The 243793-nt window shown below is 46.0% G+C and overlaps 8 protein-coding genes and 1 pseudogene across 25 annotated transcripts; 6 read left to right on the top strand and 3 right to left on the bottom strand.

Annotated features, from left to right (window-relative positions):
* Positions 1–1467: 1467 nt before the first annotated feature.
* Positions 1468–31524, top strand: PLCD4 (phospholipase C delta 4). 2 transcript variants are annotated; one of them, XM_010360238.2, is made up of 16 exons: positions 1468–2679; positions 10443–10497; positions 10634–10792; positions 12966–13194; positions 15908–16037; positions 16768–16999; positions 21501–21702; positions 23681–23825; positions 24812–24964; positions 26300–26491; positions 27781–27937; positions 28290–28406; positions 28645–28817; positions 29901–30036; positions 30350–30499; positions 30576–31524. In XM_010360238.2, the coding sequence occupies exons 2-16, from the start codon at positions 10476–10478 to the stop codon at positions 30680–30682; spliced, it is 2304 nt and encodes a 767-aa protein (XP_010358540.2). In that variant the 5' UTR covers positions 1468–2679; positions 10443–10475; the 3' UTR covers positions 30683–31524. The 2 variants fall into 2 exon arrangements, with proteins under 2 accessions (XP_010358540.2, XP_030771846.1); XM_030915986.1 differs by lacking the exons at positions 1468–2679; positions 10443–10497 and adding an exon at positions 12345–12426 and having other exon boundaries at positions 10685–10792.
* A 1122-nt stretch (positions 31525–32646) lies between these two features.
* Positions 32647–55392, bottom strand: ZNF142 (zinc finger protein 142). Its single transcript, XM_030915985.1, is given in 11 exon segments — positions 32647–33531; positions 35369–35474; positions 37201–40171; positions 41275–41452; positions 43742–44566; positions 45477–45644; positions 46833–47432; positions 51620–51667; positions 51670–51932; positions 54471–54646; positions 54746–55392. Coding segments are annotated over 9 exon segments (5595 nt in total). The 5' UTR covers positions 51899–51932; positions 54471–54646; positions 54746–55392; the 3' UTR covers positions 32647–33061.
* A 26-nt stretch (positions 55393–55418) lies between these two features.
* LOC104660028 (mitochondrial chaperone BCS1) lies at positions 55419–59530 on the top strand. 8 transcript variants are annotated; one of them, XM_030915984.1, is made up of 9 exons: positions 55428–55503; positions 55785–55914; positions 56692–57060; positions 57159–57273; positions 57509–57703; positions 57944–58007; positions 58583–58752; positions 58956–59073; positions 59221–59530. In XM_030915984.1, exons 5-9 carry the CDS (start codon positions 57550–57552, stop codon positions 59471–59473), a joined length of 759 nt encoding a protein of 252 aa, XP_030771844.1. In that variant the 5' UTR covers positions 55428–55503; positions 55785–55914; positions 56692–57060; positions 57159–57273; positions 57509–57549; the 3' UTR covers positions 59474–59530. The 8 variants fall into 8 exon arrangements, with proteins under 8 accessions (XP_030771843.1, XP_030771844.1, XP_010358544.1 ...); XM_010360242.2 differs by having other exon boundaries at positions 57159–57298; XM_010360241.2 differs by having other exon boundaries at positions 55785–55993; positions 57159–57298.
* Positions 59531–59962: 432 nt separating this feature from the next.
* RNF25 (ring finger protein 25) lies at positions 59963–67413 on the bottom strand. 2 transcript variants are annotated; one of them, XM_010360250.2, is made up of 10 exons: positions 67312–67413; positions 64297–64371; positions 63931–64033; positions 63771–63838; positions 63605–63674; positions 62244–62315; positions 62003–62146; positions 61238–61330; positions 60821–60955; positions 59963–60617 (listed from the first exon to the last, which is right to left on the bottom strand). In XM_010360250.2, the coding sequence occupies exons 1-10, from the start codon at positions 67350–67352 to the stop codon at positions 60039–60041; spliced, it is 1380 nt and encodes a 459-aa protein (XP_010358552.2). In that variant the 5' UTR covers positions 67353–67413; the 3' UTR covers positions 59963–60038. The 2 variants fall into 2 exon arrangements, with proteins under 2 accessions (XP_010358552.2, XP_030771841.1); XM_030915981.1 differs by lacking the exon at positions 67312–67413 and adding an exon at positions 64519–65709.
* On the top strand, positions 67408–98737 carry STK36 (serine/threonine kinase 36). 2 transcript variants are annotated; one of them, XM_010360248.1, is made up of 27 exons: positions 67408–67597; positions 68126–68298; positions 69016–69156; positions 69270–69347; positions 70722–70852; positions 71407–71656; positions 74528–74621; positions 74917–75086; positions 75250–75437; positions 75967–76066; positions 80353–80496; positions 84267–84446; positions 85429–85526; positions 86022–86127; positions 87727–87877; positions 88167–88294; positions 88825–88929; positions 89314–89412; positions 89499–89587; positions 89868–89931; positions 90119–90229; positions 91946–92020; positions 92458–92632; positions 92879–93026; positions 93248–93395; positions 93991–94737; positions 97896–98737. In XM_010360248.1, exons 2-27 carry the CDS (start codon positions 68215–68217, stop codon positions 98037–98039), a joined length of 3948 nt encoding a protein of 1315 aa, XP_010358550.1. In that variant the 5' UTR covers positions 67408–67597; positions 68126–68214; the 3' UTR covers positions 98040–98737. The 2 variants fall into 2 exon arrangements, with proteins under 2 accessions (XP_010358550.1, XP_030771840.1); XM_030915980.1 differs by having other exon boundaries at positions 67414–67597; positions 68196–68298.
* A 5994-nt stretch (positions 98738–104731) lies between these two features.
* TTLL4 (tubulin tyrosine ligase like 4) lies at positions 104732–150137 on the top strand. 4 transcript variants are annotated; one of them, XM_030916666.1, is made up of 20 exons: positions 104732–104995; positions 121921–121997; positions 132595–134179; positions 135074–135183; positions 135537–135600; positions 140125–140249; positions 140704–140814; positions 141169–141245; positions 142015–142206; positions 142300–142382; positions 142610–142738; positions 143133–143255; positions 143855–143953; positions 144281–144415; positions 145048–145185; positions 146762–146864; positions 148129–148339; positions 148490–148554; positions 148954–149039; positions 149506–150137. In XM_030916666.1, the coding sequence occupies exons 3-20, from the start codon at positions 132693–132695 to the stop codon at positions 149759–149761; spliced, it is 3594 nt and encodes a 1197-aa protein (XP_030772526.1). In that variant the 5' UTR covers positions 104732–104995; positions 121921–121997; positions 132595–132692; the 3' UTR covers positions 149762–150137. The 4 variants fall into 4 exon arrangements, with proteins under 4 accessions (XP_030772526.1, XP_030772524.1, XP_030772525.1 ...); XM_030916664.1 differs by having other exon boundaries at positions 148484–148554; positions 149506–150065; XM_030916665.1 differs by having other exon boundaries at positions 104744–104995; positions 121925–121997; positions 148484–148554.
* Positions 150138–176722: 26585 nt separating this feature from the next.
* LOC104660034 (sterol 26-hydroxylase, mitochondrial) lies at positions 176723–213787 on the top strand. Its single transcript, XM_010360254.2, has 9 exons — positions 176723–177472; positions 207795–207985; positions 210713–210912; positions 211043–211240; positions 211414–211586; positions 212509–212675; positions 212868–212946; positions 213033–213245; positions 213399–213787. The coding sequence occupies exons 1-9, from the start codon at positions 177218–177220 to the stop codon at positions 213516–213518; spliced, it is 1596 nt and encodes a 531-aa protein (XP_010358556.1). The 5' UTR covers positions 176723–177217; the 3' UTR covers positions 213519–213787.
* Positions 180885–181902, top strand: LOC104660032 (annotated as a pseudogene). The gene has a single exon (XR_747658.2). The product of XR_747658.2 is annotated as a eukaryotic translation elongation factor 1 epsilon-1 pseudogene (transcript).
* A 6986-nt stretch (positions 213788–220773) lies between the features above and the next one.
* Positions 220774–230173, bottom strand: PRKAG3 (protein kinase AMP-activated non-catalytic subunit gamma 3). Of its 4 annotated transcripts, XM_030916650.1 has the most exons (15): positions 230102–230145; positions 229717–229756; positions 229424–229571; positions 229133–229288; positions 228361–228764; positions 226903–226984; positions 226387–226445; positions 226216–226261; positions 225957–226011; positions 225632–225758; positions 225314–225479; positions 222925–222962; positions 222609–222755; positions 222031–222263; positions 220774–221461 (listed from the first exon to the last, which is right to left on the bottom strand). In XM_030916650.1, exons 4-14 carry the CDS (start codon positions 229284–229286, stop codon positions 222147–222149), a joined length of 1395 nt encoding a protein of 464 aa, XP_030772510.1. In that variant the 5' UTR covers positions 229287–229288; positions 229424–229571; positions 229717–229756; positions 230102–230145; the 3' UTR covers positions 220774–221461; positions 222031–222146. The 4 variants fall into 4 exon arrangements, with proteins under 4 accessions (XP_030772510.1, XP_030772509.1, XP_030772511.1 ...); XM_030916649.1 differs by lacking the exon at positions 229424–229571 and having other exon boundaries at positions 229133–229306; positions 230102–230173; XM_030916651.1 differs by lacking the exon at positions 229424–229571 and having other exon boundaries at positions 228361–228620; positions 229133–229306; positions 230102–230173.
* Positions 230174–243793: the final 13620 nt, after the last annotated feature.

Raw genomic sequence — 243793 nt, 5'->3', positions numbered from 1 at the left:
AAATTTACTATTTTGAGTTGCGTTTTTGACCAGGAAGGAGTTGGGCTTTATTTCAGAAGTTTGAGTAGTTTGGTTGGATAATCTGGGGAACTGATGTCAGACTTTTCAGCCTGAGTGTCCTGACAAGCGGAGACATTTAATTGGGTGGCATCTGCTCTGGATGTCAGGAAGAGGGTCTAGGCAGGCCTGGGTGGCAGGGCGAGAGTACCATGTTTAGGTCTTCCTCTTTGCCAGCTGCTGCTTCATTTCAGTTTAGGGCTTCCAGGCTTTTCCTGGGCATGGTTCCCAGAAAGTCCCTCTGCTGCTACTGCCCTGATTAGGTTTCTGGATCTGTTAATAATAGACAACAGTGGGGGAAGGGCCAGCCAAGATCACAGTGGAAATAGGAATAACCATACCAGATGGACATTTACTATGCCAGGGGCCCTGTCTGTCTGCTCCCTCCCTCTGTGTCATGAGAGTCCTGCAGTGGGCATGCCTTGGCACTCTGGAACCATACTAGCCTTGTGAAAATCTCCAAGTCCCTGCCCCAAAAATCAGAACATAGGGGCTGAAGAATACTGTTGTGTTCATGAAAACATTGAAACAGAATATTTGAGATCTGGACTCTCCCAGAAAATCCACTATGAGTGATAACACCCCTCACAGATCACCCAGGAGGGAAGGAGGTTGGGCAGCATTAAGTTGATACAAATAGTGACTCAGAAAGATGATATATAATCTGGGGGTGTAGAAGAGGAGTGTGGACTGTGAAGGTGAGGCTTGGAAAAATAAGCTGGCCATGTTGGGGAAGTAGAAATGGGAGAGCAAGACAAGCATGTAAAACGCCTCTATTAAGTCAAATCTGAAATCAACACAGTTTAAACTATGATGCCCCCCAATCTTCCTGTTCCCCATAACTGGCCTCCCTCTTAATGCTTCCCCTTCCTTCATACTACTACTCTTCTATCAAAACCTGCTCTCAGTAAAGAATATAAACAACCCGACCTAGGTATAAATTATTTAAAATCTACTTTGACCTTGAGATTGAATTTTTAAAAAATTATTTAAAATCGGCCAGGTGCAGTGGCTTACGCCTGTAATCCTAGCACTTTGGGAGGCTGAGGCAAGTGGATTGCCTGAGCTCAGGAGCTCGAGACCAGCCTGGACAACACGATGAAACCCCATCTCTACTAAAATACAAAAAAAAGTAGCCGGGGGTGGTGGTGTATGCCTGTAATCCCAGCTACTCGGGAGGCTGAGACAGGAGAATCGCTTGAACCTGGGAGGTGGAGTTTGCACTAAGCCGAGATCACGCCATTGCACTCCAGCCTGGGCAACAGCGAGACTCTTATCTCAAAAAAAAAAAAAAAAAAAAAAAAAGAAAGAAAGAAAAAATTAAAATAATTAAGCCTTCAAAAATTAACACAGATATATGATATTTTAAATGAGATCTTAAAAAATTTAAAAACATATAGAAAACTATATCAAGAGAATATATAGCTTAATAAATTATGAAGTGAAGACCCTTGTTAGCACTTAGAACTAGAAATACAGTTTAGCTAGCTATGCCAGAAGCCAGCTCTGTGTCCTATCTCATCACAATTCCTCCCCCTCCCAACAGTAACCACTAACCTGACTTTTATAGTAATCACTTAGGAGGATTTTATTTTAATGGGACTAAAAAATGTAACTATAATCACTAATGTTAAATATTAGGCAGTTGAGGGATGCTTGTGGAAACCATGATAGGCAGCCAGACCTCAGCACACTTACACCATTTCATACAGTTCCCCTCTGGGCCTATGCTTCATCTCTGCACACATCTTTATAAACATGCATGTACGTCCTGAAAGTGCTACCTCCATTCTGAGGGCTATGACCTATAACCCGGAGGTGCTGAACAAATGCTAATAGGAGGAATGAATGAATGTTAAAAAAAAAAAAAAAAAAAAAAAAGAATTGTTTCACACATTCATCTATGCATTCTTTCAATATTTAATGAGTGCCTAAAATATACGTAGATTCTAACCTCTCTGTCCCTCTACACTCTGTCATCATTCCTGTCCTCCCCTTCTCCTCATCTTCCTCTTTTCCCATCTTATTTCTTTCTTTCCCTGTGTGACAGAGCTAGAGTGAATGCCCTGCAGGCAGGATTCAGAGATACAGGAGCAGGCCAGTGGAAACAGACACTCTGGAAAGGAGCCAGATTAAATAAGGGCAAAGACAGCCGTATTACATGCGGGAACCAGAATGAAAAGCAGTGATTCACAGAGCACTGCAACTGAGGACACTCCCTTCACTTTGAGAGCTACTGCGGGATTGGGGTCAATGAGGGCTGGCATCAAGATGAAGGGCAGCCGGGCTCCTCCCTGAAGATGTGGTGCCCTTAATCCTTCTCTCCCCACCCCACCCCCACTACTCCCTCACATTGACCAGTGTCCTGGGCCTTTAAGAGTTGGATGGGCTGGACTGGAGAGAGCTCACACCTCTCCCCTTCTTACTGCTTCCCTCTGGCTATAACTCACCAGTCACAGCAGCCAGCTGCTATAGAAGAGGGAGGAAACAAGCCAGTGCAAGGGGAGCAAAAGAGAAAAGGAGCCAGGCTGGGCTTCCTGATCCCACAGCATCGCAGAGCTCGGGAAGCACAGCTCACAGACACAGGAAACACAGGACTGCTATTCTGCTTTCCTGCCCACGGTAAGGGTCTGGAAGCTCTGATTAGCCTCTGCTCCAAGCTATGTCTTCCCTGAGTCCCTGCCTCTGCCCTCTAGATGCTTATCCACCCTGGTTAAATTGTACCCTACACTCCTTTCCTCACCCCAACAGCTCTACAGGGCTCCCACCTCCTGGTTCTCTCTAGCTTATCCTCCTTGATCCTTACAGCCTTCCTCCTGGCTGTATCAGTCGCCCTTTATATGAGGTACCTCTTAGCTTATGCAGGGCCAGGAGTGCCAACCCTAGCCACTACTGAGGTGAGCCCCACCCCCAATAAGGGAAGAAAAAATTGGAGTAGCTAAGCTTTAGCATAGATTTATTAACAGATTGTTGAGGGTTGCAAAATAGGGATTGGCCAAGAACCGTGGGGAATCAGAGATCCCTGGTAATAGGGGGAGTTATGGAAGTCCCTTAGAAAGTTACCTAAGGAACTTGTTCTTTGCCTATTCAATGGGCCAGGCAGTTTCTTAGTGCACCAGAGTGCTATGTTGGTAAGAAAACCTACTTCTAGTTCTGCCTGTGCCATTAACTAGCTATGGGACCTGGAGCCACAACTTCCAGATCTGTGATAGGAGAGAGTTTAGGGTTTCCCAGACTTGCCTGTGTACCAAGTGTACCTGTTAAAAATAAATATATTATTGAGCCCCACCCTGGGAAACTCTGATCTGGTAGATTTTGGGGTAGGGCTAAGGAATCTCAATTTTAAGACATTCCAGAGGCTATTGATGTAGCTGGGAATGTCTGGATTAGATGTGTTATAAAAGAACCTTCAAGCTCCAACATTCTGTGACCTGTGACCAGAGCCATTTTGTCCTCTATATGAACCAGGTTAGGTATAATCCTTCTCAGAAGCAAGGGAGTGGACAAAATGATTATCTTTTTTCTTACCCCTCAGAGAGAGCTGAGACACCCTGAATCCCACTGTAATCTCCTTGGTGCCATTGGTAACTCTGCCAAAGTATATCTCTAGGTGACATGAAGTCTCTTAGAAACTGAGGACCAAATCATGCTCAGCAGCTCTGGGCTACTTCCCACCTCATTTTGTGTCTCTATTTTCATATCTGTGTTAGAGGGATATTTACTGTATCGTTGAAGATCTCCATATATGCGTCTAGGAGTTAATATTTAAGACCAACCTTTCTTATTCTCAGATGTCACCCTCTGAGTTTTTCCCAGTGCCCTGACTCCCAAACCCTTTGTTCCTTCTCTTCTCACTGCATCTGCATCAGCTGTGGGCATCCTTCCCATTCTACCATTAGACACCAGAGGAAACAGCAAGACCTAGAACTCCTAGGTTCTAACTCACATTGTCTGGGCAGTTTGTTTGGTCAATCTCCTAGGATACAGAGAAAAGTGAGGCTGAGCAGAGGGACATGCATGCTACTGAGTTCTGAACCCACGTGTCCTCCCTTCTGGACCATAATCTCAAAGGAGATGAGAATCGGAGCCATTGGGAATTAGTGGAGTCAAAAGAGGGAACCAACTGGAAGAGGTGATGGGGAGAAGGGATGAGGAGAAGGAAGAAAAGAGGAGAGACTGACCTAGGTGAGCAAATAGGAAGACAGAGAGAGGATTAGGAGAGAGAGTGAGGTGGGGATGGGGCTGGGCATAATGGCTCATGTCTGTAATCCCAGCACTTTGGGAAGCCCAGGCAGGAGGATTGCTTGAGGCCAGGAGTTTGAAACTAGGGCGACACAGGGAGACCCCATCTCCATACAAAACAAATAATAAATTATTTTTAAAGTGAACTGGGAAGAAAGGAAAAGGACCAGATCAGGCATGGGATGGGAAAAGGAAAGAAAATGGGATGAAAGAGGCTGGGCACGGTGGCTCACCCCTGTAACCCCAGCACTTGGGGAGGCTGAGACGGGTGGATCATCTGAGGTCAGGAGTTTGAGACCAGCCTGGCCAACATAGTGAAACCCCATCTCTACTAAAAATAAAAATATTAGCTGGGCGTGGCATCACACACCTGTAATCCCAGCTACTCGGGAGGCTGAGGCAGGAGAATCACTTGAACCCAGGAGGCAGAGGTTGTAGTAAGCCGATATCATGCCACTGCACTCCAGCCTGGGCAACAGAGTGACACTCCATCTCAAAAAAAAAAAAAAAAAAAATGAATAAATAGAAATAAAGAAAGAAAATGAGACCAAAGAAAAGCAAGTCTATTCAGAGCACAGAGGGAACAGAAAATGATGGAGAGGAGAGACAAAATATCTATGTCCCTTATTGATTCCTAGCCTTGCTTCAACCTGCTTTCTAGAGAAGGCCCTTTCTAAGAGCAGAGTCATTGTGAGATCCTTGAGCTGATTGTATGGAGACCTCTGTTCTTTTTTTTTTTTCTCCTGCCCAAGACCGAGCTTTACTTTTGTTGCCCAGGCTGGAGTGCAATGGTGCCATCTCAGCTCACTGCAACCTCCGCCTCCCGGGCTCAAGCAATTCTCCTACCTCAGCCTCCCAAGTAGCTGGGATTATAGTTGTGCACCACTACTCCTAGCTAATTTTTTTTTTTTTTTTTTGAGACAGAGTCTCGTTCTGTTGCCCAGGCTAGAGTGCAGTGGCCCGATCTCCACTCACTGCAAGCTCCGCCTCCCAGGTTCACGCCATTCTCCTGCCTCATACTCCCGAGTAACCAGGACTACAGGCGCCTGCCACCACGCCCGGCTAATTTTTGTATTTTTAGTAGAGCGGGGTTTCACCGTGTTAGCCAGGGTGGTCTCGATCTCCTGACCTCGTGATCCGCCCGTCTCAGCCTCCCAAAGTGCTGGGATTACAGGCGTGAGCCACGGCGCCCGGCCTAATTTTTGTATTTTTAGTAGAGATGGGGTTTCACCATGTTGGTCAGGCTGGTCTTGAACTCCTGGCCTTAACGTGATCTGCCCACTTCGGCCTCCCAAAGTGCTGGGATTACAGATGTGAGCCACCGCGCCCAGCCAGAGACGTTGGTTCTAATTCCAGTTCTGTCACTCACTAAATGAGTCTGGCACTAATTATTTTTAGTTCACCTAACCTTTCTAGTCCTCAGGCTCCTTTTCTATAAAATGAAGTCCAGCTCTGACCCTCTAGGGCTCCCTGATTTGAAACTGGCTCTCTTATGACCACATGTCAGTCATGTGAATACAGGTTTAAAATAGTGATTCATGAATGGGGAAGGATTGGAAGAACAAGGCCAAGCTTTGGGGTTAGAAGAATTGGACAAAGGAGGAAAAAATAATTTTCTAAGGCAGGTTTGAGTGGAGGAAGTCTCCAAAGTAAGGGTGTTCAGGCACTTGGGCTCTGTTCTCAGACTTCCCATGTTTCAGGACATCATTGTGAGGCTCCTGGACACAGGCATAAGGGAAGGAAATTCCATCTTCTTGCAGTCCCAAAGTTCACCGCATCCTAGAGTCCCTATGTCCCAGAGGTGGGAGCTAAAATTCAGAGAGGAGATAAGCCAGGATATTGGTAAAAGAGGTTAGACTTCAGCCCCAGGCCAATTCACTCTCCTAGAGTCTGAGAACCTAAGAAATTTTTGTTGTTGTTGTTGTTTTTGAGACAGAGCCTCACTCCGTCGCCCAGGCTAGAGTATAGTGGTACAATCTCAGCTCACTGCAACCTCCGCCTCCCGGGTTCAAGTGATTCTCCTGCCTCAGCCTCATGAGTAGCTGGGATTACAAGTGTGCACCACCATGGCTGGCTAGTTTTTGTATTTTTAGTTGAGATGGGGTTTCACTATGTTGGTGAGGCTGGTCTCAAACTCCTGACCTCAAGTGATCCACCCGCCTCAGCCTCCCAAAATGCTGGGATTACAGGCGTGAGCCACTGCACCCCTGCTGGACCTAAGAAATTTAAGAGAAGTCTGTTACTTTCTTTTCTTTTTTCTCTTTTTTCTTTTCTTTTCTTTTTTTTTTTTTTTTTTTTTTTTGAGACGGAGTCTCGCTCTGTTGCCAGGCTAGAGTGCAGTGGCGCGATCTTGGCTCACTTCTACATCTGCCTCCCAAATTCAAGTGATTCTCCTGCCTCAGCCTCCCTAGTAACTACCATACCCAGCTAATTTTTGTATTTTTAGTAGAGACAGGGTTTCACCATGTTGGCCAGATGGTCTCAATCTCTTGACCTCATGATCCACCCGCCTCAGCCTCCCAAAGTGCTGAATTACAGGCATGAGCCACCTCCTCCGGCCAGATCTGTTACTTTCTACTTCAGTCTTCACATAGCTTCCGTAAGCCTCAGATTCCAAACTCTGTCCCCACTCAGAAAAGCAGAGATGATTTTCTGGCTCTCAGGAAACACTTTGGGTCCCTTCATCCAATCAGAGGTTTCTTCTGGTCTCCTTCGGGCACACACATTCATCCTAAGCCAGCAAAATCTTTTCTTCCTGAAATTGTTTCCTGACAGACTTCTTCTGAACCTTCCCCTCTCACTCTGGATACCTGTACATTACCACACATTTAGAAAGGTTTCTCTAGGCAGGGCGCAGTAACTCATGCCTATAACAGCACTTGGGGAAGCCAAGGTGGGCGGATCACCTGAGATCAGGAGTTGGAGACCAGCCTGGCCAACATGGCAAAACTCCGTCTCTACTCAAAATACAAAAATTAGCCAGGCATGGTGGCACACACCTGTAACCCCAGCTACTCGGGAAGCTGAGGCAGGAGAATTGCTTGAACCTGGGAGGCGGAGGTTGCAGTGAGCTGAGATGGTGCCATTGCACTCCGGCCTGGCAACAGAGCAAGACTCTGTCTCAAAAAAAAAAAAAAAAAGAAAGTCTTCTCCAGGTCTTGTGCTCAGGGAAGCTGTATTTTCAGTGACCCCCCACATTCTCCCTGAAGGCTTAGTCACTACTAGGTGACTTTATAGGGTCTTCCCACAAAAGAGAGTAGGGCACTAATAGACTGTGTGACCTCAGGCAAGTCACATCACATTTCTGGACTTCTGCTTTTTCATCTGTAAAATATAGGGAGTTGAACTAACTGCATGATTTTTTTTTGGTTTTTTTTTGAGACGGAGTCTCGCTCTGTTGCCCAGGCTGGACTGCAGTGGCCGGATCTCAGCTCACCGTAAGCTCCACCTCCCGGGTTTTTTACGCCATTCTCCTGCCTCAGCCTCCTGAGTAGCTGGGACTACAGGCGCCCGCCACCTCACCCGGCTAGTTTTTTGTATTTTTTAGTAGAGACGGGGTTTCACCGTGTTAGCCAGGATGGTCTCGATCTCCTGACCTTGTGATCCGCCCGTCTTGGCCTCCCAAAGTGCTGGGATTACAGGCTTGAGCCACCGCGCCCGGCACTGCATGATGTTTTAATGGAACACTAACTGAATGATGCTTTACCAATTTTTAAAGTTCTTTTAAGATGTGCACCACTGTCAAAATTTTAAACTTTTAAATTAAGGAACATGGCCGGGCAAGGTGGCTCATGCATGTCATTCCAGCACTTTGGGAGGTCAAGGCGGGCAGATCACCTGAGGTCAGGTGTTTGAGACCAACCTGGCCAACATGGTGAAACCCCATCTCTATTAAAAATATAAAAAATTAGCTGGGTGTGGTGATGGGCACCTGTAATCCCAGCTACTTAGGAGGCTGAGGCAGGAGAGTCACTTGAACCCAGGAGGTGGAGGTTGCAATGAGCCAAGATTGTGCCATTGCACTCCAGCCTGGGCAATAAGAGCAAAACTCTGTCTCAAAAAAAAGAAAACACAACATATTTCTATTCAAATGTAGGTTATTTGCTTACACAAAAGCATAGAGCTTTACATTTTATGAGATTTGTCAGTTTCAGCATGACCTGGTCAAGAGTTTTGGTTTTTTGTTTTTGTTTTTTTTGAGACAGTCTTGCTCTGTCGCCCAGGCTGGAGCTCCGTGGTGTAATCTCAGCTCACTGCAGCCTCAACCTCCTGGGCTCAAGCGAGCCTCCCACCTCAGCCTCCCAAGTAGCTGGGACCACAGGTGTACACCACCACACTTGGCTAATTTTTTAAAATTCTTTGTAGAGATGGAGGTCTCACTATGTTGCCCACGCTGGTCTTGAACTCCTGGGCCCAAGCAATCCTCCCTCTTCAACCTCTCAAAGTGCTGGGATTACAGCCTGAGCCATTGTGCCCAACCAAGAATTGAGTATTTCTATAGGGGCATAGCTAGAATCAGCATGGCCACATATCAAATTTTTAGTCCTTTTCAAGGGAAGTTTGTTGTCAGCTACTAGGATAACTTAACCAGGTCCTATATTTCACATCATATATCTTTTTTTTTTTTTTTTTTTTTTTTTTTTTTGAGACAGAGTCTTGCTCTGTCACCCAGGCTGGAGTGCAGTGGCACGATCTCGGCTCACTGCAACCCCACCTCCCAGGTTCAAGCAATTCTCCTGCCTCAGCTTCCTGAGTACCTGGGACTACAGGCGCCCGCCACCACACCTGCCTAATTTTTTGTATTTTTAGTGGAGACGGGGTTTCACTGTGTTAGCCAGGATGGTCTCAATCTCCTGACCTTGTGATCCACCTGCCTCGGCCTCCCAAAGTGCTGGGATTACAGGCGTGAGCCACCACGCCCGGCCCTAACTTTTTTTTTCTTCTTTTTATTGAGACGGAGTCTCGCTGTGTCACCCAGGCTGGAGTGCATGGCATGATCTTGGCTCACTGCTAACCTCTGCCACCCGGGTTCAAGCAATTCTCCTGCCTCAGCCTCCCAAGTAGCTGGGATTAAAGGTGCCTGCCACCACGCCTGGCTAAGTTTTTTGTATTTCTAGTAGAGACGGGGTTTTGCCATGTTGGCCAGGCTGGTCTCAAACTCCTGACCTCTAGTGATCCGCTAGCCTTGGCCTCCCAAATTGCTGGGATTACAGGCATGAGCCACCGCACCCGGCCGACAGCATATATCTTAAAAGAGGTAACCTTTTTTGGTAGGTAGAGAAAATTTGAAAATGTCGTTCTGAGACTTGTATAATTTATTTGGTCCATTAAAACTGTGAGAATAACTGTAAAGAAAAAGTATAAAATATGCTTTACCATGTGAAGGTAGAAGAAGACAACTAAGTATTGTCAAAGAGAAAAAAGAAAGTCTGGCCAGGTGCAGTGGCTCACACCTGTAATCCCAGCACTTTGGGAGGCCGAGGTGGGCAGATCACGAGGTCAGGAGATCGAGACCATCCTGGCTAACATGGTGAAACCCCGTCTCTACTAAAAGTACAAAAAATTAGCCAGGCGTGGCGGCACATGCCTATAGTCCCAGCTAATCGGGAGACCGAGGCAGATCTCACCACTGCACTCCAGCCTGGGCAACAGAGCGACACTCTGTCTCAAAAAAAAAAAAGAAAGTCTGTGCTAGTCGCCTCAGGAGCTGGACAGTCTACGTGGGAGCATAGAGAGGGCTCCCAGAATAGGGAAGCTGAAGGATTCTACCTGGAAATAAGAAGGCTAGGGTGTGAAGAGATTCTAGTTTCTTAAAGGGACATCCAACAAGATGTTAGTTCCTAATAATGAGAGGGTGGGGAGTGAGCAAAATGTGGCACTAGTAGACTGTGGGTTATTGGGTAGGAAGGGGGTGCTTGGTGGACTCTTTGGTTTAGCCTTCTCTGAAGATAGCCATGGGAAATAGCGGAGGCTCTGGGATCAGACATATCTTGATTTAAATTCTGATCCTTATGTGATTTGAGGCAGGTTTCTAGACCTATCTAAAGTCTCAGAGTCACTAAACTCAAAATCAGAAGCAAAAATCAGCTACAGACTATCTTTAAGATTCACCCAGAGCCCTTTGCTCTTCCTTTCTCCTTTAGGTGATCTGGTGCCAGCCGGTGGAACAGTAGGTGATGGCGTCCCTGCTGCAAGACCGTGAGTGTCCCTGCAGGGGAAGAGGGCTTAGCATATAGCTCAGGGAAGGGAAGGAGGCTGGACCCCTGTTCGAGAGCTTTCCCTGGGCCTGCTACCCTCTCTGCTGGCTATCTAACCCCTGCTTTTCCTGACCTAGGGCTGACCACTGATCAGGACTTGCTGCTGATGCAGGAAGGCATGCTGATGCGCAAGGTGAGGTCCAAAAGCTGGAAGAAGCTAAGATACTTCAGACTTCAGAATGACGGCATGACAGTCTGGCATGCACGGCAGGCCAGGGGCAGTGCCAAGCCCAGCTGTGAGTGACCTGGATAGTGGGGGGTGGATACATGGGTGGATAGAGTCCTGAGGAGCCTGGCAGGGGAGGGACCAAAGTTCTACGATAGTGTGCGTTTGTGCTGTCCTAATTGTGGCTATATCTGAGCCTGTAAAAAGAAATCATAACACTACTTGCCTCATAAGGCTGTAATGAGGATTAAATTAGTTATTGTATATAAAAGGCTCGGGAGAGTACTGGAACATAGTAAGACATAATAAATCATTGGTTACATCTTGTTATTATTATAATAAGACCATCATCTTGGGCATCAGCCTGCCTGAATTAAAGCCCTAGCTCTGCCACTTTCCGCATAGCTGTGGAAAATCAAGTAGTTAAGCTATGGCTGGGCCTGGTGGCTCAATGCCTGTAATCCCAGCAATTTGGGAGGTCGAGGCAGGGGGACTGCTTGAGACCAGAAGTTCAAGACCAGCCTGGATAACATAGGGAGATCCTGTCTCTATAAAAAATAAAAATAGGCCGGGCGCGGTGGCTCAAGCCTATAATCCCAGCACTTTGGGAGGCCGAGACGGGCGGATCACAAGGTCAGGAGTTCGAGACCATCCTGGCGACCACGGTGAAACCCTGTCTCTACTAAAAAAATACAAAAAAGCTAGCCGGGCGAGGTGGCTGGCGCCTGTAGTCCCAGCTACTCGGGAGGCTGAGGCAGGAGAATGGCGTAAACCTGGGAGGCGGAGCTTGCAGTGAGCTCAGATCCGGCCACTGCACTCCAGCCCGGGTGACAGAGCGAGACTCTGTCTCAAAAAATAGATAAATAAATAAATAAAAATAAAAAATTAGCCGGGTGTGGTGTTGTACGCCTGTGGTCTCAGCTATTTGGGAGGCTAAGATGGCAGGATCACTTGAGCCCAGGAGGTTGAGACTGCAGTGAGCTGTGATCACACCACTGCACTCCACCTGGGTGAGTGAGACCCTGTCTCTAAAAAAATACATATATACATACATACATACATACATACATCAAGCTTCAGTTTCCTCATCTGTAAAATGGGGATTAAACAGTATCTGCTTAGTAGGTTACAAGGACTCAGTTAGTTAACATGTAAAACACTTAGCATGCGATGTAAAACCAGAATGCATTTAATAAATGTTAGCCATCATGATAAATATTTTTAAATACAAAATTGTAGCCAGGTGTAGTGGATCATGCCTGTAATCCCAGCACTTTGGGAGGCTGAGGCAGGCAGGTCACTTGAGGTCAGGAGTTTGAGGGCAGGCAGGTCACTTGAGGTCAGGAGTTTGAGACCAGCCTGGCCAACATGGTGAAACCCCATCTCTACTAAAAATACAAAAATTAGCCGGGCTTGGTGGCGGGCACCTGTAGTCCCAGCTACTCGGAAGGCTAAGGGCGGAGAATCGCTTGAACTCAGGAGGCAGAGGTTACAGTGAGCCTAGATTGTGCCATTGCACTCCAGCCTGGGTGACGAGCAAAACTTGGTCTCAAAAAACAAAATAAAACAAAAAACAAAACAAAGCAGTGTGCACTTATTGGCCAAACTCTTTATGATAACAGGAAATAATTTGATCACGGGACACATCTAAGAGAGTCTGTTTTAGAGACAAATTGCTCACAATCCGCACCACCCCCAGCTGAGGTAAGAGGGTGAAAGAATTTCTCTGGTTCCCTCGTAGACATCTGGAAAGAGGAAGCCCTCAAACCTGGAATGGGAGAACTGGACTTAGGGATATAATGCTTTAGTATAACTGCTTCTGCCTTTCAAATGTATTTCCATTTGTCATCCCCACCAGTCCTCCTGTGATCACCATTGGGGCTGCCTATGGAAGGGGATTATCCATTATATCAGATGAGGACACTGAGGAGTTAAGTCAATTTGGTTTGTGTCATACTGCCAGCTTGTGGCTGGAAGCCATGTCTTGCCACTCGCAGCACAGGCCTTTTGCCATGCTGCCTTTGAAAACATATGGACTCCTGAATCCCTGGTGATTCATATGGACTCCTGAATCCCTGGTGTCTGCATCTCTCTTCCCGTAATGCTTTTTGGGATTCAGTCTGCAGAGGCTGGGGTTCTTTTCTGTGGTGTCATGGAGAAGGGGGTGCTGGTCCTTCACTCTTAGCCCCTGCTATTTGTTGGACTCCCTTCCTCAGTGCCTCCACCTGCTTCTTCTCTGGCAGTCTCAATCTCTGATGTGGAGACAATACGTAATGGCCATGATTCCGAGTTGCTGCGTAGCCTGACAGAGGAGCTTCCCCTGGAGCAGGGCTTCACCGTTGTCTTCCACGGCCGCCGCTCCAACCTGGACCTGGTGGCCAACAGTGTTGAGGAGGCCCAGATATGGATGCGAGGGCTCCACCTGTTGGTGGATCTTGTCACCAGCATGGACCATCAGGAGCGCCTGGACCAGTATCGGCAGGATGGAGTCAGGGTGGGTGAGGGATCACTCTATCCCTGAAGGAGCCAGATGTAACAGGTTTAGGAAAAGTGAGAAGGGGTGCACAGCTAGGGAGGCCCAAGTGTCTAGATAGTATGGGCAGGGACAGCTCAGGTCAATGTGAGACAGAATACTGAGGGAGGAATGGATGCTAGGGATGACACAGCCAGGCATGAATCAGGAACCCCAGGATTGGAGGAAGAGGCAGTGAGAGGCAGAGGAGCAAACAAGATGCTTCTCCTAAGAGCTGCACAGAAGATCCCAGTGGCATTAACCAGTATATAGGTGGGAAGCAACCCCTTAGAAGGCTCAGTGACACAGACTCACTCCAAGTTTCCTGGATTGTTTACCATTTCATTCATTTATTCATTCATGATCTATTAAGCAGAACATATCAGGCACTATGCCAGACTGTAGGGGTCTGTAGAGGTGGGGTTTCACCACATTGTCCAGGCTGGTGTCAAACTCCTGGCCTCCGGTGATCCACCAGCCTCAGCTTCTCAAAGTGCTTGGATTAATTACAGGTGTGAGCTACTGCACCTGGCCACACCTGGCTAATTTAATTTTTTAAAGTTTATTTTATGGGTCAGGTGCAATGGCTCACACCTGTAATCCCAGCACTTTGGGAGGCTGAGGTGGGCGAATCATGTGAGCCCAGGAGTTAGAGACTAGCCTGAGCAATGTGGCAAAATCCCATCTCTACAAAACAAAACAAAAAATTAGCCAGGTGGATTACATGCCTGTAATCTCAGCTGCTTGGGAAGCCTGTAATCTCAGCTGCTTGGGAAGTTTGACACCAGCCTGGACAATGTGGTGAAACCCCACCTCTACAAAAAATACAAAAAAATTAGCTGGGTATGGTGACACATGGCTGCAATCCCAGCTACTCCGGAGGCTGAGGCACGAGAATCACTTGAACTGGAAAAGGTTGCAGGGAGCCGAGATGGTGCCACTGCACCCTAGCCTGGGTGACAGAGTAAGACTCTGTCTCCAAAAAAATTTTTTTCTTTAATTATAAAAGAATTTTTATTTCTTTATTTATAATAAACAAATAAAGTAGCCAGGTGTGGTGGTGCACACCTATAGTCCCAGCTACTTGAGAGGCTGAGGTGGGAGGATCACTTTGGTCTGGGAGCTCAAGGCTGTAGTGAGCCATGATTACACCACTTTACTTCAGCCTGGGCAACAGAGCGAGACTCTGTCTAAAACAAACAAACAAACAAAAACAGCCAGGTATGGTGGTGGGTGCCTGTAATCTCAGCTACTCAGGAGACTGAGGCAGGATAATCTCTTGGACCCAGGAGATGGCAGTTGCAGTGAGCCAAGATCACCCTAGTGCACTCCAGCCTGGGTGACGAAGTGAGACTCTGTCTCAAAAAAAAAAAAAAAAAAAAAAAAAAAAAAAAAGGCCAGGCGCGGTGGCTCAGGCCTGTAATCCCAGCACTTTGGGAGGCCGAGGTGGGTGGATCACAAGGTCAGGAGATCGAGACCATTCTGGCTAACACGGTGAAACCCTGTCTTTACTAAAAATACAAAAAATTAGCTGGGTGTGGTGGTGGCCACCTGTAGTCCCAGCTACTCAGGAGGCTGAGGCAGGAGAATGGCATGAACCCGGGAGGCGGAGCTTGCGGTGAGCAGAGATCGTGCCACTGCACGTGGCTCATGCCTGTAATCCCAGCACTCTGGGAGGCCGAGGTGGGCAGATCACAAGTTCAGGAGATCGAGACCATCCTGGCTAACACAGTGAAACCCCATCTCTACTAAAAATACAAAAAAAGGCTGGACGCAGTGGCTCACGCCTGTAATCCCAGCACTTTGGGAGGCCGAGGTGGGAGGATCACGAGGTCAGGAGATCAAGACCATTCTGACTAACACTGTGAAACCCCGTCAACACTGTGAGCCAAGATCGCACCACTGCACACCAGCCTGGGTGACAAAGCAAGATTCCATCTCAAAAAAAAAAAAAAAAAATTAGCTGGTGTGGTGGCGGGCGCCTGTAGTCCCAGCTACTCGGGAGGCTGAGGCAGGAGAATGACGTGAACCTGGGAGGTGGAGGTAGCAGTGAGCTGAGATCACGCCACTACACTCCAGCCGGGGCGACAGCGCAAGACTCCGTCTCAAAAGCAAAAACAAAAACGCCTAAAGGAATATGGACTTTTTTTGTTTTGAGACAGAATCTCACTCCATCACCCAGGCTGGAATGCAGTGGTGCGATCTCGGCTCCATGCAACCTCTGCCTCCCTGATTCAAGCGATTCTCATGTCTCAGCCTCCCTTGTAGCTGGAACAACAGGTGTGTGCCACCACACCCAGATAAATTTTTTGTATTTTTAGTAGGGATGGGAGTTCACCATGTTGGCCAGGCTGGTCTCGAAACTCCTGACCTCATGTGATCCACCCACCTTGGCCTTCCAAAGTGCTGGGTTTACAGGAGTGAGCCATCGTGTCTGGCCAGAATATAGATGTCTTTCTGCAGGCAACAGGGAGGTCCCTGCAGGTGCCTGGGCCATACAGTGACAAGACAGATTGGTACTCTAGAGAGATTATTCTAGAAGCTGTGTGGAGAATGGATTGGCACCGGGGAGAGAGACTGGCAGGAAAGACGGGAGAGATGTAAGTGGATGAATGTGCACACACAACACACACAAACAGACACATTAGTACTTTTGCCTTGACTCATACCTGGATGGCTGAGTGACTGGTTTCAACGTGGAGACAAAAATCAGGATGGTAAGATGAGTTTCCAAGAAGTTCAGCGGTTATTGCACCTAATGAATGTGGAAATGGACCAAGAATATGCCTTCAGTCTTTTTCAGGTGAGTCTGCGGGGAAGGATTTCCAACAGCCAACCAGGCCACATTTTCATTTGGCCAGAAGTCCTCTGACCCCAGTTCACAACACTCAATTGTTAAATCTCTGCTATGTGCCCTAAGTGCTAGGCTCAATGCTCTAGGCTTGATGGGAAGTATAGGGGGTGATTCTTGCCTTTCAGTCTTGTTGAAAAGTCATAATTCTATGAAAGGTAAATAACAATATGTTATTACGTTGGACCTCAAGGACCTCTCTGTCCATGGCCAGAATTTCACAGGTGCTAGAATAATGGAAAACCCCAGATGGAATGTGAGTAAATAGGAGGAGGGACCTTCTGACCTTTTAGGGACCTTTGGGAGATTTAATTCTTTCTAGTTGAAAATTTTCTCTAGTAGCAAATGGTATGGCTAAACTTTTGCTTCTTACCTACTGAAGTGATTTATTCTATGAACACTAAATGTTAGGAGTTCCGTGGGAGTTTTATGGAAGCATGTTTGGATCTATCTGTCTGTAAAAATTGCTTTTACAGTGCAAGTCAAGGTCATAACATTTCCCGTTCTCCATGATGTGCTTATTTCACATTGCATGCTTATATCAAAACATCTAATTTACCATATGAATATATACACCTATGTACCCACAAACATTTAAAAAATTTTTAAAAATTAAAATAAAAAGATCATAACATTTCCCATTAAAAGGTACATTCACTCTCCCCTAAACCCTCTCTTGCAGGCAGCAGACACGTCCCAGTCTGGGACTCTGGAAGGAGAAGAATTTGTACAGTTCTATAAGGCATTGACTAAACGTGCTGAGGTGCAAGAACTATTTGAAAGTTTTTCAGCTGATGGGCAGAAGCTGACTCTGCTGGAATTTTTGGATTTCCTCCGAGAGGAGCAGAAGGAGAGAGACTGCACCTCCGAGCTTGCTCTGGAACTCATTGACCGCTATGAACCTTCAGACAGTGGTAAGATGAATCAGGTGGAGAGGCACCAGACATAGGGGTTGGAGAGAGGGGCATGATTACAAGGTCCAGAGACAAGCAGCCATCTGCCTTAGTGAAGGTTGAGTCTTTCCCTATCCTGATCCCTACCCAATCATCTCATTTAACCACTCCTCCCAAAGGAGGGCAGGCATTCCCTGTTCAGACAAGACAGAGATTTCCTCTGAGGTGCTACATCTCTCAGGAGGAAGAAGAGTCCATGGCTCCCCATTCCTCCATTATGCTCATGTTTCCTTTATTTTCAGGAAGTTCTTTCTGATACCAGCTTTGCTCTCACTGGAAACAGAAAACCCTTGATCCTCTTTCTTTGGCCTCTTCTGTAGTGCAAATGATTCCTTTTCCTCTGGTTCTTCTTTCATGGTTCCTGTTTGCTATTCCTTTAAATGCTGGCTCTCTGCCCTTTCCTGAGTTGTCTTCAATTCAAGTGGTTCTTGAGTCTCTAAGCCCCTGAGCCAGAAAGCCAGTTAGCCCCTGGCTGGGGGAATAAGGAGGCCAGTTATTTAGCTTTTAACGAGTGCAGCTGAAATATACCCTCTTGGTCTTCAAAGTTTCTTCCTCTTGCCTCTTCAGTAGACTCATTTCCTGCCCTCCATTCCCTTCAGATTGTGAGAAATTTACATTAATAATAAATAATTTACAAGGAACTTTCACATTCCTCATTTCATTTAGTCCTTAGTACAACCTTGCAAGTCAACAGTAATCTTTATTGGTCCTTTATTACATATCCCATAATGTTCTAATATCTCTATGTACCTTTTCCTTTTTCTTTTCTTTTTTTGTTTTGTTTTGTTTTGTTTTGTTTTTTTGAGACAGTTTTGCTCTTATTGCCCAGGCTGGAGTGCAATGGCATGATCTTTGTTCACCATAACCTCCGCCTCCCGGGTTCAAACAATTTTCCTGCCTCAGCCTTCCGAGTAGCTGGGATTACAGGCATGCGTCGTCACACCCGGCTAATTTTGTATTTTTAGTAGAGGATAGGGTTTCACCATGTTGGTCAGGCTGGTCTCGAACTCCCGACCTTAGGTGATTCACCTGCCTCAGCCTCCCAAAATGCTGGGATTATAGGCATGAGCCACCACGCCTGGTATCTACCTTTTCTAATACAATGATCTGTTGAAATGGGTCCTGCTATTAAATCAGTTGTATAAAAGAGGAAAACTGAGGTTTAGAAAGATTCAGTGACTTGCTCAAAGCCAACATAATGAGAGAGGAACTGAGATTCAAACCCAGGTCATCTGACTCTTAGCCAGTGCCTCTCTTGAGAATGAGGGTAAGAGCTGGGATGAATGAGAGCTCGACAAGTGATCCAGGTATTCTGGGTCTAAACTCTTACTCCCTTTTATTCATTCATTCATTCATTCATTCATTCATTCATTCATTCACTACTTCAGTGAATGCTTATTGAGTTCCTATAATGTGTCAGGACCTATGCTAGGCACCGGAGATATATTAGTGCCTAGATCAGACAAGGACACTGCCCTCGTAAAACTTAGAGTCACACAGAAAACATTACAATCAGTTATTTCAGATTTGTTTGGGTGTTCAGAATAGAGGTTGTAGTCTGAGTGCAGTGGCTCACACCTGTAATCCCAGCACTTTGGGAGGCCAAGACGAGCAGATAACCTGAGGCCAGGAGTTCGAGACCAGCCTGGCCAACATGGTGAAACTCTGTGTCTACTGAAAATACAAAAATTAGCCAGGCGTGGTGGTGCACACTTGTAATTCCAGCTACTTGGGAGGCTGAGGCATGAAAATCGCTTGAACTTGGTAGGTGGAGGCAGTAGTAAGCCGAGATTACACCACTGCACTCCAGCCTGAGTGTCGTGGGCAGACTATGTCTCAGAAAGAAAAAAAAAAGAAAGAAAAAAAAAAGAATGGAGGTTCTAAAGCAATCATTTCAGAAAATGAAAGTGAAGAGAGTTAAGAAAGGTTAAGAAATAGGATCTCTAGGCCAGGCGCTGTGGCTCACACTTGGAATCCCAGCACTTTGGGAGGCCGAGGCAGGAGGATCACCTGATGTCAGGAGTTCAAGAACAGCCTGGCCTACATGGTGAAACCCCGTCTCCACTAAAAACACAAAAAATTAGCCGGGTATGGTGGCAGGAGCCTGTAATCCCAGTTACTCAGGAGGTTGAGATAGGAGAATCGCTTGAACCTGGAAAGCAGAGGTTGCAATGAGCCGAGATCATGCCACTGCACTCCAGCCTGGACGACAGACCAAGACTCTGTCTCAAAAAAAAAAAAAAAAAAAAAGAAGAAAAGAAAAAGAAAGAAAGACAGAGAGAGAGAAAAGAAAGAAAGAAAGAGAGAAAAGAAAGAAAAAGAAAGAAAAAGAAAGAAAGAAAGAAAGAAAGAAAGAAAGAAAGAAAGAAAGAAAGAAAGAAAGAAAGAAAGAAAGAAAGAGGATCTTCTGTTCCCTGTGCAGAATCCAGTAAACATCAGTCACATTTCTTTCAACTTTCGACCCCCACCCCTCTTGGTATTTCCTTCCCTTCAACTTGGCAATCAGATACTACATCTGGCTACAGAGAGTAGTATCAGTCAAAAAACCTGGGCTCAGGTCTCCAATGTGCTTATTAACTGAGTAACTGTGAGCAAGTCACTTAATCTAACTAACTCAGTTTTCTCATTTGTAAAATAATTGATGACCAAATGAAATAATGCACATGAAAAGTATCTGACAACAGTAAATTTACCTGAGTGATTTATTACTGTCAAGAATTAAACTTTCTGGCTGGGCACAATGGCTCATGCCTGTAATCCCAGCACTTTGGGAGGCCGAGGCAGGCGGATCACTTAAGGTCAGGAGTTCGAGACCAGCCTGGCCAACATGGTGAAACCCCTTCTCTACTAAAAATATAAAAATTAGCCAGGTATGGTGGTGGGCACCTGTAATTTGAGCTACTCAGGTGCCTGAGGCAGGAGAATCGCTTGAACCTGGGAGGCGGAGGTTGCAGTGAGTGGAAATTGAACCATAGCACTCTAACCTGGGTGACAGAGCGTGAGACTCCGTCTCAAAAACAAATCAACCAACCAACAAACAAAAAGAATGAAACTTCCACCAGGTGTGGTAGCTCATGCCTATAATACAGGAGGCTGAGGCAGGAGGACTGCTTGAGTTCAGGAGTTCAAGACCAGCCTGGACAACATAGTGAGACCCCATCTCTAAAAAAAAAAAAATTAACCAGGCCTGGTGGCACATTCCTGTAGTCTCAGCTACTTGAGAGGCTGAGGTGAGAGGATTGCTTGAGCCCGGAGGTCAAGGCTGCAGTGAGTTGTGATTGTGCCACTGCATCCAACCTGGGTGACAGAGTGAGACTCTGTCTCAAAAAAATAAAAGGAAACTTCCTGCCCGACTTCCTGTCCTTCTTCACAATCTTCAGGCCTTGTGAAACCTGGAGCAAGGAAGCTGGCCATGAGAGTCAGGTTGTTCCACCTTCCAGGTGAGCCTCCTTGTAGCAACATTATTCTCAGTGAGACTGAACAGCCCAGTGGTACAGGGCATGGCTCTGACACCTGGCGGCCTGGGTTCAAATCCCAGCTTCTACACTTAGTAATTATGAGACCTGGAGCAAGTTACCTAACCTCTCATGGCAGATTATATTACATCTACTTCATCATGTTAGTAAGAACATGAGTGAGATGCTGCATGGAATGCCCTGGGCATAGAGCGAGTGCTTAACAGTTGTTAAGTCATTGTTATTGTTGTTGTATAAAGCCCATACTGAGATTGGAAGGAGCTATGGAAGGAGTAGCAGGGCCCTTTCCTCAATGGGAGTGTAGTCTAAGAGGATGTTGACAAATGCTCCTCAAAACATCATATGGGAACGTGGACAGTAAGAAGAAACCTTCAGGCCATAGTTAGTCACAGGTACACAGCCCAAGGAAGAAAATACAGGTAGCTTGGCCATGTCACTAAGCCTTTGACTTTGATTCTCTCTGGGCCTCAGTTTCTCCATCTATAAAATTAGCCCTTTGGATGTTGTCCATTATAGTAACTGTGAACTCCATTTGGCTATTTAAAATTAAATTAACTAAAATCTAATAAAATTGAAAATTTAGTTCTTCAGTTACACAAGCCATATTTCAAGTGCTCAGTAGCCACATGTGGCTAGAGGCTACTATATATGACACTGCAGAATAAAACTTTTTCTCATTAGTACTGTAACATAAAAAAAGACCAAAAAAAGTAAAAAAAGAAAAAGACATTTATCTCATTATAGGAAGTTCTATTGGATAGCACTGGACTTGAATTATCTTAATGATTCCTTTTAACATTCTTTGAGGGTGGGAATGATTGAAATGATACACACTAGGTGGGGCAAGTTTGGGATCTAAAGGCTGGGAATGGGTGCCATCTGAAAGGCAGGACTCTGGATGGAGTGGGAGGAAGGATGGTCTGTAGGTGTGCTGGGATGCTCCCATTCAGAGCTTCTTACCTAGTGTTCCCCTATCCACACTCCAGGCAAACTGCGGCATGTGCTGAGCATGGATGGCTTCCTCAGCTACCTCTGCTCTAAGGATGGAGACATCTTCAACCCAGACTGCCTCCCCATCTATCAGGATATGACTCAACCCCTGAACCACTACTTCATCTGCTCTTCTCATAACACCTACCTAGTGGGGGACCAGCTTTGTGGCCAGAGCAGCGTCGAGGGATATATACGGTGCAGTGGTGGTAGAGAAGGGGTCCAACTCATGAGAGGGACCGTGTAGAAAAGTGAGGGGAGCTGTCAGTGTCTAACAGATTGGGACAGTGTTGTGGGGGTTTAGGGGCTGAGGAGCCCTGGATACCAGAGACACTTGGCAGAGATATTGAAGATGGGTGGGAGAATGGTAATGAAACCCAATGGGTAAATGGAACTTCTCTTTCACAAGCTATGAAACTCTCCTGGAACTCAGAGGCCCTCACAGATTTATATTTAACAAATAAATAAACAGATTGTTAAATGGAAGGCAATAGAGAATAGGAGTTAAAAATATAGGTTCTGGGCCAGGCCCGGTGGCTCACGCCTGTAATCCCAGCACTTTGGGAGGCTGAGGTGGGCGAATCACAAGGTCAGGAGATCGAGACCACGGTGAAACCCGTCTCTATTAAAAATACAAAAAATTAGCCGGGCGCGGTGGCGGGTGCCTGTAGTCCCAGCTACTCAGGAGGCTGAGGCAGGAGAATGCCGTGAACCCGGGAGGCAGAGCTTGCAGTGAGCCAAGATTGCGTCACTGCACTCCAGCCTGGGCGACAGAGCGAGACTCCGCCTCAAAAAAAAAAAAAAAAAACAAAAAAAACAAAAATATAGGTTCTGGGTTGGGCACGGTGGCTCACGCCTGTAATCCCAGCACTTTGGGAGGCTGAGGTGGGCGGATCACGAGGTCAGGAGATTGAGACTATCCTGGCTAACATAGTGAAACCCTGTCTCTACAAAAAAAAGTACAAAAAATTACAGGTGGCAGGCACCTGTAGTCCCAGCTACTTGGGAGACTGAGGCAGGAGAATGGCGTGAACCCAGGAGGTGGAGCTTGCAGTGAGCCGAGATCGCACCACTGCACTCCACCCTGGGCGACAGAGCGAGACTCCGTCTCAAAAAATAAATAAATAAATAAATAAATAAATAAATAAATAATATATATATATGTATAGATATAGGTTCTGGAGTCAGACCATCTGAAATTATATCTTTCAGATATAATATATAAATATAAATCAGATATAATTTCTAGCTCTTTCACTTGGTACTCTGGGGCTAAGTATTTAACCTCTATGCCTCAGTCTCCCCATCTATGAAACAGGGATGGTAACAGTGCCTATTCTGTCTGGGTTGTTGTGAAGAGATAATCCATATGTCAATAGCTAATAAGCAGTTGCTGATTTTATGGTGACTAATCATGGATTAGATTGAATAGTCAAGATATCTTTGTATTACCAGCAACTGAACTAGTAGCTTCAAGGGATACAAGGATGAGTGGAACATATAGTTTCCACCTTAGGAAGTCTAGCTGAGAAATTAAGGTGTAAATTTACTGACAGTTTGAATAACCAGGGTGTTGTATAGGGATATAAAGCCAGAACACCTTGGCTTATGCCTGTAATTCCAGCACTTTGGGAGACCGAGGCGGGGAGATCACTTGAGCCCAGGAGTTTGAGACCAGGCTGGGCAACATAGTGAGAGCCCGTCTCTACAAAAAATACAAAAATTAGCCAGGCATGGTGATGTGTGCCTGTAGTATCAGCTACTCGGGAGGCTGACGTGGGAGGATCGCTTGAGCCTGAGAGGTCAAGGCTGCAGTGAGCCATGATCGCACCACTGCACTCTAGCCTGGGTGACAGATTTAGACCCTGTCTCAAAAAAATAAAAGTAAATATAAATAAATAAGTAAAACCAGAACACCAGAAGCATCATGAGCCAATGTGTGATAGATTGCTATGGAAGGACTGTGAGTCGGGTGGGCTGAAGTATGGGTGGAGATCAGCGTGAGCTTGTAGCAGTGTCCCCATGGATGGAGAAGGCTCTATGCAGATGTAGCTTGAAGGGGTCTGGATGGGTAAGTGCTGGTGAGCGCTGTTCTCTCCAGAGTGGGGAGACAGTCCCTAGGTAGAAGATCCGATATTGACCTCTCCTATCTCTTGGGGGGATGGGGTTCTTTCAGGGCCCTGAAGCGGGGGTGCCGCTGCGTGGAGGTGGATGTATGGGATGGACCTAGTGGGGAACCTGTCGTTTACCACGGACACACCCTGACCTCCCGCATCCTGTTCAAAGATGTCGTGGCCACAGTAGCACAGTATGCCTTCCAGGTAGTAGCCCCAGAATGGGGACACTGGTGAGGCCAGAAGGTCTGAGGGAAGAGCGACTGGCTCAGGGTCTGGGGAGGGTAGAGGAGTGCAGGGGAAGTTCCAGCAAGAGAGGATTTAACTGTAAAGCATCAGGCAAATACTAAAGGCTGATTATGAATAAGTGTTGGACGTGTTACTAATAATTCATAGTTATGGAGGTAATTACTTATGGTTAGAAACTATTACTTCTTCAGGCCAGGCGTGGTGGCTCACACCTATAATCCCAGCACTTTGGGAGGCCGAGGCGGGTGGATCACCTGAGGTTGGGAGTTTGAGACTAACCTGACCAACATGGAGAAACCCTGTCTCTGTTAAAAATAGAAAAACAGAAAATTAGCTGGGCATGGTAGCACATGCCTATAATCCCAGCTACTTGGGGGGCTAAAGCAGGAGAATCCTTTGAACCCAGGAGGCGGAGGTTGCAGTGAGCTGAGATCACACCAGTGCACTCCAACCTGGGCAACAAGAGCGAAACTCCATCTCAAAAAAAAAAACAAAACTATTACTTCTAACAAGTTCTATCACCCTTCTGGAAGAAGTGGATAGGAAACACAGAGATAGTGGTGAGTAGGGCTGAAGAACAATGGGAATCTGGAGGATGAAAGCATAAGAGTGCAACATGAACACATAACCAGGGAATGTGGCCTGGCCTTCCCACTCAGAGCCTGAAAACTCAAAGGTCCCAGAGGGGCCTGGGTCAGACTTGGCACAGGTATGAGATTTAGGATCCCAAGATGTGAATGTGTCTTTAGCTGTGGGCAGTGTCTCAGGCATGGGCCTCAGACCCAGCAAGATCTCACTGAATCCTATAATGGAGTTGGAAGAGTTTAGCGATCAGGATACTCATTTGAGTGAGTAAGTAGGGAGGCCTAGGAAGCAGGTACTTTAAGAAGTAGGTTGCAGTGTTTTAGAACTCTGAATCCACTGTTCCCTCCCCTCACCACCAGACGTCAGACTATCCAGTCATCTTGTCCCTGGAAACCCACTGCAGCTGGGAGCAGCAACAGACCATGGCCCGCCATCTGACTGAGATCCTGGGGGAGCAGCTGCTGAGCACCACCTTGGATGGCGTGCTGCCCACTCAGCTGCCCTCACCTGAGGTAGGGACACTGTTCCTCCAGCCCAGACTCTGCTGTGGCTTCCGGATTCCTCCACCTGGGCTCCTTCCTCTAGGCCCCTCTTTGTTCCCTTCTTTCTATCCTCGGATGGACCACCTTGCTCTTTAATGTCCTTGGAGACAATTTTAACTTAAAATCTAATTGAACACAGAATTCTATTTATAGTTCTCTAAGTTTTAAATCAACAATTTACATTTTTTTTTTCTCAGTGGAAGTATCTTGATTTTTTTCCTTGTAGTTCATAGTTGTTGTGGACTATACAAAACATACAAAGGGAAATCTCCCCTCCTATCATAATCCCAACCTCTCCCATAACAAGCAGCTATCGACAGATTTTTTTTTTTTTTTTTTTTTGAGACAGAATTTCGCGCGTGGCCCAGGCTGGAGTACAATGGCGTGATCTCGGCTCACTGCAACCTCCGCCTCCTGGCTTCAAGTGATTCTCCTGCCTCAGCCTCCTGAGTAGCTGGGATTACAGGCGTGCACCACCACACCTGGTTAAATTTTGTATTTTAGTAGAGATTAGGTTTCACTATGTTAGCCAGGCTGGTCTCGAATCCCTGACCTCACGTGATCCACCCTCCTCAGCCTCACAAATTACAGGCCTGAGCTACTGCGCCTGGCCCTGAGTTTTCAAGTCATGTTTCTAAAGGCTTTCCCACGGTAAGATTATTCAGGCCAGGTGCAGTGCAGTGGCTCACGCCTCTAATCCCAGCACTTTGGGAGGCCGAGGCAGGTGGATCATGAAGTCAGGTGTTCGAATCCAGCCTGGCCAACATAGTGAAAACCCGTCTTTACTAAAAATACAAAAAGTTAGCTGGGCATGCTGGTGGGCGCCTGTAATCCCAGCTACTCGGGAGACTGAGGCAGGAGAATCACTTGAACATGGGAGGTGGAGGTTGCAGTGAGCTGAGACTGTGCCACTGCACTCCAGCCCAGGCGACAGTGGGAGACTCCGTCAAAAAAAAAAAAAAAAAGAAAGAAAAAAAAGATTATTAAAAAAGATTCCCTATTTTCTTATGGTATTCTTATGTTCTTTATATTGACATGTAAATCTCTAATCTATAAGGAGTATTTACTGTGTCAAATGTGTGGCAGGAAGCCACATATATTATTTTCCATATAGATAGAGATGTTAAAAGTTTGCTTAACAATATGGGAATTCCAATTGTATGTATCAAGCAGCTGATCTCTTCCCTCAGGAACTTCCGACCACTCACTCACTTCCTCTGCCTTTGAGAACAATGAGGCTGGCATGATTCCCAGGAGTACCCGAGAGCAGACAGGTAGACAGGCCCCTTCATTTTTGTCCCCTAGGAGCTTCGGAGGAAGATCCTGGTGAAGGGGAAGAAGTTAACACTTGAGGAAGACCTGGAATATGAGGAAGAGGAAGTAGAGCCTGAGCTGGAGGGTGAGCATGAGTCAGAATTGGCGCTGGAGTCCCAGTTTGAGACTGAGCCTGAGCCTGAGCCCCAGGAGCAGAACCTTCAGATTAAGGACAAAAAGAAGGTAAGCCAGGAGTGGTCTTTCCGCTTTGGTATTTAGTCAGCTTGCACAAGCTGAGGGCCTGTTCGTGAAGACTGGAGCTGTGCAAGGTGCCAGGGCCAAGGAGCAATGACCCTTCCTCCCAATGAAGGAGATTTAAGAATGCATATATGGCATCAACATATATTATATACTGCCATATATAGGTATGTTGCAGTGGCTTTCCAACTTCTTTGGGCCACAAAATCTTTTCATTTTTTTTATTAATGAAATCTTATACAAAATAGATAAATGCAGAACCATCCTAGTTGAAGCACCCATTTGGCTCTCTCCTGGGTGCCCTAGTGACTCCTAAGACATTTTTGTACTTCTTGGTCTTCTTAAAGGCCAGCTTGAAAACCAGTAATGAGGGGATGTGTGTCTGTATGTGTAACATTATTATATTGGGTAAGTAGGGGTTACTGGAATGATTGCTGTGACCTCAACCAAAGTGGGCACAGAGAAAGCTTCTTGGAAAGGGTTTTAGGAAGGACCAGCAGTAGCCAGAGCAGGAAGGAGAGCGCTTTGAGGTGGGGAAGCTGAAGGCTCTGAGAAGGCTATGCTAGAGTGGTCCATCTCCCTATGGGGAAGGGAGGCAGAGGGAGAAGGGATGCCACTGGTGGGGCCTCCAAGATCCTGGTTTGAAGTCTGCCTTTCTCTCTCTTGTGCATTTGTGTGGCTCATTCAGCTGACTGACTCCTAGCTTATCCTGTGCTTTCTGGGGCTGTGGTGTCTAACCTGCTGCCATGTCCAGGGATGGAAATGGGAATTCAGGAGACAAATCCAAAGATATAACTCTGGGACTCTCACATCCTTCCAGGTGTGACTTCCATGACCATTTGCATACCTTGACATATCTGTCTGGATTCATGTACATTTTGACCAAAGATTATTGTTCCTTTGTTTTAAATGAGAGGGAGGGAGGATAATGCCTGTTTAAAAATAATAAATTTAAAACCTCTTACCCAGGACGTAACATAGAGCAAACACAAGCCCAGAGGCTGACACTGATCCCACCAGTACATGCAGACCGCCTTTATTCCCATTCCCACCCCCAGGTTGTGACGTGTCCGCTGTTCTGTCCGTCTATCTGTTGTCAGATTGTGACCCAGGCTCCTATTTCCAAGCCTGAGTCCCTTCTCTTGTCCCGGCAGGTGAGGCAGGAGGGAGAATACACCGGGGAGGCAGTGGGCAGAGGTTTAGGTTGGATGGCCATTAGCTTCTTCTCTTGACTGCTGAGGGTTCAATTCCATCTTCTTTTACACCTTTTCCAGAAATCCAAGAACATCTTGTGTCCAGCCCTCTCTTCCCTGGTTATCTATTTGAAGTCTGTCTCATTCCGCAGCTTCACACATTCAAAGGAGCACTACCACTTCTATGAGATATCATCTTTCTCTGAAACCAAGGCCAAGCGCCTCATCAAGGAGGCTGGTCAGGACCAAAATGGAGGGATGGGGAGGGAAGTGGGATGGATAGGTTCAGGCCCGAAGGACTGGCAGGTAAGTCCCAAGAAAAAAGACAAAGTATCTAAGGAGGGATGAAGGAATTCAGAAACTCCTCAGAACAGGCATGGGTACAGGAGTTATGAATAGTGGCTCAAGGGTCTAGAGGCAGGAAAGCTGGGGAAAATGGTCTGGATGGAACAGAATAGAGAGGCATAGTGAAACTTTCTGGAGCCAGCTTCAGATGCTGGAGAGAAGGGTGAAGGGTAGGCAGGGTCTTAGGACTAGTGAAGTGGGAGATTCCACCCCACTTCCATCTCCCTCCCTATACCCTTTTACAGGCAATGAGTTTGTGCAGCACAATACTTGGCAGTTAAGCCGTGTGTATCCCAGCGGCCTGAGGACAGACTCTTCCAACTACAACCCCCAGGAACTCTGGAATGCAGGCTGCCAGATGGGTGAGGCGGCAGCAGGAACTGGGAAGAGGGAGTGGAGGAGCAGCAGGTGGGAAATAAGTTCTCTAGTGACAGTAGGGTTGGGGAATGCTCAAGAAAATTGCTAGGCTGAGAAGTGCTATCAGTGGAGGTATTACCAGCAGGTACCATGTACCCAATACCTATCTTCTTAACTCCCTGAAAGAGGGGCTGGAAGGCCTCCATGGTGAATCTTGCTCTTCTTTTCTCCTGGGGCCCTTAGTGGCCATGAATATGCAGACTGCAGGGCTTGAAATGGACATCTGTGATGGGCATTTCCGCCAGAATGGCGGCTGTGGCTATGTGCTGAAGCCAGACTTCCTGCGTGATAACCAAAGTTCCTTCCACCCCGAGAGACCCATCAGCCCTTTCAAGGCCCAGACTCTCTTAATCCAGGTATAATGGAAATAAACTGTTGGGAAGAAACTGAGATAACTGGGATAGAAGTGAGGAAAGAGGTGGCTAGGCCTGACAGGAATATTAACTGTCTAGTTTTAGCTTTTGGAGCCAGCTGCCTAGCTTTAAACCACAACTTCCTAATTGGGTAATGTTGGGCAAGTTCCTTAACCTCTCCATACCTCAGTCTGCTCACCTGCAAAATGGGGGTAACATTACCACCTGCCTGACAGGGTTATAAGGAGTATAGCTGTTAATACGAAGTTCTTACAACTCCTGGTACACAGGAAGTGCTATAAAAGAGGCTGATTGGGAACGATAGCTTACACCTGTAATCTCAGCGCTTTGGAGGCCAAGGCAGGATTGCTTGAGCCCAGGAGTTTGAGACCAGCCTGGACAAATAGTGAGACCCCCGTAGTCCTGGCTACTTAGGAGACTAAGGCTGGAGGGTCACTTGAGCCCAGGAGTTGGAGGTTGTAGTGAGTGATGACCACCTCACTGCATTCCAGCTTGGGCAAGAGTGTCATCGTGTCTCTTTGAAAAAAAAAAAAAAAAAAAAAAGAGGCTGCTGTCATTAGCATGCCTACTTTCAAACTGTTGAATTTCTACCTGGATCCATTTTATTTTATTTATTTATTTATTCTGAGACAGAGTCTTGCTCTGCTGCCTAGGCCGGAGTGCAGTGGCATGATCTTGGCTCACTGCAACCTCCGCCTCCTCGGTTCAAGCGATTCTCCCATCTGAGCCTTCCGAGTAGTTGGGACTACAGGCGCCCGCCACCACGCCTTGCTTATTTTTGTATTTTTAGCAGAGATAGGATTTCACCATGTTGCCCAGGCTGGTCTCCTGATTTCAAGTGATCCACCCACCTCGGCCTCCCGAAGTGTTAGGATTACAGGTGTGAGCCACTGCACCTGGCCCTTGGATGCATTTTAAATTGCAGATAGAATACTAGAAGAAAATATATTACCCATGGAGGATGTTCTGCAAACCAAAAAGCTTCTCCTCCCCTGGGATTGGGAGTAGGGTCAGGTGGGGCTGGGCTGAGCAGGAACTCGTGAGATTCCAGAGCCCTCGTTACAGGTGATCAGTGGTCAGCAACTCCCCAAACTCAACAAGACCAAAGAGGGGTCCATTGTGGATCCACTGGTGAAAGTGCAGATCTTTGGTGTCCGTCTAGACACAGCACGGCAGGAGACCAACTATGTGGAGAACAATGGTGAGAAACTGGCAGTGCTGGGGAAGTGGGGGTAGGAGCATGATTAGTTTTCCTTCTAGTCTGCCTTCCATTAAGTATAGTCTCTGTTATTGCATGTCCCTACATGGGAGGCAGTGTGGAACAGTACAAAGAATCCTGGCTCTTTACTTAAAAGCTCCAGTGGACCTGGGCAAATTACTTGCTTACTCTGAGCCTTCTTCCTCACCTATAAAATGCTGATTGCCATCTAGATTAAATGAGAACACAAGAAAAGCAACCCAGTCAAGAAGACTGTCATAATGTCTTCTTCATTTCCTTCTATCCACCAACTCAGGTTTTAATCCATACTGGGGGCAGACACTGTGTTTCCGGGTGCTGGTGCCTGAACTTGCCATGCTGCGTTTTGTGGTAATGGATTATGACTGGAAATCCCGAAATGACTTTATTGGTCAGTACACCCTGCCTTGGACCTGCATGCAACAAGGTGAGCCAGCCCCTTTGACCCCTGGCCAATACCCCAGCTGACTGCCTTCTTAATGCTGTCCTCCTGCCCCTTCCAGGTTACCGCCACATTCACCTGCTGTCCAAAGATGGCATCAGCCTCTGCCCAGCTTCCATCTTTGTATATATCTGCATCCGGGAAGATCTGGAGGGGGATGAGTCCTGAGGTGGGCACTTCACGGGAAGGGTTGGTGTGCTGGCTTTAGATGGTGCGAAACACCTGGAAGGACGCTCTAGAGAACAAATGGAAGTGGTGAAAACCAAGCTTTGGATTGTGCATTCCTAGGCACAAAATTACCTCATCCTTCCTAACAAGCAAATCTGGGACCTGACTTTCCACCTTTTTTCTCTTTTCTTTCCTTCGTTTTCATAAGCCTTTGGTATCTTTCCTGCCCTTTCCCTTTGTGTACTCTATACTGGAGTTCCCTTCTTCCTCTTGCTATAGGCTCAATCCCATACCAACATCTATGACTAATCTTTCCCATCAACTCTGTGTGAAGGCAGATTGCAACTAGAAATTCAGAGGGGCTTGGAACAGAGAAACCTAAAGAAGCATCATCCCCTCCACTCCCAACTTCCTCAAAGCCCAAAGCCAAGGGAAGGATAAATCAAGGCTCAAGACTTCCCTGGCAAAGATTAGGGAGAGACTTGACCCCAGGACTGTACGACTCTCAAGAGAACACTACACAGCACTCACAGTCCCCACTGGACTGCTTCCTCCTTAGCCCCACTGGTATAAATACATCTCTCTCCAATTTGGCTTCAATATGGTCTGTCACTGTTGGGCAAGGAGGGGAGGTACAAGGGTTGTGGGGACATCTGGGTAGTCAGGTGAGAGAAGGAAAAGGTAGAGAAAGAAGTTCCCAGGAGACCTCCTGTATGTGCTACATAGGAAGGACACAGAGTATGGCCTTTAAGAATCAGGGCAAAAGGGCCGGGCGCGGTGGCTCAAGCCTGTAATCCCAGCACTTTGGGAGGCCGAGACGGGCGGATCACGAGGTCAGGAGATCGAGACCATCCTGGCTAACATGGTGAAACCCCGTCTCTACTAAAAAAATACAAAAATCTAGCCGGGCGAGGTGGTGGGCGCCTGTAGTCCCAGCTACTCGGGAGGCTGAGGCAGGAGAATGGCGTAAACCCGGGAGGCGGAGCTTGCAGTGAGCTGAGATCCGGCCACTGCACTCCAGCCCGGGCGACAGAGCGAGACTCCGTCTCAAAAAAAAAAAAAAAAAAAAAAGAATCAGGGCAAAAGAAGACAAAAGATTATGTGGTCCCAGCCTTCCTGAAGATTCTGGCTGGAACCATCCTGGTTTATGTCTATTGTCCCAGCATAATTATTAATAGTACCCTCGGCCGGGTGCGGTGGCTCAAGCCTGTAATCCCAGCACTTTGGGAGGCCGAGACGGGCGGATCACGAGGTCAGGAGATCGAGACCATCCTGGCTAACACGGCGAAACCCCGTCTCTACTAAAAAATACAAAAAACTAGCCGGGCGAGGTGGCGGGCACCTGTAGTCCCAGCTACTCGGGAGGCTGAGGCAGGAGAATGGCGTGAACCTGGGAGGCGGAGGTTGCAGTGAGCTGAGATCCGGCCACTGCACTCCAGCCTGGGCAACAGAGCGAGACTCCATCTCAAAAAAAAAAAAAAAAAAAAAAAATTGTACCCTCTTTAAGTTTTCCCAGTGTGTCCCAGTTTAGATGATCAATTATATAGTAAGGCACTACAGAATTATCTGTGAAGCAGTTACAGAATTCTGAATTGTAGATTTTCCTCTCTAGTCATCTGCCTTTCCATAGTATCCTGGTACTTTAACACCTTACTGCAGGTGCTGAGCCAGTCTGAGGATTGATGATGAGCTAAAGTTGCTTCTAGGAGGAGGCTTAGTGGGTAGCAATCCTCCCTTTATAGATATAGGTAGACAAAGGAGCTTGAAGTAGGGAGCTGGCCAAGGGTCAAGACAGCTCAAGGACAGAGAGAAGGCAGACCTAGGCCTGTTTCAGAATCAATACTAAGTGAAGATGAAAGGAGACAAAAGGGAGGCAGAGGTCTGAGAGGGGACAGAGTTGATCAAGATGACAGCCTGGAAATGTTAAGACAGGGATTTGGATAAATCTATAATGTAGTAACCACTTTCTGTTTAACATGCTTTATAGAGCATCAGGCAAAACAGCACATGCGGTTAGATACAACCGTTTTTAGAAGATTCTGAAAGAAAATAGGACTTGACACAGTAAGAAGGAAAGAGAAGATTGAGTGGGTAAAATCCAGATCTTATAGCCAGGGACTTTGATGGAGTGATGGTGAAGAAACCGGGAACTCACAGGTTAAAAACACAATGTACAGCAATAAGAAATCAACATTGTAGTCCAGTCCCCCTTTTATATGGGTGATAATTTCAAAGTACTATAGCCAGAGTCCCAGGAGGGTTCTAGTCACCCTTGCTCCCCAAAAGCCAGTCCTTCCTTAGGCTCCTCAGGTTAGTGCTGATCCCAGTCTGCACATCCCAGACCATACCCTCTTCCTATTCAGGAGGTGGGGCAGGCTTTCAGCCCTCAGGTCCAGTGTGGGGAGCGGCAGGAGCAGGAGGGCTGGGATCCTCCAGCTGCACATCATGCAGGTGCACTGTGGGGGTGGTGGGGTCTTTGCCCACACCCTGGTTTGGGTCGGCTTGGTCAGGGTGGTGCCTGCGTATGTGCTTGACCACCTGGAACTTTTGCTTGGCCTTGTAGTTGCAGAGGCGGCAAAAGAAGGGGTGGTGGTCGGTGTGGGTGAGGGCATGATGGCGCAGGCCAGCAGCCCAGCGGAAAGCACGGTGGCACACGTTGCACACATAGGGTTTGGCCTCACTGTGCTTGCGAAGGTGGGTGCGCAGCAGGAAGCGCGTCTTGAAGGCCTTGCCGCACTGCTCACACATGAAAGCCCGTGCTTCTCGATGCCGGGTCTCCTGGTGCACACGCAGTGCATCAGCCCGGTTGGTGCAGTACTCACACTCGGGACACTGGTATGGCTTCAGTCCTACAGGACAGAGAACAAATCATCATTGAAAGGCGGTGGAGCAAGGTTCAGTGGGCCATGGAGTTACTGTGATCGGTGGATATAAAGAATGCAAGCAGCAAGTTGACTAATGACCATATCTTTGGAATGCTCCAGTCCTCCAGTCCTGTTTGACATTTCTTTTTTCTTTTCTTTTCTTTTTTTTTTTTGAGATGGAGTTTGGTTCTTGTTGCCCAGGCTGGAGTACAGTGGCATAATCTCTGCTCACAACCTCTGCCTCCCAGGTTCAAGTGATTCTCCTGCCTCAGTCTCCCAAGTAGCTGGAATAACAGGCATGCGCCACCACACCTGGCTAATTTTGTATTTTAGTAGAGACAGGGTTTCACCATGTTGGCCAGGCTGGTCTTAAACTCTAGACCTCCGGTGATCTGCCCTCCTTGGCCTCCCAAAGTGCTGGGATTATAGGCATGAGCCACTGCGCCCGGCCCTATCTGACATTTATGTGCCTTTCCAACACAGAGTCCTTGTACATCAACAAGAAATCAATGTTGTTGTCCCAGCAATCAATGTTGTGGGTGCCCAATGGATGCTGAAAATTAACTGGACCTCTAACCAACTAACTACGTGAGAGTAATGAATATTCAAATATGGAAGGGTTTCCACATGGGAAATTATAACCCTCTTTTGGTTACAGGGTACTCATGGAATTTGTCAATTCATTTAAACACAACTGCTTGTTCAACTCGAAAAGACAAATACCAGCCTGGGCAACAAAGTGAGACCCTGTCTCTACAAAAAAATGAGGTGGGCATGGTGGCGTGTACTTGTAGTCCCTAGCTACTTGGGAGGCTAAGGCAAGAGGATCATGTGTACCCAGGAGTTTGAGGCTGTAGTGAGCTATGACTGCACCACTGCACTCCAGCATGGGTAACAGAGCAAGACTCTGTCACTGAAAAAAAAAAAAGTACTTAGGAGGGGCCAGGCATGGTGGCTCATGCCTGTAATCCCAGCACTTTGGGAGGCCGAGGCAGGCAGATCATGAGGTCAGGAGATTGAGACCATTCTGGCTAATATGGTGAAACCCCCGTCCCGTCTCTACTAAAAATACAAAAAATTAGCCGGGTGTAGCGGCAGGTGCCTGTAGTCCCAGGTACTCAGGAGGCTGAGGCAGGAGAATGGTGTGAACCTGGGAGACAGAGCTTGCAGTGAGCTGAGACTGCGCCACTGCACTCTGGGCTGGGCAACAGAGTGAGACTCCGTCTCAAAAAAAAGAAAAAGAAAAAGAAATACTTAGGAGGGAAGAGGTAGAGGTGAAAGAAATGGCATTCACAAAAGCAGAGGGCCTTGAAATGCTCCTAATCAATTCCTCCACACAGGGAAGATAAGATGCAGTAAGCACAGGCACATGATTGTGTGCTTTCAAGAACCGAGTTTGTGGATTCCATCCATACCCAGGAGAAGAAAAGGACAGACTGGAACAGGAGACCCCTCCACTTTCTCCTTTTTAACTCATGATGGTTCTGTCATGTCTGTATAAGAGCCAGGCAAATCTGCCCTCAGCCACCTAAGTTTGAGTTGGGGGTTCTCACGAGGGGAAAAATGACTGACCTCATAACACAGTCACCTGGGAAGCTTTTGGAAATTACATATGCACAGGTTCTCAGGTTTACTCTTCTGATTCTGACAGGTCTTCAGTGGGTTGGGGAGCCATTCTGGCACATACAACCCCAGCCTACCCTCTACTCCCAATGTGAAAATTGATGTTGGCCCTGAATTGGAACAAGGACCAACCTTGGTGAGGTGAGGTTTGCCAGGGAACAAGGGAACCCTTCAGGCCTGTGAAACCACACAGACTCACCTGTGTGCTTGGTCATGTGGTATTTGAGCTGGTTGACCCACTTGCACTTATAGCCACACTCAGGGCACAGGTACTTCCGTTCCTCCTTGTGGATCCGCATGTGGTACTGGAAGAGGCAAGAGCAAAAAGCAGAAAATGTGTACCCTTTGGTACTCACTGGATGTAGAAGTAGGGGTAAATAGGCAGAGAAACTGTTGGCAGATAACCCTGTTCCCTGCTCCCATCCTGTCCATAGGCCACTTACCAACCAGGTCCCTGAGTTTTGTCAGTTTGGTATCCTAGGTTTGCCTTAGCTCTGTCACTTACTAGCTATGTCCCAGATGGTTTAATCCCTAATTCTCAGACTACTAATCTATAAAATGGGGAATCAAGTATCTATAGCTCATATTTTTGAAATGATTAGAATTATAGTGCTAGAAATATAGTAAGTGCTCAATAAATGTTAGCTGTTATTATCCAGATTGTTCTCACTCTATTCTATGCCTTTATCATATGGTAAGCAGACATTATGGAACTTCATTTTTTTTCATCTTCAGTTTCTTGCTAGGGATTTTTTTTTTTTTTTAAAGAGACAGGGTCTCACTCTATTGCCCAGGCTGGAGTGAACTGGCATGGTCACAGCTCTCTGCAGCCTTAACGTCCTGGGCTAAATCGATCCTCCCACTTCAGCCTCCCAAGTAGCTGGGACTACAAGCATGTGCCACAAGGTCCAGCTAATTAAAAAAATTTATTTTTATAAAGACAGAGTCTCCACATGTTGTCCTGGCTAGTCTCAAACTCCTGGGCTCAAGCAATCCTCTGGCCTTGGCCTCCCAAAGTGCTGGGATTATAGGCATGAGCCACTGCACCTGGCCAATAAATTTTTATTTACTTATTTATTTTTGAGACAGAGTCTCGCTCTGTCGCCCAGGCTGGAGTGCAATGGCGTGATCTCGGCTCACTGCAAGCTCTGCCTCCTGGGTTCACACCATTCTCTTGCCTCAGCCTCCCGAGTAGCTGGGACTACAGGCACCAGCCACCATGCCCTGCTAATTTTTTGTATTTTTAGTAGAGACGGGGTTTCACAGTGTTAGTCAGGATGGTCTTGATCTCCTGACCTCGTGATCCGCCCACCTCGGCCTCCCAAAGCGCTGGGATTACAGGCACGAGCCACCGCGCCTAGCCCCAATTTTTAAAATGGGGTCTTGCTTTGTTACCCAGGCTGGGGTGCAGTAGCATGATCATAGCTCACTGCAGCCTCAAATTCCTAGGCTCAAGAAATCCTCCCACCTCAGCCTCCTGAGTAACTGGGACTACAGGTATATACCACCATGCCTAGCTAATTAAAAAAATTTTTTTGTAATGGGATCTCAATTTGCTGCCAAGTGGCCTTCAACTCCTGGCTTCAAGCGATCCTCCTACCTTCGTATCTCAAAGTGTTGAGATTATAGGTGTGAGCCACAATATGGAACTTTATCTTTACAACAACCCTATGAAGTTGGTATTATCTCCTGAGTAGCTGGGACTACAGGCGCCCACCACCTCGCCCGGCTAGTTTTTTGTATTTTTTAGTAGAGACGGGGTTTCACCGTGTTAGCCAGGATGGTCTCGATTTCCTGACCTCGTGATCCGCCCGCCTCGGCCTCCCAAAGTGCTGGGATTACAGGCTTGAGCCACCGCGCCCGGCCCGGTATTATCTCCTTTTTAACAGATGAATAATCTGAGGCTTGGTAAAGGAACTTTCCCAAAGTCACAGAGCTAATATCTGGAGGCATCAGCTTTACAGAACCCAGGCAGTGTAACTCCAGAGCCTGTGCTCCTTCCACTTCCTGCCCCATATCCTCTGACATTACCTTGAGGCGAGAGGGATCAGCACAGGCATAAGGGCAGAGGTGACAGTGGTAAGGCTTTTCCCCAGTGTGAATACGGCTGTGCCAGGTGATCTTCTGCCGGTTCTTGGTGCTGTAAGCACAATCGGTGCACTTGTAGAGACGAGTGCCCCCATGCCCTTTCACATGGTGATCTAGTACCAGCTGATGGCGGCACGTGAAGTCACAAAAGGGGCAGTGCAGAGGGGGCTGGCCAGCATCCCCATCCCCATCTGAGGCTGCCACAGCTGCTGAAGTCTCCTCATGCTGTTCCAGGTAGTGCTTCACCAGGCCCACCCGCTCCCGGGCAGCAAAGTCACAGAGCTGACAGCGGTGGCTGAAATGCTGCTGCCTCCGATGCTCATCCAGAGCCAGTCGGCTAGGGAAGGCCTCCTGGCAGGCCCCACACTCAAGCCGTGGGTGCTGTTTACGGGTGTGTCCTCGTAAGCTGGCAGGGCTGGGGCACAGCAACCCACAGCGGGAACAGTGCAGGGGGCCCTCAGTGGTCTCTGCAGGAGAGCCAAGGGCAGGCTGTGCAGGCTCGGGGTGTCGGCGCAGAGCATGCTGCTTAAGTGCTGTCTCTGAGCTGAACTGGGCTTCACACTGGGAGCAGGCAAAGGCTGGGGTGCCTTGGTGGCAGCTGTTGACATGACGAGTAATGTCATGGCGAAGGTAGCCACTATAGTCACAAAGTGGACAGAAGTGGGTGGGTGTTTTGTCATGTACCCTTAACCGGTGCAAGCGCAGTTTCGAGTTGGTACCAAATGTCTGGGGGCAAGAGCTGCAGGGGATGCGGCCAATGCCTGTGTGTCGGGACTGGTGAGCCTCTAACCGGTACCGTCTGGTGGTGGAAAAGTCACAGAAGGGGCACTGATGAGGCTTCACCCCCTCGTGCTTGAGCCGCCGGTGCTGCTGCATGCACCGGCTCTGTTTACAGGTGAAGCCACAGTCCCCACACTGCAGATGGGGCCGGGGCCCACGGGCTGGGGCTGCAGTGGGGTGCCTCCGCTTCTGGTGGAGCCTCAAGGCAGAGGCAGCAGGAGCAGTGAATGGGCAGAGGCTGCAGTGCAGCTCTCCAGACTCCTCGAGGGGACAGCCCCGGGTCTGGTGAGTCCTCAGAGCCCGTTCCTGCTGGCAGCTAAAGGGACATGTGGGGCAGGAGAAGCGAGCCCCCTTCTGCTTTTGAACCAGAACTATATCCCCATCACCAGAGCTGGACTCTGTACTCCCATTCTTCAGGGGAGCAGAGTCCCCATTGCTCAATGGGGACACAAGCTGGGTCTGGGGGGTCCCTCGTTTTCCTCCCCCGCCACGTCCTCCCCTGCAGCCTTCAGTCACGTGAGAGGTAATAGAGGAGAGCCGGGAACAAAGGAATGGGCAGGAGTTGCAGTGAAACTTGCCCTGCTCAAAGCGGTGTTTCTTCGGGGCCTCTGTAGGCGAGGAGTTTCCTGCAGGAGGGACTGGGTCAAAGCAGTGCTTCTTAGGGGCCTCTCTGGGCAAGGAGTTTCCTGCAGGAGGGACTGGGGAACCAGAGACTGTGGCAAGAGGCTCTTCTGTTTCCTCTGGCTCCCTGGGAAGCTCCAAAGGAACATCTTTCGGAAGCAGTAGCTCTGCTTCTAGTGGTGCAGGTGGGGGCTTCCCACCTTCTGTGTCCTCTGAGGCCTGGGTACCCGGGAGCACAGGTTGCAGAGGGATGGGTGAATCTGGTCTGGGCAAGCCCTTGTTCTTTCTGAGCAAAACAGGGCACTTCTTTAGCAGGTGGGTGCTGAGGCCACGCTGTTGCTTGAAGCTAGCCCCACACTCAGGGCACAGCAGGGGCTCTCGACGGCCCTGGCACCCAGTCCTGGAGTGCAGATTCAGGGCCTTCTCCCGGCGAGTGATAAAAGGGCAGTGTGGGCAGCGGAAGGCTCGCCCCTCTCCCTGGATCACTACCATCTGCACCCGCCCCTCCAGCACCAATGCCTCTGCTTGTTCTTTATCCTGTCTCCTTAGAGCCTTGAGTAACGACTCTGACTCAGGTAACGGGGGCAAGGGTGCTGTCTCAGCAGGTGGAGTTGCCTTGAAGGTTCCTACCCAGTTGTTAGGGGCCTCCTCTAAGGATGGATTTGTGGAGGGCTCCGACGCTAGCTTTTCCAGAAGGGGATTTTCTTCAGCACCCAAGTCAGAAGTCCCAATACCTTCAAAGTTAGATAGCTCTGGTCCTTCCAGTCCATCTGGCCCTTCCAGTCCCAGGGGCCTGAACTCCATAGGGGCTGTTTCAGTGACCTCCTCAAGGGGTGGCTCAGTCACAGACTCCAGCTCTACTCCCAGGGCCTCTAGGTGTAGTGTGCAGCTGCCCTCTTCCACCTCTGCTGGGCTGGAACTGCCAGCCAGCTCAACCCCATGGGGAGCCTCACTGCCCTCCTGTCTTCCAGTGTTGACCTCCTCACTTGTCTCTGGCAGGGTCTGGTCCAAGCTGGGATCCACCACAGTCCCAGGTTCGTGACCTGGCCCCTCAGACTGGGCAGACAGCTGGCTTGAGGGCTCTGAATCTGGTGGGGGTGTCGGGCCCTGCATGGCCCCTTCTGGCTCCTGGCTCGCGTAGCGGAGCTGCCAGGCGTGGTCTCCAGGCACATAGCCATGGGCCTTGCGTTTGTGGAACAAGAGTGTGGTGTTGCTGAAGGTGCGGTAGTCACAGAGGGCACAGTGGAACTCACGGAGGCGGGTATGCTTGCAGTTCTCATGGCTCAGCAGAGCCTGCTTGTGGCGGCTCTGGTAACTGCAGTAGTGACAAGGGTAGAGCGGGGCCGTTGTGCCGGGGTGGTGCTGGGAAGCCATGTGCTTCTGCAGCTCATACTTCCGCTTGCAGGCGAAGGCACACACCTCACACATCAAAGACTTGCCCTGATGCCGCAGCTTGTGGCTGCTCAGCTGATCAGCCCGGTGGCAGCGATAGGAGCACTGGTTGCACTGATACCTGGCGAGGAGAGAAAGGGGGAGGTAACCACAATAATTAATCACAACAACTAAGAATCACTCAGTAAATACTTACTGTGGGCCAGGCTCTGCACTCAGTATCGTACATGTGTCACCTGATATAACCCTCTTTTTCACTACCCTATGAAACTGGTATCTCTATTTTCCAAGGGAGAAAAATTAAATCACAGAAGTTAGTAACTTGACTAAGGTTGGTTACAAAGGAAGCCAGGAGCAGAGACAGCCTAGCTTCAGGGCCTGTGTTCTAAGCCCTACTCTGTACTGCCTTCCTAAAATAATCATGAATCAGCATGACCCACTGTACACTTCCAAGGAGCTGACATGGCTACAACTCCACAGGGCAGGTTTCTGTGCCTCGTTTCCCTTCTCCCACATAAGCATGACAGCTCTAGAAACCCCTTAGCCAGCTGTGCCATAGGTCAGAGAACTTGCCTGGATTTGGAAGTGGCCAAGACTGGGGCATGAATATAGAGTCTATTCACTTTCCCAGGGCCAAACTCTGAGAACTCAAGTACACCTTAGCCTCTAGGCCTATACTGTAGGTCTATACTCCCTTCCCAGAGCCCAGAGAGTGCTCGCCATGTGACTTGAGCCACAGTCACAGGGGCCAGCTGTAGGCAATGCAGTTGAGAAAGTGGGAACAGAGAAGGGTGTTATGAAAAGACTCTCTTTTTTCTTTCCTTTTCTTTTTTGAAACACAGTCTTACTCTGTCACCCAGGCTGGAGTACAGTGGTGCAATCTCGGCTCATTGCAACCTCCTCCTCCTGGCTCAAGCAATTCTAGTGCTTCAGCCTCCCAAGAAGCTGGCATTACAGGCGTCTGCTACCATGCCCAGCTAATTTTTGTAGTTTTAGTAGAGATGGGGTGTTGCCCAGATGGCCTTGAACTCCCAAGTTCAAGCAATTTGCCCGCCCCAGCCTCTCAAAGTGCTGGGATTACAGGTGTGAGTCACTGCGCCCGGCCTTAGGAAGAGACTCCCCAGGGACCAGAGAAAGCAATAGGGCCAGAAGTTAGATCCAAGAGGAAGCTAGCTTGGCATAAGGTTCTCGGGATTGGGACGGAGGCCTATGAGTGTGTTGTACCTGAGGTCTCCTGCATGTTTTCGCATGTGCACACGGAGGTAGTGCTTCCACTTGGTGACATAGCCACATTCAGTGCACATGTAATCCTTGGTGTTGGAGTGGGTCAGCATGTGCTTCGATAGGTAGCTCACGTCTCGACATGTGAAGTCACACAGCTCACATTTGTGAGGCTTCTCACCTTATATGGGGGATGAGGATGAGGGGAGAGAACACAGGTCAGATACAGAGCAAGTGGACAGACCATTTCTTCCAGCAAGGCTTCCCTGATGCCAGCGAGGAACAACAGCTTCATGTGCTACCTGCGACGGTGAAAACCTCACAATAATGAAGGCTGCTTCACAGCCCTCTCAGATAACTACTCCCCCAACTCTCACACCAATGAAGATGGGAAGAAAGTAAAGACCAAGCTTTTCTTTTTTTTTCTTTCTGTTTTTTTAATTGAGACAGAGTCTCACTCTGTCACCAAGGTTGGAGCACAGTGACGTGACCTCAGCTCACTGCCAAGCTCAGCTGCCCGGGCTCAAGCGATTCTTGTGTCTCAGCCTCCCGAGTAGCTGGGATTATAGGCGCCTGCCACCACGCCTGGCTAAATTTTTTGTATTTTTAGTAGATACAGGGTTTCACCATGTTAGCCAGGCTGTTCTCGAACTCCTGACCTTAGGTGATCCGCCCACCTTGGCCTTATAAAATGTTGGGATTACAGGCATGAGCCACTGTGCCCAGCCCAAGCTTTTCAAAACTAGCGTAAAGTCCACTCTTGATTTGTTTTATAGTTTGCTGTCACTATGGTCAACTGCTCTACTAAGCCTAATTCTTTTGTTTTCCAGAAAAGGAAAAATAAATGAGACAACAGAACAGAATGGTCAAGAATTCTGAAGTCCAACATAGTAATAAAAATATTAACAGCCAACATGAACAAAGTTCTTACTATGTGAATAAGCACTCTTCTGAGCACTTTGTAAAAAAACGCCTCCTCTTGGCTGAGCACGGTGGCTCATGCCTGTAATCCCAGCATTTTGACAGGCTGAGGCAGGCAGATCACGAGGTCAGGAGATCGAGACCATCCTGGCTAACACGGTGAAACTCTGTCTATACTAAAAATACAAAAAATTAGCTGGGCGTGGTGGCGGATGCCTGTAGTCCCAGCTACTCGGGAGGCTGAGGCAGGAGAATGGAGGGAACCCGGGAGGCGGAGCTTGTAGTAAGCTGAGATTGGGCTACTGTACTCTAGCCTGGGCAACAGAGCCAGACTCCATCTCAAAAAAAAAAAGCCTCCTCTCCTCAGATTTTCAGAACATCCTTAAGAGGCAGGTGCTATTATCACCCTCATTTTACAGATAGGGAAACTGAGGCACAGAGAAATCATAGAGCCATTAAGTGGTAGTTTAAATCCTAGCTGACTACCATATGGCTTCCAGCAGTCTGTTTCCTTGTCTCCAAAAGGTTGGTATAAAGATTATATGAGATGTTCCAAAGTTGTCAGTGAAACTCAGTGAGAACTCAAAGGTGAGCTGTTCATGTTGATGGTCAAGACCTGGCACTGACAGGCTGGGCCAGGTTCCTTCAAGACCCCTCCTTGTTGTCCCTGCCCACTCACCCAGCCCCATTCCCTATGGTGAAAGGCTGGCAACATGGTACTCTGCAGAGTTCTAACATTATCTGTGTCGTCTTAAAGTAGGTCTCAGAGTTTGTCTCTTTTCTCATCTTTACCTGCCTTACTTACAAGATTAAGCCTCTTGGAAAGACCTCAGAAACATGAGATTCTGTGACTAAAGCATGTACAGGAATGAGTTCAATGAGAATAATGGCTTTGTCCCAGGCTACCTAATTTTTTTTCTCCCAAACCAGTGTCTTTGATGAAAATTCTAAAAATGTCCTGTCAATCCACTGATGTTGACATAGAGATCACAAATGGGATGATGCTGTAGCAGGAAGCTTGGTTTGGTTGTTACCTAAAGCATCAAGAATGCTGGAAGACAGTTACGAGTGCCAGTTAAACATCTGCAACTTCCAGGTCACTGAAGGTGATCTTGTTCAGTGACATGGACACCCAAGCTATAGAAGGCCATATGCATGTGGATGGCTCAGTCCCCTCGCCTGTCTCTCTTAGCACATCCCAAAACATGAATTGCAACGTAAGGTAATTTGTCCTGGTTTGGGTTTCTTCAGGCTTGATGTTAACCCACTCAAGCCTGACCAGGGGTGGGCAGAACTGGACAGGGGCTTAAGAGGCATAGCACCACAGTGGTTAGAGCACAGGCTCTGGAATCAGACTGCATGGATTCAAATCCTAGCTCAACTACTTTACTAGCTAAGTGACACTCAACTTAAGGCTCATTTGTAAACCTGGAATACTAGATCTATCTCTAGGAATTTTGGGTCAAATGAGAAAATGTATGCAAGGCCCTTTGTAGCCATTATCACCACCATCATTATTACATTATTGTAAGGATGGAAACCATCCTACCGGTATGTAGAAGCATGTGTCGGATGAGCACCCTCTTGTGGGCAGTGGCAAAGCTGCACTCAGGACACTGGTGGATCTTTTCATGAGCATGCATCTTGCCTACATGATCCTGGTAAGCCACTGGGTTGAAGGTGGCAAAGGGGCAGAAGGTGCAGCGCAGCTCTTCACTGCCAGGGTGGCCCTGCTTCTTGTGTTTACGGAATAGGTGCTTATTGGAACAAGCAAAGTCACAGTGGGGGCAGTGGAAGGCGTAGTGGCTCTTGTGGTGGGCCTCCATGGCTTCGGCTGTGGCAAAGAGCATGGGACATGAGTGATGGCGGCACTCCACAGCCCGCACCCCATGCGTCTCCTTCAGGTGCTTAATGAAGGCCTTGCGGTCGGGTGCTGCATAGCTGCAGCCCTCCTGAAAGCAGCGAAGGGGTAACGGCTCTGCTGCAGCTGCTGCCGTGTGGCTCTTGAGGTGCTCCTTGAGGGCCTGGCTGAGGCGGAATTCCTCACGGCAGACAGGACAGGCATAGGTATCTGAGTAGAAGTTGGAAATATCTTCATGCATGCTGGCCATGTGGCGGTTGAGTGCATTCCTCTCCACCGCACTATAGTGGCACAGTGGGCAGTGGTGGGCCTTTTCACCCAGCTCCCGCAGCAGATGGGTCTTGAGCTTGCTCTTACTGGTGAAGAACTTCTGGCAGTTGGGGCACTGGAGACTGGGGTCTGGGAAGTGGAGATGAAGGTGCTCCACCAGATGGGTCCGTTTCTTAAAGCAGCGCTTACACTCTGGACACATATGGGTCTTGAAGAGGGACTCGGTGCCAGAGACCACATCCCCTGGGGGAGGGAATAGAGTTGAGAGAGTGAGATTTTTCTGGGGATAGCCAGATAATGGGAGAACCACAATTTGCTCAGACATAAACAATGTGTGGCCTCTCTCCGGGAAACCAAGCAAAAGGGTCTCAAACACTGTAGTCTCAAAGAAAAGGTGAGAAACTCAAGTTTTAAGAGAAGCAAAACCACAAGGGCTTCTCAGGCCTTGCTGTGACATCCTGTTTGAAGTGCTTTACTCAGCTACCTGCTCTTGAGTCTTTGTTTAGAGCTGCTTAAAACAATCTGAATGGAGCATTCTTGTTCTTTCCTGCCTTGTTCTATGGGGGCAGGCAGAAGCATCAGCAAGATTAGTTAGAAGGAAAAGAGTCCCCAAGGGAGTGAGCCAAAAGAAAGTAAAGAACTCTTACTTCCAAACACTGCCTCACAGGCTCTAGGTAATAATGAAGTTGGTAATAAATACAACCAAATCTTTCTTATTCACCTTGATAACAACTGTGCTCCTTATGGGATGACTTTCAAATATTCTACTGAGGTGAAAAACTGGGAAGCAAAGATTCAGAAAAAAGTATTTGAGGGCTCAGTGCCAGACAAAATAGGCTGTTGATCATCAATAACTTCTGGCATCTCTATATTATGATGAAGATCACCTCCTGCTTCCCTGCTAGAGTTTTCTGCCTGAGGAAAACCAGCCCAGTGAAGCAAACTCGATTTACCCCAATGCTATATTACTAAAGTCTTTATCATTCACTCATTCATCATTTTCCCACTAGACCTTGACTTTTGAGTCAAGGTAGAACAGAATAAAAGGATCCGAACCAAAGCTCAGAAAACAAACCCCAGAGCTTCAATACCACGGTTTCAACAATCCATTCTTCCCCACCACCAAGGGCTTCAAGCCTTAGGATGTCATTACCTTCTAGCCGCTGAGCCCCTTGGCCTTTATCCACAGCCTTCTGGGAGTTCTTCTGGGTGTCACTCTTCTCTTCTTTCTCTACATTCTCCTCTTCAGCTGTCTCTTGCCCAGGCAGGGGTGTACCTGCTTCCTGTGAAGGTTCTCTCCCTCCTGGAGGCAGTTTGGGAGCTGGAGATACATAAAACTTGATAAAGTCTACAGGAGCCAATGACAGCACTAAATGCTTATATTTCTCCACCTACTGGCTGAAATAATCACCTTCTTCCACTTTTAGCATAAGGAAATCTTGGGTTTTATGTATAAATGTATTTCCACTCAAGACAGAAATAGGAGGACCAAGAGCTAAGTTATTAGCAATGTTCCAGTCTAAAGTAACTCAAACCTCAGAGAGCACCCCTTTTGACAGCAGTGAGGTCACTGAGGTCATCGGGAGCTGAAAGTAGAGAATGGGTAGACTGCAATTCCTTCTCTTATCAGAATCCTGGCCTCTCCTGGCCTGTTTTCTCTGTTTCCTCCTGCTCCTCTGCTCTCTAATGCTTTTTTGGGACCAAGAGGAATGACAACTAGTAAAATACCATCTCCCTTGAAAGTTCCTTTCCCTTCCTCCCTCTCTCTTTCTCTCTTTTTTTTTTTTTTTTTTTTTTTTTTGAGACAGGGTCTTACTCTGTCATCCAGGCTGGAGTGCAGAAAGCATATAAGACAGTGCAATCTTGGCTCACTGCAACCTCCGCCTCCTGAGCACAAGTGATCCCCCACCTCAGCCTCCTGAGTAGCTGGGACTACAGACATGCGCCACCAAACCCAGCTAATTTTTGTACTTTTTGTAGAGACAGGATTTCACCACATTGCCCAGGCTGGTCTTGAACTCCTGGATTTAAGGGATCCATCTACCTTGGCCTCCCAAACTGTTGGGATCACAGGCATGCACCACAGTGCCTAGCCCAAATGGTTATTTCCTTTTTAAAATAACCCTGGCTTCTACTGCTCAATCCCCAGTTGCTCTAAAGGAAAGTCTACGGGCATTCCATCAGTGGCCATAGCCAATGATGGTCATTTTTGCTTTTGCTCTCAGAAAGCTGTGAAATGGATCATTAGAGAATATTGGTTAAGTAACTTCAAGCCACAGGTAGCCTAAGCCAACTGTCACTCATTGTCACAAAGACTTCCTCTTTGTCCCATGTATTCCACTGTTTCAAGATGCCTTCCCATGTCATCCAGTAACTCCATCCTCCTGAGCCACTATCTAGATTCTCTTATATTCATGTACATTCATGGCCTTGGAAACAACTGCCTCTCCTATAAGATCAACTGTGGCTGAACTCCAGGAGAGGAACTGCTTGGCCCTTGGCCTCATACCTGGCAGCAGCTCCTGGGATGGAAGGCCCTGAACGGCAGAAAGTTCTCCCTGTGTCCCAGCACCATGGCTCCGCTGATGCTGCCGGAAGAGTTTGACGTTGGAGCCCATGAAGCTGCAGTGGCTGCAGTGGAAAGGGTAATGCGCCTGCCGGTGCAGCTCCATGCCCTGCTGGCTCCCGAAAAGCAGGGGGCAGCCCCGGAAAGAACAGGGCACAGGAACTGCTCTGTGAGTCTGCCTCAGGTGGTGCTGCAGACCCTTGCGATCTTCAGCAGAGAACACACAGCCAGATTCTGGGCAGGAGAAGGTGTCAGGAGTGCCCCGGTGAATCTTGAAGTGGCTCTTCAGGGCCTGGGGTTGGGCAAACTCCTGTCTACACACAGGGCATGATAGGGGACTAACTGGTGGGCTCTGGCCCTGCAGAGGGCCAGGGAGGGTTGGGTTGCCGGGAGGCAGCTCTACAGAGCATGGGGGGCTAGAGAGGCCCTGCACAGGCTGTATATGGGTCTCACTGCACTGGTGCAGGGCCAGCAGAGTGGGCTCTGCGAAGCTCTGTTCACAGCGCTCACAGAAGTACACCTCCACCACCTTTACCAGGACACCTGCAGGCAGAGGACCGACAGAGAAAGGCATAGAATCAGATGGAACAAGACTCATAGGAGTTAGTTACTAGTAGAAAATGTAGGTGAATCTTTTAATATTCGTAGAGTACAGATGGACTTTAAGTCTGGTCCTACACCTGGACTGTAAGCCCCATAAGGTCAGGGACCATCTATCTGGCATGTGTGTTTGGACTCCTAGCACAATACTTGGTACAAGGTAGGTGCTTAATAAATATTTGTTAAATGAGTGAATAAACAAGCAAATCCAGAAAGCATTAAGACAGTATATTTTGCCCAAGTGAAAACCAGAAACTTCCAAAAGAAAATGACAAACTAGGGATAACATCTGCAATATAAATGATAAGAGCTTTACTTTCAAATTCTGTAAAGAGCTTTACAAAGGCACAGGAATGGATAAAATGGAGAATATCCTTTCTGAAAATAGTTATTTTTCTCCATAATTGCTGCCGTTTTAAAAGCAATGGGCAAGACTTTGATTAAAAAAGGCTTAATAAACACTCTCTTTTGGTCCTCCAACAGCCTTATGACAACAAGGTCCTGAGATTCTACGAGGTTAAGACTACTATGTTTATTAGTAGTAGAGCCATGACTCAAGGTCAGGTTCGTCCTACATTTATTCTGCTGGTCCTTTTACTCTTTATTGTTATTTTGTTAAAAAAAAAAATTTCAGGGCCAGGAGTGGTGGCTCACGCCTGTAATCCCAGAACTTTGGGAGGCCAAGACAGGGAGATCATGAGGTCAGGAGATCGAGACCATCCTGGCTAACATGGTGAAACCCTGTTTCTACTAAAAATACAAAAAAATTAGCTGGGTGTGGTGGCACACACCTGTAGTCCCAGATACTCGGGAGGCTGAAGCAGAAGAATTGCTTGAACCTGAGAGGTGGAGGATGCAGTGAGCCAAGATTGCCCAGTGCACTCCAGCCTGGTCAACAGAGAGACTCTGTCTCAAAAAAAAAAAAAAAAAAAAAAAAAAAAAAATTTCAGGCCGGGTCCAGTGGCTCACGCCTATAATCCCAGCACTTTGGGAGGCCGAGGCAGGTGGATCACCTGAGGTCAAGAGTTCAAGACCAGCCTGACCAACATGGAGAAACCCCGTCTGTACTAAAAATACTAAATGAGCTGGGCGTGGTGGCGCATCCCTGTAATCCCAGTTACTCAGGAGGCTGAGGCAGGAAAATCACTTGAAACCAGGAGGCAGGGGTTGCAGTGAGCCAAGATCACACTATTGCACTGCAGCCTGGGTGACAAGAGTGAAACTCTGTCTCAAAAAAAAAAAAAAATTTTTAGTGCAACATCTAAAATGATACGTAAGTATACAAAGGAAGAATAACCACCCAGCCCCTTCACACACACAATTTGGTGTGTTTCTTTTTGACCCTTTTCTTCCCACTTGCTATATATCAAAGATATTTTTATATTTGATTACATTTATATCTAGTTCGTACTTTCTTGTCCAGTTTGTTTTTTGCAGAGCATGGACAAATCAAAATGAAATTCTGCCCTTGCTTCCCTGGGGACAAAAAATATAAAAATAAATTTTTTGGCTGGTGGTGGGGGAAACAGGGTCTCTCTCTGTCACCCAGGCTGCAGTGCAGTGGTGGTGTGATCATAATTCACTGCAGCCTTGACCTCCCGTGCTCAAGCGATTCTCCCACCTCAGCCTCCTGAGTAGGTGGGACTACAGGCACCACCATGCCTGGCTAATTTTTAAATTTTTTGTAGAGATGGGGTCTCCCTATGTTGTCCACTCTAAAAATAATTTTAAAAAATAAATAAATTGTGCCCTTACGGATGGACATCTGGGCTATTTCCAACCATTACAAATAAAGCATGCCTATATATTCTCATCCTTGTATCTTTGTGCATGTATAGTATGTCTTTCTATAGGACAGATTCCTACAGTGGAATTACAGTGGTCAGAGTATGCAAACTGTAAAATTTGCTATGTAGCTAAATTGACCTTCAAAAGATTATAATAATTTGTATCTCCATAATCTATAACATGGTGTTTCCTATAGCCTGGTCAACACTAGGTATTATTTAAAATGTTTAATTTATGTCAAAGTGCATCTCCTATTTTTTTTTTTTTGAGACAGAGTCTCGCTTTGTTGTCCAGGCTGGGGTTCAGGGGCACGATCTTGGCTCACTGCAACCTCTGCCTCCCGGGTTCAAGTAATTCTCGTGCCTCAGCCTCCTGAGTAGCTGGGATTACAGATGCCTGCCACCACGTCCAGCTGATTTTTTTGTATCTTAGTAGAGATGGGGTTTCACCATCTTGCCCAGGCTGGTCTCAAACTCCTGAGCTCAGGCAATCGCCTGTCTCGGCCTCCCAAAGTGCTAGGATTATAGGCATGAACCACCATGCCCGGCTGCATCTCTTATTTTTGACAGGAATTTGTTTGCTAGTGAGATTAAGCATCCTTCCATATAGTTATTACTTTTATTTCTTTAGAGCATTGCACATAGATTTCTTTTTTCCATAAAAAAAAAAAAAGGTTTCTGCTGGGTGCGATGGCCCATACCTGTAATCCCAAAATTTTAGGAGGCCAAGGTGGGAAGATTGCTTGAGCCCAAGAGCTCAAGACTAGCCTGGGCAACAAGGTGAGGCCTCATCTCTACAAAAGAAAATTTAAAAACTAGCTGGGTGTGGGTGGTATACACCTGTGGTCCCAGCTACATGAGAGGCTGAGGCAAGAGGATTGCTTAAGCCTAGGAGGTCAAGGCTGCAGTGAGCCATAACTGTGCCACTGCACTCTAGCTTGCGTGGCAGAGCAAGATCCTGTCTCAACAAAACCCCCAAAACCAAAAGAAAACATAAAAAGGAAAGCAAACAACAAAAAAGATGGTTCCCTTTTCTTATTGTGGCTCTTTGAATTTTAAAGATATTAACTCTTGACCAGGTGCAGTGGCTCACGCCTGTAATCCCAGCACTTTGGGAGGCCGAGGCAGGCGGATCATGAGGTCAGGAGATCGAGACCATCCTGGCTAACACAGTGAAACCCTGTCTCTACTAAAAATACAAAAAATTAGCTGGGTGTGGTGGTGGGCGCCTGTAGTCCCAGCTACTCAGGAGGCTGAGGCCGGAGAATGGCATGAACCCAGGAGGCAGAGCTTGCAGTGAGCCGAGATGGCGCCACTGCACTCCAGCCTGGGCGACCGAGCGAGACTCTGTCTAAAAAAAAAGAAAAAAAAAAAGATATTAACTCTTTCTTATATATTGCAAATGTTTTTCCTAGGTTCTTTTTTTTTTTTTTTTAATTTCTTTCACCATATAGAAGTTTGGAAATATTATATGGTCAAATTAGCTAATCTTTCCCAATATTCTTTGTCACTACACTACAGTGCCAAGTGAAGTGGTGACAACTATGGCTGGAGGATGGCAATTAAAAAACAGGGAAGCTTCCTGAAAATAAGAGGTGATGATAATGGGATGAATAAAGGGAGAATCTTTCATCTGAGCTAAATACAAATGCTCAACTTCTACTGTTTTTTTGTTTTGTTTTGTTTTTAAAGAGGTGGGGGTCTCACTATATTGCCCAGGCTGCAGTGCAGGTATTCACAGGTATGATCATAACATACTGCAGCCTCTAACTCCTGGGCTCAAGCAATCTTCTTGCCTTAGCCTCCCAAGTAGCTGAGACTACAGGTGCATGCCACTGTACCAGGCCTCAACTCTTATTCTTAACAACATGCCTTGAATGAGTAAAGTATGTTATACACAAAAAACTAGGGCAGGGAAATACCAGATCACTCTGGAAAGCCCTGCCAAGCCCAGGGTGGTAGAGACAGGGTTTTTGCTTAATCCCTGGCTGCAGTTCCTGGGTAGGAGGGTCAATATGGAGGAAAGAATCTCCAAGGACTGTAAGAGTAGGGACAAGCCAGGATTCGGCAGAGGTGTCAGAAAGGTCTTACTTTCTGGATTACTGCCGAACACACACATGAAGCCCTTGCAGGACAGACTGCCAAAAGCTTGGTAGAAGGCTGTGCACCACTTCGCCAGCCTTCAATCAACATGCACCAACTGCAAACCAAATGACAACATCTCCAAGTATAAAAATAGGATGCTACCTTGTGTTCTCATCATATTTATACAGAATCAAAAATAACCCAGACAAAACCTCAGAGCCGCCTGTCCCACTGGCCTGCTTGCAACTGTGTTTGTACCTGGGGTCTCTCCAGGAGCACCTGGGGTCAGGGTTCCAGCTACTGTTCCACAATGATCTCCACGTTCCCTGGTCCCTCTTCAGTTGCTGTGGCCTCTACCAGCAGGCAGCCTGGCTCAGTAGGCAAAGGCGCAGGGTCCCCGGAAGGACAGGGGCTCTGGACAGTCCCCAGGATTCCACGGTTAGAGAGAGGCGGGGGGATCAGCAATAGCTCAGGACACAGTCCATCCATCTCTCCGGTGCTATGGGCTGGCTGTGAGTCCAAAAGTGGGTCTGTCATCACCACCGACTTGTGTGTTTTGGCCTCTTAAATGCTGACAAGCCAACCAGAAGAAAAACAAAGTAAAGTTAGAGTTCTTACTTTCTTCCCAGCTGGCGTGGGAACACAGCCCAGTGCCCACTGACTTAGGCATTTTCTTGCATGGCAATATGCCACATATACCTTATGAGACTAAATAGAGGCTTTCTTTTATGATAATGTTCAGAACAAAAAGTATAAAAATGATAATAGAATATTAGGAGAGAGCCAACAAGTATTGGCCAACATATTAATGACTGCAGGTTGTCTCCCGCTAGCTAAGTACCCTTAGCCAAGTCATTAAGCAATTTGGGTCTCAGATTTCTTATCTGCAGCAAAATCAGGTGGGGCCAAAGAATCTCAGAAGTGCCTTTTTTTTTTGTTTTGAGACAGAGTCTCGCTCTGTCACCAAGGTTGGAGTGCAGTGGAGTGATCTCGGCTCACTGCAACCTCCACCTCCTGGGTTCAAGCAATTTTCCTGCCTCAGCCTCCCCACTAGCTGGACTATAGGCAGGCGACACACACGCCTGGGCAAATTTTGTATTTTTAGTAGCGATAGAGTTTCACCATGTTGGCCACGCTGGTCTCGAACTTCTGACCTCAGGTGATCGGCCCACTTTGGCCTCCCAAAGTGCTGGGATTACAGGCATGAGCCACCTTGCCTGGCCCCTTTCTCTCTTAACCTTTGATAATCTCACTATTCCTCAGAATGGATTATAAGGAAGGCCCTTCCTTCATCATCTGGATCCTGCTGACCTCCCCAGACTCATCTCCCACTTCTCCCCTCAGCAGATCTCTGAACCAGATGACGTGCCATTCTCCAGACTCACCACATTCTCTTTTGCTTGCATACCTTCATAGCCTTTTGCGTCTCTTGGCTTGATATGCCTTTTCCCCTTTTCAATCTTTCTCTCGTCTGGCTAACCAATTAACTATCCTTGAAGAAGCTACACAAATGTCACTTCCACCATGAAGGCTTCCTGACATTCTTTTTTTTTTTTTTTGAGACGGAGTCTTGCTCTGTCGCCCAGGCTGGAGTGCAGTGGCCAGATCTCAGCTCACTGCAACCTCTGCCTCCCGGGTTCTCGCCATTCTCCCGCCTCAGCCTCCTGAGTAGCTGGGACCACAGGCGCCCGCCACCTCGCCCGGCTAATTTTTTGTATTTTTAGTAGAGACGGGGTTTCACCGTGTTAGCCAGGATGGTCTCGATCTCCTGACCTCGTGATCCGCCCATCTCGGCCTCCCAAAGTGCTGGGATTACAGGCTTGAGCCACCGCGCCCGGCCGACATTCTTTTGAGACAGTCTTAGTCTGTCACCGAGGCTGGAGTGCAGTGGCATGATCTCAGCTCACTGCAACCTTCGCCTCCTGGGTTCAAGCGATTCTCCTGCCTCAGTCTCCCGAGTAGCTGGGATTATAGGCATGCGCCACCACGCCTGGCTACTATTTTGTATTTTTAGTAGAGATGGGGTTTCTCCATGTTGGTCAGGCTGGTCTTGAACTCCCGAACTCAGGTGATCCACCCGCCTCAGCCTCCCAAAGTGCTGGGATTACAGGCGTGAGGCACTGCGCTGGCCTGGCTTCTTGACACTCTAATTTTCTCTCTTCTGGCATCCTGAGGGCACTCTGTACACAGCCCTTTCAGAAACGAGGTCACACTGCACTGTTTTTTACCCATCAGTCTCTCTCCCTAGATGTATAGCTTTTTAGTAATTTGTTGACATTATCACTTCAATGACATCACTTTGTGATACTGATGTTATCACTTCAACGAACACAAATCACCCACAATCGAAGCTTCCAGTGAAGAAGCACAGACATGGAGCTGCACTGGAGTAACGCTAGGTATCTTGCACTAAACCAGTGGTTCCTCACCTATAACATAACACGTTTGGAGAAATTTCAAACTTATTAACTGACTATGGCCTCAAACTAAATATGAGAACATAACTGAGGAATGAATGACAATTGATTGCATACCCTGTTATACATGGCTAAAATGAGTTTAAGCTGAATAATTAGTAGTTAATAAGAATGATAGGAATCACTTCATGAAATTGAGTCACAGAGAAGATGCAAAAAGAAAAAAAAAGAAGAAGAAACCAGGCAGGGCACCGTGGCTCACGCCTGTAATCCCAGCACTTTGGGAGGCCGAGGCGGGCCGATCACCTGAGGTCAGGAGTTCGAGACCAGCCTGGCTAACATTGTGAATCCCCGTTTCTACTAAAAGTACAAAAAAAAGTAGGGCGTGGTGGCACACACCTGTAATCATCCCAGCTACTCGGGAGGTTGAGTGAGGAGAATCGCTGGAACCCAGGAGGTGGAGGCTGCAGTGAGCGGAGATCGCACCAATGCACTCCAGCTTGGGCAACAAGAGCTAGAAACTCGTCTCAAAAAACAAACAAACAAACAAAACCCAAGATCTTGCAATCTGATAGTCCCTATTTCCAGAATCCCACGGACTCAAAACAACAGATCACAGGGATTCACAAGGTGGCTGGGAAGTGCACTCCCGTGGCCAGAGGGATTCTCTGGAAACTGCAGCCTCCACTTACTGAATATTATCGCTGCTCTGGGGAATCTTCCAGCTTGGCCATACATGGCCTCCGGGGGGAGCCAAGGAGGACGCTGAGCCGTCAAGATTAAGAACCTTCACCTGGGGGAGGGCAGGGTGAGGTAGGAGACAGGTGGGCACAAGAGAAGAAATACGCTTATCTTCCGGGCAGGAGGACTGAGGAAGAGAAAAGACAAAGGCAGAGAGAAGGTCTGGAGAAATAACGGGCCCCGGCCTAGGGACCCAGGTTCCCACTTGCCTCTGGCTCTGACTCACCGCATAGCTTTGGACAGACAGAGTCGCATCGCTTCTCTGGGCCTCAGCTTTCCTGTCTGTAAAATGGAGGTGATGACAGTGTCCACATAGTCGGGCGGGAGCTAGATCATAAGAGCCAGCGAACGGGAAAGGCAGCTTGTAACCTGGAAGGCTTGGGATGGAGCATCGTCATGATTTTGGTCCTGAGAGCAGCGGGTACCGGGCGGGGTCCAGAAGCGTGACGCGACTGCGGTGCCGGGGCCCAGCTCCTCTGGGTGCTCCCTTCAGTACCTCCTCCCGAGAGTTCCCAGCGCCCAGGCCCACCCTGATCCCGGGGCTCGAAAAACTTTGCCTCCAGCTTGCTCCACCCGCGTTCCCTTGCCAGTTCCGCCCCGCAGCTACTCACTCACCTCCAGACCCCGCTGGAGCCGCATCTCTATGGTCGGCCGCGGCTGGAGCGGCCCCCGGTGCCCCCTTTGTGCGACCGCCTCCGGCCCAGCCGCCTCTAGGATATTGGAGATGTGGAAGCCACTCTCTCTTCCTCTTGCCGGCTGCCGGGGTACTCTATGTTTTCTCCCTGTGGTTTTTCCCGCCCTCCACCCCCACTCCAGCCCTGAAGCCGGAGAAACACCATCGAGAGCTCTGGGATAGAGTGGCGTGGGCTTCTTGGTGGGTGTGGCGGGAAGTCGATGAAAGGACCCGGGGCGGGGCCGAGCGCAGCTTCCCCAAAGTGCAGGCGCGGTGAAACCATCGAGACGGAGGGCCAGAGAGTCGTATCGGTGAGCAGGCTGAGAGACGGATTACCCCAAAGCATGTGGCTGGAGGCGCGAGCTGGGGTGTGGGCGAGGTTCCTGGGTGTCGCGGAGGGGCCGGAGGCGGGAGAGCTTTGTCTGTGGCCTTCCAGGCATAGGTGTTTTGGAATTCTGGATACCAATTCTGAGGCTCAGCCGAGGTCTCTGCTGTCAGCTCATCTCCCTGCATGCCAGGGGCAGGGCAAAGTGGCCGGGGTTCGGGGTTGGAGGAGAGGTGTACTAGAAACAACTTCGCGCTTATCCCTCAGGATCTTATTGTCTACAATGTGACGATCCGTGGAGAAAGTAGCAGATGGGCAGATTTTCAGCTGGGGAGAATGAGGGAGAAAAGAACGGGCATTCCGAGCCAAGAGAACTGCATGAACAAGGATTTGGGAGGTTACTTACTTGTTGAACATATTTGTTGCGTATTTGCATATTTGCTGACCAGGTAGTGTTGGGAGCTAATCCATGAAAGGTAGGTGGGCGCCGTATTGTAGAGGGCCTTGAGTACCAGGCTGAGTTTGTACCCAGTTCAGGGGTCTGTTGGGAGCCAGCCATTGAAGGTGCTGGAGCAGAGAGAGATATGGAATTGAAGCTGATGCCTATGATGAAAGATCTGGACCCTTTTGTAGCTGTTCCGTGAAGCCGGCGGTGAAGACCTTTTAAAATGCCATTTCAAGAACTATGATTTTAAAGACAGTTTAGGTGGGAGGTAATAAAGGTATAAACAGGACATTAGATATTGGGGATGTAAGGGAGAGGATATTTGAAGGACATTACTCATAACAAGGCATAGGGTTACTGACAAGTCAATGGATACGTCTCCCTTGCTGACTGCAGCCAGTGGGCCCCTTTTTATCAAAGATGGTCCCAGGGACGACAAAAATCTTGTCCATCCATTACCCTGATGTGAAGCCGGTTTATATAGCTCTTTTTGGTTTAAGGCATCTCCAGACATGGTCCTCTGGTAGGAAACAGTATGAGTAGACTAATGAAGGGCAAAATGGGATGAGGGGCCTGGAGTCTCCACCCTTGCATTCCAACACTACCCTTACCCCACAAAAGGAGGATATTGACCCACACAGTAGTGCTGACCTGTGGGCAGGGCTGGGGAGGTCCAGTTTCTAAAGTAATCTTGTGCTTTGTCCCTTTTCCACTGTTCCCCACCCCTAGGTTTTTGTAACACCACAGGGCCTGTAAGGTTTGGTGTTTCTCTTTCAAGATGCCACTTTCAGACTTTATTCTGGCCCTGAAGGACAATCCCTACTTTGGGGCTGGATTTGGGCTGGTGGGTGTGGGCACAGCCCTGGCCCTGGCCCGGAAGGGTGCCCAACTGGGCCTGGTGGCATTCCGGCGCCATTACATGATCACACTGGAAGTCCCTGCTCGAGACAGGAGCTATGCCTGGTTGCTTAGCTGGCTCACCCGGCACAGTACCCGTACTCAGCACCTCAGTGTCGAGACTTCGTACCTTCAGCATGAGAGCGGCCGCATTTCCACTAAGTTTGAATTTGTCCCCAGCCCCGGAAACCACTTTATCTGGTAAGGTTGGGAGCTAGGGAGGGCTGTGCGACTAGAAAAGAATGATGGAAGCTGGGTTTGACCTATTCACTCACTCTGTTTTGATCGTTCTTACTCAGGTATCGAGGGAAATGGATCCGGGTAGAACGAAGTCGAGAGATGCAGATGATAGACTTGCAGACGGGAACTCCTTGGGAATCTGTCACCTTCACGGCCCTGGGCACTGACCGAAAGGTTTTCTTCAACATCCTGGAGGAAGGTGTGGGATGGCACAGGCAGGCTTTCTAGGGACATTGCAGGGATGGGGACATTTGACATCAGATGAGCAGTTTGGAGAGGTGGAATAAGCAGGCTGTGGTGAGCTCATGGGAACAGGGGGCCAGAAGGAAGCTGTTTGGCTCAGCTCCACCTAATTGAAGAATCAGCCATGGTGAAGAGAATTACTGGCTTTATCTCTTCTCCTTCCCAGCTCGAGAGCTAGCCTTGCAGCAGGAGGAAGGGAAGACTGTGATGTACACAGCTGTGGGCTCTGAATGGCGTCCCTTTGGCTATCCACGCCGCCGGCGACCACTGAATTCTGTGGTTCTACAACAGGGTCTGGCTGACCGAATTGTCAGAGACGTCCAGGAATTCATCGATAACCCCAAGTGGTACACTGACAGAGGTGAGAAGCAGCTGGGGTCTTGGCTGTGCTGTTTTTGACATTTTTAGAGGGGACAGGTTGGTCTTTGGCCAGATGGGTGATATAAAGCTGTAGTCCAATTCCCAGAGATTAAGAGGAATGAAAAGTTGTGTATGAGAATGATTTACTTCTGTACCAAGATTATCAGGCTTCCAAGGGGCAGGGCTGGGAATGAACGTGGATATCTGGGGCAAGACATGATCATCCTGGCTCTATCCCTAGGCATTCCCTACAGACGTGGCTACCTGCTTTATGGGCCCCCTGGTTGCGGAAAGAGCAGTTTTATGTGAGTATTCAAAATTTCTCAGCCGGGCGCGGTGGCTCAAGCCTGTAATCCCAGCACTTTGGGAGGCCGAGACGGGTGGATCACGAGGTCAGGAGATCGAGACCATCCTGGCTAACACGGTGAAACCCCGTCTCTACTAAAAAATACAAAAAAAAAAACTAGCCGGGCGAGATGGTGGGCGCCTGTAGTCCCAGCTACTCGGGAGGCTGAGGCAGGAGAATGGCGTGAACCCGGGAGGCGGAGCTTGTAGTGAGCTGAGATCCGGCCACTGCACTCCAGCCCGGGCGACAGAGCCAGACTCCGTCTCAAAAAAAAAAAAAAAAAAAAAAAAAAATTCTCTTAACTTGGCAAAATGAAGCCTTTTTGGAAACACTGGGCTGATGGGGTTGGAAAGGGAAATGAATCTGGGGACTGGGGACCGGGGACCAGGATAAACATGAAACGTGTGGAACATTAGGGTGTGAGGTAGAAATCAGGCCTCTGAGACACATGTCCCCAGACTGTGAGGAGAGTAGCTGGGCCTGAGGAAGCATTTCCAGGTTGCCTGCTACTTCCTGCCATCCCATCCTCCATAGCACAGCCCTGGCTGGGGAACTGCAGCACAGCATCTGCCTGCTGAGCCTCACGGACTCCAGCCTCTCTGATGACCGGCTCAACCACCTGCTGAGCGTGGCCCCGCAGCAGAGCCTGGTGCTCCTGGAGGATGTGGATGCTGCTTTTCTCAGTCGAGACTTGGCTGTGGAGAGTAAGTGAGGGGTTCTGGAGGAAGGGGAGTGGGTAACTGTGGAACAGGGGAAGAAAATAGAAATCTAGAGGGCTGGTGGCAGATGCCTGGGTTAGTGACAAGAGCCCATGAGATGCATGGATAAGTAGGGGAACATAGTGGGGCATGCTGATTTTATGCTGGGCTATGACTACTCATGCTTCCTTATCTTTGCCTTCCTCCAGACCCAGTAAAGTACCAAGGCCTAGGTCGCCTCACCTTCAGTGGACTGCTCAATGCCTTGGATGGTGTGGCTTCCACTGAGGCCCGCATTGTGTTCATGACCACCAACCACGTTGACAGGTAGGAAGGAGCCAAGCATCCTGAGACTGAGGCAAGAGCCCACCCACTCCCCTAGTGCCTTGGGAGGAACAGGAGGTCGAGGAGCCATCTCTGTTGGGTACTAGTGTGACCACTGCCTGTGACTCTGCTTTCCCTATCTTCTCTCAGGCTGGACCCCGCCCTGATACGCCCGGGGCGAGTGGACCTGAAGGAGTATGTGGGCTACTGCTCACACTGGCAGCTGACCCAGATGTTCCAGAGGTTCTATCCAGGGCAGGCACCTTCCTTAGCTGAGGACTTTGCAGAACGTGTCCTTCAAGCTACAACCCAGATCAGTCCTGCCCAGGTGCAGGGCTACTTCATGCTGTATAAAAATGACCCTGTAGGGGCAATTCACAATGCTGAGTCTCTGAGGAGGTGATCAGGCTGGGCTCAGCTCAGCTCTCCTCCTCTAGTTCAATAAACATCTGCCACACTACTCTGCTCTCTCATCTCCCTTCATCACTGGATTGGTACTTGAGTAAGACAGGGGCTGCAATCACAGGTGCTTACAGGGATCAGCCAGGCAACCAAACACACAAATGATGGGGCACAGCCTAAGATAAAGAGATGAGACACAAAACAGGAAACTAAATTCCTCTACCTAAAGGCATTCTACGTACATAAATAATGGACAGGCGTGGATGTGTACACAATGGGTTGTTAATGGTGGGTCCTAAGGACTCTGCTTACATGCTGACATCCCACTAGTTTTCCCTGAAACCCACTATACTAGCTGCTGAGATGTCAGACCCTCTACCCAGCTCTTTGGAGAACAGACTTCAGAGTGAAGTTGGGGACTGCTCTGCCACACCCCAATCTTACTAGGAATTGAGAAAAAGAGCCATTCCTCACAGGCTAGGCGCTGCTGAGCAAAGAAAGCCAAACAAGGCCAAATATCTTTATTGCCCCCCTCCCGTCCCCAATTCCGTCCCCCACAAGTCCTGCTAGGAACCATCCTCAGATTCCAGGCCCAGGGGCTCCCTCCGAGTACCAGGCCGGTATGCTCCCTGGCCCCGAGGCAGGCGGGAGTAGGAAGAACCCGGTGTCCGGCCTTTAGAGCGCTCCCAGCGAACACAGTCCCGAGTCCTGTGGGGTGGGGGGCCCTGCCAGCTGCCAGGCCCCTTCTCCTGTGGAGGACCTTCAACTCCTTGGCTATGGGGTTCTGGCTTTAGGTCCGTGGGCTCCTTGAGGGGCCCCTCAGGAGGTGGCAGTTCCTGGGTGTCACGGGTACCTTTAGGGGCGTGGCACTCCCCTCCCTTCGGGTGCCTCCGTTCGGGCTGTCGCCAGGGACCTCGACTGGGCTTGGGGGGATCTAGCATAGCTTTCTGGGTTTCGCCCAACCTTTGCTGATTTGACCCAGCCCCTGGAATCTTCTCACACATGTACTGGGTTGCCACAGGCAGAGGAGTTGGCAAGGTGGACTGGACAGCTGATGAGGTGGACAGTTCTGCTACAAGGGTGCTGGGTGGTTGGGATCCTTTGGAGACATCTACAGCTGACTCAGGTTCCGCAGGGGTAGGAGGCTAGAAAGAAGTGACAAGATGCAGTGAGGGAGATGCAGCTCCTCGAGGCAGGGAACTACAGGCCCCTCTCCTACTATCTGGGCTGACCATGATCAGCCTATCATCTCCGTGGTTAGAACAAAGCTCACTCTGGGGCCATGGCCAATTGGGGTTTGTAGGAAGGTTGGTGGCATTACGGGACGACTGGGAAACCCTTCCCTCACCTGCTGAAGGCTGATGAAGTATCGGTTTCGCTCAGCCTCAAGGTCAATGATTCCCCCCCGTTCCTGCTGCCTCTGGTAGAGCCGCTTGCGTTCTTCTTGCTGGCGCAAGCTCTCTGCACTGGGCTGGTACAGCTCCTGGAAGGAAGAATGGCAGAGAGGAAATAATGAACAGCAGAAGGCAGACTCAAATCCCTACTCCTCCGAGGCTGCCTCAGGAGATCTGCACTGGTTTTGCCCTTCAGGTCTGGGCTCCCAGAGTCTTAGGCTCCCACCAGTGGGGAATGTGGCTTTGCAGAGAGGTCCTAAGGCAGTTCAAGCCCAATTTCAGAGATCCCATTTGATACAGACAAGATGCCATTCCTTACTCTTTAGAAAATGCCATTACTCCTGGCTCAGACCGGAAGAAAGACCCCTTACCATGGGCTGTTGGGGTTCAGGGGCTGCTTTCAGCGAGGCAAGATCATAAACGAGGGGCTCTCTGCACACTGGACACTGCACACCGACTTCCTTCTAAAAAAGAGGAAAAATCATATGCCTGTGTCACAGCCCAGGATGCTCCCTGGTGCTGACCCATCAGCCAACCTAATCTGCAGAGGGCTGGGACTAAAGGGCACAGACCACCAGTTCAGCAGTGAGTTGGGACAGAGCACGGGTTGTCTAACTAGAGATCTGGGAACCGCCTGAAACTGCATGCAATATGTAAGGTGTATAGAAGGATACCCTGGCCAGGCATGGTGGCTCGCGCCTGTAATTCCAGCACTTTGGGAGGCCACAGCGGGCAGATCACTTGAGGTCATGAGTTTGAGACCAGACTGTCCAACATGGTGAGACCCCATCTCTACTGAAAATACAAAAATTAGCTGGGCATGGTGGCTCATGCCTATAATCCCAGCTACTCGGGAGGCTGAGGCAGGAGGATTGCTTGAACCCAGGAGGCGGAGGTTGCAGTGAGCTGAGATTGCACTACTGCCCTCCAGCCTGGGTGGCAGAGTGACACCCCATCTCAAAAAAAAAAAAAAAAAAAAAAGATGCCCTTTTTTTTGGACAGAGGTAAGAGTTCATTAATCTCAAGGTTATCTAGGTTATCTATGACCCTAAAAAGGTGAAGAGCCACTGGAGTGGAGGGATTGAAAGGCTGTGCCTAAGGGTGTCAGATGAGCGTGCAGGTCTGGTGAGGTCTACCTGTTTGGTTGCAGCATGCTGCCGTTCCTGTTCCTGCTCCTGTCCTTGTGCCTTCAGCTCTTGCTCCATGTGCTGGATGTACCGAGCAAGGCAGTGGCAGTGGAAGTAGTGGTAACAGGGTGTTTTGGTAAAGGCCTCCTTCTCCTAGAGGGAAGGCAGATGTAGGGCACTAAGTCAGAGCTCTCTCACAGCCCTCATCTTGGTCCCAAGCAGCATGCCAGGTCCCAAGAGAGAAACCCACCTGGAAACCATAGAGGCAGATGACACATTGGCCATGAGGGATGTTGTTATCTGTGAGAATTTCCTTCCCTTTCTGGGGAGAGAAGACACTGATTAAACAGGGGGTTAGGGGGAAGAATGGTGAGCAAGGCCTGTCTACTACTCCTAGGAGTGACTGGCTGGACTTGGCTCCTACCAGGCCAGTTTGTTACCTTGTGTTTATGCAATTCTGTCTTGGTGATGCTCCCTCTGCTGGGAATCAATCCTTCTCCACGTCTCCACCCCTCCCCCAAAATTTGATCTTCCTGGTTTCAAAATTCAACCTAATTGTTTTTCCTTTCATTAAGTCACTTTTAATATATCTTGGAGATGAAAATAATACACCTTGAGAGAAAAAAATGTTCAATTAAAACTCATCTTCTGGGAGGCCTTTCTTGATTAGCCCCCTTTGATATCATTTCCCCATGGGGCAATGAGTTTGTTCTAAGTTAGCTTTCAGAAAGCATGTCAAGGCACGGACAACCCGAATGGACAGAAAATTCACAAGGCATTGAGTTGGGCTGTGAACTATACATCTGAATTGTTATTTGAATAGCTAATAGTGTACTCTGGAATTCCACAAAGTCCAAGGCTGCATTGTGGAGGCCTGACCTAGGACTGCTACAGTGGCCTATCAAACCCATTCTCTTTGACTCTCGGCCACCCACCTTCATTCTATTCTGAACATTTTTCTTAAAAATTTAAACTAGGAGAGGCTGGGCGTGGTGGCTCACGCCTATAATCCCAGCACTTTGGGTGGCCAAGGCAGGTGGATTACCTGAAGTCAGGAGTTCAAGACCAGCCTGGCCAACAAGGAGAAACCCCATCTCTACTAAAAATACAAAATTAGCTGGGTGTGGTGGTGCACGCCTGTAATCCTAGCTATTTGGGAGGCTGAGGCAGGAGAATCACTTGAACCTGGGAGGCGGAGGTTGCAGTGAACTGAGATCACACCACTGCACTCCAGCCTGGGTGACAGACTAAGACTGTCTCAAAAATAAATAAATAAATAAATAAATAAATAAATAAATAAATAAAATAAAAATAAAAAATAAACAAACGAGAGGAAAATAAGACTGTACTTAATTTTATATTTTTAATCTCAAACAACACAAGTTTTCCGTGTATATTGGAGCTCCAGGTGTTGCTTCATGTGGGTTGTTTCATTAAGCAGTGTCTTTTGGGAAGTTTCTCAAATAGAAGAGTCATTTCTCTGGATTAATTTAGGCCTTACCTAATGATTCCAGATCTATTTAAGATTCTAGGCCCATGGTTTCCCTTTTACAGCTAGAAACTGCTCTAGCTCGAAGGAAAGAACATATCCCAGACTAGCGCACCTCTTACCTCAATGAGTTCATAGAGCATGGCAGCGCCCAGCCCAGCCTTGGCCACATGGCCCAGCGCTTGTAAGATCCTGGAGGAAGAGGGCAAACCAAATATTAGGCCTGCCCATTTCCGTCACTGGGCAAAGCTGTAGCTGAGCTTTCCCTGTTTGACAGGTTTAACTTACGTGTGGATCTGTTCATCTGAAAGTCCTCGGGGATTTCGGATAGAGATCTGTGGCACCTCGTGGGGATACTAGTGGGGGCAAATAACAAGTTACTGCTGAAGTGATCCATCCCAGGGACTCTCCCCTTCCTCCCTTTGCTGCCACAGAGTAGGGGCTTCACCTCTTCTGGGACCTGAAGCACCAGAGTGAAGCAGACATACTGTGAATCCTGGTCCTCTGCAGTGGCAGGATGCAAAGTGATGTAGATCTCCCACGGTGAAGTTCTGCAGGTGGATCAAGTAGAAACGCAGATGTGACTGGGTAAGGACTTGGGGGCTGGGGAGGATGGGGTTGAGACAGTAAAGTGGGCAAAGAAAGTACACATTGGACTCTTTCTTTTGGGGTAGGATTAAAGAAATAGCTTTTATCTACACAAGAGAAATATTATCTCTGAATCAAGGCTCACACTGTCTTAAGACCCAGATTCGGCATAGAACCTCTCCTCATTACTAAGGGGAGTCCTGCCCACCGCTGGTTGAATACATACCTGCCATTTCCTTTAATCACCTGTAGTTCATCCAGATAGATGGACTCCAACACTTCAACTTCAGAGGGAAGGACCCTAGAGAGACAGGAGTAGACTGACTCACCATTACAACTCTCCCTGTGGAAGCCTGCTAAGGCGAATAAAGGCGGGCTTTGTAGAAAAATGGCAATCTACCAGAATGTATTTTTCTGATAAACTCCTTAAAAACAAGGAAAATGTTACCTTAAGTTTTCAACTGGCCAAATAGGAGACACGAAAATCAGAATTTTAAGCATTGTTTCTGCCAAGAGATGAAGAAGTAGATTCCAGAAAAGTAAAATGACTAACCAAGGCTTAACATAGGTAGAACTGGGCCCAGAGTCAGGTTTCCTGACTCCCTGTTTAAGTTTTATTCCCCTCAGTGGCTGACTTTCTGGTCTAGAGGTATGGCACCGATTCACTAGCATTAACGTTACCAATATTACTCCAGCCTTTCCCTACATCACTGTCCAGTGTGGATCCCAGTGCCTTGGCTACTGTCTACATACACTTTTAACACCAGTCACCCTAAGCCTTAAAGGAGATAGCAACCTCAACACAACAGGTCTAGGGTGGTGTAAAGGCTGTGTTGTAATGGAAGAGCCAGCAGCCTCGGTGTTAGTAACAGGTACCAATCACTTACAAGCTATGTGATCTGAGAAGTGACCTCTCTGTAAGCTTAAGTTATCCTGTCTATCACATATAGATGATAACACCTACTCTCTAGGGTTATTATGAGGATAAAAGGTGATTTGTTCATATAAAGTACCTAATAGTATCTGGGCTATAGTAGCTAGTCTACATCCTCTTTTTCTTCCTGTCTGTATATAACCTTCTCTCTTAGAAGGAAGAGGGAAGGAGGGAGGTAGTAGAGTACTTTGGATGTATTTATGATCCTGGCTGTCTGGTTGATCTAGATCAGCCTGTTGAGGTTAGCATCCATGTTCCCATGTAAATCAGAGGACACACATGCTTAAGCATAGAAACAGTAGTTGTATTGAAATTGAAGCTGAGTGATCAGTTTGTGTCTACAGCTCTACCAGGTGATACATGGAAAAATGCATACTTTGCTTTCTCATACTGCTCTCTCTTCATTCTAAGAGTAAGGCTGCTCCAGCACGACTTATGTCAGTTGTTGTTAAGTCTTAGGCAGAAACTTCAAAATATAAAATGTAAAGCTTTACACCTCACAGATAACAGTGTAGTTTTGGCTGACATGGAATGGGAGTCTCACAGCACTACAGGCTGCTGCACTCACTGTTGTTCTCTCCATGGCTCAAGGTGTCTCCCCTGAATCTTAAAAGTTCCCCTGAACAGGTCAACTATAAGTTATCCCAGCACTTTGGGAGGCTGAGGTGGGAGGATCACTTGAGGCCAGGAGTGCAAGACCAGCCTGGGCAACAAAGCGAGACACTATCTCTACAGAAAATAAAAAATTAGCTGGACACAGTGGTCCCAGCTACTTGGGAGGCTGAGGCAGAAGAATTGCTGGAGCCCAGGAGGTCGAGGCTGTAGTGAGCCATGATCTTGCCACTGTACTTCAGCCTGGGTGACAAAGTAAGACGCTGTCTCTTAAAAAAAGGAAAGAAAAAGTTTCCCTGAACACTTTGAAAACCAGTAGTCTAGATAGTCTTTAAAAAGGCCAGTACTAGCAGGGCTCCCTGAACCAATGTAACACTGAGGTGTAGCCTCAGTCAAGTGGCCCTTCAATTCTTTGCCTACCCTAGTTATGTGGGTCCTGGATGGGATGCTGGTAAGGTGGTGACAACAAAATGGGGGAGGGGGGACTCTAGAATGTCCTAGTACAAAGAATCTAAGGTGTGGAGTCAGATAGATGTGGATTTCTAGTCGCAATTTTCTACCTTTTGGCAAATCACTTTACTTCTTTGGGGCTCATTTAATCTTCCCAGGTGCCTGCACCTCAGTTATTAATGAAAAGGAGGCCGGGTGTGGTGGCTCACACCTGTAATTCCAGCACCTTGGGAGGCTGAGGTGGAAGGATCACTTGAACCCAAGGGTTCAAGACCAGCCTGGCCAACATGGCAAAACTCTGTCTCTACAAAAAATACAAAATTAGCTGGGCTTGGTGGCACACACCTGTAGCCTCAGCTACTTGGAAGGCTGAGGCAGGAGGATCACCTGAGCCTGGGGAGGTTGAGGCTGCAGTAAGCCATAATCGCACCACCGCACTCCAGCGTGGGTGACAGTGAGACTCTGTCTCAAAAAACAAAACAAAACAAAACAAAACAAAACAAAACAAAAAAACAGACTTAAGTACATTACAAATCCATCATGATCCTCAACTATTCTGAGGTAAATACCACATCCACTTTTTTTTTACAGCTGAGGACACTGACTCACGGAAGCTAGATGGCCTGGTCAGCATCACACAGCTGATAAAATGCGGAGTTAACCCACATTGATCCTACTTCCAAATCCCAGAGTCCTTCCATGTTCTAGTCTTTAGTTAAGAATGCTTGAGAGAGGGACTAGAGGGACTTTATGTGAGGTGTAAAGCTTTATTCAGACAATAGTCCTCACTAGTGCTGTGTGGGAGAGAGAAGGTCGAGGAAAGCGTCGGCGGAAAAACGCTGATCCAAGGAGAAAGAGGGACCGAACTGGAGGGCACTAGTTCTGAGAAGCGAAAGGGAGATGGGGAGGTCTGACGGGCAGGCATCCCCCAAAGCCCCTGAGAAAATTCATTTGAGGAGCAGAGAAAGGGATGGCGTGAAGCTGGAGGAAAGGGGATCGAACCGGATAAGGCGAGGCCTGAACTGGTCTAGCGGGCGCAGACCCGGTCTCTTCTCACTCAGATCAGCGCCCCTCCACCCTCCCGTTCCCCAGTCTAGAAGATCTCCCAGAGGAGATGTCAGCATCTCTGCCATTCCTCATCCTTCGCTCCACCCCACACGCCCGCCGTACGGACGGTCTGCGACAGCCGCTAGGCCTCTGGACTAGATCCAGACTGTCAGCCAAAGCCCATGCCCCCGAAGTTACCAGTCCTCCTCCCCTGCAGCTGCAGACGCAGACGCCGCCATGTCTTCACCGGCCCGCAGCCGGAACCGGAAATGCCCTTAGGGAAGTCGGAGGCGGAAAACTAAGAGGGGTGGGCAGCTAGCGTCGTTTCTAAGCAACCGCAGACTCCGGGTCCTTAGCCGGGCCTGATGGCCCAGAGGTAGTTCGGATGTGTCCTAGGAAGTTCCCATGTGTGGTCCGCCGTCCCTCCCACACCTCTGAGCGCCTTTGTCCTCTGAACTTCTCACCAGTTCTAGCGAGTAAAATTGTAAGAAAGGGAGCCGAAAGAGACTGGCGGGAGAGGCGGGTGGAAAAGAATTGTAAGTCAGGCAACGTATGCAGGCAGCCAGAAGAGATATGGGGCTAAAGGCCAGGGAATCCGTCCCTGGGCCTGAGAAGCTTGGATCTCCTAGGCTGGGGGTGAGAGAGGGACCCTGGCTTGCGAAGCGCATGGGCCAGGGGGTCTGAGAGCAGGTGCTGAGGAATCTGGGAGTGGCAGGAACTTGGGGGAGACTCGAAGGAGCAGGGTTGGGTGGGCGATGCTAGGTTAAGAGAGCAGGGTCGAGTGGGCCAAGCTGGGTGAGGGAGAAGGGGGACCAGGTGTCAGGTGGGCATGGGGCCGGGTTGGGGACAGGAGGCTGAAAGTGGAGAGGAACTACAAAGAGATGCTCTGTTTGTTCCAAGACCGCATCATCTTTGCATCATTCTACCCTCCCATGTTTTTTGAGGCTTGGTCTTTGTGAAAAAGAGGAAAGGCAAGGTGGCTAATATTTTTCCTTTCCCATGCCCCAACTAGGCCTCCCAGATGTTGTGGAATTGTCCCTGGATCTATAGCTCTTCACCGTCTCTACCTTTTTCCTTCTAAGAGATTCTGAAACCTCTGTCATGGAAAAGTACCACGTGTTGGAGATGATTGGAGAAGGCTCTTTTGGGAGGGTGTACAAGGGTCGAAGAAAATACAGTGCTCAGGTATTGCACAAAGAGGGATACCTTTTGGGTGGGATTTGGTACCCCCAACTCCAGTGGAAAATGGGTCTAGAAGGGATGTATGTATACCAGTTTATATTCCTAAGGCATTGACTCTCTCATACTTCTTATGGAGTATAAGCTCTGAAGTTGGATTATTTGGGTATAAATTCCATCTCCATCGCTTTCTAACCCTAGAATTATGGACAAATTACTTAACTTCTCTATGTCTCAATTTCCTTTTCTCTAGAATGGGGATAAGAACAGCAACTGATTAATGGCGTTTGAGGATTAAGTATGTTGTCACATTAAATCAGTTAGTACAGTGCCTGGCTCTTAGTAAGCAACAAATATTATTATTAGTCTCTAGCACACCATGAAGTAAGAGGTAAACCACTTGAACTCTATTATTTTTTCCTCTTCATTTTTTTTCCTTTCCTTTCCCCTAAATCTCATCTTGACTGCTTTGGTCAAATCAGAACGCTTCTCCTGGAAGGTGAGATGTTTTGCACATGCTGTTTCCTCCTGGGATGAGGAGTGGGGAAGGCCTGGATAAGGCCAGGGTACCATGGAGAAAATGGAAGTGGGAGACTGGTAGGAATAATAAGAGTTACTCAAACACTCTAAAGTCTGACTTCTGGAGCTCTGAGATTAAGTCTGAAATTCTGGCTGTTTTCAGTAGTGTGATTGGGCATTAACTTTTCACCTTACCACTGACAGGTCGTGGCCCTGAAGTTCATCCCCAAATTGGGGCGCTCAGAGAAGGAGCTGAGGAATTTGCAACGAGAGATTGAAATAATGCGGGGTCTGCGGCATCCCAACATTGTGCATATGCTTGACAGCTTTGAAACAGACAAAGAGGTGTGCTTTGACAGTTTTGGGCCCTGTCTCCCCAAGCACAAGGGTTCCAGGAATTTCCCAACCTCAGAATACATGAATCTGGAGCCATCAGTGCCACTGCCTTCTCTCTGTAGGTGGTGGTGGTGACAGACTATGCTGAGGGAGAGCTCTTTCAGATTCTAGAAGATGATGGAAAACTTCCCGAAGACCAGGTATACTTCCTGCCTTCAACTTCCCACCACCAACCTCTCTCCAGGTTAGGAACTGGTAGAGCAAGCTAAGGACACTGAGAGTCTCCATTTCAAAGACTTCTGAGAAGAATAAAAGAGTCTAGGTATATAGAGGCAGTGTGATGTGGGAGTAAATTATATAAACATTAGAGCCAAAATATCTGAGTAGGAAGCTTGGCTCTGCACCTTCCTAGCTGGGTCTGCTTGGACAAGTTACTTTAATTTCTTTGTGCTTAGTTTCCTCATTTGTAAAATGAAGATAATAATCATGTTTGCCTGATAAGTCTATGGTGAAGAGTGATAAGTCATGTACTGTGTTTGAATAGTTGCTATTATTAACATTGTTGTTATTAGATACCTTTAGGGAAGAAGGGCCAGTGAAATGGTACCAGAAAGAGGACAGTAAGAATAAAGGTTGTGGTGAGTCAGGATTTGGCACCAGGACATAGTGGTTAGCAGTGGGATTTTGTTGCACATATCCTCCAGTCACATTTATTCTAGGGGTTTCTCTGTACGCAAGCAAGTAGGCCCCCCTTGGGATTCATTATTGCAGCATTCCCATTCCTTCTGAGCACTCACCACTATTTGTAAGTAATCTTTTTTTATTATTTTATTTTTAATTGAATTTTATTTTTTGAGACGGAGTCTCGCTTTGTTGCCCAGACTGGAGTGCAGTGGCACGATCTTGGCTCACAACAACCTCCGCCTCCTAGGTTCAAGCAATTATCATGCCTTAGCCTCCCCAGTAGCCGGGATTATGGCATGTGCCACCATGCCCAGCTAATTTTGTACTTTTAGTAGAGATGGAGTTTTACCATGCTGGCCAGGCTGGTCTCGAACTCCTGGCCTCAGGTGATCTGCCCGCCTCAGCCTCCCAAAGTGCTGGGATTAGAGGCGTGAGCCACCATGCCTAATCACCATATTTGTTTTATCTGTCTTGATTGTCTGACTACTTTTCTTGAAAAAAGGCATTTTGTTTTATTTAATAACAGGTAATGTGTATTGAATATTTACTCTGTGCCAGGCACCATTCTGAGTATTATTTTGCATGCTTTAACTCAGTCCTCACAATAATCCTCCAGGGTAGATGGTGTCAGTATATAGATTGTCACCTTAGTTTGCCCATGGTCAAGCAGATAGTAAATGAGATTCAATAAATTTTTCTTGAATGAATGAATGAGCAAATGAAAGAGGGATTAAACAAGGGGAACAATAACTAAGAAAGGAATAGTGTGAAGCTCTGCAAGAAAGGGAAGGAAGAAAAGATTAGCAGTAGTATTAGGAGAAGTTTTTGGATTTGTCAGCCAGCTGCTGCTTCTAACCTTTTTTTCTTTCTCTCACCTCTTTAACCTCTAGGTTCAGGCCATTGCTGCCCAGTTGGTATCAGCCCTGTACTATCTGCATTCCCACCGCATCCTACACCGAGATATGAAACCTCAGAACATCCTCCTTGCCAAGGGTGGTGGCATCAAGCTCTGTGACTTTGGGTAAAGATTCTGGCATCCATCTATGCTTCCAGTTCCACAGGGAATCTTTTTTTTATTTTTATTTTTAAATTTTTTTTGAAGGCGTTTCACTCTTGTTACCCAGGCTGGAGTGCAACGGCATGATCTCCACTCACCGCAACCTCTGCCTCCCGGGTTCAAGCAATTCGACTGCCTCAACCTCCAGAGTAGCTGGGATTACAGGCATGTGCCACCACGCCTGGCTAATTTTGTGTTTTTAGTAGAGACAGGGTTTCTCCATGTTGGTGAGGCTGGTCTCGAACTCCTGACCTCAGGTGATCTGCCCACCTCGGCCTCCCAAAGTGCTGGGATTACTCCACTGCGTCCGGCCCCACAGGGAATCTTAGACCATACTCTTGACTTATTTGCACCTCATTTTAGAACCAGAGCTGGAGATTGGGACTTCTGCTGGGTCTTCTGGAACCTAATCAAAGGTGCTCACACTGCTCCGGTTTGGAATATCTCTATGTTAGGTAGTAGTGACCAGATTTAGAATATCTTTTCTCTTTCCATATCCATCCCGTTATCTTCTGCAGATTTGCCCGGGCTATGAGCACCAACACAATGGTGCTGACATCCATCAAAGGCACACCACTCTATATGTCTCCAGAGCTGGTGGAGGAGCGACCATACGACCACACAGCTGACCTCTGGTCTGTTGGCTGCATACTGTATGAACTGGCAGTAGGCACCCCTCCCTTCTATGCTACAAGCATCTTTCAGCTGGTCAGCCTCATTCTCAAGGACCCTGTGCGCTGGCCCTCAACCATCAGTCCCTGCTTTAAGGTAATGAATATTGAAAGGGAGATGACTTTTACATTAGAAATCTGTCTCCCTCTACCTCTGTTCCTTTTTCCAAAATCCTTTTCCAGAGCTGAGGCGGGACTTTGCAGTTACTGAATTAATGGCTATGTTAGTCTGTTCTCGCATTGCTATACAGAACTACCTGAGACTGGGTAATTTATAAAGAAAAGAGGTTTAGTTGGCTCACAGCTCCATAACCTGTACAGGAAGGATGGCTACGGAAGCCTCAGGAAACTTACAATCGTGATGGAAAGCAAAGGGGAAACAGGCATATCTTACGTGGCAGATCAGGAGGAAGAGAGAGAAGGGAAAGGTGCTACACACTTTTTTTTTTTTTTGAGACAGAGTTTTTTTTTTTTTTTTTTTTGAGACGGAGTCTTGCTCTGTTGCCCAGGCTGGAGTGCAGTGGCGTGATCTCGGCTCACTGCATTCTCCGCCTCCCGGGTTCACGCTGTTCTCTTGCCTCAGCCTTCCAAGTAACTGGGATTACAGGTGCCCGCCACCACACCCAGCTAATTTTTTTGTATTTTTTAGTAGAGACAGGGTTTCTCTGTGTTAGTCAGGATGGTCTCGATCTCCTGACCTCGTGACTCGCCTGCCTCGGCCTCCCAAAGTGCTGGGATTATAGGCGTGAGCCACTGCTCCCAGCCTGAGACAGAGTTTGCTCTTGTCCAGGCTGGAGTGCAATGGTGCGATCTCAGCTTACCACAACCTCCGCTTCCTGGTTTCTAGTGATTCTCTTGCCTCAGCCTCCCGAGTAGCTGGGATTACAAGCATGCACCACCATGCCCAGCTAATTTTGTATTTTTAGTAGAGACAGGGTTTCTCCACGTTGGTCAAGCTGGTATCGAACTCCCAACATCAGGTGATCCACCTGCTTCGGCCTCCCAAAGTGCTGGGATCATAGGCTTGAGCCACAGTGCCCGGCCGGTGCTACATACTTTTAAACAGCCAGATCTCGTGAAAATTCACTCACTATCATGAAAACAGCAAGGGGGAAGTCCTCCCCCATGATCCAGTCACCTCCTACCAGGCCCCTCCTCCAACATTGGGGATTACAATTCAACATGAGATTTGGATGGGGACACAAATCCAAACCATATCAATGCCGGAGCTGGGCCAGGCAGCCTTGCTTTTCTACTGCAGGGTCTTATTCTGGGAGGGTGTTCTAAAGTTTGCCAAACCTGAGAATGGTAACTCCAGTTCGAGCCAGGCTATGCTTTATTACAATGAAAAGGTAACTGGAAGATACCAGAGATCGATACTGGTCCTCTTGCATGCCATCGATTCCACTTATTTCCTGTCAGACGCAATGTTCACATTCTAGGTGTTGTCTACATAGCTTTCAGTCCAAAGCTATCAGAATGGTGAGAGCTGGTGGAGCTGGTTCAGCGATTAGGAGCAGAAGACAGAGGTGGTGCCTACTCATTGTGACTAAGTCAGTAGGCCGGAGGAGGGAAGAGAGTTGGAGAGGAGTTGGTCTTCTTTTCTATTTTTTTTTTTTTGAGATGGAGTCTTGCTGTGTTGCCCAGGCTGGAGTGCAGTGGTGCAATCTCGGCTCACTGCAAGCTCTGCCTCCTGGGTTCATGCCATTCTCCTGCCTCAGCCTCCCTAGTAGCTGGGACTACAGGTGCCCGCCACCACACCTGGCTAATTTTTTGTAATTTGTAGTAGAGACGGGATTTCACCATGTTAGCCAGGATGGTCTCAATCTCCCGACCTCATGATCCGCCCACCTTGGCCTCCCAAAGTGCTGGGATTACAGGCATGAGCCATTGCGCCCGGCCTCTATTTCTTTTTTAATTAATTAAATTAAAAAAAAATTTTTTAGAGACAGGGTCTCACCATGTTGCCCAGGCTTGTCTCAAATGTCTGGCCTCAAGCAATCTTCCTGTCTCAACTTGTAAAGAGTTAGGATTACAGGCATGAGCCACTGCACCCAACCTTCTTTTATTTTATGTAGGGCAAGATTATAGATCTTCAATGGCATTTAAATGCAGTCTTCTCCCAGAGTGAAACCTCATTACAGCTTTGCTTTATCTGAGATGAAAAGGAACAATAAATTCCTCCCCTGTTGAGTTGAGGGGTCCCAAATAATTGTCAAGAATGATCTAAGTGAAGGAACCTTAAGTGGAGGAGGTGCGCATAGGATATTTATTCTCCCTATGGGCAGATACGCAGGTATCTCCAGCAAGATCCATAGTTATACAGATCACTTTGTTTTAGAACAGTGGTCAGAATCTACTAGTACCTCTCTTCCTATTTGAGGCCCAATTGAGGATTTCCCCAAAGATTCCTGTTATGGTATATCCTTTTCAGAGACTGTCTCCCTATCTCTCCACCTCTGAAGACTTGCAGAAAGATTTCTGTTTTTGAGTACTCCCAAACGCACCTTCACACAATTACTTGTGCGTGTGAGTGTGCAAAAATGCGTCTGTTCCTACCCAGCCACAAACAAACCATAGTCAAAGGGAGGGCAGCGTGAATAGTTTGGGAGTTCTTTGAATGTTTGCTTTCTGAAGATCATTATGAAGGTGACATCTCTTTCTCCCAGTGTTTTTTCTCCCTTCTTTACAAAGTTGGTGCATTAAAATTTGTTTTTACTTCTGGGGTTACAAAATGTCTGTGAGCAGGATTTAGGGTCCTGTCCCTAGGAGGTGAAACAGTAGTCTGTCCATGATTTCAGCCAGGAAAATGGGACCTGAACAAAGTTTTCGGAGGGCATGATCAAGAGCAGCTCGTCTGCTGTGAGAATGGATATGGGATTCTTGGTTTGCCAGTTCTGCTGATAAGTTAGAGAGAGACTTAAGGGAAGAGAAAGAATGACTGATGGAATATTTTTTCTCTCTGTAGAACTTCCTGCAGGGACTGCTCACCAAAGACCCCCGGCAGCGACTGTCCTGGCCAGACCTCTTACATCACCCCTTTATTGCTGGTCGTGTCACGAGTGAGTTGTCAGGGTTCCCAGGGCTCTTGTACTTCCCAGTACTTCCTCCAGGCTACTTCCCTTTCCCTTCCCTGACCATCTAGATCTAACATATCCTCTGTCCTCCACCAGCTTGAACTTTCTTCCTAGCCCTTTGCCTAACCTTTGCCACTTCCCTTGCAACCCCACTCTCTCTCGCTTTTTCAAAATGATCATCTTCCACAAAAGCCTGGAGACACTGAAGTTGTCCCTGGCCAAGTGGACATAGAGACTACAGCCCCCATGATCATGTCTTCCTCCTCTTCCCTCCCTGCAGTAATAACTGAGCCGGCAGGCCCAGATTTGGGGACTCCATTCACCAGCCGCCTACCCCCAGAACTTCAGGTCCTAAAGGACGAACAGGCCCATCGATTGGCCCCCAAGGGTAATCAGTCTCGCATCTTGACTCAGGCCTATAAACGCATGGCGGAGGAGGCCATGCAGAAGGTGTGTAGGGCAGAGGAAAATATGTGAAATGACCAGGCTAGTGACTGGGGAGTTAGAGGAGGAGGGTGACTTTCTAGGGTTGGAGAAGGGCCATGAATAGCATTCTTATTGTCCTATAGCAACCAAATAGCTCTGATCCAGTATTGCCCCCTACCTCCCATAGAAACATCAGAACACAGGACCTGCCCTTGAGCAAGAGGACAAGACCAGCAAGGTGGCTCCTGGCACAGTCCCTCTGCCCAGACTCGGGGCCACTCCTCAGGAATCAAGCCTCCTGGCCGGGATCTTAGCCTCAGAAATGAAGAGCAGCTGGGTTGAGTCAGAGACTGGAGAGGCGCCACCTGCACCTCGGTGAGAAGGGTATAGCTAGGTATTTATAGGGTGAGGTATCTTGCATATCTTTGACTCTAGTCAAAGCAAATACAAAATAGTCCCTGTCACTAGCCATTGCCTGAATATGGGTAGAGCCTTGAGAGTCTGAGTCCTGGGTTCTTGGATTCTAATTACAGATGTTTTTCTGATTCATCAGGAAACTTGGGAACTCTCTCTTCTTTATGTACATTGACTGAAAGGTTGGCTGAAAGGGAAAGAATCATCTCCATCCAAGAGGGAAGATTGTTTTGAGTTGAGAGCCATAGGTGAAAACTGCAAAGTAGACTCGAGAATAAGCTCTAAAATAAGAAGACAGTTAAGGATATTTGTGTAGTAGTCATCATATCCTGTACTGGTCATATCCTACATCCCAGAAAGAAGTCTCCTCTAGTCAATCCTATATGGCTTTTTTCTCATTCCTATCATGGGCCTACAGAGAGTGACAAGTTAATGAACCCTAAGACTCATAGGTTTGGAACCCATTCTACTCCCTGGCTTCCTCTGGCAGGGAAAACTGGACCACCCCAGATTGTGGACAAGCATTCCCAGAGGAGACGCCGGAGGTGCTGGGCCAGCGGGGCACTGATGCAGTGGACCTGGAAAATGAGGTAAGCCCTAGGGGTTCTTATTGACTTTGTCTCTTTCATGGGATGTTGGGTCTAGGTAGATGTTTTTCTAGAACAGTGATTCCCAGCTCCCTAAGTATGAGCTCCCTTTGTGTTAAAAAGTATTGCTTTATTATTCATTTATAGATTTTAATTGCACAGTATCTGAAAATATAATTATTTAAAATGGAAACACATAGGTAAAAATGAAAGTCCTCATCGGGTCAGTCTCCAAGGTGACTAGTGTTATTAATTTAGTCTATCTCCTTCCAAACTTTCTGTAATTTCACACACATGCATAAGCACACATAGACATTTATAGTTTGCAATTTTTACATTACTGAGTTTTATTACATGTATTGTTTTGCATCATACCTCTTTCACCATATAATCTGGGATCTTTCTACACCAGAGCATGTAGTTTTACCATAATCCATTTTTTTTTCTTTCGAGACAGAGTCTCACCCTGTCGCCCAGGCTGGAGTGCAGTGACGCGATCTTGGCTCATTGCAACCTCCGCCTCCTGGGTTCAAGCGATTCTCCTGCCTCAGCCTCCTAAGTAGCTGGGATTACAGGCACCCAACACCACACCTGGCTAATTTTTGTATGTTTAATAGAGATGGGGTTTCACCATGTTGGCCAGGCTAGTCACAAACTCCTGACCTCAGATGATCTGCCCGCCTCAGCCTCCCAAAGTGCTGGGATTATAGGCGTGAGCCACTGTGCCCGGTCTACAGTATTTTATTAATATGTTTCTTTTTTAGTTTTGCCTTTTTTTGAAATAATTTCAAACTTAAAGAATAATTTTGAAAATACCACAAATAATTCCTGTGTATACCCTTCTCTTAGTCTGTTTTGTGCTGCTATAACAGAATAGTTAAGACAGGGTAATTTATAAAGAACAGAAATTTATTTCTCACAGTTCTGGAGTCTGGAAAGTTCAAGATCAAGGTGCCAGCAGATTGGGTCATAGTCTCCAGGAGGGTGCCCCAAATGCCCAGTCCTTTAGCGGGGAAGAATGCAGTGTCCTCACTTTGCAGAAGTGCAGAAGAGAATGAACCCACTCCTGCAAGGCCTTCTTATAACATCAGTCCGTTCCTGAAGGCAGAGCCCTTGTGACCGAAACGCTTCTGATTAAGCACTGCCTCCTAACACTGGTGCAATGGGGATTAATTTTCTAACACGTGAGTTTTGGAGAGGACAGAACATTCCAACTATAGCAACACTTTTTTTTTTTTTTTTTTTTTTTTTGAGGTAGAATTTTGCTCTTGTTGCCCAGGCTGGAGTGCAACGGCATGATCTTGGCTCACTGCAACCTCTGCCTCCTGGGTTCAGGCACTTCTCCTGCCTCAGCTTCCCAAGTAGCTGAAATTACAGGCATGTGCCATCATGCCCAGCTAATTTTGTATTTTGAGTAGAGACAGGGTTTCACCATGTTGGCTAGGCTGGTCTCAAACTCCTGACCTTAGCTGATCTGCCTGCCTCGGCCTCCCAAAGTGCTGGGATTACAAGCTTGAGCCACCACACCCAGCCCTTAACAACACTTTTACCCCAAATTCATCAGTTGTAAAACTTTTGTCTCCTTTGCTTTACCATTCTCTCTCTCTCCCTATGGACATAGCATCTTTCTGAATCATTTTAGGGTAAATTGTACACATGCCCCTTTACCCCTAAATACTTTAGTGCATATTTCCTAAAACAAGATCCTTCACTTACGCTACCACAGTACAATTATGAAAGTCAGAAATTTAACATTGATATGATACTATTAAGATAGATTAATAAACTAATCTATAATCCTTATTCAAATTTTGCTAATTACTTCAGTAGTATGCTTTATGAAAATTTTTTTTCTGCTCCACGATCCAATCCAGTATCACACATTACATTATTTATTTATTTATTTATTTAGCAGGATCTTATTCTGTTGCCAGGGTGGAGTGCAATGGGTGCGATCTCGCCTCACTGTAACTTCCGACTCCTGAGCTCAAGCAATTTTCCTGCCTCAGCCTTCTGAGTAGCTGGGACTACAGGCACCTGCCACTACACCTGGCTAATTTTTGTATTTTTTTAGAGAGAAGTTTTCGCCATATTGTCCAGGCTGGTCTCGAACTCCTGGATTCAAGTGATCCACCTCCCTCAGCCTCACAAAGTGCTGGGATTACAGTGAGCCACTGCGCCCAGCCCACACATTGCGTTTAGTTGTTATGCCTCCTTAGTCTCTTTGAATCTGGAACAGTTCCTGTCTTTCTTTGTATTTAATGACTGATAGTTTTGAGATACATGTCAGTTATTTTGTAGAATGTTCCTCAAATTGATTATTTCCTCATGAATAGATTCAGGTTGTATATATTTTTGTAGGAATACTACATAAGTGATACATCCTCAGTACCACAATCTTTTTATTTATTTATTTGAGACAGTGTCTCATTTTGTCACCTGGACAACAGGGTGAAATGTAATGTGGTGCAATCATGGCTCACTGCAGCCTTGAACTCATGGGGTCAAGCAATTCTCCCATCTCAGCCTCCTGAGTAGCTGAGACTACAGGTGTACGGCACCATGCCCGGCTTTTTTTTTTTTTTTTAAGCGGAGTCTTGCTCTGTCGCCCGGGCTGCAGTGCAGTGGCGCGATCTAGACTCACTGCAACCACCGCCTCCCGGGTTCTAGTGATTCTCCTGCCTCAGCCTTCTGCGTATCTGGGATTACAGGCGCATACCACCACGTCCGGCTAATTTTTGTATTTTTAGTAGAGACAGGGTTTCACCATGTTGGTCAGGCTGGTCTTGAACTCCTGACCTTGTGATCTGCCTACCTTGGCCTCCCAAAGTGCTGGGATTACAGACATGAGCCACTGCACCGGGCTTATTTATTTATTTATTTTTAAGGAGACAGAGCCTTACTATATTGCCCAGGCTGATCTCAAACTCCTGGCCTCAAGCAGTCCTACCTCAACCTCCCAGTGCTGGGATTACAGGCATGAGCTAATATGCCCAGCCTCACAATCTTTTTTTCTTTGAGACGGAGTTTCACTCTTTTTTTTTTTTTTTTTTTTGAGACGGAGTCTCGCTCTGTCACCCAGGCTGGAGTGCAGTGGCGCCATCTCGGCTCACTGCAAGCTCCGCCTCCCGGGTTCACGCCATTCTCCTGCCTCAGCCTCCAGAGTAGCTGGGACTACAGGCACCCGCCACCATGCCCGGCTAAATTATGTATTTTTTTTAGTAGAGACGGGGTTTCACCGTGGTCTCGCTCTCCTGACCTTGTGATCCGCCCGCCTCGGCCTCCCAAAGTGCTGGGATTACAGGCATGAGCCACCGCGCCCGGCCTGAAGTTTCACTCTTATTGCTCAGGCTGGAGTGCAATGGCATGATCTTGGCTCACTGCCACCTCTGCCTCCTGGGTTCAAGTGATTATCCTGCCTCAGCCTCCCGAATAGCTGGGATTACAGGCATCCGCCACCACACCCAGCTAATTTTGTATTTTTAGTAGAGAGAGGGTTTTTCCATGTTGGTCAGACTGGTCTCGAACTCCCAACCTCAGGTGATCTGTCTGCCTCAGCCTCCCAAAGTGCTGGGATTACAGGTATGAGCTACTGCTCACACTGGCCTTTTTTTTTTTTTTTTTTTTTTTTTTTTTCTGAGACGGAGTCTCGCTCTGTCACCTAGGCTGGAGCGCAATGGTGCCATCTGGGCTCACTGCAAACTCTGTCTCCTGGGTTCAAACAATTCTCCTGTCTCAGCCTCCTGAGTAGCTGGGATTACATGCGTGTGCCACCACACCCAGCTCATTTTTGTATTTTTATAGAGAGGGGGTTTCACCACATTGGCCAGGCTGGTCTTGAACTCCTGAGCTCAGGTGATCTGCCAGTCTCGGCCTCCCAAAGTGGTGGGATTATAGGCATGAGCCATGTGCCCGGCCCTCACAATCTTTTTAATAACCTCATAGTATTTTCCAATATGGATGGACCCTGGTTTATTATTCCCTTATTCCCTTAGACTGATTTTATAATCTTTTCCTTTTAAAAATTATTACAAACCATGCTTCAGTGGACATCTTTCTAAGTATCTCTTTATGCACACATGCCAGTGTTCTCCAAGAGACTCTTCAAGACCCCTCACAGACTGCCAGCTGCACCTTTTTTAGCAGGTGACTGAAGGTTTACATCTGTGCTAAAGCAGTCCCTGGCTCCTTGCAGTTACTTCATGATTCCCCATGGTTTCTACTGGTTGGGATCTACTACCTTAGACTTACACACTACTCCTGACCCCTTCCACTCCCCTCTGCCTCAGGAGCCAGACAGTGACAATGAGTGGCAGCACCTGCTGGAGACCACTGAGCCTGTGCCTATTCAACTGAAGGCTCCTCTCACCTTGCTGTGCAATCCTGACTTCTGCCAGCGCGTCCAGAGTCAGCTGCATGAGGCTGGAGGGCAGGTAATGGGCAGAAAAACACTGTGGATGGGATCAAGACTATTTTCACAGATGGAGCGTTGAAATACGCTGACTTCAGGAGAAAGAGAAAGTTTGTCCTTTTCTAATTCTTCAATCTGTCTGCTTAGTTTGAGGAGGTTTGCCAGCCTCGTTAGTAACACAGAAAGAGCAGCCCTCGGGTTTCTGTTTCTGAAGGGAAGAATACCTACTAGAGCAGGGATCAGACTTTTTCAATGGTAAATATTTTAGGCATTGTGAGCCAATAGGCAAAAATGGAGGATATTATGTTAAGTACTTACATAATGAGGGAAAACACATTTTCACTAATTTTTTATTGATGAAATTATACATAACAATTGAATATACAATATTTTGTACTACAGGTACACTAGTGAGAAGAATAAGGTTATTTTGCAGGGGGGTGGGGAATGACATTTTGCTTAATTAGCATTCAAAGTTAGTGCAAAGTTAGTGTTCCCTCCTGCAAAACCTTACTTTGCTTGTCTGAAACACAGTGCTTTTCCTTCCTGGGTACTCGCTAAACTATGTTGCTGTATCACTTTATTCAGGTATAATTTATGTATAAGATTTATACTTTTTTGATGTATGATAAATGATTTTTAGTAAATTTGCCAATTTTAAAACTGTTATCATAGTTCAGTTTTAGAACATTTTCATCACCCCAATAAAATCCCTCATACCCATTTTCATTTTTTTGTTTTTTTTTGTTTTTTTTTGAGTCTTGCTTTGTTGCCCAGGCTGGCGTGCAGTGGCACAATCTCAGCTCCCTGCAACCTCTGTCCCCCAAGGTTTAAGCAGTTCTCTGCCTCAGCCTCCAGAATAGCTGGGATTACAGGCTCGTGCCACCATGCCCGGCTAATTTTTTGTATTTTTAGTAGAGATGGGGTTTCACCATCTTGGCCAGGCTGGTCTTGAACTCCTGACCTTGTGATCCGCCCTCCTCGGCCTCCCAAAGTGCTGGGATTACAGGCATGAGCCACTGCGCCCGGCATTTTTTTTTTTTTTTTTTTAATATTTGAGATAGGGTCTTACTCTGTCACCAGGCTGGAGTGTAGTGGCATGATCTCGGGTCACTTCAGCTTCCACCTCCCTGGTTCAAGGGATTCTCGTGTCTCAGCATCTCAGGTAGCTGAGATTACAGGCGTGCACCACCACACTTAGTTAATTTTTTGTATTTTTTGTAGAGATGAGGTTTTACCATGTTGCCCAGGCTGGTCTGGAACTCCTGGGCTCAAATAATCCTCCCGCCTTGGCCTCCCAAAGTGCTGGGATTATGGGTGTGAGCCACTGCCCCTAGCCCCCAGCCCCCATTTAGTTAATCATCATTCCCCTTTTTATAGCTGGTTATTATTCCGTTATATAGATATATCACATTTCGTTTATCTACTTACCAGTTGATTAGACATTGATATATTGGGTTGTTTCCACTTTTTGGCTTTTATGAATAATTCTGCTACAAACATTCACAAGCAAGTCTATGTATGGATATATGTTTTTTTTTTTTTTTTTTTTTTTTGAGAAAGAGTCTCGCTCTGTCACCCAGGCTGGAGTGCAGTGGCCAGATCTCAGCTCACTGCAAGCTCTGTCTCCCGGGTTTACGCTATTCTCCTGCCTCAGCCTCCTGAGTAGCTGAGACTATAGACGCCCACCACCTCGCCTGGCTAGTTTTTTGCATTTTTTGGTGGAGACGGAGTTTCACCATGTTAGCCAGGATGGTCTCGATCTCCTGGCCTCGTGATCCACCCGTCTTGGCCTCTCAAAGTGCTGGGATTACCGGCTTGAGCCACCGCGCTCGGCCTGGATATATGTTTTTATTTCCCTTGGGTAATTACATAGGAGTAGAATTGCTGGTCATATGGTAAATTTATATTTAACATTTTAAGAAACTGCTGAACTATTTTCCAAAGTGGCTGTACTGTTTTACATTCCCACCAGTATTATATGAGTGTCCTTGTTTCTTCACATCCTTGTCTTTGTCTCCAACTTGTTATTGTCTAACTTTTTTACTGTAGCCATTCTAGTAAGTGTGAGGTAGTATCTCATTGTTATTTTAATTTACATTCCACTAATGATGAATGTTGAACATGTTTTCGTGGCTTAGTCACTATTTGTATATTTTCTTTGTGAAATATCTCAAGTCTTTTGCTCAGTTTTTAATTTGGTTGTTTGTATTATTGAGTTGTATAAGACTTCTTTGTATATTCTCAACATAAGACCTTTATTAGATGGGTGATTTGCAAATATTTTCTCCCAGTCTGTGGTTTGTCTTTTCATTCCTTCTCATAAGAGTGTCTTTTGAAGCAAAAAATGTTGAATTTTGATTAAGTTCAGTTACTGTTTTTTCCCTTTGTGGTCCATGCTTTTGATGTTGGGTATACAAAATCTTTTCCAAATGCAAGGTCTTAAAGATTTTCTCTTTTCCTAAAAGTTTTATAGTTTTAGCTCTTACATTTAGGTTTTTGACCCATCTTGAGCTAATTTTTGTGTATAATGTGAGAAAAGGATCTAAGTTGATTGGTTTTGCATGTGGATATATAATTGTCCTGGCACCATTTGTTGAAAAGAACTCTCCTTTCCTTATTGAATTGGCTTGGCACTTTGCACTTGTCTTTTGGCACTAACAGGTTTTCTTCCTAGTGTTGGATAACTTGCAGTGTGGGGAGGCGGACTGAAAGCTCTGCCTTTAGGGATAAGACTCCCTCTGGTGGAATTCCAGCTGCACTACTCATTAGCTGTGTGATCTTTGCTTCTTTGACCTATGTAGAAGCTTCAGTTTCTTCATCTATAAAATGGCTAATTCTGTTTATTTCACAGTTATTGTAAATATTAAATGAGCAAATGCCAACATTTAGAAAAGCTAATGGCATATTATAAAATACTTGATGTAAATGTTCTTCTTTTGAAGAATAACCATTTTAAAAATATAATACTGGCCAGGCATGGTGGCTCACGCCTATAATCCTAGCACTTTGGGAAGCTGAGATGGGCGGATCACTTGAGATCAGGAGTTTGAGGCCAGCCTGGCCAACATGGTGAATTCCCATCTCTACCAAAAATATAAAAGTTAGCTAGGCGTGGTGGCGGGCATCTGTAATCCCAGCTACTTGGGAGGCTGAGGCAGAAGAATCGCTTGAACCCAGGAGGCAGAGGTTGCAGTGAGCCAAGATCACTCCATTACACTCCAGCCTGGAGGACAAGAGTGAAACTCTGTCTTGAAAAATAAATAAATAAATAAATAAATAATAAAAATATAATACTATCCTTAGCATGCAGGCTGTATACAAATAAGTGTTAGGCTGGATTTGACCTATGAGTCATAGTTTGTCAACCCTGATCTAGAGTTGAATAATGTTGTTTTGTCTTTTTATGGTTGAATAATATTGTTTTATATGCATTGTTTTGAATTTTCAGAAGCATGTGCAGTGCACATGTTTTTTGTTTTTAAGGTAAAGGGCTGGAGAAGGGAGGGAGCAGATGGGAATGGCACTTAGTGTGACAGAGATCCTGAGGAGAGGCCCCTACCCCCTGGTCCCTGGTGTTCTGTGTCAGGTAACCTGACCATCTATTGTCTTCTTCCCTGGTACAGTCCCCCTGTTTCCCTGCTTTCCTTCTCTGTGTTTTAGGCTTGCAAAGAAAGGAATGCAAGCATTTGGTCTGCTTTGCCAGCTCTTTGGGGATACTTGGTATATGTAGCTCTTCTTCTTTTACTTCTGAAAATATCAGTCATTGCTTCTTTCCCTCATGTCACCCAGATCCTGAAAGGCATCCTGGAGGGTGCTTCCCACATCCTGCCTGCATTCCGGGTCCTAAGCAGTCTTCTCTCCAGCTGCAGTGACTCTGTTGCCTTGTATTCCTTCTGCCGAGAGGCAGGGCTTCCAGGGCTGCCGCTCAGTCTACTCAGGCACAGTCAGGAGAGCAACAGCCTCCAGCAGGTAAGCACCAGGACAGGAGCCTCTGAAGACTCACAGAGGTTCTTTTTCTTGGATTTCTCTCATTCAGATTGCCATCTGTCTTTGGTCTGACTGCCTTTTATTTTCTTTCCTCCTCTTTCTAGTTAATAAACTATTAATTGCAAACTCTAATGCCTTCTGGGGCCAGGCAGATAATGTCAGCTGTGAAGTAGGCTATGCGTGTGGCTATATGAGTAGTGGGGAATATGATGAACTAGAGTTCACATGCGTACTCTAAATAGAGTAGAGGCATCCTTTCCTCAGCCTTCAGCCCGTTGTTGCCACAGGGAAATATGAGCCTGGTATTGCCAGATCTTCTAGTTTTCTAAGGAAAAGTAGAAACCCAAATTTTTATGTGTAATTTTTAAATATTTAGAGCACTGTGCTTTGAGGTGTTAGATCCTAGGCTTCATTGATCTTACAGATCTTACAGAGCAGAGTACTAAAATTCAAAGATAACTCATACACAGTTACTAATTTGTAAATGGTCACAGAGATAACAAGTGGAAGAGCTGGGACAGAGACTCAGTGTGTTTGGGGCCAAACCTCTACTTCCCCCTTCTGTGTCCTACTGTAGCTGGGCTGAGAGGATGGGGAATATTTCAGAGTCACTGTAAATACTTAATAGGGCCTAGGCTGAGGCAGCTGGAAAGCTGTACTTTGTTGATGAGTATTAATCTTGGGTGGTTTTAAGGAATTTAGAGAAAAAGATTTTTGAAAAATAGAACCTCCTATACTCCAAAGTGCTATTCAGGCCAAACAAGACACATTTAATCCAGGCTGTTTACAGCCCATTGGCAGATTCTCTGTTACCCCTAGAACTCTCTCTCTGCCTGTACTTCTCTTCTGTCCCTTTCTGTTTGATCAACTTGACTGGGTCTCTATAGACCCTTTCTACTGTTTTTTCTATTCTTTGTTTCCATCCTCCACATTACCCTTCCTCTCTTCTCCTTTTCCTGGGCAGCAATCTTGGTATGGGACTTTCTTACGGGACCTGATGGCTGTGATTCAGGCCTACTTTGCCTGTACCTTCAATCTGGAGAGGAGCCAGACAGGTGACAGGTAGGATAAGAGGTGCTTTTGTACTGTTGGCAAGTTTGGTTTCTGTTTCTACCCCATGTGCCCTTCCCATTTAGGAACAGGACAAGTATGAAGAAGCTGTGATTTGTTACAGGTTTAGGAATCAGCTGAGTGGCCACTCATAGTCCTTTTAAGGACCCTAAGACAGCTCCAACTTGGCCTCAAGACTTACAGGTTCTAAGAGTCAGCAGTCACCATGGTCCTAAAATGGAAAGGTCAAGATGTAAATAACCTGTTCCAGGAAGCCAAGTGGATTAAAGAAAGAAAGAAAAAAAAATATGTGAATAACCTAGATAAAATGTCAAAAAAGGGGCTTGGAGGGTGTGTGTGTGGGGGGGAGGGGGGCAAGGGAGAAGGGAGAACGTTCTGATGTGTCCCTTTGCAGAGATTCTCCTACCTGCCCAGAACTGACCCATTCACTATATCCAGGCTTTTAGTAGAGAAGTAAGAAATCATGGGCTCATTTTCCACCCCCAGCCTACAGGTATTTCAGGAGGCTGCCAACCTCTTTCTGGACCTGTTGGGGAAACTTCTGGCCCAACCAGATGACTCTGAGCAGACTTTGCGGAGGGACAGCCTCATGGTAATCTGCTCCCACTTCCAGATTTCTGTATCTCCTATCTTTCCCCATGTTTCTCCCATCCCCTTTCTTATGACTATGTAGGGTCAGATCAAGTTAATCCAACAAACATTTGTTGAATTCTCACCATGCCATATGCCATGTGAGTAAGAAAAAGTGCCTGCCTTCAAGGGACTAGGGATAATTTAACAGGGGAGAGGTAAAGGGATTAGGGACAATAGTGAAAAGTACATTGGAACTTTGCATATAATACAAGAGCACCACTGTATTTTATGAAGAAGATGCAGTTAACCACTGAAGAAGATGCAGTTAACACTATTTGGAGCATCATAGAAGAAATCTCGAAGAAGGAAATCATCTCTGCTAGCATCTGAAGAATACATTGCCGTTTGCCATGTAAATGAGGCACAACGTAGAAATTCTACACAGAAGGAGTAACATATATAAAGGCCCAGAGGCTTTAAGCAGTTTGGCATATTTCAGGAGACCACAAAAAGAACTACTTCTTCTTGAAAAGACTTGCAAATCATCTAGTATTGTCTAACCTCGTTTGTCCTGAGGATTAGTAAACTATTCAGTTCTTTTCCCTAGATTCTGGAGGTAAGGGACAGGAGAATGGAGGATTGAATGAGAAAATAGCTGTATTCTGACTAACCTCAGAGGAGATAGAGAGGAACATATATGTGTAAGGAAGTAAATAATTGCCTGGTCATTGTTAAAACTGGTAATTGGGAACATGAATCTGGACTACTTCTTGCCTTTAGCTAGCATTCACTCAAACTTTCCTGGTCCGAGATCCTGTTTTCCTGTTTTAATATCCCTCACCCTTTCAAGTCAGAAAGCTTTTACTGTCTAACCTAAATTTTGGCCAGCAGTGACTCATGTTATTGGCCAGCACTTCTCATGTCATGTGCTATGAATAGAATGGGGAGTTTGGAATAATTACCTGCTGAAATTCTGAATCAATAGGACTGAGTTGGGAGGGACCCAGGAATCCCTAGGATTTCTTCTTTTCTTTTCTTTTCTTTTTTTGAGACAGGGTCTCTCTCTGTCACCCAGGCTAGAGTGCAGTGGCATGATCTTGACTCACTGCAACCTCCACCCTCCGGGCTCAAGCAATCCTCCCACCTCAGCCTCCCAAGTAGCTGAGACTATGGGTGCACTCCACCAGGCCTGACTATTTTTGTTTTGTATTTTTAGTAGAGACACGGTTTTGCCATATTGCCCAGGTTGGTCTCAAACTTCTGAGCTCAAGCTATCCACCTGCTTCAGCCTCCCAATCCCCTGTTGGGATTACAGGCATGAGCCATTGCACTTGACCGCTAGGAATTCTCATACTCACAGTCTATAAAAAACACTTTGAGAAACATCATCTAGGGAGCAGCTGATCAGAGAATAGAAGGATTTACACCTGAAATTATTGTCCTTGAAGCATGAATGAAGGCAGTTATAATGCATTTTTGGTGTGAAGAATGCTTAAAATTAGACATGTGTTTGCTTGGGTTTTTGTCCTCTTTCCTCAGATCCTCAGGGTTTCTTGTTTTTTACACTAAGCCCAGTCTTCTGATGCCCTGATGCTACCTCTGCACTTGTCTCCTTTAGTGCTTTACTGTCCTGTGTGAAGCCATAGATGGGAACAGCCGGGCCATCTCCAAAGCCTTTTACTCCAGCTTGCTGACGACACAGCAGGTTGTCTTGGATGGGCTCCTTCATGGCTTGACAGTTCCACAGCTCCCTGTCCACACTCCCCCAGGTAACCTGAGTGGGGAAGGGAGGTTCTCTTGACTTCTTTGTTGCATAGCTCAGGTTCTGCTCTTTCTAGTGCCATCACCTAGATAGCGCCTGGCATTTAGTAGGTGCTCAGTAAATAACTGTGAACTGAGAGGATGAATGGGGATCTGAGGGAAACAAACAGACTTCATCCTGCATTCTTCCCACTCCCTTAGGTTCCCTACTCCTGCTGCCATATCAGTGAGTACTGGTGCTGTTGTCTAGGGCAAGAGCCCCAGGCCTTTGGAGTCACTCTTTGCTTTTCTCCATAGGAGCCCCACAAGTGAGCCAGCCACTGCGAGAGCAGAGTGAGGATCTACCTGGAGCCATTTCCTCTGCCCTCGCAGCCATATGCACTGCTCCTGTGGGACTGCCTGAGTGCTGGGACGCCAAGGAGCAGGTCCGAGCTACAATTGCTTGTTCCTCTCATCCCTTCTGCCAGAGGAGTTGGGGAGGCTAGCCCCAGTTTTTCAGAAAGACAGAAAAACAAGCTTTTAAGCCCCTCCTTTAGTACTTCCAGAAACAGATGCTCCCACCCTGGGCCATTTGTAGAACATGATATAGCCAGAATCCCAGAGCCCATGGCCAGTTGGTGAGGGAGAGAGCACAGTGATAAACTGCCCAGGTGGTGGGGCAGCTGATCTGAAGCCTCCATTGATGCTTCCTCAAGGACTGAGGATTCAGCTTTCCTGATCCCTGTTGGTCAGTAATCCTTTCCTCTCTACCTGGCTACACTGGGGCCAAACTATGCCATGACTTTTGGTTTTCTATTGGTGATGAAGACTGGGGATAAAATAGGATCTGAAGTTTCTGGTGAATGTGGGAAGAGTGACTAGGAAGAGACTGAGAGTCCTGATCATTTTGGACATATGTGAGGAATAGGGTTGTAATAATATGGATAGGATTGAGCCTTCAGGTACGTCTCTATAGGTCTGTTGGCATTTGGCAAATCAGCTAACTGAAGACAGCAGCCAGCTCAGGCCATCCCTCATCTCTGGCCTGCAGCATCCCATCCTGTGCCTGCACCTTCTCAAGGTAATTCTCTTAACTCCTGGCATCACAGCTTTATTTTTAACTCCCCATATAGACAGAGAGAGAAACAGAGAGACAGACCAAGAGAGGGGGACTAAGAGAGAGAGAGAGACTGAGAGAGACCAATTGAGACACCCCCTTGGAAGACTCCTTTCTGTTTTTAAATCTGTTCAACTGAGAGGACCCCACTGTTAGCCAGTCCTCAGCAGAACCGAGAAGGGTCCCTGTCTCGCTATCTCACAGCAAGAGGCAGAAGGGGGTTCTCTCACACTCCCAAGTGTGGGTACCAGATCTTTTGAGGGGCTGGCTGGTGTTTCAGCTGAGCTTTCAATCTTGGAGCCCGGGGCCTGCTCTGCTTCACTGCCAGACTCCTTCCCTCTCTCTCAGGTTCTGTACTCCTGCTGCCTTGTCAGTGAGCGCCTGTGCCGTCTTCTAGGGCAGGATCCCCTGGCCTTGGAATCCCTGTTTGTGTTGGTTCAGGGCAAGGTAAGCCAGCAGCACAGGTGGGCTTCCCCTGGTGGCCCCACTGTCTCAACCAGAGGTTGTTCTGATATCTTAGGTTTCCTTTGTAGGTAAAGGTAGTAGATTGGGAAGAGTCTACTGAAGTGACACTCTACTTCCTCTCCCTTCTTGTCTTTCGGCTCCAAAACCTGCCTTGTGGGTAAGTCATAAAGTAGGGTGTCTCCACAGAAGTCTTCTAGCCACATAGCTAACCCTCACAAAGAATATGTAGAATGGTACCCTACAGCCTATCCTTAGGAGGAATTGGGATAGAGAGTGTGAAGCTTTCTCTACAAAGAACAGACCTAGACTCCCATCAACTTTGTGCCTTGGAGGTAGACATGCAGCCTAGGTGAAGAACGTCATGCAAGGGAGAGGGGAGGCCGCTTACTAACCTCCTTTAATACTGCTGCACCCCTTGATATATCTGTTTATTCCAGAATGGAGAAGCTAGGCAGTGACGTTGCTACTCTCTTTACCCATTCGCATGTCGTCTCTCTTGTGGTAAATTTTTAACCTTCACCCTTCTCCCCTTTTCACCCTAGCATCTACCCCTTGTGGAAGTGGGGGAGTCACTATCCAATTTGCATGTTTCTGGAGGCATTCTTTTGGCAGAGACATAAATCCTCTCTGCCTGTCCTGAATGCTATTAGATTTGGACATTCTTTCTCCTCTTCTACCTCTCCCACAGAGTGCAGCAGCCTGTCTATTGGGACAGCTTGGTCAGCAAGGGGTGACCTTTAACCTCCAGCCCATGGAATGGATGGCTGCAGCCACACATGCCTTGTCTGCCCCTGCAGAGGTGAGGCTCCCCAGGGAGGGCACAGACATGTTTTCTCTGAGTCAGACACTAGGACCGCATTCAAGGGGAAAAGACTGAAATGCTAGCAAGCCTGGAGTAAACTGAGGAATGGAAAAGGAATCAAGGAGCCCTTCCTTTTCTAGATTTGTTGCCGGATAATAGGCCCCTCTGAACCCAGATTGATCCAGACTTTAGATTTCTTTTTAATATGCAGGGCTTCTAGAGAGTGAGGGAGGGAAGGGAAGAGGAGGGTGACTAACCTGGGTTTTCTGAGTAGTGTGATAACCCTGCCTGCTTCATTCTCCTCCTCCAGAAGCTCATGCTCTTGGCAGAGTCCTTCCTAATGCATAATTTCTTCACCTCTGACTTCAGCTTCCACTCTGCTTTTCCCACTTGTTCTTCTTAACAGATGGAAAAGGTGGCTGACATCCTGTGAATTCTTCAGGACATCAGTCCATTATGTAGGCTTCTTTCTGCTTTCTCCTTTCCCAGGACTTTTCTTCCTTTCATTTTTAGACCCTTTGGAACTCATCTTTCCTTCATTTTGTAAAAAGAAGGATAGACTTTATAATCAAATTATTGTCATCCTTTTTTTTTTTTTTTGAGATGGAGTTTCCCTCTTGTTGCCCAGGCTGGAGTGCGATGGTGCGATCTCGGCTCACCATAACCTCTGCCTCCTGGATTCAAGTGATTCTCCTGCCTCAGCCTCCCGAGTAGGTGGGATTACAGGCATGCACCACCATGCCCGGCTAATTTTTGTATTTTTAGTAGAGACGGGGTTTCTCCAGGTTGGTCAGGCTGGTCTCGAACTCCTGACCTCATGTGATCCACCCACCTCGGCCTCCCAAAGTGCTGGGATTACAGGTGTATACTACCACGCCTGGCTCATTTTTTTTGTACTTTTAGTAGAGATGGGGTTTCACCATGTTGGCCAGGCTGGTCTTGAACTCCTGGCCTCAAGTGATCCACCCGCCTCCGCCTTCTAAAGTGCTGGGATTACAGGCATGAGCCACTGTGCCCGGCCTGTCATCCTTTATATATGTAGAATTCTTTTTTTTGTTTGTTTGTTTTTGAGATGGAGTCTCACTCTGTTGCCAAGCTGGAGTGCAGTGGCATGATCTCGGCTCACTGCAACCTCCACCTCCTGGGTTCAAGCAGTTCTTCTGCCTCAGCCTCCTGAGTAGCTGGGACAACAGGTGCGTGCCTCCATGCCCAGCTAATTTTTGTATTTTTAGTAGAGACGGCATTTCACCATGTCGGCCAGGCTGGTCTTGAACTCCTGACTTCGTGATCCACCCGCCTTGGCCTCCCAAAGTGCTGGGATAATAGGCGTGAGCTACTGCACTGGCTGAATTCTTTATAATTTATAAAACATTTTCACATGTTATGTCACAACACACTTGAAAGATAGACACACCAATGTAATAATACTCATCTGCTTTTTCTAGACTAAGTTAGCCTTCAGACAGGTTGTATCACTAGTGATAGTACTAACACTCATCCAGGAGCATAAGTCAGAACTTTGGGAGTCATCAGTGACTGTTCTGTCTTCACCATTATTCCCCCATCCAAATGGTTCCCCCAGATCCCATATATTCTACCTTCCGGTTGACTCTCCAATCTGTTCCCTCCATGGCACCATCACTGACCTGCCTTGGTTTAACGGCCACCCCATTCCTCTTAGGCACCTGCATTATTCTTGTTTCTCTCTGACAGGTTCGGTTGACTCCACCAGGTAGTTGTGGATTCTATGATGGTCTCCTCATCCTTCTGTTGCAGCTCCTCACTGAGGTACAGATGCATCTTGGGATGGATGGGAAGGAAAGGGAGAGGAACTGGGCATTTTGGGGAGCCTCTGGACCAGAGGAATGAAGAAGCAACCCACAGCCTCCCATCTCAAGCTACTGTGCCTGTGATAGCCTTGGAACTTCCCTGCCTGCCCTCAGTACCGACCCTTTGAAGGAAACCATTCGCTGCATCCCCTGGGATCCAGTGGGGGATAAAATGAATTCCCTGGGTTTCAGCAGACATACACATGAGTTGTGAGGTCAGAGGGTTAAGGTTTGACAAGAAAGTGAAATAAGACAACAAGGAAATACTAGGTGGGAAAGCAGAAGGAATTATTTCTGGGATTTCCTTTCCTTGGAAGTCAGGGACAGGAATGAATAAAAGCATTTGAACTCCTGGCTTCTGTCTTTCCCCCGGCCCTCTTTCACTTTTATTTCTAGCAGGGGAAGGCTGGCCTAATCAGGGATGTGGCCAGTTCGGAAATGTGGACCGTTTTGTGGCACCGCTTCTCCATGGTCCTGAGGCTCACTAAGGAGGCATCTACACAGGAAGGGGAGCTTTCGCTATCCAGTCCACCAAGCCCAGAGCCAGACTGGACACTGATTTCTCCCCAGGGTATCTTTCTATCAGTATCCTTTTTGGGAGTGCATTGATCTCCAACAGGAGGCAGCCCAGAACTGGGTTAACCCACAGAGGTTTCTTTTTTTTTGCTTTTGCCTGGGGACAGGAAGCGGTGTCGGCGCTAGAGCTGCTCTAAGACGGGGAAGGGACTGAACAGGTGTAGCCCTGGGAACTGTGAGGAAGCAGGGGTATCTGGGCCTCTTGCCTGTTCCATTGGGTCTCTATTTTTGGTGTTCCCAGGCATGGCAGCCCTGCTGAGCCTGGCCATGGCCACCTTTACCCAGGAGCCCCAGTTATGCCTGAGCTGCCTGTCCCAGCATGGAAGTATCCTCATGTCCATCCTAAAGCATCTGCTTCGCCCCAGCTTCCTGAATCAACTGTGCCAAGCGTGAGTTTGAGCTAGAGGAAGAGCCACAGAGTCAGCAATGGGGAGGGAGAGAGAAGGCAGGAGAGAAGTTACTGACAGATTGAACTATGAAGCAAGAAAGATGAGATCAGGTTTAGGCTGGAAACCTAAGTACTGGCTGAGATTGTAGAACGGGAGCTGGGCGAAGGAATTGGAGGAGGGAGGGGGAATGATAAAAGTCTCTTTGACATTCCTTTCCTTAGGCCTCATGGGTCTGAGTTTCTCCCTGTCGTGGTGCTCTCTGTCTGCCAGCTCCTTTGCTTCCCCTTTGCGCTGGACGTGGATGCCAACCTCCTTATAGACATCTTGGCCGACCTCAGGGACTCAGAAGTTGCAGCCCATCTGCTGCAGGTACTTGGGCAGCTAGCATGAAGGTGGGAGAGGAAGATAGCCAACCTTATATCCTCTAATTTACTTCCCAGCAGCTCCAGGGCTCTTCTAGGCCCCTGTAAGTGTGGAGCAGCTGGCTTGACTCAAAAGGTGGCATGGAGACAGTACTCAGGCCTGTGCAGAGGCATGTGGTGGGAGCTGGGTTGGTGCCTCCTCCTCTCCATCAGTCCGTCACCTGGTTCTGTTGGTGCTCACTGGGGAGAACATCCTACTCTAGGCACTGAAGACTCAGCTCCTTGGCCAGGAATCATGTTTCTGGCAATTATTGGCATTGCACAGTGGGTCTTGGTTCTTTTGTTTTTTTTTTTTTTGTTTTTTCACAGTGGATCTTTGAAGGCAGAGACCGAGTCCTTGCAAAGTAAGGAATGATCTTGGAAAGAACCTGCTCTCTCAGGCTCCACATCGTATCTCATGTGGAGTGCTGTGGGGCGGGACTTCCAGCTCTCTGTGGCATTTCTCACCATAGCTTGGCTTTTGTCTCTCTCAGGTTTTGGGCTTCTTTCTAGCAGCATATACTCTCCCTCTCCCTGAATCATTTTACCTCCTGTTCTATCAGGTCTGCTGCTACCATCTTCCGTTGACGCAAGTAGAGCTGCCCATCAGCCTCCTCACACGCCTGGCCCTCACGGATCCCACCTCTCTCAATCAGTTTGTGAACACAGTGGCTGCCTCTCCTAGAACCATCGTCTCGTTTCTCTCAGTTGCCCTCCTGAGTGACCAGCCACTGCTGACCTCTGACCTTCTCTCCCTACTGGCCCATACCGCCAGGGTCCTGTCTCCCAGCTACTTGTCCTTTATCCAAGAGCTTCTGGCTGGCTCTGATGAATCCTATCGGCCCCTGCGCAGCTTCCTGGGCCACCCAGAGAATTCTGTGCGGGCACACACTTATAGGCTCCTGGGACACTTGCTCCAACACAGCGTGGCCCTGCGTGGGGCACTGCAGAGCCAGTCTGGACTGCTCAGCCTTCTGCTACTTGGGCTTGGAGACAAGGATCCTGTTGTGCGGTGCAGTGCCAGCTTTGCTGTGGGCAATGCAACCTATCAGGCTGGTCCTCTGGGACCTGCCCTGGCAGTTGCAGTGCCCAGTATGACCCAGCTGCTTGGAGATCCTCAGGCTGGTATCCGGCGCAATGTTGCATCAGCTCTGGGCAACTTGGGACCTGAAGGGTTGGGAGAGGAGCTGTTACAGTGCCAAGTACCCCAGCGACTCCTGGAGATGGCATGTGGAGACCCCCAGCCAAATGTGAAGGAGGCCGCCCTCATTGCCCTCCGGAGCCTGCAACAGGAGCCTGGCATCCATCAGGTATACCCTACAGTGCTTATGAATCATGATGATCAGGGCCCCTATAGTTCACAACATTTATCTGAGATCAGCTGTAAGGAATTGCAATCAGGACATCCAGAAACTTATGCCGTGTTTCTCCCAGGGACAGTGTGTTGGAGTGAGTGTTCCAATTACCATCTCCAGCCTTGGAGAAAGGAAGGGAGCTAGAAGAGGGCGCCAATGGGCTGGGAAATGTCTGAGATCTCAAGGACCACAGTTGATCTCTTCTAGAGCTGTGCAGGAGGGAGATGAGGGGAGACTAAGAGATGCTGAGATAGAATAGTTTTACTCTGTGTACCACAAAGGTGCTGACTGTTTTTTTAGACTTACCATGAGAAAAGCACGATGCTAAGCATTTTACCTTTATTTTCTGGTTTAAACTATTACCATCCTAATTTTGCAGATGACAAAACTGAGGTACAGATAATTTAATAACTTGTCCAAGTTACAAGGACAGTGTGTAGGATTGGGCTTTTGAACTTAGAAGTCTGAGTCTAGACCCCATTCTCTTAACCACTACTTTATCCTGCCTCTTCTGCGCAATTTTCTTTTTTCTTTTTTTTTTTATGAGACAGAGTTTCACTCTTATTGCCCAGGATGGAGTGCAATGGCGTGATCTTGGCTCACCGCAACTTCCACCTCCCAGGTTCAAGTAATTCTCCTGCCTCAGCCTCCGGAGTAGCTGGGATTACAGGCATGTGCCACCACGCCTGGCTAATTTTGTATTTTTAGTAGAGACAAGGTTTCTCCATGTTGGTCAGGCTGGTCTCAAACTCCCAACCTCATGTGATCCACTTGCCTTGGCCTCCCAGAGTGCTGGGATTACAGGTGTGAGCTGCTCTTTTTTTCTTTTTTTTTTTTGAGACTAAATCACACTCTGTCGCCCAGGCCAGATTGCAGTGGTGCAATCTCAGCTCACTGTAGCCTCTGCCTCCCAGGTTCGGGCGATTCTTGTGCCTCAGCCTCCTGAGTAGCTGGGACTATAGGTGCCTGTCACCATGCCCAGCTAATTTTTGTATTTTTATTATATATTTATTTACTTTTTTGTTTTTTTGAGACAGAATCTCTCTCTGTCGCCCAGGCTGGAGTGCAGTGGCGCAATCTCAGCTCACTGCAAGCTCCGCCTCCTGGGTTCATGCAATTCTCCTGCCTCAGCCTCCCGAGTAACTGGGACTACAGGTGCCCGCCACCATGCCCGGCTAATTTTTTGTATTTTTTTAGTAGAGATGGGGTTTCACCATGTTAGCCAGGATGGTCTTGATCTCGTGACCTCGTGATCTGCCCTAATTGGCCTCCCAAAGTACTGGGATTACAGGTGTGAGCTACTGTGCTCAGCCTACTTATTTATTTATTTATTTATTTATTTATTTATTTATTTATTTATTTATTTATTTTGAGATGGAGTCTCACTCTGTCCACCAGGCTGGAGTGCAGTGGCGCGATCTTGGCTCACTGCAAGCTCTGCCTCCTGGGTTCACGGCATTCTCCTGCCTCAGCCTCCCTAGTAGCTGGGACTACAGGCGCCCGCCACCGCGCCCGGCTAATTTTTTGTATTTTTAGTAGAGACGGGGTTTCACTGTGGTCTCGATCTCCTGAGCTTGTGATCCGCCTGCCTCGGCCTCCCAAAGTGCTGGGATTACAGGCGTGAGCCACCGCGCCCGGCCTTTATTTATTTTTAAGATGGAGTCTCACTCTGTCATCCAGGCTGGAGTACAATGGCACGATGTTGGCTCACTGCAACCTCTGCCTCCCAGGTTCAAGCAATTCTCCTGTCTCAGCCTCCCAAATAGCTGGGATTATAGGCACGCACCACCTTACCTGGCTAATTTTTGCGTTTTTAATGGAGACAAGGTTTCACCATGTTGGCCAGGCTGATCTCGAACTCCTGACCTTGAACACCTGCCTCAGCCTCCCAAAGTGTTGGGAATACAGGTGTGAGCCACCCTGCCTGACTGCGATTTTCAGTATATAAAGAGCCCAATAGGCCAGGCTCTGTGGATCTTGCCTATAATCCTAGCACTTTGGGAGATGGAGGTGGGCAGATTACTTGAGGTCAGGAGTTTGAGACCAGCCTGGCCAACATAGTGAAACCCTGTCTCTACTGAAAATACATAAATTAGCTGCGTATGGTGGCAGGTGCCTGTAATCCCAGCTTCTCGGGAGGCTGAGGCAAGAGAATCGCTTGAACCTGGGAGGAGGAGGTTGCAGTGAGCTGAGATGATGGCGCTGCACTCCAGTCTGGGTGACATAGCGAGACTCTCTCTCTAAAAAAAAAAAAAAAAAAGCCCATTGGAAATCACACATATCTACATATGGTAATACAAATTATGACATCTCAAAGTGGTAGCATTGGGAAGTTCATGCAGAACAGAAATTTGAGAGGATGGTGAAGATCTTTTTTTTCTTTTTTTTTTTTTGAGACAGAGTCTCGCTCTGTCGCCCAGGCTGGAGTGCAGTGGCACGATCTCGGCTCAATGCAAGCTCCATCTCCTGGGTTCACGCCATTCTCCTGCCTCAGCCACCCGAGTAGCTGGGACTACAGGCACCTGCCACCATGCCCGGCTAATTTTTTTGTATTATTATTATTTTTTTTAGTAGAGACAGAGTTTCACCGTGATAGCCAGGATGGTCTCGATGTCCTGACCTCATGATCCCCCTACCTCGGCCTCCCGAAGTGTGGGATTACAGGCGTGAGCCACCTTGCCTGGCTGATGATGAAGATCCTATAGGAATCTTGTTCAATCCATGGGGAAAATAATTAATGGGATTCTTGGTGGTAATGAGGTTAGAACCCACTCATCTGCATTGAAGGCTGGGAATTAGACCTTTTGGCTTACTGTGAGTTACTGCTGCATTCATCAAGTCTTCCTGGGGACATGTATATGTGTCCCTTAGTGCCTTGGTTTCATGGTCTATAACCAAAGAGAATGGAAGTAGACTTCTGGTCCTGATGATTCCTATCTCCAAGGTTTCTCTTCTCCCATTCAGTCTTTTCCAAGTCCTCAAGAGCCCATTTCCTTTTTCTTCCTCTTCTCAAGTGGGAATTCCTGGGTAAATGAAAGTCCTCTGCACCTGCCCCAGACACCACCATTTCTGAGCCTCATGTTCTGTTCTATCATCTGTTCTCTATCCTACAGGTACTGGTGTCCCTGGGTGCCAGTGAGAAACTAGCCTTGCTCTCTCTGGGGAATCAGTCACTGCCACACAGCAGTCCTAGGCCTGCCTCTGCCAAACACTGCAGGAAACTCATTCACCTCCTGAGGCCAACCCATAGCATGTGATTCCAGATTCCTGTGGTCCAGCCTCCAACTTTGGTTGCCCTGCTATTGTCAACTCTTCCTTATTCTACTACACAAGCCACCAACTCAACTGAGAACTAAAGAGACTAGAAAAGAGATAGGCTGCCAACTCAACTGAGAACAAGAGACTAGAAGAGATTTATATATAAAGCTTCTTCCTTCTCCCAGATTCAGGATGTTTTCAACCAGTAAATTTTATTGCTGTTGGTGCCAGAGAAGAGTCCTTTCTTCTCTACATCCAGGGGCCTTTTCTCCAATAATGTGCGTTTAACTCTAGGGACCTTCCTCATGGACCTTAGGCAAAAACCTCAGCCTGAAAGATATCTTCCTTTCTGGAGCACCTTTAATCCTCCCAGCAGGTTTTTGCCTTAGACTTGCTGGCCCCAGGACAGTGATGAAGACAGAGCCTGTCCCAGCTCTAGGCTGTGGGGATTAATGCCATCAGTCCCAGTTATTGAGGGATTCCTTAGCCCTTAGCCAACATTCCTATCTGTGGGTGAGCATGGAGATTGTATGTTTTTTTGGGGGGTGTGTGTGTGTTTAATCTGTTTGTAAACTCTTTTAATAAAAATTGTGCCTCACCATACTTGAAGCTCCCAGGACAAGGGTTGGGAGGCTCAACCCCTCTTTTAGCTTCTATGTGGTGTTGTTGGAAGTGCTGGTGTCCTGTTCACACAAGATCCTGGTCTGGCAGCTTATTTATATCATTTCTTGCCTTCCAATTTCCTCCTTCCTAGATGAACTATATTTGGTTACCTACTTTCAAGTCAAGGCTGGTGGAGCTGAAATAGGAAAGGGTAGGATTAAACAGAGCGGTAAATTAGGTTGCTCAGACTTAGTGACTAATTTTAATATTTAGTGGAGTTCTAATGTGTAGGGAATCCAAGCTGCTTTATGAAGGGTAGCTATTATAAAGATTGTGCAATTTACCAGAAAGGGCTTTCAGTCAGACCTGTTAGAATTATAATCTAATTGGAAGCATTGGAAAACCTTAACTCATTGGATGGCTTAGAACAAGCTTCCAGGGCCTTGATTTCTCCATCCATAAAATGAGGCTCCTTTCTGTCCTTCCTTAAATTCCAGTCATTTTAGAAATGAAAGACAAGTCAAGTGCCCTTATTGTTTAACCCTCTTCTTCATTGTCCACTGTGTTTATACTTTAGCAAAAATAATATTTTTCTAGGGAGCACCATAATTTTCTCCTATCCAGATTATCTCAATTCAGTTGAATGTATTTTTTTTTAGTCCTTTCTGTATGCCAGATGCTATTCTAGGTACAGGAGATAAAACAGTGCCCATCATAGAGTTTCCATTCTGGTCGAGGAGATAGTGAAATTATTAAAAGAATAATATATAGAAAGGTGAGAAAAGCTATAAAAGCTGTGGAGAAAAATAAAGCAGGGAAAGGCGATGAGGAGTGCTGAGTTGGATGGTCAGGGTAGGCCTCACTAGAAGGTAACACTTGAGAAAAGACTCGAAGGAGGCGAGGGGAGTAAGTCGTGCACCTATTCTGGGAAAAAGCGAAGACCCTGAGATGAAAGCATGCCTAGCATACCTGAGGAGCTATGAGGAACCAGTATGGATGAAATGAGTTTAAGAAGGTGGAGAAGGCCAGGCGCGGTGGCTCAAGCCTGTAATCCCAGCACTTTGGGAGGCCGAGACGGGCGGATCACGAGGTCAGGAGATCGAGACCATCCTGGCTAACACGGTGAAACCCCCGTCTCTACTAAAAAATACAAAAAAAAACTAGCCGGGCGAGGTGGTGGGCGTCTGTAGTCCCAGCTACTCAGGAGGCTGAGGCAGGAAAATGGCGTAAACCCGGGAGGCAGAGCTTGCAGTGAGCTGAGATCCGGCCACTGCACTCCAGCCTGGGCGACAGAGCGAGACTCCGTCTCAAAAAAAAAGGTGGAGAATAGTAGGAAATGAGACAGGAAGGTAATGGTGGGGGCCAGATGTTGCAGACTTTGTAGACCTTTGGTGAAGACTTGGCCTCTTACTTTGAATGGAGGATGCATCTACTGGAGCCTTTTGAACAGAGAATTACATGATCTACCTTGCATCCTAAAAGGATCACTCTTCATTCTGGTCTTGTGAATGTCTATGGGGAGTAGGGGAGAATGGGAAGTAGGATGAGCAGTTAGGAGGCTATTGCAATAATAATCCAGGCAAGAGACAATGGCGTCCTGGATGGCAACTGGGGTGATACCAATGGGGTGATAAAAAAGTAGTCAGATTTTGAATATATTTTGGACATGGAGCAAACAGGATTTCTTGACTGATTGGAGGTGGGGGTATGACCAAAAGAAAGCAGTCGAGGGTGACTCCAAGGTTTTTGGTCTGAGCAATCGGAAGAATGGAATTGCCATTAACTGAAATGGAGAAAGCTAGCAGTGGAGTGGTAATGGGTGGGAACAAGTTCAATGTGAACATGTTGTCTTTCAGTTGGAAATTTTTGAACACACACACAGGTAGAGGATAGTTCAGTGTACTCTATCACTACTTGAGCAGCTACCATATCTATTCTTTTGTTACTCAGGTGTTTGTTTGTTTTTGAGACAGGGTCTCGCTCTGTCACTCAGGCTGGAGAGCAGTGGCATGATCATGGCTCATTGTAGCCTCGACCTCTCAGGCTCAAGGAATCCTCCTACCTCAGCCTCCTGAGTAGCTGGGACTACAGGCGGCAGATAACTTGAGACCAGGAGTTTGAGACCAGCCTGGCTAACATGGCAAAACTCCATCCCTACCAGAAATACAAAAATTAGCCGGGCATGGTGGTGCACGCTTGTAATCCCAGCTACTCGGGAGGCTGAGACGTGAGAATCACTTGAACATGGGAGGCGGAGGTTGCAGTGAGCCCAGATCGTGCCACTGCACTCCGGCCTGGATGACAGAGCGAGACTATATCAAAAAAAAAAAAAAAAAAAAAAAAAAGGACTGGGCATGGTGGCTCATGCCTGTAATTCCAGCACTTTGGGAGGCTGAGGTGGGTGGATCACCTGAGGTCGAGAGTTGGAGACCAGCCTGGCCAACATGGTGAAACTACTAAAAATACAAAAATGAGCCAGGCATGGTGATGCATGCCTGTAATCTCAGCTACTCAGGAATCTGAGACACGAGAATCGCTTGAACTCGAGAGGCAGAGGCTGCAGTGAGCCGAGATCATGCCACTGCACTCTAGCCTGGGCAACAGAATGAGACCCTGTCTCAAAAAAAAAAAAAAAAGAGTTTAACAGGAGAAAAACCACATTTATTGTTGTACATACACATAAGTGTCCTACAAAATATGAGACTCAAAAGAAGGGTCAGATGTTCAAGGCTTATATAGCATCCTGAGCTACAGGAAGGAATAGGAGCTTGGGACTTCTGGGAGGTGGTGGAGACACGAGTTATGGGATGGTGAGGGGAGGAATTCCGTGGTGAATGAAAGTGGTCTTGTTCTGTAGATAAAAGTCTCTCAGGAAATAAAGTTATCTCACAGCAGCCGTCAGGAGAATAGGTGATTGTCTGGGCACAGTGTGAACCTCCAGTTTCCTCTCCTGTGATCTGAGTTCATTTTTCCCAGTTGATAATATTCTCAGGGAAAGGATTCATACCAATTGAGTTCCTTTTGGAGGAACTCAGACAACCCCCCGACTGCATCTGCTATTACCTTGTGCCCTTTGTCCAATGTAATCAACATACCAGAGTGTCATATTTTGGGGTGGCATTTCCTAAACACCATCAACCATATAAGGTAATATTTACAAGTTCCTGGAATTAGGATACAGATACATCTTTTCTATGGGGGCCCACCATTCAGCTCCCTACAATAAGAGAATAAATAGTAGTTTCTTAACATTGTCTATGCTCTATTTTTTTTTCTTTTTTTTTAAGAGAGGGGATCACCAGGGTGGAGCACAGTGGTGCAGTGTTAGCTCACTGTAGCCTCAAACTCCTGGACTCAAGCAGTCCTCCCACCTCAGTCTCTCAAATAGCTGGGAGTACAGACTTGAGCCATTGGGCCTACCACATCAGCTATGTTCTTAATGTTCCCAATCCTTATTCAGATTTTTCCATAGTCTTGACAACGAAGAATCTTGGGGCTCATAAATTTGAAAAGGAGAGCTTTATTTCTTATAAAGGGTTGCAGCCTGCAAGGTGACCATTCTGACAGGCTGGGAAGTATAGTTTCTGGCAGAAGCTGATAGCAGGTACTTTGAGGGAGGGGTAAAGGGAACAGGAATTTACACAGAGTGGGCTGGCTAAATATACATATTTAATAAGCTATAGGAGGAGTCATGATTGTTTATGACAGAAACAAGTACATGCACAATTGAGCTTCATGCCTCTTCATGGGTTGCATATTAAAAAAATGGCTGCATTCACGTGATCCTAGGGAGCAGTTTTCAGCCCTCTGATGTCAAAAGGTATAGCACAGGAAATGAAAACCCTCACTGTGCACCCTCCTCCAAAACCCATCTGGAGATGGTCAGTTTTAGGAAGGGATGCATTGTGAAACTGATGAGCTTTCACTTTGAAACTGCAAAGACAGTCTGGGCAACATAAAGATCTTGTCTCTACAAAAAATTTTAAAATTGGCCAGGTGTGGTGGTTTGTGTCTGTGGTCTTAGCTGCTTGGGAGGCTCAGGTGGAGGACTGCTTCAGCCCAGGAGTTTGAGGCTGCAGTGAGCTGTGTTCATGCCACTGCACTCCAGCTTAGGTGACATAGTGAGATCCCTTCTCAAAAAAAAAAAAAAAAAGAAAAGAAAAGAAAAGTGCAAAGAGTAGGGAGTCTGGTTCTGGCCTCTAAAACCAATGAATCATCCCTTTCTTGATTTCTAGAGCTGGTTTCTGCTTACTCCTTAGGAAAGAATTCTGCTTAAAGGTTAATAAGGAAGGGGCATATTGAGGCATGTTAGACCTCCCATCTCATCATAGCCATGAACTCAGTTTTTAAGGTTGCTCTAGCGTCCCCTTAGCCAAGGCGGGGTCCATTCAGTTGGTTGGGACTTAGAATTTTTGTTTCTCAGTCTCAAAAATGTCATTTTACAGTTTGTTTGAATCAGGATCCAAACAAGCTGTACTCATTGCATTGGAATATATTTATTTTTATTTTTATTTTTTTCAAGATGGAGTCTTGCTCTGTTGCCCAGGCTGGAATGCAGTGGCACAATCTCGGCTCACTGCAACTTCTGCCTCCTGAGTTCAAGCTATTCTCCTGCCTCAGCCTCCTGAGTAGCTGGGGACTACAGGTGTGCACCACCATGCCTGGCTAATTTTTGTATTTTTTGTTGGAGACGGGGTTTGACCATGTTGCCCAGGCTGGTCTTGAACTCCTGACCTCAAGTGATCCTCAGCGTGTTGGGATTACAAGTGTGAGACACTGCACCTGGCCAACATTTGAATATATTTCTTAAATCTCTTATAATCTAAAACATCTCCCCCCATTTTTATACCCTGAAATTGCTGAAGGAAGAAAAGGTCATTTGTTCTGAACATTCGCCCACATTCTGGATTTGTCTGATTGCTTTTTTGTAGTGTTATTCAGTTGTTTCTTTCCTGTCGACTGGAAATTATAGCCAAAATTTGATTAGAGTCACTCAACTTTTTTTTTTTTTTTTACAAAAATACACTATACTTCATAAATACTTCTGTGCAATTGCATCACATCAAGAAACACAATGCACAGCTGTTCTATGTTTCATTATCTAAGATTGATTAGTACATACAGGTGATCTTCAGTGTACATCCTTCAGTGTAAAATTCTCCCGTAGATTATCTAATACTTTTAGCATCCATCAACGACTGTTGACTAAATAAGTTATTTATTGAGATCCTTCCTCTGGTCCAGATTGTTTTCATCAGATTAGTTTTATCTTTGTCCCCTTTATTTCTGTAGCCAATTGCCTAGGAAAGATCCTTTCATCTTCCAGCTTTCTTAGATCTCCAAATCTCTCAGGTCTACGGACATCTGAGATAGGAGCACGATCTGTCTTGCCTGGGGAGCTAACGAGATAAGGAATTGAGTCAGTATTTCCTAACGTTCACACTTGAAGCCCATAAAGCAGGCAGGTGGTTTTAATTTTGCCCTGCTGGATAGGTTGGGGTTAGGGAAGGGCGTCGGGTTAGAGGGAGGCAGAGTGAATCGGGCAATCTCCCCTTTCCTGGGGGCAAACTCAAAGGCTTTTACTAGAAATCCTTCAACAGAGACTGGGCCCTTTGATTTTCAATTGAGGCAAGGCCAAAGAGTCCAGGCCAGGCGTGGGGGCTCCCGTCGTAATCCCAGCGACCAGGAGGCTGACGCAGGAGGATCACTTGAGGCCAAGAGTTTAAGACCAGTTTGGGTAACATAGTGAGACCCTGTCCTAAGAAAAAAATTTTAAAAATAGCCCAGCATGGTGGCGTGCCTGTAGTCCCAGCTACTAGGAAGGCTGGGGGCGGGTGCATCGCTTGAGCAGGAGTTCAAGTTCACAGTGAGCTATGATTACGTCGCTGCACTACAGCCTGGGCGACAGAGCAAGATTCTGTCTCTAAAAAAGAAAACAGTCCATAGGGAGTAGGTGGAATCAGAGTAGAAAGGGAGAGTCCTGGACGCTCAGAATGGAGCCTTTCAGCGCTTTAACCCCGGGACTACATCTCCCAGAATTCCACTCGCCGGATCACACCGCACTGAAGCGACTGCGCGTGCGCGGGGCAGGTGACGACCCGCCCCACAGGCCCCAGAACCCCCGAGATTCCCCGCGCTTGTCTCCCGCCCTCTCCTTCCAGACCCTCTGTCTGTCCGCTGGGGGCGCGCGCAGCGAGTGGCAGGCGGCAGCAGCGCTGGCGGCCGAGTGCGCGGGTCACGCGTGGCGGTGCGTGGTTGCTAGGGGCGCCTGAGGCTGCCTGGTAGCCCAGCAGGCCGAGGGAGGAAGTAGCGTGGAGCAGGTGCCGAGCCGGGGCGAAGGTGGATCCTCTAGGTGAGTGCGGCTGCGGAGCCAGGGGAACCCACCCCAGACCCTCCACCGGTCCCACGCTCCCGACCTCCCTCTACCGGAGTCGTTTCGCGCGGGTCCCCAGCCCTCCAGCCACTCTCACCCTAGCCCCGCTTCCTCCCTCCACCTCTTATCACCCGGGAGGCCAGGGAGCCGCGGCCTGGGGTGGCCGGGACTTCGCGCCTCCTCGGAGCCCTTCTCCTCTCCGCCACGCCCCGCGAACTTAGTCGGCCTCGCCTCCGGATGCCCGAACCCTGCCCCATCCCCTAGTCCTTGCCTCCGAGCCACCTCTGTCCCGCCGTGCTGAGGTTTAAATTTTCTCTGGGTGTGAGCCTAAGCTCCTCGCAGGCTCCAGGGCCGAATTTAACATGAATGTCTACATTTTTACTTCTCCATCCTCAGTATCTGTAGAGGAATACGTTCCTAAACTCTACAGATTCAAACAGGATCTGAGATCCTGTGGAATTTAATTCATTCATCCATTCCTTTAATCATTCACTAAACAATTTTTAGTAAACATTGACAAGTATTTAATGAGCCTGGGTACAATGGAAGGGATTGAGGGGATAGAGTGGCTAATAGGACAAGCATGTTTTCACGGAATTTATAGTCTAGGAGTTTATTAATCAAGTAAACGAGCATTTGCCATACTGTGGTGTGTGCTGTGATAGAATGGGAAATACTTAATCCGGACTTACTTAGAAAACGACATTATTCCCATTCCTCCTGGTCTTCACATTCCCATTCTGGATCTAGGAAATATTTTAATCCTTCCTAGACGGAATCGTCTTTGCTTTCTCAGATACTCCAAATCACCTGTTCCTTAACTGCAACACCTGTTGATTTAGCCAATCAATAAGTATTTAGGGGACCCTTTGGGACAGTGTTCCATCCCATTCTTCTGTTTCTTGCACTGAATACTGAGACACTGTTTGCATTTAAACCACCCACTTTGTGCTCAGAAAGTTAGCAGCTACTTATTCATTGGACTGAATCAATCCTTGAAAAATTATCAAGTGTTTTCTGGGAGTAAAGAGGTGGGAGGACATTCCATATTCACAGTGGATTTAGGAAAGATGCAGCAAGTCCTGAAAAGAGAACTGGAAACAGTTTGACAGACCTGAGCTAGATTTGGAGGGAGCCATCCAGGAAGAGGGAAGTTAGTAGGGGTTAGATCACAAAGGGCCTTGGATGTTTTGCTGAGTTAGAACTACATCCCTGGAGCAGTGGTTTTCAAGGTGGAGTAATTAGGGTCCTAGACTCCCAAGGGATACACTTGCTCATCTAGCTTTAGATGAATACATTTCCAGATCGTCAGCTTCCCAATGAACTCTTTTTTTTTTTTTTTTGAGACAGTCTTGCTCTGTCGCCTAGGCTGGAGTGCAATGGTGTGATCTTGGCTCTCTGCAACCTCCACCTCCCGGGTAAAGGCGATTCTCCTGCCTCATTCTCCCGAGTAGCTGGGATTAGAGGCACACACTGCCACGCCTGGTTAGCTTTTTGTATTTTTTAGTAGAGATGGGGTTTCACCATCTTGGTCAGGCTGGTCTCGAACTCTTGACCTCATGATCCACCCGCCTCAGCCTCCCAAAGTGTTGGGACTACAGGCGTGAGCCACTGTGCCCGGCCCCAGTGAACTCTTTTTCTAAAACTGCCCCTACAAAAAAAGGGGAGGAGGCTGTGTGTGGCAAATCCCTCACACTTCCTAAATTTTACTGTGGTGTATGGACCTGAGTGTAAAAATGTCCTCAGATACAAACAAGGAATACTTTGGAAATACTTATTTTCAGGAACACCTCCTTTAGTGATTTAGGTTACCTCCTAACCCAGAAGGCTTCCCAGTACACAATCCCATTAGTGTAAAGCGTGTTCCTTGTTAGGATATTCTGAAAAGAACACAGTAGTTAAATGTAATGGGAATGTCTTTTGGGACAGTGGGGTTTTTAAGTTATTTTGGATAAAACTTGTAAAATTTTTAAAGAGATTTAGTTTAGGTGTGTGTTACTCAGTAAGATAGTTAGTTAATACCTATTTTTTAAGACTGAGTGTGTTGGGTCACACCTGTAAATCCAACACTTTGGGAAGCCTAGGCAGGCTAATTGCTTGAGCCCAGGAATTCGAGACCAGCCTGGGCAACATGGTGAAACCTCTTCTCTACAAAAAAAATAAAAAAATAAAAATTAGACAAGCATGGTGGCATGCTCCTGTAGTCCCAGCTGTTTGTAGGCTGAGGTGGCAGGATGTATTGAGCCCAGGAGGTTATCCAGGCTGGAGTGCCATGGTGTGATCATAGCTCACTGTAAATTCCAACTCCTGGGTTCAAACAATCCTCCTGTCTCACCCTCCTGAGTAGCTGAGACTACAACCATGCGCCACCCACCTGGCTAATTTTTAAAAATGTTTAGTAGTGATAGGTGTCTCGCTATGTTGCCTATGCTGGTCTCAAATTCCTGGGCCCAGGTGATCCTCCTGCCTCAGCTTCCCAAAGTGCTGGGATTACAGGAGTGAACCACTGTGTCTGGTCTAGATGTTACCGCATATGTAAGGAACACATGGTTTTAAAAATTCTTTTAGGGGCTGGGCACGGTAGCTCACACCTGTAATCCTAGCACTTTGGGAGGCCGAGGCAGGCAGATCACAAGGTCCAGAGATCGAGACCATCCTGGCTAACACGGTGAAAACCCGTCTCTACTAAAAAATACAAAAAATTAGCCAGGCATGGTGGCGAGCGCCTGTAGTCCCAGCTACTCTGGAGGCTGAGGCAGGAGAATGGCGTGAACCCGGGAGGTGGAGCTTGCAGTGAGCTGAGATCATGCCACTGCAGTCCAGTCTGGGGACAGAGTGAGACTCCGTCTCAAAAAAAAAAAAAAAAAAAAAAAATTCTTTTAGGGATACATGAGTAAAATCAAGTAAAGAGTATGTTCCAGGAAAACCACAAAAAGATAATTAGCAGAAAAATAATGTCAGATTTGGGTTTAAGATTACTGTAGTGTCAATATGTTGGTTGAATAGGAAGAATTTTAGATTGGAGGCAGGGAGCCAATGAGAAAGCTATTATAGTGGCCTAGGCTAGAGATGATGAAGGCTTTATGGTTGCTCTAGTGGAAATGGAGAGGGTGTAGAGAGATTTAACCATGGTAATGTTGGCAAAACCTGGTGGCAGAATAGAGGTAGGAGAATGGGACAAGGAGCAGTGTAGAATGATTGTAGGTTTCTGATTTCAGTGACCATGTGGGTGGTGATGCAGCAGCACATCCAGGTAGAAAGGCCCAGGAGTTCATTCTGTAGATCTGGAGCTCACAAGAGAGGCCTGGGTGATGACAGAGTTGAGAATATAGGAGGTGGTTGAAGCCATGACATGGAAGGGATGGCTCTGGGAGAGAGGTAATAATGGCAGCTGCCACTTGTTGAGTGCTCACTGTGTGTCAGGTAGAGTGAGAAGTATGAACTCAGAAGAACACCAACATTGAAAGGATGGGCAGAGGAAAGAGGAGGAAGAAGGGGACAGAGAGAATACATAACTAGATACAGAAATTAATATGTGTGAATAGCAAGTTGTTACTTGTTGAAAATCTGTATCTAGATGAAGCCTTAACTTCAGAATCTATCTGATACTCATAATTTGGAGTTAGGTTTAGAATCTTTCTCACTAGATTCCTTCTATGACCTTGGAATTGTCTGATCATAATGTCTGGATTTTAACCTGAGATCAGGTGCTTTGGTAAATCACCAAAAGTCAGTAGATTGCAGATAAAAGGTTTTCCTTTAATGCCTTTTACTTCTTACCTTCTCTTCTGGCAGAATTGGGAACAAATACTGAGAGTGCTGGTTTCTTTTAGGCCTTACAATACAAAGGACCTTGTCCTTCAGAGCCCTCATAGATAAGCTGGACCCTAATGCTTCTCTAGACCAGCAGTGCTCAGAACTTTTGGGCTCAGGATTTCTTTATGTACTTGAAAAAGCTCTTTGGAATCTTCAGTAGAAAAAGGGGATATATATGTATTTCAATATTCGATTTCTTATTTTTAAATTTTGTTTAGAGATGGGGTCTCACTATATTGCCCAGGCTGCTCTTGAACTCCTGGGCTCAAGCGATCCTCCTGCCTCAGCCTCCCAAAGTGCTGGGATTACAGGCTTGAACCACTGCGCTCAGCCTATATTTTAATATTTATCATATTAGAAACTGAAATACTCATTTAGAAGGAATAAGCCCATTACTAACATGAATAACGTTTTTACATAAGTTATGTTAAAATTTACGTTAACTTTATGCTAACATAAGTTAGTTAACGCAAACAGCATTTCTGACCTAAGTTATGGTTAGCATAAGTTCACTTAATGTTTTCATTTAAAAATGCTACTGTTTAAAACATATTAGTGAGAAGAGTGGCATTGTTTTTTAGATCTCTTTAGTGTCTGGCTTAATAGAAGACAGCTGGATTTTCATATCTGTTTCTCCAATCTATTGTGATAGTTGTTTTGATTGAATAATGAAGAAAATCCAGCCTTACACATATGGCTGGAAAAGGATGAAGTATTTCAGTAGTCTTCTCAGATAATTGTGGGTATTGGCTATGCAAAACAAGGCATGATTTTGTAAAGGCTAGTTACAGTGTAGAATCTGAAATGGTATCAGTGAACTTTTCATACTTTGTTACGTTAAAATCCATGGATCTGTCTCACTTTGACTGGGTCTTAGATCCATGCGTGATTCTGTAACGTGATACAGTCATGCTTTACAGCCGTGGTATAGCCTGTTGCTCCTAGGCTACAAACCTGAGCAGCATGTCACCATGCTGAGTATTGTCTGCAGTTGCAACACAGTTGCAATACAATGCATGTAAACATTGAAACATCGAAAAGGCTACTGTAAAAATACAGAATGATAATTTTTTTTTTTTTTTCTTGAGACGGAGTCTCGCTCTGTCACCAGGCTGGAGTGCAATCCGCTCACTACAAGCTATGCCTTCCCGGTTCCCACCATTCTGCTGCCTCAGCCTCCCAAGTAGCTGGGACTACAGGGGCCCGCCACTATGCCCAGCTAATTTTTTTGTATTTTTAGTAGAGACGGGGTGTCACCGTGTTAGCCAGGATGCTCTCAATCTCCTGACCTCGTGATCCACCCACCTTGGCCTCCCAAAGTGCTGGGATTACAGGTGTGAGCCACCGTGCCTGGCCTGGAATGAAAATCATATGGGACATTGTCTTCTATGGGGACTCTCTGTTGACTGAAACAGTATGCGAGGCGCGACTGTTTGAAAATACTGGTTCACTGAATTATGTAGATCTCCCACATGTCACAGTTTATTATATAGTGTCAAAAAAAATCATATCACCACAATCTCTTCAGAGAAGTAAAGTATTAGGAAGCACTCAAACTCATGGTGGCAAATACCATTTTGCCAAAATTCTTTTTTCTTTTTTTTTGAGATGAAGTCTCACTCTTGTCACCCAGGCTGGAGTGCAGTGGTGCGATCTCAGCTCACTGCAACCTCCACCTCCTGGGTTCAAGTGATTCTCCTGCCTCAGCCTCCCGAGTAGCTGGGATTACAGGCGTCTGCTACCATGCCCAGCCCCATTTTGCCAAAATTCTAATTTTCTTTGGGAAGCTCAAATTTTATCATTGGCAACAATGATTTTTGTATTTTTAGTAGAGACGGGGTTTCACTATGTTGGCCAGGCTGGTCTTGAACTCCTGACCTCAGGCAATTCGCCCACCTCGGCCTCCCAAAGTGCTGGGATTACAGACGTGAGCCACCGCCTCCAGCCCCATTTTGCAAAAATTCTAATTTTCTTTGGGAAGCTCAAATTTTATCATTGGCAACAAGTACAGTCAGTTGGTTTCCTTGAAGTGACAGGCTTACCTTGTTTCATTTTCCAGAACCTTTGCCAAATACCAAAGTCTGAATAACTATTACTTATGTGTCATTCATTCTTTCAAGTAAACATGGCGTTCCACAGAAAAAATCCTGCAATTCAGACAATGACACAAGTGCTTTATTTAGAGATAATCATCACGTTCTGTATGCAGTATAAATGTTTTATATGTATTTCACATTTTATCACACAGAATATTAAAAAGCATGCTCAAGGATCAAGATTTAATATAATTTACACTGTGTCGGGCTGGGTGCAGTGGCTCACGCCTGTAATCCCAGCACTTTGGGAGGCTGAGGCGGGCGGATCACGAGGTCAGGAGATTGAGGCCATCCTGGCTAACATGGTGAAACCCCATTTCTACTAAAAATACAAAAAATTAGCTGGGTGTGGTAGCGGGTGCCTGTAGTCCCAGCTACTCAGGAGGTTGAGGCAGGAGAATGGCGTGAACCCAGGAGGCGGAGCTTCCAGTGAGCTGAGATCGTGCCACTGTACTCCAGCCTGGCAACAGAACGAGATTCTGTCTCAAAAAAAAAAAAAAAAAAAAAATTTGCACTGTGCCATCAAGTAAACCTGGCTGTATTCTTTCACTGTGTGGTGGAAAGGTGTAGTGGGGAAGACTTCAACTTGATGCCATCGTCTTCATTCATGCTAAGTGACCAGCAGTTTTACTCATTATTGCTTTTGCGCTGTCAGTGGAAAGGTGAGCGCAGTAAAAAGGCAAAGAGCATCTTAGGTTTTTTCTTTTTCTTTGTTTTTTTTTTTTGAAAACAGGCTGGAGTGTGGTGGCATAATCATGGTTTACAGAAGTTTCGACACCCCTAGGCTCAGGTGATCCTCCCACCATAGGCACACACCACCACATCTAGCTGATTTTTGTATTTTTTTTGTAGAGACAAGGTTTCACCATGTTGCCCATGCTGGTCTTGAACTCTGGAGCCCAAGCTATTTGCCCACCTTGGCCTCCCAAAATGTTAGGATTATAGGTGTGAGTCACCGCACCCAGCTACTTCTTAGTTTTGTTATGAAAATGTTTTCTACATAGCAGGACCACTGAAAGGATCTTAGGGTCCCCTCAGAGTTTGTGGACCATGCTTTGAGCGAGTAGTCACTCAGTTACATAAACCCTTCCACTGGTTTCACTTTTCAGTAATTTGTAGATTTACCTCCCTCAGATCTAGCTGCCGTAACCTGTATCTTTTCCTCAGGTTTGCTCACTTGTTTGGCATTCCTAAACTGTGCTCTACAACAGCTACCTGTAATTTCACTAATCTTATACGGACCCACCCTTCTCACTAGGCTGTACTTTTTTTTTTTTTTTTTTTTTTTGAGACGGAGTCTCGCTGTGTCGCCCGGGCTGGAGTGCAGTGGCCGGATCCACTGCAAGCTCTGCCTCCCGGGTTCACGCCATTCTCCTGCCTCAGCCTCCCAAGTAGTTGGGACTACAGGCGCCCGCCACCTCGCCCAGCTAGATTTTTGTATTTTTTAGTAGAGACGGGGTTTCACCGTGTTAGCCAGGATGGTCTCGATCTCCTGACCTCGTGATCCGCCCGTCTCGGCCTCCCAAAGTGCTGGGATTACAGGCTTGAGCCACCGCGCCCGGCTAGGCTGTATTCTTGACCTTCCTCTCTTAGTAGGGCTTTAGGAGATATATTACTCCTCTACCTTTCCTTAGGGAGAGAGAGCTTGGGATTTATCTTGTAAGAGAAAATGGATGTGATTCCTACACTCCCCTCTATTTGATTCCAGGTAAGTCAATTCTATCTTCTAACATAACTGTTGAGCAACTGAGGTAATCTCATCAGAGATCCTGTGGACTGTAGACTGAACCATTTCTGATGTCCTGAGTTCCCCCGGTGACCGAGGGAAACAGTTGAAGGAAGAAAGTAAAACTGCATTTCCCAAGAGCCACACTCTCTTGTAATATAGGAGAGTGATTTAATCAGTGGGTAATGAATAATTGCTTTCTCTAGAAATAGATACCTTGTCCAAGTTGGTCTGGGCCTGGTCCCTGGAGACTTGTTGGTTTGTGACAGCAGCAACAGATTTTCATCTCTTTTTTTTTTTTTTTCTTTTGAGACGCAGTTTCACTCTTGTTGCCCAGGCTGGAGTGCAATGGCGCAATCTCGGCTCGCCGCAACTCCGCCTCCCGCGTTCAAGTGATTCTTCTGCCTCAGCCTCCCAAGTAGCTGGGATTACAGGCATGCACCACCATGCCTGGCTAATTTTGTATTTTTAGTAGAAACGGGGTTTCTCCATGTTGCTCAGTCTGGTTTCAAACTCGTGACCTCAGGTGATCCACCCAACCTGAGCCTCCCAAAGTGCTGGGATTATAGGCGTGAACCACTGCACCCAGCCAGCAATAGATTTTCTAACATAGGCTACTAATCATTCACACTCCTTTAAGGAGGAAACTTGAGGCAAAATTACCCCATAAAGATTGGAGGACAGAACTGTATAGGCAGTTTCCAAATGCTGCATGAAGATGACTAAGTAGGATGTTCAGATTCCTGAGATTGGGTGTTTTAATGGGGAGAGTCTGGAGCCAGGGACATCAGTCAGGCTGCTGCCTTAACAGTCCTGCACTTGGTGTTGGAGGGGTTAGAGACTGGGCTGAGGCAGCCATGCAAATAGAAAGGGATGTTTCAGACCATTTTGTTGATCTCTACAACTCTGCAGTTTTTTATTCTTCACTCTTATCCCTTTATTCAAGTTTTATTTTTATTTTTAACAGTTTTGTGGAGGTATAATTCACATCGAACATATCCATCTTTTCTAAGTCAATTGTTTTTAAAACTTTGTTCTAGGAAGCCCTAGTGTTCCATAAAGTTGTTGGGGAAGGAGACTGGGCAATATTGCTAATAGGAGGCCAAACTGGACCAGGGTTCTTCCCACCGCCTTCTGCCAGTGTGGCTCTGCATTTGAGGTTAAAGATCCCCAGAGATTTCCTATAAAAGCTGTCATGAAGCTTATAGGGCATATGCATGTGGTAAGTGAACAGTGGTGTAAGATAGCTGGGAAGTTACCACGTGAGAGGGACACACCACAGGTGCTCATGGAGAGGGTGGATCTTGAACTGGGTCTGGAAAAGGTAAATAAAATATGGTAAGGATTCACAAGGAAGAAGCTTAGTGGAGTAAAGCCCTGCAGACAGGCATTTGAAAGGTTTATTCCAGGAGTTCAGTGTAAGACCAGCGCAGTTCACATAACAGAGTTCAAGGTAGGAGGAAACGGAAATAAGCCTTAAAAAAAAAAATGAAGGGTCTACTGTGGAGTCTTGTGGACCCAAGCTAAGAAATTTCACTTGACAGTCATCTGGAATGCTTGTTAAAACTGCAGATTCATGGCCCTGCTCTACACCAACTGAATCCTCTTGAAGATGAGTCTCAGGACTTTGCATCCCAGGTTATTCTGATGCGGGTGGGCCACCACAGTGTTTAGTAAGTACTCATGGACCATTTTTGAAAAGGGAATGACCTCATCAAGCAATATAGCAAAGTTAATCTGGAGGTTGCCTTCAGGGTGGAATTAGGAAGGGCACACCTTGGAGACACATGCTTCAGTCAATACTGTTGCAGTAAGTCCAGATCTAGGGGCATGGTAGAAATAATAAAAGGAGGAAGAATGCTAAGTAGACAGAGTGTCGTAAATTTCATGACTGGTTTCCCTTGGGGGAAATAAAGTAAAGGAAGAAGTCAGAAATATCTTAGTTTTCCTCTCAGGTGATTTGGAGAAAGAAGGGTCCACTCAAGGAAATGGGACGATTAGGAGTGGAGAGCTAGTTTGACACGCTAGATTGAAGTGGTTGGACATGCATTGGGAAAGGTGGAACAGGCAGTTGGTGATGCAGACGTGAAACTTGAGAGGACAAGTCTGCAAAATGACTCTTCTGCAGATAATAGTTGACATTGTGAGAGCAGATTGATTTGATGTGGGGGAGGATGAAAGAACTGTGGAGGATTTTGGATTGGCCTCAGGAGGAGGAAAGACACTATTGAAGGGGTTGGGTACAGCTGTGGCAGAGTGCATGCACTGAGTAAAAAATAGCAACAAGGAGATGGTGGTAAGAGGGGAGCTCCTTTTTCATGTGAAGAGGTCCAACTTGTAGCTTTGCTGATGTGATATTGTGATATAATAAGAAATACTCCAGCCTGGTCAGCATGATGAAACCCCCTCTCTACAGAAACACAAAAATTATCCGGGCATGATGGCGGGTGCCTGTAATTCCAGCTATTTGGGAGGCTGAGGTGGGAGAATTGCATGAACCCGGGAGGCAGAGGTTGCAGTGAGCTGAGATCGTACCATTGCACTCCAGCCTGGGCGACAGAGTGACACTCCATCTCAAAAAAAAAAAAAAAAAAAGAGGCCGGGTGCGGTGACTCAAGCCTGTAATCCCAGCACTTTGGGAGGCCGAGACGGGTGGATCACGAGGTCAGGAGATCGAGACCATCCTGGCTAACACAGTGAAACCCCGTCTCTACTAAAAAATACAAAAAATCTAGCTGGGCGAGGTGGCGGGCGCCTGTAGTCCCAGCTACTCGGGAGGCTGAGGCAGGAGAATGGCGTAAACCCAGGAGGCGGAGCTTGCAGTGAGGTGAGATCTGGCCACTGCACTCCAGCCTGGGTGATAGAGCTGAGACTCTGTCTCAAAAAAAAAAAAAAAACATAATTGGTGTGTGCCCCTGGTTCCTGGCTCCTAAAACCTTCAGAACTTCTAAGTTATAAATGTCTTTTTATATGCTAATGAGATGATTGATAGCTGGGGACTCCTGAATAGGCTCAAGATGGGAGGCTGGTTGCCAAGGGAACCAACCATGTGATTAGAGGGTTGGAACTTTCAGTTCCATCCCCCAACTTCTGGGAAGGGGAGTGGAGCCAAAGACTGAGCTGACCACCGATGGCTAGTGATTTATTCAGTCATGCCTATTAATGGAACCTGCATAAAAACCCAAAAGAACAGGGTTTGGATTGTTGAGCACATGAATGTACCTGGCACTCCTGGTAAGAGCACGGAAGCTCCAAGCCCTTTCCCACATCCCTTGCCCTGTGCATCGTGTATCTCTTCCATGTGGCTGTTCATCTGTATCCTCTGTAATAGGTAAATGTAAGTGAAGTGTTTCCCTGAGTTCTGTGAGTTGTTCTAACAAATTGATCAAACTCAAAGGAGAGGGTTTTCAGTTTACCCCAATTAATTAATTAATTAAGAGATGGAATTCTGCCATGTGGCCCAGGCTAATTTTGAACTACTGGGCTCAAGCGATTCACCCACCTTTGCCTCCCAAGGTGCTGGGATTACAGGTGTGCATCACCGCGCCTGGCCAGGGAACACCAATTTATAGCAAATCAATCAGAAGCACAGGTCACAACCTGTGCCTTGCAGTTGTCATCTGAAATGGAAGCAGCCTTGTGGTACTGAGCCCTTAACCTGTGTGATCTGATGCTATCTTTAGGTAGAGAATGTCAGAATTGAATTAAAGGGTATCCAGCTCGTTGCCTCTGGAGCATTCCTTGGTGTGTGTGTCTCACACACATTTTGATGACCAGAGGTGAAATATTCTGTGCTGTGTTAAGAGTGACTATGTAAGAGAGTGAAAAACTTTTTTTCCCCCCTTAGCTGGTCATAGCTGTTGTAGATGCATTTGTTTATTCAGCAAATATTTAATGAGCCCTGATTACCATTCTAGGACTGGATACATAAACTCTGAACAAAGTCCCTGTGCTCAAAGAGCTTTCATTCTGGAAGATAGATAGCAAAGAAATGCATAAAGAATTGAAGTTTTTATTTTGTTTTAAAATAACCAGGGCCAGTGGCTCATGCCTGTAATCTCAGTACTTTGAGAGGCTGAGGCAGGAGGATCACTTGAGGCCAGGAATTTGAGACCAACTGGGGCAACATGGTGAGACTCTGTCTCTATTAAAAAAAAAAAAAAAAAATTAAAAACTCAGAAGTTAACATTAGCGCCTGGTGTAGGGGTTCATGTCTGCAATCCCAGCACTTTGGGAAGCTGAAGTGGAAGGATCACTTGAGCCCAGGAGTTTGAGACTAGCCCTGGCAAGATAGCAAGACCTCGTCTCTACAAAAAATAAAAAAGTTAGCTGGGTGTGGTGGCACACACCAGTAGTTCCCGCTACTTGGGAGGGTGAGATAGGACCATGAGTCCAGGAGGTCAAACCTTGGTGACCAAGTGACCTGGTCTCAAAGAAACAAAAAGAAATTAAAATTATAGGAAAAGGTATACACAGATAAGTTTCTCATCTGTCTCTTTCCAATCTCATTGGTAGTTTTTAAAAAAATTACCAGCTTCTTTGTTCATCTATTGTTGTTGTTTTTTTTGAGCCAAGTGTAAGGAAATATTAACATATAGTAATTTTAGATAGTGGAGGAATGAAATGGAGGGAATAAAACAAGGTAATGAAATAAGAAATGATTGGGGTAGGACATATTAGATAGGGTTGACAAGGAAGGCCTTTTTAGCTGAATACTGAGTGAAGAAACTAAGCGAGCCATTCAGAGATCTGAATGTTTCAGAGGGAACCACAAAGGCCCACGGGTGGGAACGTTCCTCATGAGGGGAAGAATGGCTGTGGATAAGGTCAGAGTCAGGAATCGGATCACATAGTCCTTGGAGCCATCAGATGGTCTTAAGCTGTGTTTTAAAAAGAGTACTGTGTTTTGAAAAGAGTAGCCACTGTCTGGAAAATAGATGATATAGAAGCCAGGAAATCAGCAGTTGAGAGATGATGGTAGCTTGACTAAGGTAATGACAGTGGAAATGGGGAAGAATAGCCAGATTCAAAGACATATATTTGAAGCTGGAAGGACTTGTTGATGGATTAAGTGGAATTGAAGATCTGCTAAGGTCAGGGTGAAAGCATCATTATGACAGGCATGTCGGGAGTTTCTGTGTTGTGTGGATGCCTGTCCAGGAACTGAGCCCCTTGATCCCCTTGTGCCTGAATATTTTTTATTGAAGTCTTCTTTGTGCAATTACAGCTTATTTCTTCGCCCTGACTCTGAAAGATTAATTGGACAAGAGGGGAATATGAGTGATCTGTTCTTCTCTCACTTTCCCCTAGCATGACTTTGTTAGAGTATGACATTCTCACCTTATTTTCAAGGAGATGAACAGATAACATGTTCTTTTCTTTTGAATAACAGTGGTTATAGAAACCCTTGAGCTTGCCACCCCTTGTTTCCTTGACTCTAGCCCTAAAATCCTTGTCTTAGCCTCTAGGTTCCTGTTTCTCAGCTGGGTGCTGACAGCAACTGTTTTCTCCATTGAGGACACAACAAAGACTTGTGTTTTATTGGGATGTGAGGTTTTACACAGAATCACATTTAAATAGCATTTTTCCTCTAAGTATTGGAGAACTCCTACCAGCTTGTGTGTTGATGGGTCCCAGAGAAAGTGCTTCCATTAAACTTTATCTGCCAGGCTTAAGTAGTATGCCTTCCCTTGAACTCACCTTGAGCCAGAGTTTACAAATTCACTGGCTGTTAGAGAGGTTGATTAATGGGTACAAAAACACATTCAAGATGATGCATTTTTGTTTGGAAATTGCACAAGTGATAATATATCCTTAAGTGCATCATATCATGAAGCACATAATATCATTAGTAATAGTACAAATTGACATGGGCCTCATGATATGATGCCACTAAGGATATATCGTCACTTCAGACAAAACCAAATTGAGTTTCATTCTTTAGAATAACTGGTCTGTATTCTTCAGAAGTGTCAAGCTCATTAAAGAAAAATAAAGGCTGAGGAACTATTACAGATTAAAGGACACTAAAAAGATACGACAGGTGAATACAGCTTGTGATCCTGGGCCAGATAAAGGACATTGATGGGACAATTGGCAATATTTGGATAAGGTCTGTGTAGTAGATAATAATAATATAGTTTATAGTATTATCAATGTCAATTTTTTGAGTATAAGAGAATATCCTGGTTTTAGCAAACATTTAGGAAGTTTTTAGGAAGTATTCAGATGTAAAGGGGTATCATGTCTGCAGCTTACTCTCAAACATTTCGAAAACCGGTTCACACCGAGATGTGAGAGAGAATATGAATGAATAATGAAACAAGTGTGGTAAAGTATTGACATTTGATGAATCTGGGTAAAGGGTAAACAGGAGCTCTTTGTACTATTTTTGTAACTTTTTGCAAGTCTGAGATAATTGCAAAATTAAAAAAAACATTTTTAAAACCTCAGTACTACTTAAAGGGAAGTTTGGTTTTCCTCAGACCAGAAAGCAGGTAGCACACCAATCAACTTCAACTTTTCTTTGAAATTATACTGGTAGAATTGGAATTTAACAGTGAACAACTCAAGCAAATGGACTTACTTCTTGCTCCATTACCTGAAACAGGCCTACCCTTCCCCCTACTCTTCCTGGCCTCTGATAACCACCAATCCGTTCTCTATATTCTGAAATCCATTTTTTTAAGCTCCCACATATGAGTGAGAACATGCCATATTTGTCTTTCTGTGCTTGGCTTATTTTACTTAACATAATGACCTCCAGTACCATCCATGTTGCTGCAAATGATGGGATTTCATTCCTTTTTTATGGCTCCATTATATTCTATTGTGTATATATATCACGTTTCCTTTATTCATAGTCCATTTACATTCAGTGTTGTTATTGATAAGTAAGGACTTACTACTGCCATTTGGCTGCTTGTTTTGTGGTTGCTTTGTAATTCCTCTTTCTTACTGTTTTTGTAGTTTTTTCTGGTAGTATGGTTTAATTAATTGCTTTTTATTTTTAGTGGATTTATTAGAGGTTTTTGCGCTGTGGTTATTGTGAGACTTACAAAAAACAGCTTATAGTTATTTTTATTTTATTTTATTTTTTATTGAGACGGGGTTTCGCCCTGTCATCCAGGCTGGAGTGTAGTGGCATGATCACAGCTCACTGCAGTCTTGACTTCTTGGGCTCAGGCGATCCTTCTACCTCAACTTCCCAAGTAGCCCACCCTCTCAAGTCATTTTGAGAGATGATAACTTTTTTTTTTTTTTTGAGACAGAATCTTGCTCTGTCCCCTAGCGTGGAATGCAATGGTGTATTCACGGCTCACCACAGCCTTGATCTCCTGGGCTCAAGCGCCTCTCCTACCTTAGCCTCCCAAGTAGCTGGGACTACCAGCATGTGCCATCATGCCTAGCTGATTTTTTGTGGTTTTATTTTTTGTAGAGATAGGGTCTCACTATGTTGCCCAGGTTGGTCTCAAACTCCAAAAGAATAGAAATGAACAAATTGAGAACCATAAAAACTTTCTACACTTTAACTCTGTCCCCCATACATTTTAGCTTTTTGTGTCTCAATTTACATATTTTTATATTGCTTTTTTTTTTTTTTTTTTTTTTTGAGACAAAGTCTCATGCTGTCGTCCAGGCTGGAGTGCAGTGGCGTGGTCTCGGCTCACTGCAACCTCCACCTCCTGGGTTCAATCAATTCTCCTGCCTCAGCCTCCCAGGTAGCTGGGATTACAGGCACACGCCACCACACCTGGCTAATTTTTGTATTTTTAGGAGAGACAGGGTTTCACCATGTTGGCCGGGCTGGTCTTGAACTCCTGGCATCAAGTGACCTGCCTGCCTCAGCCACCCAAAGTGCTGGGATTACAGATGTGAGCCACCGTGCCCAACCTTATTTGCCTATTTCTTAAGAAGTTGCCGTAGCTGTTATTGTTTTTGACAATTTTGTCTTTTGGGCTTCATACTAGAGTTATGATTAGATTGCATATCATAATTAGAGTATTAGACTATTCTGGGTTTGTCCATTTATCTAATTTTACTAGTGGATTTTATACCTTCAAATGTTTTCTTTTTGCGTGTTAGTTTTTTTCCCCCCCTTCAAATTGAAAAACTCTCTTTAGCATTACTTCTAAGACGGGTCTGGTGGTAGTGAATTCTTTCAGCTTTTGTTTATCTGGGAAAGACTTTATCTCTTGTATTTGAAGAGTAGTTTTGCTGGATACAGTATTCTTGGAGGGCAGTTTTTTTTCAGCACTTTGAAATGTTTCACTCCCTCACTTGGATAATTTCTGAGGAGAATTTTGTTGCCAGATGAATTGGAGCTCCCTTATATGTATTTGCTTCTTTTCTCTTGCTTCTTTTAAAATCTTCTATTTGCCCTTGAACCTTGAGAGGTTTAATTATTATATGCCTAGGTTGGATATATGTATCTCTTTCAAATTTTGGAAAAATTTCTGTTTTTTTGTTTTTTTTTTTCCCGAGACAGAGTCTCACTCTGTCACCCAGGCTGGAGTGTAGTGGCATGATCTCAGCTCACTGCAACTTCCGCCTCCTGGGTTCAAGTGATTCTCATGCCTCAGCCTCATGAGTAGCTGGGATTACAGGCGTGTGCCACCACATCCAGCTAATTTTTTCTGGTTTTAGTAGAAATGTAGTTTCACCGTCTTGGCCAGGCTGGTCTCGAACTCCTGGCCTCAAGTGATCCACCTACCTCAGCCTCCCAAAAATGCTGGGATTACAGGTGTGAGCCACCACGCCTGGCCCCTTTTGTGAAATTTCTTGCAGACCAGTAACTAGTTTCTTTCTTTCTTTTTTTCTTTTTTTTTTTGGAGATGGAGTCTCACTCTGTTGCCCAGGCTGGAGTGTAGTGGTGCAATCTCAGCTCACTACAACCTTTGCCTCCTGGGTTCAAGTGATTCTCCTGCCTCAGCCGCCTGTAGCTGGGATTACAGGTGTGCACCATGCCCGGCTAATTTTTGTATTTTTAATAAAGATGGAGTTTCAGCGTGTTGGTCAGGCAGGTCTCGAGCTCCAGACCTCAAATGATCCACCCACCTCGGCCTCCCAAAGTGCTGGAATTACAGGTGTGAGCCACCGTGCCCAGCCTGCTAATTTCTTTTAGTAAAGCCACCCCTGTGTCTTGTTTAGCTCCCTCTTGAATACCAATAATTGTTAGATTTGGTCTTTTGAGGTAGTTTTCTGTGTCTTATAGGTTGTCTTTGTTTTTCATTCTGTTTTCTTTTTTCTTCTCTGTGTATTTTCAGATAGACTGTCTTCAAGCTCACTAATACTGTCCTCTGCTTGATCCATTGTGCTGTTAAGAGTCTAGTAAATTTTTCAGGTAAGCAAATTTATTTCTCAGTTCTAAGATTTGTTTTAAACGTCATTATTATTAACAATCTCTTTGTTAAACTTATCTGATAAATTTCTGAATTGCTTTTATGCGTTATCTTGGAGATCACCAAGTTTCCTTAAAACTGCTATTTTGTTTGGGAGGCCGAGGTGGGTGGATCACAAGGTCAGGAGATCAAGACCATGCTGGCTAACATGGTGAAACCCTGTCTCTGCTAAAAATACAAAAAATTAGCCGGGCATGGTGGCGGGCACCTGTAGTTGCAGCTACTCAGGAGGCTGAGGCAGGAGAATGGTGTGAACCTGGGAGGTGGAGCTTGCAGTCAGCCGAGTTCACACCACTGCACTGCAGCCTGGGCGACAGAGCGAGACTCTGTCTCAAAAACAACAACAACAACAACAAAAACCTGCTATTTTGAGTTCCTGGTTAGAGAGCTCATGTATCACTGTTTCATTAGAGTCAGTCACTGTTTTCTGGCTTTGTCCATTTCTTGCTTTGTCATAGTTCTCTGTTTGCTGTTATTTCTTGTGGATATATGTATATATCTCTACGCTGAAGGATTATTTATTCCAGTCTTCTCTGTCTGGCTTGTTTCGGTTGTTATTGGATATGTTTGTTTAGAGATTTTTTGTAACTTAACCTGTTGACTATCTTTTTTTGTTAAATCACTAGGTCATTACCTCTTTTTCAACACTAGATGGCATCTTGGCCCCAGGTTTGTCTTGGCTTTACAGCAGTGGTCCCCAACCTTTTTGGCACCAGAGACCAGTTTTGTGGAAGACAGTTTTTCCACTGACTGGGGTGGGTGGGTGGGGAGGTGGCTTTGGGATGATTCCAGCACATTAAATTTTTTGTACACTTTATTTCTGTTAATACATTGTAATATATAATGAAATAATAATACAACTCACCATAATGTAGACTCAGTGGGAGCCCTGGGGCTTGTTTTCCTGCAACTAGGGGGTCCCATCTGGGGATGATGGGAGACAGTGACAGATCATCAGGCATTAGATTCTCATAAGCAGCATGCAACCTAGATCCTTTACATGGGCAGTTTATAATAGGGTGAGCACTCCTATGAGAATCTAATGCTGCCGCTAAGCCTACAAGAGGTGGATCTCAGGCAGTAATACTTGTCTACATGGTAATGCTGCTTGCCCAATGTTCAGCTCCTGCTATGTGGCCTGGTTTCCTAACAGGCCGTGGACCAGTAGCAGTCCGTGGCCCAGGAGTTGGGGACCCCTGCTTTGGAGCACTGTCCTTCCCAATTGGAGGAGGTCCCAAAAGGAATATCCTGGCAATGTGGGAAGGCCGGCTAGGGGTTTGTGCCCAGGTGACCTGTAGAGAGTAGTGTTGCTGCACAGCCTATAGAGAGTAGTGTTGCTGCACAGCCACTCTGATTTGGTGTCTCCTTTGGCTGAGTTACAGAGCAGAGTCCAGGGCTGAGTATGATAGTCCTACCTTCTTGCTTTGTTTCTGGCTGTCTTCAGGGATATTTCTCTCTCTTCAGGCACTCTTGATGCTTTCTGTGGGTTGAGGCATGGACAGGGAAGCTGGTGGTCTGTGTTTTTTTGGCGGCGGGGGATGTAGTTTTATTCTTGTTGCCCAGGCTAGAATGCAATGGCATGATCTCAGCTCACTGTAGCCTCCTCCTCCCAGGTTCAAGCCATGCTCCTGCCTCAGCCTCCCGAGTAGCTGGGATTGTGGGTGCCCGCCACCACGCCCGGCTAATGTTTTGTATTTTTAGTAGAGATGGGGTTTTGCCATGTTGGCCAGGCTGGTCTCAAACTCCTGGCCTCAAGTGATCTGCCCGCTTCAGCCTTCCAAAGTGCTGGGATTACAGGCGTGAACCAGTGCACCCAACCTGGTTGTCTATCTCAATCTCACTTTTTCCAGTTTAGAAATTGTGAGTTGGGGGCAGGTTTTCTATGTCCTTGGTACCAGGAAGATTGAGGGAGGGGATGCTGCAGATGTGGAAGTTCAGTTTTCTTACCACCTTGTCAGAATTTTTTCCCTTCTCTGTGGTCCCAGGAACTGTCTCCTCTTCATATTTGAGTTCTGGGATTTTGCTGGTGATAATCTTGGTGCTGTGTATTTGTGTTTGGTTTTCTGTGAGGGAAAGTGAAGCCAGCTTGCTTCTATGCTGCCATTTTGGAACCAGAAGTTCCTATTCTTAGATACTTTACTCTTTTTGATGCTGTTGTGAAAGGAATTGTGTATTTCATTTTTACATGTTGTTTGTTTGTTGCTAGTATGTAGAACTAAAACTGATGTTCGTATATTGATGGTGTATTATGTGACCTTACTAAACTTGGTTATTAGTTGTAGTAGGATTTTTTATTTGGTAAATGTTTTAGGATTTTCTCTCTCTCTCTTTTTTTAAGACAGGGTCTTATTCTATCACCCAGGCTGAAGTGCAGTGGTGCAATCATGGCTCATTGCAGCCTCGACCTCCCAGGCTCAAGTGATCCTCCCCCTTCAGCCTCCTAAGTAGCTGGGGCTATAGGCTTATGCTAATTTTTAAAATTTTTTGTAGAGATAATGTCTCCCTGTATTGTTCAGGCTGTTCTCAAACTCATGGTCTTAAGTGATCCTTCTATTTCATCTTCCCAGGGATTACGGGTGTGAGCCAGTGTGCCCAGCCAGGATTTTCTATGTACAAGATCATATGTCCTACAAATAATGACAGTTTTACTTCTTCCTTTCCAATCTGTATATCTTTGATTTCTTTTTCTTGCTATGTCACACTGCTTAGAAGTTCTAGTATAGGGTCTAATAGAAATGGAGGCCGGGCACAGTGGCTCATGCCTGTAATTCCAGCACTTAGGGAGGCCGAGGCGGGCAGATCACGAGGTCAGAAGTTCGGGACCAGCCTGGCCAATATGGTGAAACCCCGTCTCTACTAAAAATACAAAAAAAAAAAAAAAGAAAGAAAGAAAGAAAAAAAAATTAGCTGGGTGTGATGGCACATGCGTGTAGTCCCAGCTACTCGGGAGGCTGAAGCAGAAGAACCACTTGAACCCGGGAGGCGGAGGTTGCAGTGAGCTGAGATTGTGCCACTGCACTCCAGCCTGGACAACAGAGCGAGACACGATGTCAAAGTAAATAAATAAATAAAATAAAAAAGAAATGGAGAGAGTAGACATCCTTGTCTTATTTTATTCCTAATCCTAGAGGAAAAGCATCTCATAATTCACTATTAAGTATGATGTTAGCTGTATCTATGGTCTTTTGACATGTCTCTATCAAATTTTGACCACTTCCTTACTTTTTGGCAGCACAAAATATTCCAGGCCCGTCTCCTGCTCTCCCTGCCCCAACCCTGTAATCAGCCATTTTTCAAGGAGCTCTGGCTGCTTTTATTAACAGATAACATTTAAAATAGTTTCTGCTGGGTGTGGTGGCTCATGCCTATAATCCCAGAGCTTTGGGAGGCTAAGGCAGGAGGATCATTTGAGGACAGGAGTTTGAGACCAGCCTGGGCAACATAGTGGAACTCTATTGCTATAAAAATAAAATAAAGTAAAAAATAGCTAGGCATGGTGATGTGCACCTGTAGTCCTAGCTGCTCAGGAGACTGAAGTGGGCAGATTGTTAGAGCCCAGGAGTCCTAGGCTGCAGTGAGTTATGACTATACCGCTGTACTCCAGCCTTGGTGACAGAGGGAGACCTTGTCCAAAAAAAAAAAGGAATCAGCTGGGCATGTTGGCTCACACCTGTAATCCCTGTAATCCCAGCACTTTGGGAGGCTAAGGTGGGTGGATCACTTGAGGTCAGGAGTTCAAGACCAGCCTAGTCAACATAGTGAAACCCCGTCTCTACTAAAAATACAAAAATTAGCCAGGCGTGGTGGCGGGTGTCTGTAATCCCAGCTACTTGGAAGGCTGAGGCAGGAGAATCGCTTGAACCTAGGAGGTGGAGGTTGCAGTGAGCCGAGATTGCACCACTACACTCCAGCCTGGGCAACAGAGTGAGACTGTTTAAAAAAAAAAAAAAAAATTTTCACAAAAGCTCCCAAATAACAAGACAGTTATCTTTTACAAAAGAACATTACCTGTCCTAGCTGAAGTTTTGTAGTGGAATAATTGTTGCCTATTCCTTGTATTTTTCCACCTTCATCACAGCTTATGAAGGGGCAGAGGGGAGATAGATTATTTGGAGCCAGTGAGAATGAGAGTTGTAACTACCATGCTGCAAATGTTTACTGGGAGCCCCTGTGCTTTTTATGTGCTTTATGTGAATTTTTAACTTTACCTCCCACAACTACTCAATGGGGGTATGATACTTCCTCTCTCTTGCCTTTCCCCGAACATTCCAGCTGTGCTGTTTCAGAGTTGCATGTGATTCACTACTGATCCGTGCTCTGATTGTCATGAGTCACCACGAGGTGGTAGCTGCTCATGTAGCCTGACTGTGAGGAGGACCTAGATTGAGGAACTTAGCTACAGAAATAGGCTTGTTTTCTTCTAAAGTTGAACTCTGCTGGCTATAGCTTAGTGTTTATAAGCTGTTTGCCCCTTAAGCCCTCCTGCTCCCTAGGGATCCTGTGTAGGAACAAGAAACACATTAGATCATTGCTCCATAAAATGTTAGATTATTCAAAATATTATTTTTCAGGTGAGGTCAATTTATTGGCCCCTAAAGTAAGTTCCTTGCAAGCTGCTGATTGGAGGGTCAGGTGATGGTAGATCCTTTGGACTTAGTAACAGAGAGTAAGGATGAATGCCTTGAGCTATCTTTAAGTAGTATAAATATGTAGTTAATCCTTTGTAATTTACGTAGTCAGCAATTACTCTTTATAAGTTTAGCTTTGTTTAAGTTGGGAGTTTTTGAAATGGGCTTCCATTAGTAGCCAGTACATAGGTTTCTACATATATAAATACCTTTTCTCCTGTTATCTTTCTTTTGATGTTTCTTCCTAAAATACTTCCTGGGAGATGAGCAGTCTGCTTTTTGGACCCTAGAGGCGCACATATACACAAAGTGTGCATTATCACAGAACACTTAGAAATATAAGAGACACTGGCAGAAAGGTCTCCCAGATGTCATCTTAGGAGCCCAGAGTATATCACAGGGAAGGGGTTTGATGACTTTGCTGAAAATTGCCCTCTAAGTATGTGCTGTCGGTAGGGTCTGGGTGCCAGACATTATTTGCCTCTCTGGACTTTGACTTTATGGCAGAATTCACTATGTTAGCTTTTGAAACAAGGTTCTCACTTCCTTCACTTCTTTCCTTTTTTTTTTTTTTTTTTTTGAGACGGAGTCTCACTTCTATCGTGCAGGCTGGAGTGCAGTGGCCGGATCTCAGCTCACTACAAGCTCCGTCTCCCGGGTTTACGCCATTCTTCTGCCTCAGCCTCCCAAGTAGCTGGGACTGCAGGCGCCCGCCACCTCGCCCAGCTAGTTTTTTTTTTTGGTATTTTTTAGTAGAAACGGGGTTACACTGTGTTAGCCAGGATGGTCTCGATCTCCTGACCTCGTGATCCACCCCTCTTGGCCTCCCAAAGTGCTGGGATTACAGGCTTGAGCCACCGCGCCCAGCCAACTTCCTTCACTTCTTAGACTTTGGGCCTTCAGAAGCTTTTTAAAGTTTGTCACTTACATTCCTTTAAAGCAGTGGGCAGGATACTGGAAAAGATGACCTGTGGCAGTGATTGGGGGTCTGGGACCCAGGCTGCCTGAATCGTTTAGTTAGGCCTCTGCTTCCCAACCATTTGAAGTTTTGATCTCATTAGGAATCTCTACAAAGAGAAGGAAGGAAGTTGTTTTTAGCAACTATCATTTCCTTGTCTTAAAGTGACACTACTTCTGAACCTCAAACACTGAAACTAGGTTGGAGCATTGGTATTTGATACTGTTGCGAGTGATACTGTTTACTTGGCATTCTTGAAGTTACTCTCTGCAGATGCAACAAATTTGTCTTTGCTTGGCAATTCCTAACACAGCCATCTTATCCAACCTTGGGTATCTCTTAACTAGCTTTGGAACTATTTCCCAGAAAGAGAGTTACAGAAACGTCCTCTCACCTGCTTGTTGGCCCTTGAGTCCAGACATACTTCTTTAGGAAGACAGGTGGCCCTTCTCCAAGTTGCTATACTACACATCATGAGGACTGTATTAGTTCATTCTCGTACTGCTATAAATAAATACCTGAGACTGGGTGATTTATAAAGAAAAGAGGTTTAATTGGCTCATGGTTCTGCAGGCTGTATGGGTAGCATGGCTGCAGAGGCCTCAGGAAACATTTAGTCATGGTGGAAGGGGAAGCAGGCATGTCTTCACATGGCCAGAGCAGGAGAGAGAGAAAGTGGGGCAGTGCTATACACTTGTAAACAACCAGATCTCACGAGAACTCACCATCATGAGAACAGCAAGGGCGAAATCCGCCTCCATGATCCCATCACCTCCTCCAACATTGGGGATTACAAATCAACATGAGATTTGGTGGGACACAAATGCAAACCATATAGGGACTATGAGAGGAGACAAGAAGTGGGAAATGACTATTGCAGAGATATGAGATCTGGAATACCTTAGAGAGAAGAGAATTCACTCTACTCTAGTACCTGCCCAGGTGTGTTGTTTTACACATTATCTGGGAGCAGGCCACCTGCAGCTTCTGAGGAGGGTAGGCGTGTATCCTTGGCCTCCCTCTTCCTCTTTTGGATTAAAAGCCAAGCCAGCTAGGTGTTGGGCTACTTGTGTTCATGTGTTTGGCACTGAGGGTTCATGTGGTGGGATGTAGCAAGGCAAACATTGAGCAGTGTGTGCAAAAGGAAGTGTCGTGCAGTGAGTGCTTGTGGCTACAAGGGAGAGGGGGACTGATTGGCTGTGGTGTTGATGAAAAGTCAGTGATGTGCTTTTAGAGATTTTCCACAAAGGGCCTTGGTATAAATATGGAGGAGTGTTTCCAGCCTGGCTTTTGTCTCGTACCTAAAGATTAGAGATAATGGAGGGGATAGAGTCTAAGTATGTGTTTCATTCCATTTAATAGGCATTGTAGACTCAGACAGATTTGAGTTTTAATCTAGGCATTGCTACTTATTGGTTATTTAATTATAGAAAAGTTGCTTAACTTTTCTGAGTCTTGGATTCATCGTCAGTAAAGTGAATGTAAGGGTTTTTTTAGAATTAAATGAAATAATATGAATAAAATGCCTAGCATGGTACCAGACATTCATTAGGTGCCCAAACTAGTGTTCAAGTTTGTCTCCCCTTCATTTACTGTGCTTTTCCAGTTTGATTACTCAACAGAATATTGAGCACTTCCTGTGTATCAGTTACTGTATTGGGGACATCAGCTGGAGGAGAATGTGCTCCTTGCTTCTAGTCTGATGAGTTAGTTCATTATTGAAGCTAATGTTCTGTGAGCAGTGATGGTGGCATGCACAGAGGTGAGGCATCCTGTTCAAACTCAGGAGTCAGAGAAGACTGCCTAGGTCATGTTGCAGCTGCCTGAAAGAGGACTAAGTGAGGGTTTGTGAATATGTTTTTTTTTTTTTTGGAGACGGAGTCTCGCTCTGGCGCCCAGGCTGGAGTGCAGTGGCCGGATCTCAGCTCACTGCAAGCTCCGCCTCCCAGGTTTACGCCATTCTCCTGCCTCAGCCTCCCGAGTAGCTGGGACTACAGGCGCCCGCCACCTCGCCCGGCTAGTTTTTTGTAATTTTTAGTAGAGACGGGGTTTCACCATGTTAGCCAGGATGGTCTCGATCTCCTGACTTCGTGATCCGCCCATCTCGGCATCCCAAAGTGCTGGGATTACAGGCTTGAGCCACTGTGCCCAGCCGGGTTTGTGAATATGTTGAGTGTACGTAATACACATGCATGTGTGCGTGTAATCTTGTGAAGTGATTGGCAGGATTTGACTTCTCCCTTTGTCTCTATGCTTCTCTACCATAAGCGCACTCTGTAATTGTTCCAAGCACGGTATTTCCATAGTTTGCACTTGTGTAGTGGTCCATTTTCTGTCACCTCATTTTGAGGTAACTGGCTTCAAAATCCAGTTTTAGCATTGTGCTGTTCTTAGCCCACTATCATTTTGAATATTGGCAGTGCTGCGTTGTGATTTTTTGTACTCTCCTTGAGAAAGAGTCCATGTAGGTCAGCCTTTGCAGGTAAAGAGGGTGACATCCCATGGCTTCTGCAGTCTGTCTGTTGGTACTATTCATTCATAGCTGTAGACAGGAGTCTTAGATCTTCCTTGGCCATTACTCTGTTAATCAAAATACAAGGTAGTCTCTCAAGTTTTGCATTTTAAATATTACTTAAGTGAAAAAACCATCTCTGCTAGGGCTGGGTTCAGTGGCACAGGCTTGTAATCCCAGTTTATTGGGAGGCTGAGATGGGAGGATCGCTTGAGGCCAGGAGTCGAGACCAGCCTGGGCAGCATAGTGAGATACTGCCACTCCCTATCTTAACAATAACAAAAAAAATCAACTGTGTGTGGTGGTGCATGCTTGTGGTCCCAGCTATTTGGGAGGCTGAAAGGGGAAGATCATTTGAGTCCAGGAGTCAGAGGCTGCAGTGAGCCATGTTTGTGCCACTGCATTCCAGTCTGGGTGACAGAGCAAGACCCTGTCTCAAAACAAAACAAAACCGCTCTGCTATTTCCTTCCCTCTAGCTACTCTGAAAACACTTGATGAGGATGTCAGGATTCCTTTCAGAATTACCCCAGACAAATGACTACTACTTTTTTTTTGAGACAGAGTCTCACTCTGTCGCCCTGGCTGGAGTGCAATGGTGCGATCTCAGCTCACTGCAACCTCCACCTCCTGAGTTCAAGCAATTTTCCTGCCTCAGCCTCCCAAGTAGCTGGGATTACAGGCACCCGCCTCCATGCCTGGCTAATTTTTATATTTTTAGTAGAGACAGGGTTTCACCATGCTGGCCAGGCTGGTCTTGAACTCCTGACCTTGTGATCCACCCGCCTTGGCCTCCCAAAGTGTTGGGATTACAGGCGTGAGCCACTGCGCCCGACCTTTTTTTTTTTTTTTTTTTTTTTGTGAGACAGTCTCTCTCTCTGTCACCCAGGCTGGAGAGCAGTGGTGCTATCTTGGCTTGCTGTAACTTCCACCTTCCATGCTCAAGGTTTTTCATGCCTCAGCTTCCCAGGTAGCTGGGACCACAGGCATGTACCACACCTGGCTGATTTTTGTATCTTTTGTGGAGATGGGGTTTTGCCATGTTGCCCAGTCTGGTCTCAAACTCCTGAGCTCAAGTGATCTGCCCGCCTCAGCCTCCCAAAGTGCTGGCATTACAGGCGTGAGCCACTGTGCCTGGCCATGAATGACTTTTTACAGTTTTCGTTATTTCCCCCCATATGCTGCCATGAAAGCAGGCCTACCTTTCCATACAGTTGTGAAAATTGGAGAATATTTTGTGAATTTGATTTAGAAAGTAAGTGACCATGCTGAACAGACAGTTTGAGACCCAGAAGGCTGGCTTAGAGGTTTTGTATTAAAGGAAACACTGATTGAGAAGATGCAAGAAACAGGCTCTTCCTCCCTGAGATAAGCCCAAACTTAAGCCTGGACTTTGGAGTGAAGAAAGCTCTGTCCTCTTCTTACTGCCTGAACTCTCCTGTCCCAGTATGGCTGCTGGAAATAAAGTCACTTTAAGTAAAAATTATGCTGGTGTTTAGTTCAATTTTCTTTCTTCTTTTTCCCACCAACACACAGGATGGAATTTAAGTCTGTATAGTTAGCAAGAGATGAAATTGCTGTCTCAGCTCCAGAATAAACTCCGGGGTCAGCAAGGGAATTCTGTTCTCCTATCTGAACTTGTCCTACTTAACCATGAAAAGCAGACTAAATCAGAGGCAGCTGAGTTAATTTAGGGAGCAGTAGATGTAAAACGAGTTTTCAGATCACCTTTTTTTTTCTAAGATGGGGTCTCACTCTGTTGCCCATGCTGGAGTACATGGCACCATCTCGGCTTGCTGCAACCTCCACCTGCCAGGCTCAAGCGATCCTCCCATGTCAGCCTCTCTAGTAGCTGGGACTTCAGGTGCATACCACCATGCCTAGCTAATTTTTTGTTGTGGTGGGGTTTTGCCATATTGGGCAGGCTGGTCTTGAACTCCTGGGCTCAAGCTGAGATTACAGGTGTGAGCTGTCTCACCTGGACTCGAATAATCTTTCATCTTTCAGAATTGATTGATGAGAAGGAAGATACTCTTCTCTCTCACTTCACATTTGCTTTATTCCTAGCCACACTGGTTTTGGGTGAGAGAAGGTAGCCCCTCATGGAAAGTTGTGGGCAGTGAGGCAGAAAGATGTATTTTTTGTTGGAGAGAGAGAAAAACTTTCTGAGTGACAGAGTGCAGACTCATGAACGACCTCACAGTGGTGGTGGCACCTCAGTGTCTTAGTCCTTAATGAAGCCAACTTTGATCATATGAGGGCAATAGGAAGACCACTGGAAATGCCCTGGAAATCTAGTGTTCTCCCAGGGCTCCAAATGACGACCAAGACTGGTTGCCCAAAAATGCTGAAGTGGGACTGTACTGCTTACCTGAGGACCACTGTAGCATGGTATCTGTCCTCCTGGCGCTGTAACATTTCCTATCATTTCTCTCCCCTTCAGACTGACGGACTTCAAGGATGCAGCTGCTACTACCGGAGGTGTGTGGCACCTTACCTGAGCCAGGCCATGAGACCGTGTGGCCATGATGTGGGCCCCTCATGGCCTCAGCAGGAGCAGAGCACTACAGTATTGGCCTCCGCCAGAAAAACAGCTTCAAGCAGAGTGGTCCCTCAGGCACAGTGTCTGCCACGCCACCTGAGAAACCCTCGGAGGGCAAAGTCTGGCCTCAGGCCCATCAGCAAGTGAAGCCAATCTGGAAGCTGGAAAAGAAGCAAGTGGAGACACTGTCAGCAGGGTTGGGCCCAGCCCTCTTGGGCATCCCACCCCAGCCAGCATATTTCTTTTGCCCTAGCACTTTATGTAGCTCTGGGACCACGGCTGTCATTGCAGGCCACAGCAGTTCCTGTTACCTACACACTCTCCCGGACTTGTTCAACAACACCCTCCTATACCGCCGCTCCAGCTATAGGCACAAACCCTACCAGCAACTGGAGTCTTTCTGCTTGCGTTCGAGCCCATCAGAAAAAAGCCCTTTTCCTCTCCCTCAAAAGAGCCTCCCTGTCAGTCTCACTGCCGACAAGGCCATTTCTTCCATGGTCTTCCCCATGGCCCAGCCCATGGCCTCCTCATCCACAGAACCATACCTCTGCTTGGCAGCAGCTGGGGAAAACCCTTCAGGGAAAAGCCTGGCGTCTGCCATCTCAGGGAAGATCCCATCTCCACTCTCTTCCTCCTATAAGCCCATGCTGAATAATAATTCCTTCATGCGGCCAAATAGCACTCAAGTGCCTTTATTGCAGACCACAGAGGGCCTGAAGCCAGTATCACCACCCAAGATCCAGCCTGTCTCCTGGCATCATTCAGGGGGTACTGGAGACTGTGCACCACAGCCTGTTGACCATAAGGTGCCCAAAAGCATTGGCAGTGTCCTAGCTGATGCCAGTGCCCATATCGCCTTGTCTACCCCTAACTCCCATGACACATCCGCCACCAGTGTTGCCTCTTCCTGGTATAACCGGAATAACTTAGCCATGAGGGCAGAGCCACTTTCCTGTGCTCTGGATGACAACTCTGATTCCCAGGCCCCAACTAAGGAGATTCGGTTCACTGAGGCCGTAAGGAAATTGACTGCAAGAGGCTTTGAGAAGATGCCGAGGCAAGGCTGCCAGTTTGAACAATCTAGTTTCCTGAACCCCAGCTTCCAGTGGAATGTCCTCAACAGGAGCAGGCGGTGGAAACCTCCTGCGGTAAATCAGCGGTTTCCTCAGGAGGATGCTGGATTGGTTGGTCGGGTCCTCCCTGGTGCCTCAGATACCTTGGGGTTGGACAATACAGTCTTCTGTACCAAACGTATCAGCATTCACCTCCTTGCCTCACATGCCAGTGGGCTCAATCACAGCCCTGCCTGTGAATCTGTAATTGACCCCCCACCATTTGGAGAAGGCAAAGCTCCAGGTCCCCCTTCTCCTCAAACTCTTGGCATAGCCAACGTGGCCACCCGCCTCTCTTCCATCCAGCTGGGCCAGTCTGAGAAGGAAAGACCCGAGGAGGCCAGGGAGCTGGACTCATCTGATAGGGATATTAGGTACGTTGGATAATGTTTTTGGTTCATTTAGAACAGTAGAATGTATATACCATAATTTGGGTTGGCATTGACCCTGTACCTCTGAAGGTTGGTTTTATTTTTTAGCTGCCCTAGAATTTTTGGTTTTCACTTCAGGGCAAGGGTTGGGAAACTATAGCTTGCAGACCAAATCTTGCTTGTTGCCTGCTTTTGTAAATAAAGTTTTATTGGGATGCAGCCTTGTCCATTCATTTGCAGTTGTCTGTGGCTGCTTTCTTGTTACAATGATAGAGCTGAGTAGTTGTGATAAACTGACTGGCCTGCAAACAAAAATATTTACTCTCTGGTCCTTTAGAGAAAGAGTTCGTCAACCCCTATTTTAAGTAAAAACCAGGAGAGAAATAAGAATTGTGAACACCAAGTGTTGAAGCCTGTGACTTTCCTACTTTTTCCAAACCAAATCAGGTTCTCAGACATTCTTGGCATGACAGCCATTTATGGTTAGGGCACACACATAGTTGGCTACTTCTCTTGTGTTTTGTTATTTTCCTGGAAACTTGGTCCACTAAGGCCTTCTTCTGAGTTCCCAGAGAGTGGCCTAGGGACATTTCAAGTCAATTACCAGATATCCATTGATGGTTTTTTAGATGTAGAATGTTGTACTTATATGCTATGAGGGACACCAAAAAAATGGAAAACATAGTGCCTCTTTGCAGAATGGGAGATGTAAGGTTGAGGAGCTATACCTAGACCTAAGCTTTGAAGACAAGAGAAATGAGTTGTGAGGTCCAGGCAAGACGTAGCAGATTGGTAATGGAGAAGGGGCAAATACTGGGAGATGATGAAGGAATGAGAATCTAACTGTGACCTCTTTGATGGAGTTGACTAGGCTGGGGGCATGATTCTTTCTTTTAGTTCAGCTACTGACCTCCAGCCAGATCAGGCTGAGACTGAAGATACAGAAGAAGAACTAGTAGATGGTTTGGAAGACTGTTGTAGCCATGATGAGAATGAAGAGGAAGAGGGTGAGTAGGGAACCCTTTTACTTCCAACTAGGAGTTGGTTATGACATTTTGGGCAGGGGGCTAACAATTGTGTACTAGGTCCTTGACTCACATTACCTACATCAGTCATTTGCTTTGGGATTCTTAAGAGGGAGGTAGTGCCTTCTAGAGGACTTTGGTCTCTAGTCCTCCTGTCCCACTGGTCTTACCTTCCCCATGCTTCTGTTGAGGAAGGCAGTGCAAAGCAGCAGGGTGGTGCTTGTGGCTCCCCAAGAAGGGTTGAGCCCAGGATATTCAAGAATAGTTGCCTAGGCTTGGTAAGTTTGTGCTGCAGCCTTTTCTAGTCAGAATTTCTCTGTTCTTCCTTCCTCTAGGAGACTCAGAGTGCTCCTCATTAAGTGCTGTCACCCCTAGCGAATCGGTGGCCGTGATCTCTAGGTAAGCGTGGCTGTATAGATCATTGTTAGATGCTCATCTTTTGTCTCTTAAAGATTATAAAGAGATTAACCACTCAAGTCATTAATGGCCTTAAGAACTCTAATGCATTTTTACCAAATTTTTGTGTTTGCGACTTTAATTTTTGAACAGGGAGTAATGGGGGGCCAGAAGCACATCTCATCTGTGGGGCTTAAAAACAGTATCATGGGCCAGGCGCAGTGGCTCACACCTGTAACCCCAGCACTTTGGGAGGCTGAGGCAGACGGATCACCTGAGGTCAGGAGTTCGAGACTAGCCTGGCCAACATGGCAAAACCCTGTCTCTACTAAAAATATAAAAATCAGCAAGGTATGGTGGTGCACACCTGTAATCCCAGCTGCTTGGGAGGCTGAGGCACGAGAATCACTTGAACCTGGGAGGTGGAGGTTGCAGTGAGCTGAGGTCACGCTGCTGCACTCCCAGCCTGGGTTACGGAGTGAGACTCTGTCTCAGAAACAAAACAACAAAAACAGTATCATGGACTGGGCATAGTGGCTTATGCCTATAATCGTAACACTTTGGGAGGCTAAGATGGGTGGATCACTTGAGGCCAGGAGTTAGAGACCAGGCTGGCTAACATGGTGAAACACCATCTCTACTAAAAATAGAAACAATTAGCTGGGTATGGTGGCGCACACCTGTAATCGTTGACCTGCCAAAATGCTGGGATTGTAGGGATGAGCCACTGCACCTGGCCCTAATTTTTAATGAAAAACTAGCTGTATGTCATTGGGCTTGACCAATATATGGAGCACCCAGAGTCGGGTTGCTTTTCTTGCATCAACCCTGCCTTAGATGAAGCTAGGAATAAAGGGAGCCTTCTCTGCCTTGTTTAGCATGGACAAGACGGGCTGCATCTCTGTGAAATGTGGTGGTGTGGCAGCAGCACACCAATTTTAGAGCCCTTAACCTGTAAGGTGGAGACAGAGCTGTTTGGAAAGTGGGAGCGAGAACTGGGATTCTCTGTGAAGGTGGATAGAAATCCCATCACGGGCACCCTGAGTCTGATGCATAAGTTGTCACTTTCAGCCCAACCCATCCTCCTTCCAGAAAAGCAAAATGACTTCGGGTTATATATATTGGATGTTGATTAAGTACCTCCACTCTTCATAGGAGAAAGATATTTGACATGTAATTGATTTGAAGTCCTACCTTTTTTACACTTAAGGGCCTAGTTCAGGACTGCTACACAGCCCTTTAGCCTTCCTGATATATAAGATAAAATTCACAAAAGGTGTTTGTTAATAATTTGCTCATTAATTAATTAACTTCTACAAATTGCACATAACTTCTTCTCTATATGAGGCTTAGACATAATTTTCAAGAAAATGTAAATACATATTTTTATTTTTTAGAGTCAGAGTCTTGCTCTATTACCCAGGCTAGAGTGCAGTGGATCCATCATAGCTTACTGTAACCTCGAACTCCTGGGCTCAAGCAATCTTCCTGCCTCAGCCTCCTGAACAGCTGGGACTACAGGCCCACCCACCACACCCAGCTAATTAAAAATTTTTTTTGTAGAGTTGTGGGGGAAGGTCTCATTATATTACCCAGGCTGGTCTTGAACTCTGGTCTCAAGTGATCCTCTTGCTTTAGCCTCCCAAAGCACTGAGATTAGGGATGTGAGCCACTGCACCTGACCAAAAATGGAGATAGATGAATTCCAAACCACTCTGCATTTTAAAGATGACTAAAATACTTTTAGATTGCTAAAATCTTACTTTTTCTCTATTATGAAGTATTTGTATATTTATTATGGAAAATTTGGCAACCACTGAAAAACAGAAAAATCATTGGAAACACTACCTGTTTCTTTACACAGCAATATTTTCACTGCATTTTCTGTTGTGCTCTAAGAATCATGTAATTTTAGAGATGGAAACCATCAAGTCCAGTGTAAATATTGAGGACCAGAGAAGTGAAGTAGCTGTTCCAAGGTCATAGTTTCTAGCATGGCTAGACTAGAAGCCAGGTCTCTTGAGGAGAAGTTTAGGACTCTTGTGAAACAACTCACAAGGGTTTTTTGTTTGTTTTTAAATTAAGCTTGTGATATTGAAATAATTATAGATTTCACATGTAGTTATAAGAAAGAATGCAGAGAGGTCCCCTGTACTCTCTACTCAGTTTCCCCCATTGGGTAACATCTTGGAGAAGTACAATATAGTACAACTGGGATGTTGTTAACATTGTTAGAGTCAAGATATGGAACATTTTGCTGGGCACAGTAGCTCACGCCTGTAACCCCAGGACTTTGGGAGGCTGAGGCGAGTAGATCAGTTGAAGTCAGGAGTTTGAGACCAACCTGGCCAACATGGTGAAACCCTGTGTTTTACTAAAATACAACATCTTCTAAAAATAGAAAAATTGGTTGGGCATGATGGTGGGCACCTGTAATCCCAGCTACTCGGGAGGCTGAGGCAGGAGAATCACATGAACCTGGGAGGCAGAGGTTGCAGTGAGCTGAGATCGCACCACTGCACCCCAGCCTGGGTGACAAGAGGCAAGACTCTGTCTCAAAAAAAAAAAAAAAAGATACAGAACGTTGTCATCACTGTAGGAATTCCTCCTCCTGCTACCCTTATAGCTACACCTACTTCCCTCCTACTCCCATTCCCTCCTTAATCCCCTGGCAACCACTAGTTCTTCTTTTTGTCATTTCAAGAATGTTACACAGGTAGAGTGACAGCAGTATGTCACCTTTTGACATTGACATTTTTTCACTCAGCATATTCTTTGGAGATTGACCTGGGTTGTTGCATGTATCAATAGTTCTCATTCTTTTTTATTGCTGGATAGTGTTCTGTGGTATGGATGTACCACAGTTTATTTAACCATACACCTGTTGAAGGTATTTGGGTTGTTTTCAGCTTTTGGCTGTTATGAATAAAGCTGCTATAAATAATCATGTACATATTTTTGTGTGAATATAAGTCTTCATCTCTCTGGGATAAATGCCCAGGAGTGCAATTACTAGGTTGTATGATGATTGCATGTTTAGTTTTTTAAGAAACTGCCAAAACTGTTTTCCAGAGTGGCTGTACCATTTTATGTTTCTATCTTTTTTTTTTTTTTTTTTTTTTTTTGAGATGGGATTTTGCTCTTGTTGCCCAGGCTAGAGTGCAATGGTGTGATCTCGGCTCATCACAACCTCTGCCTCCCGGGTTCGAGCCATTCTCCTGCCTCAGCCTCCCGAGTATTTGGGACTACAGGCATGCGCCACTACGCCTGGCTAATTTTGTATTTTTAGTAGAGATGGGGGTTACCCCATGTTGGTCAGGCTGGTCTCCAACTCCCAACCTCGGGTGATCCGCCTGCCTTGGCCTCCCAAAGTCCTGGGATTACAGGCATGAGCCACTGCCCCCGGCCTCTATCTTTGTTTTTAAATTTTAACTCATTCTTATTGACTTCAACAATCTTAAATTCTCGTACTCAGTAAACCAAAAGCCTTTGAAGAAAAAATTTTTAAAATGAGGAATAGAGTTGAATTAATAGGAATTTTTCATTGGGAATTAGTATTTAACTTGATTCCCTGAAATTCATTAAAAATCTTTAAGATTTAAAACTGAAATGTTTCACATACAGTGCCTATTTCTGTTGTGCTGAAAATAATAACAGGTAAAGTGACTTTTTTAAACTAAAAATTAATGTTATAATAATATTTGTGGATTATATTATCTAAGTTGTAAAGAGTAATAGCTATTTTCTCCATTTTTCAGTGCTAGTTAGAGGAATGATCTGGGTCTGTCAGCTTATACCTGACAGGTAGTTGATATGTCTGCTATGTTGACACCCCTTGAGACAGCCTTGGCCAAGCCCTTGTTGGAATAACAGTAGGGAACCCATGGCCCCAGATCAGCCACGTCTCTTCGTCACATCCAGATCTGTGTTCCCATACTGTTACCTAAAATTCCAGTGTCACAAATCACTTCCAAAATAGAGAAAAGCACTAACAGTCCATGAATCTTTAGATGAACCTAAATATAAAATGAACTAGAAGTATCACTGTTTCTTTTCTTTCTATTGCTTTTTCCCCTTTTTCTATTTAAAAGTCTCTGCACCTCAGATCTTTTTTGGTTTTCCTCCTTCATAATTTTCACATCATTCTTTTCTTCCCTCATTTATTTCTTCGTCTTAGCATAGCACATTCTTCTACTAGTATCCACCCACATTCATTTCCCCTCTCAGAACCACTCCTGTCAGGGACTTTCCCAGACAATGTCTTGTCACAGAAAATTTTGGAGCTGTATTGCAGAATGAAGTATTGGAAAACCTTGTCTTTAGGTGACATTTAATGGTGTGGTTATATGTAGGTTAGCCTAGTACCTTAGGGATTAATATGTATAAAATAATTATTATTGAGCACCTGGCTTTTTAGAATCACAAGTTAAAAGACAGCACTTGAAAAGAAATCGTACATCATAGTAACAACGCTTCAGGGCTGTTGCTTTTTCTCTTTCTCTAGTCCGTGTTTGTTTTTCGTCTTAGAAGCTGTATGGAAATTCTGACCAAACCCCTTTCCAATCATGAGAAAGTTGTCCGACCAGCCCTCATCTACAGTCTCTTTCCCAACGTTCCCCCTACCATCTATTTTGGCACTCGGGATGAGAGAGGTAAACCTGGCCAAGTGTCAAAGCCCAGAAGAGTCCCCAGGGAGAAGGTTGCTAGCTAAGTTGGGAGGAGGTGGCTGTAGGTGGGAGAGGGTTTCCAGAATGGGTGTTGTGGCAGTTGTCACACTGTGCTCAGTTCCCCACATAGGTCGTAGGTCTAATGCAACCTGTTTCTTGTCTATCCTTTAGCTGACCCTTTTCAACCTTGCCATGTCATGCTGAGTTCATGCTCTCCAACCTTGCTGCTTTTCCCTTTCAGTCTTCCCTTCCTTTGTTCCTCATTCCTGCACAGCCCCTCTTCCTTCCCAAAGTGTGCTCCTCTGAAACTCTGATCTGGAGCAATAGTGACTTGCCTGCCCAGGGAAAAATGGGCAGCCATACCATCTTTTTTGTCTTCTCATCATGACTCTCCGCTCTTCTCCACCCCCCATCCCCACACCCCTTGCATTCTTCCCAGTGGAGAAACTTCCCTGGGAGCAGAGGAAGTTGCTCCGGTGGAAGATGAGCACAGTGACCCCCAACATTGTCAAGCAGACCATTGGACGGTCCCACTTCAAAATCAGCAAAAGTGAGTTGCTTGCCTTCCTGTGAACCTGTCCTTTTTGCCCCAAATAGATGGGCTTTGAGTAGGGGGAGAGCTCTAGACAGCTCGTGCCAATGTGGGGGCAGCTGGGGCCCTCTCCTGAAATCCAGTCTTATAGGAGGGTGTAGCTCTGAAATCCTGGGCTGAGCCTGTTGTTCAGAATTGAGAGACAAAGGGCCATTGTTCTGTCCCTGGCCCCAGGGCCTCATGTAGGACAGCTCCATAGCAACTCTTTGCAAACCAAGTCTGGGAGCTATGCCCAGTTCTGGGGCCTCTGGGCCTTTCTCTGTCCCTGGACTGGGCTGTTAGCAAGGCTGATTCCTGATGTGCCTCCCATAGGAAACGATGACTGGCTGGGCTGTTGGGGTCACCACATGAAGTCTCCTAGTTTCCGATCCATTCGAGAGCATCAGAAGGTAGGGGCCCTTTCTGAGGAGCTGTTTCCCTGGACTTTGGACTAGGCCAAGAGGAGGGTGATGATGTGGGTAAGGGGTAGGGGGCGGGAAGAGGATGATGACCATGGAGAAGTCAGGAAGCTGTACAGAGGAGAAAGTTACAGGATGGGGGTACAGTGAGAGACTCCAGTGGATCACGTACATCTCCAGTTCAGCTGCAGTATTTTGGAGCTTCTTGCTATGTGGGGGCAGCTGAGTCCCTCTCCTGAAATCCAACCTCATAGGAGGGTGTAGCTCTGAAATCCTGCAGTTGCAGCTTCTCAAAGGCACTTTTTCCTCTAATGTGTCTTGAGTTAGACTGTCTATTTTCTGTTTATTATGTTTCCCTATGACCACTGCACATTCCATCCTCCCAAGCTGAATATGTGTAAAGAGGACTTCTGGTCTCACGTTGGAATGAATGAGTCCCTTGCCCCCAGACTTACTAAAGGCAAAATGCTTTTCTGTCCTCATCCCATAGGGTTTCATGGAAAAAGGTATAATAGCTTTTTCTTTGCACTTAAGGTGAATATCATGTCTGTCTTACATTACTCTGTTTTGTCTGTGTTTTAATCATCTTTTGGTGAGTGCTCTGCAGTTGGATACTTAAGGACCATTAGGGTGGTGATAGTAAGATGGAACAACAGCTTGGAGTGCTGCTAAAGAAGTTGAATGGTAGAGTGAGTCTTGTCATCTTCCTTATGGCCTCACTTCTGCCCTCTTCCTGCACTCACCCTTTTTCCTTTTGTAGCTAAACCATTTCCCAGGCTCATTCCAGATTGGGAGGAAGGACCGGCTATGGCGGAACCTGTCACGCATGCAGAACCGCTTTGGCAAGAAGGAGTTCAGTTTCTTCCCCCAGTCCTTTATCCTGCCCCAGGACGCCAAGCTCCTGCGCAAAGCGTGGGAGAGCAGCAGTCGCCAAAAGTGGATTGTGAAGCCAGTGAGTGAATCACAGTGGGCAGGAGACTATGGTCTGAGTGGGAACAACAGAGTATTGGACCTGGAGCAAATCTCATCTCCTTTCTGCTCCTAGCCAGCATCAGCTCGAGGCATTGGCATCCAGGTTATTCATAAGTGGAGTCAGCTCCCCAAGCGAAGGCCCCTCCTGGTACAGAGGTGAGCCTGTAGCACATATCCCTTACCCCGTCCTCCCACCTCCTTGGCCTCGAGGTTCCCTTCTTACAATGTTCTTCTGCCCTTTGTTCTCCCAGCCAAAGAGCTTCCTTAGCCAACGGTTCTAAGGTCTTTATCTTGGGGACTGTTAGCTGGCTTTTTCTGTGGCTTGGTTACCCACTGAGCCCCATCATGTGGCTGGATGAGAAGCTGGCCTTTGTCCTATGTAGGTATCTACACAAACCCTACCTCATCAGCGGCAGCAAGTTTGACCTGCGGATCTATGTTTACGTCACTTCCTACGATCCTCTGCGGATTTACCTCTTTTCGGATGGACTGGTCCGCTTTGCCAGTTGCAAGTATGTGACAGTGGTGAGGTATCCTCTGACAATATTGGGGATTTTATTTTCCTCAGAGGGAGGGAAACTAGAAGACACCAAACAGGAAAATAACAAATATTTTGATAGTTTTTGTTAGCAAGGGAGAAGGCAGGAAATGGGAAATCAGGAGGCTCTCTACTTCGTTAAATCTGGGGAATGTCTTCCTGCATACGGGACTGAGGTGGGATAAAGGAGATGAGTTTAGCTGTGGTTTTTCAGAACTTTGCCAACAGACACACTTCTCAGGCTCTTGTGGCTATGAAAAGATCTGTGTACTTGTTCTTCACCTCTTCAGTATTTGGGAAAATGTTTGGCCCCTTCTCCATCTGCTCTGTCACCATCTTACCTCTGCCTTGTTTTTGCTGACTTCCAGGTATTCTCCTTCCATGAAGAGCCTTGGCAATAAGTTCATGCACCTGACCAACTACAGTGTCAATAAAAAGAATGCCGAGTACCAGGCCAATGCAGATGAAATGGCCTGCCAGGGCCACAAATGGTACTGAGGGCAGAGTGTCCCAGGCCAGTGAAGGCCTAGAGGAATACAGGGTTCTGGGGTTTTGGGAAGTTCAGGGGCATGGTGAGTGAAGGATTAATATAAGACCCAGAGATAACAATTACCAATTCAGAATTGGTCTATTTGAGGCCGGATGTGGTGGCTCACGCCTGTAATCCTAGCACTTTGGGAGGCCAATGTGGGTGGATCACCTGAGGTCAAGAGTTTGAGACCAGCCCGGCCAACGTGGCGCAACCCTGTCTCTACTAAAAATACAAAAATTAGCTGGGCATGGTGGCGGGCACCGATAATCCCAGCTGCTCAGGAGGCTGAGGCAGGAGAATCACTTGAACCTCGGGGGCAGAGGTTGCAGTGAGCCGAGATCACGCCACTTCACTCCAGCCTGGGTGAAAGGGCAAAACTCCATCTCAAAAAAAAAAAAAAAAAGAATTGGTCTATCTGCATCCAAGTTCATCTCTTTCATAATTTAAACTGTCAAAGGAAGAGACATGAAGAAAATACCATTAGGTCTCTTCTTTTTCTTTGTTTTGTCACTCATTCCTAGAATATAATTCCTAATACTTCCTCTTTCTCCTCTGCAGGGCACTGAAGGCTTTGTGGAACTACCTGAGCCAGAAGGGAGTCAATAGCGATGCCATCTGGGAGAAGATAAAGGATGTTGTTGTCAAAACCATCATCTCGTGAGTCACATTGCCAACCTGGGTGTGGGGCCTGCTGCTGACCCCCCTCCTTTTTCCCAGGCCTCACACTGCTGTGCTCTGGACTTTGCCCCTACTGTGGTTTGGTTTTAATGACGGAGAATAGGAAGGAGTGGCCAGAGTTAAGTTCTGCTCATCTACTGAACTTCATCCCCAGGAGCTGGTCCCAGATCAGAGGCATCTCTTGACAGCTACCTTTCCTGGGTTGCTTCTGCCTGCCTATCTCTGGGCCACTCTTTTGGCAGGATAGCTCTGGGTAGAGCCCTCTGGGAGGAGCTGAACTGAGTACTTCCTCATCCCCGTGACCAGGTCAGAGCCCTACGTGACCAGCCTGCTCAAGATGTATGTGCGGCGGCCCTATAGCTGCCACGAACTCTTTGGTTTTGACATCATGCTAGATGAAAACCTCAAGCCCTGGGTCCTGGAAGTCAATATTTCCCCAAGGTAGGTGTTATTCTGAGGACACTCACAATAGAATCCTTCCATTATCCTCACGCTCCCATTGCCACTCTAGTAAGTTGTTCTTTTTTTTTTTTTCTCCCCCTTTGAGATGGAGTCACTCTGTCACCCAGGCTGGAGTGCAGTGGTGCGATCTTGGCTTACTGCAACCTCCACCTCCCGGATTCAAGAGAGTTCTCCTGCCTCAGCCTCCCGAGTAGCTGGGACTACAGGCGTACACCACCACACCCAGCTAATTTTTTGTATTTTTAGTAGAGACAGGGTTTCACTGTGTTAGCCAGGATGGTCTCGATCTCCTGACCTCATCATCCGCCCACCTCGGCCTCCCAAAGTGCTGGGATTACAGGTGTGAGCCACTGCGCCTAGCAAGTTGTTCTTTTTAAGTGGATCCTTACCGCTTGCTTTCCTTTAGCAGATCAAGGTCATGGGCACGTTTACCACTCTGAGTGAGGTTATTCACCGTCTTTGGGGCAAGAGAGTCTTGTGATGGTGATCCTGCATGGGAATGTTTGAGCAGCTTTCATCCTAGGGAATCCAGGAAGTAACTGAGTTGCACATATGACCAGAGACTGTTTCGGAGTGCTGCTTTGATCACTATTTTTATCCTTTTTCTGAAGCCTCCACTCCAACTCTCCACTGGATATTAGCATCAAAGGCCAGATGATTCGTGACCTTCTGAATCTGGCAGGTTTTGTCCTGCCCAATGCAGAGGATGTCATTTCCAGCCGTAGCAGCTGCAGCAGCTCCACCACCAGGTGAGGCCCCTGTTTCTTCACAGCTCCGCTGGTAGCATGAATAGCCCTGCTGTAGTTTCTGGGAAGGAATGGATTCTGGGTGCTCCCTTCTGCCTGGTTTCCCTTGCTGCTCAGCCTTGTCCCTACAGTCCACTAACATGCTACCATGCCACATCAGTGCCTCTCAAGTATGTTCAGTTATGTTGATCCTCTGCTTAGGAACCACAGGCCTAGGAATCAGATTTAAACATCTTATGCACACTGGTGTGTGTCTCTAGTCCCAGCTACATGGGAGGCTGAAGCAGGGGGATCTTTTAAGGCCAGAAGTTCAAAGCTGTAGTGCACTATGATGATCATGCCTGTGAATAGCCGTTGTACTCTCTTTAGCCTGGGCAATATAGCAAGACCCTGTTTCTAAAAAAAAAAAAAAAAAATTAGCTCCTTACCTGGGCAGTCAGTGTCCCAGCTTCCTTTTTCTTGGTATATCTCTTTCTCTTCTTCCTCTCCTGGCTCCTGTGCCCTTACAAACTGGATCACTCACACAACCTCAAAGTCAGAATGATCCTTAAGGACCAGTTGGTCCAGTCTCTTCTCTGAAATGTTTATTGCCTCTTGCTGTTCCCCATAGTGTTCTTTCCTCTGCTTATGGGGTTTCTTCCTCCTGAAATGCCCATAGCCAGACCTGCCGTTAACCTCTATTGTTCATCAAAGTCTAGCTTATACATCTTCACGAAGCCAACTCAGTATGACCATTTTTTTTTCTTTTTTCATACCACAAAGCATTGGGAACCACTCTTGAGAGGAGGGAGTTTATATTTACTTAGTATCTGAGATGTGTGAGGAAAACTCTATAATTTATCCTTCCAATAACCCTGTAAGGTTAGTATTTGTACCTGCAGTTTACAGAGGAGAAAACTGAAGCTCTTTGGGATTAAGTAGCCTATCAAAGTCATTCAACTGGAGAGTGGTAGGACTGGAATTCAAATCCTGATTTGCCTGATAACAAAACTTGCTTTCCCCGCTGTACCTTGTAGACTCATGTTTGGCTCTGTCCAGTGGTTGTCATTTGACATATCCCACCTGCCATACCATAAGCTCCTTGGGGGCAAGAGTTGCTTTTTAGTCATCTTTTTTTCATTAGTATTATTTTTTTAGAAACAGAGTCTCACCATCCCTCTCAACAGTGATTATGGTAATTGTAGTAATGTGGGTGATGAAACTGAGGTGAAGGGAGGTGAAGTCAGTTGCCCAGGGTCACACAGCCAGTAGGACAGAGCTGGGTATATAGTTAAGTGTTCACCGAATTAAACTAAACTGAAGTATATAACACAATAAGGCTTATTGCAAGGTCCTCATTTTTTATCATTCAAATTCAACCTAAAGATGGTGGTTTGTACCCTTTCACTTAATATTTGATGACTCTCAGGTTACTTTTGGGGAGTGTATTTTAGTCCAACCTACTACTCAATTAACCTCTGTTCATGCATCTTTGTCTTCTCTCGAGAAGGGTATCTGCTGGACTGGACCTTCTCCGTATTTCCTCCAAATACGAAGCTGCTGACCCTGCCCTTTGCTTTCTTTCTGGCCTCTGCTGTAGCTTGCCCACCTCCCCCGGGGACAAATGTCGAATGGCTCCAGAGCATGTCACTGCACAGAAGATGAAGAAAGCCTATTATCTGACCCAGAAAATTCCTGATCAGGTAGGAGGTTGGTCTTCCCTCCAGTGCTAGCAGAAAACTTCCCTGGTTAAACATTTGGGACCCTAAAGCAACCAGCTTTTCTTTTCTTTTTTTTTTTTTTCTTTTTTGAGACGGAGTTTCACTCTTATTGCCCAGGCTAGAGAGCAATGGTGCGATCTCGGCTCACCGCAACCTCCGCCTCCCAGGTTCAAGTGATTCTCCTGCCTCAGCCTCCCAAGTAGCTGGGATTAGAGGCATGCACCACCACACCCAGCTAATTTTATATTTTTTAATAGAGACAGGGATTCTCCATGTTGGTCAGGCTGGTCTCGACCTCCCGATCTCAAGTGATCCACCTGCCTCAGCCTCCCAAAGTGCCGGGATTACAGGTGTGAGCCACTGCTCCCAGCTGCAACCAGCTTTTCTTTAGAGCAGGGTTTCTTTTTTTTTTGAGACGGAGTCTCGCTCTGCCACCCAGGCTGGAGTGCTGTGGCCGGATCTCAGCTCACTGCAAGCTCCGCCTCCCGGGTTCACGCCATTCTCCTGCCTCAGCCTCCCGGGTAGCTGGGACTACAGGTGCCGCCACCTCGCCCGGCTAGTTTTTTGTAGTTTTTAGTAGAGACGGGGTTTCACCGTGTTAGCCAGGATGGTCTCGATCTCCTGACCTTGTGATACGCCCGTCTCGGCCTCCCGAACTGCTGGGATTACAGGCTTGAGCCACCGCGCCCGGCCTAGAGCAGGGTTTCTTAATCCAGGCCTGTGATCCTCTGATGCACAGAGGTTTTTTGGCATGTCTGTCATTCTGGGAGAGCATTAATTGTCTTTACCATGTTTTCTCGCCCCCTCTTGTCCAAACTGTAGACTTTTGCCCTTTGGTTTCTTTCTCTGAGAGGCACAGTGAGAGACCCCAGGAAGCTGACTTTCTCAGAGCAGATAAGGGAGCTGGATTTAAGCATGGCAGATACAGGACTGGTGCCGAATCTTAATTGCTGGATCCTCATCTTGACTTTACCCAACAACCTACTTAACCTCTCAGCCCCAGTGGCTCCCCCGACCCCAAATAAGAGTGTCTTCCCCACTAGCTAAGTTCAGTAGACTTAGGAACAGATGTCTTTCAGAGCTGGCCCACTAGGCTGCCCTCAGTAGTTCCATGAGAGTTCTGGAGCTGTAGGACCCCAGGGGTGTGCTCCCTGTCCCCCAGCTTCTTGAGTCTCTGCCCCTGATTTACACTCTCTGTCACACACTTTTTCTCACACATTTTTTCTCCCTGTTCCTTGGACCACAGGACTTCTATGCATCTGTGCTGGATGTTCTGACACCAGATGATGTTCGGATTCTGGTTGAGATGGAAGATGAGTTTTCTCGCCGTGGTCAGTTTGAACGAATTTTTCCTTCTCATATCTCCTCTCGCTATCTCCGCTTTTTTGAGCAGCCACGATATTTCAACATTCTCACCACCCAATGGGAACAGAAATACCATGGCAACAAGCTTAAAGGTGATGTGCCCTCCCAGCCCTCAGAAAGCCATGTTTAGTGAGAGATTAAATCCCAGTATACCAAGAAATAGGCCTCTCTGGAAAGAAGAATTAGCCAGTTGATTCTACTTTCTTAAACCACAACTCCTGCTAATCTTGTCCTAGGAGTAGATCTGCTCCGGAGTTGGTGCTACAAAGGGTTCCACATGGGAGTTGTCTCTGATTCTGCTCCAGTGGTGAGTGCTGCCAGTGTGGAGGACAGCTCCTTCTCAGGCCCCTCCCTCCTCTGCCTTATGAGTGCAGCGGGAGTTGGATTGGTATGTACAGGCCTCTCTCACTTCTCCGCTAGGCTGTGCTTCTGTCTCACTACTCTTTCCTTTCAAGGGAATAGTTGCCTCCAGGATTCCCTGGGTACCTTTCTTTCAAGGATCAAAAAGTGCTTTGTAGGCCTCAACTTCTTGTCTGATTCAGAAGAGAACTGAGACTTTTACCCACCTGGGCCTACGCCTGAGGAGTAGGGAAGGGGAGAGCCCCATGATTCACTTAGAGGTAGAGCTGGAGGGTCCCAAGACCCCAAACACTCCTGCCTTGCCTCTGCCAAGCCCTTTTGGTCTCATTGATTCCTTTGCTCTTAGTGGTCTCTCCCGACAACACTTCTGACTGTCTCAAAGGATGACGTGATACTCAATGCCTTCAGCAAATCAGAGACTAGCAAGCTGGGGTGAGTGCTGCCTGGGCAAGGGATGGGCTGCTGGCTGTGAGTTTGGAGAGTTTTCTTCCTTCCCATCTTCCCAGACTGTGGCAGTGAGATCAGCATTCTTCAGCTGGGGGTTGATGGGAGTGTCAGGACATGCAGCCATAGCATCCTTTTCCTGGTAGCTCTTGGTATGCCCAGGGAAGCTGAGCTGGAGGACAGAAGCGCCTCCTGAAGCGACCACTGTCAGCCATACCCACTAGCTGTGGGAAGTCGTTAGCCCTCTACCTGCACCTCCTTTCACTCTTGCACTGCAGATCTCAAGCCTTCAAGTAAATAGAATTTTTTTTATGGTTATTACATATCCATGTAATTATGGCCTACAACACTATAATGTCGTGAATGCCTGCTCCAGACTCTGAAGGCAAATTCTAAGGTAAAGTCTCAGTTAAACAGTGTCTCAGCCATTTCTTTCACCATCTATTCCCTCCAGAAAACACAGCTCCTGTGAGGGAAGCCTACTACTCTCTGAAGACGGGACCACGCCCAAATCCAAGAAGACTCAAACTGGCCTTTCCCCTTATCCCCAGAAACCCAGTTCCTCAAAGGACAGTGAGGACACCAGCAAAGAGCCCAGCCTTTCCACTCAGACGTTACCTGTGATCAAGTACTCTGGGCGGACTTCAAGACTTTCTACTTCCTCCACTTTCCAGTCAACTAGTGACTCCCTCCTGGCTGTGAGCCCATAATTGGCCTCTCTCCAAAAGCCTCTGCCCAGGAGCATGGGCATCAGCTACCTCACGGGAACCAGCCTGCTGTTCAGACCAGTCTGAACCCCTACCCCTTTCACCCTGTTCCTCCTCAGAGTATTTTTTGAAGTGGTTGCATTACAGAGATGGGTATTTGTAGGGCCGGGGGGATGGTAGTGATGGGGAGAAGATGAGGAAGGGTCACCCTCTGTCACCTGTCTGCCTGGCTGGCACCTCATATCTCAGCAGAGAAGCCAGTGGTGGCCACGCAGCCTTATAAAGCAGGTTTTCGTTTCTACCTTAAGTGAGCCATGTGTGGTTTGTTTGGGGCCCTGGTGAGGTTGCTGAGTTGTAGCTCAGGAGAAAACATACAGAATGTATTTGGACCGGAAGTCCTTTGTTCTGAATTTGAGGGAGTCTTCTGAGGTCCTTATTTCGTTAGATCTTTCCTCACCCCTCTCCCATCCCTTCCTCAGTAGACAGGCGGAGAGGCCACAACATGCCGAGCCCATTTCCTGTCATCCTAGTCTTGGGGCTTCACTGCCTACTTCCAAATACCCCACCTGCCAGCAGCCCTTGGTCTTCCTGTTCTGACCCCCCATCACTGCTCATTTAGCCTTCTAGATGCCTCTCTCGTGGACATCTCTTCTTTAGCTGTTGGCTTTCTGTGAGGTGCGAGAGGATCTATGAACTTTGTGAATTTCCCATGGCCCCAGTGAAGGAGCCCAGATAATCCCAGTAGCTTTTACCTGTCTCCATGTATCAAAGGACACAGTCCAGGGGGAGGGTGGAAGGGGATGTGGTTTCTCTACAATGCAACAAACTTGGTTTCTCAGTGTTCTGCCCTACAGCAAGCAGGGTCTGGTGGGTTTCAGGAGCAGTCACTATTGCAGGATGGGCTTCCAATCAAACCTCAGACTAAACTCTTGTACTCAACTGATTCTACCTCCCTCCTCTAGACTCAGTAAACAGTGACTATTCAATAAATGTTGACTGAGTGAACTGTATTTACAGAGATCTCAAAGGACCTCAGCACTTGAACCAGAAGTTCTACTTCTCTCTCATCTGGAGATGAGAAAGTGGAGCCTGGAGACAGCACAAGCGGAAGAGTTCGGATCAGAAAGGTTTTCTCTGAAGCCGTGCTCCTTCCTAACCCGGCACTTCCTGGTTGCTCTTTGCCTTCTTCCCAGCCCCTGTAGTCCCTTTACTTAGTTTTTTCTAGCAGTGGCACATATAAGAAGCCAGTTGGCCCCGTGCCCCTGCTACTCAAGTTTTCTCTTTGCACATCAAGCAGAAAGCTCAGCTACTTGGTCTCACCCTGGACTGTAGCTGCCTTCATTCTCTCTGAGCTTTGGAAAGAGAGATTCCCGTGTTTCATGGCTCCTGGAGTTCTGTGGCGAGGTGAGGTGGAGCCCTGGAAAGATCACTGAGAGGCCTGACTGGTTTCAAGGCCACAGAGTAGGTGGATGTCTGGCCCGTCCTAAGGCCATGTTGACATTTGTGAAAGTTTGGTGACAAAGTCCTAGGTATTATTGACTGCTCAATAATAAGGACTTTAAAGTCGGGACATAATAGGAGAGGTCCTTGATGGTACCATTGGATCTTTTCTGATGTAATTGAAGTGACCCACCTCTTCTCCCCGCTGGCTGCAGTATTCTAGTGCAGACATGACGTGGGGAATCTGCTGCCTTCCTAAGAGAAAATGAACAGCCTGCCTGGCAGTTTTGTTGTGGCTGGGCCTTCACGGCAAGGACTTAGGCACGGAGGCCTGGTTGAGCTGGTTTACTCCATGAAAACCAACTTCAGTTCTTTGGCTTGCCCTCTGAGAATCCCTGTACAAGACAGCCAATCGATTTCCATTCCTCTAACTGGAGAGGGAACCAGCTCTGCTGAATGGGGGTATTGGGGGAAGCATGGTGGGGGAAGGGAGGACTTAGGAAATTAAGTCCTTATGAGCAATGAAAGTCCTAAAAAGAGCAATGGAAAGACAGTGCTCTTAGTAGTTTAAAACATGTTTGTACATTCTTTTTAATTTTCATCACATTTGAGTATCTGATAGACGTGGGCTGGGTAGGGGAAAGGAATGGGACTTACGTATCACATTTACCTCTCTTGAGAGAAAATTAAATCTTATTAAGCATTTGGCATATGTACTTTTGCATTGAATGCCCACAATATGAGGTATTCAGCTAAGCAGGAATTTTTGAGAAGGAATGAGATTTTTTTTGGGAAAGTTAAATTTGGGAGTATAGTAGAATAAATATTTGTCAGAATACATCAGTTGTTTTCCTAAGTTGATAACTTACCTAGTCTATTCGGAGGAAGGAAGGCGAGTGTTCCTGAGACAAGGAATGAAGTACAGGCTATTTCTGGAGTAGTGGAGTAAGGGCTTGGGGTGGAAAGTGGAGGAGGGCAGTCACTGCTGTTTACTTTGCATCCACTTAGGAATGATGAGAAACTCAGTTTCTTAGAAGAAATACCAATGAAGAGATGGCCTTGTGTCAGGAAAGGATCAGGAACCTTGAATCAGGCTGACCTTGGGTTTAAATCACGGTTCTGCCACTTACTCTGTGACCTTGGGCATGTCATCTAACTTTTAAGTCTCCATTTATTTGTAGTATGAATGTAATACCTACATTGCAGGGTTGTGAAAATTTAAACCAAATGTAGTAAAAGTACTTGGGACATAGAGGGCACCTTGCACAGTCACACCTTCTCCACTTGCTGTCCAAGCCCTGTGCCCCAGGTGGGAAGAGACAGGCAAGAAATGTAAAACCCTCTCCTCCAGGAGGTGGAGCTGCCATTGAGATATTTTAGAAGTGAAGATGCCAGAACAGGGTCTAGATAGCTACTGACCCTCACCTTCACCCCAGTGCACACACAAATATCACCATTCAGCCTCCTATTACATTATCACTCTACTGGGGATTTATTTCTTTGGTTAAACACTTCACAGAGCGTAGAATCCCTGAGAAAGGAAGCACATTAAGCATTAGAAGTATGTGAACTGAGTGAGGTTATTAAATTATTTCAAGAGAAGCTTTGATAAGAAAGGGAAAGCAAGTGCAGTGGGTGTCAGGTGGCTGGAAAGGGGAGAAGCAGGGTACAGAAAATAAGAGACCTTGACTGGAACTGGATCTAAAGAGCAGATATATGGACCTAACAGCTGTACCAAGGGGCAGTTGTCATTTCAGGTACATTCTCTTGGTGTCAGGCTGTTTGGCTGAGGGTGACTATCCCCCCTGTCACCCTAGCCAGAGGACATACCCAATGGCTTCTGGGGTAGTCCAACACTACTGAGGGCCAGTGAAGGAGACTGATCATGTGGACACAAAGACCTTTCTACTTCCTCCTTAGCTGAATTAGTTACCCAAGATAGGTGACCAGCAAAGGCAGACAGGGATCTCCTCCTGGGTTCCCCTTGATTTGTCCTCTAAGATTAAGGCTTACCTGTGACTGTTGTTCGAATACCCCAACTGCTGTGAGACTTGGAAACACTGATGGTTTACAGATGACTAAGAGAGCTCCATTTCTTGCCACCTAAGATTCTGACCAAGCCTTTCACAACCGTTCTTGGCCTTTTAGAGTCCCCCTGTAGCAGAGTTTGCCCACTCATTAATATCCGGGGATCTATACCAGCTCATTTGGCTTGCCCCTTCACCAGCTTTGGATCAATGAAAGTTGCAAGCAGTCATATGTTGCTCTTGGCAGATGTTTCACAGGTGAAAACACAAGATAGCAGGTGGTGGTTTTCTAAAACCCATCTGTGTCGTAATTATAATAGACTGAGACACATGGAATACTAGGGACTGCTACAGTCAAAGCTAACAAAATTTTGAAAAGATATTTAAGTTTCAATTAGTAAACTGGGGACACCAAAGCCTACCTCATAGAATAGTTATGGGACTAAAAAATGGAGGAAAAGCACCTAACAAGGTGCCTGATAATATATGATAACAGATTTAAAGTGGTGGATTCTAAAACTGACCAAAACTACCACCCAAAACATTTAAAGTAAAAGTACGATAACATACAATAGTGTTACAATACTATTAAAACAGCATGCTAATATTACAAAACTATGGTAAAATATGCTTTTATCCATAATTAAAGCTGAGGATGTATTGATAATTAGCTTAGAAAGATTAAAGTCCCTGTCAGCAGTCAGAGAAGAGCAGTTTAAACTGCAAGATACCACGTAACACTAAAGTGGCTCAGACTTAGAAGATGGAAAATACCAAGTGTCAGTATGATACTGAGATACTGTGAAGGTGCTGAAGGGAATGCAAAATGAGGCACTGGAAAGCAGCTTGGTAATTTCTTATAAAGTGAAACATGTCCTTAACATATGATCTAGCAATTCCACTTTTGCAGGCAAATGTTCGTAGCAGCTTATTCATAGAAGCAAAAATTTAGAAACACCCTTATGTCCAACAATTAATGAATTAAATTGTGATATCTCTGTTCAGTGGAATACTCTTAGATATAAAAAAGGAAAAGGGCTGGGCACGGTGGCTCACACCTACAATCCCAGCACTTTGGGAGGCCAAGGCAGGTGGATCACCTGAGGTCGGGAGTTTGAGACCAGCCTGATCGACATGGAGAAACCCTGTCTCTACTAAAAATACAAAATTAGCTGTGCGTGGTGGCACGCGCCTGTAGTCCCAGCTACTTAGAAGGCTGAGGCAGGACAATCGCTTGAACCCAGGAGGCGGAGGTTGCGGTGAGCCGAGATCGCCCCATTGCACTCTAGCCTGGGCAACAAGAGCAACACTCCATCTCAATAAATACATAAATAGGAAAAGAGGTTGGGTGTGGTGGCTCACGCCTGTAATCCTAACAGTTTGGGAGGCCAAGGCAAGAGGATCACTTGAGCCCAGGAGTCCGAGACCAGTCTGGGCCAACACAGTGGGACCCTGTTTCTGCAAAATAAATATAAATAAAAAAGGAATAAATTGATTCATGCAATACCATGGATAAAACTAAGCGGGGAGACACCAGAAACAAAAGACTGTATGCTTTGTTATTCCATAATGGTCTAGAAAATGCAAACTATAGTCACAGAAAGCAGAACAGTGCTTGCCAGGGACTATAGATGAGGGAGGGGTAGACTGTAAAGGACATGGTGGGAAAATTCTGTATCTTGATTGTGGTGGTGGATACATGACTATATATATTGTAGGAACTTGTCAAATTGTGCACTTAAAATGGGTGAGTAGTATTGTATGTAAATAAAGCTGATTTAAAATAAAACACCAGGAGATGACATTTCATGAGGCATGTGCTAATTAAAACCACAATGAGATAACACTGGAATAGTTAAAAGGGCAGCTAAGACCAAGTGTTAGTGAGGGTGTACAGCAACTGGGGCATTTATACATGGCTGGGGTGAGTGTAAAATGGTTCAACCACTGTGGACCACTAACAGTTTCTTAGAGAGCTACCTATGACTCAGAAATTCCACTCCCCAGTATTCTCTAAAAAAAAAAGAAAAAAAGGAAATCATGTTCACCAAAAACGTTTATTGAGGCTTCATTCATAATAACAAAAAATTGAGAATAACCCAAATGCTTCTCAATATTAGATCAGATAAACTGGTGTGGAATACCACTCAGTAATAAAAAGGAATAAACTGATTTATGTAACAACATGGAAGGATGAATCTCAAAAAAAGCATTGAGTGAAAGAAGCCAGACACAAAAGAGTACATACTGTGTAATTAAGTTTATATGACGCTTAGGAACGGGAAACCTAGGGGAACAAGTCAGAACAATAGTTGCCTCTGGGCATGAATAGTATAGTAAGAAAAGAGGCACAAGGTAATTTTCGGAGGTGATGGAAGTGCTCTAATTCTTCATTTGGATGTTGGTTACATGGGTGATGGATTTGTAGGAGCTCATGGAATTGCACACTTAAGCCCCAAATCAAGTTGACAGGATTGGTTCTTTCTGAGGACTGTGAGAGAGAATCTGTTCCAGGCTTCTCTCCAAGCTTCACGTGGTTTGCGGCAATCTTCGGCATTCCTTGGCTTGTACAGGCATCGCCCAGTCTCTGCCTTCGTGTTCTCCCTCTGTACAATTTTTCCGTTTTATAAGGGCACTAGTCACATTGGAATAGGAGCCTGCTCTACTCCAGTATGACTTCATCTTTACTAACTACATCTACAGTGACCTTATTCCCAAATAATGTCGCAAGATTCCGAGGTGCTGGGGGGTCAGCACTTCAGCATGTGAATTTGTGGGGGAAGGGGTGGGGACACCACGGATTATAATACCTAGAGTGAAGTTTCCAGGTTGGATCAATTACTAATAACGCTATGGTGGCTGGGCGTGGTGGCTGACGCCTGTAATCCCAGCACTTTGGGAGGCCGAGGGGGGTTGATCACCTGAGGTCAGGAGTTTGAGACCAGCCTGGCCAACATGGTGCAACCTCGTCTCTACTAAAAATACAAAAATTAGCTGAGCGTGGTGGTGGGTGTCTGCAATCCCAGCTACTTGGGAGGCTGTGGCAGAAAAATCACTTGGACCTGGGAGGCGGAGGTTGCAGTGAGCCGAGACCATACCATTGCTCTCCAGCCTGGGCAACAAGAGCAAAACTTTATCTCAAAATAAATAAATACAAAATGTTATGGCAATGGTATTATCAGTCTTGTGTGCACCTCTCTGGAATAATCATGATAACCATTGGAATGCATGATATATTTAGAAATGGAAAGACTGTTCGATTGACATCCCGAATCTGGATGCTCTTTGGCAGAGGAAAATAAATTTTAAGACACATCTCTGTTGTTGAGAAACTGATACAAAATCAGGATTCATGAGGTTGGTAAATGCCAGGTATCTCAACAATGACACCTGAGATAAACATCACTAAGTCCATTTGCCTTTACCAGAAGATGAAAGGCTCAAATCCCTGGAGATAAAATAACTTTTTTCTTTTTTTTTTCCTTTCTTTTCTTTTTTTTTTTTGAGACGGAGTCTCGCTCTGTCGCCCAGGCTGGAGTGCGGTGGCGTAATCTCGGCTCACTGCAATCTCCGCCTCCCAGGTTTACGCCATTCTTCTGCCTCAGCCTCCCAAGTAGCTGGGACTACAGGTGCCCGCCACCTCGCCCGGCTAGTTTTTTGTATTTTTTTTAGTAGAGACGGGGTTTCACCGTGTTAGCCAGGATGGTCTCGATCTCCTGACCTCGTGATCCGCCCGTCTCGGGCTCTCAAAGTGCTGGGATTACAGGCTTGAGCCACCGCGCCTGGCCAAAATAAATTTTTTCTAAGTCCATTTCTTTCCTAGACAAATGACCTTTCTAATGAACTGTGATATTAACAAATCTTTGGCATTACGAATTTCTCATCATGGGCTGGGCACAGTGGCTCACATCTGTAATCCCAGCGTTTGGGAGGCTAAAATGGATCACTTGAGGCCAGGAATTTGAAACCAGCCTGGGTAACATAGTGAGACCCTGTCTCTACAAAAAAAATTAAAAAGCCTGGCATGGTGGCACATGCCTGTAGTCCCTTTTACTCAGGAGGCTGAGGTGGGAAGATCACTTGAGCCCAGGCAAGGCTGCCAGGAGATATGATTGCTCCACTGCACTCTAGGCTGGATGACAGAGCAAGACCCTGTCTCAAAAATAAATAAATAAATAAATAAAATTTAAAAAGCTCATCATGATACATTTCTACATTCGAAAGAATGAAGTTGGACCTAACCCTAACCCTAACCCACAAATATGTATTGAGTGCCTTCTAGGTTCTAGTTTTCTAGAAAACTAGAAAATACCTAGTTTTCCCAGCACCATTTGTTGAAGAGACCATTATTTCTCTATTCAGTGGTTTTGACATCCTTGTCAAAAATCAATTGATCTTCAATGTGAAGGTGTATTTTGGGGCTCTCAGTTCTGTTCCATTGGTCTATATGTCTGTCCTTATTCCAATTTTACACTGTTTTTATTACTATAGCTTTGTAGTAAGTTTTGAAATCAGGAAGTATGAGCCCTCTGACTTTGTTCTTTTTCAAGATTGCTTTGGCTATTGGTTCATTTAAATTCCATATGGATTTTGGGATTTTGTTTTTCATTTCTGCCAAAAAAATGTTATTGGGATTTTGATAGCAATTGCATTGAGTCTAAATATATAGCTGTGGGTAATATTGTCATCTTAATATTAAGTATTCCAAGCCATGAACATGGCATATCTTTCCATTTAGGTTTTCTTTACTTTCTTTCACTGACGTTTTATAGCTTTCAGTGTACAAGTCTCGTGCCTCCTTGATTTAATTTGTTTCTAAATATTTCAGTTATTTTGATGCTATTGTAAAATGGAATTTTCTTAATTTTCTTTGTGGAGTGTTCATGGCTGGTGTATAGAAATGCAATTTTTTTGTGTATTGATTTGGTATGCTGCAATGTTGCCTTGCAGTGTTTTTGAGCAGTCCCTGCCTCTTTTCTGTCCTGAGTTGGTTCCAAGATAGGCAAACATAGATGGGCACCTAGTATCAGTCCTTCAGACAGCTCCCCAACAGGTTAGAACAGACAAACACGGGAATTTATAAGTAAGGTCAGCTCTGCTCCCTCCAGAACCAGGAACAAGGGTCCCACACTGGGGACACAGGCTGCATTCTTTAAGACTGCCACCCAGCTGGGGGAAGGGATAGGACAAGGATGAAAGATGCTTTGCTACCATTTTAAAGTTGTCTTTTTCTTAATTCAGCATTTTCTTCATTGCTGTAACCCTTTAAGTTTTCCAGAATTCTGACAATGTTGGTTTTGACCATTTCTGGTTTTTTTTTCATATGTTTCTGGGGAGCGATGGGCATTTGGAGTGTCCAGTTTTGCCATTTTGCTGATGTCCTCTTTCAATGGAAACTTTTAACTGAAATATATATAAAGGGGTAAAAATCATAAGTGCATAGCTTGATGGATTTTAAAAAATTTTTATTTTAAGTTCAGGGGCACATGTGCAGGTTTGTTACATAGGTAAACTAGTGTTATTTGGGGGATTTGTTGATGAGGTGTACAAAACCATGAAACTAGCACTCTAGGACAATAAAAAGTTATTTGCAGAACCCCAGAGCCCCCTCGTGCCCCCTTCTAATTGCTAACAACTACCTCCCCTCCAGAGAAACTCCTTTCTTAACTTCTAGCACTCTTAGTCTATTTGTGCTGCTACAACAGAATACCACAGACTGGGTCAGCTAAAAAGAACAGACATTGAATTTTTTCACTGTTCTGGAGGCTAGGAAGTCCAAGATCAAGGCGCCAGCAAGTTCGGTTGTCTGGTGAGGGCTGCATCCTCTAGAGGGAGGAACGCTGTGTCCTCACATTGCAGGAGGCAGAAGGGCAAGAGAGAAACTCCCTCTGTTAAGCCCCTTTATAAGGAAACCTAATACCGTTCGTGAGGGAGGGGCCCTCGTGGCCTGATCACCTTGTATAGGCCCCACCTCTTCATACTATCACATTGTCAACATCTGAATTTTGGAGGAGACATTCAAACCATAGCAGACACTTTTTTGGTTTTAAACTTTAAATGGAATCATACAGTACGTAGCCTTTTTATGTCTGGTTTCTCACTCAACATTATGCTTCTGAGATTCACCCATGTAGTGTATAGTTATGATTCATTCATCTAATTCCACTGTATGAATATAACACAGTTTACTTATTCATTCTACAGTCATAAGTATTTAAGTGTTATTTATTTTTTTGAGACAGAGTCTCACTCTGTCACTCTGGCTGGAGTGCAGTGGTGCAATCTTGGAGGCTAGGAAGTCCAACATCTTCTTTCTGCCTCAGACTTCCAAGTAGCTGGGATTATAGGCACATGCCACCGTACCTGGCTAATTTTTGTATTTTTACTAAAGACAGGGTTACTCCATGTCGGCCAGGCTGGTCTTGAACTCATGACTTCAAGTGATCCACCTGCCTTGGCCTCCCAAAGTGCTGGGATTACAGGCGTGAGCCACCCCGCCAGGCCAGTATTTAAGTGGTTTTTAGTTAAAGACTATTACAAATAGTACTGTTTATCTTTTGGTAAGCATATGTACACAACATGGAGAAAAGTCTAAATAAGGAAATGAAAATCACATATAATTTACCACCATTGTTAATTTTGGTATGTACCTTTCCAGGCAAGTGTGTGCGTGTGAAATCAGCTGTTGAAATAGTTTTGTAAGTTGTTTCTTCTTCTGTTCTTCTTCTTCTTTTTTTTTGAGGGGTGGGGGGGATGGGATCTGGCCATGTTGCCCAGGCTGGCCTCAAATGATCTTCCCACATTGGCCTCCCAAAGTCCTGGGATTACAGGAGTGAGCCACCACACCAGGCCTGTTTTTGTGTTTTCTTTTCTTTTTCTTTTTCTTTTTTCTTTTGAGACGGACGGAGTCTTGCTCTGTCGCCTAGGCTGGAGTGCAGTGGCATGATCTCAGCCCACTGCAACCTCTGCCTCCTGAGTTCAAGCTATTCTCCTGCCACAGCCTCCTGAGTAGCTAGGATTACAGGTGCACACCACCACGCCCAGCTAATTTTTGCATTCTTGTAGAGACAGAGTTTTACCATGTTGGCCAGACTGGTCTCGAACTCTTGACCTCGTGATCTGCCCATCTTGGCCTCCCAAAGTGCTAGGATTACAGGCATGAACCACTGCGCCACTGCGGCTTGTGTTTTCTTTCTTTCTTTTTGGTGTTTGGAGACCGAGTCTCACTATGTTGCCCAGGCCAAAGTGCAGTGGCGTGATCCCAGCTCACTGCAACCTCCGCCTCCTGAGTTCAAATGATTCTCCTGCCTCAGTCTCCCAAGTAGTTGGGATTACAGGTACGTGTCACCATGCCCAGCTAATTTTGTATATTTAGTAGAAACGGGGTTTCACCATGTTACCAGGCTACTCTCGAACTCCTGACCTCAGATGATCCGCCCGCCTCGGCCGTCCAAAGTGCTGGGATTACAGGCGTGAGCCACTGCACTCGGCCCTGGCCTGTGTTTTCTTAATGAAATATTGTGAGCTTTGGGTTTTTTTTTTTTTTTTTTTTTGAGGCGGAGTCTCGCTTTATCGCCCAGGCTGGAGTGCAGTGGCGCGATCTCGGCTCACTGCAAGCTCCGCCTCCTGGGTTCACGCCATTCTCCTGCCTCAGCCTCCTGAGTAGCTGGGACTACAGGTGCCCGCCACCACGCCCGGCATTTTTTTGTGTTTTTAGTAGAGACGGGGTTTCACCATGTTAGCCAGGATGGTCTCAATCTCCTGACCTCGTGATCCGCCCGGCTCGGCCTCCCAAAGTGCTGGGATTACAGGTGTGAGTCACCGCGCCCGGCCTTTTTTTTTCTTTTTTTTTTTGAGACGGGGTCTTGCTCTGTTGCCCAGGCTGGAGTGCAGTGGTGCAATCTCAGCTCACTGCAACCTCCGCCTCCCAGGGTCAAGCCATCCTCCCACCTCAGCCTCCTGAGTAGCTGGGCCACAGGCATGTGCCACCATGCCTGGCAGTTTTTTGTGTTTTGAGTAGAGACAGAGTTTCGCCACGTTGCCCATTATATCATGCTGCCTCTTGCTTCAATGAATTCTTGTACTTCAAGATAGGGAGCCCTATTCAAGTGTTCACAGTATAGCAACATCTCCAGGTACTCCCTTTTAACTGAGTGTCCCATCCTAAGTAAGGAAGCAGTGGTTAGAATGTTTCATCTCAAGCCGGGCATGGTGCCTCACGCCTGTAATCCCAGCACTTTGGGAGGCCAAGGTGGGTGGATCACTTGAGGTCGGGAGTTCGAGACCAGCCTGACCAACATGGAGAAACCCCATCTCTAAAAATACAAAATTAGCCAGGAGTGGTGGTACACACCTGTAATCCCAGCTACTCAGGAGGCTGAGGCAGGACAATTGCTTGAACCCAGGAGGTGGAGGTTGCAGTGAGCCAAGATTGTGCCATCACACTCCAGCCTGGGCAACAAGAGCCAAACTCCCAAACTCCATTTCAAAAAAAAAAAAAGAAAGAAAATGTTTCATCTCATCTCACTGCCTTTAGGGAAAGGGTGACAGAACAGAAAACTAAAATAGTCAAATATTTGCATTATAAAAGTTGGCATTCAGACATGTGTTGAAATATTTAGAGAAAAAATATTTGATTACTGGGAGTCAGTTTTCCCTGCTCTGCAGAGTAAAATGATTGGGACTTCTAGTTTCTGATTTCTGGATGTGACCCTACTAGCTGTATGACTTGGGCAAATTATTTGAGGTGTGCAATTTACTTTTTTTTTTTTTTTGAGATGGAGTCTCGCTCTGTCGCTCAGGCTGGAGTACAGTTGCACGATCTGTGCTCAGTGCAACCTTTGTCTCCCAGGTTCAAGCAATTCTCCTGCCTCAGCCTCCTGAGTAGCTGTGACTACAGGCACCCACCACCATGCCTGGCTAATTGTTGTATTTTTAGTAGAGACAAGGTTTTGCCAGGCTGGCCTTGAACTCCTGACCTCAGGTGATCCACCTGCCTCAGCCTCCCAAAGTGCTGGGATTACAGGCTTGAGCCACTGCATCTAGCCTGAAATTTACTTTTAATCCCTGCCCCTCTGCTTGCTTTCTCTCTTTCTTTCTGTCTTTCCCTGTATCCCTGTTTCTCCCTTCTTTCTTTCTCTTTCTTTCTTTCTTTTCTTTCTTTCTCTTTCTCTTTCTTTCTTTCTTTTTCTCTCTCTTTCTTTCTTTTGGTGGGGGACAAGTTTTCTTTTTCTTTCTTTCTATTATACTTTAAGTTCTAGGGTGCATGTGCACAACCTGCAGGTTTGTTACGTAGGTATACATGTGCCATGTTGGTTTGCTGCACCCATCAACTCGTCATTTACATTAGGTATTTCTCCTAAAGCTATCCCTCCCCCAACTCCCCACCCCACGACAGGCCCCAGTGTGTGATGTTCCTTGCCCTGTGTCCAAGTGTTCTCATTGTTCAATTCCCACCTATGAGTGAGAACATGCGGTATTTGGTTTCTGTCCTTGTGATAGTTTGCTGAGAATGATGGTTTCCAGTTTCATCCATGTCCCTGCAAACGACACGAACTCATCATTTTTTATGGCTGCATACTATTCCATAGTATATATGTGCCACAATTTTTTAATCCAGTCTATCATTGATGGACATTTGGGTTGGTGCCAAGTCTTTGCAATTGTGAATAGTGCCGCAATAAACATACGTGTGCATGTGTCTTTATAGTAGCATGATTTATAATCCTTTGGGTATATACCCAGTAATGGGATCGCTGGGTCAAATGGTATTTCTAGTTCTAGATCCTTGAGGAATCACCACACTGTCTTCCACAATGGTTGAACTAATTTACATTCCCACCAACAGTGTAAAAGTGTTCCTATTTCTCCACGTCCTCTCCAGCATCTGTTGCTTCCTGACTTTTTAATGATTGCCATTCTAATTGGTGTGAAATGGTATCTCATTATGGTTTTGATTTGCATTTCTCTGATGACCTTGATAATGAGCATTTATTCATGTGTCTGTTGGTTGCAGAAATAATCTTCTTTTGAGAAGTGTCTGTTCATATCCTTTGCACACTTTTTGATAGGGTTATTTTTGTCATGTAAATTTGTTTAAGTTCTTTGTAGATTCTGGATATTAGCCCTTTGTCAGATGGGTAGATTGCAAAAATTATCTCCCATTCTGTAGCTTGCCTGTTCACTCTGATGGTAGTTTCTTTTGCTGTGCAGAAACTCTTTAGTTTAATTAGATCCCATTTGTCAATTTCGGCTTTTGTTGCCATTGCTTTCTGGTGTTTTAGACATGAAGTCCTTGCCCATGCCTATGTCCTGAATGGTATTGCCTACGTTTTCTTCTAGGGTTTTTATGGTTTTAGGTCTAACATTTAAGTCTTTAATCCATCTTGAATTAATTTTTGTGTAAGGTGTAAGAAATGGATCCAATTTCAGCTTTCTACATATGGCTAGTCAGTTTTCCAAGCACCACTTATTAAATGGGGAATCCTTTCCCCATTTCTTGTTTTTGTCTGTCAAAGATCAGATAGTTGTAGATGTGTGGTGTTATTTCTGAGGCCTCTGTTCTATTCCATTGGTCTATATATCTGTTTTGGTACCAGTACCATGCTGCTTTGGTTACTGTAGCCTTATAGTATAGTTTGAAGTTAGGTAGTGTGATGCCTCCAGCTTTGTTCTTTTTGCTTAGGATTGCCTTGGCAATGTGGGCTCTTTTTTGGTTCCATATGAACTTTAAAGTAATTTTTTCCAATTCCGTGAAGAAAGACATTGGTAGCTTGATGGGAATGGCATTGAATCTATAAATTACCTTGGGCAGTGTGGCCATTTTCATGATACTGATTCTTCCTATTCATGAGCATGGAATGTTCTTCTATTTGCTTGTGTCCTCTTTTATTTCCTTAAGCAGCAGTCTGTAGTTCTCCTTGAAGAGATCCTTCACATCCCTTGTAAGTTGGATTCCTAGGTATTTTATTCTCTTTGTAGCAATTGTGAATGGGAGTTCACTTATGATTTGGCTCTCTGTCTATTATTGGTATATAGAAATGCTTGTGATTTTTGCACATTGATTTTGTATCCTGAGACTTTGCTGAAGTTGCTTATCAGCTTAAGGAGATATTGGGCTGAGACGATGGGGTTTTCTATATATATACAATCGTGTCATCTGCAAACAGGGCAATTTGACTTCCTCTTTTCCTATTTGAATCCCCTTTATTTCTTTCTCTTGCCTGATTGCCCTGACCGGAACTTCCAACACTATGTTGAATAGGAGTAGTGAGAGAGGGCATCCCTATCTTGTGCCAGTTTTCAAAGGAAATGCTTCCAATTTTTACCCATTCAATATGATATTGGCTGTGGGTTTGTCATAAATAGCTCTTACTATTTTGAGATACGTTCCATCAATACTTAGTTTATTGAAAGTTTTTAGCATGAAAGGCTGTTGAATTTTGTCGAAGGCCTTTTCTGCATCTATTGAGATAATCATGTGGTTTTTGTCTTTGGTTCTATTTATGTGATGGATTATGTTTATTGATTTGCATATGTTGAACCAGCCTTGCATCCTGGGATGAAGCAGGCTTGCTTGTGGTGGATAAACTTTTTGATGTGCTGCTCGATTCGTTTTGCCAGTATTTTATTGAGAATTTTTGCATCGATGTTCATCAGGGATATTGGTCTAAAATTTTCTTTTTTTGGTTGTGTCTCTGCTAGGCTTTGGTATCAGGATGATGTTGACCTCATAAAATGAGTTAGGTAGGAGTCCCTCTTTTTCTATTGATTGGAATAGTTTCAGAAGGAATGGTACCAGATCCTCTTTGTACCTCTGGTAGAATTCGGCTGTAAATCCATCTGGTCCTGGACTTTTTTTGGTTGGTAGGCTATTAATTATTGCCTCAATTTCAGAGCCTGTTCTTTTTCTATTCAGAGATTCAACTTCTTCCTGGTTTTGTCTTGGGAGGGTGTATGTGTCCAGGAATTTATCCATTTCTTCTAGCTTTTCTAGTTTATTTGCGTAGAGGTGTTTATAGTATTCTCTGATGGTAGTTTGTATTTCTGTGGGATCGACGGTGATATCCCCTTTATCTTTTTTTTATTGCATCTATTTGATTCCTCTCTTTTCTTCTTTGTTAGTCTTGCTAGCAGTCTATCAATTTCGTTGATCCTTTCAAAAAAACAGCTCCTGGATTCATTGATTTTTTGAAGGGTTTTTTTTTGTGTCTCTATCTCCTTGAGTTCTGCTCTGATCTTAGTGATTTCTTGCCTTCTGCTAGCTTTCAAATTTGTTTGCTCTTGCTTCTGTAGTTCGTTTAATTGTGATGTTAAGGTGTCGATTTTATATCTTTCCTGCTTTCTCTTGTGGGTATAAATCTATAAATAAATCTATAAATTTCCCTCTACACACTGCTTTAAATGTGTCCCAGAGATTCTGGTACATTGTGTCTTTGTTCTCATTGGTTTCAAAGAACATCTTTATTTCTGCATTAATTTCGTTATTTACCCAGTAGTCATTCAGGAGCAGGTTGTTCAGTTTCCATGTAGTTGTGTGGTTTTAAGTGAGTTTCTTAATCCTGAGTTCTAATTTGATTGTACTGTGGTCTGAGAGACAGTTTGTTGTGATTTCTGTTCTTTTACATTCACTGAGGAGTGCTTTACTTCCAACTATGTGGTCAATTTTAGAGTAAGTGTGATGTGGTGCTGAGAAGAATGTATATTCTGTTGATTTGGGATGGAGAGTTCTGTAGATGTCTATTAGGTCCGCTTGGTGCAGAGCTGAGTTCAATTCCTGGATATCCTTGTTAATTTTCTGTCCGTTGATCTGTCTAATGTTGACAGTGGGGTGTTAAAGTCTCACATCATTATTGTGTGGGAGTCTAAGTCTTTCTGTAGGTCTCTAAGGACTTGCCTTATGAATCTGGGTGCTCCTGTATTGGGTGCATGTATATTTAGGATAGTTAGCTCTTCTTGTTGAGTTGATCCCTTTACCATTATGTAATGGCCTTCTTTGTCTCTTTTGATCTTTGTTGGTTTCAAGTCTATTTTATCAGAGACTAGGATTGCAACCTCTGCTATTTTTTGCTTTGCATTTACTTGGTAGATCTTCCTCCATCCCTTTATTTTGAGCCTATGAGTGTCTCTGGACATTAGATGGGTCTCCTGAATGCAGCACACTGATGGGTCTTGACTGTTTATCCAATTTGCCAGTCTGTGTCTTTTAATTGGGGCATTTAGCCCATTTACATTTAAGGTTAATATTGTTATGTGTGAATCTGATCCTGTCGTTATGATGTTCACTGGTTATTTTGCCTGTTAATTGATGCAGTCTCTTCATAGCATTGATGGTCTTTACAATTTGGCCTGTTTTTGCAGTGGCTGGTACCGGTCATTTCTTTCCATGTTTAGTGCTTCCTTCGGGAGCTCTTGTAAGGCAGGCCTGGTGGTGACAGAATCTCTCAGCATTTGCTTGTCTGTATAGGATTTTATTTCTCCTTCACTTATGAAGCTTAGTTTGGCTGGATATGAAATTCTGGGTTGAAAATTCTTTTCTTTAGGAATGTTGAATATTGGCCCCCACTTTCTTCTGGCTTTTAGGGTTTCTGCCGAGAGATCCGCTGTTAGTCTGATGGGGTTCCCTTTGTCGGTAACCCAACTTTCTCTCTGGCTGCCCTTAACATTTTTTCCTTCTTTTCAACCTTGGAGAATCTGATGATTATATTTCTTGGGGTTGCTATTCTTGAGGAGTATCTTTGTGGTGGTCTCTGTATTTCCTGAATTTGAATGTTGGCCTGTCTTGCTAGGTTGGGGAAGTTCTCCTGGGTAATATCCTGAAGTGTGTTTTCCAACTTGGTTTCATTCGCCCCATCACTTTCAGGTACACCAATCAAACATAGATTTGGTATTTTCACATAGTCCCATATTTCTTGGAGGCTTTGTTCGTTTCTTTTTACTCTTTTTTCTCTAACCTTGTCTTCTCGCTTTATTTCATTAATTTGATCTTCAATCACTGATACCCTTTCTTCCACTTGATCGAATCAGCTACTGAAGCTTGTGCATGCATCACAAAGTTCTCATGCCATGGTTTTCAGCTCCATCAGGTCATTGAACATCTTCTCTACACTGTTTATGCTAGTTAGTCATTCGTCTAATCTTTTTTCAAGGTTTTTAGCTTCCTTGCAAAGGGTTCGAACATCCACCTTTAGCCTGGAGAAGTTTGTTATTACCGACCTTCTGAAGCCTACTTCTGTCAACTTATCAAAGTCATTCTCTGTCCAGCTTTGTTCCATTGCTGGTGAGGAGCTGCAATCCTTTGGAGGAGAAGAGGTGCTTTTCTGCTCTGGTTTCTCCCCATCTTTGTGGTTTTAACTACCTTTGGTCTTTGATGTTGGTGACCTACAGATGGGGTTTTGGTGTAGATGACCTTTTTGTTGATGCTGATGCTATTCCTTTCTGTTTGTTAGTTTTCCTTCTAACAGGTCCCTCAGCTACAGGTCTGTTGGAGTTCGCTGGAGTTCCACTCCAGACCCTGTTTGCCTGGGTATCACTAGCGGAGGCTGCAGAACAGCAAATATTGCTGCCTGATCCATCCTCTAGAAGTTTCATCCCAGAGGGGCAGCCGCCTATATGAGGTGTCTGTCGGCCCCTACTGGGAGATATCTCCCAGATAGGCTACATGGGGGTCAGGGATCCACTTGAGGAGGCAGTCTGTCTGTTCTCAGAGCTTAAACACTGTGCTGGGAGAACCACTGCTCTCTTCGGGGTTGTCAGACAGGGATGTTTTAAGTCTGCAGAAGTTGTCTGCTGCCTTTTGTTCCACTATGCCCTGCCCACAGAGGTGGAGTGTAGAGGGAGTAGGCCTTGTTGAGCTGTGGTGGGCTCTGCCCAGTCTGAGCTTCCTGGCCGCTTTGTTTACCTACTCAAGCCTCAGCAATGGCGGACGCCCCTCCCCCTGCCAGGCTGTTGCCTAACAGGTTGATCTTGATCTGCTGCGCTTGCAATGAGCAAGGCTCCGTGGGCATGGGACCCATGGAGCCAGGCACGGGATAGTATCTCTTGGTCTGCCGTTTGCTAAGATCGTTGAAAAAGTGCAGTGTTTGGGCGGCAGTGTCCTGTTTTTCCCAGGTACAGTCTGTTGTGGCTTTCCTTGGCTAGGAAAGGGAAATCCCTCAACCCCTTGCGCTTCCCGAGTGAGGCAATGCCCCACCCTGCTTTGGCTCACCCTCTGTGGGCTGCACCCACTGTCCAACCAGTCTCAATGAGACGAACCAGGTACCTCAGTTGCAAATGCAGAAATCACCCATCTTCTGCGTTGATCACGCTGGGAGCTGCAGATCGAAGCTGTTCCTATTCGGCCATCTTTTTTCTTCTTTCTTTTTTTTGAAATGGCGTCTAGCCCTGTCACCCAGGCTGGAGTGCAATGGTGCGATCTTGGCTTACTGTAACCTCTGCCTCTCAGGTTCAAACGATTCTCCTGCCTTGGCCTGCTGAGTAGCTGGGATTACAGGCACCTACTACCATGCCCAGCTCATTTTTTGTATTTTTAGTAGAGATGGGGTTTCACTATGTTAGCCAGGCTAGTCTCAAACTCCTGAGCTCATGATCCGCCTGCCTCGGTCTCCCAAAGTGCTGAGATTACAGGCATGAGCCTCTGTGCCTGGCCCTCTGCTTTCTATTCTAAAACATTAGGATAATAATACTAACTCTTAGAGGTAATGCTGGAATGAAATGAGTTAATGTTAGGAAAGTACTCAGAATATGCCTGGCACATTGTAAGCCCTCAGATGTTAGTTCTGCCTCCTCCTCCTCTCTCTTTCTTCTTCTATTCCTCTTTTTCCCTTTTCTTCTAGGCTGATGTGTGTCCCTGAGATAGGGGCCTGTGTCCTGAACTTCTCCTCACCTAGTGACTTTGAGAATCTGAGAACAGAAAAGACCTATACCTGCTTCCTAGAAGGGAAACCTCTGAAGTTCCCTCTTGCCCAGTATGAGGACATCTGAGATTTCTAGGCAGGTAGGCCTGAGATTATCTCAGAGTTCTCCAGCAGATGCTTCCAGGAGCCTACGAAGGATGTGGAAGTAGGAGAGACAGAGAGAGAAAGGGAGGGAGGGAGGGAGGGATGGAGGGAGGGAGGGAGGGAGGAAGAGAGAGAGAGAGGGAGAGAGAGAGAGAGAATGAGAGAATGAGCTGGATCTGAAGCCCTATGGTTAGGAATAGAGGTACATTGTGACACCAGGCAGAAACAAGGATGTTTCTATTAATGGCAGCATTGGTCAATAGCAACTGTGGACCAGATTGTAACCCTTGAAATGATGGCACAATGTAATTATACACAACCACAAGGAAAGGAAAGGACCAGTGCAATGCTACAATTCTGACACTAACTACCTAGAGTTAGTGCAGACTCCGCAGGTTAAGGTCACAGTCTCCAACAAGACTCCTCTCATTTCATTTGCCAGCTGAGTGTTTGAGGGTCCCCAGACCACTTGTATCTCTGACCAATGAGGTACAAATTCAGGGGTTTCTAAAACCATTCAGGTTTGACAATACTAAATGACTCATAGAACTCAGAAGAGCTTTATACTCTGCTTAGAATTACAGTTTTATTATAAAGGATACAAATCAGGACCAACCATATGAAGAGACCTGTAGGATAAGGTCTAGGAGAGTCTTGAATGTGGAGCTTCCTTGTCCTTTCCCTATGGAATCCAGGCACATCACCCTCCCTGTGCATCCCTGTATTCCCCAACTGAGAAGTGCAGCTGAGCTTCAGCGTTCAGAGGTTTTATTGGAATTTCACTTTGTAGGCACAATTGATAGAATCACTGGCCGCATGTTCCAACCCAATCTTCAGCCTTCTCCCCTTCCCAGAGGTTGAGCTGGTATCACCTAGCTTGAAGCCCCAACCCTGTAATCATGTGATTGGTCTTTCTGGCACGACCAGCCCTCATTTTTTTTTTTTTTTTTTTTTTTTTTTTGAGACAGAATCTTGCTCTGTCTCTGAGGCTAGAGTACAGTGGAACAATCTTGGCTCACTGTAACCTCTGCCTCTCAGATTCAAGCAATTCTCCTGCTTCAGCCTCCTGAGTAGCTGGGATTACAGGTGTGTGCCACCACACCCAGCTAATTTTGTATTTTTAGTAGAGATGGGGTTTCATCATATTGGCCAGGCTGGTCTCGAACCCCTGACCTTGTGATCTGCCCACCTTGGCCGCCCAAAATGCTGCAATTACAGGTGTGAGCCACTGTGCCCAGCTGACCAGCCCTCATTTTGAAACTATCTAGGAGCCCACCATGAGTAACAAAGACACTGCTACCAATCAGGAAATTCCAAAGGTTTAGAAGCTCTATATTAGGAACCCAGGACAAAGCCCAGAAACATCTTTATTTTACAGCAGCAGGCATCCTTAAATTTACTTTCTGATGCAAAATGGAATTTCAAATAAGAATGTATCTGATTCAGAAGGACAGAACATGTCCTTGAGACCATTTCTAGGGACACTGGCATGGTAGCCCTGGTTGGGATAGTGAGCTGCCACCCCCCTAGCTCAAGTCACCAGGGCTGGAAAGTGCTATTTTGCTCTAGGCAGATGACATTATATAGGCTCAGGCAATGGATTCTACCTTGTTTTTTGTTTATTTGTTTATTTGTTTTATTTTTATTTTTATTTTTATTATTATTTTTTTTTGAGATGGAGTCTTGCTCTTGTAGCCCAGGCTGGGGTGCAATGGCATGATCTTGGCTGACTGCAACCTCCACCTCCTGGGTTCAGGCAATTTCTTCTGCCTCAGCCTCCCGAGTCGCTGGGATTACAGGTGTGTGCCACCATGCCAGCTAATTTTTATATTTTTTATAGAGATGGGGTTTCACCCAGTTGGTCAGGCTGGTCTCAAATTCTTGACCTCAGGTGATCCACCCACCTCAGCCTCCCAAAGTGCTGGGATTACAGGCATGAGCCATTGCACCCAGCCGGGTTCTACCTTCTTATGCACCATCAGCCAGCCTCTGGTTATCAGGGTATGAGTGAGCTCCTCTCAGCTTTCCATTTCTGCAATAGAATTGTTCACACTGTCTCCTCCTTCCCCTCTCACCTCAAATCTAACAGAAAGAACATTAAACTCAGTTCATGAAGACCTGGGTTCAAAACCTGGGTCGCCACTTACTGATCTTTAGCTCTCTGAACTTCATGTTTCCTATGGCAGGAGAAGAATAACAGCCTCTAACTCTTTAGGGATTCTGTAGTGTTCAAAAGAAGTAATATAAGGAGCAAGTCTTTTTATAAAGGGGCAGTATTTCTAACAGGATTGCCCTGGCTCAGAAACAGGCAGAGAAAAGTGGAACATAGTAAAGCACGAGGTGGAAACTGGCATACACAGGTTTTGTTTGAGCTAATTTCAACATTTTTTTAAAAAAGATTGTCAGATGTTTTCTCATAAAAATTCAGATTTTTGACTTCTCTGCAAAAATCCAAAACTCTAGCAATACCAGGCCTGTATTCGCATGGGGGCAACAACTGGTGGAGCTGGGTGGTAGCTGCCCTGGGGCTTTCTCACCTCTCCCCTATTCTGGTCTCTGGCTTGGTTTGCTGCATATAAAGCTATCTGGGTTTTTGACCTCTAGGATGGAGTGAAGGGAAATAGATCCAAATACCTATTAGAATTGAGGAAAAGACCAGGTGTGGTGGCTCACGCCTTTAACACCAGCACTTTGAGATGGCAAGGTGGGCGGATCACTTGAGGCCAGGAGTTTGAGGCCGACCTGGTCAACATGGTAAAACCTCGTCTCTACTAAAAATATAAAAATTTGGCCGGGCACGGTGGATCAGGCCTGTAATTCCAGCACTTTGAGAGGCCAAGGTGGGTGGATCATCTGTGGTCAGGAGTTTGAGACCAGCCTGGCCAACATGGTGAAACCCCATCTCTACTGAAAGTGCAAAAGTTAGCCAGGCATGGTGACGGGTGCCTGTAATCCCAGCTACTCGGGAGGCTGAGGCAGGAGAATAGTTTGAACCCAGTGTTATAAATAAATTTTTGGTGCTGCCAAAGAAATAGCACTTGAACATAAATTCAATTTTCTCAGCAAGGCAGTTTTACTTCTATAGAAGGATGTGACTTGTGGATGGAGCAATGGCAAGAGCACACCTGCACAAGGGAAGGAAAGGGGTTCTTATTCCTGATGCAGGTAGCCCCTACTGCTATGTCATTCCCCTATTGGCTAGGGTTGGACTGCATAGTCTAAGCTAATTCCGATTGGCTATTTTAAAGAGAGCAGGGGTACAAGTCAGAGTGGCAGGGTGAGTAGTTTGGTGGGAATGGGTGACTCAGGATGACTTAGATCAGAGTAGGTGACCAGGGGTGACTCAGGACAGAGCAGATGATAGAGGCTAGGAAGAGGTTGTTTACTGGAACTAGGGACAAGGAGATGAAAATTTTAAAATGGAGAGCTGAACATAACTGATACATTGATTCTTTGGAGAGGATCTTAGAACTCATTGTACTTAACAATTTACAGGCTAAAACCTTTGAAGAGGAATTTATTATATCCTACACCAGGAAGCAGAAGTTGCAGTGACCTGAGATCATGCCACTGCACTCCTGCTGTCAGGGAAACATCTCAAGCACAAGGTCATGAAAGTCAAGGCCCCCAGCTGCTGCCCTTGTGCAACATGGGAGAGGTGAAATTTAACGTGTTTGCTTCTCCTCATAGTGATTCCCCTTTGAAGATGTCCTAGCTTTTTGGTAAAGGAACATGCACTGTCTGATGTGTGGGTCTTTTGAACCCTGAGGAGGTGGAGTGGCAGGAGATGGGGGCTCTCTTTCCCATTTCCTCCTGGTGTCCAGGGAAGATGCCCGGTCACCTTGGGAGGACTGAGACTCAGAGCTCCAGGTAAAACTGGTGGGCTAGGGGAGGTCCCCAAATACTGGTGAGACCTCAACCCTGGCCAGTGTCCAGGTTCTTGACACCACTGCAAGAAGGAATTCAAGGATGAGTCAGAAAATAGTGAAAATGTGGAGATTTATTGCAGTGAAAAGTACACATTAAAGAAAGGGGAGTGTGGGCTGGCTCAAGAGAGTTGTACCATGGGGTTTAGAGTTACCATCTTTATGGGTTTCTTTAACAAAGGGGTGGAATATTCATAAAGATTTCTGGAAAAAGGTAAAGATTTCTCGGAACTGTGGTGCTGTCCTTTTTTTTCTTTTCTTGATGGAGTCTCTCTCTGTACCCCAAGCTGGAGTGCAGTGGGGTGCCATCTTGGCTCACTGCCACCTCTGCCTCCTGGTCCCGGTTCAAGCAGTTCTGCCTCAGCCTCCCGAGTAGCTGGAATTACAGCACATGCCACCAAGCCCAGCTAATTTTTGTATTTTTAGTAGAGATGGGGTTTTACCATGTTGGCCAGGCTGGGCTTGAACTCCTGACCTCATGATCCACCCGCCTCAGCCTCCCAAAGTGCTGGGATTACAGGTGTGAGCCACCATGCCCAGCCAGTGCCACTCATTTTTTTTTTTTTGAGACAGAGTCTCGCTCTGTCGCCCAGGCTGGAGCGCAGTGGCGCCATCTCGGCTCACTGCAAGCTCCGCCTCCCAGGTTGACGCCATTCTCCTGCCTCAGCCTCCCGAGTAGCTGGGACCACAGGTGCCCGCTACCACGCCCGGCTAATTTTTTGTATTTTTATAGAGACGGGGTTTCACTGTGTTAGCCAGGATGGTCTCGATCTCCTGACCTCGTGATCCACCCGCCTTGGCCTCCCAAAGTGCTGGGATTACAGGCGTGAGCCACCGCGCCCGGCCTTCATTTTTACACCAAATATGGGTGTTCCTAGAACTGTCACAGCGCTGGTGGGTGTGTGATTTAGTATGTTAATGAGTGTATAACGAGGTCTTAGGTGAAACCTAAGTCAAATCCAGTGCTATGTTGTTTCCCATCAGTCTTAGCCAGCTTGGCCCACATCTTGGTTTTCAGGGTCTTATTGGCCCCTGCAGCTATTTTAACAGTTTCCTTTTGCTAGTCGTGTGAAGCTGCTGCCTGGAATTGTTTATTTCCCTGCGCCCACCGTGTGTTACTCCTGTCTCATTTGACTGCCCTCAGAGATTTTTCTTCTTTATTTGTAAGGGTTGATGAGGGAGGAGGTCAGTGTTTTATATTTACTTTTTGTTGATTTGGGTCATTGGCCATGTCTAGTTAGTGCATGGAAATTTCTGGCTGCCTGTTTTAAAGGTCCCAAGGGTGGGTTATTAGCAGAATCTGAATCCGAGGCAGGGATTGGTTGGAATTTTTCTATGACCATTATTTTGACATGGAACTGCTATAATCCAGAAGATACAAACTTTATAAGGAGGTTAAACAAGCAAGGACCAAAGGTTAGTAGAAATTGGAGTTATTAAAATTTCCAGGAAAGGTAGGAACTGTCACACTTGGTAGGTATTTTTTGATGGGGTCCCAGATGGTTTAAGCAGTGTGCTTATTGAAATTATGTAGCCAGGTAGCGTGTTGGTAAATCTGTTGAGCTGGCAGTCTAATTAATCCTGAGTTGTTAATATAAGAACAACAGGTGTGGTTTATTACCGTGTAAACCCCTTTGTTTAGCTAGAAGATAAAGCCTCCTGTTTTTTGATCATTTGAGTGGCTTATGTTTTGGCCCTGTTAGGGCCTCATACAATGGCTTAGCAATTCTGCAAAATCCTGCTATACCCAGGACAGTTCTTAGGTTTTTTTTGTTTGTTTTTTGTTTTTGTTTTTGTTTATAGAGGTTTTACTTCTAAGTAAACTTTTGTTTGATGGACAAGGTCCAGTTTCCTGGGTTTAGGATGTACTACAGGTATTTCACTTTTGGTTGAGAAATTTGGGTCTTGGGTGGAGGGAACTGATTTTTTTTTTTTTTTTTTTTTTTTTTTTTTAAGGAAGTTTAGGACTTGAATGGCATTTTTATTTGAGTCCTCTTTAGTGAGGCTGTATACAAAGATGTTATTTACATACTGGAATGTGGCTCTCCTTTTTAGCTCTGGCTTTCTTAACTTTTGTGTCAAGGCATTTTTGAACAAGCGAGGGCTATCCCTAAAGTCATGAGGCAGTATTGTCCTGGTATACCGTTGGGTAATAGTAGTTTCAGGATTAGTCTACTCAAAAGAAAATAAATTCTGAGAGTCGAGGTGCAAAGGGATACAAAAGAAAGCATTCTTATGATCTAACACTGTGAACTAATTGGTGTTTTCTGGTGTTTGGTTACTGTAGTATAAGGATTTGGCACTATAGGATGTAAGGGAATTATGACCTTGTTAATGGCTCCTAAGTCTTGAGCTAGACCATATTTTTTTTTTTCTTTTTTTTTTGAGATGGAGTCTCACTCTGTTGTCCAGGTTGGAGTGTGTGGCACAATCTCAACTCACTGCAATCTCTGCCTCCCGGGTTCAAGTGATTCTCCTGCCTCAGCCTCCCCAAGTAGCTGGGATCACAGGCATGTGCCACCACATTTTTAAAGCATGGCCTCCTGTCCTTCCTGTCCAAAAACCAAATGAAAAATATGGTCTAGGCTGGGTGCTGTGGCCCACACCTGTAATTCCAGCATTTTGGGAGGCCGAGGTAGGTAGATCACCTCAGGTCAGGAGTTTGAGACCAGCCTGGCCAACATGGCAAAACCCCATCTCTACTAAAAATACAAAAATTAGCCGGGCATGGTGGCGGGCGCCTGTAATTCCAGCTACTCTGGAGGCTGAGACAGGAGAATTGCTTGAACTGGGAGGCAGAGGTTGCGGTGAGCCGAGATTCCACCACTGAGCCGAGATTCCACCACTGCACTCTAGCCTGGGTGACAGAGTGAGACTATGTCTGGGAAGTTGAGGGGAGAGAATTAACAAACTAGAGACACAAAGGAATAAAAATACACAAGACAGGGTAAGAGGGAGGAAGGGTACAGGGAGATCTAACATACATATAGCAGTTTGAAGTCCCAGGAAAGGAGGAAAAAATGGGGAGAAGCAATGTTTGAACATAGAATATCTGAGAAACTCCCCAGACTGATCAAAAGACATCCAGTCACAAATTGAAGAAACTAGGAGCCCTTGAATAAATAAATAGAAAGCCACACCTAGCAACTCAGCTGTCAGTCTAATTGAACTTAATAGGCCCTTTCTTCTCTGGCTGCCTGTAAATCACCAATTTTTCAAATGCTGTTAGAACCAGCTGTACCGTCCTGCTGGGTCCTTCATTCCTGGGTTGAATGTGATCTTTGACCCTGTATTTATTTTATACTTGCAAGAGTCATGTTTTTAAACTTTTTGAAAACTATACTTTGAATATACATGAAACATAGGATTCTTAAGACAATACTTTTTTTTCTTCTTGCAATAAATTTTCCATACTATGTTACTCTTTTCATTTTATTAAAAATTATTCTGGCCATTATCTATGAAATCTGCTCTCAACCTGCAGTTTGAAACATCCTGCCTTGGCAGACACGGCGGGGAGGTTCGTGGGGGAAGAACTGGATTGAAAAAAACAAAACACGAATATTTAGATTTCTTTGTTCAGCGGCCCCCCTCCAGGGATCAGATGACTGGCCCCCCTCGCTCCGCACTGACTCCGGGATCAATCCGGACGGCCATTCGGAGAAGCCGAGGGCAGCTTAGTCGCGGCCGGTTCCCGTTCCCTCCAGGACGCGAGGGTCGCCTAGGGTGGGGAACCCGCGGCCGGGCGAGGACCTGTCCCGGTGTAGGACTTCCCGGTTTCGAAAGAATCTCGCTGCACTCCCGCCCAGAGTTCAGACCAAGCGAAAAGTTATTTGAGAGGCCTCGGGGGCGCGGGGTGAGGAGTCGGTGGCGAAGGCCTTGGTCGGGGCGCGGTGGGTATCTCCTGCAGTCCCCGCGTCGCTGGGAGGAGCGAGGGAGCGAGCGGGAAGGGGTCTGGCTGGCCTTTGCTCGGCCCTCCCCAGCGCCCGGCCTTGAACCCGCCCTGAGCCTGGGCGGGTCCGGGGGTTCCGCACTCGACCCAAAGGTGCAGGCGCGCGAGCACAAGCCATGGCTGCGCTGGGCTGCGCGAGGCTGAGGTGGGCGCTGCGAGGGGCCGGCCGTGGCCTCTGCCCACACGGGGCCAGAGCCAAGGCCGCGATCCCTACCGCCCTCCCCTCGGACAAGGCCACCGAGGCTCCCGGAGCCGGGCGTGGTATCCGGCGGCGGCAACGGAGCTTAGAGGAGATTCCACGTCTAGGGCAGCTGCGCTTCTTCTTTCAGCTGTTCGTTCAAGGCTATGCCCTGCAGCTGCACCAGTTACAGGTAACCCGCGGGGGAGGTACTGGGCATCGCGTACTGGGGATGGAGGTGGGCACCGGAACAGAGAGGCTAGAGGTGAGGAGACATTGGACAAAAAGTGAAGACTGCAGGAACTCAGCTGGGGACCCACTGAGGCTATGGTCATAAATTGGAAATCTGTAGGGAGAATGTGCAAAGTACAGACAGAGCCCTTTGAGCTGATATAAACAGGACGATGAGGGGTGTAAATCAGGACGGCATCAGCAAGGAGGGGATCTGGACGCTGGACTTAAAGTGAGCAGAGGCTGAGGAGGGAGCCGTCTTGGGAAGACAGTGGCAAAGGCAAGTGTGTAAGCTGACAGATATTATGGAATCACTAATTCTGTTATGATACTGGCTACCACAGACTTCTTCCAAAGGAAATAACTTCAGGAGGATTATAGAAGCCTCTTGGTTATTTGCAAGGTCAATTTCCTCTTAGGGGAAAACACAATGCTGCTTCTCAGATCGTGGAAGCAAACTCACAGACAGAAAGGAAAAGGTACTTTTTGTTATTAAGAAATCAGTCTGAGGCCAGGTGCAGTGGCTTATACCTGTAATCCCAGCACCTTGGGAGGCTGAGGTGGGCAGATCACCTGAAGTCAGGAGTTTGAGACCAGCCTGGTCAACATGGTGAAACCCTGTCTCTACTAAAAATGCAAACATTAGCTGGGCGTGGTGGCGCATGCTGATAATCCCAGCTACTAGGGAAGCAGAGGCAGGAGAATTGCTTGAACCTGGGAGGCGAAGGTTGATCGTGCCACTGTACTCCAGCCTGGACAACAAAGCGAGACTCTGTCTCACAAAATAAATAAATAAATAAATTAAATTTAAAAGAAATCAGTTTGTGTTCAGGTCAGTGGTGTTGGGGGAGAAAACCAATGTCTAATAAGAAAGTTTTATCCAGCAGAATACAGAAATGAGGCAGGGATGAACAGCTCACTGCTCACTGACAGAGACTGGAAAACCCAACACTGACCAATGTTGGAGAGGATTTAGGAAATGAACCAAAGGGGTTCATGTGGGATCTGTCTTCCTAATGACTAGCAACAAATGTAAATGCACCTACCATGTTCCAGGCATGGTTCCAAGTGCTGGGATTCAGTGAGATGAGGCTTCTGCCCTCATGGGGCTTATTCCTCTGAAGAAGATGGAGGACAAAGAGATAAAGTAATAAAAAGTTAACTTCACAGAGAGAACTCTGGGAGGAGAAGCTGTTCTAAGGTTGGGGAAGAGGGAGGGGGCTTCGATTCACGGGGTGCCTTCACAAGGACACTTGGTTGTCAGGGACTGATAGGAGCAGGCTGGTCCTGGGCTGGTATAGTCAACCACCTACTGGTCATGTGTCTGTGCTGGAAAGGAGTCAAAAATGAGGAGGAGCTGTGGGGACTGGGGACAGAACAGGCCTTTGAGGACAGCCTTGAAGATTAAGATAAGGGCCCTGGTTCCTCTGAGGGGCCATGGTGAGCTCTTGAGCAGGCATAGGGTGAAGATGGCCTGCATGGAACACTGGCCAGGCTGTGGTATGTGTAGTAGGAGAGGTGCAGAGGGTCTAAGGTGATGAAGGCTCAGGCATGGCAGGATCCAGGATGGAAAGGCAGATCTGAGCCACACTCCAGAGAAAGCTGGACTGGGGGTTGAGGATGAGGGAGAAGATGACCCTGAGGGCAACAAAGGGCAAAATGGACTACAACTAGGGCTGCATCCTCTGCAGTGTCCTGGTGGCTGCTGTCTCTCCTGCAGTCTTCCCTGTTGGGCTCATGTTTGTGAGACTTGGGGGTGTGAAAATAAGTAATTCAAAATCTAAGCTGTTGGAACTTTAAAATATTTTGAGCCTTAAGGGAATGTGATTATGTGATTATGGGACTCAAGTCACATAAGCAGGCTGCTGTAACCTAAGCAGCTGTATCTTTTGTTTCTCTGATTATAGATTAACTTTCTTCTTTACCTCTGGTTTTGAAAATGTTGTAAATGTCTGCAGGGGGTCAAGGAAGATGCCTTCCCTCTTCACTGTTGAACTTCATTGTAGATTAACTTCCTTTTATCTTTCTCACGCAAAGATTTCATGCCTATCACATTGCTTTAAGATGAAATGTTAACTATACTATTTTAAATTGGAAAGGAAATGAAAATGAGACACATGGAAAAGAAAACAAATGATAGCTAATTAAATTGTAACTCATAAACCAGCCTTGTATAGAAAGTGTTATAACCCTATGAAACTTTGTTTCCTGCCTATATAAGCAAGGACTTAACGTTTAACTTTGGAGCACTGATCCCATTTTTCTGGAGTGTGTTTCCCAAATGGCTGAGATACTCAACTTTTCACTTGAATAAAATGTTTAAAACTGGATTCTGATTCTTTTGATTATTTCAATTTGACAGGGGGCAGGTCAGAAAATACTGAGAGATGGTTTTGAAATCACTTGTGGACCCAGATCCTTTAAGCCAGTGGTCCCCAATTTTTTTGGCACCAGTTTTGTGGCAGACAATTTTTCCATGGACTGCGGTGGCGGGGCTGGTTTTGGGATGAGTCAAGTGCATTACATTTATTGTGTACTTTATTTCTATTATTGTTACATTGTAATATATAACAAAATAATTATACAACTCACTATAATGTGGACTCAGTGGGAGCCCTGAGCTTGTTTTCCTGCAACCAGACCATCCCATCTGGGGGTGATGGGAGAGAGTGACAGATCAGGCGTTAGATTCTCATAAGGAGTGTGCAGCCTAGATCCCTCACATATGTAGTTCACAATAGGGTTTGTGCTCCTATGAGAATCTAATGCCAGCACTGATCTGACAGGAGGCGGAGCTCAGGTGGTAATATGAATGATGGGGAGTGGCTGTAAATACAGATGAAGCTTTGCTCACTCACCTGCTGCTTACCTCCTGCTGTGAGGCCTGTTTCCTAACAGGTCACAGACTAGTACTGTTCTGTGGCCCAGGGGTTGGACACCCTGCTTTAAGCCAAGAAAACAGACTCTTGTTAACTTCTTCTGCTTGATTTAACCTTTAGAAATGGGAGAGGCCCAGTAAATGCCTCAAGGGTGAGAACTAAGGATTTCTCAGGGGCAGACTTGCTTAGGATGATGTCTAGAGCAGTAACTACCAAAGAAATTCTAGATGGCTTTAGAAGGAGGAAGAGGAAAGCAGGGGAAAAGTCAGGATGTATGGCTTTTTAAAGGAGAGTCCAGGGCTGGGATATAGCAGAGCCCCCTGGTTTCAGTCCTTGTATCCCAAACATCTTGGGGCACACGAACCTGGGCCATCCCATGGGAAATACATTAGCCGTTCCCACTATATGTGGCTGGTGTGCTTTAATAGAGAGAGGAGTGTTGTACATTTATAAAACTCAGTTAATAGCCCTTTAAAGAGGAGCTGCGGCCGGAAGATGGCGGCGGCTGCAGAATTGTCGCTGCTGGAGAAGTCCCTGGGACTGAGTAAGGGGAATAAATACAGTGCTCAGGGCGAGCGACAGATTCCAGTTCTTCAGACAAACAATGGTCCAAGTCTAACAGGATTGACTACTATAGCAGCTCATCTAGTCAAGCAAGCCAACAAAGAATATTTGCTGGGGAGTACTGCAGAAGAAAAAGCGATCGTTCAGCAAGTTAGAGTACAGGGTCACTCAGATAGATGGACACTCCAGTAAAAATGATATCCACACACTGTTGAAGGATCTTAATTCATATCTTGAAGATAAAGTCTCCCTTACAGGGTATAACTTTACCTTAGCAGATATCCTATTGTACTATGGACTTCATCGCTTTATAGTTGACCTGACAGTTCAAGAAAAGGAGAAATACCTTAATGTGTCTCGCTGGTTTTGTCACATTCAGCATTATCCAGGCATCAGGCAACATCTGTCTAGTGTTGTCTTCATCAAGAACAGGCTATATACTAATTCCCACTAGAAGCTGTCCATGCCATACAGAAGATCTATTAAAAATGTTTTAAATGTAAAATGTACTCTGGGCCACAGGACTAATGTAAATTAATATACAGTCATTCATTATTTGTTGAAGTTGATAGAATTTTTGAAGTGTAAACTTGTGTCTGAATGTTTTATTTGTTCTTTAGTTGAAGTTTTGCAATTTTTATGTCAAAATTCAATTGCTCTTAAACAAGTTGAGATCAAGTTATAAATTAACCTTCTTTTTAATAGATGACATTTATTTCAATAAAAGTTGCAAATCAGGGGCTTAATCTTAAAAAAATTGGTGGTCCTTTCAATGGTTGACATATTTGGCTATTTATTAATCTCTCTTTCATATTCTAAAATTCATTTTCCCCTTATGGATATTTATGGTAGTTTGTTAAGAACTGTGATAAATTGTGCCAAGGAAACAGGGAAGACAGATGGATTTGTTCTAAATATTTATGTGAGCTAGTAAATGTGGTTGAAAAAAAAAATAGCCCTTTAAAATTAGAGAATGTGTTTCAGTTACTCACTTGGTATCAGTTAGAATTTGTTAGATTGCCACTCAAACTGGTTTAAACTATAAAGCAGCTTTATTGACTCATAGAACTGAAAACTCCAATAGTTGAGTATCCTTCAGGTGTGTTTGTTCTAGAGATTCAGGAAGTCATCAAAGCTACAGCTTCAGCTGGGTGTGATGGCACAGTCCTACAGTCCCCCAGCTACTTGGGAGACTGAGGCAGAAGGATCCCTTGAATTCAGGAGTTTGAGACCAGACTGAGCAACATAGCAAGACCCTATCTCTAAATTTAAAAAATGACATCTCTGTTTTTCTGCGGTTCCCTTGGTTCAGCTGTCTTGCAGGAGTTGGTTGACTGGCTTGGCCTGGGTTAATTGCCTATCCATGAACCCATCATAGTGGCCAGGGGGAGATAGACATACCCTAATTAGCTTACCTCTGTGCAGGTTCACCCTCAAGCTGGGATTGGGGTCCCTCCCACCCAAACAAGGCATCTGCCACACAAAGGGGAGGATGGGAATGGATGTAGGAACAGCCAACCACAATGTCCCTTGCACCCTCAGTTGTCAAAAACTGCATTAGCACACACAAAAAAGTAATAAAAATAAGCTTTGAGAAGCATTGTAGCACTTGAGTGAGGTAGGAATTAGGACATGTAAAAGTCATACTACGTAAATGCCAGTGCCTTTCTCTTTCCTGATAAAAATTATGTTGAACGCTGGAAAAATGAAATGTAAACATATGTTACATTTATATCAATATCTTTCAAACATATTGATCCTGAGAATTATGAGATATCTATTATGTAGCTCTTATTATGGACTGCCTGGCTTTGTGACCCTTCCTGTGCCCCCCAGTGCCCAGGAGATTAATGATTTAATCTCCCCCAGATCCCCCAATGTCCTAAGCACATATGTGTCATTTTATGTTACCATGTTTCTCTTTCTTTTTTTTTTTCTTTATTTGAGACAAGGTTTCACTCTGTCACCTAGGCTGGAGTGCAGTGGTGCGATCATGGCTCACTGCAGTCTTGACCTCCCCAGCTCTAGCTGTCCTCCCACATCAGCCTTCCAAGTAGCTGGGACCACAGGCATGCACCACCATGCCTGGCTAATTTTTGTATTTTTGGTAGAGACAGGTTTTGCTATGCCCAGGCCGGTCTTGAACTCCTGAGCTCAAGCAATTCACCCACTTTGGCCTCCCAAAGTGCTGGAATTATGGGCATAAATTACTGTGCCTGGCCATCATGTATCACGTTTCTTATCATCACTTGTTTATATGGCTTAGAGATTGGGCTGTGAAGCTGTGAGGCCTGGGCCTATGCCTTTCCTACCTTTTTCCCCCAAGTGCCAGGCATGGTCTTAGACATAGGGGAGGTGCTATGAGTGGTACTGAGCAGTGGATACATCTGATGGTAAACTTATCTGTGACACTCTTCTTCCTAGCTCCCTGATCTGGGTTGTTTGACATATTATACAGTGAAGAAAAGACAATGAGGGAGGTGGGCAGATTGAACAAGCCTGACCCTTCAGTTCTCGGTGTTTGAGGTTTCAGAAACTAAATGTTGTCAACACATTCAGCATGGGCAGATGGTTGGGAACTGACCCACACTGGGCAAATCCAGAGAAACAAATGTGGACTGGAGTGCCCGCATGATTATTTAATGAGGAGGTGCTCTGGTTTGTGTTTCCTAAAGTTCATGTGTTGGAAGCTTGATCTCCAATGCAACAGTGTTGAGAGGTAAGACCTTTAAGAGGTGATTGGAATGATTCTGAATGATTAGTTATCATGAGAGTGGTTACTGATAAAAGATTATTTTAACCCCTCCCTCCCCACCTCACACACATGCCCTCTTACCCCTCTGCTTTCTGCCATTGGATGACGTTGCAAAAAGGTCCAAACCAGATACAGTCCCCTCAACCTTGGACTTTCCAGCCTCCAGAACTGTAAGAAATAAATTGCTGTTCTTTATAAATTACCCAGCTTCAGATATTCTGTTATATCAATACAAAACGAACTAAGATAGGAAGTCAAGCCTCCCAGGAATCATAATACTCCATTGCACTAGAACCCTCTGTTGTAGTTATCTATTGCTGCATAACAAACTATCCCAAATCGTGGTGGCCTAAAACAACAAATATTTTGTTATAGTCATAATTTTGTGTGTCAGGAATGTGGGCAGGGCACAGTGGAAATGACTTATCTCTGCTTCATGATGGAGCGGGCCTTCAGCTCAAATGGGCAAAAATGGAGAGGAGTGCTCAAGTGAGGCCATATGTCTGGGCCTTGAGTCTGGCTTTTAGCTGGCACGTCACCTCTTCTGGGGCCAGAATGGCCAAGATGACTTTTCTAGTTGCATGTTTGGTGCCTGGCCTGGTTTGGCCAGAGCAGCTGGTTATCTCTCTCTTCATATGACTGACTTGAGCTTCCTTACAGCATGGTGGTCTTAGAACACTTGGACTTCTTGCATGCACTGGCTTCCCCCAGAGTGAATGTTCCAAGAGACAGAAAATAATAGTTGCAGTTTCTTAAGGCCTGGTCCTGAAAATCAGCACAGTATCATTTCCACTGTATTCCACTCAACAAAGCAGTTACAGAGCCCACTGAGATCCTGGAGACATGGACTTCACCTCTTAATGGGAGGCATGTGAAGGAATCTGTAGCTGTCTTTAATCCTCTACACCTTTTCATCAGATTCAGTTACCTAGGGGGAGAAATTATTAACTACATTACTGAACCGCTTGGAAGGACCCAGAACGAAAGGAGTAGAATTGTATGGAAGAAAATTCCATCTGGGCCTTGGAGAAACCCTGTTGAATGTACTTCTCTGGTGACTCTCCATTAGGTTAATTATCTCTCTCCCTTGGACTATGAGTGATAAATGCTGCCAAATTCTTCCTATTTGGCTTCCTTCTTCTGGATTTTGTAAAAACCACTCCCATTCAGTTAACACATTCCTTCTTCAGTTTGACAAAAACCTTTGATTAGATAGATTTCTTCCTTAGCACTCATGTTACCATCAGGCCTTCCAGAGATTATTGTCTGTTTACCTTGACTGGACTTGAGTGTTTTTCAGGGTCATCTGGTAGACATCTATGAAGTTGTCCTTGAGGCCGTAGCAGAACAGGGAACATGGCCCAAAAGCCTCAGGGATGGGAATATGAAACTAGGTATTGGCCGGGTGCGGTGGCTCAAGCCTGTAATCCCAGCACTTTGGGAGGCCGAGACGGGCGGATCACGAGGTCAGGAGATCGAGACCATCCTGGCTAACACGGTGAAACCCCGTCTCTACTAAAAATACAAAAAATTGGCCGGGCGAGGTGGCGGCGCCTGTAGTCCCAGCTACTCGGGAGGCTGAGGCAGGAGAATGGCGTGAACCTGGGAGGCGGAGCTTGCAGTGAGCTGAGATCCGGCCACTGCACTCCAGCCTAGGCGACAGAGCGAGACTCCGTCTCAGAAAAAAAAAAAAAGAAACTAGGTATTAAGGCGAAATATGTGTGAGTTATGCCAGTTTTGCAATTACATTGCCAGAATGAATCATAGCAATTTAGCATTTGCACTTACAGACAAACTGCTGTGGGCAAAGAGACATGAAAGAATATTCAAGGCAGCCTTATATGTGGTCAGGAAAGATCAGAATGATTTAAATGTCCCATAGTAGGGGACTAATTAAATTATGGTACATCCATATGATGAAATTTCATGCAGCCTTTAAAAAGGTTAGGGACAGACCTATTAATATTTATTGCTTGCTAAGAGATGGAAAGAATGTGTTGAAAGAGAAAAACTTTAGCTGAATTAACTGAGCAAAGAACGATTCACAAATCAGACAGTGTCCCGAGCCAGAGTAGGCGCAGAGACTCCAGTGCAGCCACGTAGTGGAAGAAGATTTATGAACAGAAAAAGGAAAATGACATACAAAAAATGGAAGTGAGGTACAGAAACAGCCAGATTGATTATAGCTTGGCATTTACCTAATATGAACACGGTTTGAACAGTTGGCCATCTCTGATTGCCCAAAACTTGGTGATTGGCACAAGAGTAGGCTACAGTCTGTATACAACTCCATTTACATTATAGGTCGTAATGTGCTGAGAAACCTTCAGGCCAAACATAATATATAAGGAGGCAGTGTTAGGCTAAACTTGAACTTGATTTAACAATTCCCCACTTTTGGTTATCTCAGTTTTAGAGGATGACCAAGAATTTACTCACTGATGTCACTATCACCATTGTAAATGTATTTATTTGGTCTTGGAACCCATTGGGAAATAGCAGAGCAGTGGGTTTTGTAAGATGGGAACAAGGACTTCAGGTTATTTTTTTGTAAAGGTTAGAGTAGAGGGTACCTCTTTATGCTGGGATGTCCCGTTTACAGAAGAAAAACAAAACCTAGTCTGTTCTAGGATCTATTTGTTTCCTTAAAGTCTTAGTTTGATTATGTCACATTTAGCATAAGTGACTCTATTTTGGTTTGGTGTGGTCTGTTGGAGGCTAGTGCATGAGCTCAGTCCAAAACAATGCTCTCCCATAATTTGTTTACAATTTCTCCTCTTTTGGTCAGTTTCTTACTTAGGTAAGAGTATGAGCAAAACTTAGGACCTTAGCACTGCTCTCAGTTACCACCATTTTGTGTTTCTGGTCTCAGCACATCATTCATAGGTTATGGTGACTTTCATGGTCACATATTTCTTTTAGTTGTTTTCATTCCAGTTGAAGAGAGACCATTTGACATTCTACAGATGGCTGCATGCAAACATTTAAAACTTTTGAGAGAATACATTGCACCAGGGAGACTACTGTTATGACTATCAAGAGGATAATACCTAGAGTTTGGAGTATGCTCCTTAGCCAGGTTCCCCATAAACCAAACCAACTAAAATCAAATAGATCGAAGAATCAGCTAGATAAAAATTCTACTTGCTTTGACTAAGCAGTCTCTTTGTTAATCCCCTACGACTGAATCTCTAAAATACCAGATGTGATGGAAGTGCCAGCAGCTGCATAGATACCTCCCTGTTTAGCCAGTAGGTAATCTAGAGCAAGTTTATTATTTAGCATAACTTTCAGAAGAGAATTTAAAGTCTGTTGTGTAACCATATCCTTTACAGTAGGATCTGCTAGAGAGTCTATCATGAGGGATAAATTTCTTTCTTTCTTTTTCTTTTCTTTCTTTTTTTTTTTTTGAGATGGAGTCTCGCTCTGTCACCCAGGCTGGAGTGTAGTAGTGCCATCTCGGCTCACTGCAGCGTCCACCTCCCAGGTTCAAGTGATTGTCCTGCCTCAGCCCCTGAGTAGTTGGGATTACAGGCATGTGCCACCATGCCTGGCTAAGTTTTGTATTTTTAGTAGAGATGGGGTTTCACCATGTTGTCCAGGCTGGTCTTGAACACCTGACTTCAAGTGATCCACCCGCCTCAGCCTCCCAAAGTGCTGGGATTATAGGCATGAGCCACTGCACCCAGCTGAGGGATAAATTTCCAATCATTTCCACTCCAAACCATGGAAAAAAGGACCTAACACATGATACCCTTTGAGAAGAGTGAAGACCTGCAAATGATCTTTTAATCCATGATGTAGGTTAAGAGGAGTGGACCAGTGTTCTGTTTCTGACTGACTATGAGGCAACGTATGTGTCATTAAAATTTCTCACCTACATTGGGCCTTTGTCTTGCATCTATTAAGGCATAAGGTTATCCATGTAATAAGGCTGGCTGCAAAATCTTTCACAAATAAAAGTACACTCCATGAGTGCACACAACAGATCCCCTTTTCACTTCTACTGTTCATAGAGGCATAAGCAAAGAAAAAAAATTGGAAGATAACAGTCTCGTGATAGTAAAGAAGTCTTGATCTGTGATCTTGGGAAAAAGCTGTCTACATCAAGGATACCGTCATCTTCTGGGGAGAAACTTCCCTGGTTAGCTTTACTTTAAGGTTTCTAATGGGTTTACAGTTCCGAGTATGTGGAGGGACCTTTCTGAGTTATGAGATTATGAACCAAGATTCAAGGTCTGAAAGTCTTGATGCAGTGTGGATGGCAAGGGCAGTCTTTCTGTGACATTCCCAGAAGACCAACTCTTTGGGTTCTAGATTGTGAAAGGCTTGATGTCCTCAGTCAGTGAACCATGAAAAGCTTTCTTTACCTGGTGAAAATACAAGGTGGCATAATGAACTATTGTTATAACATCAGTCCTCTTGTGTGGGAAAGCTTTTATACAACCAGAAAACCTGCATTGAAAATGACAATAGAATGAAAACCCTCTACAAATGTTTAAATGTCCCATCAGGTAGTGAAATGTACCTGAAATTTTGATTGTCTTCCCAGGAATATGGGTTTGACAAACCAAATGTTGGTCATAAACTATTTTAGCAATTTGGAAGTCACTACCCCCCCCACCACACACACACACACACACACACACACACACACACACACGTGTATATATATTTAACTTGGATCATTTAATCTTTTTTTTTTTGAGATGGAGTTTCACTACTATTGCCCAAGCTGGAGTGCAATGGTGCGATCTTGGCTCACCGCAACCTCCGCCTCCTGGGTTCAAGTGATTCTCCTGCCTCAGCCTCCCTAGTAGCTGGGATTACAGGCATGTGCCAACACGCCTGGCTAGTTTTGTATTTTTAGTAGAGATGGGGTTTCTCCATGTTGGTCAGGCTGGTCTTGAACTCCCGACCTCAGGTGATCCGCCCACCTCGGCCTCCCAAAGTGCTGGGATTACAGGCGTGAGCCACCGTGGCCGGTCAATTTGGATCATTTTTTCTTTTTCATGATGAGTTATGGAATGCAGAACTTTTAATAACAAAAGCTTTAAGGACTCAGGAAGGACAAGGTGGCTGTTCTGGTTCTCCGTGAGTCCATGCTTAACATCGGACTTATGTCCTCTTGAATACCAGTTGTTTCTCCAATTTAGGTGCATAGCACCATATATTAATAACATTCATTAAAATATAACCTGAAGAAGGTTAAACATTATTTCTAATTTGACAATGCTTCCCATGTAACTTCGCATGTCAAATAATTCTGTTTACCTCTCTTTTGGAGGCTCCAGGGAACCTCTGTAACATCCCAAAGTTAAAAGTCAAAAATGACTTAATTTTGAAGCTGAAATCTGATTTTTGGGAAGCCTGTCAAATATGTCAAAGATTTAAAACACTTGACCAAAATAGGTCACCACAAAACAATAGTCATTCATTTAACCAAAGTGATAATTTAAAGATTCTTTCTGTTTGTTTGTTTGTTTTTTGAGACAGAGTCTTACTCTGTCGCCCAGGCTGGAGTGTGATGGCACGATCTTGGCTCACTGCAACCTCCGCCTTCTGGGTTTAAGTGATTCTCCTGCCTCAGCCTCCTGAGTAGCTGGGACTACAGGCGTGCACCACCATGCCCAGCTAACTTTTGTATTTTTAGTAAAGACGGGGTTTCATCATGTTGGCCAGGCTGTCTTGAACTCCTGACCTCAGGTGATCCAACCAGCTTGGCCTACCAAAGTGCTGGGATTAGAGGCAGGAACCAACCCACCTGGCCTGAAAGATTCTTAAAAACAAAAAATCTGTACTCTTTGATAAAGGAGACTCAGTTTTCCAAACAATCAAAAAAGACAGCATGAGACAGAATCTGTCTCTTCTCTTTTTTCTTTTTGCAGTTTATGTAAAAAGTGAACAAAACTATTTTACTGTCTTATTAACACCACAGAAAGTTTTATTCAAAAAAGAAAAATAAATTTTACTTTTGTATTAGTATATTATCATATTAAAACTAATTTTAATAAAACTTCATAAATACATGTATCAAATTTGTCATCTTTTAAACCACACAAGATTTCCATAAACCTTTTGTTTTACATTTTCCCCAAGTTTCTTTTTTTCTCTTTTTTTGGAGACAAATTCTCACTTTGTTACCCAGGCTGGAGTGCAGTTGCACGACCCCAGCCCACTGCAACGTCCACCTCCTGGGTTCAAGTAATTCTCGTGCCTCAGACTCCCAAGTAGCTGGGATTATAGGTGTGTGCCACCATGCCTGGCTAATTTTTTGTATTTTAGTAGAGATAGGGTTTTGCCATGTTGGCCAGGCTGTTGTAGGACTTTCCCCTTAGTTCAATTAAAATTGGGGCCCTTGCCACACAACTCTAAAGGAAAGATTAGGCTCGCGGACACATAGAAGAGTGAGAAAAATGGAATTTATTGGGTGAAAAGGAAAAAAATTCAGCAAAGCTAGAATTTTGCCTGTTAACAGGCCGCCATCTCACAGATTGAATCCCCAGGTTACCACCCTGGAACAGGAGAGGACAGTCTCCTCCCCTGCAAACAGCGTGAACCTCCCGAGGCTCCAGCCCAGTGCGTAGACCAGTCGGAGTTTCTCCAGGGACCTCTTTTTGCTTGGCTGTCTCATTCCCCACTCTAAAGAAGTACCTCTAACTGCCATTAGAATAAGGATTGGGATAAGGATGAAGATTGATCTTAACTGCTTCCTGCTGACAGGGGGCACTGTTTTGGGAAAATGGCAGTCATATCTCCCTCAGAGGCCTAAGGGTCCCTGGCAAAATGGGCCACTGTCCGAGACTCTGGTTGCATGACCATTTGGAGTTTGATGGCCTGAAGATGAGAAGAGACAAACCAGGTTATTAGAAAACATGTATCAAAATGAGAAAAGGGTGGGTAAGGTCAGCTCAAAAATCCCAAGGCCTTTTACCAGTTTGCCCAGGGAGAGGGAGGCCAAAATCCTGACTGGTTAAAAAAACCTTATTTATCCTTTTGCCGGCATGTTGGGCTTCTGGGTTCCCTTCCCCTGAGCCCAATCCTGAACCAGCCAGTTTAAGGTTTGGGGAATTAACTTTTCCCAGTTTGGAGGATGCATCTGAGGGGAGTGTCCTGTAGTACAGAGCCACAATTACCTATCAGTGAAGAGAGGACAGAGGAGGAGAAAAGAAAAAAGAAGGGCCGGGCGCGGTGGCTCAAGCCTGTAATCCCAGCACTTTGGGAGGCCGAGACGGGCGGATCATGAGGTCAGGAGATCGAGACCATCCTGGCTAACACAGTGAAACCCCGTCTCTACTGAAAAATACAAAAAACTAGCCAGGCGAGGTGGCGGGCGCCTGTAGTCCCAGCTACTCGGGAGGCTGAGGCAGGAGAATGGCGTAAACCCGGGAGGCGGAGCTTGCAGTGAGCTGAGATCCGGCCACTGCACTCCAGCCTGGGCAACAGAGCGAGACTGTCTCAAACAAACAAACAAAACAAATGGGTCAAAGAAAAAAGAAGGCACTTTTTCAAAGGGGTCCCAGGGGTTCAGGATGCAGCACTTGAAAGGGTGCAGACTGAAGATGAATGGCTACTCATCTGAAAAGAGAGGAGCAGGGGTCCCTGGTTCCCTTCTCTTCCTGCCAAATATCTGGGGTGCATAAAGGAGAGAAGGAAGAGCATTATCTTTCCCTCTTCCATCCTTGCATCCCCGAATCCCGACAACTGTGACAGGGTGCCACCCATGGGTGTCAAAGCGGCCTGCACCCATGAAGCAGGGAGTGCCTAGAGAATAGGAATTATCCATTCTCACCTATGTCTCTATTCCCACTAGTATCAGTAGCCTTGGAGTTCCCTAGACCTCATTTACGCCACAGATGCTAGCATGACCTTTATCTATGAAATGAGAGGCTTGGCCTAATCAGCAGGAATTAGTCATGCTCACCTGTGCTGTGCCTTTTAACCTCTGTTATTGTCTGCCTCTGGATCCCTTAGATCCAGTTTTCTTTCCTAGGGCTTTGACCCGAAGCTTGGAATTGAGTTTGGGACAAAATTGTGTCTCAGGGGGTGTTGCATGGACTCCTTATCATAAGCCAAATGCTAAGGTGAAACTGTGGAATTGAGTCCTCCTCCAACAAGGGAGAGGAAAGAATGGCTTGTGACACACCCAGATGACTGGTGGCTATAGTTACGCTTGCTAAGACTTGGGTGCATGGTGCTTGGTTTTGGTTAGCTCCCTTGGTCTTACTTTCCCAAAAAGAAAACCTCCAAGTGATGGACATCCTGCTTATTCCCATCACCTGGTGGGATTTGGAGGCTAATTGCTCAGAACTAGAATATTGACCCAGATTTTTACATTATCCATCCCCTTTTTCTTTCTGAGCTGCAGCCAAAGATTGCTGGTTGGTTCACAGGAGCAGGCAGGGTTAGTCTAAAATGTAGGCAAAATCTTAAGAACAACGAATGAGTTTAGAATTTAATTATAAATGTATGATAAGTTTTGAAACGTAATTTCTCTCTCTCCAGTCCTCATTTTTGTTAAAATAAATCATAATAGGACTGAGTTGTTTGCAAAGCAGATGTTAGTCTTATACTTGACCTGATTATTTGCGTAAAGTACAGCAAGAATAATTATTTCTACATAGGCCTTTTAGATTGGTTCTGATGGAACTCTGTTCCACAAGGAAGCTCAGATAAGACCTTTTAAAGCTGAGCCCAGCCATGGGTTTGTATCCTCAAATACCTGTGAGTTGGGTGATCCTCTCCTTTAACATCCCAAGATAAACTCGGAGCTCCTGGGCCTGTTAGAGAGTGACATTCTTTACTGACCACAGGTCAGGAACCCTGTACAGGGACTGTGTAGATGAAGGTATAAGGCCAGTTTCTTTTCCCCAAGGGGCTTTTATTGGCTTGGCAAGTCGAGCTTGACTCCTTAAAGGGAAGCATACTTTTCCAGTCAAAGCCTTGGTAAACCAACAGTTTCTCCAATTGTGTCCTATCGCAAAAGAAAAAGGGATTCTTATTGCACTGATGCAAACAACTATATTGCCATAAATTAAGAATACTCTGCTGGGTGCAGTGGCTCACGCCTGTAATCCCAGCACTTTGGATGGCTAAGGCAGATGGATCACCTAAGGTCAGGAGTTTGAGACTAGTCTGGCCAACATGGTGAAACCCCGTCTCTACTAAAAATACAAAAGTTAGCCAGGTGTGGTGGCGCACACCTGTAATTCCAGCTACTTGGGAAGCTGAGGCAGGAGAATCACTTGAACCCGGGAGGTGGAGGTTGTAGTGAGCCGAGATCACGCCACTGTACTCCAGCCTGGGTGACAGAGCCAGACTCTGTCTCAAAAAAAAAAAAAAAAAAAAAAAAAAAGAAAAAGAAAAAGAAAAAAAGAGTACTCACAGATAATTTCCAAATTCTAGAGGAACCTGGCAGAGAGAAATAAACAAACATGCTCCAAATTTTGTTCACAGGCTTATAGCTTACTCAATTATTGAGGCTGTAAATAGTTCAAAACATGTTTCCTTGACTCTGAAAAACAAAACAAGGATCAGCAATATTACAAGCAAAAGTCAAAAAAACTTGTTTCAGTTTCCTGAGTTCTGTTTCAGTTAGTTCTTTTTTTGCTTGATATTTGTGAACGTTTCAGCTCTTCCTTTATTCCAATGTTACAATATCCAAAGTTATCAGAAACCTGCATTTGAGAGCACCTGTCAGAGTTCTATAGCTTACTATAAACCGTCTTTTGAAAAGGATTAAAACAAGACAACAATTGTCTGTGACTAACAAAATTCCCAGGGTAGTTATAGTTAGAAACACAATTGACAAAGAGGTTTGGTTATCTTTGATTTACAATATCTTAACAACCTTAATTATAATTTTTTTTTGAGACGGAGTTTTGCTCTTTTTGCCCAGCCTGGAGTGCAATGGCATGATCTCAGCTCACTGCAATCTCCCTCTGCCTGCCAGGTTCAAGCAATTCTCCTGCCTCGGCCTCCCGAGTAGCTGGGATTACAGGCACCCGCCACCACTCCTGGCTAATGTTTTGTATTTTTAGTAGAGACGGGGTTTCACCATGTTGGCCAGGCAGGTTTTGAACTCCTAATCTCAGGTGACCCACCTGCCTTGCCTCCCAAAGTGCAGGGATTACAGGCATGGGCCATTATGCCTGGCCTTAATTATGATTGATAGCATGTACTCAGACATCAGAATTTTAGAGATCCCATACAATTTTGGAACATATATCAGCATTATTCACCAAGATATAACCTAAAGAAGATCGAACACCATTTTGGCAATCTCATGTAACTAAACATGACAAATTATCCTGTTTACCTTTTCCAGAGACCCTCTGAACCATCCAAAAAGCCATGCATCAGGAAAGACAATTTTGAAACTGAAGTTTGATATTGGGAAGGCTGTTAAATATGTTAGAGGTTTAGAACACCTGATGTTATGAAATGGAATTCCAGATTATCATAAATTATTTATTTTGCCAAAATGATGACTCAGAAACTTAAAAGCAAAAAACCTTTTATAACTCTTCACAAATTTTGCTAAAGAGCAGATTAGTGCCTTAGGAGTACCTTGTGCTTTTATTTCAATGTTCACTTTACAGAAAAAGCATATAATACCCTTTGGAATTTAGTCAATATATTCACACACAGAATTTTGCAAGATTAATTTTTATAATCCTTCCACTACTTATTTGAATTTTTAGCTTTATCTTATCTAATTTAAAACAATCTTTTAACCCTGGGCAATAATTTACATTTTCATGCCTTCTTATAATTTTTTTTTTTTTTTTGAGACAGAATCTTGCTCTGTCACCCAGGCTGGAGTGCAGTGGTGTATCTTGGCTCACTGTAACCTCTGCCTCCCAGGTTCAAGCAATTCTCATGCCTCAGCCTCCTGAGTAGCTGGAATTACAGGCGTTCACCACCATGCCTGGCTGATTTTTTTGTATTTCTAGTAGAGATGGAGTTTCACCATGTTGGCCAGGCTGGTCTCGAGCTCCTGACCTCAGGTGATCTGCCTGCCTTGGCCTCCCAAAGTGCTGGGATTACAGGCATGGGTTACCATGCCCAGCCTTCTTGTAATCTTTTATTAAAAATACATTTTATTGTTCTTACACACCTCGCATATGTATCTATTTTCAGTGTTTTCAATTACATGTTATAATGGTAACTCCTAGCAATTTTAACTTTAATGTAAAACCTGGTAAATTGTTTCAATTGTGTGCTACGAGTAGCCAAGGTTTGACTCCTTCCAGCATAATTAAGGGTGTAGTTAATTCTGTACGTCCCCAGGCCTTACCAGTTGTGAAGTAGGAAAGTCAAATAGTTCTCAAAACCCAGAAGGCAGTTTAGAACCTTAAAACACTTAGCAAGCCTAATACCTAACCTGCATAATTTAGTTCACCTATTTATATTTTGATGATATGTGCTTTTTACCAATAATCAGCCGGCCATGCAAGGCCCTTGGGTCATGTGTCCCAGCCCCAGCAGGGAGGGACAGGGACGGGTGGGCAGCGGGGAGCCACCCCTTGCTGGTCTGTCCCAAAAAAAGAAGGAAAAGGCCATGGAAAGGTGGGCACAATTTCCTCTACCCTCAGAAGTCTAAGGGAAAAGAGGCTTAGAAGCAAGCCTCAGCCTCCCAAGAAGCTAGGACTACAGGTGTGCGCCACCATACCTGGCGAATTTTAAAATTATTTTGTAGGAACAGGGGTCTCACTATGTCGCCTAGGCTTGTCTCGAACTCCTAGGCTCAAGTGATCCTTTTGCCTCGGCCTCTCAAAGTGCTGGGATTACAGGGTGAGCCACTGCACCCAGCCTGTGATAGTTAATTTTATGTCAATTTAGCTAGGCTATTGTAGCAGGACAAGCCACAGACAAAACTCCTCAGACACCGAGTTAAAGAAGGAAGGGGTTTATTCAGCCAGGGGCATTGGCAAGACTTCTGTCTCAAGAGCCAAGCTCCTCGAGTGAGCAATTCCTGTCCCTTTTAAGGGCTCACAACTCTAAGGGCGTGCATGTGAGAGGGTCATGATTGATTGAGCAAGCAGCGGGTACGTGACTGGGGGCTGCATGCACCGGTAATTAGATTGGAACAAAACAAAATAGGGATTTTCACAGTGCATTCCTATACAATGTTTGTAATCTATAGATAACAGAACCAATTAGGTCAGGGGTCGGTCTTTAACTACCAGGCCCAGGGTGTGGCACCGGGCTGTCTGCCTGTGGATTTCATTTCTGCCTTTTAGTTTTTACTTCTTCTTTCTCTGGGGGCAGAAATTGGGCATAAGATGATATGAGGGGTGCTCTCCTCCCTTACTATGATACTCAGTTGTTTGGTCAAGCACCAGCCTAGATGTTGCTGTGAAGGTAACATTAACATTAAATTGGCAGGGCCGGGCATGGTGACTTCTGCCTGTAATCCCAGCGCTTTGGGAGGCTGAGGCAGGTGGATCACTTGAGCCTAGGAGTTCAAGACCAGCCTGGGCAACATGGTGAAACCCTGTCTCTACTAAAAACACAAAAATTAGCTGGGCGTGGTGGCATATGCCTGTAATCCCAGATATTTGGGAGGCTGAGAGATGAGAATTGCTTGAACCCAGGAGGCAGAAATTGTAGTGAGCTGAGATTGTGCCACTGCAGTCCAGCCTGGGTGACAGAGCGAGACTCGATCTCAACAAACAAACAAACAAACCCATGAAATTGGCAGTAAAGCAAATTCGAGTAAAGCAGATTGCCCTCCGTAATGTAGGTAGGCCTTGTTCAAGCAGTGGAAAAAGCCTTGTGTGAAAAGACTGAAGTCCCCAGAAGGGGATTGAATCTGCCTCCAGACCACCTTCAGATTCAACATTGCAATATTGACCCCTGTTGGAATTTCCAGCCTGCCAGCCTGTGCGGCAGATTTTATACTTGCCCACTGTTAGGGACAAACTGCCCCAAAAACCTTCTTGGCGCTCCCCACCCCTCCCCATAATGCTCTGCAACTCTTTTGCGTGCTGCCCGCCCTTCCCCCAAGTCTCTTTACGTTTCTAAGCCCTTATCTAGGCTGTGAAGCCAGCAGACTTCACTTATCAGACCTTGCTGTGATAAGCAAACCCCAATTACAAACCATCCAGACTGCACGAGGGGCGGGGGCGGGGGGAGGGGGAGGTCGTGGGAAGCATAAACAAACTTTACCTACACCCTCCTGTAAGTTCCTGTTTATCTAGCTGCTACCATAAACGTCACAAGGTGATATGTGGCAAAATTAACCAGCAAATAACCTCGAGATGTGGCCATACCAAAGAACACCCTCAAAGTCCCCTCCCCAATATAAACCCCTCATTCTGTAAGCTTGGGGCTGCTTCCTCACTGACTGTTAAGGGAGCAGCCGGCAGGTTAATAAAAACTTGCTTGCCTGACTTTGGGTCTATTTTTCCTTTCTCTCAGCTAACTTTACACCAACCTCCATGATCACGTGAGCCAATTCTGTAAAATAAATCTCTCTCTATATATACATACATCCTATTGTTTCTTTTTGTTTCTGGAGAATCCTTTTAAATATATCCACAAAATTACATCAGTCCACTGTCCAATCTGAGAGTTTCTTCCAAATCCAGTTAAAGCAATTTTTAGACTATACCCATGGGTATCTCTCGGTGCCCCAATGACTTGTGCCCAGTGTCGGAAAAGGCTGAACAGGTTTGACAACTGTGTTTGCCATCAAGTCCCCAGCACACCTTGACCAGTGCATAAATCCTCTGGTCCTCCTTAGAGAAGGAGGGACTTGGGTTTCTGCCCTAGTCCTGTTCATCTTGATGGGGGTGAGATCTTTGCGAAACACAAGGAGACATATGACTGTAATGCAAGTTGTGGGGTACCCCCATTGCTGAGAAAGCCCTGCTAGACCGCAGCCAAGGGGTTTTATATTCTGCAACTCTTTTCTGAGAGAGGACAAGGCAGAAAGTCCATATCTCAGAACCTGAGAGGTGATAAGAAGCTGTCTTGGGACGCCTCCGAGGGAGATGGGGAGGCCAGTGAGGAGTGGGAGGGGCCTCCCATTCTTCAGTGTTCCAGGAGGATCACAGGGCAATAAGTCTTCAAGGCTCAGGGAGGCTGAGTCCAAGCCTTTGTGTATATGGATATGTGGAAGGTCTTAAGGGTGCTATGGCAAAGTCACACAGCCTGGTAGTGCTGAGCTAAACTAGAACAAAATCTGTAGCCAAGCAGTCCCTGACCCCTTAACTGGTACTGCCTGCTGGGGATGACTGAGTTGAGATAAAAACACAAGACTGGCCTGGCACGGTGGCTCACACCTGTAATCCCAGCACTTTGGGAGGCTGAGGCGGGCAGATCACCTGAGGTCAGGAGTTTGAGACCAGCCTGACCAACATCCTGAAACCCGGTCTCTGATAAAAATAGTAGAGCTGGGCATGATGGTGGGCACCTGTTATCCCAGCTACTTGGGAGGTTGAGGCAGGAGAATCGTTTGAACCCGGGAGGTGGAGGTTGCAGTGAGCTGAGATCATACCACTGCACTCCAGCGTGGGTGACAGAGTGAGACTCCATCTCAAAAAAATTTCTTTTTAATAAAAAAAGAAAAAATAAAGATAAGACACTCCAAGTCGGCCAGGTGTGATGGCTCACAAAAAAATAAAAATAAATAAATAAAAACACATGACCATGAGACAAGCACTTTCTTTTCCTATAAAAATTATCTTAAAAAAAATCACATAAATATGAGTTACAATTACATGCTAATTTTGTGGCTACATACCACATTTAATAGAAAATGCCATTTAGAATTGAAATAACTTACAGAAGTAATATATGCATATTTTAGAGAAATGAGAAAATTAAAGAAACAAAAAGAAGAAAATCCAAATCGTCCATAATCCCAACTCCTATCGCATAGCACGATGCCTTATACCCATAGGTTCTTAATAAGCGTTTGTGAGATGAATACGTAGATACACCCATGATCTTGTTATAAACAGACAGGCATTGTCTGGTTTCCCCATATGTCATCTACATACATATGTTTTTTAAAATAAAAGCGTACCATATGCTCTCTTTTGTAACTTGCCATTTTACAGAAAAATAAGTATGAATATCTTTTTCAATAAACACACTTATATAACAATTTTTAATGACTGAAAAGCATTTCGTTGGATGACTACATCAGAATTTACTGAACCCTGTTGTTATACATTTAGATTTTTCATGTTTAAAGCTTTGATTAACATTAATATATCTAGCACTAAATGTTTGTGTACATTCTCAATTATTTTCTTAGAACAAAACTCCTAAAGTGGAACCATTGTGGTAAAGGATTTGTTCAGATCTTTGATATGTAGCATCTGTCAAATTGTCCTCCAGAAAAGTTGCAAAGGGAATACTTTTGCATGACCAAGGCCATTCCAAAAAACAAACACATGGCCACACACGGTGGCTCACATTGCTTGTAATCTCAGTACTTTCAGAGGCTGAGGTGAGTGGATCACTTGAGGTCAGGAGTTCGAGACCAGCCTGGCCAATATGGTGGAACCCTGTCTCTACTAAAATACAAAAACATTAGCCAGGCGTGGTGCCGCATGCCTGTAATCCCAGCTACTCGGGAGGCTGAGGCAGGAGAATCACTTGAACCTGGGAAGTAGAGGTTGCAGTGAGCTGAGTTGGCGTCACTGCACTCCAGCCTGGGCAACAGAGTGAGACTCCACATCTCAAAAAAAAAAAAAAAAAAAAAAAAAGCCAATTTATTTTTGCAAATAAGTACATGCAGAATATATATCATGAAGATATACCATTTTCAACTATGATATTTGCAAAAACAGTCTCTGCAAATATAGTTGAAAATGGTATGTCTTCGTGATATATATTCTGCATGTTCTTATTTGTAAGATTGAGCCTGTTTTCTGAATAGATTTACTATTTATATTTCTTTTTTTGTAAATTCCGTATTTTTATTTTTATGTCTGTTTTTCTAAAAAGTCTTTGAATTGTGTATTCACACATATTTTCTTCTTGTCTTTTTGTAGTTTCTTTTAAAATCTTTATCCCACCTGGGATTAGTTTCTGTGTATGGTGTGAGGTCCACAAGGCAGGTGCCTGACCAAGGGGTCACATAAGGAGCAGGAATGGAGCCTGCACTTGGCTTGCCAGTCCCTGGGCTGTGGCCAGGGCTGCAGCTGCATCTGCCCGAGCAGGTCTTTTTTTTTTTTTTTTTTTCTAATTCCTGCTTAAGGCACTTTTTAGGCCAGCAATGACCACGGATGTGGGTTCTCACTATATTTTCTCCCCAAAAAATCAACCAGTTGCTTTAATGACATTTGTTCACTTATTTGTTTCCTCTTATTTAAGACTAGGCTAAGATCAATCGGAATTAGTTTAGCCTGTGCAGCCTAGCCCTAGTCAGCAGGGGAACGACACAGCAGCAGGGGCCACGTGCGTCAGGGATGAGAACCCCTTCCCCTCCCTTGTCCAAGTGTGCGCTCACCATTGCTCCATCTATAAGGGGTGCACCCTTCCGTAGAAGTAACTTGCCTTGCTGAGAATTAAAAAGAACAACAACAACACAAAGACTAGGCTAAGATGTGAAGAAACAGAACTACTTGCATTGTTAGCAAATGCTTTTTCTATCTGCTAATTAATTGTTTACTTCCTATAAGGTCTTTACTATTTCTTGCTCATTCAAAGAGCTTTGATTCTCAGGATGCATGAGTTTCTTCAGCTTTTTGGAACGTTGTTCTAGCAGCTTGTCAAAGGTGAGGAAGCCCTCACATTTCTGTTTACTCTTCCAGAAGGCTGCTTACTACCAGTTTGTTGCTGGGAGAAAAATAATACTCTGTTTCCTGTAGAAAAGAGAGACTGCCGACGTTTTCTTCAGAAAGCAAATAAATGAGAATAAACCAGCCTCTGCTCCCTCATCTAGGATCTAGGAACTGATACTGTTACTTTCTTTCTTTCTCTCTTTTTAAGCCATTCTAGTGGTTAACCGTGGCTTTGGTTTGCATTTCCTTAATGACAAATGATGTTGAACAACTTTTCATGTGCTTATAGGCCATTTGTATATCTTCGTTGGAGAAATGTCTATTCAAGTTCTTTGCTTATTTTATTTATTTATTTATTTTGAGGCAGAGTCTCATTCCGTCACCCAGGCTGGAGTGCAGTGGTGTGATCTCGGCTCACTGCAACCTCTTGGGTTAAAGTGATTCTCATGCCTCAGCCTCCCAAGTAGCTGGGACTACAAGTGTGCGCCATCACGCCTGGCTAATTTTTGTATTTTTAGTAGAGACAGGGTTTTGCTGTATTGGCCAGGCTGGTCTTGAATTGCTGGTCTCAAACTCCTGGACTCAGTGATCTGCCCACCTTGGCCTCCCACAGTGCTGGTATTATGGGTATGAGCCACCATGCCCAGCCATTCTTTGCTTATGTTTAAACTGAAGTTGTCTTTTTGTTGTTGGGTTGTAACAGTTCTTTGTATACTCTGGATATTAAACCCTTGTCAGATAGATGATTTGCAAATCTTTTCTCTTGTTCTGTAAATTGTCTTTTCACATTCTTGATAACGTCCTTCGATGCACAAAAGTTTTAAATTTTTTTTCTTTTTGAGACCGAGTCTCACTCTGTTGCCACGCTGGAGTTGCAGTAGTGCGATCTCTGCACTGCAACCTCTGCCTCCCAGGTTCAAGTGATTCCCCTGCTTCAGCCTCCCAGGTAGCTGAGACTACAGGCACGTGCCAGCACACCCAGCTAAGTTTTATACTTTTAGTAGAGATGGAATTTCATCATGTTGGCCAGGATGTTCTCGATCTCTTGACCTAGTGATCCATCCACTTTGGCCTCCCAAAGTGCTGGGATTATAGGCATGAGTCACCGTGCCCCGCCATTTTTTTTTCTTTTTTGAGGTGGGAGTTTCACTCTGTCGCCCAGGCTGGAGTGCAGTGGCGCAATCTCAGCCCACTGCAGCCACCGCCTCCCAGGTTCAAGTGATTCTCCTGCCTCAGCCTCCCAAGTAGCTGGGACTACAAGCATGTACCACCATACCTGGCTAATTTTTGTATTTTTAGTAGAGACAGGGTTTCACCATGTTGGCCAGGCTGGTCTCGAACTCCTGACCTCAGGTAATCTGCCCACCTCGGTCTCCCAAAGTGCTGGGATTACAGGCGTGAGCCACTACACCTGGCCAACAGTTTTTAATTTTTATGAAGTACTATTTATCTATTTTTTTAATTGCTCATGCCTTTGTTATCAAATCTAAGAATTCATTGCCATATCCAGAGTCATGAAGACTTACTCTTATGTTTTATTCAAAAAGTTTTATAGTTTTAGTTCTTCTCTTTAGATTGTTGATCCATTTTGAGTTAACTTTTTTATATGGAGTGAAGTAGGGATCCAGCTTCATTCTTTTGCATTTAGTTATCCAGTGGTCCCAGTACCATTTGTTGAAGAGACTTTCTTTCCCCATTGAATGCTCTGTGCACCCTTGTCAAAAATCAGTTGACTGTAGATGTTCCAGTGTATTTCTGAATTCTCAGTTGTATTCCATTGGTCTATATGTCTACACTTACGCCAGTAACATACTGTTTTGATTACTGTAGCTTTGTAGTAAGCTTTGAAATCAGAAAATGAGAATGTTCCAACATTGTTTTCTTTTTTATTATTGTTTTGGTTATTTAGGGCCCCTTGCAGTTCCATATTAATTTTAGGATCAGGTTTTCCTTTTCTGCAAAAAGGCCATGGAATTTTGATAGAGAATGCATTGAATTTGTAGTTTGCCTTGGGGAGTACTGCCATTTTAACAATATTAAGTCTCCTAATCCATGAACATGGATGACTTTCCACTTATTTGGGTCTTTAATTTCCTTCAGCAGTGTCTAGTACTTTTCAGTGTTCACATGTTTCACCTCCTTGGTTAAACGTATTCCTAGGTATTTTATCTCTTGGATACTATCTATTAGCGTGTTTGGGCTGTCATAGCAAAATACCACAGACTGGATGGCTTAAACAACAAATTTATTTTTCACAGTTCTGTAGGCTAGAAGTCAGAGATCAGGGGGGCAGTGGTTGGTTTCCAATGAAGGCTGTCTTCCTGGCTTGTAGTTGGGTGCCTTCTCCCTGTGCGCTAGAGGGCAAGCTCTTTGGTGTCTCTTATTATAAGGATGCTAATTCTGTCAGATCAGGGCCCCACCCTTATGACCCCATTTAACCTTAATTACTTTCTTGGAGGGCCCATCAACAAATATAGCAACACAGGGTTTAGGGTTTCAACATAAGAATTTGAGGGGAATGCAGACATTCAGTCCATAACAGAGGTTACTGTAAATGGAATTATTTTCTTAATTTCCTTTCAGATTGTTCTTACAGGTTCTTAAAACTCCAGAGGAGCTACTGTTAACCAGTTTCCTGCGTATCCTCTTCCCCACCCACTTTCTATGTCTGTCTCTCTCTCATGTTCTTTGCATTGTCTGCAACATGTTTCTTTCTGCTGGATTCATTGACAACTATTAAGTATGTACTGAGTGTCTTATTAATGTGCTTAGCAGTGTGTCCAACAATTTGGGATGTCATAAAGAAGTATGACATGGTTTCTGCCCTTGAGGATTTTCAATTTAGTTGAAGAGACAAGAAAGACATCCACAAAATAATTAGAAAACAATTTAGGAACATATGTAATTAAATTCTCAACTGTCTGGCCCATGCACTAGGATAAAAATTCTTTAAGAATAGTCTTTTATGCTGTGCTTACTGCTGTATCCCTAGCCCCTTGAACAGTATAGGAGGAATAGGACATGAGATTCATAAATGAATGTTGAATGAATTCAACATTCTCCTGCTTTGGAGTTTCATCAGGTGGGGGCTAACCCTCCCATTCATCCTGAAAGATGATCTTTGTTCTGCAAAGTGGCTCTTAGACAGGACCCATCTGAGAATGCTGGGACTTTCCAACTGGCTCAGGTTACGATCTAATGGTAGGATCACAGACACAGCACGTATCTCTCAGCAAGTATCCTGCTGTCTTTCTAAAATAACTTCTTACATAAGTAGATCCTTGTTAAGTTCCACTAAGTAAACTAACCGAGAAGCATGAAGGAAGAAGGCATGGCTTAGCTAAAAGAAGAAATGTCCCAGAAACCTCCATACTGACAGCCAGGAAGTGGTCTCAGAGGCTTTGGATTCCAGGAAAGAAGCTGGTGTTATTTATCTACTTTTAAAATGTAACTTTTTCCCCTCTGATTCCAAGAACATGACAAAAAATTTGAAAAACAAATCACAGTATAGAGAAGAAAGTAAATTTGTAAAGCACTGTTTACCACCATTGAGATAACTGCTGTTCAGATTTTTATTAAAATGTTATATGTAAGTTTACCTGAACTTAACAGAAGGATAAGAAACCAAACTTTAGATAAATATTTCTTCAAAATGGTATATATTTGTTTTAAATGGGTCTTCTAAAATTAAAGAATTAAGAGACATATTAAGAGGCTGGATTTGGCCGGGCGCGGTGGCTCACGCCTGTAATCCCAGCACTTTGGGAGGCCGAGGCGGGCGGATCACAAGGTCAGGAGATCGAGACCATGGTGAAACCCCGTCTCTACTAAAAATACAAAAAAAATTAGCCGGGCGCGGTGGCGGGCGCCTGTAGTCCCAGCTACTCAGGAGGCTGAGGCAGGAGAATGGCGTGAACCCGGGAGGCGGAGCTTGCAGTGAGCCGAGATCGCGCCACTGCACTCCAGCCTGGGCGACAGAGCGAGACTCCGCCTCAAAAAAAAAAAAAAAAAAAAAAAGAGGCTGGATTTATTGCAGTAGTTCTCAATCTGTGGTGATTTTGTCCCCCGGGGACATTTTGGAAATGTCTAAAGACATCTGTGGTAGCCACAACTCAGAGGGTGTGCGGTACTCGTGGGGAGAGGCCAGGAATGCTGCTAGGCACCCGGCAACGCACACGACTGTCGGCCACAACATAGAATTATCCACTCCGAGTATTAACAGTGCCACAGTTGAGGAATCCTGGATTGTTATTGCATAGTATTGTGGTTTTAAAATAGTACACGCTTTTCAAGGGCCTATATTTGTTTCCAGTTCATAGGACATAGTTGTTTTCTCGGGGATCCATGGAGTAAGTGGTTCAGAGCATGGCCTCCAGCCAGGTGTTTGGAGTTTGAATCCTGACTCTACTACTTAATGATAAAGTGACCTTGAGCAACTTCTTTGGGCCTCAGTTTCCTTATCTGCAAAATTGTGGTTATATATATGTGTGTATATATATGTGTATGTGTATATATGTGTGTGTATATATGTGTATTATATATGTGTGTGTATATGTGTGTGTGTATATATATATATATCTGTATATACATATACATATATATATATATATATTTTTTTTTTTTTTTTTGAGATGGAGTCCCCCAGGCTGGAGTGCAGTGGCGCAATCTCCGCTCACTGCAAGCTCCACCTCCCATGTTCACACCATTCTCCTGCCTCAGCCTCCAAGTAGCTGGGACTACAGGTGCCCACCACCATGCCTGGCTAATGTTTTTGTATTTTTAGTAGAGATGGCGTTTCACCGTGTTAGCCAGGATGGTCTCGATCTCCTGACCTTGTGATCCACCCATCTCAGCCTCCCAAACAATTGTGGTAATATTAAACCTATCCCCAAACAGCTGTAGTGAGGATTGAATGAGTTAATGTAAGTAAAATACTTGGAAGAATATCTGGTTTATGGTCAGCTCTATGGAAACATGTGCAATTATTATTGTTAATGTCTTAAACTGGAAACAAATTAAGCCTGCTAGGGAATTTAATAGAGAAAAATAGACATGTATGTAAAGTATTTTTAAAAAGGAACCTTTAAGAAAAAAAACAAAACTCACTTACAGGAAAATGATATGGCTGGGGCACTTAAAAATCTCAGGAGTATTTGCATGAATTCAGAGGCTCAGCAAGGTTTCCCTGCCTTCTGGAACTATCTGGTCAATGTCAGGTGACTTACTGTTTCAGAAAACATTTCTTTTTGTACCTTTAGATTTTAAAAGTTTAAATAGGTAATACATTATAATAGTTCAAAACTCAAACAATAGAACATGATACACACTAAGCAGTCTGACCCCCTCTGCTGTTCCCCTGACTCTCCTATAGTAATCACTTTATATTTATTTATTTAGAGACAGAGTCTCACTTTGTCACCTAGGCTGGAGTGCAGTGGGTACAGTCATGGCTCAATGCAGCTTCGACTTCCCAGGTTCAAGCAATTCTCCCACCTCAGCCTCCGAGTAGCTGGGATCACAGGTGCACACTGCCATGCCCAGCTAATTTTTTTTTTTTTCTTGTAGAGACAGGGTTTTGCCATGTTGCCAAGGCTGATCTCAAACTTCTGAGCTCAAGTGATCCTCCTGCCTTGGCCTCCCAAAGTGCTGGGATTATAGGGGTGAGCCACGATGCCTGGTCCAGTAATCACTTTAACTAGTTTCTTATGTATCCATCCAGTATTTTTCTATAAAAGCAAATACAAATACTATATATTCTTATTTTAGACCCCCTTTCTTCGACAAAAGATATACTTTTTCACATAACAATTTATCTTGGATATCTTTCTGTATTAGTACACAAGGAATTTCTTCATCCCTTTTTAAGGTGACATATTATTTCATTATGTGGATGTCCTATGCTTTGTTTATAAATTTGCTTGTACTTTTTGTAAATATTAACAAATCGTCCTCCAAGTAGGGATGTGTTATTTTGGAGTCCTACCAGCAGTATATTTTCCTTTCAGGAAAATAGGCGTATTCACTGCAGTTTACAGACGATCAACTGTTCAAAATTAAGACACACTGTCAGGTGTTCCTGGGAGGTAGAAATGGGAAATAGGTCTAAATGCATGTTGGGAGTTTGTCAAGACTGTCCTCCCAGGAATTGGCAGAATCAGCCATCAGGTCAGGGTGATGTCCAGGTAAATGGGTGATATATTGAAGGCAATTATGTTGGATTGGTCCTAGGAGCATCCAAGTTTTAACACCAATACTAAGACCCAGTAAAGTTGGAGTTTTTCTGGACTATGGGTTGGGTGAGCTTTCCTTCTGTAATTTGAATGATAGATTTCATCTCTTTAATTGGTAATGTCTTTTTTATAGAAGCCCTTTGGCCTAATTTCTATACTGGAACTGATTCTGATCCTCTTAAAATCTCTTCAGTAACAGATTAGGAAAGATGAAGTGCCCAGGACACCACTATGTTTCATTTTCTTTCGGTTTGTAGGTGTAACTTAACCTAGGAAATTTAATCTCAGGATTTGTGGGTTATTTAAATTTTTTATCCCCTGAAACATGTTTCTTTTCCCTCTCATTTTCAGCAACTATAAGAATATCATAGCAATGTCAATTTCATAGAGGCTATGGATATCAATTGTCAAGTGCTTTAGAAATTCTAAGATAAAATATTTGAGGGTTATATTCCGTAACATGGCCAGTAATGTTTTTTACTTCTTTTTTTTTGTCATGTTAGATTTCAAAGACAAAATCATATGGAAGCTCAGGAAACTCATGGGAAATAAATAAATAAATATCATACCACATGGTTTACTTCATATTTGGACCCTGACTTTCTTATCCAGCCTATTGTTTTTCCTGTTGTTTCTCATCAGGCTTCTTTTTTCTTGTTGATTACACAAAGCATTCATCATTTCATTGACAGCAAGCTGCAGCAGATTTAAATGCAAAAAAGGAGCTAGAGGCTTTCTATCACACCTCACTAAAGGGCTCAGTTTCCCTAAAATGTTGGCCCCCAACATATACCTTGACATACCTCAGTTTGCCATATATCTCATTTTTCCAAACCTTCATTCCTCCAAGGACCTTGATGCCCCCAGTTCCACCAGACACTCATTGCTCTAATATTCTAGTTACTTGTGTGCCCATTTTTTTTTATTGCTCTTCGCCTGAAACAACAGGTCATCCTGGTGCCTACCTCATAAACAATGTACTTTTTTTTTTTTTTTTTTGTCCAGCCCGTTTGCTCTGGTGTAGCCATCAGACGCTTCCTCACCCCATCTCCTGTCCTGGAAGCACCTGCCCAACTTGGCCCAGTTATTCAGTTTTGATTGAATCCCACAGGTGCTTTACAAGGCCAAGTACGGTCCAATGTGGATGTCCTACTTAGGGCCTCAGATGCACGTGAACCTGGCCAGTGCCCCGCTCTTGGAGCAAGTGATGCGGCAAGAGGGCAAGTACCCAGTACGGAATGACATGGAGCTATGGAAGGAGCACCGGGACCAGCACGACCTGACCTATGGGCCGTTCACCACGTGAGCTGGGGACTGAAGGGACTGGAACAGGGCTCCAGAGGGTCAGGGCGAAAGACAGTGGGCACAGGGCAGGCAGGTGGATAACCAGCAGAATAGGACCCCCCTGCATCCTCTGAACCTGATAGTCTAGAGAGCAGTTGTTGGGAGGTGCTGAAGCCCAGGGACCATTCATTGACTCTCCACTAATAAATATTAGGTTGGTGCAAAAGTCATTGCTGTTTTCACAGTTAAAAATTATGGCAAAAACCACACCTGTAATCCCAGCACTTTGGGAGGCTGAGGTAGGCAGCCTCACTTGAGGTCAGGAGTTCAAGATCAGCTTGGCCAACATGGCGAAACCCTGTCTACTAAAAACACAAAAATTAGCCGGGTGTGGTGGTGGGCACCTGGGAGGCTGAGGCAGGAGGATCATTTGAACCCAGGAGGTGGAGGTTGCAGTGAACCGATACCATGCCACTGTACTCCAGCCTGGGCAACAGAGTGAGACGCCATCTCAAAAAAAAAAAAAAATCTTTTTAACTTGACATCTGCCACTGAGGGCAAGATTTAGGTTGCAGCTTTTCACTGGGCCAGGCCACCTATGACATGACAGCTCAGATTTAGAATCGGAGCTAAACATTATGTAGAGCCCTTTGTAATCTATTTACTATTTTTTTACTCTAAAGCCAGTTTCCCGAACAGATGATATCATATGCATGCATTTAAAAGCTCTTTTGTGAATCTTTGAGTCAGATGATTGGGGAAAAAAAGCTATTCTGCTAACTCATAATAAGTTTGGGGATCTAAAATTTTTGTTTTAACATATATATTTTTAAAATATCATTTTAGGAAGCATTGTTTCTCCCAGGAGATATTTTAACAACCACATTTAAGTTCTGTATATCCGATTCCTACTGTTGAGAGTTTTATTTTTGGAACAACTTGAAATCCCAACAAATGGGTCTATTCTGGTTTCATCTCTTTTTCAGCAACACTTTTAGTTTATCTTTTTGCAATTTTCCCCTAACATAATAAAGGCAGCTCCTGGGGTGGGGTGTTGAAGGTCATTAAAGAAATAATAATTTTTTAAAATAAAAAATATGTATTTAAAAAAATAAACTTGACTGGGCGTGGTGACTCACACCTGTAATCCCAGCACTTTGGGAGGCCAAGGCGGGCGGATCACAACGTCAGGAGTTTGAGACCATCCTAGCTAACACGGTGAAACCCTGTCTCTACTACAAAAAAAAAAAAAAAAATACAAAAATTTAGCCAGGTGTGGTGGCACGCACCTGTGGTCCCAGCTACTCAGGAGGCTGAGGCAGGAGAATCGCTTGAACCCCAGAGGTGGAGGTTGCAGTGAGCTGAGTGGATGACAGAGCAAGACTCTGTCTCAAAAAGCAAAACAAACAAAAAACAACTTTATTAGTTTTAAAAATTCAAAAGTAATACTTGCCGTGAAAATTTCAATAATAAAATATGAAGTCTCTCACCTTTCCACCCCTATCAATCCTCCTTAGCAACCAGTGCTGACAGTTTGCTGTGTATTCTCCCCTCTTTATCCAGGAGCATGCAAATACACATGTGGATAGGTAGGATTTTTGTCTCCTCTTAAAATTGGACTATATTGTACTTATTGCTCTACAGCTAGCCTTTAAGAAAAGGGACTCATACCCAGCTTGCTTAGGAAAGGAAATAGGTTTGAGGAACAGCTGGGAGTGGGGACAGTTCCTGGACATTAAGCTTGCTTTTGGGAAGTATGTTTCCATCCACGTGAGCACCCTTGCCTAACTAGGGAGGGAGCCTGACCATCTACCGCATGACTGAGGCAAGAGCCTAGAGCTTTAGCCTCGTGGGCCTCCTTGTCCCTCTGACCCACTGAACCAAGCAGAGCATGAAGGCTCTGAGCCTGAGGAGTCCAGGAACCCTAACCTGGTCCTCCTTTATTCCTCAGCCTCCTCAGCTCCCCCGATTTGACATATGGAATATTCCAGAGCTGTATAATTCCAAGATAATCAGTCAATATTCACTAAGCATTCACCATGTGCCAGGCACTGAGCTAAGCACTCGAATGATGTGAATAAGCCTCCTCAGATAGGCACTCTATTGTTTTTTTTTTTTGAGATGGAGTTTCACTCTTGTTGCCCAGGCTGGAGTGCAATGGCGCGATCTCGGCTCACTGCAACCTCCACCTCCCAGGTTCAAGTGATTCTCCTGCCTTGTTCTTCCTAGTAGCTGGGATTACAGAGGCCCGCCACCACGCCCAGCTAATTTTGTACTTTTAGTAAAGACAGGGTTTCTCCATGTTGGTCAGGCTGGTCTCGAACTCCCGACCTCAGGTGATCTGCCTGCCTCAGCCTCCCAAAGTGCTGGGATTACAGGCATGAGCCACCGCACCCGGCTTAGGCACTCTTATTATCCCCATTTTATAGAAAGGGAAATGAGGCACACAGGAGTTATCTACCTAGGGTCCCTGTGCCAGGAATGGTCAGACCTGTGATTTGACCCTGGACAGTCTGGTTCTAGATGCCCACCATACCCACTCCACTCTGCTGTAGCGAGATTCTGGTTTGGGGATTCTAAGATTCTGTCACTTGAGATTTTGGTGATTCTATAATTCTAAATTCGAGGAGTATGGGATTTCCTTTGACTCTGGGTGGCGGGGGGTGGACTTTAGGGTGAGAAGATCTTCCTTAATTGAACCCCTATAGAGGCTTATGTTTGTGCTGTTCCTCTGCATCCCTGCAGGGAAGGACACCACTGGTACCAGCTGCGCCAGGCTCTGAACCAGCGGTTGCTGAAGCCAGCGGAGGCAGCCCTCTATACGGATGCTTTCAACGAGGTGATTGATGATTTTATGATTCGACTGGACCAGCTGCGGGCAGAGAGTGCTTCGGGGAACCAGGTGTCGGACATGGCTCAACTCTTCTACTACTTTGCCTTGGAAGGTACCCTTGCTGGGAGAGGCGCTGGGGAAGGGAATGGGTCAAGGGGAGGTTGTGCTCCCACTCCTCAAGGGCTGCTGGATTCCATATGTCCTGGTTCTGCCTCCTGTGACGGCCTCTGTGCACTACTCAGCTATTTGCTACATCCTGTTCGAGAAACGCATTGGCTGCCTGCAGCGATCCATCCCCGAGGATACTGTGACCTTTGTCAGATCCATCGGGTTAATGTTCCAGAACTCACTCTACGCCACCTTCCTCCCCAAGTGGACTCGCCCCGTGCTGCCTTTCTGGAAGCGATACCTGGATGGTTGGAATGCCATCTTTTCCTTTGGTGAGGACTCCCAGATGGGGCCCAGGGAAGAGAGATGGGGGTGACTCCAGGTCTGTGCGTCAGCGGCCCCTCCCAGCCTTTTCCCTCATGCTACCAGTTGTTGGAGCGGCTCTTGGTCCTTGGAGATCATGACTTCTGGCTTTGTCCTTTCCTCTTCTCTGTTGCTCTCACAGGGAAGAAGCTGATTGATGAGAAACTCGAGGATATGGAGGCCCAACTGCAGGCAGAGGGGCCAGATGGTATCCAGGTGTCTGGCTACCTGCACTTCTTGCTGGCCAGTGGACAGCTCAGTCCTCGGGAGGCCATGGGCAGCCTGCCTGAGCTGCTCATGGCTGGAGTGGACACGGTGTGTGAAGCGGGAGGATGAGACCAGGGGCCCCTGGCTCCCATCCTAAACCATTTCCCCATTATCCTTCACCTGATCCCAACCTTCATCCCTCCAAGGACCTGCTTCTTTTTCTGTACCATGGACACAGCACTAGAAGGAAAACAGAGGGCTCGTTCAGCTTAGCTGAGGTGGGTGGACGGGGGATAGTCCTTTTTTAAGATGGATTCCATCACCTCCTGGAGTCTCCTCACTCTGACAGCTGGGAAGTTCATCTCACATCTATCCAACTGTCTTGCTGCAATTTGAATGGAGAATTGGAAGAGCTCATTCACAAACACTTTCTTTTTCTTTTTTTTGGGACAGAGTCTCACTCTGTTGCCCAGGCTTGAGTGCAGTGGCTTGATCTCAGCTGACTGCAACCTCTGCCTCCTGGGCTCAAGCAATTCTCCTGCCTCAGCCTCCAAGTAGCTGGGATTACAGGCATGCACCATCATGCCCAGTTCATTTTTTTTTTTTTTTTTTTTTTTTAATTTTAGTAGAGACAGGATTTCACCTGGTCAGGCTGGTCTCAAACTCCTGACCTTAAGTGATCTGCCCGCCTTGGCCTCTCAAAGGGCTGGGATTACAGGCATAAACCACCACGTCCGGCCAGTACCTTCTTTCTTTATAGTTCATATTTCCAGTGCTTTTGTCCTGTTGGGTTTCTCTGTGTTGCCATCCCCTCCTCCAGTGAAGGTGCGATTCTCCATCACATTGGCCCTCATCCCACTGTGAATTCATGTTTAGCATGGAGGCTGCCATGAACCTTCATGTTTTCTCCTGCTAGGCTTGTGGCAAATTCATTTCTCCCATATTTTGCACACACCCACTCATACACCCTCCCATTACTGGTCTCTTTCCTAGAAATCGCCCTCACCTCATCTCCCACTCTATCTCCTAGACATCCAACACGCTGACATGGGCCCTGTACCACCTCTCAAAGGACCCTGAGATCCAGGAGGCCTTGCACGAGGAAGTGGTGGGTGTGGTGCCAGCCGGGCAGGTGCCCCAGCACAAGGACTTTGCCCACATGCCGCTGCTCAAAGCTGTGCTTAAGGAGACTCTGCGGTAGGACAGGATGCTGTTCTGGGGGGCACAGGATCTATGTGTGGGGAGGGAATCAGAGGAGGAAATCGGAAGTGAAGACAGGTGGGCGGGGGCTAGTGACAAGGATGAGATGGGAGAGGTAGGGGAGAAGGAGTGGGGCACTTTTTACCCCCATGAATCCAGAGCAGACCCTAGATATTCTTTTCCCTGCAGCCTCTACCCTGTGGTCCCCACAAATTCCCGGATCATAGAAAAGGAAATTGAAGTTGATGGTTTCCTCTTCCCCAAGAATGTGAGTGGGGCTAGACAGCCTGATTGCCCAGGAGTGCCCCATGCCCCCGAAGAGATGCATTCATGCTGCCCAATCTTCCTTCATAGACCCAGTTTGTGTTCTGCCACTACGTGGTGTCCCGGGACCCCACCACCTTCTCTGAACCTGAGAGCTTCCAGCCCCACCGCTGGCTGAGGAACAGCCAGCCTGCTACCCCCAGGATCCAGCACCCATTTGGCTCTGTGCCCTTTGGCTATGGGGTCCGGGCCTGCCTGGGCCGCAGGATTGCAGAGCTGGAGATGCAGCTACTCCTGGCAAGGGTGAGCTGGGAGAGACTAGAAGGGTGTGTGGGCAGGGAGGGGTAGAGGAGTCCTGGGAGGAGAGGAAGGGAGGCACAGGGTAGGAGTGTGCAGAGCAGGGAGTGGATGGCAAACACACAGTCCACCCAACCACATGTGCTCTTTGCCCCCCAGCTGATCCAGAAGTACAAGGTGGTCCTGGCCCCGGAGACGGGCGAGTTGAAGAGTGTGGCCCGCATTGTCCTGGTTCCCAATAAGAAAGTGGGACTGCAGTTCCTGCAGAGACAGTGCTGAGCTAAGTCCCCACCTTGCTGGGGCTTGTCCTAGAGGCTCCAGCCCTGGCATAGTGGTTCCTGGCTGCTGCATGTCTCAGATGAGGAGGGAGAGAAGGAGGCTGCCAGACTTGAGAGGTGGGAGGAACTCCCTGCATTTCCCACAGACCCTGAGCTTTTGCCACTTCTGTCATTTTTGAGCAACTCCGTCTCAGATAAAAGGCCACCGCTGTATCGCATTGCTGTCCTTGGGTAGAATATAAAATAAAGGGACTTTTATTTCTTATCGGAGACCTTTGTCATTTTTTTTGACTACCCAGCATCTGAGGGAATTCTCCTCCTCCACTGAGTCATGGTGAGAGGCACAGCCACCCTGGTCCTTGGAAACTGAGAACACCTTTTGCTTTCCCAGACCTCACAAAGAGGCCTTGGTTTCACATGGCACTGGCTGAGGCCACACCAAGCAGGAACTACAGTGACTCCCGAGCACTGTGTCAGTCAATAGCAGTTGTAGAGAATAGAAACCACCCTCTTTGAACAGAAAGAGCAGAGATATAGGCAATGGGGTGCTACAAAAATTATTGGAGGTGCTCGAGACCAGGCTAGAGTTGACCTCTAGCAGGCACTGAGCAGCTTGGGGAGCACCATGTTGGCCACAATCAGGAGGATGAGAGTCTAGAAGCTATTGCTACAACTATTGGCTCTAGAGCTACTCCATGTCAACTAAGTTCAAGTAGGTCTGTGCTGGCAAAACAAAACAGGTCACGCAGGATGACCCCCATCCTGCCTCTCAATACCCATGAAGTCAGCAGTAACTGGACTTGGACCTTTACGAATGCCTCGCGACTGCTCCTGATAGCAGAAAGGGCAGGGGCCTCTACCTCTCTTCCACCTTCCACATCTTTCACATACAGCTGAGAGGAGGAACCTAAGTCCTGCCTGGAGCACTAGCTGCAAGGGGGCCTAGGGATTATAGCTTTTAACTTTCCAGCCTCCTTAGTACAGGAAGCCCACTCGAAGGAAAGTGGGTTGCCATTGAGAGCCAATGCATTACAGCACTAGCCTGAAAAAGTCCCAGCAGTAAATTTTGGTGGAGTCATAGAAAAAAAATGAAGTTCACTTTCTTTTTAAAAAACTAATTTGATTTTTTGAGACAGGGTTTCATTCTGTCACCCAGACCGGAGTGCAGTGGCACCATCTTGGCTCACTGCATCCTCAACCCAGGCTCAAGCAATTCTCCTACTTTAGCCTCCTGAGTAGCTGGAACTACAGGCGCACATCACCTTGCCTGACTGATACATATATATAATTTTTTTTTTTTTTTTGTAGAGATGGGTTTTGCCATGTTGACCAGGCTGGTCTCAAACTTCCCGAGCTCAAGGGATCTGCCTGCCTTGGCCTCCCGAAGTGCTGGGATTACAGGCATGAGCCACCGTGCCAACCTAAAGTTCACTTTCTTGGGCCTGTGAGAATTATAGGGTTTGAACTCATTTAAAAAATTACGTCATTGCCCTGATTAAAATACTTCAGAACTGCCCTCAGCCCTCAGGTCAAGTTCAGAGTTGTTACTGTGGTTCATAAGACCCACTGTGCCCTGGCACCCTGCACCCTGACCGCGGTCACCCTTTCACAGCTGAGCCTGAATTCCTTGCATGTCTCTGAGCACATTATGCTCTTTCCAGCCTCAGTACTTTGTATCTCCTGTCCCCACTCTTGGAACACCCTCTTCCCCAACTGTCATGTCATCACAGAGAGCTTGCTTTTCCTGAGGATTCAGCTCACTGCACTGCCTCTGCAGGGCCCTCCCTGACCTCTCCGAGCAATCCTGTGTCCCGCCTTCCCCTCCCCTGCTTACAGAGCTGAGCTGTCAACATGCTCACTTTGTTAGAGATCCAGCTGTCTCCCCAACTGTGAATCGCCTGAAGGGCACAAATCAGGCTTCTTTAATGTTGGATCCCAGTGTCTAACTGTGTCTAGTACCTAAGAGGTGCTTAGTAAATGTTTCCTGAAAAAGAGACCGGAATAGGGGGAAGGGAAGAGAAGGGAAGGGGAGAGGAGGACACAGAATTTTCTAGATTGAGAAGGGGAACCCAGCTTGTAATCCCAGCACTTCGGGAGACCAAGGTGGGTGGACCACTTGAGGTCAGGAGTTCAAGACCAGCCTGGCCAACATGGTGAAACCCTGTATCTACTAAAAAAAAAAAAAAAAAAAAAAAAAAAAAATACAAAAATTAGCTGGGTGTGGTGGCATGCCCTTGTAATCTCGGCTACTAGGTAGGCTGAGGCAGGAGAACAGCTTGAACCCAGGAGGCAGAGGTTGCAGTGAGCCGAAACTGTGCAACTGCACTCCGACCTGGGTGACAGAGCAAGACTTCTCTCAAAAAGAAAATAAAGAAAAAAAAAAAAAGAAGAACCTAGAGGGAATTGGGAGGAATTACTGATTATACAGATAGGCTCTCAACCCCTCCTGTGTAGTGATCCACCTGTGAGAGCTCCTTACAAATGCAGAGGCTGGGACTGGGCCTCAAGGCTGCCAGGATCTGTGTCACAAAGTCAACCAGAGTGGAATTCTGCCTTCCCTAGTGTGCTGCTCCTTCAAACCAGCAGGGCCGAACTGCCAAAACAACATGGGTGGTGCTTGGGTGAGGGGAAGTCTGTGATGAGACTTGGATTGGGGTTTTGTAGCAGTTGTGCAAGATGATGTCAGTGTTCACAGTCTTGCAGCTCAGTTAATGAACTGATCTCACGTGGAAGTCCAGGAAGACCTTGTATAGCCACACAATGAAATATTATTCACCCATAAGAAAGGAATGAAGTGCTGATTCACGCTACACTATGGATGAACCTTAAAAACCTTATGCAGGTGGAAAGAAGCTCACAAAAAGGCCACATATTGTGTGATTTCATGCATACAAAATGTCCAGAATAGGCAAATCTATAGAGACAGCAAGTAGATTACTGGTTGCCAAGGGTGGAGGGACGAGAGAATGGGGAGTGACTGTTAATGGGTTTGTTTTGGGGGTGATGAAGATGTTTTGGAATTAGATAGTGGTCATCACTAACTTTGCTTACCTTTTTTAACTTTTTGAATATACTAAATATCACTGAATTGTATATTTTGGTTTTTGTTTGTTTGTTTGTTTGAGGCGGAGTCTCAATGGGTCGCCCAGGGTAGAGTGCAGTGGTGCAATCTCGGCTCACTGCAACCTCCACCTCCCGGGTTCAAGTAAAGTCTCCCATGTCAGCCTCCCGAGTAGCTGGGATTACAGGTACAAGCCACTACTGCTGGATAATTTTGGTATTTTAGTAGAGACAGGGTTTCACCATGTCGGCCACGCTGATCTCGAACTCCTGACCTCAAGTGTGATCCACCCGCCTTGGCCTCCAAAAGTGCTGGGATTGCCGGTGTGAGTCACCACACCTAGCTTGAATTGTGTATTTTGGAAGGGTGAATTGTATGGCATATTAATTATATCTCAAGTGAAAGAAATCTGTGAAGATCAGTTTGATAAGATTATTGTAAAAATAGATGTCAATGTAATCGATACTTGCAGAAGATTCTTGGGGGTCACCAATGTCCTAGAGGCACCACAGGAAATTCTGAGGCAGCACTGCCCTGTCATGTATCTACAGGGCCTAAAATCCAACCTCAAATTGGAAACTGGAAATGCAGAGGAGAAAGGAACTAAGCCGATGGACGAAGTCACGAAGTCCTTGTGGGGCTGTGACGAAGTCACGAAGTCCTTTGGCCTCCTCACCCTTTGATGAGGTGTGTAGGCACAGCTTCAGAGGCTCCCCACAAAGTTTTTGTCATCAGTGACAGAACACAAGATGTAAGAGCTGAAGAGTTATGAACACAAATGTGAAACCTTGCCTACTGGAGCTGCCACTAGAAAGCCCGCCCACATGGCACTGGGACGAATAGAATCAAAGTCTCCCATCCCCAAACAGAGAAAAACAAAATATAGCATATGGCCAAAGTAATTTATCTTTATACTTGTTTTTTTAATATTTAAAATATATTTATTGCCCTATAATATATCTACAGAAAAATGCACTAACCCTAAGTGTACATGAGATTCTCTCATAAATTTCATGTGTACATGTGTACTTCAAGTGTACGTGAAATGACCTCTGTTTATATTCCATCACAATGCCTGGACAAGACTTACTTAATATAAATGAAAAAATCACTTTCTTTGACAGTGATTCATTCAGATACATATGTAGTATCTCTAGGATGGATGTGGTCATAGTCTCAGTTCCTTTCCCAGCAGTTTTTTCTCTGGAGGGAGAAACACATCACCCCTGGTTTGAGGGTTGGCACAGAATTCATCAGTGGCCAGTGATGGGGCACAGTTCCAGGCCCCGAGACTCTCAGGAGCTCAGGGCCCCCAAGTGTCACCATGAAGAGATGTCACAGTGAGGCTCCCTGAGAGCCAACCCCAACCTGCCTCTATAGAGAAAGAACAACAGCAGATTAAGGATTGTTGGTTCTGCACAGCAGATCGACATTTGGCTGAAAAGACCATACACATCGTGTTACTCATACCCCAGCTAATTTGAAATTGTTGGCCAAATTCAGATCCATATTTTCAGGTAAGACTTTAAGAAAACAACTAGTCTTCTTAAACAAGGCGGCCCTCTTTTCTTTTCTTTTTTTTTTTTTAGATGGAGTTTCACTCTTATCGCCCAGGCTGGAGTGCAATGGCGCAATTTTGGCTCACTGCAACCTCCAACTCCCAGGTTCAAGCGATGCGCCTGCCTCAGCCTCCCAAGTAGTTGGGGTTGTAGGCGCCCACTACAATGCCTGGCTAATTCTTTGTGTTTTTAGTGGAGATGGGATTTCACCATGTTGGCCAGGCTAAGCCTTAATCTCCTGACCTCAGGTGATCCACCTGCCTCGGCCTCCCAAAGTGCCAGGATTACAGTCGTGAGCCACCGCGCCTGGCCAACGCAGCACTCTTGTAAACAAAAATAGATGGGGTACCTAGTGTTGCCTGGCTATCTACAGCCCAGGTTCTGTGGAAGTTTTAGCTCTTAGTGCATTTTGGCTTGGTAATAGGAGTTTGTTTCCAGGTCATTATTTGTGACTCCAGTTTTAATATGCATATCAAACAAAAACTTTGACAATTGTCATGAAAGGAACATGCAGGATATTGTAATGAACACTTCTGCATTTAAGGATGTCTGGGAGAAGGATGGTGAGAATGGTAATGAGTCATACATCTATGTTGCGCCACTACCCTTAGTCATTGCTTCTTGGAGACTACAGGCATAATTAAATAGCTAGACCCCATCATATGACAAATGATTGACTAGCTATGAGCATGGGGCATCCTCATTTCTCAGCCCAGTTTCATGTTCATCATGTGCTATTAATCATAAGTCTCTAGCGTTTATAGAAAATAAATACAGTTGCTCAATTCCCGCCCTCAAATGAGGAAATTAGTGCCCCTAGGAATGGAGCCCTGGAATCTGCATTTTGTAAGGCTTCTTTGCTGATCCAGATGCACATCCAGGGCAGAGAGCTACTGAAGGGGTTGTGAGAAGAGAGATGGGAAAGCGAAGGAAGCTACAGAAACCCAGAGAGGCCCGCAGAGGTCTGAGGAGGGGCTGGGGGCACGGAGGCAGCAATGCCTGGAAAACCAGCCCCGCCCCAAGTTCACATGCGGGAACAGAGTGGGCGGCACGGCGGGCTGCACACAGGGCGCCTCTTTGATTCTGAGCTGGAGTGGAAGAAGCAGCTGCAGTCCCGGTGGCAACTCCGTAACTGTTTTCTAGCAGCCATGATGGCTGCAAGGGCTGGACTGTGACCAGAGGAGGGGTCTGAGGCAGGGAGGGTGGCATGTGCCCTTACAGAAGGTCCGAAAGGGAAGAACTGCCGGGTCTTTAGGATGGTGACTCCAGACAGGTAGAGAGATCTGCTCCCATGATGGCAAGGGGAGCAGGAGGGGCAAAGAGTGCCTTTCTCAGTTGCTTGTCCTAGCACAGCTGAAGATCCTTCTCATGCACAGAGCAGAGCCACCCAGAGGCACAGCCTCAAAGGACCGACCTGTTACAAGATCCCAGAGCCCCAGGCTCCCCAGGGGCACGGTCACTGGAGAGATCCTCTGGGCCCATACCCAACCATGACCGAACTCCAATCCTCTCCCTTGAGCCCAAGACCCTGGACCTTCCCGGGTGGGACCACAGCAGAGCCAGCACTGACGCTCAGGTTTTGGCAAAATGTATAGTGACAGAACATCTTCATTTATGGTCCAACCAATTCAGTACAAAGCCTCTGCCTTCTCGCTCTGTGAGGTAAGGGGAAGGAGTCACGTTTTAGGGACAGTAACCTCCCCCTCCTCTGGACAGTCCACCCGTTGCCACAGGGAAGGTGACATAGCAGAAGCGAGCCTTAGCTTCGGAATTTCAAAAGCTTGATTCTGAAGGTGGATGGCAAGAACTCGGGACACTTACAGTGTGTTTGGAAGAATATATGATGGGTTACAGAATAAAAGCCCCTTCTCTCCCCGACCGGTCAAGATTCCATAGGTTGGCAGGGCTTGGGGAGCAAGGCGACTGTTGACATTTCTGGAATCCTTGAGAAAAGGACCCTGAGAAGGAGGTTGTGGCTAAAGAGGGGGAAAGCATGACAAATACACCATATAGGTTTGGAGGTGATAAGGGTAGGCAAGCACTGGGTAGAAGAACCCACATGCTTCCTGGGAAGAACCTGGGAAAACAGCAAGCCACAGAGCGGAACAGGTGACTGGGCTCTGTGTCTTAGCAGTTGGCCTGGAACAGAATTACTGAGCTTCCTGAAGCCAGAGGGTGTGCAGGGACAGGAGCTAGAATGTTCCACATGCTCCAAGCCACAGGCCCCCAAAGAGGCTTTGTGGACGTGAAGGAGCCCCTGGCAGACCATGCACGACCAACTGATGACCAGATGGGGACGGGGATGTCCAAGCAGGTACTGAAATGGACAGATGATGATGGCTGAGGAACAGAGTCTTACATAACTTAAAGCCACCCTCCCACCCCACCGAGCTTAACCCCAGGAAAAGGTCAGGGGGAGACTCTGAATTGACTGAGATTAATTTCTAAAACCTGGTGAAACAGGGTTCCCAATAGAAATTACATTCTGTGTTAGAAAAATAAAGTTATGCTTCTTGCAGTTTAGAGTTTGTAGGCTGAGTTGTACCTACTATATAAGCAATGAATTAATATTTTCTTTACAATTTTGTAAAGAAAAGAGAAGAAAGAAATTTCAGTAAAATAGCACTACATGCAAAAGAAATGCCACTTGCGATATTTGTCAAATTTCCTTTTTGTCTTTGAATTCAGAAAGCACAAGGCTCTTGCCACAAGTTCAGGTCAAAGACTGCAGCACTTTGAGTGAAACCTATAAAATCTAAGTTCGTGGATTGTTCCTTTTGTTGTGTTTTTTTCAATTGCTCATTCATAGGGGTCCATATACAAGGCCATCCATCTCTGGGGACACAGAACACTGCTCACTGCAAGAGCTAAGGAGTTTTCTGGACAAGAATGGAGGGAGGACCCCCACCTCCAACAGGCAGTTCTATAAATAACAGCTGCTCCATGGTGGCCCCTGAAAAGCAGCATTTCAGCAGCCCTGAAATGACAAAGCCTGGAGAGTAGGAGGGCAGTGGCGACGCTGCTGGGAGCAACAGCTGGGACTCCCAGGAGCTGAAGGCTGGAGCCATAGGTAGCCCAGAAATCGAGGAATCCAGAAGCCCTGACTAAACCCACTGGGGCCGTCTGACCCAGTTAGGTGGCAAGGGGATGAGTGGGCATGGAGCACAGATGGCCCTGGGGTAATCCTAGTGCCTCTGGTTCAGGGACCTCCAGACTTGACTCAGCTGTTCTCCTTAATTTCATCATCCCATGGTGCACTGGGCATGTCCGAGGGCTTCTGGGAACACAGGCAGGGCAAGGGCAATCTGGGAGGGCTGAAGAAGCCTGTGAGGAAAAGAAAAGGGAAGATGGTGACCACATAGGAGGGGCAGCTGCCTTTCCAACAGGGGGCTCTTGCCAGCCATGGCGAGTAGACGGAATCTGTGCCCATCCTCTGCAAGCCCCTAGCAAACATGTGACCAGGAAAGAGTCTGAGATCATGTCACATTTCCTGAGATGAGCATATAGGTAGAAGCTCCTTCCTTTAAGCTTTAGTTCTTACTGGGGATGGAAATTCCATCCAACAAAGGTTTATATAGCTTGCTTCCTTCTAATGGAATTTCTAGCAGGTGGGAATTGAATTGTGAGGGAACAAGGAAATCTTCCCAGAGTGTCTGAAGTCACATCGCTGTCTTAGCCTTTAGCCGGGGCTCTGTCCCTCCCTCCTAGGAGAGTCTCCATGACCTCAGCTGAAAATGGGACAAAGTGGGGACGTGCAAGTCCTTACACTTGTAGTTTTCACAGGGCTGCTCAGCTTTGAGCTTGGCCACTCCCATCCTCAGAGTGTCCCAATCTGAGATCCAGGAAATCAGGAAGACTAAGAGGCTGGTGTCATGGCCCAGGGCAGAGCCTACCTGAATCATAGCTGAACCAGCAAATGGGGGTGGGGGAAGATGAAGGCTGAGTTCTCTGGCTCCCTTCATTGTCTTCCAGGTGTGGAAGAGGATTGGGATTGAGGACTCGGATCTTCTCAGGCCCCGAGGGCATCGATGCCAGCAGGGCTGAGCACCAGTGCCTGAAGGATGTCGGAGAGGGAGACCACGCCCAAGAGATGCTGGGTCTCGTCCACTAGCACCAGCCGGTGTACCTGTGGGTTTGCAGTGTTCAGTGAGGGGGCAGAGCCATGGGGCTACAGCAGCTACTGAGGTTGGTGCCAAGAATCAGGAGAAAAAACCCACCATCACCTGGGGAGAGAGTGTCTCCTAGGAGCCAGTTAGGGATGGCTGTGATCGGCCTTGGGCGATCAGCTGGCAGTGACCCCTGGCATAAGGGGCCCATGGGCAGGACAAAGTGCAGGCCAGTGTGGGCACCAGGAGTTGGTCATGAAATGGAAGGATAGGTCAGGTGCCCCGATGTTCAGGGATGGCTGGAGCCGTGCATGAGAAGGACTGGGCTATATGTGTTGCGGGCATGAATGGAGGGCACAGGGTACCTGCTCCTGAGCAATCCTGTCGATCACTTCCCCCAAGCTCTCATGGGGTTGGCAGGAAAGGACTCCCTCCAGACATAGTGTCCTCTGCCTCAGAGCTTCTCCCACACTCATGTCCAGGTGGTTGTAGGTTTGCTGGGCAGCCAGGTGCTGGGGCAGAGAGAGAAGCATGGCTCCTAGTCACCCCCTTGCCTGGGCTCCTACCCCACAGATGTCAACCCCTGCATACTTGTCAAGGTTCCCCTGGTTGACAGACGCCCCCCCCTATTCCCACACCCTTAGTCTCCCTACAGCATCCCGCCTTTCCAGGGATACTTACGATCACATCAAAGCGGGAATAGAGTCCCACGACCTGACCTGCAGAGAGTGGCGGGTGGGGGCAGGGAGAGAAAGATAGGGAAGAGGCTCCGATCAGAACCGGGGTGCTGTGTAGAGGGCCTAGGGCTATTTGCATCAGGGTGCCACTATCAGAACCCAAGGATCAAACTTAGTGTCCCAGAGTGAGACAACCTGACATCGAACATCCTGAGGAAATGGAGTGTGAGTAACACGGCATCGCCTACGAAATAGTCTAGCCTGGAATTTATTGCCCAAATCTCTTCAAGTCTTTAGATATAATTCCAGTTTACAGGAAACACAGGACTAGAGAACAAAGTAAAGGCCAGCTCTAGAAAGCAAACAGACAAATCTGGATGTGGGGTATCCTATAGGACAACTGACCCAGGCTTTTCAACTCACCCATGTCATAACAATTTAGGGGGAATGGGGTTTTTCTAGATTTAAAGAGATTTAAGGAACAAAAGACACGAATGTAAACCATGGACTTCAGTTGGGTCCTGTTTTGAACACATCAACCATAAAAAATACATTCCCTTGGGAGGCCGAGGTGGGCGGATCACAAGGTCAGGAGTTCAAGACCAGCCTGGCCAACATAGTGAAACCCCATCTCTACTAAAGATACAAAAAATTAGCCAGGTGTGGTGGCATGCACCTGTAAACCCAGCTATTTGGGAAGCTGAGGCAGGAGAATTGCTTGAATCCGGGAGGTGGAAGATGTAGTGAGCCAAGATCGCACCATTGTACTCTAGCCCAGGTGACAGAGCAAGACTCTGCCTCAAAAAAAAAAAAAAAAAATTCTTGGCCAGTCGTAGTGGCTCATGCCTGTAATCCCAGCACTTTGGGAGGCCAAGACAGGTGGATCACTTGAGGTCAGGAGTTGGAGACCGGCCTGGCCTATATGGTGAAACCTCATCTCTACTAAAAATACCCACCCCCCCAAAAAAATTAGCTGGGCGTGGTGGGGGTTGCCTGTAATCGCAGCTACTCAGGAGGCTGAGGCACAAGAATCGCTTGATCCCGGGAGGCAGAGGTTGCAGTGAGCCGAGATGGTGCCACTGCACTCCAGCCTGAGTGACAAAGCGAGACTCTGTCTCAAAACAACAACAAAAAAGCCCAAAGTTCTTGAGGAAATGGAGAAGTGAGAGTAAAGATTGGATACCAGACAATAATATGAATTATTCATGGTTTTGTTTGGTGGTATAAAATGCACTTTTTTTTTTTTTTTTGGAGTCTCACTCTGTCAACAGGCTGGAGTGCAGTGGCGTGATCTTGGCTCACTGCAACCTCTGCTTCCCAGGTTCAAGCGATTCTCCTGCCTCAGCCTCACAAGTAGCTGGGTCTAGAGGTGTGCGCCACCACGCCCAGCTAATTTTTTTTGTAGTTTTAGTAGAGACAGAGTTTCACCATACTGGCCAGGATACTCTTGATCTCTTGACCTCGTGATCCGCCCACCTTGGCCTCCCAAAGTGCTGGGATTACAGGCGTGAGCCACCGCCCCTGGCCAAAAATACACTTGTTTTAAGAGGTGCAGACTAAAATGTTTAGGGGTGAGATGACATGATGTCTGTATTTTACTTTGAATTACTTCAGAGAAGAGATGAACTGTTTATGGCAATACAGTAACAGTAGTTAATCTAGGCAATGGATATAGGTGGTTCATTATGCAATTTCTTTGTACCATTTTTGTACGTTTGAAGTTTTTTATAATCAAAAATAAATTGAAAAGACTTCTTGATATCTATCTTAACTATGGTAATTTTAGCTTTGAAAGATTTCACAGCCATCATTCACCCAAAGAAACAATCTTGTTCCTCTAGCTCTTTTTCAGTGTAGGAAACTGAGGTCTGGCTAGGGGCCCGAGGTAACCACGGCACATTTTACTTTTTACATTTTATTATTTCGTTATTATTATTTTAGAGACAGGGTCTTGCTCTGTTGCCCAGCCTGAAGTGTCACTGTATGTAAACTCAAACTTCTGGCCTCAAGCGACCTTCTCGTTCTGACCTCTTTCAAAGTGCTGGCATTACAGCCGTGCACCACGTGCCTGGCTCCATTTTAAGATGAACTAAAACTAAAATCTGCTGCTTCCTCTCACTATGCTCATTTTCGTGCATATAACCTTTTAAATCCTCCTGTGAAGTCAGAAAGATGAGTGTTGTGAAGAATCCCATTTCACAAAGGAGGAAACTGAGGCACAGAGAGGCTAAGCAACGAGCCCAAGTCTCAGAGCAGATGGAGACTTCTAATCAGCAGTCCATCCTATACCCCCCACAGGGATGGCATGGGAACCCCTGTCCTTCCTATATTCTCCCCCACCAGGTTCTCCCAGGCCCCAGCCCAGCCCAAGCCTCTCATCCTGTGGTGGGTACCACATTCGTTGACCACAGGCAGTGCAGACACACGCCGATCCACAAAGATGTCCAGTGCAGTCAGGATGGGTGCTGTCTCCAGCACCACAGCCAAGTCTCGGAATGTGCCGATGCCCAAATCTTGGATAGTGCGGTAGAGGAAGGAGGGCCGGGGCAGCAGGGAACCCTGGTTAGGAAGGGGACCCGGTGGAGATCAGGGATCCAGCAGCTTCAAGAGGGCTCCCAGCTCCTCCCCGCGATTCCTATGCTGAAGACTCCTCAGGCCCTCTGATCACCTGCCCAGGTCTCCCCCTTCCTCCCACCTGGGCCCAGGCTCACAAAGATGTGCAGGAACTTGAGCAGGCGTTTGTGCGTGAGGATGTGGAGTACGTTGCCTGACACCGGGTCCAGAACAGGCAGGCGATGGATCCGGTTCTTGATGAGGGTGTAGACAGCTTCAAACAGGCTGTGGAGATGGGAGCAGTGAACCTCGAGGCAGCCTGGGGAGAGAAACCCTCCATCCCAGCCCCCTAAAAAGGAGGGCAGAGCACCAAGGCTCCCTTGTCCGTGTGTCGCCTAGGATGAAGAGGTGAGTTCAGAGCTGAGTGGGACTGGGGAAGGGGACTGTGGGAGGAGGCGCAAATGAATGAGCGGGGACACCCACCTGTCATTAGGAGAGATGGAGACCAGAGGCTTGAAGCAGCCTTGCAGGTAGATCTCTGCAGAAAGAGCCAGAGTCAGGCCAGGGGAGTCGGTCACCTGCCTCGCCTTGCAGTCCCAGGCAGCTTCCCTTCCTTCAGGCACCCGGGGATCCTATTGTCCCTCCCCTGTTAGCTCCAGGACATCCTCCCTGCCCATCCTCCACCTTAGGCCCCGGTTCACCCTCACCAACAGCCCCTTTCCGGGTTCCTCTACCCACTCACCCCTCCAGGTCTCAATCTTATGTTGTTCAATCTCATAGATCTGGACCTAAAGATATCAACAGGACTCCAGAAGTCAGACAGACATGGACTTCTAGGGCACCAGGCTCTAGGAGGACTTCCCTCCGCACCCACCCCTCTGGGTGCTTATAAGATTCCCAGCCCACTCCTCACCAGGGGGGACCTGTAGTAGCGATGCAGCACCAGGATGAAGTCAGTGATGGTCAGCATCCCTGCAGGGGAGGGGCGGGGAGGAGGTCAGCTCGGGGCCTTTGGGTGGGAAGCAGGTTGAGGATCAGATCCCCTCCCCACCCTGCCAGTTTCCTTGCACTGAGACACAGTGGGGACTGTGGGAAGAGGACAGTGGGACAGCCCCACAGGCCTGAGAAGTGGGGCTCTTTCTCTCCTGCCTCCCCGCATTTGCTCCCTAGCACCTACGGCATGGGGCCATGCAGTAGCAGAGCTGGAAGGTGTCAGCTGATCACAGCGGCTCCACAGATGGAGAAATTGAGCCCCAGGGTCTCCCAGCTGGCCACGCAGACTCGGGATGGACTTTCCCCCACCCTGGTCCCTGGCTGGGCTTGGCCTGAAGCCAAGCTTGTGGTATATCAGAGATTGGTCCCAGAACAACCGTACGAGGTCCCCACCTCCCCTTCTCCATCTCCCTTCACCTCCCCAGCCTCTCCTCACCCACAAAGCTCTGCTTCTTGCTGTCCCACAGAGGGGCTGCCCGCACACCGTTGGCCACCAGAGCAAAGAAGGCCTTCTTGATCTGAGGGGCCAGGGAGAAGAGTCAAGGGTGGGTCCTGAGAGACCCTCACCCTCCTCTCTGCCCCTCGGTGGGCACCTCCCATCTGCCTGCTGTCCCCTCCCTGTCTCACCCAGGGTTCTTCCATGGGGCCTTCTCCTGGACCCTCCTCTACACCAGCTGGCCTGTCTTTCTCATGTCACAGTACACGCTAGACATGATCGTTGCTGCAGACATGTGGTACATAGATAAGGCTGTGGCCTGAGACACTGAGCCCCTCACCTGGCACACCAGGGAGTGAAAAATTCTAACTTCATGTTTCCATTTGGAGGGCATGTGTGTACAGACACAGTCTAGTTTTTGATAGCCTAAGTACCGGAGGCATAGTTATTTCCATAACATTTGCATATCAACATACTGTTTTATAGATAAATACTTTATTGACTCATTTTGTGCCTTGTCCTAAACAGTACTATCTGCACATGCTGGTTATATTTTTTAACACACCCTAAAACAAACACAAAGCTACTGAAATAGGCATATTTGTTCATGAACCACTAGAATCAAAACATATGCTATGGACAATACATACACCATGTTTTGGGAAAGGCTGCATGGCACAACAATGATAAGAATAAGATTATAGATGTTTATAGCTTAGCCTAATGGAAGAGAAGGTGCCAGAGCTCACTATTTTTTCTGTTGCCAAGAGTCCCCTATTCTTTGTTCTAAGTGACTCTGAAATGTCTTTTTTTTTTAAATGGCGTCTCTCACTGTCACCCAGGCTGGAGTGTGGTGGCACAATCTCGGCTCACTTGCAACCTCCACCTCCCAGGTTCAAGCGATTCTCTTGCCTCAGCCTCCTGAGTAGCTGGGATTATGGGCACCTGCAACCACGCCCGGCTAATTTTTTTGTATTTTTTTTTTTTTAGTAGAGATGGGGTTTCACCATGTTGGCCAGACTGGTCTCGAACTCCTAACCTTGTGATTTGCCCACCTTGACCTCCCAAATTGATGGGATTACAGACGTGAGCCACTGTGCCTGGCCTCTGCAATGTCTTACACATACTTTGCTCATGCTTTATACTGGGTAGTCCAAGAATCCTCTGAACTATGCAGGGTGCAGCAGGCATTTTGATCCCCATTTTAGAGACAAGAAAGGTAAAGTAACTCAAAGTCCTACAGATACTAAGTGGCAGAGCTGCGATGACAATTACGTGTGCTCACAGAGAGTAGAAGCTCTCCCTCCCCGAAGTGGCCTCCATAGTGCTAAGAAGGAGTCCTTTCAGGGGGCTTGCAGGGGCACCTGGCTTGGCAGGGCATCCTGCAGGGTGGGAGTGGTAGCTGCAGCACCATGTGGATGGAGAGCAAGTGCAGGTTGGGCAGAACCATGGCCTCACCTCCAGCGTGGTGTCGAAGATGACCAGCTTGGAGCTAGTTGCCATGGCATCATAGCAGGTGTGCTCCTGCATGAAGCGCATGTAGATCTGGGCGCCAGGTTTCTGCAGTTCGTCATCCCAGCCCAGCTTGGGAAACAGGGCTTGTGGGGACGGGCATGGGGCAGGCCTCTCTTCAACCAGGCCTTCTAGCTCATACTGCCAGGCCTCTGTGGCTGGGAACTCCGTGGCCAGCTCCACTTCATCTGTGCTGGAGCCTGTAGCTGAGGCTATACAGTCAGAGGGGAGGCAGTCCCACCCTGTTGGTGGAGTGCCTACTCTGGCAGGATCAGCTTGAGCCAAGGGTGCGGCCTTAGGGAATGTGGCCTCCAGCCCGGTGGACTCAGCAGCTGGCCTGGACCAGGGACCTGTTTGGGGGAGGAGAGGAAGAGGACAGTAACTCCATCTTCCAAAGCACGTTCTCATCTGCTGTCGCCGTTCATCTCACAGCAGCCTTTGGAAGCCTGGATGCTGTGGCCCTATTTTGCAGGTGAGAGGCTGACCTGAGAGTCACCCCAGATAGTGGCTCTGTCCCATCTTTCTGAGTTGGCCATGTTGGCCCCCGGCACTGCAGTGCAGTTGTTCTCTACCACGTAGGGAGACTGAGGCCACAAGATGAGGGTTGAGTCCAACTCTGTGTTTTATGGAAGGAGCCGAGGCAGAGCCCAGATCCAGGCTCTTCTGGGACTTCCCACTGCTCTGGCTCCCATCTCCCCAGAACTGGCCTTGGCCTCACCTTGCCCCTGACCCGGTGGCTCCCCTTCCTTCACTGCCTCCTGCCTTGTCCATCTCGAGGACTTGGCCCTCCGTTTCCTGCGGATTCTTTCTGAGCTGCTGGTCACAGCTGGTGATGGCCATGAGCTGCTGTCTTCTTGCTCTAGGAAGCTCATCTCTGGAAGGGGAATGGGGCCTGTTTGATTAATAGGGAGTAATACAGAAAAATCAATTCAAATGTTATTCATAATCTTTAGGATTTGCAACCTTCCAATGGGCTTTTTTTTGAACATATTTCTCATTTAAAACTTACAGCAGCCTTATAAGGCAGTCATTATTATCATCCCCGTTTTGCTAGTGGGGACCAGAAATTCAGAGAGGTTAAGCAATTTGCCGCAAATCACACAGCAAGTGGGAAAGTCACTTCTGAAACGAGGAAGGAGGAGGTGAGGGAAACACACCTGGGGAAAGGAGGAAGAAGAATAAGGAAGGAGGACCAAAAGGAGGAAGATAAAAGCCAGGCTGGGAGGGAATGTGGCCCCAGAAAAGTGGGGACAAGGAAGTGGGGGAAGAGGCTAGGCCCCAGGGAGGGGGCAGTCTCCTTACCTTGATGCTCAGAACCCCCAAGGCTGCTCCAGGAAGGGGTCTGTGGGGAGAAGACTTTCTGAAGGAGTGGGGAAAGTGCCTTATATTCCCAGACGCCTTCTCCCTGCACACACGCCCACATACCCATGCACACCAATACACATGCTCAGTCACACGGCCATACACAAACACACACAGAAAGACACACATCCAAACGCTCCCAAGCACACAGAACCACACACACTCACAATACATATGCCCAGACACGCACATGCCCATACTCACGAGAAAATCCAGACCAAACACACACCAAAAGACACACACGCACAGACACACATTCACAGCACGTGCTCTCAGTCTTCTGGCCTCAGCTGCGCCGGCTCCAGCTCCCCTGGGACCCCCATACCCTGTGCAGTGCGTGTTCCAGCTCTGGCTCCATGTGGCCAGCCCCTGACCAACGGAGAGCAAGTGCGCGACACTGTGGCTGGGCCGCACTATTCTGGGCCCGGCCCCGGGCACCCTGCCCTGCCAGGATCAGTTTCTCTCTGATTGGGTGTCAGGCAACGAGAGGGAGGGGCCCCTACTTGCTCAGCTGCTCCAGCTCCGAAGGCTGGGGGCTGCTGGGAAGGAAGGGGCGCACCTGATAATCTGGGTGCTTGGTCCTCAGCTGCCTTCTGGGTCATTGAGGACAAGCTAGAGGAACCCTGTACGGGGGAAGGTGGCTTGGAGCATGTGGGAGCATGGGCGCTGGGCAGAGTTGGGCTCTCAGAGTTCTGAGCCCCTATTCCAAGGGCCTCCCTCATCATTATCAGGCACCAAAGCAGGGAACATGGAGGCAGGTCAGTGTAACTGTCTTCCTTGTTCTAATTTCAGTAGAGGGTGGTGCTGGAATTAGAAAGGGCAAGTTGCAGCCAGCTCAGAGTCTAGAGATGAGGCAAGGGGTTTGTGGGTAGTTCCAGGAGAGTAGCCAATGCATGTCCAGATGTTCAGATTTGAGTCCCTGGAGCCTGTCCCTCTCTCAGGTGGAGGAGGTGGAGTGGGTGTTTCAGGCAGGTGAAGAGCTGTGAGAATCACCTCGAAGGCGTGGGGAGCACTCAGAGCTCCCCGCAGGGGAAGAGACACCTGTTTCCACCTGTGGTTGGGAGATATGTCTGGGTGTGCAGGTGTCCCAGCCCCCATCCCTCTGTGAGTGCTGTGCCTACATCCCTGGTGCCAACAGGATCCCAGCCTGGCTCCGGCGGCTGCCACCCCCTTCCTTGGCATTCCTGGAGCCTGAGTCAATGTCCGGATTGGGAATGCTGACCCAGCTGCTCCGGCTTTCCTCTCTCTGCCCCTCCCTTTCTATCCTCCTTCCAGCCTCTTCCATCCCAGCCCTGGCCCTGGAGTGGACACTCAACAACAGGCTGGTGGATTTCTGGCTGAATTTATTACATGTGTTTTCCATCAACCCTCAATGTTCCTACTCTGCCAAGGGGGAGGGTGAAGGAGAATGGAGTCAGGAGGACAGCCTTGGCCAGGGCTGTTCCTGTGGTCCCCAGCCTTTCCCAAGGACATCTGCTCACCAGACAGTGGGAACTGGCTCAGTGGACAGAGATCAGCGTGACAGAATTTCCTTCACACTAAGCATGTTTTTTCAAATGGACTCAAGATAGCCACCACCAGTTTGAGAGAAAGGAGAGTAGGAAGAACACCAAGTCCAGAGTATTCAAGCATAAAAATAAGGTCTACCTGAAGCCATTGGCTGTGGTTACTCAAACATGGAGCCAATCAGAAGGCTTCTAAGATTGTGAGGGTGTTGTATTGGCAAAGAAACCATAAACCTGATCAGCAAAGCCTGGTTTGACACCACTTCCCTTGCCTTATTCCCAGCCCTCCAAATCCGCACCAGCAGGAAGAGGGCTGTGAAGGCTGGAAGGACTCCAAAAAGCACAAGTTTGCCAGTGCAGGACAGAGGGTATTGGATAAGGAACAGCTTCCCAGCAGGCAAAGCCAGAGACTACATAGGAGAGTGGAGAGGGGAGACCTTCCCAGAGAGCGGAACCAGGAGTGGTCAAATGTGCTGACCAAGAACTTAATCCACTGCCAGGAAGGGGCTTCGCCATTCCTGCCCAACCAGATTTGATAATTAAGATCCAGCAGCTGCTGGGTGTTTGCCATTCTTTCAGTTGCAAGTGGATTTTTTTTTTTTTTTGAGACAGTGTCTCACTATGTTGTCCAGGCTAGTCTCAAACTCCTGGGCTCAGTGATCCTCCTACCTCAGTAGCTGGGACTACAGGCACATAGCAGTGTGCCCAGCATGAGTAGATGTTTTCATTGAGCTTACCCTCTTCTTCTTCCCCTGTTGTCTGTGGGGAGTAGGGGGTGCAAATCACCTGCCTGTTAGTTTTTAGGTCACCAGACCATGGGGTGTCCATCTATGTGGAAGAAGGAACTGCCCACCCCTGGACTCTAAGCTGGGTGCCATCCCCAGATGGAACTCTGACTTGCCTCCTTTTGAAGGGCAGTAACTGTGTTTTTTGTGTGGGATGGCCAGATGGGTGAGCTCTAGCAGAGCAGTATCTCTTCTCCCCTTCTTCTGCTATTAGTAAATCACCACAATTTTAACTGAATACAAGATTATATTTCCCAGCTTCTTTTGCAGATAGTATGGCCATGTGACTAAGTCTGACCAATGAGATTTGAGCAGCAATGTTATATGCATATATATTACATGATATAAAGGTGCCCTTAGGAGGAAAGGGAACCCTTTCCTACTGACTAGAATTACAATACGATGGTGGGAGCCGGAGCAGCAAACTGAACCCAATGATGGAAAATGCAGTTTGAAAATGATAGAACATCCCCCACCCCTGTGCTGGTCTGCCTACCTCTGGATTGTTACTTTAGAGATAAATAAATTTCTGTCTTGTTTAAACAGCTGACAAATTGAACCTTTGTTATAGCAACCAAGCCTCTCTCTAACTAATACATCTATGTTGCAGGATTGAGGTAGGATTAGGAATCACATATGTAGATAATGACCCTGCATGTCCATGCAGTGCTTAGTGTCTACTGCACACTGTGCAAAACACATTACATGCTGTGTCCCATGTAATCCCTTGCAACCCTATGAGGGAAATACTTTTACTATTACAGTTTTACAGATGACAAAACCAAGGCATAAATAGATTAAGTAACTTGATCAAAATCTCAAAGCTAGTGGGATGGAGCCAAGAATCAAACGCAGACTCAGGCATCACATTTATAACCACTAAGCTTTATGGAACACACAGACCTGCTCCCTCTAGACCTCCAACTATGAGACTTTGAAGGCAGGCAGGCAGGCACCGGAGGGCTCTGACCCTTCAGTAGCCATCTCCTGCTATTGTCAAGGTTGCGGTGGAGGAGGACTCCAGTTTGGGGTAGACACCAGTGCTGCTCAACACTAAAAGCATAGTGACTTCCCAGTTTTCAAGAAGAGCTCTGCCCTGCCCTTCCCCTGACCCTGCACCTGCCCTTTGCCTCTCAGATCTCCCACCCCGCTCTGACCACAAGCCTGCCCCCACCCATCCTCTGGCAGGGCAAATCAGCAGAAGGTACTTGCTTCAGTTGGGTAATAAATACTCCTTGGGTGATTGATTTCAGCCTCTGGGCATGGCATCATATTTCTTGAAACCCTACTTCTTGGCTCACTCGCAGACTGGGTATATAATAAGGACCCTGCACACTGACCCTAGGGTGAATTTGGCTGCTATCTCTGGAGATCTGATTTGTCTTGGACATGGGGTTGGGGATCCTGTTTAAGTGTTATTTTTGTATCAGAAGGAGGAAAAACAGCTTCAGGAGGCCAAGAGAGTAGCCTAGATGAGACCCATTACTGAATAAATCACAAATAGGGTCCCCTATGCCAGAGCAGTTGGGAGGCTGAGAGAGCAGCCTTCATATCCATCATGGGACACAACTGCTCTGTCCTGTTTGTGTGTGGCTAGATGGAGCAGCACCTGTGCAAATGTCTCAAGGGCCTGGACAGAACCAGCACCTTGTCAATGCAATTTAGTCTGCACCACAGGCCACATTACTGAGTCTTTTTCTGTGAGCTATTGGGAACTGTAGTGGACAGTTGTTGCTTTTCCATACCCAGTATCCATTTAGCCCTCTTTTGGCAAACTTCTATGTTTTCCTTTAGGAAACCACATTCCCTCAATTCACCTGCAGCACATGATTTTCAGAAGGGCTCAATTGTGCTTTCCATTAAGTATTCCTCTGGTTCACATGTAGCCAATTAGCATGCCAAATACCTCTGGCTACAGTGAAGTGGGCATTGACAGAATTAGTCCAATGGGGTGAATCCTGGGACTTTTGCTGGAGTTAGAAACTCTTTCCCACTGCCTTTGGAACTGTGAGGATATAAGTGTGGAGATTCTGGATGCTACCATGCAGAGTGGAGCTGCCTGAAGATGAAAAAAGGCAAAATAGCCACTACAACTAAAAAGACCAGGTTCTCCTAACATTCATTGCATCCCCGGAACAAACTGTAGCTGAAGACCTACCACTTGGTTTTTGAGTTACATGAACCAATAGAATGGCTTTTTTGCTTAATGCAGTTTGAATTGAGTCTTTTGTCACTTGCAGCTGAAAGAATTCTAATTGATATCAGAGTTAACAAAGAAACAAAAGACTTGGCCGGATGTAGCGGCTCATGCCTATAATCCCAGCACTTTGGGAGGCTGAGGCAAGCAGATCACCCGAGGTCAGGAGTTCGAAATCAGTCTGGCCAACATGGTGAAACTCCATCTCTATTAAAAATACAAAAAATTACCTGGGCATGATGACGCATGCCTGTAGTCCCAGCTATCGGGAGGCTGAGGCGGGAGAATCACTTGAACCTGGGAGGCGGAGGTTGCAGTGAGCCAAGATCATGCCACTGCACTCTAGCCTGGGCAACAAGAGTGAAACTCCATCTCAAAAATAAATAAATAAAAGAAAGAAACAAAGAAAGAGACAGAAGACTCAGACACCCTCAAAGGCTTCTGGGGGATGTTCTGTCATTGCTTTTTCCTGAGAAATAGTGCATATTTGAAAAAAAACGACTAGAGTAAATCAATAAGCTATCAATGAGGGTAAAACAAATACTTGGAGAGGCTGGCTGTGGTGGCTTATGCCTGTAATCCCAGCACTTTGGGAAGCCAAGGCAGGAGGAAAGCTTGAGCCCAGGAGGTCAAGACTACCTTGGGCAACATAGTAAGACATTGTCTCTGCAAAAAATAAACATAATTAGCCAGGCGTGGTGGCACATGCCTATAAGTCCCAGCTACTTGGGAGGCTGAGGTGGGAGAATTGCTTGAGCCCAGGAGGTAGAGGCTGCAGGGAGCCAAGATGGCACCATGGCACTTCAGCCTGGGTGACAGAGTGAGACTCTGTCTCAAAATTAAATAAACAAATAAATAAATAAATAAAGTACTTGGAGAAAACAGAGTAAATGAAAGAGATTAGAATGGGACAAGGTTATTAAAGGAAGGCTTCCTAAACAAGGTGAGTTTGGATATAGAAATAGTAGTAATGACAACAGAAACTATTTACTGAGCCCTGATGATGTCCTGGAAAGCATGTTAGGCAGTTTACGTATGTGGTAGAAAATCTTTCATGATAGTATCCGTGTCGGGGAGGGCACTTTCTGTTATCCGATAGACCCTTTCTCACTTAATCTTGGAGAGTCTTAATTTATTGCCTCAGGGAAGAAATGACACAATGCAAACAGGAGTATCTTCTGGCTTTGAGTTTGCAAAGTGAGGTCTTCTGGGAGGAAAGGGAATAATACACTTTGCTTAAATAATATTTGAGAGTTTTTGGCAGGCTAGGTTATTCAGAAACTATCTTCCACTAAAAATAGCTTAAAATGCTGGATAAAATATAAAGAGCATCTTCTTAAAAGCACTGAAAAGACAGGATAGCAAAGACTTACTAGGCCTAACTGAAAGGAAAATGGGCACACAGTGAAGCTCATGAGAAAAGAAGTGGTTGCGCGGGACGCGGTGGCTCACGCCTGTAATCCCAGCACTTTGGGAGGCCGAGACGGGCGGATCACGAGGTCAGTAAATCGAGACCATACTGGCCAACACGGTGAAACCCCGTCTCTTCTAAAATACAAAAAACTATCCGGGCGTGGTGGCAGGCGCCTATAGTCCCAGCTACTTGGGAGGCTGAGGCAGGAGAATGGCATAAACCCGGGAGGCGGAGCTTGCAGTGAGCTGAGACCCGGCCACTGCACTCCAGCCTGGGTGGCAGAGCGAGACTCCGTCTCAAAAAAAAAAAAAAAAAAGAAAAGAAGTGGTTTTTGTTCAAGGGTATCTGCTAGTTCTAGTGAGAACCATGTGGAGTGATAAGGGCCCAGGACCAACACAAGTTGAGAGTATAAGAGACCCCATATAGAGAAAGCTGGGATCTCAAAAAACCACACCCTCAGAGTGAGTGTAATCCAGAAGCAAACTTACATGGATTTATAGTCAAAGTGTTCCTCATCTGAATGTCCAGAGAGTATCAAACCTTGAACTTGGATTAAGAATCCAGTAATGATCTAAGGTCTCTGAAGAAAGTTATCATTTTCCAAGGTCAAAAATTATTCCAACAGTACCTGACAGTACCTGAGTACTTGAAGATAATTAGGTACACAAGGAAACTAGGAACCATGAGCAAGAACCAGCAGAAAGACAGCTAGCAGGAAAGACCCATGAAAACCTCAGAAATTGGCATTATCAGACACTTTATATGTAACAATATGTTTACTATGTTTTAATAAATAAGATAAATTTGAAAAAGTAGGCAGCAAGTAGAAAACTATAAAAAGCAGCATGGCAGATTTGAAAAAAAGTGAATAGAGCTTCTAGAAATGAAAAATACAGAAATGAAGGCAAAAACTTAGTAGATGAATTTAATGACAGACTAGACACAGCTGAAAAGAAAACTGAACATTAGGTTAGAAGAATTTACCTGGAATGTAATACAGGGAGTTTAAAAAAAATAAAAGACAATGAAAGAGAAGAGACATAGAGGTCAGAGGAGGAAAGTCTAAAACATATTTAAATAGAATCCCAGGAGGAGAGTAGAGAGAGGATGGGGCAGAGCACTATTTGAAGAGTTTAGATGAGGTTTTCTGGAACTGATGAAAAATAACAATGTCTATCTTTGAGAAGCCTATGAATCTGTAGGGGGATAAATGAGAAGAAACCATACCTAGAAACATGGCAGTGAAAAATGCAAACCAAAGAAAGAAAAAAATTTGAAAGCAGCTGGAAAAAAAGACAGGTTACTTCCAAAGAAATGGCAGTCTAATAGAAGACTTCTCAATAGAAAATAGAAACCAGAAAATGGTAGAATATTTTCAGTGTGCTGAAAGTAACAACCAATTTGTAATTTTAATACCAAGAGGAAATTTACAAATGAGATAAAAAATTTGTTTTATGATCAAAACAAAGTTTATCACCTCAATGAAGAAAAATTCAGAAAGAAGAATGTGATAATCTTACATGTTGGATGCAAGACCTAAGAAGACCTAGGCTGGGCGCAGTGGCTCACGCCTGTAATCCCAGCACTGTGGGAGGCCAAGGTGGGTGGATCACCTGAGGTCAGGAGTTCGAGAGCAGCCTGACCAACATGGAGAAACCCTGTCTCTACTAAAAGTACAAAATTAGCCGGGTGTGGTAGTGCATGCCTGTAATCCCAGTTACTCGGGAGGCTGAGGCAGGAGAATTGCTTGAACCCGGGAGGCAGAGGTTGTGGTGAGCCAAGATAGTGCCATTGTACTCCAGCCTGGGCAACAAGAGAGAAACTCTGTCTCAAAAAAAACAAAAAAAAAAAACAAAAAACAAACAAACAAAAAAAAAAACACAAGACCTAAGAAGAATTAAAGAAGAAGAAAACTGGTAAAAATGTAGATAAATCCAAATGAATACTAACTGCAACTACACACACACACACACACACACACACACACATTTTTGTGTGTATATATATATTTATGTATGAAATAAAAATTATGTCTTATGGGGTTAAATAAGTAAAATATTGCCAACTATAATATATAAATTAGGGAGGGGGAAAATGGAGTTAAAGTATTTAAAAATCCTAGTGTTATCCAGGAAGAGGAAACGGTTTTTATATATTATATATATATATATTATTATTATTATTTTTAATATATTAATCATCCAGACCTCTGTGGCTTCTGTCTCCCTTTTACGCCAACAGAAACTTTCCATCCACTTCTTTAGATCAGCTACTTGAAAAAGCATTCCCACAGCTAACCTGTTGGTCCCTAGTAATACTTGTCATTTCCTTATATCACAGTTCTCTCCTTCCCAGAGTCCCAGGGTGTGTGTGTGAGGGAGAGAACTGGGTTACAGTGATGGTCAAGTGCAGCCTCACTTCCCACCTGGATTTACAGCCTCTAATATCCCAGCTCTGCTGCCCAGTAAAGCCTTCTCTACCAGATGTCTTTCACACACAGTGACTTTGCCTCAAGGGCCCATCCTCCATCCTCCCCTATGTCTCCTCACTCCTCCTTTTCCTCCTCCTCCTCTCCCTCTTCCCTCCTCCCTCTTCTGTCCTCGTCCTCCTACTTCTTCTTCTACTTCTTCTTCTCCTCCTCCTCCTCCTCCTTCTCCTCTTTCTCCCTCTTTCTTCCCTCCTTTACCCCAGTTTGACCTTTGGGAACTTCCACTCCACCAGCTGCACATGTTTAAATGCCGATAATAGGCCAAGCTCAAGTTCTCTACCACAGAGCTTCTGGGTAGCTTGCAAACCAGTGTGGATATATGTCTTCAGCAGTCTTATTTTACCTAGAGCCCTCAGAGAACCTTTCTTTGAGAAGAGTGTTGCCTCATTCTATCAGGGAGGATTTCAACAGAGCTCCTGTTCTGCCCAGCCAAGAAACATTGCCACACTAGGTGTGTGACTTTCAGCAAATCATCTACATTCATTGAGCCTTGATTCCCACATTCCTAAAATGCAAATAATAATGTCTACCCGACAGAGTTCTTTCAAGGATTAGAAAGAACAAATATGAAAAGAGTCTGGTAGGCCGGGCGCGGTGGCTCACGCCTATAATCCCAGCACTTTGGGAGGCCGAGATGGGCAGATCACGAGGTCAGGAGATCGAGACCATCCTGGCTAACATGGTGAAACCTCATCTCTACTAAAAATACAAAAAAATTAGCCGGACGTGGTGGTGGGCGCCTGTAGTCCCAGCTACTGGGGAGGCTGAGGCAGGAGAATGGCATGAACCCAGGAAGCGGAGCTTGCAGTGAGCCGAGATGGCGCCACTGCACTCCAGCCTGGGTGACAGAGCAAGACTCTGTCTCAAAAAAAAAAAAAAAAAAAAAAAAGAAAAGAGTCTGGTACAGGGGATGTGGAACATGGAAACCCTTTTACACTGCTGGTGAGCATACAAATAGGTACAATCACTTTGGAAAACTGGTGTTATCTACTAAAGTTGAATAGATGCCTACCCTGTGACCCAGGAATTCTCTTCCTGGATATGCATCCAACAGAAATGCATTCATCTGTGCATGAAAAGATACATACTAGAATGTTTAGAGCGACACTATTCATGACTGGTTCAGAGAGAACATATTCCCAAACTGGAAACAGTTGAAATGTCCCAGTAGTAGAATGGACAAATACATGTCAGTATTCATCAACTCACATAGAATAGTAGGCAGTCATGAGAATGAGTGAACTACATACAAGTATATGCAATAATGCAAATGAATCATACAATGAAAGATGCCAGACACAAAGTAGCATATGCTGTCTGACTGCATCAAATCCAGACAAAATTAGTCTATAATATTAGAAGTTATAATGAGGCCAGGCGTGGTGGCTCATGCCTGTAATCTCAGCACTTTGGGAGGCTGAGGCAGGAGGATCATTTGAGGTCAAGGGTTCAAGACCACCCTAGCCAACGTGGTGAAATCCTGCCTCTTCAAAAACATACAAAAAAATTAGCTGGGCATGGTAGTGCATGCCTGTAATCCCAGCAACTCAGGAGGCTGAGGCAGGAGAATCACTTGAAACCAGGAGATGGAGGTTGCAGTGAGCCGAGATCATGCTACTGCACTCCAGTCTAGGTGACAGTGAGAATCTGTCTCAAAAAAAAAAAAAAAAAAAAAAAAAAGTTAAGATGGGAGGAGGAAAGTGTTGTGTCTGGATGGGTCACTAGGAATGAAATGTATGCTGAAGACACAATTACAACTACAGTCCTCCCTTTAGTTGCCCAACTTTGGCAAAAGACATAAACCTACAGATTCAAGAAACAGAGAAAACTCCAAACAGAATAAACCCAGTGAAACTTGTGCCAAGACACATCATAGTAAAACTTCTGAATCTAAAGACAAAGAAAAAAGTCTTGTTTTTTCAAACCTTTCTCTTACCTTAAGATTTCTTTTTGTCTTTTTGTTGTTGTTGTTAAGAAAAAAATCTTGAAAACAATAAGACAGAAAGGACACCTTGCCTATAGGAGAAAAACAGTTCGAATGACAGCAAATTTCTCCCTAGATATGAAAGCCAGAAGGAAGTGGCATAGCATTTTTTTTTTTGAGATGGAGTTTCGCTCTTGTTGCCCAGGCTGGAGTGCAATGGCGCAATCTGGGCTCACTGCAACCTCCACCTTCTGGTTTCAAGTGCCTCAGTCTCCTGAGTAGCTGAGATTACAGGCACCTGTACTTTTTAGCAGAGATGGGGTTTCACCATGTTGGCCAGGCTGGTCTTGAACTCCTGACCTTGTGATCTGCCCACCTCAGCCTCCCAAAGTGCCGGGATTATAGGCATGAGCCGCTGCACCTGGCCCGACACAACATTTTTTAAGTGCAGAAAGAAAAGTACTGTCAACTCAGAATTCCACATCCAGTGAAATTTTTTTTTTCAGGAGTGAATGAAAAAACAAGATTTTCAGACAAAGGAAAATTGAGAGAATTTGTCACCAGTAGATCTCCCCTAAAAGAACAGATAAAGGAAGTTCCCTAAACAGAAAGGTAAAGACATGTAAAGGAAGACAAGGTTTCCACACTTCATTTGTAGTGGTACTATGCTGAACCAGTAGACTGTGATAATTTATGTCTATATACTGTAATACCTAAAGCAATTACTAAAAAAGCATAAAGAGATATACTCCACAACACTACAGACAAACCAAAATGGATTTCCAAATAAATGTTCCAGTAACCCCTTTTCACAAGATGGTGCCAAAAGTGACGAAGAAAGCTCCTGCCTCTCCTAAAGCCAAAGAGAAGGCTTTGAAGGCCAAGAAGGCAGTGTTGAAAGGTGTCCACAGTCACACACAAAAGGAAGATTTGCACATCACTCACCTTCCGGCGGCCCAAGACACTGAGACTCTGGAGGCAACCCAAATATCCTCAGAAGAGTGCCCCAAGGAGAAACAAGCTTGACCACTATGCTATCCTCAAGTTTCTGCCGACCACGGAGTCTGCCATGAAGAAGATCTAAGACAACCACATGCTGTGTTCATTGTGGATGTTAAAGCCAACAAGCACCAGATCACACAGGCTGTGAAGAAGCTCCATGACATTGATATGCCCAAGGTCACCACCCTGATTTGGAGAGAAGAAGGCGTATGTTTGACTGTCTCCTGATTATGATGCTTTGGATGTTGCCAACAAAATTGGGATCTTCTAAACTGAGTCCAGCAGGTTAATTCTAAATATATGTATATCTTATCTTTTCACCATAAAAAAATGTACCAGTAACCAACAAGGAAAGAAAACAGAAAGATAAAACAGAGAAAACAAACAAAAAACAAAAAAATAAAATGGCGGGTAAGCCATTAGACATAAATGGTTTAAATGCATCAATTAAAAGACAAGAGATTGGTAGAGTGGAATAAAAAACATAACCAACTCTATATTGTCAACAAGAAACTCACTTTAAATATAAAAATATAGATAGATTGAAAGTAAGCGAATGGAAAAAATATATCCTGCAAACACATTCATCAAAAGAAAGAAGCTACCACTTGGTTGAGTTTATGGGGGAAAAAGAAAGGAGGAGTGGCTATATTAATATCATATAAAGTAAGGCCAGGCGCCGTGGCTCACGCCTGTAATCCCAGCCCTTTGGAAGGCCAAGGCGGGTGGATCACCTGAGGTCAAGAGTTTGAGACTAGCCTGGCTAACATAGTGAAACCCCAACTCTACTAAAAATACAAAAAATTAACTAGGCCTGGTAGCAGGTGCCTGTAATCCCAGCTACTCAGGAGGCTGAGGCAGGAGAATCACTTGAACCTGCGAGGCAGAGGTTGCAGTGAGCCGAGATCACGCCATTGCACTCCAGCCTGGGCAACAAGAGTTAAACTGCATCTGAAAAAAAGAAAAAAAAGTTATGTAAAGTAGACTTGAGAAAAAAAATTCCAGGAACAGAGAGGGATATTACATACTAATAAAAAGTCCAATCTTTTATCTACCAAGAAGACATAGCAATTCAATCTATCAAGAAGACACAACAACTCTAAATGTATGTACATAAAACAGCAGAGCTGCAAAGCATGTGAAGCAAAAACTGATCAAACTGGAAAGAGCAGTAGACAAATCCACAATTCTAGCTGGAGACTCCAACACCCCTTCATCAACAGTTGATAGAATAAATAGAGAGAAATAGAACAATATAGAAAAACTCTAGCACCATCGACCAACTGGAGCTAATCAACACCAACAGAACATGGCACCCAACAACAGCAAACATACATTCTTTTCAAATGTCTACAAAATATTTATCAGATACACCATATCCGGGGCATAAGACAAACCTCAACAAATTTAAAATAATTGAAATCATACAAGCAGATCCTCTGACTGCAGTGGAATCAAACTAGGAACCACTAACAAAAAGATAGCAAGAAAATCTCCAAACACTTGATAACTAAACAACATGCTTCTAAATAATCCATGGGTTAAGACTCAAGTGAAATAAAAACTACATTGAACTGAATTAAATGAAAACACAACATACCAAAATCTGCGGGACATGGCTAAAGCATTACTAGGGGAGAAATTTATAGCATGAAATAATTACATTAGAAAAGAGGGAGATGGAAACAGATGTTTCTTTAGTAAGGTAGAAAGATATCCAGGACATAGTGTTAGGTGGGAAAAGTAAGGTGCGGAGCAGTAACAGAGTATGCTACATTTGTGTAAGAAAGGGTGGGTGTGGCTGGGCGCGGTGGCTCACACCTGTAATCCTAGCACTTTGGGAAGCAGAGGCAGGCAGATCACGAGGTCAGGAGTTTGAGATCAGCCTGACCAACATGGTGAAACCCCATCTCTACTGAAAATACAAAAAGTAGCCGGGCATGGTGGCGTGTGTCTGTAATCCCAGCTACTCAGGAGGCTGAGGCAGGAGAATTGCATGAACCTGGGAGGTGAAGGTTGCAGTGACCCGAGATTGTGCCACTGCACTCCAGCCTGGGCAACAGAGCTAGACTCGGTCTCAAAAGAAAAAAAGAAAAAAGGGCAGCCAGAATGCTTATACACTGCTGGTGGGTGTGTAAATTAGTTCAACCATTGTGGAAAACAGTGTGACCATTCCTCAAAGACCTAAAAACAGAACCATCATTCAACCCAGCAATCCTGTTACTGGCTATAAACCCAAAGGAATATAAGACACACACTCATATGTTCACTGAGGCACTATTCACAATAGCAAAGACATAGAATCAACCTAAATGCCCATCAGTGATAGACTGGATAAAGAAAATGTGGGACATATACACCATGGAATACTATGCAGCCATAAAAAAGAATGAGATCATGTCCTTTTCAGGAACATGGATGGAGCTGGAGGCCATTATCTTTAGCAGACTAATGCAGCAACAGGAAACCAAATACCACATGTTCTTACTTATAAGTGGGAGATAAATGATGAGAACACATGGACTCATAGAGGGGAACATACACTGGGGCCTATCAGAGGGTGGAGGGCAGGAGGAGGGAGAGGATCAGGAAAAATAACTAATGGGTACTAGGCTTAGTATCTGGGTTATGAAATAATCTATACAATAAACCCCCATGATACAAGTTTACCTATGTAACAAACTTGCACTTTACCTGTGGAC

Source organism: Rhinopithecus roxellana, chromosome 14, assembly GCF_007565055.1.
Source record: "Rhinopithecus roxellana isolate Shanxi Qingling chromosome 14, ASM756505v1, whole genome shotgun sequence".
Taxonomy (NCBI): domain Eukaryota; kingdom Metazoa; phylum Chordata; class Mammalia; order Primates; family Cercopithecidae; genus Rhinopithecus; species Rhinopithecus roxellana.
Note: the sequence above shows the minus strand (reverse complement) of the source record. Positions and strands in the feature narration are given on the sequence as shown.

What these genes read in the sequence shown, in the direction of transcription:
- PLCD4 (XM_010360238.2), top strand. Translation starts at nt 10,476, where the DNA reads ATGGCGTCCCTGCTGCAAGACC. An exon ending in AGATTAAGGACAAAAAGAAG is followed by an intron (nt 26,492 to 27,780) that starts GTAAGCCAGGAG and finishes CACCTTTTCCAG; the next exon opens with AAATCCAAGAACATCTTGTG. An exon ending in TTGGACCTGCATGCAACAAG is followed by an intron (nt 30,500 to 30,575) that starts GTGAGCCAGCCC and finishes TGCCCCTTCCAG; the next exon opens with GTTACCGCCACATTCACCTG.
- LOC104660028 (XM_010360242.2), top strand. Translation starts at nt 56,741, where the DNA reads ATGCCACTTTCAGACTTTATTCTGGCCCTGAAGGACAATCCCTACTTT. An exon ending in CCCGGAAACCACTTTATCTG is followed by an intron (nt 57,061 to 57,158) that starts GTAAGGTTGGGA and finishes GTTCTTACTCAG; the next exon opens with GTATCGAGGGAAATGGATCC. An exon ending in CTTCAACATCCTGGAGGAAG is followed by an intron (nt 57,299 to 57,508) that starts GTGTGGGATGGC and finishes TCTCCTTCCCAG; the next exon opens with CTCGAGAGCTAGCCTTGCAG.
- RNF25 (XM_030915981.1), bottom strand. Translation starts at nt 64,742, where the DNA reads ATGCTAGTGAATCGGTGCCATACCTCTAGACCAGAAAGTCAGCCACTG. An exon ending in TGCTTCAGGTCCCAGAAGAG is followed by an intron (nt 63,839 to 63,930) that starts GTGAAGCCCCTA and finishes TGCCCCCACTAG; the next exon opens with TATCCCCACGAGGTGCCACA. An exon ending in ACTTCATCAGCCTTCAGCAG is followed by an intron (nt 60,618 to 60,820) that starts GTGAGGGAAGGG and finishes ACTTCTTTCTAG; the next exon opens with CCTCCTACCCCTGCGGAACC.
- STK36 (XM_010360248.1), top strand. Translation starts at nt 68,215, where the DNA reads ATGGAAAAGTACCACGTGTTGGAGATGATTGGAGAAGGCTCTTTTGGG. An exon ending in TATTGCTGGTCGTGTCACGA is followed by an intron (nt 74,622 to 74,916) that starts GTGAGTTGTCAG and finishes CCCTCCCTGCAG; the next exon opens with TAATAACTGAGCCGGCAGGC. An exon ending in GAGGCGCCACCTGCACCTCG is followed by an intron (nt 75,438 to 75,966) that starts GTGAGAAGGGTA and finishes TTCCTCTGGCAG; the next exon opens with GGAAAACTGGACCACCCCAG.
- TTLL4 (XM_010360252.2), top strand. Translation starts at nt 132,693, where the DNA reads ATGGCCTCAGCAGGAGCAGAGCACTACAGTATTGGCCTCCGCCAGAAA. An exon ending in TGGCACTCGGGATGAGAGAG is followed by an intron (nt 140,250 to 140,703) that starts GTAAACCTGGCC and finishes CATTCTTCCCAG; the next exon opens with TGGAGAAACTTCCCTGGGAG. An exon ending in TCAGAGACTAGCAAGCTGGG is followed by an intron (nt 149,040 to 149,505) that starts GTGAGTGCTGCC and finishes TATTCCCTCCAG; the next exon opens with AAAACACAGCTCCTGTGAGG.
- LOC104660034 (XM_010360254.2), top strand. Translation starts at nt 177,218, where the DNA reads ATGGCTGCGCTGGGCTGCGCGAGGCTGAGGTGGGCGCTGCGAGGGGCC. An exon ending in GTTTCCTCTTCCCCAAGAAT is followed by an intron (nt 212,947 to 213,032) that starts GTGAGTGGGGCT and finishes CTTCCTTCATAG; the next exon opens with ACCCAGTTTGTGTTCTGCCA. An exon ending in TGCAGCTACTCCTGGCAAGG is followed by an intron (nt 213,246 to 213,398) that starts GTGAGCTGGGAG and finishes TTTGCCCCCCAG; the next exon opens with CTGATCCAGAAGTACAAGGT.
- PRKAG3 (XM_030916649.1), bottom strand. Translation starts at nt 230,134, where the DNA reads ATGGAGCCAGAGCTGGAACACGCACTGCACAGG. An exon ending in CAAGAAGCAGAGCTTTGTGG is followed by an intron (nt 226,446 to 226,902) that starts GTGAGGAGAGGC and finishes CCTCCCCTGCAG; the next exon opens with GGATGCTGACCATCACTGAC. An exon ending in GCCTGTGGTCAACGAATGTG is followed by an intron (nt 222,963 to 225,313) that starts GTACCCACCACA and finishes CACTCTCTGCAG; the next exon opens with GTCAGGTCGTGGGACTCTAT.